Source organism: Phocoena sinus, chromosome 19 (assembly GCF_008692025.1).
Source record: "Phocoena sinus isolate mPhoSin1 chromosome 19, mPhoSin1.pri, whole genome shotgun sequence".
Lineage (NCBI taxonomy): Eukaryota > Metazoa > Chordata > Mammalia > Artiodactyla > Phocoenidae > Phocoena > Phocoena sinus.
Genome location: NC_045781.1, coordinates 37980505 through 38268862, shown reverse-complemented (window position 1 = coordinate 38268862; position 288358 = coordinate 37980505). Strand labels below are relative to the sequence as shown.

General features: G+C 41.3%; 1 protein-coding gene across 8 annotated transcripts; it reads left to right on the top strand.

Moving 5' to 3' along the window:
* Nucleotides 1-70365: 70365 nt before the first annotated feature.
* On the top strand, nucleotides 70366-209922 carry CDH11 (cadherin 11). Of its 8 annotated transcripts, XM_032613102.1 has the most exons (15): nucleotides 70657-70838; nucleotides 83297-83492; nucleotides 83748-83922; nucleotides 126415-126542; nucleotides 163408-163805; nucleotides 168320-168614; nucleotides 171842-171961; nucleotides 173794-173961; nucleotides 176993-177180; nucleotides 183729-183982; nucleotides 190206-190342; nucleotides 191186-191319; nucleotides 191548-191665; nucleotides 206004-206255; nucleotides 208598-209922. In XM_032613102.1, the coding sequence occupies exons 5-15, from the start codon at nucleotides 163578-163580 to the stop codon at nucleotides 209092-209094; spliced, it is 2391 nt and encodes a 796-aa protein (XP_032468993.1). In that variant the 5' UTR covers nucleotides 70657-70838; nucleotides 83297-83492; nucleotides 83748-83922; nucleotides 126415-126542; nucleotides 163408-163577; the 3' UTR covers nucleotides 209095-209922. The 8 variants fall into 8 exon arrangements, 7 of the variants coding, with proteins under 7 accessions (XP_032468992.1, XP_032468993.1, XP_032468995.1 ...); XR_004346927.1 differs by lacking the exons at nucleotides 83297-83492; nucleotides 83748-83922 and adding an exon at nucleotides 200809-200935 and having other exon boundaries at nucleotides 70656-70838; nucleotides 208598-209506; XM_032613104.1 differs by lacking the exons at nucleotides 83297-83492; nucleotides 83748-83922 and adding an exon at nucleotides 144750-144837.
* The last annotated feature ends 78436 nt before the right edge of the window (nucleotides 209923-288358 follow it).

Sequence of the window (288358 nt, the reverse complement as noted above, 5' to 3'; positions counted from 1 at the left end):
CAAAATGTCCAGCCAGTAACAAAAAATTATGAGGCATGTAAAGATACAAGAAACCATGGCCCACGCACATTAAAAAGAAATCAGTAGGAACCAGAGTGTGTGCCATTTTCCCAAAACGAATACGTCCCTTAATAGATAAATGGATAAATAAACTACGGTAAATCCATACGATGTAATATTATCCAGCGTTAAAAGGAAATGAACTATCAAGCCACAAAAATACAGAGTTGAATCTAAATACATATTGCTAGATGAAAGAAGTCAGTCTGAAAGGGCTACACACTGTATGAGCCCAATTATATAATATTCTGTAAAAGGCAATACCATAGAGCAAATACAAAATCTGTGGTTGCCAGGGGTGTGGGTGAAAGGGACAGTGTTGAGTAGGTGAAGAACGAGACCTTCTAAAGCGGTAAAATTCTTCTGCGTGATATTGTAATGGTGGATATACGACACTATGTATTTGTCAAAACCAAGAGAACTTTACAGCACACAGTGAACCGTAGCACATGTAAATTTTTAAAATATCACTCAGGGGTTCATGGGATCCTAGAATGAAATGCATAATGTGATAAAAGAATCTGACCATTTTACAAATATATGAAATAACCTCATTTGAAGGGGGTGAAGAGAAAAGAGGGAGACCTAAGTAATTGAAAATGAGCGGCGTCTATAAGAAAAAGGTGAAAGGACCTCTACATAAGCGCTGTACTCTCCTCAATAAAGCTATTTTTCATGGGGGAGGGGTTGACTGATCTCATACCACTATACATGTGAATTGAATAGTTAAGTAAATGATGGCGAATGGCAGTCAGGTTTCTCACTGTTGGATGGGAGGTTACACAGAAGCATAGGGAAGAGGCCAGAATGATCTATGTAGTGATGAATTATAGCTGGAGATATCAGTGAGAATTCATGCTTAGCTCAATATAGATATAGGTAGTTATACAGAGAAATATGTATAGATACATGTATATACACAGTTTTAGGAAACATGCATATTTTCCCCTGTTTTGCTGGCCTAGAAGCAATGACACCCCAGTGACAATGAGTGCACCAAGCTCCCAGATCTTGGTTTCTGATACAATTCTCCAGTGAAAGGAAACAGGGGTTCTTGGTAAATGGATTATTCTAGGACTGGGGTAATAAATATTCAAGATGCACTAGGAGCATCAGAAAGTAGGAAAGTGCTAAAAATAAATAACAATAATGGGGGTATGTCAAAGGGACACAGGGGTCAACTGAAAGAGCCCCCAGTGACCAAAGATGAAACAATTTGAGCAACAAAATAAAATAACATTGGAATAAAATTCGGAGTATGAAGTAAACATCAATGAGTCCATAGTGATACCGATACCTATAAATAAATCAATGTGGGAAAACAGACAAATCTCCCCATACGAAAGAATTCCAAATTTTTTTACGTAAATAATCCATACCCAAGCAGGTAGAGTATAACTCCCCACTCCTTAACTGCAGTCTGTGTACAGTGACTTCCATCAGAAGATTGCAGTTTGGAAAGAAGGACACACAAAATAACTTTATAGTAGGAAAACCTAATGAACCGTATTTCTGTCAGGTGACCAAAGTTAATACCAACAGTGATGTCATCTTGAGAACCTGTGGTCTTGATGTGATATGAGAAAAATGGTACTTTGCAGTCTTCCTCCCCCAAACACATAACACCAGTGTAATCATAAGAAAAATATTAGAAAACTCTCAATTAAGGAACATTTTTGAAAGCATCTCGACAGGACTTCTCAAAGATATGAAGATCATCAAAAACAAGGAAATCCTGAAAAACTGTCACAGCCAAGAGGAGCCTAAGGAGAAACAATAAGTAGATATAATGTGGTATCCTTAGTGACCCTGGGACATATAAAAGACATTAGGTTAAGAAAAAATTAAGGAAATCTGAATAAAATACGGAGTTTAGTTAATAACAATGTATCGATATTGCTTCATGAATTGTCACAAACGTACAATACCAATGCACATTAAGGGGAACTCGGTGTGGGGTATATAACTCAATACCATCTTAACAAAATTTGGGTAAATTTAAAACTGTTCTAAAATGAAAGTTATTTATAAAGAGAACAATGATTAAAGTCATTGTATATTTCCTTCAAGAGTGTTTTCCTATTTATTTTATACACATTTAAATTGATTTTGTTTGTACTTATATAATCTGGGTTTTTTTTCAATTATTTTAGACATAGGCATTTTCCCTCATTATAAAAAACCTTTTATTTAAATCATTGCAGTTACAGCAAAAATTATGTATGAAGGTACCATAATTTACTCAATCTCTATTACTGTATATTTAAAGTATTTAGAGTCTCTATTTATGAAACACTTTCCACACAGTAGAGTATTTCTAAAGGATTCGATATCCGTGGGATTTTTCCACTAGTTTTCAAGGATGAGTATCAGCCATGTGGTCATTCCAAGGGCACAGAGTAGGAAACAGTGCTATATGCTAAACACAATGTTTCTCACATTCTCAGATAAGACTGGCCTGCAGATCCTGTTAGTTAAAATGTAGATTCTGATTCAGTGGATCTGGAATGTGGCTTGAGATTCTCCATTCCCAGCAAGCTCCGAAGTGATGCCAGGGCTGCTGAGCCATGGACCACAAACTTGGAATGGCCAGGCTGTAAAGAGCACCGTGCCTGGATCCAAGTGAGCTGGATTTTCTGCTTTACCATTTCTCTCTCTCATGTGACCTTCAAGAATCACATGCTATTTGAGAAACACATGCCCCACCCCCCACCCCCAACCTCATTCTACTTTCCTCCCCTGGCTGTTATGAATCAGATCATGGATGTAAAAGCTCCCTGTGAACTATGAAACACCTAGTATAAGTATGTTTGAGCTCTCTCTTTCTCTCTCTCTCTCAATGGAAAGCTCACTGTACAAAGCCCCCCACACTGCACACTGCACTTTTGTAAAAGTGTCTCAAACGCAAAAATGGCAACATTAGCAACTAAGACACGCATGAAATGGCTGTAGCACCATTAAGGTTCTTACAGTCAGTCCCCCTTGCCAAGGGTCAGACCGTTTAATCCTCATTAGGACTGATATCATTAACGGAAGGAGTTCGGGAGACATAAGTGGCAATAAAACCTGAGCCTTGTTTTCAAGGAAATTGACACTCTTCGCAGAGCTGGGCAGGGTACCAGTAGGTAGGAACGGTCGAATCATCATTAAGCAGGAGCAAGTCAATCACACCGAAGACGGCAGGCAAACCTTGTATTTTCCTAGAAACGGATGCTCTCAGCAGCATGTTCCCATCAGGGGCCCATGACAGTATTCTCACCAAAATAAAATGGCATGTTGGGGTTTGCATTTTGGTCCCTGGGGTGTGTGTCAAGTAACATGAGATCCAAGAGATATAAACTCAAGACAGACAGATCCAGTGTAATAATCTAACAATGAGGAAAACACACTTGATTTCGTTTATTTAATTGACTGGAAATTAATCAAACAAGTTAATATGACTTTTTACCTTATTATCTTATTATGAAGGCTTTGTCAGGGCTGATGGATGGATTAGTACATAAGTGAAAAAAATAAGTGAATTATAAGTGAAAGAGTGAGTGAATAAGGGTTTGACAGACCCAATCACTTTGAATTTGGTGAAGAATGTAATTACATTTTTAACATGCCAGAAGCTCCATTAAACCTAAGGGTTCTAACAAGTGTATGAAGAACTCTAAAGCTAACGAAAAGCAGGCAAATCAAATGCACCTACATGCATACTGTGAAACTGGGAAAGGAAAGAGAAAAACAGCAAAAGACTAGATCGAAAAATCTGTGAGGGCAGGAACCAAGCCTATCTTATTCGTGTCTATATGTCCAGCACCAAGTACAATTCCTGACACACAATGGGCACTGAATAAATATTGCTGAATGAATGAATGAGAAGGTGATTGCAGCAATTCTGCTAAGACTTTAAAGTGGATGAGAATCACTTGTGGGGTACGCACGAAGCCTCCATTTCTAAAAATTCTGATTCTGTGTGTATGCGGTGGGTCCAAGGTACTTACTTCTTCAATGGACTATCCCTAGATGACTCAGATACAGGTGAGCCGCACTGAGAAACCCCAACCAATTCTTTATAAAGTTATTTCCAGGTGCCCAAAGAGGCACTAGACATGCCATATGACATTCTGATGCAAACAGTGTGATAGCTCAGTATCAAAACCAGAGCTTTGATTTCCAGTTCAAGACTGCCTCTGTAATGCTAAAGTTGCTAGACCACTGGCTGAATAGATAATTCTGCAAACAAGTTACACTTCAAACGACACTGCATGTTCAGAGATTTCTGTGTCCCACCCTTTCCAAGACATTGGTTAGTACAGCTGTTCTCAGTCCTAGATCAACATTAGAACCACTGGATGGAGGGATGGCTGAGGCATATCATAAGCCAGCAAATCCACAAATCTGAAGACAGGGCTCAGGGGTCAGAATCTCACACAACCCCTCTGAACGCCCTCCTCACCATTGGCTGTTTTATTCTCTGAGATATGCTGGACTCAAAACATTTTCTATCCTGAATTCTGGTTAAAATCAAGGGAAAAGCTCACTGCATTAAAATGAACCAGAGCAGAAATAAACCAGGAAAGAATCCATCTTTGAAATTGTAGTTTCATGTCATTTACTTTTATTTAATAATTTAGTTTGGAAAGGCCATGATATGTTTCACTGCCATGCAGCTTGAATTTGGGAAGGGGAGAAGGTTTTGCAAATCCAGTACATGACCACTGTCTTACTAGCCTGTCCCTGAAATGACCCCGTTGGCTGAGCTGGTATCCTCAGGTGAGAGAGGTTCATTCCCAAATACATACCTCCCTTACTGAGTTAAAAAAAAAAAAAAAAAGCATGTGCTTTATATATTGCCTATGCTCCAAAACAGATTAAGAAAAGTTCTTAAATGTAATTCTACATATATAAGAGAAACATACATTGGAAGTAGGTGAAGACAATGAAACAAAGAGAAGCAAGGGCACACCCACAAAATGAAGCCGAGTATGAGTCCATGTCACGATCTTCTCTCCCCAGGACTCCCTGAGGCTCCCAGGGCCTCCCCAGGCTCCCTAGTACTATCAGCCTGCATGGTCTTCTGATGCTGATCTCATCATGCTGATCCCCCCCTTCCCACTGACTCACTGCACCCTGTTCCCAGCCTAGCATTTCTGCCCTGGCAGTGTTCCTCCAGCTTTGGCACGCACAGGAATCTCCTGGAGAGCTTGTTAAAAACCCAGATTGCTGGGCACCTCTTCCTGAGTTTTTTATTCAGCAGGTCTGGAGTGGAGCCTGAGAAGGTGCCTTTCCCACAAGTTTCCAGGTGATGCTGAAGCTGTGGGTCTGGGGACCACAGTTTGAGACCCAGTCCTCTTATGGTTTCCAATACAACATGCACTCTTTGGATCAGGACAATGTATTTCCTCTGACTTGCGTGCAGTCCTGGCTTCTCCCTTCTTCTTTAGGTCTGTTTAGCAAGATTCTCTCCTGAGCCTCTAAGCTCCTACTACAATGCCCTTCACCCAGTTTCTTAAGCAAGCCATCCTTCCTTCTCCCACACATGCAGTTCCCTCTCACCACTAACCTCGTCTCACAACCCTGGCCCACCCCCATCTCCAATGCCCTCTTTGTCTAGTTAACTCATGTTTCATTTCCACAGGGAAGCCCTTCATTTAAATCAGGTTGTTCTATACTCCCACACAAGCCTATTCCTTTTCTCTACAATACTCATCTCAACTGATAACTATTCATTCATCAGTGCGACCTGTGGATTAATGTCCTTCTCCTCCTCTACACTCCAAGCCCCATGAGAATGGGAGCTGTTCTTGGTTTTGTGCACTGACTTATCCTGAGGTCCTGGTGTTACTGAACTAGGTTTTTCTAGCCCCATGTGCAGCAGGCCAAAACACCAAGGTTTACAGCAAAGAGAGGGCTTATTCACAAGGCAGCCAAGCGAGGAGATGCGAGAACAAGTCTCAGATCTGCCTCCCCAAAGGCAATGGGCTCAGGGTATTTCTGGGATGAAGAAGCATCATGGTCTGAGGCATGGGGAGTGTGGGAAAAGGTGGCTGGAAAGAGGTGTGGTAATCATCACTCTTTTCTGGTGCAACTAAGCTAAGGGCCTCTGCACATTCAAAAATGGAGGTGCTTAGCATGATCTGAGTGTGGAGCTTTTGGCCTCTGACATCAAAATGTCACATAGTGGACAATGGCAGTCTCAGAAAGAGGGTTGATGGTCCTGTCCAGTCTTAACTGGCTCAGCTCCAACTAGACACAGCTGACTCCAAGTTCCTGGAAAACAACTTGGGCAATCATCTCACTGTTTAGGCTACCTGCTGCCTGGAGGACATGCATATCTTTTGTAGCAACATTTAAAATGACCTTGATTGGTGAAGGCAGGTTGAATGGATTTAACTGATGATTACCCACTGTTTCACTAGCACACTACCTGGGACAGAGGAAAGCCATTTACTTTTAGTGGCATAAGACTGCATATACTTGATAAAGTTGACCTCACATTTAGCTCTAACTTTCTAGCCACAATGTAAAAAATTAAAATTAAAATTAAAAAATGCTATTCACAGGCTATGTTACCCATAAGTTTCAAGGAAATCAATTGTTCGGAGCTATTACAACCATCTCTGATTCTCTGATTCTTACACTGGGGTGGGGTTGCATGTAACCCAAACCTGCTGGTCAAAAGCAACAGAACACGCGTTGATGTCAGTCCAACTGCAAACCCAGTAATCAGGGTCTTGGCTCCTGCCTCTCGCTCAGTGCCCAGCGTGGGCTGGGGGAAGACTTCCAGAGCATGCCATGGTGCTGATGGGTGGACACAATGGGATATTCTGCAGGTACACTGCTGATGGCTGATGCTCTGGTTTAATCCAGAGTTGACTTCGAGCCCTCAGAGGAATAGGTGGATTCTACATACTCCAGGCCATAGTCCAAGAATATTGTTTCTCTCGGCAAAACCTTTGAAAACTTGGATATCACCAGTGTGTTTAAGATTTCAATCCCTGGCAAGGATAGTTTGGGTGGGTTCCATTAAAGAGTGAAACCTTATGCTTTACAAGCCAATCTAGATGAGGAATCTGAACCTTAGACAAGCTGCCCGGGGCCTCCTGGAATAGCCAGGGTCACATCTATGATCATTTTAATACTCATATTCCGGCCTCCCTGATCTGTAAGCCTATAACTTTCAGGCTCAAAATCTGTTACAGGAAACTGCGATGGAGGCACAAATATTCGTGCAGTGGAAGCATGTAGGCCGAACATGGATCACAGCAACCTGAGTTCAAATCCGGCCTGTGACAATGGCCTGCTATATCTCTTGGAGTAAATTATCTAAACCTTCTCTAACTACCAGTTTCCTCAACTGGAAATGTTAAATGTGTTTTTAAAAGATTAGGGATAAATAAGATAATGTATGTAAAGTGCCCAGCTTATGAAGTATAATAAATGTTAGGTTTTTTTGTTTGTTTTTGTTTTGTCTTCCATGACTCACGATTTTGATCAGCTATTATTTTAAGAAACCCAAAGCTTGACATACTACCACAAAATGATGTCACAGGAATTTTCATTTGTGAAGCAAAGCAGATTTGAGGTCAGGCTAAGCTGGGCTATCAGCCTTTGTTCTTGTTCCCTCTAACGCCTTGAGAAAGATGCAGTGGATGCTTTTTTTAAAACACTAAAATAGAAAAAAGTGACTCCCCAGGGCCTAGTGGATGACAGAGCCTGAAAGAATCAGGCTGCCTATTGCTCTCAGCCAGGTGATGGCAGGGAAAGGCACCTGGGGCCCACCTCAGAGGCTTTTGTTCACAGCTGAGTCCTGCAACCAAGGGTGCTCATGAACACCTTGTAATTCAGGTATTAACCTGATGTGCTCAGCTGCCAGATCTCTCCCCAGTGGTTTCTGCAAAGAGTTTTAAGTTTGTCAGCTCATTTTTCACTTGCAGCATCTAACTCGGGAAATGGCAAATGGGCTTGGGCTGCCCCCAAACTCTGATTAGCATACAGAGCAGTTCTTAACAGAATTTTCCATTTTTAATATTGCTTTGGAGTACCATAGTCAAGCAGCACTTTCTCGGCATCAGAAGACATATTTTGGACCTGACTCTGCCCATAAAAGGGCATCCAAGGAGAGGGAATGGCATGTGCAAAGTTGCAGAGACAACCGAATAACCTGGGGTATGTAGAAAGAATTTGGAAACTCAGTGTAGCTGCAGCCTTTGGGTTCCTGGGGTGGTGATGGAGAATAAGGACAGGCAGGGATGTTGGGAAGAGTCATTAAAGGGCCCCTGTTGTTCCAGAGTTCTTCTTACTCTCATGAGCCACAAGAAATCAGCTCATGTAGGGTAGACATGGAGGTGTGGGCGCAATCAGATTGTGATTATGAAATGTCAGTCTCACTCTGGTAGGCTTTGTGAAGGATGGAGAGAAGAAAATGTAGACACAAGAAAACAAAACACCAGTTGGGAAGCTGTTGAAGTAATCCAGATTTCTAAATTATATATATACATATAATACACATATTATATTTATATAATACTTATATAATATATTTATATAAAAAATATATATTTTTTCCTTACGTGAACATCTTAACCACCTCCTAACCATGCACGAACACACACACACACACAGTTTAAATAGAGAAATTACAGTGAGGGTAAATAATAGTTATTAAATTGAGGAGGTGATCCTCAGGAAAAATCAACTGGATGTAGGAAGAAATAGGGGAAGGAGCAGGTTTTCAGTTTGCTGGCTTAACCTGTCTGGGTGGATAAAGAAGTTATCATGAGGAAAGCTCTAAACAAATGCCTTTCCCTCTAGGTTTTGGTTTTGCCATTTGTAAGATTAGCAGATTGGAAGACAGAACTTTACTGAAATAGAGGGAAAATGAGTGATCTCTGTTGCAACCACTATCGTGCCCAAGGTGGTCTTCTGGTCAGCAAGCAGCAGCTCTATTTTTGGAAAGAAGTTTGTGGTTTGAATCTGCAGCATGAAGCTCCACATGCAAATATTTAAAAGAGTTTTAATGTCTCAGGACATGCTTCATCTTGAATACCAGGATGAGAACTGGTGCTTGATGAAATAATTCCATAACGTGAGATAGATAACAGATAGATAAATGGGGCTTCTCAGTGGGCCTGGGCTATTTCATTGAGAATTCAACCAAAGACAACATTTCTCAAAATCTGAGTTCTCTGCAACAGGCATCCATGAGCAGGTTCTATATCCTTGGATAATTTACATAAGTTGTCTCAGCGTTCATTTCCTTAACTCTAAAAGGGGTAATTAATACTGATCTCATCAGACTTTAGTGAACCAGAATGAGAGAACGTGAGTAAAATGACCACCACACAGTTTGATATATAGAAGGGCTCACTTGAAGTTAATCATTCCATCCTTCTGTTTAGAGGATGCAGCTTCATGTAAAGGAATATATGATGATTTGGAATCAAATAAACCTAGAGACTGTCCTATGAACTTGAGTAATTTGAGTTCCCTGAGTCTCAACTCTCTCCTCTGTAAAATGGAGATGGGAGTAGCTACTTTACATGGTTGATGAAATATAGCCAATTTAACATTGTTCAATGTGTGGTAGTAATAAATTGTATCAGCTGTTACTGAATGAGCTTCAACAAAAGCAGGGTGTGGTTATGAGAGGTTTGCTCAGACAATTACAACCAATCCAGGAAAGAACTGGAACACTTCCTTTTTAACTAAGTTTACTGATGAATATGTGGGAAAGATGGAGACCTCAGCTCTAAGTCAGTCTCTGAGAAAGAAGTGATGTCTAAATATTATTCTTTTCTGCACAACTTATTATGTAACAAGATTATAACAATTCAATTAACAGTAAACAACACATTTGAGCACTGATCAAATACTATGTGGCAGACACAGTACTTGGTTTCGAAAGTAACAGGAAAAGAAGAAAGAAAATACAAGATCTCACCTGCTTCCCAGGGAAAGTGATCCACAGGCAAAAAAGAGTAGGGCACTGAATCAGTCTTTTAGTTAAGAGTACAAACATATGTAGCAATTCACAGACCTATTTCTTAGCTTGCTTTCTTTTCCTTAGGTGACCAATACGTGCCTTTGCAAGGAGTTAATTCCTCAGTTAGGAATGCACCCAACAATTTTGACTACTTGAAGGACTAAATCACAAAGCTAACAGAAGACTGTGCTCTCTAAGAGAGGCTCACACAGAGACACGAAAAGACCTTGAACATCTATAAAACATGGGCCCTCATCGAGGGAAGCAGAATGCATTTTCTATTTCTAAACAAACTTAATATTTTTCATCTGGAGTTATTTCTATACTGTCAGCAGAAAAAAAAAATCTTTGCATGTGGTTGTGTATTTATGAGCGAGTTTTATCTCTAAACAGATTTGTAACTAAAAACAGAAATATCTTTTTATGGGAGACAGCTGGTTGGGAGATTAAAGATATACATGGAGAGAGAAAGGGTCTCAAATTAACAAACATTCCTAGACATAGAATGTCTGTGAGTATTAGGAATCTTTCGACTTGTGACCTAAAAAATATCTAATCCTCACCAGTTTCCCAGGATAGATTTCAGCCTCTTTGGCACTTAAAAGAAAAAAAAAAAAAATCTTGGAAAGCCTAGTACAGAGCTATAACTCTCCAAAATCTCAAGGAATCATAGATAACCTATAAATACTATGTGGGGCATAAAATTCCTAAATATGCAGTTCCCTTTATGGGATTCAGAAAAAAAATTAACCAGTCAAATCAGGCCAATTCTGGGCTTACTTTCTCCTTCCTGAAATACAGAAAAAGATGTGCTTCTGAGATTTTGGATTTGATCTCCAAATTTCAAGCCTCTGCCACATGTTTGTGCTGGGAGTGTGCTGTAGTTGCAATAAGGCTATTCTTGAGTTTATGTTCCAAAGGGCACTGATAAACTTGAAAATTTTAAAACCTTTTTATTGAGGCTGGGTAAAACACTTTGAATCTGGTAAACTAATCCCTAAATTGGATTTATAGGACACCAATGATTAAAATGTCTCTAGTTATTTCTTCCTAGTCCAGCAATGGCTTTTAAAATAAGTGGCCAGCGCATAGCACAGGGAGATCAGCTCGGTTCCTTGTGACCACCTAGAGGGGTGGGATAGGGAGCGTGGGAGGGAGACGCAAGAGGGAGGAGATATGGGGATATATGTATGTGTACAGCTGATTCGCTTTGTTATAAAGCAGAAACTAACACACCATTGTAAAGCAATTATACTCCAATAAAGATGTTAAAATAAATAAATAAAAATAAATAAATAAAAAGGCAAAAGCAAAAAAATAAATGAATGAATTAAATAAAATAAATGGCCAGAACTCAGGCTGAATTCACTGGAGACTGCGGTCGCTGTCAGGAGTGCACTGGCGAGAGAGAGTATTGAGGAAAACCACTTTTATGTAATAAGCTCCATGACCCAACTCAAGAATCACATGTGCTTTAAGTTGATTTAATTTTTGGAATCATCTGAATAAGACCAAGGCATAGAGTTGGCTATACTCGGTGATTTTAACAGCAAAACCAAAGTTGCAATCGTCAGGGTTGGCTGATGCAGGAGAAATTAAGCAAAGTCTATTTCCCACACTCCTCCCAATCCAGCTAGGTGTTTCTCACAACTCCATTATTAAAACTGACTTACATATTTAATCTATTTGAAAAGCACAAGTATGCCTTTCTCATATATGGGAAACCAATATCAACTGCCACAAGCAGAAGGTTATGTACAAATAAATACAATGAAAATAAAATAGTCCTAGAAACGGTTGCTCCCTGAAGACTCTCAGTCTGATGCCTACTCTTTGGTGATGATTGTTTTTTAAAGGGAGGTTGGCAAGTTTTAACAGATGTTAAAGATAAATTACCAATAAAGTCATTGCATGGACTGACTGCTGAAAAAGTTATACATTTAACTTTGTAATATTTATTGTCATGTGCTCATACTACCATGAACAACCATCTATAATACCATCTGTGGTTTGTATTTCATGCCTTGGGAAATCCTTCTCTAGTGGACAGCTGCTGCTCTACATAGAAGCCTTATCACTCGGTAACGCACAACTTTTTAAGAGCTTATGAGTCCTTAGCACCTGGGAGTGGATGAAGTTTAGATTCTTTCTTGATCTCCTTCCTGCCCATCAACTCTGCCTCACAGTCTCCATTCCAGGGTTCAGACCCAGGGTGAAGCTTTCCTTTACTCTTGCAGGTCTCCACGCTTTTACATGTATTGCTTCTAGGATCTCAAAATTCTCTTCCTCAAGGCAATCCTTCCGCTCATAAACACATCTTGCTCCACTTAGGCAACTTACATTCACCTACTAAGACTCAAAAAGCCATTACAGAACAAATGGATTATAGATATTAAGTGTGCTACACTTGAAGGAATTAATCAGAAATATTTTGTTAAAGGTATAAAGGTATGAGTACAAGAATGATTATTTTAGTATTGTTTGGAAAGACAAATATGGAAGTAATGGCAATATCCACAAATATAAGACTGGCTAAATGACCAAGCTCCCTCCATAAAATATAATATTTCAAAGTGGTTTTAAAAATGGAGTCATCTATACACTTACATGGGAAGAGAGCCACTTTGTCTATATAATTTATTGAATGCCTCATTGCTATTTGCCTGGATTGATTCATTCATTAACTCTTCACAAAATCATTAAGGGGTTGCAGTATTACCCCATATTACAGATGAGGAATTCAGGACACAGGAAGGTAAGGCCATTTGCCCAAAATCACCCTGTTAGTGTAGAGCCAGGATCTAACCCAGGAATTTTAATGCCTTAGATAGTTCTTCTGAATTTTAGACTGTATCGTAGGGCTTGAAGAATATATGTTAAATTGTTAATTTCATTTAACCTTGGAAGGAAGTACCAGATTCACAGGGATATCTCTGTATCTGCAACTGAGCACATGGTATTTGTTCTCATTGCCTAACTGGCTGACGCCTTTAAGCCCTAGTTAGAGGGAGAGACATGAGAGGGGATATGTCTATTTATGCTCTGGGTCCAGCAGCTTAGTGTTGGACATAGTGTTACTATGTAAATAACTACATAGTAAAACATAGTGTTACTCTGTGAGCCCCGATGTCTGGGGTAAAGACCTTCCAAAAGGACTCACCCCTTCAGGACTGGTTTATCACAATCATATTCCTACGGGTCTCACTTGGGCTCACTAGCTCCCAGTCATGATTCCTCACTGCTTCCCGCCTCTCTGACCTCTCTGTCTGGCAGTTCTTGTACCTATCTTCCCCAGCTCTGTTCAATTTTACCTCTTCTAAGATTTAGGGTTCTTCTTAACGATTCCTGAATATCAGAGCTCAGCTTATTCCCCCTTTTTGTGGTGGGGGAATTTTTATTTCCAGAGTCATGCTAGCCTGCACAATCGTCCCCAAGTTAGGATGGATAGAACTGAAGGTGATTATAGCCTGTGGTTTTAACCCTTGGATCCCACCTGTCTTTTCAAGGTGAAGCGCAGAGATACAGTCTAGGGAGCTGTTGATGGAAGCACTGAGGCAGGAACTAGCTTATTTTTAAGTACGTTATAATCACTATTGGCAAATCTATTCTGATCATCTCTCTTTGAAAATGAAAGCTCTGGGCAGTATGACAAGTATTGTGAAATACCACCTTCCTACTGACAACATAATTATTATTATCATTGTTATTATCCCACAGAGGTTTATTTGCAAACTTTAAATGGCAAGTATTTTTATCTGGTTTCCTGCCAGATACCAGGTGTCCCTCCCTCTGTCTTGGTTAATAATGCCTATAAACATCAATTGGAAATAAGTCTGCTGTTCTATGAACATTTACATGACACAAAGTGGCAAAAGATGACTGAACGTTGGGGGACTGAACGATGGCAACAAGACCATCATTCCCGTGGGTCTGATATGGGGCAGACACTATTACTTTCTTCATGTTCAGAATCTCTCATCTTCTGAAGATAACATCAAGGTACACTTTATTAAACCCCACTTCAGAGACTGGGATATTGAGGATTTGAGAGGTCATGTGATTTGACCATGGTCCTCAGTGAGTGGTAGAACCACGATCAGACACACACCTTCCTGACCTAAACACCTCAACATGTTATCCAATTCCAGCTTCCATGCCCAAACCACAGACTTGCTTTAGTAACTTCCCATCTTTGAAAGGAGTTCCTTTGACAAACCTGAATGCTAAGGAAATTCCTCTCTAATTTCTGGGTTGTGGCCACCATGAAGGTGTGGGGACATATGGGTAAGCGTCTGCTTTTTCTCCTTCCTACCCACAGCTATACATTTTGGAAGCTCCCAAACCTTGGCACTGTGCTGCATCAGCACACAGCTGTGGGACGTCTCACAGAGAAGATGTTTCTTTTCACTGACCCTTCCTCTCCCGAGGTTCAGTGTTATTTTTTTTTTAATGGGCTTAAGTGTGAACAATCACCATCCACATGAAATCTTCCAGCTGCTTCTGAAGCTCTTTGGAGACCAAGGTCCAAAAGCCATAGTCTACCCTCTTTGATGGAAGAACTCTAGGGCAGGGGGGAGGCTGGGAGGCAGCACAAGCCAGGGAAAATCCAAGCCAAAGATGCCTCTGGACCCTCAGTGGCTGAGGGGGGCTGGCTGTTGGGATGATCAGCGGCACATGGAAGTCCTTCCAGCGCTGCTCCTGTTTATTTCCCTACTGGTTCTTTTTGTGGATTTCAGGACTTGCTTCCAAGTGATTTTTATTTGGTCTAAAGCAAAAGGCCCCAAGCTTTCTGTCAGGAGCTGCAACTTTTCACCAGATCAGAAGGTAATGAGATCTACTGGATACATTCCAAGTGTATTACAATGTTGCATTACGCACTTAAAAAACAAACAAACAAACCAAACTTCTTTATTGAGATAAAATTCACCATTTTAACCATTTTAAAGCATATACAGTGCAGTGGTTTCCAGAACACTCGCAATGTTGTGCAACCATCACCACTATCTAATTTCAGAATATTTCCATCACATCATCTCACTGAACCCCATCCAATATCATGAAGGAGGTGTTCTTGTTGGCACTTTACAGATGGGGAGATGGAGTCTCAGAGACTTGAAGTGACAAGGGTTGCAAAGGTGTGGAGTGCTGGAACTGGGATGCACATACCAGAGTGCCTCCTTTCCAAACTCAGCTGAGCCTGTACCAGGGGCTGCTCATAGTAAGGTTTCTTGATACATGGAGACATTTAAGTGCCACTAAAAACAAGTGATTTACTTCTCGTAAGAAACCCAGAAAATCGGGTGGAGGAGAAACAGTTGGTGGCATCGAGTTTAAAAACCTATCAGGGAGGGCTTCCCTGGTGGCGCAGTGGTTGAGAGTCTGCCTGCCAAGGCAGGGGACACGGGTTCAAGCCCTGGTCTGGGAAGATCCCACGTGCCACAGAGCAGCTGGGCCCGTGAGCTACAAATACTGAGCTCTGCGCGTCTGGAGCCTGTGCTCCGCAGCAAGAGAGGCCGCGACAGTGAGAGGCCCGCGCACCGCGATGAAGAGTGGCCCCCGCTTGCCACAACTAGAGAAAGCCCTCGCACAGAAACGAAGACCCAACACAGCCAAAAATAAATAAATGAATAAATAAATTTACAAAAAAAAAAAAAAACCTATCAGGGAAAAATCAGAGAGGTAGCAGGAGACTGCAATCCGTAAGTTACAATGGGGCCTGGGGGGTTTTGACTTGCACGTTGATAGAGCAGAGGGTATAAATGAAAAAACCAAATAATACAACAATAGAAGTATGTGTTCCCACCAGAAAGTCAACACATAGGTTCGTCCCTCGGTATCTTCGGGTGATTGGTTCCAGGAACCCCCCCATGGATCTGCAGATGCTCAGGTCCCTTATATAAAACGGCAAATAACCTAGACACATCCTCCCGTATACTTGAAATCATCTCTAGATTACTTATGATACCTAATAGGATGGATGTAAATACTATGTAAATAGATGTAAACACAATGTAAATGCTATGTTAATAGCTGCCTTGTGTGGCAAATTCGAGTTTTACTTTTTGGAACTTTCTGGAATTTTTTTCTAGACTACTTCTGATCCTCAGTTGATTGAATCTGCCGATGCAGAACCCGTAGATACAGAGGGCCTACCGTATGTTGGGTCCGTATCTCGCTATCTCAGTCATGTCTCTGCAGAACTCTTCAGCACGTTACTCTGATGAATGAATGCATTCTACACTCTTATCCAAGTGTCAGTAATTTAGCCAACAAACTAAGCAGCTCGTGTAGGGCAAGACTGGGTTAGTATAGATGGGAAACATTAGTTAGGAAGAATATTTACAAGATTGAGGAGAGGTCATGCCTGACACATGATCACTCAGCATTAGGGGGGAGATCAACTTGGGCAGGAAAGACAGGCAGCAGGAGAGACCCAAGGATAGACGGTTCTAATCTCCTGCATCAGATAGGGCTTCAGGCAGAATCCTAGAGGAGAAGGGATACTGGGCAGCTCCTGAGGCCACAGCCAAAGCTTTTATTCCTCAATTAGGAGGCTTCCCTATTGCTTCCTCTCTTTTCTCTGTAACATTCTGTCTCTCAGAGATGCTGCTTCTTTATGTCACAGCCTGGCTCACATGGGTCCCCAGCATAATCCTCATCACCTCTTCTTGCTGGGCTGGAGGTGAGAACCGGATGTGGTCTTCCAGATGGAGTTATATCACCCGCTGGATCTAGAGGACTGGCTTCAAGGTCAGAGGTGTGGTTTCCTCTTTCTCACTGCTGGTCAGTTAACTCCCTGGGATTCTCTTTCTCCCAATTTATGTTGGTCTTGGGGTCTGAGGTTTGCAGTTGAGCTGTTCTTCTATCTGAGCCCTGAGCCTCAACTCTCTTTTTCCTCAATGACTCCACTTCAACATGACACATACCCCTTTTTAATTCCTTACTCTAAAACTGCTGAAATTTCCCATTCAAAAGACAATATATAAGGGCTTCCCTGGTGGCGCAGTGGTTGAGAGTCCGCCTGCCGATGCAGGGGACACAGGTTCATGCCCCGGTCCGGGAAGATCCCACATGCCGTGGAGCGGCTGGGCCCGTGAGCCATGGCTGCTGAGCCTGCGCGTCCGGAGCCTGCCCTGTGCTCCGCAAGCGGAGAGGCCATGGCAGGGAGAGGCCCGCGTATTGCAAAAAAAAAAAAAAAAAAAAAAAAAAGACAATATTTAAAAGCAAAGAGGTCAATTTCTCTCCAAATTTATCTCTAAGTACCTCCTATGCAATTCCTATCAAACTCCCAGCAAGACTTCCTTGTAGACATAGACAAACTTATTCTAATATTTATAGGAAAAAGAAAAGGGTTTAGAACAAGTAAAACAATTTTGAAAAACAAGAATGAAGGAGTCACTCTATCTGATGTTAACGGTTATCATATAGCTACATTAATTGAGACAGTGTGGTATTGGCAGAGGAAAAGATACAGAGCCATGAACAGAATAGAGAACCTAGATATAGACCCATGTAAATATACCCAACAAAGGCACAAAAGGATAGCCTTTTCAAAATATGGTACTGGAGCAACTGGACATCCATAGGCAAAAAAAAAGAAGTCTTGACCTAAAACTCAACTCAAATCTTGCACAAAAATTAACTCAAAATAAATTGCAAACTTAAATAAAAAATGTAGAACTATAAAACTTCTAGAAAAAAATAAAAACAGGATAAAATCATCAGAATCTAGGGCTAGACAAAACACCTTTAGACTTGACACTAAAAGTATGAACCACAAAAGGAAAATGCAATAAATTGGACCTCATCAAGATTTTAAAAATTTGCCCTATGAAAGATCCTGAGAAGGGGATGAAAAGACAAGCTACAGCCTGGGAGAAAATATTTGCAAACCAGGTATCTGGCAAAGGATTAATTTCTAGAATATAAAGAGAACTCTTGAAACTCGAGAAAAAAAAAGAAACTAACAGAAAGTATTCAATTAGAAAATGTTCAAAAGACATGGAGAGATATTTCACCAAAGAGGATATACTGACAGCAAATAAGTACATAAAAAGATGCTCAAAATTATTAGCTATTAGGCAAATGCAAATTAAAGCCATACTGTGATATCATTACACGTCTGTCAAAATGACAAAATAAAAAATAGAGAAAACATCAAATACTGGCAACAATGAAGAGCAACTGAACCACTCACACATTTCTGGTGGAAATGTAAAACAGTACCACCACTCTGGAAAAGAGTTTGGCAGTCTCCTATAAAACTGAATCTGCAACTATTATATAACCCAGCAATCACACTCTGGCATTTATCCTAAAGAAATGAAAACTGACGTTCACACACAAACCTGTACCTGAGTGTTATCTATCAGAAGCTTTATTCACAACATGCAAAACCTATAAACAACCCAAATGTTCTTCAACAGGTGAATCGTTAAGCCACCTGTGGCACAGCTATACTGTTAAATACTGTGCGGCAATAAAAAAGAAATGAACTATTGTCATACGTAACAACTTCAGTGGATCTCAAGGGAATTACGCTGAGTGAAAAAAGACAATCTCAAAACATTAAATACTGTACAATTCCATTTATATATCATTCTTGAAATAACCAAATTGGAGAGACAGAGAACAGTTAATAGTTGCCAGGCCTTACGATTGGGGTGGGGAATTGGTGGGTGTAGCTATAATGGGATAATGAAAAGAAGCCTTGTGATGATGGAAAAATTCTACATCTTGATTTAATTGTGGTGGTGGTAATAAAATCAACACATGTGACAAAACTGTACCTAACTATATACGCATACAAATAAGTGCATATGGTTAGCAAACCTGAATAAGCCTTGTGAATTGTACCAATGTCAGTTTCCTAATATCAATATTTTACATAGTTATAGAAGATGTCATCACTGGCGTAAACTGGGCAAAGGATACACGGGAACTTCCAAACATTCTTTTAAACTTCCTGAAAGTTGATGATTATTTCAAAATAAAAAGTAAAAAAATAAACATTTCCTTGAGCACAATATGTCAACAACTGATCCCCATTTTTTTCCTCCCATAAAAAAGAGCCTACCTACATTTGCCTCTCATGCTTCTCTTTCATTGATTCTATCACTCACAATCTCATTGAACCTCCTACCGATTCATTCGAATTCTTTTCCTTGAGGTCCCTGGCAATGCTTTCTTTGGTCTCTTCTCAGTCTTTTAGAGGGATTTGATCATGTGGTGAATATTCACCGAACTCTGTCCTGAAGGACACTGATTTGATTAAAGATATTTGAGTAGGAAAATGTTAACTGAGTCTGCTATTCAAACGCATTTCTAAAATGTTGAGCAAAACAACTTGCTTCACTGCCAAATTGCTGAGAGCCTTTAATGAGGTGATTTACTTTATGTACTTCTAAGAATCTGTCAGAGCCTGAAACAATCCCCTAAGTATCTTTCCACATACGCTTTCATTCAGGGAGCTAATTCATGGGACTGGTGTTCCCCATGAGACCACTTTTGGCAATTCTGCTACGCAGTACATAGCCCCACACCCCTATACACCCACACGCAGTTACACATCATTCTTTTTATATTCTTTCTCTGACCTGTGTGTTTCTTTGTGATTCGTGTTGCCTGTTCTATTCACGTATCCCTAAAGGCTCATTATATTCCTTTCTTGCAACTTCCCGTCCTGTTTCCCAAACGGTAATGTTTATTGTCTCACAACAGTCAGTATCCAGGACACATATCTTTTTATTCTGCCTCCCCACACTCCGTTTCAATTTTCATGGTTCCCTTTATTTCTATGGGGCATCTTCTAAATCTGTCTCATTAGTGAGATGTTGCCTCTCTAATTCACACTCACGTATCCAATCAACAACTGGCATCTCCATCTGGGTGCTGTGAAAGCAACTCCAAACCAACTTGTCCAGAGCTGAATTGCAATTTTCCAATCCTGACTTTATGGACTGAATGTTTGTCTCCCCCTAAAATTCATATGTTGAAGCCGTAATCCTCAACATGGTGGTATTTAGAGGTGGGGCCTATGGGAAGTAATTTGTTTAGATGAGGTCATGAGGGTGGGGTCCCCATGATGGGATAGTGTCGTTTAAGACAAGGAAGAGAAGACTGGAGCTCTCACTTTCTCTGCCATGGGAGGAAGGACACAACAAGGAAACAGCCACCTTCAAGCCAGGAAGAGGGACCTCACCAAGACCTGAATCTGCAGGCACCTTGATCTAGAACTTCCTTGCCTCCGGAACGGTGAGAAATAAACATCTCTTGTTTAAGACGGCTATGGTATTTTGTTAGAGCAGCCTGAGCTCACTATGACACTGGTCTTCTTCTTAGTTTCCTCATTTCAGGAAAAGCCACCTCCACAAACCCAATCATCTAAGCGAGAAACTTGGAGGTGGTTCTACCACCTCTCCCTCCAAATCATAGTACCAGAATTACCAGTTACAGAGTACCAGTACTTACCATATGAATTAGGTCATATATACCCATTCCCTTAAGGAAAATGTGATTTAGATGTTAAGTTCATACCAAAACAAAAGTAATGCACCTATGTCATAAACCTCTATTTTCCAGACATCAAAATCCAGAGTCTTTTCACTTAACCATTCCACCTCTTTTAAATTCAATATTTCAACAACCTTCAATATTCATTCTCCCCTTTCCACCTTCTCTGCAGTTCCCCATGGCTTCTTCCCTAAACACTGTGACAGTCTCCTTAGCCAACTTTTCACCTCCAATCTTTCCCTTCTCTATTTACTATTTCACAGTAACATTACATTTTCATGACCTTCGGTAACAATTATCACCTTCCACTGGATACTGAACTAAGTTTACAATTTTTAATCCCAAAATTAACATGACTTACAATATGTCCCACCCTCTAGCTCCATCTGTATATATAAAACTGCACTATTTTAAAAAATCAAACCCTCCTCTTTTTAACTACTTATTTATATCTATGTCTTTGGTTTATCCATTTATTTACTGGTATCAGAACCTCTGGATTGGAAGCTCTGGGTCCAGTCTCTATCTTGCTTAACATTTTTTAGCAACTTGTATAAAACAACCTAAAGAACTTTTAAGAACATATGTGAGGAGGAAGCCATATGGGAAATAATGTGATAACAAAAAGAGATTAATGTGAATTCAAGCCATTGCCCACCTTCATAGCTACTGGGTTGGCCCAAAAGTTCGTTCGGGTTTTTCCATAACATCGTAGGGAATGAGTTGCAAAAGGATTAGTGGAAGAACGGATGCACGAATATAAGCATACATGGATGAACAGGTAGCAGATCACAGTGTGTGTTATAGAATAAGATTTAAATATGTGGGGAAAAAACAGCTAACTTCCTACATTGCTCAGCCTAAGACACCAAACAGGGAGAACTGGCTTTGCTAATCCCCTACAGATGAAGGCATGAAGACTCTAGCGTTATCCAATTCTCAGACTCTGCCTTTTTCCTGCCATCCTAGGAGTAACTCCTACCTAGTTACCCCACATGAAATGAAAAGATACATTGAAAGACCATAAAACGAATGGCAGGACATGCCGTCCTGCCTGTTCAGTGGATTTCCAATGGATGGGAGTTTTCTCATCAGTAAATTGAAGACACTGGATAAAATAACGAGGTAGGATAACCCTCTCCTTAATCATGCCTTGTGAATCAGCCATGACTTAAGCTCTTTCCTAGTGTGGCTTCCACTATAACGGCCTCAGAACCATGAATCACTTCCTGCATGAGCAGGATGGGACTATGGGGTCTCAGTAGATCACCTGCCTCTGTCTGAACTTCTCTGGATAACCCACCTATCTGTCTTCATTTCCATTGCAGGCTTGGTTCCCTGAGATGAAGATTAATGTTGCAGGAACTTTATTATGGAATATTCTTGGGATCAAAACCTGTGGAAGGATAGGGGTAGAAGCAGAATTGGCTAGACAGAGAAGTCAAGTGCAGTGTGGTCTCAAAAAGGGATTCAAAGGGCTTCCCTGGTGGCGCAGTGGTTAGAGTCCGCCTGCCGATGCAGGGGACGCGGGTTCATGCTCCGGTCTGGGAGGATCCCACATGCCGTGGAGTGGCTGGGCCCATGGGCCATGGCCACTGGGCCTGCGCGTCTGGAGCCTGTGCTCCGCAATGGGAGAGGCCACGGCAGTGAGAGGCCCGTGTACCGCAAAAAAAAAAAAAAAAAAAAAAAAAAAAAAGGGATTCAAATGACTTCAAGAGGAGCGCTGAAACCTGGATGGCATTTAGAGTTGTCTCCAGTTATAGTGGAGAGATGGGCCTTTATATCCCTGTGTCAACTACACTTCGGATATAGGCTGCCCCAGTTTGAGCAAGGAAGTTCTCTTTAGCCAAGGCACTTCCCAAAGGGACTGACTGCCTGGGGGCTATCTGCCAGTGGCACTTTCAGCAGCCGAACAATAGGCTCTTTATTCCTATAATGGGTCTGGGTGGACCATTATAATGATGCATTCTGCTCCCAGGTGTCCGGAAATCAGTAATGCCTGGCGAAGAAGTAGGAAGGCTTTGTGTTGGCAGAGGTGTGTTAGAGAATGGTTGGAATTCTCCTGTCTTTCTCACTGTATGGAGAATGACCTGTCACTAGTTACAGCTACCTACACATTCCTCAATAGGCTCGCTGTCACTGACACTAGTAGAGTCCTTTACTGCCTGGCCTGCCCTCCCTCTCCCAATATTTTGTTGCCTGGCTAATTTCATTCTCCCATTCTCAATTCACCTCCTGGCCAGAAGACTTCATTTTCATTCCCTTCTGATAGGTCTCCATTGTTCTTCTGGATGGATTGCTTGGAACAGGTTCCTTCATATAAGGCTGACTTGATGGGTAAGCAATTTGATGGAAATTTGTGGGAAATGGATGGATTTATGGATGAGTGGATGGGTATATTTGATGGAAAAAGAGTTCCCTCTGGCCAGTTTATCTTAAATTCCTCCCTCTGTTCCTTTTGTTGCAATATCAGAAGAGAAAGAATGAAGCTCAAACTGGAACTTTGGTTGGAAAGAAAGAAAGAAAGTAAAATAAAGTACACCAGTGCCAAAGGGAATCAATCTTGCTGATCTCAAATGTACCAGGCTCAGGTCCGCTCTGTTTCTTGCCTACGCACAGTTCTCTCCATCTGTGATTTTCCTGGTCTCCACTCTCATTTCATCCATCCTTCCTGATCCAAGAGAATTCCCCTAGACATCTCTGCCTTCAACAATTTATCTTGTTCTCTGAACCAATTTAATACTCACTGCCTGAATAACAGAACTCAAGGTAAGAAACATTCATTGATCACCTATTCTGTACAGGGACTGAGTTATGACTTCAAGATTAAAGAAGAATGGCCAAACTTGGCTCTTCTTTCAGGAAGTTTGTTTTCCTTTTATACATATTTCATAGTAGTACAACACGGTAGTCATTACCACAGAAGATGCAAGACTTGTTGAGAACAGAAGGTGTATGGTAAATGCTCACTAATTTTTTTAAATGAATGAATGAATGAATGAACAGATTTGCATTTTAGCAATCATTCAGGTCGCATAGATAGTTATGATGCAGGAAGGCCAGGTAGAGGGTGTTGCCTGAAATGAGACCGTGAAAGAGGACAGTGGCAGAGAGGTCAGAGAATTAACCAGATAGTTGAGAAAATGTTGCCCTGCCCAGGGACACACACACAGCTTCTCTCAGGGATTTATCAACACAGCATGTTGGGTCAATGAATAAATGGTGACGAGGCTTGCACCCTGTCACATCCAAAGTAATAAATTCACAGACTTAAAAAGAGTTTATTTTCTTTTCCTTACTATTTTAAGTCTTTTCTTGCAACTTCCATTTCTCCTTTTTCACCAGTTTGTAGCAAATTCATTTATAGTTCAACTTAAGTAATGGAGCATTTTACATAGTGATCTTTTCACATTTAGAATAATCACCCGGTTGTTTTCCCCAAACACATTTATATTAAGACTTTTTGGGAGCAAATTTGTAGTCTGCCAGCCATCAAACGTATAATAAAGCCGAATTTTAGCAGTTTGCCAATGAAATAAAACAGACTGAAATCTGAGTTGTCAAATCGTCATTTTGGGTTCAGGAGTGACCAAATGAGGAGGTGCAGGCTTTCTCCTCAGCTCAGCGCTGTAGTACAAAGCACCTCGTTTATTGCTGATTTTTAATACTCGTAGTTTTGAATTTCAGACTTAAAAAAATTATGTCTCTTACCCAACCCCCTGCCACACATGCATACACTCACTAGCTCAAGCTATAAAAAACAACGAATTTCACCCCCCCAAACTTCTTGTTTTTTTTATTCTTCGTGTTTTTGTTCATGGGTTTCTTCAGTGATAAATGTCCTCTGTAAGTCCCTGTTGCTTAACTCCCAGATTGCCACTGTGAGAATTAGCCACTGTCTTCTCTGTCTTGTCTACGTCATATTAATATGTGTCATTATTGATGTTTGGCACAAAAGCGGTGTTTGATAAACATCTACTGAATTAGATAAATGCAGAGACCACAAGAGAAAATAAAAGACCAAGAAAGAAATGCATTTGTAAAATCTCAATGAACATACAATTCAGATTTTTGCATTTCATTGGATATAAACTAATATATTTAAAGAAAAAATACTGTAAATAAATATGAACTTTAGTTAGTAATGTGCATACTGAAGTAATCAGAAGAAGTGTACAGGTATCTACCATTTACTTGGAAATGTGTAAAAAATAGATGGATCAGTGATGGATAGAGGGATAGACAGATGGATAGATATGTGATTTGAAAAACAAGTAAGACGTACGTGGTAGAATTTACGTGATAGGTATGTGCATGCTCACTGTAAATTCCTTCAACTTTGCTGTATGTTTGAAAATGTTTATAATAAAATGCTGTGGGAAAAAGGTGAAAAGGAAAGATGTATCAAGGAATGGATAAATGCAAACGAAGTCATCAATATGAGCCCTTTTAACTCTGACAATCAGCATTACCTCAATTTTTTTCTCATTAACTTATTTTTAAGTACCCACTATGGTTCACACAACAATGTTGTGCTATAAAATAGGTAAGAAGGAACCTTTGCAAAATATTTCCATGGGAGAAGGAAACCACTAAAGGTCACCCAGGTGGTCACTCCCTTTATGCATACTTACCCCAAAATTTATCCATCAATCTGAGATGAAAACACAACTCATAAGTTCAGAGATTAATGATGGTATATATGTGTTTTTGAGGTATGGGCAGAGACATTTTATGGAAACAGACAACCCAAGATTTGTAGCAGGATCACAGGGAGCTCTGGCCTGAAGCCAGTACATCACTTATATACAAAATTTTATTTATTTGGATTTCAAGGAAATAAATTAAGGACACATTTGAGGGGTGAGAATGAAGCTTTGTAAATCACATATATCTGTCTTTAGACTTTAGAGCAGACTAATAAATAAAGGCTGGAGCTTGGTTGGTTAGATCTAAGGAAGGTGGGTAAAACACTGCAGTAATGGGGACCCAGGTTAGCTAGTCCCTTGAGACGAGCCCCTATCTCACAAGTTAATTCACAAATTAGTTCACTCACTTTATACCTTAAGTATTCTCCAAACGCTCCATACCTTAATCACCTCATCTGTAAAATGGAGCAAGAGTCTCTACCTGAACTTCCTGCTAAACTTGATGGACTGAACACATTGGTTTGTCTCTGATCCCTCCTAAGAGTTAACTAAAATGACACTATAAGACTAAAGAGGTCCAAGTCTAAAAGCACAAGGAGAACAAAAAAGGAAATCCAAGAAGGAAATGAATGAAAACACAGGAAGCACATGAACAAGAACACTGACTTAGTAGAAGGGACACAGTTAGGGGCATCAACAAGGCAGGTCACTTTGTGTCTGTTTTGAGAAAAGCTCTGAAATCAGACACTCCTGTTGTTTCCGAAGGCAGAATGCGCTGTAAGACTGAACTCAGGCGACTTCCTTGGTGGCGCAGCGGTTAGGAATCTGCCTGCCAATGCAGGGAACACAGGTTCGAGCCCTGGTCCGGGAAGACCCCACATGCCATGGAGCAGCTAAGCCCGTGTGCCACAACCACTGAGCCTGCGTTCTGGAGCCCGTGCTCTGCAACAAGAGAAGCCACCGCAATGAGAAGCCTGCGCACCGCAACGAAGAGTAGCCCCCGCTCTCCACAATTAGAGAAAGCGTGCGCACAGCAACGAAGACCCAACACAGCCAAATATAAAAAAAAAAAAACCAAAAAGACTGTACTCAGGAGGGCTTCTTCACTGTCTTTATATAAGGTTGCTAGGATGCTCAGGCCAGTTCTTCCATGCTGTGGGACCAAGTCACCACCATCTCCCAACTTCAGTAGAAGACTGAACTTAATACTTAGAGAAAGAGAACCAGAAACTCTAGCCCCAGGCCATGAGGTACAGATGAAAGTTTAAATGAGACAACATACCCAAAAAAGAGAGATTAAGTGAATGTTTACAGACTGAAAGATGAGACTGCACCTCAAACCCTTTCCTTGTCTGGCTCCTGCAGTCTTAGAATTGCAGGAAATGTGAGGATTCATTGCTGGAGAAACTGACCAGCTCAACATAAATGGAAAAAAAAATAGATTAATAGATGGATGGATAAATGGATGGAGAGAGAGAAAGAGAAAGAACTACATAAAGCTTTTTTAGAAATAAAAAGAGAGGGAGAGAAAGATGGAATATTTGACAAGAGGAAGTGGATATAAAAGAACTGAATCTTATCTTCATGCTACGAAGTCATTAGATTGTATCTAAAAATGAAAAAAAACCCCAATATGACCTTGGGCATATTAATTAGAAACGTGAAGGTATATACTTGGTGAAGACAACCAAAGGATTTGAGAGCAGTTGTTTCTGGGTAGAAGATACAAGGCTGGGGAAAGTTTGGGCAAGAAACTGCTGATTTTTGTTACCTATGTTATAGAATAATGTGATTTTTAAAAAACCATGCCCATATTGTACCTTTACAAAAAACTAGTAAACATAACACTAGGGTAACATACACCACTGCACATAGTAGGCAGTGGGTCCTAGTGGTTAAGATGTAAGCTCTGAGCTAGGTTGTCTGGAGTCTTCCTCTGGCTCCATAGCCTTACAAGTTGTATGGCCTTGGGAATCTTATTTATGCTCTGATTGCCTCAATTCTCCTATCTGTAAATTGAAGACAATTTCATAAAGAAAATGAAGGACCAGATGAATGGATGAAGAAGATGTGGCACATACATATGATGGAATAATATTCAGCCATAAAAAGGAACAAAATTGAGTTATTTGTAATGAGGTGGATGGACCCAGCGTCTTTCATACAGAGTGAAGTAAGTCAGAAAGACAAAAACAAATACCGTATGCTAACACACATATATGGAGCCAAAAAAAAATGGTACTGATGAACCTAGTGGCAGGGCAGGAATAAAGACACAGACATAGAGAATGAACTTGAGGACATAGTGGGTGAAGGGGAAGCTGCGACGAAGTGAGAGAGTAGCATGGACATATATACGCTACCAAATGTAAAATAGATAGCTAATGGGAAGCAGCCGCATAGCACAGGGAGATCCGCTTGGTGCTTTGTGACGACCTAGAGGGGTGGGATAGGGAGGGTGGGAGGGAAGCTCAGGAGGGAGGGGATATGGGGATATATGTATACACATAGCTGATTCACTTTGCTGTACAGCAGAAACTAACACAACATTGTAAAACAAGGATACTCCAATAAAGATATTAAAAAAAAAAAATGAAGGACCCATTTCATAGCTTGGCTGTGGGATTAAAGAATTAGTAAATTTCAGTGGATTAGTTTACAGCTAAGTAGGAAGTGCTAAAAAAGTACAGTATCATTATTATACATAGTCTAATATCATTATTATACAAAGCCATTGAAAAATGATGTTTCTATGTAAAAATATACAGCACATAATAAAAAGATAATAAGGTCTATATTGGGATGTTTGGTATATTTTTTTAAAAAATAGGAAAATCCTAGAAATAGAAGCAACATGTAAAGATTGATTTTCTCTTAGTTGTGAAGTTTTCTGTACCTTCAAAATTTTCTGCTGTGAACATATCTCACTTTTATAATCAGAAATAAAACCTTGATTTTAAAATGCAAATGAGTTTTGGAAGATAAATCTGGCTGTCATAGGGAGAAATGATGTGCAGATTGAATGAGAAACGGTAACATCTGGCACAGCCAGACAAGATATTAGCTTTGTCCAAAGGTAATATTCCGAAAGCAAGGTGACTTCACTAGTTTTATCCAATCTGGGCTCCTGTTGTGACCTGGGGTCCTGGCAACACACATACCCATCTCCACCAATATCTAAAGAAATTCCTTTAATCACATTTATGTGCAACAGTGATAAAATGCTTAATCAAAAATGACTTAAATTATTAGTCTAAGAACTGCTATATATCAGTGTTTAATAGGTAGTAAACAATTTAAAAAATATTTATTGATTGAACAGATAAAAACTATTGGGATAAGAACTACATGCAGCTTACTGTATCACTGTCTCAAGTGTAATGTTTTAAAACAACCCATAAGAGTTGCTGATTGTATTCCTGATATAAACCTCTAATTCCGTGTTCATCGGGGAACTATTCAACCCTGTTAACAACCACTGTCATGGGGCCAGTGTATCAGCTGAAGTTTCTCCTGGACTTTTTTCCTGGTGCTGCCCACATTCTGCTGATGTGCTTCTATTCAGTCCTCTCTGCTCCTTGTCACATTGACCTGCATTCCACTCTCTTGTATTAGAGCTCTTGTTACCCTATGCATAAAATCCCTGGCTTTTGCTGATGTTCTCATTAATGTTCACTTTATTTAACTTAACATGGCAAAGAAAACTCGCTTCCCTCCAAAATGTATGTCAAATGTTTTCATTCATTCATTTACTCATTCATTCATTCATCTGTTTTGTCAACAAATGAGTACTGAGAACGTACTATGTTCCTGATGGGCCCTGATGAGCAAGACATAGTTCCAGACCTTGAAAGCTGAAGTCTAGTGGAGACAAGAAACATTTCCCTTTACCTCCGCAAGGGAGTGGATACATGCCTCAGCAGAGGAAAATACAGGGTGCTGATGGGCAAGTACAAGGAAGCACCTGATCCAGAGGGGGTGAGTCAGGGTGAACTTCTTAAGGAAGGGAAACTGTTTATTACCTCTGTTCCACTTTTCTAAATGGAATGCCAACTGGTGCTGCACTTCATTCTTCTGTTATTTCTGGGACAGGTATAGTCTCCTAACGTATGATCGACATAACACATCAGTGTAACGTCATCAAATAAGCCCTACATTTACAACAGCTCAGGGAGCTTCTGTTTAACTTCTTCTCAGTCCGTTACTCTAAGCAAAATTCTGACTTCCATTAGAGCTGAAGAGCAAATCTGTCTTGTTCGTGTTTTAACAAAAGTTTTTAGCACTGCTTCTCACATAGTAGGTGTTTTATGAATACTGGTTGGATAAATAAGAGAATGGACTGTAGAAGATGAATGTCCATTCATCTTTCAAATTAAAGGGCTGGAAGAGATGCTCACCAAGTCCTGTTTCAGCCCAGAAATGCTTTTAGTTATATGTCAAATAGATCTTTTCATAAGAATATTGGCCTCTTTGGGCTTTTCTTCAACTTGCCTTCAACTGCCTCAAATAAAAGACAGGAACTTCCCTGGTGGCGTAATGGTTAAGAATCTGTCTGCCAACGCAGGGGACATGGGTTTGATCCCTGGTCTTGGAAGATCCCACATGCCGTGGAGCAACTAAGCCCATGTGCCACAACTACTGAGCCTGCGCCCTAGAGCCCACGAGACACAACTACTGAGCCCGAGTGCCACAACTACTGAAGCCCGTGTGTCTAGACCCCGTGCTCTGCAACAAGAGAAGCCACCACAACGAGAAGCCTGCACACCACAATGAAGAGTAGCCCCTGCTCACCACAACTAGAGAGAGCCCGCGTGCAGCAATGAAAATCCAACGCGGCCATAAACAAAGAAAGAAAAGAAAAGAGAAAAGAAAGGAAGAAAGACATCAAACAGTAAATCAAGGGGCTTAGAATCAAATGCTTATGGACCAAAGGTATGACATAATGGACTTGGACCCTGGAGTCAGAAAGTTCTGCGTTCTGATCCTGGTGCTGCCAGTTACTAATTGTGAATCCCAGGGTCAATTCAGACCCATTCTCTGGGTCTTGGCTTTTATCGTCCTCAAAAGAGAAACAGCAATATGTGCGTGACATACAGAAGGCACTCAATACATATTTGTTGAGTGAATGAACTCAACAGAAAACTAGATGAAATAACCTATCTGTATTACCTGACGTAAGTATTCAGGTGTCCATTTCCTCCTTCTATGCATTTTACAGTCAAATGCAAGTAAACAGGATGATGGCAGGAATAATGTTTCCTCTGGATTTGAAAAAAGTATGCGTTATGGCAAATATTTAAAGGAATAAAACTGCATGACTTTCCTACTTTCCCACAGAATTTAAATAGAAAAGAACAAGTGAAATGAGACAAGCAATTTATTAATCCATTTCACAATAGGCCCCTATTACATTACCTTTAAGATCCTTTAACAAACAAAAATTAATTTCCAGACCCACAAGTTGTTGGCACATTGACAGACTCCTTAATTACAGGGTCTTTGGTTTAGAAAATAATGATTGATTATTTTAGACTATATTTCACTTAGTTATGGATGAGACCCTGAGTATGTACACAGAGAAATTATTTCAAAGTTATTATGATTAATAAGTGTTATAGACAGGATGTCTGAATTACTGCAAAATCTGAGACAATGAAAGCAATTTTCTAGGGTATCTGAAAGGGCTGTTCTGAGGTAGATGACAGGAAATTGGGAAAATGAATTGTGCTTCTGTTTATTTATTCCAAAAATATTTATTTGGTACTTTCTAAATATCAAACCTTGTGTTGGCCACAGGAGACACAAAGTTAGAAGAGACATGATTCCTGCCCCAAGAAGATTACAATACTATGGAGGAAACCAAATGCTACACAAATAAATTCAGTGCAGTGATAGAGGTACCACGATAGAGCTCAGAGAGGACTCTCAAATGTGCAACTTTATTTGATGTGCTAAACAAACAAACACACATCACCTCCTACACAAGAGGACACAAGCTGAAGTTGTAGAGATGAGTAAGGGCTTCCTGGGTGGACAAGGGCAGAGAAGAAGTCCCCGATAGTTGAACCAGCCTGAGCAAAGGCAGCATTATGCTTAGAGGCCCCTTCCAGGAGGGTGACTGTGGAGTAGAGGGTACCAATAGGTGAATGGCAGGGAGGTGAACTGTCCATTGGAGGTTTGCAAACAAGCAAGGAAAATGATCACGGTCACATGTTAAAGAGACCATTCTGGTGTCAACATGAAGGCCTGAAGATGGCTAAAACTGGCCCCATGAGGCCCTTTGAGAAACAATATAGTAAAGAGGGGGAGGCAATGCTGGGATCTAAAATCGCAGTTGGATGCAGTGAAGGTAAGGTGACCCTCAGATTTCTGAGTAAGGGTATTAGGTGTGGGGTAAAGAGTGAGGTCACTCACGGAGGTAGGGAACTCAGAGAGAGACAAAGTTTGATGGGTAGGATAGATCAGGAAAAAAAAAGTTCACAGAGATCTGAACTAGAGGTGTTTTTCATTCATTAGCGATATATTCTTAACTAGATGTGATAAAGTATTTGACATAGTTGTCTTGGTTTTCCAAGTAAGGATCCAAGCTCTCTGAATCCTCTAGTTATTTTAACACTAAGCAATGTGGAATGCTTTATGCTTTAGCCTTGCCAATGGAGTATAAGGGGAAACAACAGTCATAGTAATTTTTGTGGTAGTTGTTCTTGCTTTGGGATTCATTGCCTGCTGTAAAAAGGGAGAGAGACTCCTACCTGATTCACAAGGTAAGGATATTAGGAGAAGATCCGGCTAGAGGTAAGGAAAAGTATAGAAATTCATGGCTTTTCTCAAGCTGGGTTCCAAGCCCATGTTTGTGTGTTTAGTTACACAGGAATAAAAATTACGGGAGAATAAAATCTAACTCCAGGGCGACCTGAGGTGACTTCCATCTTCTTCCCATGGGTAATCCTTGAGATGGGGTTCTTTCCTATTTTGTCTGTCCCTTTTTGTTCCATCTGTATCAAATGCCTTGGCAGAAGAGTTCAAGGAAACAGCGCTGACAACAGAGATAAGATGTCACTGGATGGCCAGCTAAGGGTGCACCAGGACAAACAAACTGAAAACAAGTTCTATGTGTGTAGACAGTGGAAAATAGGGATTGTTCCAGGAACTGTGAAAAAGCAAACATTTAGAGAAGGGAGTATAAAGCCCTGGACAGGCAGAGATCTTCCTCTTTTCACTTCCAACCTTTTGATGTAACATCCCTTAGACCAAATCCCCACAGAGGCGGTCTTATGTTACTAGAACGCCCCAAAATGGGCTGGAACTCTGGCTCAGTTGCTCTGTATATGACCTGGGGAAAAACTGCTGAATCTCTCTGATGTTTATTCACATTTATATATTCATTCATTCATGGAGGCAGGGCAACCACAATTGTCATGTATTTGGCAGTGCTTAAATGAAAGAATAAACTCACATTTTACAGGTGAGGAAACTAAGGTGCAAAGAGAGGTTACAGGGGGTTCGTAGTGGAGCCTGGGTTTGATCCCAAGTATGGGGATAGTTACCACAAGCATTTTCCATAGGAGATGGTAAAGGAGATCTCCTACCCTCTGCTTCGGAGGGTAGCAAGACTATGAACTTGATTTGAGTTCCTTGGAATCATATCACCAGTTTTCCTCTGTTCTCAGACCTGTTTAGGGTTGTGGGGCTTCAAGGGTAACTTGGGTAAACATATTTAAGTAATTTATCAACCCTCCACTTTGCTTCGGCTGTTCAGCTCTGGCCTAAGGGAGTCAAACCAGGAGCCTTGCTCACCAATGAAGGCCATCAATCATTCAGTCCATCCTTGTCCCCAACCCACTGAGAAGAGCTGGAGCAGCTAAAGGGAAGTTTGCTATTATTTATGGAATAGCCAGCACATAAATATGGTCATTCAAGATGCATGCCTTTTAAAAAAGAATTTTTCACAAAGCACCCAGCTGATCTCCCCGTGCGATGCAGCTCCTTCCCACTAGCTATCTATTTTACATTTGGTAGAGCATATATGGCCATGCCGCTCTCTCACTTCGTCCCAGCTTCCCCTTCCCCCTCCCCGTGTCATCAAGTCCATTCTCTACGTCTGCGTCTTTATTCCTGTCCTGCCCCTAGAGGGGTGGGATAGGGAGGGTGGGAGGGAGACGCAGAGGGAGGGGATATGGGGATATATGTATACATATAGCTGATTCACTTTGTTACACAGCAGCAACTAATACAACACCGTAAAGCAATTATACTCCAATAAAGATGTTAAAAAAAAAAGAATTAAGGTGTAAGAGAGAAAAAAAGAATTTTTTTCCTGCAATAAAAGGAAGTAATGATTATCAGGGCAAGATCCATGAAATAGCAGATAAATAAAATAGGCTTTTATTAAGTCACCCTTTCCATGTGGCGGAAAGGGAAATAAATAACAGAAGGCAGAGCTAGGGGATAAGAAAATATTGCCAAGGGTGGAGTCTAACGACTTGACTACGAAGCAAAGACCCAGCGAATTAAATACACTGGTGAAATCAGAATGAATTTTCAAGTTCTCCACTGACCTTATGTGCAATGCTTCTTTGTTCCCGGACTTTTAAGCTCAAGATGGACCCTTTAAAATTTTTTTCTTTTTCTGATCTCTCTTGATTTCATTTTAAGAAGTTCTTAGCCGTTGTTAGGCTCAAATAAATCCTCTGATTCATTAGGATTCATTGAGATTTTATAATACGCTATTTTAAATAATACTGCAATTAACATTCTTTGTGCTTTCATTCTCTGGTAAGCTCTCTTGTCTCACCGCTGTGTGCTGCCTTACAGCTATCATAGTCAATTTCATGTGTGTGTGTGTGTGTGTGTGTGTGTGTATATATATATATATATATATATGATTTATATTGTGTAAATATATATAATTTTTCTGGTAGGTTGCCTAGGCTAGATTCTGACTGCTTTTATTTTGTAGGTCACTGCAATGTCATATTCATATTGAAGTCTTTAGTAAACTGTGCTTTGTGCTAGGAAAAAAGTAGAAACATGTTAATTTTCCTTCTCTTCTATCCTTAAAAAAAAAAATCTCACTTTTTAGCATCTTGATGAATTTATAAATCAGGCTTTAAGGTTTTATTAAGTTTCAGGTAACAGTAAATTAAAATCTCATTCACAGATGCTTCATTAATTTCATGTTACCAATAAATGCATCTAGATTTCTTGCTACATTTGAATGTGTCCTATAAATATATATTAATAATGAATTCCTAGCAAGAAATATAACACATTGTTGTATAAAGCATATTATAATGACAAGTATTTTTGAAGTATGTGTTTAATACATAATTCAAGTGATCAAAATGTGGGTGTAATAAATCATAGCAGAGTTTAGAAATGAACTTTTCAAATGTGTATATGTAAATTTCTAGCACGAATCTTTCTATTTCTTTCTATTTTTTTTTGTGAATGTGTGGGTTTGAACAATTACTTGATAGGAATCCACACATACTAATGGTTTCTAAGCATATCATAATTAATATGTCCTCCTAAATGTAGTGCAAAGGTAATTTTCTCTTTAAATTACTTTAATAGAAACAGTAAAAATACCACAGCTTATGTTTACTGGATAGAATATCCTAACTGTGGCTTTCCTCTTGTTTCAATGAGTTCAGATACTGATATAGGCTGGGTCACTATTTTTGCTTTTGTGTGGTTTAGACAGAGCTGAGGAACTTGGAATGTAGACGGAAAGAAAAAGAACCAGGGACACCCAAGCTGTCTTCTCTCCCTGGATACTGTACCTTCAAATATTTATCCTGAGGGTGTCAAAAATAAGGATCATCAGCAGGGAAGGGGGCTGACAATGGCTCTAAGTAGATGACATTAGCTCAATCAAGTCACAAATAATTAAACTGGAAACTATGTGTGAGTGTAATTGGTCCAACTTTAGAAAGAATGTCTGATCAGCCCAAAGTATCACAATAGAAAGAAGACAGCCTTAGAGCTAATGTGTTTCCTGCTAGTGGAAGTATTTATGCAAAGGCAAGAAAACCACTTGATAAGGAAGGCGGTTTCCTCTAGATGACCATGAAAGGGTCTCTCAACTTGGTTATTTTATGATTCTCCCCATAGGTCAGAGGCTCCTGAGAAAAAACAAGAGCTCTTGTGGATTCTTAAATCAGCAGGTCAAATACTTGGGGGTCACCTAGGTTGGTTTTATCCTCTATGAGTCTGGTATCTCAAAATCTTAGAAACTTGAAACAGAGGGTACTTCTAGACATTTTCTGGCAAAGAGATGTCACGTTTAAAGAAACCAGTGTTGAAGGACAGAAGAGTGAAATGATTTAATTAAAAATCACATAGTAAGTTAAGCCTTGTTATGGCTTGAATTTTGTCCCCAGAAATTCATATATTGAAGTCCTAACCCTCAGTACCTCAGGATGTCACCCCATCTGGAAACAGGGTCATTGTAGATATAATTAGTTAAGATGAGTTCATTAGGGTGGGCACTAATTCAATATGACTGGTGTCCTTATAAAAAGGGAGAAATTTCAGACACAGAGATAGAAATGCACACAGAGAAAACACCATGTAAAGACTGGAATGCTGCCCCAAGTCAGGGAGCTACCAGAATCTAGGAGAAAGCACTGCTGTGGATCCTTCTCCAGCACCTTCGGAGGGAGCATGGCCCTGTGGACATGCCTTGATTTCAGACCTAGAGGCCAGATTTCTCTTCTGGAATATGTCCAGTTCACACTCATGTCTGAAGACTGATCATGAAAGAGCAGAATTCCTTTACATTTAAAATTGTACCCGCTTTAATATTTTGACATCTCTTTGAAATCAATACTGTAAATTAGAACTCTTCCAAGATGAAGCAAATCTTCACTTATTTTCTTGCTCCATGTTACAGATATTGCCAGGCTATAGTACAGTGGATCTCCCTGTCTAAGACAATCCCTGATCTGTAGCATGAATAAACACAGTGGCATCTGATACCTGGATCCCACTGGAATTTTATTTAGGTTTTGCTTGATTTACAAAACATCTTGACACTTTCATTACCTGATCTCTTCCTACTATCGATTCCAGAAAGTAAGCAAAGAAGCTAGTATGCTACTTTAAATTTTAAAATGTCCTCATTTGTAGAAAGATTAAGTGGACTGTTTAGGATCACACAGAAAATTAATGACAGATTAGGGATCAGTGTATTGGTATTTTGTGCCAAATGCTTTTCATCTAGTGGATGTCTGCATGTGTTTTACTTTCTTCGATATGGAACTCTCAAATATCTACTGTATCTACCTTGGCAAGGGTTAAATACTTTGGCTTCATTGTTTTCTGGTTTGGCCACATGACTTGCATGGTGAATGCAATGTGAGGGGAAATAACATGTTTATGTTTAAGCAGAAACCTATACATCATCATGTGGTCCCAACATGCATGGTCCCTCTGGCATAAGACTGGTAATATTCCCAACAGAAACTTTTCTTTCAGCTTGAGTTCTGGCATAAAAGTGGCACATTGCAGGCCACGTCCAACATATGATGGTCATGTAAAAGTGGATGAGAATAATCCTTGGCTGTAAACTATTGAGATTTGAGGGCACTTCCTTAGCATAACATAATATAAGCTACCTGACTAATATAGACTTCAAAGAAGTTATCTTCTCTACCCAGCCTCTGGAGGGAAGGTTTTATTGTTTTCCAAAAATCAATATAGAGACTTCCCTGGTGGTGCAGTGGTTAAGAATCTGCCTGTCAATGCAGGGGACATAGGTTAGAGCCCTGATCTGGGAAGATCCCACATGCTGCACAGCAACTAAGCCCGTGCGCCACAACTACTGCACCTGTGCTCTAGAGTCCACGAGCCACAACTACTGAGTCCAAGTGCCACAACTACTGAAGCCTGTGTGCCTAAAGCCTGTGCTCTGCAACAATAGAAGCCACTGCAACGAGAAGTTCACGCACCACAACTAACAGTAGCTCCCGCCTGCTGCAACTAGAGAAAGCCCGCGTGCAGCAACAAATACCCAATGCAGCTGATAAATAAATTTATTTTAAAAAATCAATATAGTAAAAATAGATATTGAATGTATTATGCAGACTCTTAATTTGATACATTAATACAGATAAATTAAATACCTGTGTGTGATAAGACCTAAAACGTACTGAATATCTATTATGTTTTTAAGCATTTTATACCTCATTTTCTCAAACTCTCTCACATCAACCCTGAGTTGTTGTGTGGTAGACTGTAAAACTGTTAACGAATTCTTTCCCTTCCTGTACCACACCTTAGTAACGTAACATAGCAGGTCCTCCATGTAACGTAAGAGCTAGGAAATGTTAAAACAATAACAACAAGAGCAACAACACATTTCCTTTTTTAAAAAATGTGAAAATTAAATCTCGAAGAAAGGAAGAGACATATTCAATATTTCTCAGTTAAGGTTTGTGAGAGCGGCAGTACTATAACCCAGTACTCTCTACATCAGTGTTAGCATAACTGACTACCTCAGATGAAAGGATTTTCTTGAGAAGTGTTGGATTTGTGTTCTTTCCCTTTCATCTATTTAACAACATTTATCTAGAGTTCCCCCCCAGTCTAGAAGGTTGAATTACTCCTGCTTTGCATAAAATTTTAATTGTGAATCATTTTCATGATTGGTATCATCAGGGCTTAAATCATAGACCCACTGTATGATAGGTAGACAAGAAGGGGCCCAACATCTCAAGGTAAATGTGGAGTAGAAAAGTTTGGGACAACATTCAAGTAAGTTCTCAGTTTAGTAAGAGTATCTATGAAGATCACTATCTACATGTAGAGCTACTAGGATGGAAACCAAATACACTAGACCAGAGAACAAAGGTGGAAGGTAAAATCGGGTGGAGTTCCCTGACAGTGAAGAGGGTTATCACAGTGTATTTTCTTAAAAGATCCTGATCTGTGAATGTGGACACTGATGGAGCTGCTCCAGGTGCTAACCTGGCCTGGACATCCAGAGGTGGGAAATGTTCCTTTCAGCAATTCAGGGGCAAAGAAAGTGCTAGATCCTGTGAATTTATAGTGGCATCAATTAAAAAGCCACTGTAGAAGATGGTCTCATGCAATTGACATGCCTCAGAGAAGGTTGCAAAATAAACCAAGAAATGAGTGTAAGATGTATCAACAACTCATCCCCATACATTTGAGAGTGGAAAAGGCCAGAAGACATAAGCAGCATCTGTCCTCACATCTTACAGAGGGAAAAACAATACTTGTGGAAAACATGAGACAACTGTGAAGAATGCCTGAGATCAACTACATATATTGTACAATATAAATCACTGTTAAATTGTTTTGGCATCAGTATAAAACTTAAATGATTTCAACAAGAATGAAAAGAAAGAAAAATTTAAAAAAAGCAAACCTGTAACGACCAGAAGAGAGAAAGGTAGCAGTTTAGGAAGAAAATATAAATGTCTTAGGTGTAAGAACAACATGGACAAGCGTGTGTATAAGTTGGCATACAGATGGACAAGAATGCTTGTGAGGGTGGAGTTTGCCAGAGGAAGAGAAAGGACTTGCAAATATTTTAGTACACCTGGGCCTATGACCTGTTCATTATAACCGCTTGCCCCTGCATCCCCTCTTGGTAAAATCAGAGCTCTTTCTAGATAAGCCACTAGAGAATATCTGTGTGATGGGATACAATGAAGAGGCACCGGCAGGGATCCTTTCTGGCCCCTGTAGTTCGCATTCTAATGATACTCACCCACATTTCCTAAGTAGAATCCTAATGACTGAGGCCTTTGACTCTCTCTTTCAACATTTTAAAGCTTTGCTGAAGTGTTTGAAAATTCATTATACTTTGACTTCCTTTTATTGTACAGAAATAAGAAGTCCCTGATGGAATTCTGGAATCAACATTACAGACACTGCACCCAGCAAAGTAGAGGAGAATCTTTAAAAAAAATGATGCTCCCTGTAAGTCAATTAAGCATTTACACAAACATGTATGTTTACACATGTGTGCAAGCATATGCACCCACCCACTCATATGTGTATCACTCATGTTATGGTCACACATTTCCAGCGAAGCCAATCCCCCACCCCTTGAAAATGAGGTCTACCCATCTTTGAAATAAATTACACATGTGGCAAATTACATGGGAAAAGAAAAGAAGTCAAAAAAAAGGCAATTCAAAAGGGTAATAGAACAGAGAGTAGTAGTTAATTATGATTTATAAACTTATTAAGTTGCTAATCACTGTAAGAACCAAAGAACACATTTAATTTTAAATAACATTAAAATAGTGAAGCTGCCTAGTGAAAACACAAGCTAAGGAAATGTATTTAAAGACTGAGAAATCACATTTTTTTAGGAAATAGCCCAAATGTCACCTTTTAATTCAGCTTTCATCATTTAACATGAAGGCAAGTAGAACTAACACAGAATAATAACAACTCAACATTTCCTAGATAATTGTTATTCAGTGAAATAATGTGTGAGTTTTTTTCTTCCCTTGACGCAAGTTGCGTATTATTGGCAAAAACAAATTACCATGCAGTTTATAGTTCTGAACTCTAATGTTCTTTGTGCACCTACTCCGTGCAAATCATGGTCTAATAGTCTCTATATTATGCATGTACAACTAAGCAGAAGGAAACATCATATCTTCTACTTTGGAAGCAAAAAAAGACATTAAAATGGTATAGAAATTTTGATATTACAGAAATCACCTTCATAATATGTGATGACAAAGGTAACAGTTATATTTGATTACATAATATTAGGTTGAATTATAATTCTGAACTTCCCTGTTTCTGCCTTCTAGCGTGTGAAACAAGGAGAAAATTTTAGTAAAAAATAAAACAAAATGTGCTTCTTTAGGCATATTCTACTTGCCAGTTCTTTACCACCTGGGAAGTGATTCTGTTCCTATACCAATCACTCCAAGTTTAACATGGATTGATGATCAGACATCAAGGAATAACTGTGTGTCTCCCTATACTAAAAAGTTTTAAGAGACTAAAAACCTACCATACTCTCACCCTTTTTCAAATGAGGCATACATTTCTACATAGCACCTGAGTTTTAGGTTCATATCCTCCTTGTTTTCCTGAACTGCCCAAGTAGAGCTCAACTGTGCCCCCATAGAATCTAGCTCTTTTTTTATATTTATATATAATAAAACTGCACACGTGCTGAGCACTTATTCTATGTCAGGCACTGTGTCTAGGATTTTACAGAGATTACCTAATTCCTCAAAAATAATCCATTCGCTGATGGGAAAATTGAGGATTAGAGAGTTTAATAATCCTCCCTGAAACATCAGGTTGACTGGTGGAGCTGGAAGGGATCTCAGGCAGCCGAGCTTTGCAGGATGTTCTTAAGTCTCAAGCAGTGGGACCCATTTGGTGGATGGTTGGATGGCTGCTGGGTTGGTCAGTTAGTTGGCTGGTCATCTGTTTGACTGGTTTGCATGCCTTTCCCAATTAACAGGGAGCTTCTTGACAATAAGGGTTACAATTTACTTATTTATTCCTGAAGCATTGATTTTCTACCGCAAACTAGACACCGTTCTGGGTAATTGGGATATAACAAGGAATAAAATAGAAAAAACACTGCAGTCTTTTGGAGTTTACTTTCTGGAGGGGAAAGAAAGACAAATACAACTTTATAAATAGATAGTGTGCCTGGTGCTGTAAAGTCCTTATGGAGAAAAATAACCCAGAGAGTAGAATAGGGAATGTAAGTATTTAGAAGGCAGGAGAGCTAATTTATAAATGGTAATCAAAGAAGGCTTCAAACTGAGGTGGTACTAATTCCAGATCAGTTATTGCAAAGGCCATGAAGCATGACTGTATGAACTGTAAAAGAAACACCAAGAACAGGTGGTAGAAGGTGAGGTCAGAGAAGTAGCAAGATGAGGGAGGGACCCGTCAGATAGAGCCTGAGACCATTTAAATCCTTTAGTTTATGTATACAGAATGGCTCCCATTCAAAAGGTTTTAATTTATAAAAAAAAAAAATACTTGACCTGACCTTGACCAGGTCACTCATTGTCTCACGGATACAGAATCATTACCAGATAAATAATAGGGTTGGTAATTGATTCCCTGACCTCTGCAAATCTGATTTTAAGTTTCACACGTAATCATATCAGTATAAGGTCTATTCTTTAATGACTTGATAAAATAATTTGCAACCAAGACCAGCAATGTCCAAGATCAAAACACCAAGAGATGATGCTAGACTAATGCTAGGTAACTATACTGTGCTCAGGACCATGTTTTTTTTTTTTAAGAATCTGGCCATTTATAGGATAATTTAAGGTGTTATGTGAGGGATTTAGTTACCTATTTAGCACTGGCTGTTGGAATACTCAGAGCAAAAGTGGATTGGGGAGGGGGGCGGAGAAGGAGAGGAATGAGAGAGAAAAAGGAGGAGGAGGCAAAGGAGGAGAAAAAGACAGAGAAGAAAGGAGGTGAAGGAGGAAGAGAAGAAGGAAAAGAGAAAAAAAACGATAAGTAATTTCTCAAGGACAGAAAACTGGACAGTCGAATCAGTCAAATCTGGGTTCAAATCCCAACTCTTCCACTTGGACATGAGAGAAGGCTGGCTGCCAACCTGCAGACATCCCATTTCCCTTCTTCCTTGATCACCTTGGTCTTATCTTTATTATACTCTAAATGGCAATGTCACCAGGGAGACTAAGCCCACCTCAACTTCATGATCTGAATCTTTCTTGGTCTAAGGTCATATTATGGTGGTCTCATTTACCTTGCTAATTGAAAGATTTGGTGTATGTAGGTACAAACTCTATATAAATCTACAGTAAGGCTCTGGGAGAGCTTCTGGAAAAGCTTTCTTTGATCTTAAAGAGACACAAGACAGAAATGCCCCCTTAGTTCAGCCTCTAGAGAATGCCAGCTGCATGTACCAAGCTGCCTTATTTGGACAAGCTAAATTAAGGGTGGCAAAATGTGAAGCTGTTGGAAACCTAATCCACTGGAATGATGCTGAGTCACTGAATTAAACTGTCTTGGATCTGAAATAGCAGTAGTATCATTTAAGCCACTTTCAGATGGGTTTTCTGTTTGTTGCAACTCAACTGAAAGCCAGCTAAGCAATGAAATTCACAAGACAAGTGATCTCCTTCCATCCACCAAATATTTAGTGAGTCCTAAGAACCATTCTAGGAGTGAAAGGTTCAATGACGATCAAGTTTCTTAATCCTGCTGGGCCTTAACTTACAAATTTGCAAAGTGGTGCTACTAATACTGACCTCATAATCTTGCTATGGAGAACAGGTTCTTCTTCTTCTTCTTCTTGAGCTTTGGAAACTGTAGGAAATCAGTTAAGGGATTATTATTGTATAAGTGGAAAAGTTCAATGGATGCCTTTGGCTGATAAAAATAGTTCCAATATGAGCTTTGGTAATTAAACAAAGACTCCTCTTCAGAATATTAATGCTAAATAAGGATGTCTAAAATGTAGGTAAGTTTTAGCTCCTTACCCTGAAGAAGGTTAGGTAATACCATTGTGGTGTCATGGAAAGAACACAGTTTGGAATCTGGGATCCAGACAGCTATATGATTTATTGCTATGTGACTTGGGGAAAGAACATAATTTCTCTTGATTCACTGAGAAAATAGAAACAATATTCAGAAAAGAAGTTCCACCTGCTCCCATCAGCAAATATACTAACGTCTCTATCATTATCTGCAAAGGTGTGTCTTTGCTCCTGTTATGATGACCATGCTTTGCAGGCCAGTTTCTCCAGTGCGCCCTGGGCCCTCTCTGACCTAGCCAAGGATCTCTCTTTTGCTGTTATCTTCTCTCTTTTTTACATTATCATGTTTCCCCTATTGACTGCATTGTCATCATACAAAATCACTGTAATATTTCCCACTTCACCAAAAGCTCTCCCTTTATCCCAGAACTGCCTTAAACTATTGCCTAATATCTATGTTCCCCTTTACAGGAGAACTCCTAGAACAAGATGTACATTCACTGCCTTGACTGTTCCCCTTCCTTGTACCCATTCCAATTAAGTTTTTAGTGTGACCATGCCCCTGGAACCACTCCTGTCAATTATTTCTGTCACCTAACACAATGGTCATTTATTAATCCTCACTGCACTCATCACATCAGCAGCAATTGACATAAACTCCCTTCATCTTTAAACGCATAACTTGGTTTTAGAGAAAAACCATAATTCAAAACAATACATGTACCCCAATGTTCACTGCAGCACTATTTACAAAAGCCAAGACATGAAAGCAACCTAAATGTCCATCAACAGATGAATGGATAGAAGATGTGGTGTATACACACACACACACACACACACACACTGGAATACAATGGAATATTACTCAGCCATAAAAAAGAATAAAATAATGCCATCAGCAACATGGATGGCCCTAGAGATTATCATACTAGGTAAATTAAGTCAGACAGAGAAACACAAATGATATCAGTTATATGTGGAATCTAAAAAAAAGATATAAGTGAACTTATATACAAAATAGAAATAGACCCATAGACACAGAGAACAAACTTATGGTTACCAAAGGGGAAAGGGGAGGGAGGGATAAATTAGGAGTTTGAAATTAACATATACATACTACTATATATAAAACAGATAACCAACATGGATCTACTGAATAGCACAGGGAACTATACTCAACATTTTGTAATAACCTACAAGGGAAAAGAATCTGGAAAAGAATATATATATATATATATATGTATATATGTGTATATATATATGTATATATATGTATAACTGAATCACTTTGCTGTACATCTGAAACTAACACAACATTGTAAATCAACTATACTTCAATAAAGGATTTTTTTAATAAATAAATACATAACTTGGCTTCTGGGACACCACTCGGTTCTCTTCTTACATCACTGGTCATCACTTGTCAGTTTCTTTTCCGTGCTTTCCGTCATTTTCCCCCACTTTAAATAGTGAAGAATCCCAGGGCCGACTCCTCCTTTTATTTATCTAGCTCTACCTAATACCTAGGTTATCTCATTCAACCCTTTGAATGTTGAACTCATGTGTTTATCTGCTTATTTGATTAAACATCTCCAAATTATTCCATCCCAAGCCAAATTCCTCATTTTTTCCCATCCCACCCTGAAATTGGTTCATTCTACAGTTTTCTCTTGGTAAATGGCAACTTTATCTTACTATCTTTATCTATCTTTATCTCAGTGCACAAACCTGGGTGTCAGGGCCGAGTCCTCTTCTCTCCTCACACCCCATTTCAAATTCATAAGCAAACACCGACAGATTCATCCCTGAAATATTTTAAATTTATTTATTTATTTATGGCTGTGTTGGGTCTTCGTTTCTGTGCGAGGGCTTTCTCTAGTTGTGGCAAGCGGGGGCCAATCTTCATCGCGGTGCGTGGGCCTCTCACTGTCGCAGCCTCTCTTGTTGTGGAGCACAGGCTCCAGACGTGCATTGGCAGGCAGATTCTCAACCACTGCGCCACCAGGGAAGCCCCCTTTTTTTAAAACATTAATTAATTTATTTATTTATTGGCTGCATTGGGTCTTCGTTGCTATGCGCGGTCTTTCTCTACTTGCGGCAAGAGGGGGCTACTCTTCGTTGCCGTGTGCGGGCTTCTTATTGCATGGCTTCTCTCGTTGCAGAGCACAGGCTCTAGGCACACAGGCTTCAGTAGTTATGGCACGCGGTCTCTAGAGCGCAGGCTCAGTAGTTGTGGCACACAGGCTTAGCTGCCCCGCGGCATGTGGGATATTTCCGGACCAGGGCTCAAACCCATGTCCCCTGCATTGGCAGGCAGATTCTTAACCACTACGCCACCAGGGAAGCCCCATCCCTGAAATATTTTAAATCCAAGCATTCTTCATGTTCCCTGCTGTGATCTTCGAGTCCAAGCTACTTATTTCTTGCCTGATTCTGTACTGCCAACGCTGCTCCCAATCTCTTCCCCTCACAGCAGCCCAAATGACCGTTTTAAGATCGATCATGCCACAGCTTAGCACAGAATCCTCCAAATGCTTTTTATCTTTTTCAGTAAAAAAGCCAGAGTCCTGAAAATTGCCTACAAGGCTGACGTGACTCCCCTGCCACCAACCCACCCTGTGACCTCCTCTCCTACGACTTACCCCCCTCACTTTTTTTTTTTTTTGCAGGGTTCAAAGATTATGTTTATTATATATATTTTTTTTTCATATTTTTATCATGTAATATTCCTTAACTTTATTTATTTTACATCTTTATTGGAGCACAATTGCTTTACAATGGTGAGTTCGTTTCTGCTGTATAACACAGTGTATCAGCTATACATATATATATATATTTCCACATATCTCCACCCTCTTGCATCTCCCTCCCACCCTCCCTATCCCACCCCTTTAGGTGGACACAAAGCACGGAGCTGATCTCCCTGTGCTATGCCACTTGTATATATATGTCCATGCCACTCTCTCACTTCACCCCAGCTTCCCCTTCCCTATTACTCAGCCATAAAAAGAAATAAAATTGAGTTGTTTGCTAACACATATACATGGAATCTAAAAAAAAAAGGTTCTGAAGAACCTAGTGGCAGGACAGGAATAAAGATGCAGATGTAGAGAATGGACTCCCTCACTTCTTTCAAGTCACATTTGCTTCCTTTTCTCCCTGAAGACTCCAAGTACCTCCAGGGCCTTTGTATCTAGGGTTCTCTCTGCCTGAAAGCTTGTCTCCAGTTACCTACCTGGATAGCTGCCCCACTTCCTTCAGACTTCTAGTCAAACATCATCTTTTCTATGAGGCTTCTAAGACCAACCCATATAAAATAACCCCAATAGCCCTCTAGCCCCTTATTCTAGTTTGTTTTCTCCAAAGGAGTTTGATCATCTAACATACTATACGTTTGTTTCTTTCTCATACACCCTCCCCTCTTTATAATATAAGCAGCACGAAAGAGCAGTTTGGTCAACGTTATTCACTACTGTGCGTGGAACTGTGTCTACAATATTATAACCTCTCCATAAATGCCCACTGGAAGAATAAACAAATAAACGTACTAATCATCTATGGTCATACAGACTATGTACACAAATACTAACATCACACGTGAGTAGATTTAGCATTTGTGTATCTTTCCTTCTTATCTTTTCCTACATATACACGTACCTTGTTTGCTTTTCTATTCTTTTGTCTTACAGAGTGGATATCTTTTATATATATATATATATTCATTCCATTTTATATTCTAATTGTTTCACTCAACATGAAAAGCAAACCATTTTCACACATTAAACTTTTCATATGAGTCTTTCAATGGTGAGGTAACCTTTCTTCAAAGAGATGAGTCAAATTTTACTTATCCATCTGCCCATTACTGGACATTTAGGTTCTCTCCATTTTTTATTTCACTCTTCTTATTAACAGGATAATAAACATTTTTACCAAATAATTTTTTACTATTTCAAATAATGTCCTTAGGATCGGGTGAAAACGGAATGGGTGGGAGGGTGATGAGTTCTCTGCGACTTGAAAGATTGTTTACATAGCCTCCCAGAAGGGTTAAACCTACTCATACTCCAATACTGGATTTCCTCGGCCAGCCTTGACTTTACGCTGATGTGAACGTACAGCCTTGGTAAACTCTTTTCTTGTATTATTTATGTATTTATTCTTATTAATTCTCCAGGACATGTCTTAGTCCTGTTTCCAATGCTCCAGAAATACAGTGATTTTTTAAAATCAGTTTTCTTAAAGGAGTTGGATCACCCTTATCTTGATGGTCAGTGAGGCTCACGCTTTTTCATATGGAAAATGCATGACGTGGAGTAACTTGGCTATTTTTAGTACCACTCTGCTTCCAGAACTTTAACCTTTTCCGCCAATCTTTACATGCTATGCTTTTCACCTGCCTCATCAATTAATATGGGTATTCATATTGGGTTGCATTATTGAAAAAATGGTTTTCACAATAGGGTTTTAGGTCTCACTTTGTCCACACACCAGTGTGGACATCACTATGTTGTCTTGGGAAGAACATGGCCTTTGAGTTAGCTGGGTGTGGATTCGAACACCAGCTCTAACTCTGTGACCTTAGACAGGTTGCTGAGTCAACCTGAACTCAGCTTCTTCACCTATAGGAACAGTAGCGGGAACTCACAGGGTTGTGGTCAAAACTGAATGACAACTGAATGAGAACAGTATATAAAAGTTCTTGGAAAATTATAGAGTTGTTGGCTCTCTTTCCCTTTGTTCAACCAACTGTAGATGATTCTTTTGCTGTTGTTGTTGTTGCTACAGGGGTCCTCCCTAAAGGAAGATTTTACAGACTTACACTGTTAAACTCTAAGGGCCATGTGAATTGCTTTGGCCAATGAAACATGGACAAAGCGATGTGTCACTTCTGAGCAGAAGCTTTGTCAGTCACGCCTTGTTGTACTCTAGGTAATGACAACCAAAGGAAGACTGCTCTATTAGCCTGGGTCCCAGACTAAAGATGACAGAGGACAGAGCTATAGCCGACCCTCAGTGGACATGCAGCATCTGAGAAAGCAGAACCTCCATTTTCTGAGTCACTAGGATTGAGGGCATTTATTATCACAGTTTAATTTTAGCCTAACCTGACAACCGACCCCTACAATAAAAGAAGCGTCTAGAGTGTCTCCCCACTTCAGTAACAAAAAAGAAGCATCTAGAGCATCCAGGTGAAAAAAATGTAAAGCAAACCAAAACACACACACAAAAAGCCATGCTAAGTATGGCCAGACACACACAAAAAGCCATGCTAAGTATGGCCAAGGTTCTTTGTGAGTTATCAAAATTATTTATAGGTGTTATTTGCCCTCAAAGAGATCACAGTCCATTATTTCAGCATATGTTGTTATAAATTATCTCTTTTCTGTTCACACAAGGGAAGATGCTCTCTGACCTGGAAACTTGAAGGAGATGTCAACAAATGTCCTTCTGCCAAAAGGGTGTGGAGTGAAGAGAATTTTTTTTTTCTCATTGTATCTACATCATATTCTACGTATATCCCAAAGCGACGAGCTCACTGCAGTGTCTGTTATTGTACAAGGACAAAAAGCAATTCTACAAGCTATTTTAGTTTTCCTAATGGAAAAACTAGATGCTGCTGATGAAAGAGTTATTAGAAAAATAAGTCTTAGCTATTCTGTAAAAGCATCCAAAATGCGCTGCCCATTGTGGCCAGTCCATCAGAACTGTGAAGGTGTACATTAACAGACAGGATCTCTAATCAAAACATACCTTATATTTCAAGACTTTTTCACCAAGAAAGTAGCCAAAGAAGCAGCAGAGCCAGAAAAGACACCTGAAGCGAACGTGTTCTGACGCATCTGTTTGACGCAACTGTTTCCAACAGCGGACAGAAGCTCTGCGGCTAGTGTTCACCCAGACCACTCGCCCAAGCTCTAGTTTCTCTCCTCCCTTTCCTGGCATTATGGTTCCTTGTCTCCACTCTCAAGTTCTGCTTTTGATGATGTGCTTCTCTGTCCCTGATCTTTGCCATTTCTTCCTTCTTTCGTTTAAATGTTCAATTGTGATAAAATACACATAATATTAAATTTACCATCTTAACCACTTTTAGGTGCACAGATCAGTACTGTTGCCCAATCAATCCCCAGAACTTCTTCATCTTGCAAAACTGAAACTCTATACCCATTAAATAACAACTTCCAATTTCTCTCTCCCCAGTGCCAGCAATTACCATTCTTAGCTTCTGTTTCTATGAGTTTGACTACCCTTGATACTGCACGGAAATGAAATCACACAGTATTTGTCTTTTTTGTGACTGATTATTTTACTCAGTATAATGTGCTCAAGTGTCCTCTGTGTTACAGCATGTGTCAGAATTTCCTTCCTTTTTAAAGCTGAATAATGTTCCATTGTATGTATATATGGCATTCTGCTTATCCATTCATCAGTTGATAGACATGCAGGTTGCTTTCATCTTCTGCCTATTGTAATTAATGCTGCTGTGTACATGGATGTGCCATCCCTTCTTAATGCTGACTTTATGCAGAACCTCAGCACAAGATAAAATGAGTTTGCTCTTCCCTCCCCAGGTGGTCTGGGTAGGGATCAAACATTGGAGCTGGTAGTGGAGTGAGGTGATGAGGCACTTGCCTTGGGCATAAAGTCAAAAGGGCTCCAAAAAACTCAGCAATCAAGGCCCATAGTATTTCAATGCACTCTTTTAAAATACCAAAATGCATGAAAAAAATCCATGGTAGACAAACTATCAAAATTTTATGTAGAGACAATAACAGTAACTACAGTACAGAGCCGTATTAGCACCAAAAGCAAAAGAAAAACATTAGTAATATTGATCTTGCCTTTATTTAAAATTTGTCATTTTGTTCATCATGGATTTTTTGCATTATTTTTGTTAAATACTGCATTAAAATATTATCTGGATTAGTGACCTTTTTGGTACCTTCATAAATAGCGTGACACCCATGACAAGAGCCTCCCTTTCCTCGCCCTAGTCCCAGCCCTGGGGAGCAGATTAGAATTAGGTGCTTATGGTCCCCACTGGCTTTATAAAGTCAGATCAGACCAAGCAATAGCTTCTTTACTATTATCTTTCTAAACTGAGAAACAGGCCAAGCCCTATAGCTTAAGTCATCATCAATCTTGCCCATGATCCTGCCAAATATATCATTCTTTGAAACACCCCTTTTTGTGAAAATAAATTTTTCATGGCCAAATTGGTTTTGTAAGTGATCAGTTAAACACAGCTAAACAGATATTACTTGAGAATGTCCAGGAATATATGCTGAATGTGCTACTATATACTTATGTGCCAATATACGAGTCTTTTAGGTAGGCGGCGGCTGTTATTATATTCGTATTTGAGTAAGAAAGCACATTTTCAAGCACAGATCCAACTTGGACATCCAGAGAAATGCCCAGACAGTCTTTGGGAAGAGATCTCAATAAACTCGAAGTACATGCACACAGCTTGTGAAAAGGTAAATTGATAATAGGCATGCTGACACAACCTAAAAAATGGTGTCACAACAGACAGTTGAAAATAGCTCACTTGCTACTCAGGGGAAAGGAAGTTTACATTGGGTGATTTAACATCCTCCTGTTGCTAGATAACACACAGCTTCATGTAGGAGAGAGTAGGAGAAATGTGAGTTATTGTTCACAACCCTTTTTTGGCTGATAGACTTTTCATTGACAGAAAAGTACCATTTTGCTGATTTCCTTTTAACTTTCATAAAATCATCATTTAGAGTTGAAAGACAGGGTCAAAGCTGGCTTTACAAAAAGGTAGGAAATGAAATTGATTAATTTGAAGGCATGGGAAAAGGCTTCTCTCTCAGCATAATAATGGCGAAATCCATTTCACTGAGTGAGACAATGCACAGGTGTTTCTTTTTATTAGATATTGGTAGATCAGTGGTCTTAAAGACATCCCATTATAGAGTAAACAAAGTTTACTCTATAAACTTTGTATAAATAAAGTTTATTGGTTGTTCTCCATATGCCAGCTCCTGTGCTAAGTAAGCACTTACGTGGATTATCATTTTTAATACATACGACGGTCCCATGAGGTAGAAATTATAATTACCCCCATTTTACTCAAGAGGAAATTGGGTTCAGAGAGGTTAAGTCACTTACCTAACTCACATACCTAGTAAATGATGGAGCTTGGAGCAGAAGCGAGGCAGTCTGACTCACTTTGCCTCATAACCTCTAGAGGCTAGAACCTTAAAACCTTTGCGTACTAGGTATCAGCAAGCATTAAGTTGGCATCTATCTGGGAATACAAACCATCTGGCTAGGAACAACTTAAATAACGCGATCTTGAAAGAATTAAAGAGCAACAAAGGGAACTGGTGGCCGGACTGTCAGCAGCACTTCAATAGGTTCACATTTTTTCATGCACACAATAGTCGAAGAGAAAACAAGAACAAGCACCCCGTGCCACGGTGGAGTTGTCACAATAAGGGCATTACTTCCTACGAAAACAGAAGACTAAATCTATCTATACTACATCATAGCCACAAACTTCCAGAGAAGGAAAGAAAGAGGTAAATGATTCTCAAAACCTGACTGTGGTAAAGACATTCACTCTCCTCCCCAAACCTATGTCCCACTCCTCGTTTCTCAGCTCCCTACCAAGAGGACCATGGGGTGAGGTCTGACCAAGGGATTTGTCAAAGATTTAAGAACTACTACTGCATGACCCTTCAGCTCTTCTCCCTCTTGCAAGAACATAAATGGCAGAGTCAAAGAAGGAGTATCTTGGATGTTTCTGCAAAGACGACACCTTCTGAATACTATTGCATCATATGTATGTACCACATCTTCTTTAACCTTCCATCCACCGATGGACACTTAAATTGCTGCCATATCTTGGCTATTGTAAATAATGCTGCAATTAACATGGGGCATGCAAATATCTCTTCAAGATTCTGTTTTCATTTCCTTTGGATATACACCCAGAAGCGGGATTGCTGGATCATATGGTAGTTCTATTATTAATTTTTTGAGGAACTTCCATACTTGTTTCCAAAGTGGCTGTACCAATTTACATTCCAACTAACAGTGCACAAGGGTTTCCTTTTATCTACATCCTCTTGGAATCTAAAAAAGCCAAACTCATAGAAATAGAAAGTACAATGGTGGTTACCAGAGACTGGGGGGAAATGGGGAGATGCTGGTCAAAGAAAACAGACTTCCAGTTCAAAGATGAGTAAGTTCTGAGGATCTAATGTACAGCATGGTGATTAGAGTTAATAATACTGTATTATGTATTTGAAAGTTGCTAAGAGAGTAGATCTTAAATGTTCTCACCACAAAAAAGGAATGGAAATTAATTATGTGACATGATGGAGACGTTAGCTAACCTGTGGTGATAATCTCATTGCAAAACCTAAGTGTATCAATCAACATGTTGTACACCTAAAAATTACACACTGTTACACATCAATTATATCTCAGTAAAGCTCGAAAAAATAAAGGAAAAAATAAAAAAAGAAGACATCTTCTTTAGAGAGTCATCCAAGCAGTGGATTTGTTGAGTAAGAATAAAATTTAATGTGATATATTTCTGATATTTCATGTTTAATTTGTTACCACAGCATTACATAGACTATCCTGATAAATACAAGGTATCAGGATCACGTAGGGAGCATACAAAAAAATACAGGTTTTAGGCCCAGACGTCAGTCTACTAAATCAAGGATGGAGCATGAATCTCTGTCTTTACACAGCTAGGATATTCTAATGATTAGCACTTAAAAAAAAATACTGTTAGATGTCAGCTTCCTGCTTCCTCTCCAAACCCTACCATGATTGAAACACACACACACGAAAGTCCACATATGTTGGAGCTAAGCCTTGGGTATTCTAGTACAGTATAAGGAAGAGCATGGATTTGGCTACCAACTCTGCTATTTATTACTGGCTTATTTATTGGGCAAATTATATAACTCTAGTGAGCCCACTTTTTCTCATCTGGGAATTAGAGATAAAAATAGCATCTACTTCTGGGGTGATGGAAATATTCCTTTCTTGATTAGAGTACCAGATACACAAATATATACATTTGCCAAAACTTAAGAAGTTATACAGCTAATATAGGTGCATCTCATTGAATTAAAGTTTTATAATAATAATAATAATACACCAGTACCTACTAGGCAGAATAGTGAGGATTAAATCAGATTAAATCCATGGAGAACACTTAGCCTGATGTCTGGCATTTTTTGCAAGTCTTGCTATTATTAGAAAATACTAGCTATTATTACATTTATATTATATGCTATGTGTTATGGATTATCTATTATGTATCATTATCAGAATATCCTCCAAAGTTACACATATTGAAAGCCACAGATTTGAGAAGGTGGGAGGAAAACAGACTATTTTAGACTGAATTGCGTTCTCAAGATGTATTTCTTCATGTTTTAAGTGCATAAATTCTCTTTACCAAAAGTATTTCAAAAAGCAAATTTCATACTTACTCTGTGTCTTACAGAATGCTTTGAATTCATACCTCAGCTTATCCATGACTTATAATTTTGCAAATGGCGCATGCTCCAACACACAATATATATTTTATTATGCCTCTGCTATAATTAATCAAGCAAAAAATGAGTATTATATTTCCTAATGACGACTTTGTGCCTGCAAAGAAAAACCTTTGCCACAATGTTAATGTATCTATATGATCGCCTGCATCAAAATGCACAATCCTTAATTCTAATTTCAAGCTTTAGTTGCTATAGGCCATACTAATAAGGGATTTTTCTTTTAAATACACTTTCCGTAGGTTTTCTCTTTAAGAGATGCTACGTAGTATAATGATATATGACACCCAGAGAACAACAGGATAAAAAATACCAAGCATTACAAATGTGTTTGGAGAGAGACAGATTAAGTTCCTACAAATTTTAATTTACTGCAACACAAGAAAATGCACTTAACAATAATAGACTTTAAGAATAAGGCAAGGGGCTTCCCTGGTGGCGCAGTGGTTGAGAGTCCACCTGCCGATGCAGGGGACACGGGTTTGTGCCCCGGTCCGGGAAGATCCCACATGCCACGGAGCAGCTGGGCCCGTGAGCCATGGCCGCTGAGCCTGCGCGTCCGGAGCCTGTGCTCTGCAACGGGAGAGGCCACAACAGTGAGAGGCCCGCGTACCGCAAAAAAAAAAAAAAAGAAAAAAAAAGAATAAGGCAAAAGTTTTTGAGTAAGAAATGTGTGAAATGGAATATAGACTCTTCCTTCAGGCAGACCCCAGGGAATATCTGAGTGTTTACTGAGCTTCTCTTCTGTGCCTTGTTCTGGGTGGGGATGCAGACAATGAGGAAGGCAGGATCCCTTTCCTAAGAAACTTACACTTCACATTGGGAATGTTACCCATAGTTGGGGTTTTGATAAATTGCCAGTCTCCTGTCTCTAGAACTCAAAACAGCAGCAACAACAAACACAACAAGCTCAAGATTAAAAGCCTTAAAATAAAATAACTGATAAGTATGATCGTCACAAAGAGATAAATGACTCTTAGGCAACAGAAAGATTTGGCTGTAGCAGAACTGCTTATATTAACATATTTGAAGAAAAGTGCGGCTATCAAAAGAGAGAGGAGCAGGAAATGACAGACAGATTTACAATGTGTCTGTCCCAGCAATGTTTGGGGGCTGAAACAGAGGCCAGACATGCCCACACGGACCCCTCTCCTTTGACAGGGCTGATCCTATTGCAGGGGTGGTGCACAGTGTCTGAAGCACTGACAACGTGGACCATCCCTGTGCTCTCCTCCTTCATTTGTGAGGCTCCCCAAAACCTAATTATAGCAGGTCTTTTCATGCAATTCCCAACACACACACACACACACACACACACACACACACACACACACACACTCTTCTTAGACTTTTCATTGTTACCAACTTCACTAACGTGTTTAGTTTCTTATGAATAGTGGATATAAGTTGGCTTTCCCATAAGAAGATAGTAAACACATGTTGAGTATTTACTATTTCCATATAGTTTACATTTTCTTTTTGCTTAATACTCTTAAGAACCCTAAAAGCATTATCAAACATGATAGAACTGACTGAAGGTGTTTGGCCGGAAAATAAAGACGAGGACTTAACACGGCATCTATATAGAAAAAAAATTCCGTTAGACATTCCTCTGCTCCACAGTCACCTCCTAGCTTTGATGCCAGTGGTATCACCTGAAGCGGTGTGATGTAGCAGCCTGGTACAATTTAGACTCTGACTCCCAATTTTTCATTTCTCCACCAGTCACGGTGCTCAGTCACAGCAAAAAATTCTCCTGGAGCTCTAGTGTCCTTGAGAAGGCAATCTGGGAGCCACACTGAGTGTCTTCTTACTGCTCACCACCCATACCACATATTATTTATTGCTTCCCTGCCTTACAATGAGATTGTGTGCTTCTGTTCTGTCCAGATTCAGTGCATTCTTCACAGTGAGAATACCCTGTAAAGCTGCTTAAGACCCCCAGCTGGCATTTCCCTAGTGATACTGCAACTTGCTATATGCATCTCTCGCCACTTGCACAGGAAAGGAAAACAGAGTCAAGAGGGAAAACAATCCAGTAGGACAAGATCCTGAATCGAATTTTGTGATGCAGAGGTTAACATCTACAGGATCTTGAGAGAAAACACCAGGAATCAGAGAAGTGAATAAAGACTTTGTTAGGGTGCAGGTCTTGAAAGATGGCTGGAGAATGTATGACACATAAAGAGAACATCACGTGCGTAAACAAAAAGAAGGCGCGTGCACTTCTTATATATTTCCATATATTATTCCACTGAGGCTAGCATAATTATCTGAATCAGCTCATCCAACTTGGGTTTTTAAGTCCCTTGGGGGAAGAGACTATCTCTATTAAAATTGCTTACAATCATTTGTTTTCAGATATCTTTAATTTTATTATTCTTGATGTACTGACAATATCTCCAAATCTTCTCACCAACTTTGATTTTCCAATTCCTATTCAAGTTCTTCCACTTACCCTACATAGGTCCCTTTTGATTTCTCCTTTGGAGAAGATGTGTGTGAGCCATACACATAAACTGACCTGTTCTCATGCAACTGTGAGGCAGCTCTTCCTATGAAGGATGCAGTGGCCACAGAATTAAGTGGATTCCTCAGAGAAATAATTAAACAATCTGTCTTTGATAACTGCAATTTACACAACCAGCAATGTACACCTAGATACTCAAGAAAGAACATTTCAGGAACAGAGTATCACTTTTTCCCAAATTAAATCTGATTTAAGCCTAAGATTATCACATGTTATTCCTCTCCTTTGATTTCCTCTCCTCGCCTCTCCTTTCCTCTCTTCTCTTCTCTCCCACCGTCTCTGTAAAACAGACAGGTAACTAATTTTGTGATGAGACATACATGGGCTTGAGCGTTATTATCTGGCCAACCAGGAGCTGAGGGTTTCACCTCCCAGAGCTTCAGTCCCCCACAACTGCAGAATGGGGTTGAAAGCATGGACCATTCAGGATTGCTGTGCAGGTTAAATGACATAGTGCATGCAACATGCAAAGTGTCTAGCAGAGGGAATATGTACCTTTTACACAGTAGCTACCCTGCAAATTAATAGTAATAGTAATCATAGTAGTGGTGGTAGTAGTAGTATAGTAGTAGTTTTACCATTAGTAGAAATAAAATTCTTTCCGAGGCATATGGTACTCCAACTAGACTTTTTACAATTTCTATTAAAATTTATATTTAGATGAGATCATGGTGGTCCTGTAGTATCTTCTCCTACCCACAGCAGAAGACCCCTGTGAAATATGATAATACCTGTCAGGGGGACAGCCAGTCTGAGTTCCTGTGCCTGACGTGAACCAAAGCCTCTGTTCTGAGGAGCACAAGATCTAGTGGCAGAGACCTTTCGGGCCAGATATCTGTCCTTAGACTGAGCAGCATTTTCTCTCCCTCCCTGAAGTTTCTATCCATCAGTCCCAGTTTCGTACCCCCCTGGGGCCAAACAAGATGAATCCAAACACTCTTCTTCATGACAGTGCTTTAGATATTTGAACAAAGTGATCATGTGCCTCCAGAGCATTCTCTTCTACACACGATACAGCCTCAGATCATTTCTCCACGTGGCTTACATTCCGGGCTCTTCAATGTCCTGACTGTCAGTGTGACGCCCAGGACTGAAAACTCTAACACCGTCTATGGAAGAATACAGAGGGCAGAGAACCACCTGTGATCTGCACTGTGTGTTTAACAATGTGGCTAAATAATTTGTCAATCTCTTTGTGTTGAAAACTTTGGGTTGAAAACTTATCAAGTGTATGATTAAGTAAAACACCCAGATTTATGATGTGCATGTGATTGTACAGGTAAGTTGTGTATGTGTATTTATGTATATGTATATACACATGTATTTGTGTGCATATTTCTTGTCCTCTCTCTCTCTCACTAGAAATGATCCTTGTTAACAGTTTTAATCTCACTTGCAAGTTATGAGATTTAAATGAGTCTACATGTAAACTGCTTACATGGATCAGATGACTATAATGCTACCTATTCTTAGTTTATCTTCACATGCATTAATATGGTCTATTTGCCAGCCAAGGTCTGCGACAGGTTCTAGAGATATTGATATATCTGGGAATATGTACCCCTAAATGGTGCATAAAATATGGCCTCTGCCCTTAAAGAAATAAGAGCCCTGGGAGAAAAAAATTTTTTTACATAATGGGTCAAGTACTGTACACTGTTCCTGACTTATGATGTTTCAACTTTACAATGGTGCAAAAGTGATACATGTTCAGTAGAAACTGTACTTGGAATTTTGGATTTTGATCTTTTCTGGGGCTAGTGATATATGGTCTGATAATCCCTCATGCTGGGCACGGCAGCGAGCCTGAGGCTCCCAGTCAGCCACCCAAAAACAAGGGTAAACAACCAATACACTAAAGCCATTCTGTACCCAGACAACCGTTCTGTTTTTCACTTTCAGCACAGTAAATTACATGAGATATTCAACACTTTATTATAAAATAAGCTTTGTGTTAAATGATTTTACCCAACTTCAGGCTAATGTAAGTGTTCTGAGCACATTTAAGGTAGGCTAGGCTCAGTTATGATGTTCTGTAGGTTAGGTTATTAAACGCATTTTCGACTTAATATTTTCAAGTTACGATGGGTTTATGGAGACATAACCCCATTGTAAGTCAAGGAAGACGTTTGGAATTAGGCACGTGGTGGGGTGCACAGAACACAAAGGAAGGATACTAAGTTCATACTGGCAGCAGGGGAGAGAGATGGGCAAGGAGTATCAGGAAAATATTTCCGGAGGATAGGACAGCTGAGCATGGAATTTTCAAAGAATAAATTGGAATTAGCCAGAGCATAAAGGAACAAACTTGTTCTAAGCAGGGGGAGGAATATATGCAAAGAGGATGATGCTATGGGCCTCTGAACATGGGCAGAGTTGAATAGGTTTCCATGCCCTTGGCTTCAGGATGTAGATGCATTATGAGATGTTAAATGTCCAGTTTATAGGAAGTTACCATCCCCGCAGACTGAATACTTGTCAGTTTACATCTGAGAAATACCAGCGCATACTGGAATGAGAAAGCTCTAGGGAGACACCCGAGCTCTAAACTGTACCAACCTGGACATACAGCTTATCACCTGGCATTACCGTTTCTTCATCAGCAAAATCAGTGTAATTACACTCAGCAGTAATACAGAGAAGGCACCTCCTTTCTAGTAACTGCCTAGGGTGCTGCTGCCACTCCTGCCGCTCACTTGTGACATGACATTTAAAACAGACATTGGCCAAACAAAATGTGTACGTATTCTAGAAGTCACGCTGTTCACAAAAGGAAAGTAAAAGATGTTTAGCGTGGAAAAGCAATTACTGGGTGCTGGGCATGAGGGTGAGAAATAGGGTTAGGAGGAAAAGGCTGGAAAGCACTAGCTGCTATTTTCAGCTGCCTTTCTGCTTTGAAATCATACCTCCTTACAAGTGTTGATCTGGATAAATCTATTTGTTCCACCAGAATCTTTTGTAACTACACAAACTTTTAGCTGGAAAAATAATCTTACTTCACTTTATACATCTGCCACATCCAGAACAGTCTTATCTGATGATTTATTTTATAGCACATCTTCCAACGTTTGCTTCTGTGACTCAACTGACATAAAGAAAATAGACTGTCTGGGTGCATTTTCCCCTTCCATAGATATAAGAAAAGCTATAGGAGGAGAGCAAATCGACTGTAAATACACATGATAAATTTTGCTTCTGTTGATAAACCTTTCTTAGTCAGTCAAGAATTGCTCGTACTGGGGGCTTCCCTGGTGGCGTAGTGGTTAAGAATCTGCCTGCCAATGCAGGGGACACGGGTTCGATCCCTGGTCTGGGAAGATCCCACATGCCACGGAGCAACTAAACCCATGCGCCACAGCTACTAAGCCTGTGTTCTAGAGCCCGTGAGCCACAACTACTGAGCCTGTGTGCCACAACTACTGAGCCCATGAGCTGCAACTACTGAGCCCTGCGCACCTAGAGCCCGTGCTCCACAACAAAGAGAAGCCACCTCAATGAGAAGCCCGCGCACCGCAACGAAGGGTAGCCCCCGCTCACTGCAACTAGAGGAAGCCCGCGCACAGCAACGGAGACCCAACGCAGCCAAAAATAAATAAATAAATGAATAAATTTATTTAAAAAATATATATATATAAAAGAATTGCATGTACTAAAGACTAAATGATGACTATATGTCACATAGTAGAGAATTACTAATGTAATTTGGGCCAGTTAATGGATTCTGCTTTTACTCTATTTTCCCTTCATATTCTATACCAAATCTCTTTAGAGGAGCTGGTCTGACATACGTGATTTTTTTTTCCCCTCCTCTTTGGTCATCATCCCTCTTCGAGGATGCCTTCTTTAAACATCCTCTTTGGCAGTAAACGTTAACAAACATTTATTGAACACCTACCGTATGCCTGTATGCTTGAGAGACAGTGATGAAGTATCAGTAATTATTGGTCTCTAAATGTCTCCTGCAGAGGGACAGTGCTGGGACAGACAAGCATTGGGGATAATATAATAATACATAGGGGATAATAATAATACACTGTAGCAAAATCAAATTGTAGACAAGACTGTGGGAAGGGAAAGGTCAGGAAATACTTTTCTGAAACGTTAGATGCCTTAGTTCAATTTTGAGAAATGAAAGCTAATGAGAAGTAGGAGTGAGATGAGTGAGGAGCAGAGGAGAAGAAAAACACATTCACTGAGTATTTACTACATTCTAGGCACTGCGATGTATCACCTTTCTAACTTACAGCAATTCTCTGAAGGAGGTACCGATGTTATTAGATGTGGAAAATGAGGATCACAGAGGTAAAGTATCTGCCAACAGCAAGTAAGGGCCATAACCAGAATTCAAACTTGGGCAGCTCAATTTCCAAGTCCATCGTCTGTGTCATGGAATCCTGCTCCCTCCCCTGATAGGAGCAGAGAAGGAGAAAATAAGATGAGCAATGGTATGGACACTTTACGTAAGAAAGTGGACAGGTAAAAATCTTTGGAGGCCTTGAACAGCAAGGAATTGTTGACAAATGGCCCTGAGTGGCAACATCAGGGGACCTGGCTGACCTCCGCACTGACCTCTGGGGTAAACTGAATGCCCTCCGTGTCCTACCACTTGTGTTTCAGGGCAGGACTCCGACTGACACAGAATCAGTATAAATGTATCCTTTGGACATACTTTTGAAAAACTGTGCCTGGAGTGAAGGTAATCAGTAACCATGGGCTTTCAGAGGGAAACAGAAATGTAGAAATCTTTCAGCCAAACTCCTCATTTTAAACAAGAAGTGGCTCAGAGAGAGGAAAGTATTTGTCCAAAGTCAGAGTCTGCTCAGAGCTGAGGGATTTCTCTTTTTAACTAATTAAACATCAGGTGACACTGTCTTCCTGACCCAGGAGGATATTTGCGGGCACGGGAAAGGAGAGCAGCCTAGTGCCCAAAACAATTTAATAAAACTGCAGGTTGGGTTCCCAGCACGCCTTGCGCGCGGGAAGATGGCGGCGTCCTGGTGGAGGTCTTGAAGAGATCGGATCGGTATAGCGTTGGCATCGGGGCCAGCAAGGCTGGCACTTGCTCGTCCCAGGCGTCTCGGTCTTGGGAGCTGCGGGGCCCCGAGACGTGGGGCGTTAAGAGTGGGGCATGCGCTCCACGTGGAAGCCCGAGCCTCCTCCCCCGGACAGGATGTACGAGATTCCTGGACTGGAGCCCATCACCTACGCGGGGAAGATGCACTTTATGCCTGGTCTGGCGCGGTGAGTCTTCCCGCCCTGGGACCCCGGCTGGACGCACACGAAGTTCCGCCGCTTGCCCCCGCTTCACGAGCACCTGCTGTACAGGGACGAGGCCTGCTACATCTTCCACCAGCGTTGCTGCCGCCGCCTCGAGGGTGTAAAGCAGGCCCTCTGGCTTACCACGACCAAGTTAACAGAAGGCCTTCCTGAGAAAGTGCTTAGCCTTGCTGACAATCCAAGAAACCACACAGAGAACCAGGATGAACGTGTTCTGTATGTGATCTCTCATGCTTGTCTCTGGCACTCTAATGAAGACATCCCCAAGAGAGAGACCTACTGCCCAGTCATTGTGGACAGTCTGATACAGCTGTGTAAATCCCAGATTCTCAAGCATCCTTCTCTGGCCAGGCCGATCTGTGCCCAAAACAACACGTTATCCACCACCTGGAATCGAGAGTCTACTCTTATTCAGGTCCATGGTTCCAGTGGAGCCCAACTGAATGCCAAGGATCCTCTGCCCCCCCCAACGCCTTCCAAGAGGAAGTAGAAGCTACTAAGAATCATGTTCTTGAGACCTTCTCTCCCATATCTCCCACTGTGGGTCTTCAGGAATACAACGTTTATGATGTGAATGATGACACAGGATTCCATGTTGTGTGTGTGTGTGTGTGTGTGTGTGTGTGTGTGTGTGTGTGTATCTCACATCTTTTTTATTCATTCATCTGTTGATGGACACTTAGGTTGCTTCCATACCTTGACTATGGTAAATAATAATGCTGTGAACATTGGGGTGCACATGAAAAGACCCTCAACATGACTAATCAACAGGGAAATGCAAATGAGGTATCACCTCACATCTGTCAGAATGACTCTGAACAAATAGATAAGACGTAAGTGTTATTAGCAAGGATGTGGAGAAAAGGGAACCCCTGTGCACTGTTGGTGGAAATGTAAATTGGTGCAGCCACTATGGAAAACTGCATGGAGGTTCCTCAAAATATTAAAAGTAGGACTACCATATGATCTAGCAGTTCCACTCCTGGGTATATATCCAAAGAAAACGAAAACATTAATTTAAAAAGATCCATGCATCCCTTCTTTCTCTCATCCACTTGAAGCCACTATGCTCTTCGTCAACAAATACAATCAGATCACTTCTGCTTAAGAAAAAAAAAATTCAACAACTGCCCATTGCATTCAAGATATGATTCACGATTCTTTCCTTGTCCTACAAAGCCCTGTGTTATCTGTCTCTGTATTTCCACAAAGCTCATTAAGCATCAGTCTTAGAGATATTTTTTAGCTCCTCAAAAGTTCCAAATTCCATCTTGCCTCAATGCCCTTATGTAGTCTATTTCTTCCATGAATGTTCATGTTCTCTCCCTACACTTGCCCTAACTAGCCCATCTGCATCTTTTAATTCTCAGCTTTGATTCACACCTTTAAGGAGACCTCCACTCACCTCTCCTTACCACCTCTCCCATATAGATTAGTTCCTAGTTATATTCCCTTGTAGACTCTGAGCAATTAAGTCACATTTAGTTATTCATTTATTAGCAAACTATTTGAGTAAGCTGACCAATTTTCTGAGCTTCCCTGTTCTTACCTATAAAATGGGCATAAGAATACTTGCTCTGTAGAACAGTTGTAAAGACTGAAATTAAAGTACTTAATAGGCATTCAATGAATAGCTATTAAAAGTGTTATTCTTTAATTCTACCCATGCCCAGAACAATACTCTTTGCAATGGGGAATCAATCATGGCACAAGACCCAGAACTAAAGTGACTGTCAATTAGAATAGAGAGACTTTTCTGGAATATTGTTTCCAAGAAGCAAGCTCTTGGGCCACCTGTGTAAAATACTGCATTCCATTCTGACCTACCTTTGCTCTATGGAAACATCACTATTATCTCTTAGCCACCAAAAAGGCAACTGAATAGGGAAAGGGCAACACACAACCACTAGATAAAGCACTGAAATAGTCTATGCTGTGTAAGTTCATCTATCTTGAGCTGAGGACACTAAAGAAAGATTTTTTTTAAGCCTTCTCCATCAGCTAAGGATCATTTCTGCCTTCCCTTCTCAGCACTGATAGTCAATGTTTCAACATCCATGAAAATTGGAACACAGAGCTCTCAAATCCTGTAGTCTAAATTGTAGACTATTTGCAAAGCAAGCCGGTACCAACCTTGAAAATACTTCCAGTGGTTCTCCAGGAGCACAAACCTATTTTAATGCACCTATTCACAAGTTTAAAAAGTAACGTAAATGTATGCACATACGAACACTGAAATAGCCCTCTGTGAGGCATTTTATTAAGCCAATTTCTTCATCCATACATCAAACAAGAATTAGAAATCAGAATCAGGACTGTCATTATGCATACCTGTAATTCATTTTAAGAAATTCATATGTTCTAGAAAAGCTGTCTGCACACCACCACTTTGTAAACTGGATTATATTTCTAAGAGCACTAAACAAGGTAGCTATTTTAATTAGCTTTCGAATAAAACCTTTGGTAAAATGCAGAATCATTCTGTAGTGTGAATAACTGTCATCATTAAACTCACTCTGTAAACAAGGGACACTTGCACCACATTTAGATTCGAGCAGGTGATTCATCTGCTCTTGGTTTGGGGATTCATTCATTCAGTTAGCATTTTTCATGCATATATTATTCATGCATTCATTCTTCAAATATTTACTGAGTGCTTACCATAGGCCTGGCACAGTACTGGATGCTCAAGACACAGGAGTGAATGAGAGAGATGATGTACTTTGCCCTCCTGAAGTTATAGCCTGGTGGAGCAAGATGACCAATAAAAGCATGTAAATTAAAATATGTAATATGATGTCAAGTACATATATGTTATAAACAAGAATAAAGCAGACTAAAGGGACAGAAAGTGGTAGACTACGGGGGATTCGAGCATCGAATGGGTGATTCTGCTGGTGAGAGAGCCAGGTAAATCCTGATTAAACAGGCAAAATGAGGGAGCAGACCATGAAATAGGGGCAGGGTGCTTCAGGCAGAGGGCAGAACAAATGCAAATGTCTTGAATCTGGAGTACACATGCATTTGAACAACAACAAGAAAATAAGTGTGGCTTGAGTGACCAAGGGAGAGACTGGAAGATCAGCAAGACAGTCAGGGGCTGGCTCAGGTTGTGGCATCTACACTGTGGAATGGAGGCATGCATGAGGCAATTGTTCTCAGCAGCAGTAGGGGCAAGGGATGAGTGACCCTCAGAATCCACAGATCTCTGCCCATCATGGAAAGGCATGGTTTTTCCATATAGATCAACATCCGTAAATCTTTTCGCTTATATCCTCTCTTACTTTCCCCACTTCTGCTGACTTCCCCTTCCTCTCTCCCTTATCTCCTTTCACCCTTTCATCTTTTACCCTTCCACGAAAACTTTTCTGTGTACCTACTGTATTGCAGACACTGTGCCTAGGGATCCGATAGATGCCCTCCGCCTTGGGTGTAGAGGAAAGTTCCTCCCTCTTCCCCACACACCCCCAAGCATATCAAGACTAGAATCTGTTGCATGAGCTTCTCCACTGAAAGAAAGGGCAAACTAGTGGGAAGACTTGTGAGTCAAACATACATAGGCTGGAATCCCAGTTCCAGTACTTACCAGTTGTATTTATATTGAGCACGGCATATAATTTCCTTGTCTCAATTCTCTCATCTGTAAAATAAGGATAATACATACTTTGAAGGAATGTTTTGAGAATTTCTAGTTTTATATATAAGTTGGTGATTAATATTATTACATTATTATTTCTGCTTGCTTTCTTCCTTTACAACTGGAACTTCAAAGTAAAGGAAGGACATGGTTAGAGTTTGGTAAGACACTGAAATCGCCTTGTGATCTTGCCTCCTCTAATGTTCTAGACTATTGTATTCATGATTATAGGATATAACCCATGGGACCTGACAACCCAAGATGACCCAGAACGGTGGCATGATGGAAATCTGTTTCTGCTTGCAGGAGAGTGCATTAATGGCCCCAACTCTTTACACTTCTCTGTATTCAGACTCTTTGCCATGCAACTTCTGAAGCTTCTTCCACCAAGAAAGCAGATTATATTTCTCCACCCCTTAACTTTCAATCAGGCCATATGGTGTGCTCTGGCCAACAAAATGAGATCGAAAAGATAGTTTCCAGTTCTCAGCCTACACCTCAAGACACCGCGCATATTTCTGCTTGGCATCTTGTGCAGTGGCCATCACCATGAGAATATGCCCAAGCTAGCCCTAAGGAGGAGGATGAGAAATACAGGAAGCTGAGTGGAGTTACCCCAGCCCAGCCCCAGCCAACCCACAGATGTATGAGAGTAAATAACTGTTATTTTAAGTCACTGAGTACTGCGGTTATTCATACCCTAGTATTACTGTGGTGATATGTGACTGACATACTGGCCTTAATTTAATAAAAATATTTCTTAATTAACATTATCAGTTAATCAAATATATTGATTGGACTTCTAATGCTGGAGATACAGACAAAACCCAAAAAAGGTATCATCCCTGCCCTTGGGGAACTTATAGCCTAGGTGAGAGGGAAAGACAAAGAAACACTACAGATAAGAGTTAAAGTGGGTTATGTTTGAGAGAGAGGGGATCCTTGGAGTCAGGTCTTGGCCTGAGATGATTGCCTGAGTGCTCCTAGTGGTGGAAAGAGGAAATGCATCTAAGAGATGTTTTCAATTTAACAGAGTCTGACTTAAAAAACTCCAGAATTTCAGCTCTGGAAGCATCCTCCTCAGAACTTATGTTGAGTAAGCTCTCATTCACAGCCACGGGAACTGAGGCTCACAGAAAGAAAATTACTTACCCAAGGTGATTCAGTGAATTTGCCGATCTAGGACATGAACCCAGGGCCCCTGCCCCCAAGGCTGGCACATCTAATTCTATATGACCCATGACAGGCCTTACAGTGTCAGTAAATTTTGAACTGCTAAAATATTCTTGACCAGAAGTTTTATTACTGATATCATTTATAAGAAGATTAATCTCCGTCATTATTATAATTCATACTGTAACATGACTCCTTTCTTGCTCAGGTGATTTAAGGTGTGACAATAATCAGACCTCATAATTAATAATAGTAATTAATAACTTTCATTTATTGAGCCTCTGCTTTAAGCACAGTGCTTACTGCTCTAGGTACATGGGCACATTTAATCCCTGCAACAGTCTAGGCACAGATAACAAGCCCCATTTTACAGAATTGGAAACTGAATCTTACAGAGATTAAAGTCTTTGCTAGTAAGCAGCAGAACCAGGAATCAGACTCAGATCAAAGGCCTGTGGTCTCGTCACTTATCTGTGGCCTCAGCTGTGGGAATCTCTATCTGAAGTGCCTGGTTCAGAACAGGCATACCTGTTCAATCTTTCTCAGTGTTCTCCCCCTGCCTGGGGAAGGCATGATGCGGGCCTACTGCAATGTGATAAAACCATCTCCCTATTTGGATCCTGCCTCACTTTTTATACCATTTACCAAAGGATGCCTCTAGAGCAGGAAACTTTGAGAAGGCCTGGGGTAGCCTGGGGCTTCTAAGTGAAAACAAGGAACTGACTCAGCAGGACCTGGCTATCTTCAGAGTCTGAGGACAGAGGCATCAAAGGGATGAGAGCCTGGTAACTTTGATGAAGGAACCAACAGGAAATTACCAGCCTCTTGCTGACAAGGACAAAGACAAGAAAAGGCCCATTTGAGCCTCGTCTCTGTCTGAACTGAAAGAGTCAGGAAGCAGAAGGGACCGTTCAATCCTGCCTCCAGAGCAACCCTGAACCCTGACTTCCTCCCTTGAAGAACAAGGTGAAGGAAAGGTGAGGCAAGTTAAGATAAACACCCAAACTTTTGGCTGCTGGATGAACTGAATCTTTTAATTTAAACTGTCAGTGGGTTCTTTTTTTTTTTTCTCTTTTCCTTTTTTAATCCAAACTGTAATCACACAATACTCCACCCAAGTGCTTGATATGGATTTCTAAGACAGATCCTAACATAGTCATAGAAAAATCCCCTCGGAAATGTGCACTTTGTACTGTGTCTATGTGTAGGTGTGTTTAAAATGTCACGAACTGGAATGCCTAACTCTAGTTCCCAGGAATTAATCACTTAGAAGAGTGAAAGGGGGGAATTAACTTGCTTTAACACTTATAAGACTCTCCAAAGCAGTCGCCAAAATAGAACTTGCTGAATAGAAGTATGGTTATCTTTCCATAAGAACTAGAACTCTTCTTTTTTTGTTTAAACATTTATCTCTCTATAAAACTGCCTTGCAAAAAGTTTTTCCCCTGGGGCTCAGCTGTAGGTCATAGATACTCTGGGAATAAAGGTGTAAAAGAAATTTTTGCCTTTCTTTTTGGTTATAATTCAATGAATTTTAATAAATGTATAGATTTGTGCAACCATCATCATTATCCAATTTTAGGACATTTTCATCTCCCAAAACAGTTCCTTCATGCCCATTTGCCGTTAATTCCTATTCATACCGAGACAACCACTGATCTGTTTCCTGTCTCTATAAATTTGCCTTTTTTGAATATTTTATATAAATGGAATCAGAAAATATCTGGTTTCTGCATCTGGCTTTTAGCATGTTTTAAGGGTCATTCATACTGTAACATGCATCACTATTTTAATGCTGAATACTATTCCATTATATGGATATACCACATTTGTTTATCCACTCACCCGTTGATGCACATGTTAACTGTTTCCAGTTTGGGGCTATAATGACTAACGCTGTTATGCACATTCAGGCACACGTGCCTGTGCGGACATAAGTTTCCAGCTGTCTTAAGTAGACTCCCAGGAATAAAACTGCTGGGTTGTGCAAAGGAATATTGACTGCTGCTATACACTGGGTTCCATCTGATTCAGCTGTGCAATGTCAGTAGAAATCTACCAAGCAATTTTTTTTTTTTTTTTTTTGGCGGTACGCGGGCCTCTCACTGTTGTGGCCTCTCCCGCCACGGAGCACAGGCTCCGGACGCGCAGGCTCAGCGGCCATGGCTCACGGGCCCAGTCGCTCCGCGGCATGTGGGATCTTCCCGGACTGGGGCACGAACCCATGTCCCCTGTATCGACAGGCGGACTCTCAACCACTGCACCACCAGGGAAGCCCTACCAAGCAATTTTTAACATACTTTTGAAAATCCGCTGATGCTATCATTCACGGAAGGGATGGTCTAAAAATAACCGACCACCACCAACAAACAACTGCTGTCACTTAACGAATTCTTAACCAAAAAGCAAAGAACACATTCCGGATAATGTCAGGTCAAATGTGACAAGGCTCATCCTTGGTCCTGTCTCCAAAATGGAATTAATGAAACTTTTCTCACGGATCAAGCGCTGTCCTAACCATCACCAATCCCCGACATCACTGTATACCTGCAATTAGACTGATGAGCCCTTCACGTTCCCTTCCTGTTTCCACTTTCACTTACGTGGAAAGCATGAGAAAATTCAGACAAGCATTAGTAGACAAGGGCAAACTCCGAGTATCCCTGAGGGAGAGTGGGGTCCTGTTCCCTCCTCTCCTCTGTACCTTCATTTATAAGTGGAAGCGTTGAGGTCAGAGCACCCCCTCACCATGTTCTGCCCCTTTAGAGTGCGGGGACCTGGGCGGTGGCGTAGGACATACTAAGCCCATACAAAGTTTTAGGGCTTAGAGCAGACAGAAGTGGCAGATGAAAAGACAGGACCAGAGAGGATGATAAAGGAAGTAGGCAGAGTGTGGAAGGGACCAACCTGTGGAGGGAAAAGAGACAGGCACCGCGTCCCACTCACTGCGCTCTCGGGGAAAGCGTTCCGCCTCCTCGGCCTCGCGAGGGCCTCGCACCGGCACGTGTAGGGCGAGGGTGGGGGGTTATCTAGCGCCCAGAGGCCTGTCTCCTTGCGGCATTTGGGAGGTAAAGGGGGCCCACTTTACCTCCCAGCGGGAAACTCAGCGCCCCCGCCCCCAGCCGAGGAAACGGCAGTTTAAAGGCCACGGCCACAAGGAGGGCGAAGGACGCGGCAGCTTGGCTCAGGACGCCGGCTGGGGGGGCGGCCGATGCCTCAGGGATCCCGGAGTCGCAGAGAAGCCGGCGGGCGCACGAGGGGCGGGGGCGTGGTAGCCGGATGGCCCCGCCCCGCCCGTCGCCCCCGCGCGCAGCCCAGCGCAGTCCCTTGCCGCGTGCAAACGTGAGGGTTCTGCGGGCAGCTGGGACTCCGGCGAACAGGGCTGGGAGCCCGAGAGCCGGCTTTGGCCGCCCCCACTCACCTCCCACTACTACAGTCCCTTCCCCCTTCGCGCACCCTCCGAGGCTTTCTCTTCATTCTTCGACCTCATTAGTGTTAATTTCTCGACTCCTCTCCGTCCCTCCCGCCCGGCTTTCCCTCCGCTTCCTCCTTCCCCTTCTTCGCGGGCCCATCACTCCTTTTCCGTTCTCATCCCCGTCCCTCCTGGGATTCCTTTTCCCCATTATCCGTTTGCTGCTTCATCTTCCCTCCATCTCTGCTTTGTCCGCCGCCTCCCACCAAAGGAACTTGTTCCGGCCAGGGGTTCCCACCAGGTCACAGACGTCCGCCTCCACCCTAGGGACGGCGGCGTGTGCGGGTCCCAGCACCGCTCCCGAAGCACGAGCGCCCCGCCCAGTCCCTGGCGTGATTCCGAAGCCGAGGCCCCGCCAGCCTTTTCTCCCGGCGACTCCGCGAGGGCAGGAAGCAGGCCCGGGGCCCCCTCCTCCAACGAGTCCTCCTGGAGGCCTACGGGGGCCACCCAGGGAGGATGCAGGCACTGCGCCCTCAGGCCCGGTCTCCCGCAGAACCGCACTCTCCACCGAGCCGGGGCGGGCGGGCGGCGAGGGGGCCTGAGGCAACAAGTGACGCTGTGTGCAGGCGGGGGCCACTGTACCTGCCTGGCGCGGGGGCCGGGCCGACCCTGGCTAAGCGATCCCGGCACCCGCCTTCCCCACACTAGGCTTTGGGGATGGGGGGGAGGAGAGGGAGAACTGGGAGAGAACAGAGACGTGGTTCTTCCCAAATCCAAAGTCTCCCTCCCCCAGGTTTCACCACCCCGCCCCAAGCAGAGTTTGCTAGGCATGGGGAGAGGGAGTAGGGCAGAAGCCACCGACGTGGAGGATCTTTGGAACGTGGGGCGATGGGGTGAGGAAGCACGATGCCGGATTGCCTCCCCCACTTGGCCGACGCTTTTCCCCTACCCACCACCCAGGCCTCCTGGGCCAAGGGCCCAGCCTGACCAGCTGGAGCGGATTTGGGCGAAGGAGGAAAGAGGGGCCCCCGAGCCCTCCCCAGTATCCCTGTGCAGCCCTCCCTGATTGGCTGTGCGTCCCTGGAGCCCAACTTCAGTCGCTCCGGACTCCGTCTGAGCCCTAGGGGAGACGGAGTGCGGCGACCCAAGGCGGGAAGGGGGCGGCCACGAATCCCGGGGGCTGACATCCCGGGGGCCCCTGGGGAGAGGGACGCGGACGGCCGGCCCCCGCAGCCTCTGCGAGGCCCAGCTCGCCGCGACTAGCGGCCTCCGCTCCTCTCCACCCCCCGCCCTTTCCTTCCCTCCCAGCGGCGGCCTCCCTCCTCCTCCGCCCCCCCCACCCCGCCCGCCACCTCCCCCCGGTTTCTCATTCCTGCCACCAGCGCGCTCGGCGGCTCATTCCGCGGCCGCCGCCAGACGAGGGGAGCGTCGCGAGCAGATGCCGCGGGGGCCGCTCGCAGCCGCCGCCGACTTGTGAATGGGACCCGGACTAGGGCCGGGGCTGACACCGCTGCGCTCGCCCTGCGCCAGATACCGACGGCCCGCACCTCGTGCCCACCCTCCAGGGCCCCAGGTGAGGCGCGCCGCCAGTGCCTTCCTCTCGCCTGGATGGGGCTTCTTCGGGTGGGGTGGGGGTGTCTCTGGATGAGAATGTTTGGGGACGGGGGAGAACTGACCCGAGACGGTTTCACTAATGCAAAGCAGAACCGGGGGGACGGCGGAGGTAAGAGATTTGTTTAAAAATCGAAAAGGAAGAAGGGAGCCAGCTGTGGGCGCGGGCAGCTTAGGGGGCAGAGGCGCCAGATGTGCGCTCCAGCCTCTCCCCCAGCTCCGGCCTTTTATGGGGTCTGCTCCGAGGCCGCGAGACAGGGGCTTTGCACCCGGCTGGAACTAGAGGCTGCAGAGCTGCGCTCCGGACACGCCGACTGCCCCCTGGTCAGGTCTCCGGGGAAAGTCGCCCCCGGCGCGGTGCCTGCCCGCCCGCGCTGCGACTCTCTGCGAAAGCGACGACATGACCGCGCTCTGCAGGATCCCTACCCCTTCCTCCCCATCCCCGCCGAGTGTTCCCGGGGACTCAATTCCTCCATCGAGACCGCCGGGGAAGCCCCGGAAAACCGAAGGAACCCAGCTCGGGTCGGCGATTCCCCCGGCACTTTTTTATAGCGTGGGTTTGGGTCCACTGACTGCGGCTGGGGCTGCCGACTGCGATGCGCGCGCCAGCCCTCAAGCCGGAGTCTCTTCGGGGGCTCGGGGGGCCGTTTGTCAGCACCCGCCAGCTCAAGGGGTGACCCGTAAGCGGCTCAGACTCGGGCTCGGCTCTGGCTGGGGCTTGGCGGAGCTTGCCGGGGTCAACGTTAACTTTGCGAAGCGAGCCTTCCCCGCAGCCTGCGCCTGCTCCCGGAACGCGCCGAGCCTCTCCAGCTCCGCACGCACGGCCTCCCTGCCTCATGTTTGCCCCGGAACGGGAGCCGGGGGTGAGGAGCTTGGAGAACCCCGCAGAACGTGGGGTCCGGCGAGGAGAGCACCCCTCTCCCCCTACACCCGGGTACAGCTGTAGGAGGCCTGCCTGGTGCTGTGAAGAAAAGAGTCCCCAGAGAAATTGGGGTCAGGGAGGCCCCCGGGTCGCTCTTCTTCATCCCTTTCTTGCCAAGGCCTTGCTCCTTGCTTTCTGGGCGGAGGGGGGGCTCGGGGGCGGTTGTGTCCACACGCCTCCTTTTCCCGGGTGAAAGGTTTCGAAATGCTAGAAAAAGAAGCCCTGTTGCTTTTGCTGATAATGCAGCAGGAATTTCACGGGCCAAAGCGCTGCTATTAAGAAATTGCATCTTTTAATTATTTAATAATGCCATCCCTGCATGACGACGGGTCGTCCCTAAGGGGTGGGGTGAAAGGTTGTTTCTAAAATCCTGCTGCATGTAGGTATACATCTGCCTATAAAGTCTTCCCTCCCATTTCCCTCTAAAGAAATCGTTTTCGGATGGCTTTGCAATCTTCCCTGGTTTTTCTCTTCCTATCATTCCTATCAGTTTCATACGAGGCAGAGTAAGTTTTCGATTTAATCACAGGGAAGCCACGATAATTAATCTGGTGAGAGGATGGATCGATTTATCACTTGGGCTTACAGCAAACATCGATGGTTTTGCGGGGTGTCTGGATTTCCCGGAGACCGAGGTGTAGAAGTGTTCTCAGGAGCGAGGATCTGCCAGCATCGCATGAGCACATTTGCCACGCTGGGCTCTGAGAGCTAGAGCCTAATACCATGAGAGAGAAGAGAAGAGGCTGACCTTCATTTCATTAATCCTGGAATTATTTTCCCTACAAATACAGAGATGCAGCCATCAGAACCCAGAAGTAATCACTGCCCAACCCCAGCTGCAGGGAGCCTGATCTTCTTCCAGTAGAAGAAAGGAATAAAAGTTGCAAAACAAAGAAACAGAGGGTTGGGGCCAATGCCAGAGGGACCCTGAAGCTCCTGGTCACTAAAGTTCCTTAGTCATGAGCTCTAATTCAAAGTTTTAGAGTTGGCCAGTGGGCCCTGGAATTCAAACCTCTGTGCAAGAGTGAAATCCTGCCTAGTACAAAGGAATGTGAGTAGTTTTCAAGTACAGACCAGGAAAAGGCATCTGAGAGGCCAGGAAACTTACCTTGAGTGAGAATTATCTTTACATCTTGCTTCTGAAACACTGCAAATTAATACATTTAAAATGACTTGCAGCTGCACTTCATTAGTAGTAATTATTTTTACCATTATTTTCCTTGTTATTTCAGAGTCTGTATAAGCTGGTCATTTTATTACATTGTCAGAAAAGAAAGAAAGAACCCTCCCCACCCCTGGGGGAGGGAAAATGAAGAGCCGCACTGAACGGACTGAGATAGGATAATCCGTTGAGGCCCAGACACGTAGATTTACTCAAACTGAGCTTATTGCTTACTAGAAAAATAGGCTTTTGAAATAGCTCTAATTGAAGCACTGGACCATCTTGATAGCACTTCAGAACTTTCGTTATGTTCAGCATTCTTATCGAAACACCAGGCAGTGAAATTACTAGAAACCTAAATTCTGTTTTCAATTAAGATGCAATATTTTGTTAATTTGAGAATTTTTTTAAAAGTTACATCTGTTTTTTTACGACCCAGAACTCATGTTTCCTCTTTGCAGTGTTGGCTGTGGTTGTGTATGTTTGTTTGTTTATTCGTGTGAAGAGGAGGGGCAGGGTTGGAGAGCCATGCTGTGATTTGGGGGAATACAGATCAATTTCATGGTCCTTTAATGCACTTGTCTTCATAATTCATGGTTTTTCTTCCACTTTGAATAGAATTACATGGCTGCTTTGTAAAGATTCTGGTTTGGGGACCCTCATATGGGAAACGCCATGACTTTGACCTCAAGGCTTGATTTACAATGCCTGAGCTACAGTCCCATGAGCATAGTGTGTCCCAGAACCTTGCCTGTGAATGTCTGTGACTTATGAAGTTGACAGTTCATGTAAACTTTGATCTGTGATATTCAAAGCTATTTTCAGAACCATCTAAAGATCTGCAAATCTGATTTTAGTCTGCCTTCATTTTCTACACATTTATGTAGGCAGATGTTCCAGAAATATGCTCATTTCGTTTAAGTTTATTTTCAATATTGATTCTTTTCACTTTGATCATAAGAATACCTTATCATTAAATGGTAATGGTAAGACAGTGGTCTATAGAGTTTGAAAGTAGGTAGCACATCTTTTCTTGAAGTGTCAAATTTGCAGAATAACTATAAATTCCAAAGTTTTTATTTTCCCTAGAAAATCTCAGCATTGTGTAAATTCACCAGCCAGTGGTTTAAGGGATTGAAATGTGTTTGGGATGTTTTTCCCTCTTATGCAATTGGTCCTCGTTCCATAAAAAGTTACCTGATTTGTCAAGAACCCCTGTTCTAGATTTACCAGAGCATCGTAGCTGTCAGCCTTTCCAGTCCAAAGTTATTACCCTTGAAATATGTAGATATCTTTGGTCTCTCTCTGTCTCTCTATTTATAGATATGTGCGTGTGTGTTATTTAAGGGACTAGGGGAAAAACATCAACAGGTCTGGTAAAAAAAATAAATAAAGCTGGAGAAAGTTGGACAAATTGTGGTGCACCAGTAGGAATGAGCTTTTCCATCAGGATTACTATGATAGCCATCCACAGCCTCCTCTATGGGCAAAGAAGGACTAAAGAAGACACTCGAGGAGGATAATTAAACATCTTTCTGCTATAATTTTACACTGACATTGAGAGCCTTGTGCATCTCTGGAAATGGGCTCCTTCGCGGAAGATTGCACTTTTGGCCACTAGAGGGCAATGGCACCCTTCTCCAACTTTGTGCGTGAGGCCCATCTTCTTTTGAGGGCACCATGAAAAGCGGTTTTGTTACCAGCAGCCTTGTCTGGACCTCTCAGGAGAGACGGAATTCAATCTAGCTGTGGTTCAGGCTACTGCTTGAGCAGTTTGTCAGGATTAACATCTTTCTAGTCGGTGGATCCCCTTACCTTCACTCTCTTCCCACCTTGGAGTTTACTAGAAAGTTGCAAAATCTGAATCTTGAGATGTCTGAGCAGGAGATGGATGGGGGCTGGGCTGTATGAGAAACAAGGTCAGTTCTCACTGAGTCAGTGATCTGAGAGGATTTTCTGGCTCTTTTTTTTTTTTTTTTTTCTTCCCTGCAAAAAAGCATCATTTCAGACTCTGAAGGGAAGAGAATGAATAAAGAAGAAAAATATTAGTGAGATTGCTGTGATATCATTGCCTATTCTTTCAAGAGGGATTTGAAGATGTCTGCAAGACATTTTTAATTTGCAAAAAAGAATAGCACTTTGATCTTTGGTAAACACTCTGGGGCCTGGAATTTTAATAAAACAGTAAATGTTTTACTACTACCTTTAAACCATTCTTGATATTGCTGTACAAAACCTAACTTTAGCAGAGTGTAAAATTTAATTCAAGATTGGTCCTCATGCCCTGGAGTTTAATCACTTGACTTTTTTTTCCTCCTCAGTGATATGGAAATTACTGCTTATGGTTAAATTGTGTATTCCAGGCTGCACAAATTTATATTTGTTACTGTTTGATAGTGTCATTAGGAAATTCAGAAGAATGAAACAAAAAACTAATGCTATATTATAATTAAGAGGAAAGCTCTCTTTAAAAAAATAAGTACTGTCTTAAGTAGATTCTTATTTGTATCTTTTTTTTTAAACTGAGTCCAGTTGCCTCCCTGGTGAATCAGCAGTGGAGTTCTTTGCAGCTCTCAGTGTGTTGGAATGCATGGGCAGTTGATGAAGGAGGGATCAATGCAAATGGATTATGGGAGGGAGTATTAAGTAACTCAGTGGAAAGTAAGACAAAGTGTTTTGTAAACCGAAGCTCACTTACCGCGGGACAGTTTATTTAACTTTTAAAACGAAGGCACTTTTAAATTGTAAGTGCTTGTGAATAATGCACGCTCATTAGAACTGGAGGGAAAATTTCACTGTTATTTGGTTTAATTAGCCGTCAGACAGTCACAGAGTTCCAAGATGCTTATAGAGATAAAGCATTGTTCTTGAGTCTCTGTGGTCAGGGTTTCTGCTCAGGCAGAGAACCTAGTACACAGGATGTTAAATGAGATGGGAGTCTGAGAGAGAAGAAGAGAGGGAAGGAAGAAAGAGGAGGGGGAAAAAAAAAGAGTGTGGGAGAGACTAGTGATGCTGTTTCTCATGGAAGGCCAAGGACTTGTGCCTCTCTCCCCTTTCCTCTCTCTTTCTACTCATTTAGACCATGTGAGGTGCTGAATCCAGAAAGCTGGCATACACAGCCTTACAGGCCACAGTAAACAGTGGCCAGAGCCTTATTCTCTTGCCGTCTGGCACTGAGTACTCATCAAAGGATATTGTGAATAAGCACTGCCTTTTTCTCGAAGTTTTCTGGTTATTCCAGTTGAAGAAAAACCTTCATTTACTCCACGAACCTCCTTGTTTTCTGGAAATCCTCCTGACACGGTCCTCTGCACTGGCATGATTTCGCAAATTAAGATTACTTCTCCACGTTCACTTTTCTTGAAGAAAATGGCCACCATGATGATCACCTAACATAGCAACCATAGCAGTGGAGGCCCCTACCTGAATTTAGTTTAAGACACACAGAGATCTCTTTTCAGCCATTGTTAGGCTCCACCAGTGAGATCAAACAGTGAGAATTTAGAGCAGCATCCCTGCCATGGATGCTGTTTTATTCTCAGTAAGAACAAGCATGGATGAAGGCAGGGATAGACATATCCTCTAATTATGGTACATTCGCCCCCACCATGATCTCTGCGTTATGTGTTACTGCTGATCACATCCTGAACACTCCGGCCTCTTACCAGCATCCCCCAGGCCTGGACCACCTATTCAGACTTAGAGGCAGTATTGCCAAGCGGCAGGGCCAAGATCAGGGTGAGGAGAGTGAGGCTAAGACGTACAAGTGCAGAGTTAGATCCTGTCCGTATTTATTTATTGGCCACACCACACGGCATGCAGGATCTTAGTTCCCCGACCAGGGATCAAACCCGCACCCCCTGCAGTGGAAGCGTGGAGTCTTAACCACTGGAGCGCCAGGGAAGTCCCAGTCCTGTCTTTATTGAAAATGTTGATATTTTGCTCATTGTGGATATTTTCTAGTGATCTTGATTTTTTAAATATTTCCTTAAAATATTATTCATCTTGATTACTCAGTTTTTTGGCATCCCCTTATATTCTGTGCCCAAGGACAGAGCTCCACCTGACACCCTAGTTCCAACCCTACCCAGCAGTTTGGTTCTTCTCAATTCCAGCTCCACTGCTTACAAAGTACTAACCAAAAATGAGCTACCTTACTTCTGTAAGACTCAGCTACCTCACCTGTGAAAATGGAGCCCCTCACGATACCCACGTCCTAGGACCGTTGTAAGGTAACGTAAGGATTGGGTGCAATGCCTGCTTCACGACAAGCACGCAGTGACCGCTCGGGCCTTGTTGTCCTCTCAGAAAGAGACCTGAGCTTCACTTTTATAGACTAATGGTGGCAGGTAGAAGTTCTTCCTCACAATTTTTAGGCCAAAGTCCTTCACTAAACTTTCCCTTTGGCTTGAGGCCTCTCTGAATTAGTGATGAATTGTCTATTAGTACCAGCCTTTTTAAAAAAAATCATTTCATAAGTTTAAGTGACCCATCCCTCTTCCATTTAAAATGTTCAAGAGGCAGTTGAGATTTTAGAGATAAGTATCGCTTTTGAAAAGTGCCTGCCTCCTTCCTACCTTTGCATTTTCTCCCCGCTTGTTTTTACATATGGGTTGCTGTGGAAAAGCTGCCCTGAAGTAATATCTTACTGGGAAAGCTTGCCAAGCATGTGATGTTGAGATATTCCTCACAAGGGTTGCTTCCCTTTAAAAGGGACGCATTACTATTCCAGACTAGCTTAAATGATAATTAGTCTCTTGATAAATTGTCGCCATTTCCAGAATATGCCTGTTTGTTTTTCAGGTAAATGTAGTTTGGGGTTTTCAGGAGGGTGAGCAGTGACGGTCTGACTTGTGGAAAGACTGCAGCTTGAAGAAGCTCTTGCCCTGTCTGCCGTCTTCCTCGGGCCCAAGCAGAAGCCCAGGGATTTGGCATCACGTTAAAAATAGCAGGAACCCTCACCCCCACGCAGCTGTTGATGGTGCTCTGTTTTCACACCCAGTATCACAGTCAGGCTGGGCTTTCCAAGGCTCCTGGTTCTTCCAGATTGTCCTGCTGTGTCCCATCTGTGGCCTCCTTGTGTCATCTGTTCCTACCCAAGGCCCTGTGCATTTGCTCCTGAGTGCAGGGTGCAATGAAAGGAAGGCTCTGCCTGTGTTTGCTGGGAAAAGGGCAGGGGAGAGAGCCAACTTTATGAGATGCTACTCTGTGAAAGGTGCTGCACCCACTACCTCCTTAATTCTATTCAGTCACCCGATGAGGAGGGGACTGTCAGCTCCATTTTACAAGTGGGGAAAATGACCCCCAGGAGGATTCCGGACACTTGTCCAAGCTCACCAGGCTGAAGGAAGGAAAGCTGGGTGTCCGAGCCTGTCTGACTCCACATGCCCAGCAGTTTTCTGCTCTGTGTGACGTGTGTGGCAACCCTGGGCCTCCTCAGCTTCCTGGAGAAGAGCAGCTGGACAGAGAGCTGAGCTGACGGCTTGACCCTGTGCCCCTACAGGTTCCCAAATCTTGACCATACAAGGAGACTCTGAGATCTTATGGTCTAACTCTCCCTCTCCGCAGGTTTTCTGCTTGCCACTCATCCTGCGGCTGCTTAAGTGTCCTGATGACAGCACGCTAGCGACCTCTCTGGAAACCTATGACATGAGAGGTGATTAATTACCTCTGCTAATTAGAATGCCCCCTCATATGAGGAGCTAAAATACCCCTCTGCTGTAACTTTCTCCCAACAGTCACTTTGCCCCTGCTCGCCATCACTTTTTCCTTCTCTGACAGCCCTACAAATATTTGAAAATGGCATCCAATGACAGTAAAAATCCAATAAAAAGTATTTATTGAGCACTTAGCTAGTTTCGGGCACTGTGCTAAGAACATTCTATAATATGAGACTTATCCACAGTGACCCTATGAGCTGGTAAAATTATTGCTAGCTCCTTACAGAGGAAAAAACCCAGACATTCCTGGTGTTCCACAGCTGGAAACTGGCAAAGCTGGGATTCAAACTCGGGTATCTGACACCGAACTTAACCCCTATGTCCGTGTGCTCTGCCATTCAGTGCTTCAGCTAATCTGGTGAGATACAGTTTACAGACCTCTCACCGTCCTCATCTCTCCCATCTACTTCCACTCCATTCTGTCGATGTCCCCATTAACATGTGACATCTTACATCAGAGTCTCTACTGCAGTCTAACCACCATACGGTGATGGGACCTCCTACTTCCTGTAACAAGGACTGGACATCCCACTTTACCAAGTAGAACTCTCAGGAATCAGATGTTTGAAGTCATTAACTGAACTATCAGCTGTTCCAGTCAATCTTCTTTTAGCGATGAGGGTCCAGGGACCCAGAGAAGAGCCATGGCTTGCCTGAGGTCACTTGGTGATTTAGGAGCAGAGGGGAGCAAGAACTGGGGAGTGGGGGTCTTGGCTCTTAACCGGATCTTTTACCCCTATCTGAAAGCAGAAGCCTTTTTATTTTTTCTTTAGAGTCTATGTACCTGTGGTCTGATTCTTATTTAAACAGATCATTGGTTCAAGTATATAGATGTGTGTGTATATATATATGTATGTATTCACCCTGTAACATCATTTGGCAGTTAAATCATAACATCTATATATGGGGCTTTGCATGAATCTACTATTTGGAAGCCATGGTCAGCCAATGCAGTGCCATTTGGTAATATTTTGCAATATGTACCATTTGACTTCACCCTTCAGCTCTGTCCTATCTGAAAGACATCTACCACTAATACCTCCATTCCAGGTTTCCAGAGATAACAGAGTAGGAATGGCATCCTCACCTTGCCACCCCTAAGCATTCACAGGGCCCTCTGGCAGGGTTTGGTTTGAACTCCATCTCAAACTCATTTCTTTGTCCCATACTTTATTGAAAGGCCTGGGCTGGGCACAATGAAATGGTCAAATCACAGGGCCTTCCCTCAGAGAGCTGACAATATCAATGGTGCAGAACACACTAGGTCTGTCTGTAAAATCTCAAGGCCTCATACTGTCCGTGCTGCAAAGGAAGTATAAACAAAGAGGGCCACAGTAAGGACAAGCCACATGCAGTTTAATGATCAGGGATGGTTTGGGGAAGGAAAAACAGCATTGCACTCCTGCATGGTAGGAGGGGACCCTAGAGGCCACCCAGACCAACACGTTACGCTGTTCCTGGCTACCATGTGGTGATGGCTGGAGCATCATTAGTCATATGGAGCTCATTACCCCTGGATGCAAACCACTGAGACATTAGGAACTTTCACTTTTAGAAATACTTCCTTAGGTTGAGCCAAACTGTTTCCCCAGAGGTTGCATTCTTTGGTACAAGCCTTTGATGTCATGCAGAATAGATATAATTCTTCCTCCCCATTGCAGTTATTCAGGATCTAAGTTGTCTTCCAGGATGCCTTCTCCCTGGTCTTAACATCTCTAGAATGAACACCCCATTCATTTTTGCTCCAGCCCTTCTCGGAGGGAAGGACTGAAGACAGAAATCTAGAGGCAGCTAGACTCTAGACTATCAACTCCCTTCTACACACTTCTTTTATTGCATCCCGAGACTACATTACATTAGCTTTTATTGCCAGCCACATCACCCAGAGGACTTATGCTCCACAGTTTGTTTATTTGTTTTTCCTTATGTGCTGCTGTTAAGTCACATTTCCCCACCTGTCCCTGTGCACATAAGACATGATAAGGCACCTTCAGCAGTGCTAGGGAGTCAGGCTGCCTTGCTTCAAAGCTTGCCGCTTCCCAGCTGTGCAAGTCACTATATCTATTTCTCAATGTACTCAACTGTAACACTGGGTTAATGATATCTACCTTATAGGATGGTTCTGATATTAAATGATATTAATATATTAAAAAGTGTTTAAAGAGTGCATGGAATGAGGTTGCTGTTATTATTATCTCTGTTATACTTCATATCTATAGTCTGGGTCCATTGATCCAGCCTTCCAAAATGTTTTTTAAATTTAAACCTTTAGCCTCTTGTCCAGAATATCTGTCATCCCTCCTAGCCCCATGCAATAGGTTGGTTTACTCAGACACCTACCTTTCTTATTAGAAACAAAACACAACACAATAAAATAAAAACAGAATAGAAGCAGGGACAGAATCTTGTTAAACTACAGAAGACACTCCTTTTGAGTGATTCCACCCTGAAATACGATATTCTTCCTGTTCCTCATTTCTTGTAATGCATAATTGCCATTTTGTTTGCTTGTTTGTTTGTTTGACTGCATAGCACCCAAACCCCCTTCCTGTGTTTGGAGACTAACCCACAATAAGACTCTATAGAAAGAAAGCCCTCCTTCTACTCCACAGCCTTGAAGGGCCACAGAGTTGCTTCCCTAGCTCTCCTGGAAGCTAAAATGCTGATTCAACTTCCCAGTGTGCTTTAAATTTGGATTCAGTATCTTACACTTACGCTTTGCACACACACGCACACACACGCACACACAATCACTGGTCATGAAGCACTCCCTCTGGTCACTGTGGCAGTGTCTGCTGTATCATCCAATTTCCAAGGGTAGCCAGGGTGGTGGAGCGAGCTATCGCTACCCGTGTTCAGCGGGGACAGCCACAGTGCCCTCACCCACCTGGTTCTGTGGCAGGATCTGGTCTGTGGTTCTGACTGCCCAGGCTCCTACATTCCTGACCATTTTCTGACCCTGCTTCTCTAGTCTTCCTGCAAGCACCGTGTTACCCAGAGTCTGTATCTGTTGCTTTGAACTAAGAAACCCAAAAGGCTTCATTTCCCTGCATATCCTTGCAAGACTGTTGTAAGAAAACTTATCCCCTGCAATGCTGAGTGGGGTATCTGGCTTTTGAGTTCCTCTCAAATGCTTAATAGAATGTTGATAGACAGTTAGATGTTAAGGTGTGAGGATACAGCAGAGAAAGCCCTTATTAAACATTGAATGGTCCAGTTTGGGTTGAGCAAGAATTGGGCAGGATGTCAGGACCTAAGCAGAAGCCTAGTGATAGGCTCAGGAGCTCAGAGGATGAAGTAGGATTTCCATAGGCAGCCATGGTGGAGAGCATAACTGTTAGGCATCTGAATGGCAAATGGTCTCTTGGAAAGAACAGGGCAGATTGTATGGTAAAGTGGCCCATGGATGCTGGCTCTGGAACCAATGCAAAATTCCCAAAAATATTATCCAGAGAAAAGTAAGGCCAGATTCAGGGACAAGAGTCCAAATTGTATTCCTAATCTAAGGGCAGCCAGATAAAAAGGAGTATTTTGAATTCAGAGCCAAAATCTTGGAGAAGGCAGGATGGAATACATAGGAGCTCTCTAGGCATTGATACGAGCACAAAGGATGCCCCCATAAGAATGGGCAAGTGACCTCACCACATCCCAGCTTCTGGAGGGGACAGCTCCCACACCCTCCCAGCATGCTGGCCTCTTTGTTGGCCCAAGGATTGGAAGATCAGGTGGAAGTTGTCAGTGCTTAAATTAGGGCAGATTAAGGCAGCAAGGAAAGACAGAGGAAAGCTTCCTCTGCAGCTGGTCCCTTATCATCCCAGGACAGCCTAACCCACTGCTGAAAGGAATCAGCGTCATCCTTCCAGAGAGTGGAGCTGTCAGGGAAGCTCAGAGTTTCAAAGCTTCTGAGACTTGCTAGCCCGTCTGCTGGGCCAGGGAGTGAAGCCATTGAATGGTTCTGATTTTGTGGTTGATGGCACCCCTTGCCCAGACCTGACCCAGTTGTCACCAAGCTGCACAGAAGTCTTGGAGCCATGCATTTCAGCTTCTACGTGGTACTCCCTGACAGATCACCGTGGACACAAATCCAGATCATAGACCAAGAATGACCAACTAAACATAGGTGAGGCTGGCTGGGCAGCTACATCGATAGTTATCTTTCCATTGTCTAACTTGTTAAAGCATGCATATTTAAAGGTTTTAAATATTTAACAACATATTTAAAGGTTTTATAAAATATTTCATTGACAATAGCAGCAAAACTGTGTTTAAATTCCAAATCCAAATTGAAAATCCGGCGTACTTTATGCAAACAACTCCAGTTCACAACACTTTCCCCTAAGATATCCCAATAGCGAAGGGAGCTTGCTCTTGAAATGTCTCACTCCACTATATACTTCATACATACACACACCTGTAGTATAAGGTGTAGTTTTCATTTTTATTATTATTCTAGGGAACTTAAGAAGCACTATGTAAACGAAGCATCACTATTAGTATTATTATCTTAGAGTAAAAATTGCAATTTAGCAGTTAGAACTGGGCACACTCGCCTTCAAAGTAATGCACTGGCGATTCTTGTGTTTTATTCATCACTGTTCCTCCTGCAAACCTTACAGAGAATCTTCAACTTCAGCAAACCTCCACAGTGCGTTTGGGAGCATTAGTCAGGAGACTAATGCAGCCTGAGAGGATATGTCTCTGAAGTGAGGGATGGATCCTGCGGAATCATTTCAGCTGCTCTAGCCATGAACCCCCTCCTGCCGTGCCCCGCATTGCAAGCCAGAGAGGGACCTGATTTTCACTTACACAGAGGCATGTCTCATGTTCTTTTCTCATTGGGTGCTTTTCTTCGGTCTCATTTCCCATGAATGGAGAAAGATAACCTGTCAGCAAGTTTGCAGCCAATTGCTGACAGATTTTCCCTAATAGGCTGCCCTGTGGTTTCCTCCTTCTAGGCAGACCAGCCTAGTGAAACCCTGGAGTTCTGATAAATAGCTGTGTGGCCTTGGGCAAGCCAATTAACCTCAGTTTCCTCATCTGTAAAGTGGCCTTTTGGTTCCTTTCCAGCTCTAAAATGGTCTGGCTCTCAAATCTTCTTCCACAAATCACTTGGCATGGTGCCTTCTGACCATCACATCTCAGCATTCTGGAGAAGGAGCCATGCAGACAAAAACGCCAGGATGTAAATGCACAGCTTTGTTTTGCCTGCCGGTGATAGTGGGCAGAGGAGGCATGCAGGGTGGTGAGTTTGGGGCTCTTTGTGAAGTATGTTGCATGTCAAATTTAGGGCTTTGGACTTCATTCCCCAGGTTCTAGGGAGCCTTTGCGAGTTTAGAGCAGGGGAGTGATGTGTTCAATGCTTTATTAAATGATTTCTGGACTGGCATTGAGAAGAACTGACAAAGGGGCAGAGACTCTAAACAGGGAAACTGACAGGAAGCCGGGAGTAGAGGGCAACATTATTACAATCACTGATGTGTACTGAGCATTTACTATGTACACACACATTGCTCAGCACTTTCCATAAATTATCTCAATCCATCCTCACTACAACCTTAACGAGGTGGAAGCTATAATTATCCCCATTTATAAAACATGGAAACCAAGGCTCAGGGTAGTTAAACAACTTTCCCCGTGTTATGTCTCTGGTAAGTGGACAATCAGGGATTTGAACAGAGAGAATTTATGTTCTTCACTGCTCTGTTACAGAAAGACAGACTCAAGAGGCTTCCAGGATAGGTTCATGAGACTTGCTACTGATTGTCAATAAGGAATGGGAATGGGTATTTTGCCAAGCGCTTACTGAGTGCCTGCTACTGAGCCTTCCAGAGATTATCTCTTTGCATCTTCCCAATAAACCCCAATATCACACTGACAGACAGTTGCAAAGGATTTGAACCCAGGACCTGAAAGAACCAGAAAGCTTTTCCTATGACTCTTCTAATGCGTCCCAAATTGCCGGATTCTTGGCTTTCTCCCCACCTGTGACGATTTATAGATGACACCAAATATTGTTTTCTGTCATGTGCTCATACGACTTAACTATTTTAAAAGATGTGTTAGGCAGAAAAGAAGTTGTGATTCCATGATCCATGTTCTCTCTTGATATTTTGGTTCCTGTCCAGCCCTGGCATAGGTGAAGGGAAGATGCCGTCAACAGTGTCACAGAAGAACATTTATTTGGCACCCAGCGTTCAAAATGTGTTTCTAGGGGATGTTGAGAGAAGACATGTAAACCCACTCTTTGTCCTTCAGTGGGCACTCTCTCCTTCTGCAGCAAAGGTGGGAGAGTCACACTGCAGCTGCTCTGATGCATATTAATAAGGACCCAGGTTTCTGAGAGATAAAAAAATCACCTACACTGGATTTGAAGAGGACATGAAGAGGCAACAGACTTGACACTCCAAGCTAGGACTCAAAAACAAATGCAATTGCAAACACCAACCTGGCAGAGTCTTGTTCAAAGAGATGAAGTCCACAGGGTCTCTGTGCTTAGTATTTCTTTGTCTGCTCTCATATTCTTTGAGCATTTTCATCTGTAAAATGACCCATCCATTTCCTCATCCCTAATTTGTTAATCAACTCACCGTGGGACAAGAGGGAACTCACTTCCCTTGTCTGGATTTGTTTCCTCTTTTGTAGAATAATAAGGTTCCAATGGAAAACTGCCTCCCTCAGGAAGAACAGCTGAGCGCTGTTTAAAAAAGTCCAAAAAGAAGAGTCAGTCACCTGCTTGACCCAGAGAATATACCTGTATTATTCTCCTCTTAACCCAGCTCCTGGACTTCAGATTTTCATTTGGACCGTGAAAACCAAATGGGTGGTAGGCTCTTGGAAACTCAGAACTTAATCCTCAGCTCTGGCAAAGAGCCTCCAGAACTTGTTCCCTAACTCATTTAAATCAACGGTTATAAAAACAAAGCAAGTGAGACAAGCTTTGTGGGTAAGAATGTCAATTGATTAAATTCATGGAAATAGCATCACTCCTCAAAGATTGCCTGCCTTTGCTTAATGTTGAAAATATTGATACTATCTCTAGTATTGTTTCCCCTGTTTTTACATTTGCATGGGAAATGACTCAACATTTTTTTCTGAAGGTTGTTTTCTTCCTCTGAGAAAGTTACATTGACTGTATGGGTTTGGCCCACCGATCATGCCTTCCCATGCAAGGCTGATTTGGATGCAAAAGGGAGCTATTTTAGAAACAGTAACTTTACCTGCTTTGTTGCACCTCCTTTCAGGGCTCAGTTGGGCTTGCTACTGGAGAGCATTGAGAATGCCATTCACATGCTCTTGAATGTGAGAAATTGTGCTAATATAACTTTAATTTTTGTACCAAATTGAACAAAACTAACTAAGAAAACTAAGAAATTAGTTTGTTGGAAATAATCATGGCTCCTGCAGAGGTGCCAGGTTGGCTAGTTACTGAAATGTGACTGTTACTTTGTGAGGTGACATTTGTGTTGGGCAGGTGTGTAGATGGAGGTCATCCAGTGTGCTGGACCCGGTTACACCCCCTGGGGGATTCCTAGGGGCCATTCCTGGCAGAAGCTTACCCCAGCTAGGAATATTCCCTCATCTCCCACTGTATTTGGCTCCCCTTCGGCCTCATTCCCAGTGCCCTGCTGGGCCTTGTACAAAAACAAGACAAAACAAAACAAAACAACCCTTTATGTAAATAGTTTGATTTCTATGACATTTATGCTTGACCTTAAATAAAGACATTGTGACTTGATTCTGTGTCTACAAAGGTGACCCTAGGGATGCAATGTAGTTTGGGAAAGACTTCTGTCACTCATTATATTGAACATGTAGAAACAGATTTTAAGTCTATTACCTGTGAGGCCAGAAGTCTTTTGGCTTCATATTTCATAGGCTAACTTTTTTTTTTTTTTTTTTTTTTTGTGGTACGCGGGCCTCTCACTGTTGAGGCCTCTCCCGTTGCGGAGCACAGGCTCCGGATGCGCAGGCTCAGCGGCCATGGCTCACGGGCCCAGCCGCTCCGCGGCACGTGGGATCCTCCCGGACCGGGGCACGAACCCGTGTCCCCTGCATCGGCAGGTGGACTCTCAACCACTGCGCCACCAGGGAAGCCCCCCATAGGCTAACTTTTCAATGTTATTTCCCCAAAGCACTCAATAATTTTTGCAGGATCCAGGACACTGCTGATACTTCTGAGTTTCCAAAGCCAGCGTGGGCCCCTCATCTTTTGGGGTCTCTCCTTTGAGCTGATGCAGCACAGAGTGATATAAATTCAATATCCTCTCAATGCTCTGTTGTGCCTTCATAACAACAGGAAAAATGTGTACCATTCCTTGATGATCTTGATAACGTGCTTTAAGTTCATTATCTCCAGTTCTGTGGACAGCAGGGAAAGTCTGATCCGAGTATAGGGCAATGATTAAAAGCTCACTGTGAAGAAGGTTCAGACTAGGAAGGTTGAGATTTCACTGCCACCATTTTTCAGCATGTGTGGCCATGTGTATATAACTTATCCTTTTTTTGTATCAGTTTTCTCATCTGCACAGTTGGGATGACAATGGCATCTACAAAAGATCTGAGTACTTAGTAAATGTTAGCTCATAATCTGTGAGTGAGAAGTGTATTGTTATTTCTATTCTGCAGAGAGGCAGTGGAGATGCAGTGAGTTTAGACACTCTTGCCCTGGGTTATACTGCGAGTGACACTGTGAATATTGTATCCAAGTTCAAGGACTCCAAATTCATTTGTTCCCTTCTGTTCCCTCTACTGAAGTTTACTCAGCTATTGTTTCTCTCTTCCACCCCAAACTCTCATCTGGATTTGAGGAGTAGTTTTCCATTGCTTATGAAGGTTTCATGCTGTACTTTTTTAAAAAAACTGCCATAAATAATGCTCTCTTTCCCAGCATGACTTGTATTTGCATAGCTCTGAGGATGTTAAGAACTCAATTTTCTCCACTAAATCCTTTGTTTTTGAGCCTTTGTATGTTTATAATTGAAATATCAGGACAAGGATGATAGCTCTCTAAGCCAGTGCTGTCAAATAGACATGTAACACAAGCTACCAATGTGAACCACACATGTAATTTAAAATTTTCTTGTAGTGCAAGTAAAAAAGTAAAAAGGAGATATGTGACAGTTGTAATAATGCATTTTAAGCCAATATATCCAAAATATTATGATGCGTAATTAATATAAAATGGCTGATGTGATATTTCTCATTCTTTCTTTTATACTAAGTCTTTGCAATCTAGTGTGTATTATACACATAAAACACATCTCAGTTGGAACTAGACACATTTTAAGAGCTCAGTAGCCACTTGTAGCTAGTAGATACTGTGTAGATAGAGCAGGTCTTAATTTTTCAAAGGACAATTTATACAACAAAAAAATTTTTTAACAACTATTGGTGAGGAAGATGCTCTGTAAGACACATTATTTTATCTAATTTTATTCTCAAAACAACCCTGTACTTTCACCCTTATTTTTCAGACAAAGAAACTTAAGGCTCAGGTTATGTAACATGCTTAGCATCATGCAGCTGGCAAGATGCAGAGCTTGAATTTAGATTTCACAGGGAATTCCCTGGCAGTCCAGTGGTTAGGACTCCGCACTTCCACTGCAGTGGTCAGGGAACTAAGATCCCACAAGCCGTGCGGCACAGCCAAAAAAAAAAAAAAATAGAATTTAGATTTCACAAATTTTGTTTCCCTTTCCAGGGCTCTTCCTACAATACTATAACCCCCTGATGACGATGGTGATGGTGATGCCACGATGAGGAAACATTAGTAATATTAGCATAATAATTCTGTTAACCCCTGGTATTGGTGAATTTATAACACTTTCTCTTACGTTGTCTCACTTAAGGTTGTGTTTATTCACATATGATACACAACCCTTTAAAATAAGTACTTACATCCTAAATGAGCCCTGAGCAGTTTGCAGATAGAAAGGTCCAAAGCGAACCAAGAAGATGTGATAACTCAGTGAACCCAGCTGCTTCCAATGCCATGTTTATCCAGGAAATCAGATTCATGTGAAGGTTAGAGAGAGTTTCAATGGAACGAATAAAGTCTGAACAGTAGGGAGATGCAGTGTGGTGCTTGGGCCATGTGGGTACACACGTGTGTGAACATGCTTGTACCTGGACAGAGGGAGACAAGGAAGGCACAGGAGACAGGTTCATGCCACATGTCAGTCTTGGCACCTTTTGAACCACAGCTTCCTTAGCCCCCTTTAACACTTCTTAGCTCCATTGCAGCTCTCCCAAGGCTCCACCCCAAAGCTGGGTCTAACAGAGGGATCCACAGAAAGGGGATGGCCAAGATAGAGTCATTCTTACCTACACCCAGAGATAATCATGGCTTCTAGAAGTATGAGTGAGCTAACGTTGACACAAGCTTCAGACCTTGCAGTGTGGGCTACCTGAGTACAAAGCAAAATACATTAGATTAAAAATGCGTCATCCATCAATCCATACACTTAGCAAGTTTTCATGATGCACTGATAATCAGTTAGGCTGGAGATAGAAGGGTGGACAAGACAGACATAGTTTCTACTCTTATGGACCTTATATTTTAGTTTGAGGGGAAAGCCAATAAAATATAAACAAATGAACAAAATATTTTTTCAGTAATGATGAGTGTGATCACTAAAACATGGCACTGTGATGTGTTAGGAAATGACTGACACTTGAGAATGACAGCCACTCTCTCTGCCCGTCCCAGCTGAGGAGTACAGCTGGTGAGGATGAGGAAGGTGATGGTGATGTTATTTACCATTACTGGGGGCCTACAAAGTAATGAGTAGAAGAGAAGAAGGAAGGAAGAAGGAAAATATAAAAAAGAAGAAAAGTGAAAAAGAAGGAAGGGAGGGATGGAGGGAGGGAGAAAAGGAGGACAGGATATCAGTGTCATGGCTGACATTTTTCATAAATGATTACAGGGAATCCCAACATTTGTTCTGAGAGTCAGGTCCCCTCATGTTGAAGGACAGCCCCAGAGAGGGAAAGGAACTTGACCAGCAACACAGGTGAGGTCAGGGCTCTGCCAAGGGCAGAATCTGGGCCTCTTGGTCACGGCATGTGTGTTCATGCCCATGTCTCCTCATGGGTGTTCATTGCCTTTATGCCAGGGACGGTCTGTCTTAGCAGTGATGTACTGGGGCAGTGGTATGCATCTCTTGGGGCTTCTGAGAGGTGGATGAATGTGTACAACAAGTTTGTGTAAGTAAATGGTTGAAATGGATAGATTTCTTAGAATATAGTTCCTCTGAGTAATGAAAAGAAGCTTTGAGTTGATGCCTGGAAGAATACAGCCCACACATATTGGAGGGATTGCTTTGAGGGAGAAAGTTATTAGATTTTCACTTCTGACAATATAAAGAAAAAGCAACTAAATGTCCATATCAGGAAGAAACATTTACCTTAAATCTGAACTTCTGCCTTCATAAGAGATGTTAACTATTAGTGGAAGAACAGAGAATTGTTTTCTCAGAGGGCATTAAACATAGCAATTGTCTACCCATCTTGCATATCACCAACAAACGCCATTCTGGTGGAGATACCCTGGTGGCCCCTTAATCCAACTTCCTTAAATTCACTGTCTCTTAGGTTTTCTTAACAAATTTGAAATTTTACTTTTGGATGCAGGTAAGGAGATGACTGTCATTCAGGGGAGTTAAGTTGTGTCCCTGACTGCTGTCAGGAGATTGTATAACCCCTTCCATTTCTTTTGAGTATGAAATTTTCTGTAGTTTCCCATTTGTAAATATTGATGTACGCGTAGTGCCTCATCCAGGATTCTATGAGGGAAACGGAAGCAATAGGATATACATATATTAAGAGATTTATTGAGAGGAATTGGCTTAAGCTATTGTGCGGGTTGGTGAAGCATGTCTGAAACCCAAAGGGCAGATGGGCAGGAAGGGCAGACTGGGAGCTGTAGGGTGTGAACTGATGCTTCAGTTCTCAGGTGGAATTTCCTCTTCATTAAAGAAGCTTCCATTCTCTTCTTAAGGCCTTTCAACTGGTTGAATCAAGCCCACCTAGATTATCTAGGATAACCTTCTTTACTTAAAGAAAATTGAGTCTAGAGTTTAATTGCATCAACAAAATACCTTTGCAGCAACACCTCGATTAGTATTTGACTATATAACTAGAGACTGTAACCTAGCCAAGTTGACACATAAAGCTGACCATCACATGTAGTAACTACATTTTCTAAAAACTATATTTTAGATGGTGTAGTATAGTAATCAAAGGGTATAATGAGTATGAAGGAATGTAAAATATGGTATTTCTCTTAACAGTGTGAGAATATGGTCGGCCATACCCAGCTATCTAGAGCTCATCTCTTCCAAAGATGTTTGGAGACATCTTTGCATACAACCAATTAGTTGTGATTCTGTCTTGAAACTCACTGTGATGTCATACTGAGAGGCAATGCAGCAAACTGGACAGAGCTAGGAGTGAGGCCAACCTGGACTCAAAGCCTGGCTGTGCTATGTAAGAGCCACGTGAGTGCGTCTGTGACTTAACTGCACGAGAGAATAAAACACTGCCTCACAAGTTCTGGTGAGATTCGCTTGAGACTTGAGAGAGGCTTGGGCAGTGGAAGGCAATATAGATACATACATGCGGAGATATGTGTATGTATGTATGCAAACACACACACATGTACACAGAAGCTATTTTAGCAAGCATGCATTTATACACAAAGCATCTGCTAGGTAACAGCCACAGTGCTAGGTACTAGGCACACTGAGGTAAAACTATCACAGTCTCTTCCCTTAAAGTGCTAATAGTCTGGAGGAGGAAGATATAATTAAATTGGTAATTTCAGTATTTTCTTATCCATGCTGTAATGCACACATTTAGAACCATAAAAAGGCCTCTTAGATGTTGAATAACTGAAAGCAAAATTAATTAGCTAGAAGTCTGTTCTTTGAGTACATGCTCCTTGTATGACCATGAGGACCAACTCTGCCTTAATAAGGAATTACTATGTGTTAGGGTTTAACTAAATCTCTGGACAGGCTGCCAGGAGAAAGGTGATTGGATTCCCAGAGGTTGGCCAGGTGAAGAGCTTAGACAGTATGGTTTATTTACTTGTCCATTTATTTATGGCTGTTTCTGTTCTTAAGAGAAGCTGAAATGGCCTTCATAAATACCAGCTCTGCACTAAGATTTCAACAAAATAAACTTAAAAAGGAATTAAGGAATTAAGATGGGGGGAAGCAAGAGGAAGGTTGTAAGGTAGAGCAAGAAACTTCACTGAAAAGCACACCATAATTTATGACGTACAGCACTGTTTCCTAGTAACCTAAGCAGCTGGAGAAACACCAAGAGTTAGATAACCACCACAAATGAAAAATGCATTAGTTTCCAGGTGAGACAAAACATTTCTTGGCACTGATGCCCATAGAATTTCTTTCAAAGAGCCTTATAAAGAGACCAGTGCCTCTAACAGTATAACAATAAGCCCAGAAAACTGTACACATAGTACATATGTATTTACATATAGATGTATAGATGTACGTATATATCAATATATATAGAGAGAGATGTATATGTATGTATAGATGTGTGTGTGTATATGTATGTGTACACACATATCTCTAGGGTTGCTTAATTCAAGTGGGGGCCCAAGCATACTAGACCAGCTTAGTAATCAAGATTCCTAGGTAGTGACACTTCCATGGAATTTAGAAGATCCTGTCTCAGTCCAGCATCTCCCCAGTCCTCTCCTTGTTCCTTTAACACACTGCTCCATAGCTTCCTCCCAGAAGGAGCCAAGAGGGCATGGACTAGAAACAGAGGAACATAACCAGGTAAACCAGAGCTGCTGATTGTTCTAGAACCACACCACTCTTCAGAGTACTGGGCTCTGAGCCACTGAGAGCCCTGAGTTCTGGGCATCTCTGTCTCTAGTCTCCTCTACTAGCTTCATACAAGGCTTTTCCCTTTGTGGCCCCAGAGTTTACCTGTCTATGAGTGGGTCACTGGACTCCTAAAAGTCTTTGGGTCTCAGAAATAAATAGTGAACAGGTACAGCATCCAAGGTGGGTTTTAGCCTTTGGCCTCCCATTAACTCCTGAGAAAAGAGATATTTTTTTCTCATTACTGGAAGTTTAATGAATCTGTTTAGTATATCACATCACTACATAAACAACATTAACACAGGGTTCTTTTTATCTATATACAGACATACGTTGGAGATAGTGCAGGCTTGGTTCCAGATCACTGCAAAAAGCAAGCCACACAAATTTTTTGGTTTTCCAGTGTGCGTAAAAGTTACACTGTAGTCTATATTGTAGTCAAGTGAGCAACAGGATTATGTCTAGAAACATGTACATACCTTAATTAAAGATACTTTGTTGATAAAAATGCTAATCATCATCTGAGCCTTTAGCAAGTCATAATCTTTTTTTAATAGTCACATCAAATATCCCTGATCACAGATCACCATAACAAATATAACAATAATGGAAAAGTTTGAAATCTTGTGAGAATTTACAAAATGTGACACAGAGACACGAAGTGAGCAAATGCTTTGGGGAAATGGCACCAATAGGCTCGCTCAGCACAGGGTTGCCACAGACCTTCAATTTGCAAAAACCGAAAACAAACACAATACCCGCAAAGCGCAATACGGCAAAACACAAGAAAATAAGGTATGCCTGTATTTTCCTGTAAGGAAAAGCCTCTCAGGATGAGGAGAAACCACAGTGTCTGCTGTAGAATCATGGTTAATGGTGTTGGGCAGGAATGGGACAATGGGCCTATGATTTGAGCTGAGTTATAAGAGAACTGGGGAGATGTGTCTGTGGACCAGGTAAATGGCCACGTGGCACCTGGCCTGGGCTTGGTCACATAGCTGTAGCCATGTCCCACAGCTCCTCTGTGTCCCAGGAGTCCCTACCAATAACTGGAAGATAGTGACAGCTGCCATCTATACTATGGTTGATGTGCAAATGGCTATATAAAGAGAGAATTACACTTAGGGATTTGATCGTGCCAAAGACACCAAGAAAAGGGATTCCTACCACTTTTTAAAAAATATATTTATTTTATTTATTTATTTTTGACTGCTTTGGGTCTTTTTTGCTGCACATGGGCTTCCTCTAGTTGTGGTGAGTGGGGGCTACTCTTTGTTGCATTGTGTGGGCTTCTCATTGCGGTGGCTTCTCTTGTTGCAGGGCATGGGCTTCAGTAGTTGTGGCGTACACATGGGCTTAGTTGCTCCGTGGCATGTGGGATCTTCCCAGACCAGGGCCCGAACCTGTGTTCCTTGCATTGGCAGGCAGATTCTTAACCACTGCGCCACCAGGGAAATCTGGGATTCTTATCGCTTTGGTCCAAAGGACTTCCATTTCCCTTCACTCAGTGTGAGTGAGCATCTCTTTCCTCTGCTCCAGGCTTAGAGATAGCATCACCAAGAAGCTGTGGAAGAACACTGCCCTGGGAGTCAGGAATTCCAGATTCTCACCCAGATTCTGTCATTTTTTAGTTATACCTCGGGCAGTTAACTTTCCCTCTTGGGGCATCTGTTTACATTTTCTTTTTAAATAATGGAGCTAAACTTGATAACCTCTAAGAACCTTTCCAGGTCTGAGGGTATACCACGTACTAATTAACAGTTCTACAAGATGGAGCTATGTTAGTGAACCAGAGAGACCCTGCGCTCTATGAGACTTCTGTTGGAAGAGGCAGAACGTCCAGGATAGGACCATCTCAAATTGGGGCAGTTGTCATACAGCACATAAATAGAGTCATGTAATAGAAAGAGCTGAAATGGCTCATTCAAGCTAAGGAGACCCAAGAAGACGTCTCTGAAGAAGTGACATAATTTGATGTTCCTGTTCATCCTTGCAAACTAAACAGTTAAAATGACATCTGAAAGAATAGCTTGTCCTTTGCAAATTCATCTCAGCAACAGCATTAGATGACAGAACTGATTTACAGAGAGGTCTCCTGCACTAAATTCTTTGTGGAATGTGCCAGGATATAAATAAAGGAAAATAAATAGAGAAGATCTTTACATCTTGAACAAGAGATACATTTATAGCTCTGGGACAGGGATGGGGCTCCATAAATAATTTTCAAGATGCATTAATCAATTCAGAGAATGTTTATTGAGCACCTACAATGTGCCTGACTTTAAGCAGGGAACTGAGGCTAGGATGTTTAATCATCTAGAATCTTCCTGCAGAAAAGCCTAGTCTAGAGAGAGAAGCAGCATATAAAAATAAATCTCTCTCTCCCACTGTAACAGTGGTGGTGGGAAGGGATATGGGACACTCAGGGACATTGGTAACAGTGCTGGTTTGCTGAGGTATGCTCAAAACAGTTCACAGAAAACACTAAGGATGAGAGTTTCAGTGCAAAAAATAAACCATTGAAGTTATTTTAAAGTAATGATATTATTTCTGCTGAGATTTTACAATATTCATCTCACATTTTGGGGAATTAAGACTAAAGAAATAGCTTGAAATGTTAAAAAATCAGATGCACAAAATATTCATCATAGCAAAAAAAAATGAAAAAGAAAAGAATGCTTAAATATCTGTCAAGAGTAGATCAGTTAAATAAATTATGGTATATTTTTATGGTGGGCTGTAATTGTCACTGGAAGTATTCACAAAGAAGATGTAGCTACATGGACATATGCTTAGAGTCAAATGTTAAGAGGTGCAAAGTAGGCCACTGAATTACCTGTTCAGTGTGATTTCAACTTTCTACATACACACACCAGAGGATGGAAAGGAGTCATGGGAAGGAGTCATTCTGAAATACCAGTGGCAATTATGTAGTGAGGGTATCATGAATTATTTTGTTTTCTTTTAAAATTTTATCATTTTTCAATTTTTCATTACTGCATATTAGTACTTGAGAAAGAAACATATTGAACGTAACTCCAAACCTAGGGTATTTGGAGAAGAATGAAATAGTGGTTGCTTCTAGTTCAGTCTGTTTCTGATGAATTAGTCATTATTCCTCTGGAAGAAAAGCTGAACCTTGAATTTAAAAATAAACTTTACATTTTGTTTTTAATTCTAGGCTTTTGCAATATCGCAGTTCATTTCTACTGTCCACATTTTTTTTTCCTCTCTCCAAATTTAAATGAAGCAAGACTAAAAAGCATATGTGAGTTTAGAAAATCTGGTTTTATTGTGTGTTTCTGTTGGCAGTCAGGAAGAGCTGAGGAAAAGGGCAGATCTATTAGAAATAAAAAGGACCTTAGCATAGCCATTTTATAGCTAAGAGCAGCAGGGCTTAAAGATGACGGGTGGTTTGCCTATGCACATGGCTAGTTTATAGGGACATTAGGCATCATCATGGTACAGATGTGGAGAGTAAGGCTAGGAAGGATATGGCCCAAGATTCAGTGTTGTTTTGGTGGTGATGGTGGTGCTGTTTGTAGAGGTATTGGTGATAATGATGATCATGGTATTTAGAGGCAGAATGAAGACTAGGGATCACGCTCAGTTAGAAGTTCAATGCAGTCGTCCTAAGAGTGTAGAACCTTCAGGATACATCCTTTTAAAACCAGAAGCACAATGTCAGAAAGAGAGCCAGTACTAAATCAGATAGAACTTAAGGTCTAGATTTAAGCATTGCTATTCCATGAAAACTCAGAACATGTCAATTTTCAGAATAGAGATGTTCATCTCCATATCTGAATTTTAAAATTCATTGTGCATATGTTCTGTGATTTAAAAGTAACAGTCTTTCCCGTTTTTCTCATTCTATTGCAAATTGCAATCGCACCATGCCATCAAAAAGTTATTTAGTGACAACTTCTGGGAAGCCAAAAAGTTTCCTGTAATTTGCATATATTTTCCACATTTGGAATGCTAGTGATTACATTTTTTTGTGTTCACTTAAAATAATATATTATTATTGAAAATAAATATAATAATAAATGCAAAATGTTGGCTCTAATGACATATGCTAAACATTTTCACAGTGCAGCACAGCATATGCTTAGTTCTTCATTAAGAGATTTTAAAATAACTTGTATTTAGCAAGAATACATTATCTTTTATTCAAAATTAATTATATGCTGTTTTGTGTACCATAATTTAAAGTGCTACCCACTTCTAATATGTAATACGCAAAAGAAACTATGGTTACAATTCATTAGAATTGGCTTCTTTCCTTTGCAATTTAGTGGCATAATGAATACATAGAGCTGAAATGGTATTTGTTACTTAAATCAAAAGTTACATGAAGTGCTGATAACTAACAGTTACAAATCCTTCATTTTTTTAAATCACAGCATGACTCAAGAGAATGGAATAAGTCATGAGAGTAGTTCAGGCATAATTAGTTATTTTGCCATTCTTTGATAGTTTTTTTCTGATATAAATTTATTTATTTATTTATTATTTATTTTTGGCTGCATTGGGTCTTTGCTGCTGCCCACAGCTTTCTCTAGTTGCGGCTAGCGGGGGCTACTCTTCGCTGCTGTGCTCGGGCTTCTCATTGTGGTGGCTTTTCTTGCTGCGGAGCACGGGCTCTAGGTGCACGGGCTTCAGTAGTTGTGGTTCATGGGCTTAGTTGCTCTGCGGCGTGTGGGATCTTCCCAGACCAGGGCTTGAACCCGTGTCCCCTGCATTGGCAGGCGGATTCTTAACCACTGCGCCACCAGGGAAGCCCCTTTGATAGTTTTAAGAACAAGTTTTTAGAAGGGCTACTGGAACTAGAGGGTGGAAGAATATTTAGAAATCATTTTGTATTCTTCAAACACAGAGTGTTATTGTTTGGCATGCCCAGACAGACACTTCTTTGAAAGCAAACTATGACTTTTGTAAAGAATTTAATTCTAGGTATCTATTAAATAAATGTAACATACCTTCTTAAAAATGAAGCCCCTTGTCTCAAACAGTGACCTGGAGATGTATTAGTTGTCTGGTTAAGTGACTGCAACTTTTGTTTGATCATCTTCTATTTCAACTCTTTTTCTAGTGATAAGGAAAATGATAAGGTTAAATCCTTAGAGAGGGTAATATAGCTCATGACTGGGAACCCAGAGTTGGAGCTTATGTCTCTTTGTTTAGGTAAGGCTGTTATTTGGTTTGCATGCAACTTACTCATATTGTCACTCAACCTTAATTATTAGCGAGAAGTTCAATAAGGGAAGCCCCTGTGAATACCATGTTACCTTAAAACTAAGCAGGATGTAAGGACAAAAGCAAAGTGCATCGAAAGTGAAAATGAAAATTCCTAAATGCACTTTCCATTTTTGAACTGTATGGTGATATCTTGACTTCTTCATTAAAAGTGACAGGACCTTAAATACTTCTCCTACTACTCAAGCTGACCAGGGTGGAGTAAGATGAGTACTCTAATACTTTGCTGATGGCAGTTTAAATCAACACCAGAGGGCATTTGTCAAAGTTTTTCTTGAGATTAAACATATACAGACCCTTTGTCTTAATTGTTTTACTTCTGGATATCTAGCCTTAGGAAACACCTGAAACACAAAGATTGAGTCACAAAAAAAAGTTCTTCCAGGTGATTTCTTATGGTATATAAATCATACTTTAATAAAGCTGTTAAAAATTGCTCATCACATTTTTTTTATTGGAGTCAAAAGTGAAAACATGCTAAATGACTAGCCCTTAGAAGAAATCTTTAAATAGTAACAGTTCATTCATACAACTTAGATTTGAGAAGTCATTTGTTAGATTTATGAAGATATTTTTAATAATATGGGAAAATGTGGTATAGTTTTATCAGAAGATACATAAAAAGAATTGCATGCAAACCACAATCTCTACTTTGAAAAATAAATTTTAAAAAGCATGGTTAAAATAATTAGAAGGTAATAAACTCAGATGGTAACTAATGACAGTTATCATTGGGTGATAAGATTATCAGTAGTTCATTTTGCAGTCATTTGTTTATTCAAATAAACAACTTGAATTTGTTTTAAACCTCTGCATTTTCAAAATGTTCTTCCATGAAAATGAATCACTGTTAAAAATAAGGAGAAGGGAATTTTAAAATATTAAAGTGAGTCATTGTCTTTTAGCGGCATCTTGATGATATCAAAGGATGACCACGTGTGGCATATTTTAGAGTAGCTCCAGCTATAGTCCAATGATAGTCCTTACCTGGGAGGAGGACCCAATTAAATAGGATTAGCAAAATCCATTATCACTTCACTTTCTCAATCATAGTTATCGTGTAGCAGCCTTGAGATATCAGGTGGAACATGTTACATCACAAACAATTCACCTAATGCAATCAATTTACATAAATCCTCCCTTTGACATTTAGCCAACAGTGGGGTTTTTAATTTCCATCATTTGTATCAACTGTAATCAAAGTGTTAAGAGCCTGGAATTCAGAATTTGCTCACTACAGCAGTGTGTGGTGAATGATTGGCATTAATAAGCCAGCCCTCGCTGCTCGATACCTTCTCATGGACAGGTCGTCGGTTCCAGTCCAGGATGTAAATGCATTTCCTGCAACTTGTTAACTCAATTACACAGTCCTCTGAATTGCTGCAAACATTTTTTATACAAAGTGACTTGCAGAGTCTCTATGGTAGCTGACACTCGATAATTCCTACGGGAAGGCATGAAGAATTAGACTAAATTCCCTGCATTGTGAAAGAAAGGGAAAGCGATTAAGACACTGAAACTGCTCAGGCTGTGCTGCTGTCATTACTGGAGGGAGCAATCCTGTGTCAGGTGCAAAATGTAGTAGCTCTGACTACCCCGTAGCTATCTTGTGGGACATTTCCAATTCACACCTGACTCTGAAGCCTGCTCTCAATTGAAAGATTCCAGGGTGTGCTGGTCTAGAGCTTCCTTTCCTCTCAAATGATATCATTTTTTTTCTCGTTTAAAATTCACTCTGAAGGTCCTAAGTCGAATATTTGACTAAGGTGTTTTCACACACACACCCAAATTAGATGCACTTTCTCTTACTCTGTTATGGAACATCTAAGAGCATACAGTTCTGTGGGATGTCCAATCTCTAGGCCAAACCCTGGCCTTCAGAGCAAAGGGTCTTAGGACCTATTTCCTTACAAGCTCTGGGATTTGTCTTTGTTTTCCAAGGGTTTTATAGGAGGTGGTCTGCACACCGTCTGCTTCCATGTTCCTGGGGACCCTGTTTCAAAGGAAGCTTCTAGGACCCGAAACCCAGCCTTGTGCAGCCAGATGGGGTGTGGGTTCTGAGAAGCTCCATTTATAACAAGTCTCCAGGTGATGGGGAAGCTCTGTAAAGCTCTTGTCCATTTTCAGAAAGCGTCCATCCCTACTGCCCCATTCTTTACTTCTTGTCAGCTTTCTTGACAGAGGCACATGGATACTCAGAAAGGGGGAATAAACATTCTAATATCTCAGAACCAACAGAGATGAGTCTAGGACTTGACTTTCAAAATGTGCTCCCTGGACCAGCAGCATTCATATCACCTGGGCTTGTGTTAGAAATGCATTTAGGTGGTCCATGCAGTGACTTTCTGAGTCAGAAACACTTGGAGTGGTTTGAAGAGGTCATCGGGTGCTTCTGATGATTTATAAAGTTTGAGAACCACTGGTCTACAGGATAGATGACCCAGCACTAGCTGCATGCCTTCATTTATGCAAGGTGTTCACCTTTCTGATTTCTGTAAAGGATGAGACACTGCTTTCCTTCAGACCACAATTCTTTTTAGAGAAGCTCACAGACCTAAAGATCCAGAAGAGATTTTAGAGTCAATGTCATAGGCAGATGATGCCTTTAAAACAGATAGCGGCCCTACCAGGAAGAGGGAATAGTTTGGTCTCTTAAAAGCAGCCTCCAGCGAGTCTGACAAGGCCCACTGGGTTTTAAATTAGAAGACAGGCTCCTAAGTTGAAGCTGGTTCAGGTGAATCTTAGTATTGACATGTACCGGCTGTGCAGCTTTTAGGAACGCTCAAGATTATCTGGCAGCCTTACTTTTCATATCTGAAACAGGTATAATGAGAGTTCCTTTCTTTCACATGGCGATTTTGAGGCAGCGCGTGAAAAGGGCTTTGCTGAGGGCCCGGTAATCAGCAAGTGGCCAAAGAATGTCAGAAGACCTGCAACCATGGATATGCATTGCAGTTTTCTGATCTTTAGTTCCCTCATTTTAAATTGGAAGTAATTGTAGTGCCTAAAAGTGGTGAGTTTCAGTAATACAAAAACGGAACTGAGTGAATCTACGCAGCAATAGAATCTCAGATCTTCCTATGAAAGATGAGAGGACGGAGAATGGACCTGTCTGCATCCCCAGCCTCCGGGACTGGTTTCAGCACATGTTCAGTGCTTGCTGAATAGACACGTGTGCAATTAATCAAGAGCTAAATTTTACAAAAGGAGCTATTTTCAGAATCTAGTTATACCATATTCTTAAGATAATCTAGATATCTTATTTTGCTTATGATAATCTTTATGATAATCTTTATGATAATTATGCTTATTAGTACGAGCAAAATTCTTTGTCTGATACTCCCAACAACCCCATGAGCAAGGTAGAAGGTACTTATCTCGTTTTACAGAGAAGGAACCCAAGTCAGGGAGCTTGGGTAAACTGCTGCGGTGGAACGGAGTGACAGTTTAGGTTATCTGACCTCAGGGCACCTACGCTTGACTATTCCGCTTGCTGCTTTAACACTCTGGGCGACTTTAGCCGGTATTCTCTAGAAATAAGCAACAGGGGTGGACAAGGTTAGAAATAACTTTTTAAGTACCTGTTGGAAACATGGAAAAAGAAATAGAAATGCACTTGGATGAATCTGATTTTTTTAAAGTCTGTAGCTATAAGCTAATTAACTCCTAGCCAAAGTGAGAAAAGAAAGGCTTTTTATTTCGTTGTTAATATAATGTTAAGCTCTGTTCTTGTTAGATATAACACAGAAAACACAAAGACAATTGTGCAGCTAAGTGCATTGTTCCAAGGTGAGCACCTCTAAGCCACCATCCCTGTGAGGAGGGAGAAAGAGGCAGGACATTGCCTCCGCATAAGCCTGACCACTTCTCTGACTTGTTTGGTGATCACCTTCTCATTGCCAACGTGAGCATCCCCAGACACTATAATTGAATTTTGCCTGTTTATCTTTACGTAGTCCTTTCCAGCTTATTTTAATCTGTAAGTGCTTCCATCACTCCCTGTCGTTGAAGAAGTGGAATAATCCTATAATACAGGGTTTCTCAGCCTCAGCATTACTGACATTTTGAGCAGGATAATTTTTCTTGTGGGGGTTGTCTTACGCGTTATAGGATGTTTAGCAGCATCCCTGGGCTCTACTCACTAGATGCCAATAGCATCCCCTTGCCAGTTGTGACAACCAAAAACATCTCCAGGTACTGCCAAATGCACCTTGGGGCTAAACTTGCCTCCAACTGAGAACCATTGCTGTAGAGTTTCCCTCAGTCCTCTTAATCTTCTGAAAATTGGATCTTGGATGAGAGTCTTAACCAGATTCAGATTCAATGTTTGTGTTTCTTTTATTCATTGTTAAGACTACTTCCTAGGTGGTGGTGTGTACTTCCCCCAGGAGGCACATAATGTCTGTAATTTCTCTTTCTGTGATGCTAGCCACCATTGATGCCAGTGCCTAGATCCTTTGTAAGGGGTTGCAGGATGTTGACATGCCAATTCTATCATCCCCTAGCCATTGATTTGTGAGAACATCTGTATAAAGAGAAGCCTGCCTCAGCTACAATTTGGGTGCCAGTATGGTCTGAATGGGAAAGGTATGATACAGGTTTTCCATTCTCCTGGAATGCCTTTCACCTAACAGCCAGGCTTTACCATTCTTGCCATTTAGACACACACTCAGCTTTTAAGACCCAGTTTATCAAATGAGTTGGGACCAGTGTGACCCCTGACATCAGTGACCTCATAAGGTCAGCCAGTGCTCCTGTGCTGCTCAGGCTCAGTATGAAACGTATCACGTGGGCCATAATCACTGGTTGTGATTGGTTCCCCTGTCTGCTCTCACTAGGAAGTGAGGAAAGACTGTCTCTCACTCTTCCTTCATCTCACTACCTAGATTTGGACCAGGCAGCCTGGTACCTTGGAAAAAGCACACGCTTGGCAGTGAGACAAAACTGGACACAAACTCCAAATCTGAAAAGTAGCTGCTGGGTAATTCCAGCGAGACACTCAAAGTTTTGGGGCTTCGGTGTATTACTTGTCAAAATATTAAAAGTAAGATCTCACAGAGCTGCTTTTCAGGATCAAGTCACTTGGAACAGTGCTCATGGGAGACACATTCACTACAAGTATACGGTGTGCTTTCCTATGGAAAAAGTATGTCCTGTTTAAGGAACACTTACTATGGGCCATGCTCTACTACGTGTGCCCCTTGTGTGCCTTCTCATTTGATCCCCCTGCAGTGCCCCTATCCTGTGTGGTAGGTGAAGAAAATGAGGTTTACCACAGTTAAGTGGCCTGTCCAAAACTTCCAAGCTGATGGTGGGTTGACTCTAGACTAAACTCAAACCTTCCTGATGCTAAAATCCATTCTGTTATCCACTGTGCATCCTGCCTTTAACTGGGTGTCAAGCTTTGAATGAATGGATGGATGAACAAGTGACTAAATGAATGGATATAAGAAGATGATGCTAGAAGTTTATCATCAAATAATTCTTTCTCCCCAGAGGGCCTCTTTTTCCTGAAATCCAGTTAACTCTGGGCTTTTCATTTCACATTAAGGTTGAGGCAAGAAGGAGCAGAGCCGTGATTTGCATGTGGTTTTTGGGGGAAAGTAGCGTGTGAGGTCCCGTCTGGCTCCTGTGACTGTCCGGTGGTATGGTTTGCATGCTTCTCACCTGTGCTCACACACCGCCTAGCACTATTTTCTAACCAACTCTTCCCCCTCTTATGATGAGGGGCTCACTGGTCTACACAGTCCTATTGTCAGCATAGCGCCCGGGTGAAGCCTATGTCCCTGCCTCTTCCTTTCTACACAGCTATTACCTGTTAAAGGGTGAGTTTCCTAGTTGTCACCTGGGCAGACAGTGGAGCTGGGAACCTGGCCAGATGTCAGGGTGCCCTAGAAGGAATTTAAGCCGGCATGGCCCAGGAAGCTGAACCTTCTTGAAAAGGATGTGGGTGGACAAGCAGCCCTGTGGTTTCCTCCAGGGGGTGGGGATCTCCTGTCCAGAGCCTCTGAGTGGGACCTCATCCAAGTGGGAAGGGGAGAGACTGTTAGGTGAACTCCCACTGAAATGGGAAGCAGCAGCACCGGGCGTGGTGCGTGGACCAGAGCGGGTCATCGGCACCTCTCTCTTCTTTGTCCCCCTCCCTGTCGGGAATGCTACATGGACTTTGTGTGACATTTCCTGGAACCCATTCTGTGTTCACACTACAAGTCACATCTATGTTTTCAACACAGACTGATTTCAAAACACATTAGTAAACTATACAGCTATTTGAAATCAAGTTTTATTTCAGAATATATTCAGAGTGAAGATTTTTGAGTGATACGATGCCTTTATGGTTTGGAGAATACAAAAAAAAAAAAAAAAGTGCCCAGGCTCCCTTTGGGATGTTCTGGGTTTTGATCTAGCAGATAACATTCTACTCTGATAGACAAAGTCATCCACCATTTTGATCGGCTCTATTGTATTGCAATCGATAGCAGATACTCTCCCTACCTACCTTGTGTGACCCATCCTAGCATTACTATTATACTGAGTGGCTCATCTATGCAATACCATTAAATTTTCATATCAATTTTTAGGATATGTAGTTTGATGGATCAATTTAAGTATTTAAGAGAAATAATAGAATAGTGAATACAGAGAGGCTTGTATTTGCAGTATTATCCAATATGAAATATATTCAATATATAAAAATTATATATATGTGCATTTTCGTATATAAAAGCACATCATTTGAGAGATGAGTTTTACTAAGAAAATACAATACAATTCTATCTGGCAAGGATTTATGGAGGAATGATTATATCCCAGGCTCTGCCATTCCATAAAGTGCTGGAGATACAAAGATGAATAGAGTAGGACACCTGTCCTGATGGAGGTCATGGTACATCCGGGAGCCAGGCATGTGAAGAAACAACCATAAAGGAAAAAAAACAAATCACAAAGTAAAGAATGGACAAATTAAACTGCCAGCTTTTGTACATCAAAAATATCATAAGCGGACTTCCCTGGTGGCGCAGTGGTTAAGAATCCGCCTGCCAATGCAGGGGACACGGGTTCAAGGCCCTGGTCCGGGAAGATCCCACATGCCACAAAGCAACTAAGCCTGTGTGCCACAGCTACTGAGCCTGCGCTCTACAGCCCGCAAACCACAACTACTGAGCCCATGTGACACAACTACTGAAGCCTGCGCGCCTAGAGCCCGTGCTCCGCAACAAGAGAAGCCACCGCAATGAGAAGCCCGCGCACGGCAACGAAGAGTAGCCCCCGCTCGCCACAACTAGAGAAAGCCCGTGCACAGCAACGGAGACCCAATGCAGCCAAAAATAAATAAATTTATTTAAAAAAAAAAATCATAAGCAAAATTATGACTAAAGAGCAAATCTGGGACATACTCAAAACTAATATGATCTAAAGAAGTATTTTAATATCTGAATAAACAGCTCTTGCAAGTGGATAAGAAAAAAATACCATCACTCCAATGGAAAACAGGGGAAAGCCCTGGGCTTCTGCCACAGAGGCTTCTCATTTAGCCTCTGCCACAGACTCCCCAAATGGTATTATTGATAGTTTTACTTTGTTCCTTCAGCTTTCTCCCCTGTGCTAAGAGGTTCTGAACTCCCTCTGAGTGGCTGATTCTAGGATCCCACCACAGGAGCATTCACTAATTACCTACCTCATGATCTCTAGTGCAAAGTACGGCAGGAAGCAGCAGCTGATAAATGCTTGATGGCTTGTTCATCAAAATGTCTGTTAGAGGGCTTCCGTGGTGGCGCAGTGGTTGGGACTCCGCCTGCCGATGCAGGGAACACGGGTTTGTGCCCCGGTCCGGGAAGATCCCACATGCCGCGGAGCGGCTAGGCCCGTGAGCCATGGCCGCTGAGCCTGCGCGTCCGGAGCCTGTGCTCCGCAACGGGAGAGGCCACGGCGGTGAGGGGGCCCGTGTACTGCAAAAGAAGAAGAAGAAGAAAAAAGTCTGTTAGATTAGAATTCTTTACGTTTTGAGACTGATAACGGCATCCTATAAAGTTTCTGGGAAGTTCTTGAAGAAAATATGTTTCTTCCAGTGTGACAGGGGATTTTTTACAACTGTACTTCAGTGGGAGAGTCCATGGTTTCCTCTGGGGACTCTCTATCCCTTTATTAGGGTAATAGCATAATCTGAAACACAGTTAGCCCTCTGTATCCACTGCATTCATGGATTCAAACAACTGCAGATCAAAAGTACTTGGAAAACAATTCCAGAAAGTTCCAGAATTCAAAGCTTGAATTTGCTGCATGCCAGCAACTATTTACATAGCATTCACGTTGTATTTACAACTATTTACATAGCATTTACATTATATTAGGTATTATAAGTAATCTAGAGATGATTTAAAGCATATAGAAGGGTTGTCTGTAGATTATACGCAAAATCTGCACCATTTTATACAAGGGACTTGAGCATCCATGGATTCTGGTATCCGCAGGTGGGGTTCCTGGAACCAGTCCTCCTCAGATACCAAGGGACAACTGCAGTGTTTTTGCTGATGCTAATACCGAAGGTATTCTATCCCCACTGATATATTAAGTGCTCCTGCTGCCACCAGGAACACTGATGTATCACATGTCTCAAGCAGAAGGCGGAGGTTTTGAGCTCAATAAATATATTCATATTTACTCCATAGCAGGGGTCTGTTTTTCTACACATGGAAACAGCAGAGTGAGGGCAAGAAACTGTGAAGTCTTGTAGACAAACACCATCACAGATTTAGCTCCCTTGATTTCACTCTCAGTGTTGGGGAGATTCCTTTGACTTTTACATATTGTCAGGATATATATCTATATCTAGGGATAGACACGGAAGCGATTTCCAGAAGAATGAACAGACGAGGCCATAATTTGCTTTCAGTGATATGCATCTCCTGGGGGTGGGGGTTTCTCAAGCAAGTGATTATAGTCTGAGAATCAGAGGATCAACGTAATTGCCACCTTCTGCTTCAGAAACACTTGAACTAAATGTCTCTGTGTTTCCATACCTGTGAATGACGTGGACGTGGGTGTTAAGCACACAGAGAACGTACAGATGCATTTCTGGCCGATGTAAACTGAAGTGAAAATATTTGAGAAGAGTAGGCTTTATCCTTGATAGGAAGAGGTAAGATGCTGCAAAGTCTTGAAGATGAATAGCAGAGTGAACTATATAATGTTAAAGCTGTTTTATCTGTCCCATCAAATATGTGGGAAGCTTGATATTGCTGAGTTCTGTAGCTAATGACTTAATATTTAATTTAAAAGGATTTCCTCCTTTCAGCTTGTGGTGTTGATTGTAAAAACCTGTACACTTCCTTTTAAGGTACCTCATAGTTCACTGTTTTCATTGTCTTGACTGCAAGAAACTTGTTAGGATACTGTGTGGGTGAGATGTACCATTTACTAATTTTATTTTTCCTTTCTTTTCTCAGTTGCCATTGTATTTTTGCATTTGAGTACCACATGTATAATTAGCCTATGCAATAGCTTCAGTTTCATTGTTATTAATTATCCTCTTTACATTAAATTTTCATTTTTCCGCCACAGGCACCTTATGGTAAAAAAAAAAACACATTTTCTTCTGGAGCCAAGAAAGGAAGTACACACATGTAATGAGCTTCTGTATCGTGCCAGGCTCTTTGCTCCATTAGCTCATTTCACCCCTGTGTAATCATCAATAAAGATGCTTATACCCATTTTTTCCTCAGATAAGAAAACTGACATTTAAAGGGATTAAGTGATTTTCAGGTGTTCATATGTTGGAATGGTAGAGTCGGAAGTTACACCTGCCGGTGGCTTTACTTCTTCGTGACCTTTGCATAGAGTGTTTGCTGAGGAATAAGAGCCTACGGGATATTTTTTTCTACTTAGAAATAACGTGGTGTTATGGAAAGTGTACGGAATGTGCAGTCAGGCAGGTCTAGGTCCCATTTATGCTCCTGATTCTCCCTAGATGCCTGCTGGAGATTGGTTAGACTCTCTTCAGTCTTAGTTGCGCCTTAAAAAATGGGGTTGGCCAGAGCTCTCTTTCCATGTGTCTGCATTATTACCACTCTCCCAGGATGGGCTGGATCAGAGGGAGCTATTCTTCTCTCTCTCTTTTTTTTTTTTTTTTCTCCACCCATCCTCCGTTTTTTCAGTCTGAGAGCCATTGATGGAGGTTATTGATGGCTTCTCCAGGTGGAAAAGCAGCTCAGTGAGCCCCAGAGAAGGAGGGTTTTCTTTTTCGGTCTGTCGGCATCACCCTGTAAAAGAGAAAAGAAAAAGCAAAGACAGCCATGCCTTTCAAGCCGGGATACAGGAATTGGAAGAGGGGTTTGTAGGCGATAAATCAAAGAAAATAGTCTAGAATTGGTACAAATGAAATTTGAGCTTAACAAGTGCTGGAGTGGTGAGGCAGGATTTGTGTTCCTCTAGCTGAAACGCAAGTACTGTACCTCCAGGGGGAAGGCAGCTTGTTGGCAAATTCTCGGAGGCACAGCAGTACTAATCTCATCCCGCCAGGATCAGGGACTCATAGCCTTTCTCAAAGGCAGAGCTCTAGGCAGTCAATGCCCCTTCTTTCCCGGCACACCTCCCTTACCAAAAATATCAGGTACTGTGTACTGAGCCCCACCACAAACCGGGCGCTCGACTACAACAGGGGAAAATTACAAGCAAGTGTATATCCATGGAGCTCCTTATTAATGTTCAACTTCTTGGGTGCTTTTTTTGGACTTTGGGAAAGGTAATGTTATTGTTTGTGTATCATACAAAAGTACATATATATGAATTATCTCACAGCAACAATTTAACCTTCATGACAGTCCCCTAATCATGTACATTTTGTAGATGAGACCGCCTGTTCAGAGAGGTTAAACAGCTGCCTCAAGGTCACACAGCTATTTGGGACACAGCTGGTCCATTCAGTGCCATGTGGTCTACACTGGCTTTGCAGTAGCACCTTGTCCAGGGACAGTATCCTGGGAGCGTCAGGCTGTGCCCGGTTCATCAAAAGAGATTAATCTGCAGGGCTGTATTGCTTGTTAGAGGTAGAGTCTCCTGAAATACCCTTTTAGCTATACTGTGAAAGCCAGTGATTCAAAGATCCTTGCCAAAGGATCATCATAAATCCTGTTTAGACAGAGAAATCCCTGAAGGAAGAAAGGTTCTTTGCAGTGGCCCACAGCCTGGAGCAATAGTGTCCAGAAGAGGGAAATTTGCAACAATGCTTGAATGAGAGCCAAGGGGCTTGTTTACATGGGCAGGGGCACAGATGGCCCCCGTAAGTAGGATTTGATGAAGAGTGCCCCCCACCACAGGAGAGTGGGTCAGGGCTTTCGGACGGTGCTGCTGAGTGGCCACTGTCACATGTGGATTCTTATAATCCCCAGCCTGAGTTGCTGTGTCTCATTCAGAGACAAGCAAGCTTGTCTGATATTCTGTCCCAGACCTTGGTGAAAACTAAAGGCGTGGCTGACAGCCATTTCTTCCAGTCTTCTCTTCTCCATCCTTTTAAGTCTAGTGAGGCTGGCAGACCAGTCTGGCAGTACACCCCCCTCAAATGGTGGAGAGATGAGCAGATCACCAGACACACAAGCTTTTCCTTCTGTGAAATCAGTCTGCTCGTGTTTGCCAGGATCCACCACGTGTAGGACACAGTGCTCTGTGCTAGAGGGTGTGGGATACGAGGGAGGAGAACGGTAAACTTTGTGTGTGAGTGTGTGTGTGAGTGTGTGTGTGTGTGTGTGTGTGTGTGTGTGTGTGTTTAGGGGTGCTTTCTTCCTTTTGAAAGGATATTTCCAGGTACATGCATTTTAATAAAAAATATATTAACCATTTCTTCCACCCAAGGATGGAAGATGCTTTAATATCACCATAATAAGTTTTGCATTATTCTGTATAACAATTAGGAAAGGCTTATACAGAAAAATACTATTTTGAACACACACCTTCTGAGACAGGGCTGGACTCGGAAACAGAGGTGAAAATGACACACAGCGTACGTCCATGGGAGCTTCTTATTAATGTTCAACTGCTTGGGTGCTTTTTTTGGACTTCAGGGAAAGTAATGTTATTTTTCATGCGTCGTACATAAATCTATATGAATTATCTCACAGCAACAATCCTATAAGGTAGACACCATTAGTATCACATTCCAAATTTTAAAAAAGAGAAGGTTCAGAGCGGTTAAGTCACATGCCTGAGGTCACACAGCTGATATGTGAAGGAACCATCACCTGGACCCCAGGTTACTAAGTCCAAAGCACCTGTGTTCTTGCTCCTCCCTGGAATTTTATTGAAGGGCAGTGAAAGAGTTCATTCGGGCATGTCGAACCAGTGCTGCTTTATTACTGTCATCAGCAACTTATTCCCTACGGAGCCTGGGTGTTTTTGCAGTGCTAACTGATGCACACCCCCATCCTGTCCTTTGTGACATTCCTGTCCCTGCTTCCACAGCCAGGCAGAGGAACAAGGGAAATAGGAAGTTAAATGAACTCCCCAAAGGGCAGTCACCAGAAGTCAATGGGTATTTGCTTTATTCTATTTGTTTGATTTAGAACAAAACAAAACAACAAATGTTCCCTGCCTCTGGGTCCAAGGACTTAGCAGCAGATTTAACAACAGAGGTTCCCATGAATAATGAAAGAATTTCCAAGTTGTCTGAAAATGACCATGACATCAAAGAGACACACCAAAATGAAGCTCAGGTGTTTACTTCCTTTCCCAAGTGACCCAAGCCTCAGCAGCATCATATCCATCACCTGGGCTCTTATTAGATATGCAGGGCCTCGGCCCCCTCGCCCACACCTGCTGGAGCAGAACTACATTCTACTACTGTCCCCAGGTGACTTGCCCAGTACCTCCCAGCCAAGGCCAGGGCCAGGATGAAGTGACGGAGTCACTCAACAGGGTCTAAAATCTGAGTGCCCCAAAATGCAGTGATCAACACGAGCAATTATTTAATGCAATATTTTAAAAATATTTTTAAAAAATTTTAAAGGTAGCTGAACATCTGCAGTATTCTCCTTTCTGGATCCTTGGGGGAGAGGGCAGGAGAAAAGGCTAGAGAAGGTCTGGGAGTTTTGATTTCTTGTTTTCTCTAGATAGTCTGAGTTTTCAGCAAGAGAAATTGCATTGAGTTGTTTCTATTTTGGTCCACATACCTCTATATTATTGGATTTTCCATAACTGTAATTATACACAAAGAATGTACCATTACAACCTGAACATTTAAGTTCCAAGTTCAGTTCGACTGCCGAACATAGATCATACTAATGACGATGAAAATGATCAAAGTAAGTAGGTAACGTTTATCGAGGCCTTGCTGTATGCTAAGTGCGTTACATGAATGAACTTATTTCATTTTTACAAGAACCCTATGAGGGAGGTACCGTTTTTATCTCCACTTTAGAGATGAGGAGATGGAGGGATACAGAAGTTAGGTAGCTTGTCTGAGGTTGTCCAGTTTGTAGTAACTACAGGAGGACGAATTCAGATCCAGGCAACTCGCTCCAGAGACTGCTCCCTTTACTGCTTTACAAATCTACAAATAAAATGTGAAAAATGAATTTATATGGTATCCAAAGTTCTAAAGCAAATTTATGCACGCTTTTATTCCTTCAGTGTGCAAGTATTAGGTTGCCAAGTGTCTTTTTATTTTGAAAATGTCCCTTTTTACATTTGTTTATGTTAAAACGCTCTTTAATAAAACAATGAAATGAGAGTAATAGACGATAGTAGTTGCCTTTTAAAAATGTCCATAAAATTTTGGCTGCCATTTTCTTTTTAATTAAGCCAGGAGTGGGTTGGGGAGAAGATGCTTTTTAGTTGGAGGGAAGACAAATATTTCAGGGTCCTCCTTGCTATGCTGGCAGCACCTATGAGCCCAAATGGGCCCCATGTGGCCCTGCCCCGCCCCGTCTTTGCTTCTGCTGCAGCCCCTGCTCTTGCCTCTCCGGCTGGTGTCTGTGTGGAACTCATTAGCAGTGGGTGTGTGTCTCGCCAAAGTGGCTCATTCTCAGGGCTGCCAGCAGTGCCAGGGATCAGGGCCGCCTCTCTGGCTGTCCTGGGAGGCTGCCTCTCTGGGCTGTCCAGTACAAAGCTGGGCTGCACCCTCTCATGGCCCTGCAGACTTTGGTGCCCCCACAGGAGGTGTCCTAAGATCGAGGAGGAAAGGTGCCTTGGAGATGGCATTGTCACCACCGGATCCTGCCTCTCAAGGAAGACTCTAGGTGGCCAGCTGCAGCTCGGTGACCTTCGTGGTGGTGGAGTGAGTAGGCACTGGATTTAATGCGCCTGGCCTCTCCATCTGCCAGCCCGGGGGGGAAGATGCCAGCGACACTGGCCAGCCTGGATGAGGGACAGGAATAGTGGCACAGAGATCCCAGCAAAGGGAACTGGCTTTTGTGGACACAAGCTCAGTGCCGTTGTGTTTATGCCTTGCCCACGCTGTTGCAGCTGTCCCCTCCGTACCTCTCTGTATGCTGTGCACTGTTTCTATACCTGCTACTCACGTCCTGACCTCCCTACGATTCAGGGTTTGTTTTTAATTCTGGCTTGGGCGTTGCTGCTGCCAAAGCCAAGGCTCAAGGCTCAGCCTGGACTGTTGATCCTATGTTAGGAGTTTCCGAAAGTTTGTTTTGGCCCAGCTGTGAGAGAACTGGCGTGGGCTGGGCCCCGTTGCCAGATTGTGGTGCCTGGGGACACGCACTTGGGGCATTCTTTCCATCTCTGTCTTTGTCTGGTCTCCTCCTCATTAAATCTTCCTGGGTCTGTGGAGTTGACTACCAATTGGTGCCTGACCTACTTAGAGGGAGCCACCACGTTCCCCTTTACTCATCACAATAAATGGATCATAACGGCTGTTCACTGGGATTCAAAGTGGACTCTTATTTTAGAGTCATTTCTACCTCCTTGGGGTGCGTATTTCTGCATGTGGATACATATATGTATTCGTGTGCGTGGATGCACGTACATGCAGGTGTGCGGGGGCGTGTGCGTGCTGTGCAGCTGTCTGAATGACGGCTGGCGTTTTCCATTGCTATGTTGGGATTTTGCTTTTGGACAGCAGTCCTGTTGCTTTGTATCAAAGAATAGTTAAAGGGCTCGCTGTTTTCCCTGCGTCCACCCCCTTTCATTTTCTACTTGGAGCACTTTCTCTCAAGCCCGGGTGCTCACATTTTCTGCTCTTGGTGTCAGCTCTGTTTGCCTCTCTTCTGCCAAAGGGCACCATGGAGTTACTCAAAGGACCTTTAGAACTGTTTGTTCAATGAATGAAGAGCTCATTCGGGACAGTTACTGGGACGGCACATGCTTCCAACTGGTCCCTGACTCATGCCTTTTGGCTTCTGCCTCTGCTGATCTCAGAAGCCACATGGGATGTTGGTTTTGTCGGTGTATCCCGGTGTCTGACCTTTCCAACACCATTTTATCATGCATTTTGAAAGATACTTCCCCCTAACAAACTGCATTTATAAAGTAATAACCAATCTGTGTTCTCATTTTTAATTAATCATATATACATTATTGTCAATCAGAGTTTCCAATCAGTAAGAGTTAATCAGAGTTAACATTTATTCATTTACCAAGCACCTTCTATATGGCCGACCTATGCCAGGTGCTGGGGATAGAAAAGTGAACAAGATTAGTGGGAGTCTTAGTGGGAGTTTCCAATATATAATATTCCTGTTAACTCATCATTTTAATTTGAGTAAAATTTACTGAGCACCCTTTGTGTGTTTGGAGTGGTGCCGAGTGCCTCGAGTGTATCACCTCTTTACCTGCTCAGAGCGACCCGGTGAGTTAGGCATTAGAGACACACCACTTTTCACATGAGGAAACTGACAAGAGTTACAGAGTTGAGTCATTCGCTCCAGGTCACACATTTAATTACAAGGCAGAGGATTTGAACTCAGGATTATAATACTCTAAAACTTTCCCATGGATATTACTGTCACCAACTCCCTGAATTCCTTCCTTTTCTTTTCTACTGGGTAGGTGTTTGCTTTTGTGGGCAGGAGAGTGCCCTATGTTTTCTCCATGTTCTACTGCCTCTAGTTTAGGGTTTTCCCCTCAGTTTTACTGAGATATAATTGACATATAACATTGTACTAGTCCAAGGTGTACAATATAATGATTTGATATAAGTATACATTGCAAAATGATTACCACACTTAATTAACATCAATCACCTCACGTAGTTACAAATTTTTGTTCTTGTGATGAGAACTTTTAAGATCTACTCTCTTCGCAACTTTCAAATATATAATACATGATTGTTTGAAGTCTCTGTTTATAGTTTAGTTTGAAGTCTCCGAATGAGTCTGTTCAACAAATGAGTCTGTTGCCTCATAGAATAAATGGAGCTTCAAGTTTCCTAAGACATTCAACTTACTCACCTCCTGATTGCTTAGATGGGGAAACTGAGTAGCAAAGGGGCTTGCCCGTGGTCACAGTGTCAGAGTCTGAGCTTGAACTCAGCACCCCTGATGTGCAGGCCAGTTGTGTTGATCACAGCACATTTCCTTGTTACTGGCTAATTTATTCTGAGCTAGGTGGCACATCTCAAGATATCTTCTGGGTAATTCTATCCAGGTGTGAGGTTAGAGCAGCCAAAATTAGATGATGATGCAAGCTTATTAAGTGCAAGGTCTAATTTTGTCCACCCCTTTGTCCCCAGTCTCCAGCACATTCCCAAGTCCACCCTGGGAGGTCAGCAGGTGTGTGTTGGATGAATGAACTGGATGAAATGAAGGGGGGCCTCCAGGGATAATCCTCTCGTGCTATCTTTTTGGTAGTTGCTGACCTCCCTTCTTGGATTCTTCCATACCACAGGGTACTTTAGAATCAAATTGATGGTATCCTTATTTAATTTGACACTTCGATGATTCAGTCACTTAGTATCGTAAACTATTTTCCTGTTTCTATTTTGGAACAAACTGGCTGGTTCTTTTGGTACCTCTTGACAGAATAGGGTTTTTTTTTATTGTTTTTTGTTTTTTGGGGGGGTTTTTGGCTGTCCGGGAGATTGATAGAGGGATATCGGTTATTAGACCACTAGTTCACTTTGGGTGTGGCCAGCTCACATACCTTCCTTGCGAGAGAGACACTTCGAGTTGCATGATGAGACTATAAAATTACAAATTTATGTCTAGGACAGATACTATTTTTAAAAATTATAAAGAAATGAGGAGGAGAGGAAAAAAAAACACTCATGGTTCATTCACTCTGACTCATAAATTGTCCTTATTTCTCTCCTCCTTCCAGTACTCAACTTAGTCAGGAATATTTTCACATCATCATAATTGGAGTAAAGACTGTTTCATAATGAACCACATTGAAATCTCCCAACACGTTCTCCCACATTGCTTTACAATTCACATAATTTCAGCTCTGGGGAAGGACTGCTATTTCATGCAGGGTGTATACTGTGTCTTACTTCAAAATTGTCCTATTGCAAGAAGGCAATTTTGGCTTTATGTGAATGGAAAGATGTAATTCTTATTGGGAATCTGGGTGAAATAAAACGGAATTAGAAAAGATTTGCAATACCTAGAAGGTCCTGTACTTCAAGTCAGTTATTCCATATCCATCAGCTTGTTAAAGCGCAAATGCTCTGTTTCCTTAAGGAAAAAAAGAAAGAACACTTGAAGCATGCATAGAGAAGCCTAGAATTGGTCAATACCAGAATTGTTTTGGTCCTTTTTCTAGTTTTAATAATTCAGATAGTTAAGATGCCTTTAAAAGCAAGCATCTTTCCTGATTGCCAGGAGCATTTTCCTCATTTCTGAAGATGGGTAGCATTTAACTACCACAGCAATAAACATTGAAAGCTGAGTACCTAAGAAAGCTGACCTGGTCTTTAAACTTCTTCAGGAAAAAAAATCAGAAAGGCAGAAAACAGCTGAAGTAAATCCATCTGCTCACGTTCAGGTCAAAAGCCTGAGGATTAGTCCTTAAAGGAAGTTATGGGGTTTTAGGGGGTGTGGCTGCAGAAGTGATCTGGTGACGAGCTGACTTGGAAGAGAAGGTTGGGAGAGCTGTCATTAATTCTGTTTGTGTCGTAATTCGGCAAGGTCACTGGAGAGATCTTCCTTAGGCCACTAAAAATAGACAGTCTAATAGATCCAAGCATGCTGTCATCTCTCCTCTCCTTTCCTTTCGTCGTGTCTTATTTTGGGAGCTCTCTTCATTCTTCTCACCCGCCTGCCTCCTCTGTCACTCTGCGCTTGCTTTGGATAAGCCATTTGTCCCCGTGTGTCAGGCATGAGAGGGAAGGAAGGGAATGTCAGGACCCCCGCTCACCTTGTAGCTATCAGACCCGTCCTTCCTTTCATCCTCCTTCCCTCCCCCTACCTTTCTGTCTCCTCTTACCTTGGCCCCCAATTCTATGTGTTTATCTCTGCAAAGAAACTGGCACATAGAACTACTCAATATGTAATTACTGAATCAGTGAAGGAAAGAATAAATGAATGAATGGTGAGAGCTGTGGAGAAGGCAGCGTTCTAGTGAGGAAACAGTGGGGCTAGGAAGACCTCTCCCTCCCTTCAGTGTACATCCCATTACTGTTGTAATACCCTCCTCTTTCCACTCCCTTGTGCCCACCCCCACTTCCTATGTAATATGTCACCTGTTCACGTATGTGTTCTCTCTGTCTAGTCATCTGTCTGTTGTTGTGTACATCTGTCCCTATCTAAACATGCACATCCACTCAGCATGAGGTTCTGTAAAAATTCCAAGGAGTCATTTAACTCCTGGATTCATTATTTCTATTTTCCCCCTCTTGATTCTGTGAATTTCATGCAGATGTTTGTGAACAAAATCTTACTCCCAACCCTGCTATGTATAAAATGGACAAACCAGAGCCTGTGTGAATTAAACAGAAGAAAGGAGGAAGCTGTGGGGATCCCAGAACCCTCCACCCATACTGCCCTCACCCACCATAGCCTGCAGTAGCCTTTGGGGTATCTGGGAATTACCCAGTCTCTGCTAAACACAATTAATAGAATCACTGGATTAGATCACCACCGAGTTTCCATTTTGCCCTTACATCCCGTGATTTGTGATGTCCCTCAAACTTCAAGTCTGCGTCTCTGTGTTTAAGGCTTGGAGCAAATGCAGATAATCATGCAGTGGGTGCTATAGGAGCTAAAATTACTGCAGTCAACAGAGCTTCTGCTCTTCATAAGCTCACAGGGATTGGGGGTGGCAGACAAATGTAATTATTCTCTAAAACAATGAGGTATCCTAGGACTTAAGGCCAGAATGGTTGATAAAGATTTTAGGCAGTAGGTATTGCCTCTCATTCCATCAAATATTGATTGAGCATCACAGCTGATTTAAAGGGATCCTAAGATTAAAACCACTTTAAATGTTCTGTGTCATTCGTCACTATGGTTTGCTGTTTATTTTTCTGTTCACATCCTAGCTCTGCCACTGGATGAAAGCTCTGCAGAAATAGCGGCTGTGATGTTTGTACTCTAGGGTCTTGAGTAGGATCTGGCACACAGTAGATACTCAAGAAACATTGATGGACAGGTTGAATGGTTGGTAGGGATGATGCTGTGATGAGCTGTGTGTGTAAAGTTGGGAAAGGAAGGTGAATTATCAGAAGGTAATCATTTTGTTAGGGCCTTGGAGGACAAGAAGTTTATAAAGATGAAAAGATGAAAATGCATTCTGTGTAAGGCAAAAGCGGGAGCAATGGTAGGGAAGAGTGAGATCATATGGTAAGTTGAGCAAAAAAAGATCAGTTCCTGGAAGGAGCTGCCCTAGGTGAAGCTGAAGGCCGGCTGAGCTCGCTCATGAAGGGCCTTCCCTGGGGGTCAGGGTGAGGTGAGTATGGAAGCCCTGGAGTCAGATTGCCTGGGTTTGAAGCCTTAAAAGCTGGGAGACTGGGGTACATTAACTCAGCCTCTCTGTTTTATGTTTCTCCATTTTCAAGTTAATGTGACGATCCATGTAAGCACAGAACCTAGAACAAAGCAGGCTTGCTTGTTGTTAAAAACAGAAGAGGCCAACCCAAGGAGACATTCGATGCTTTGAAATCAGGAGTGGCACAAGCAGACTCATGGTGTAGACTGAGCATGTAGCAGCGTGTGGAGGATGGACTGGCTCTCAAGTCCTCCTGGGAGAAAGATGCTGCCTGCATCCTCCCCCAACCCCTTCCTTCCCTTACCTGCTAGAGACTCTGAGTGTCCTCCATGTGCCGGCACTGCCAAATAAATCTAGTTCCATTATGTTTACTCTCAGGATATTGCTCGTTGCCTAAGGCAGGGTCATCTATGTGAGAACAAATGGGATAAATAACTGTCTGGCATCAGTAACTGGAATGGCTGTGATCTAACTGAGGACCAGGTCTCCCTTCACGGGCACGTGGTCTTGCACCTGATCGTGTTTTCCTGTCCCTTTGTGTGACGCAGCCCTGGCAAGTGTATGACTTCTTAGCCAGAGCTCTGCCTGTGAACCTTGGTTCAAATTATTTTATGCTGTCATCTCTCCTTTTCTCACTTTTGTTATGTAAAGCAGTACTATATGTTTTCTGTGCCATATGCATCTTTGCAGGCAGCCTTAAATTCCCTTTGGAATAAAATGGGATGTGCGTAAAATGCATAACGTGGATTGTAGAGAGAGGCAGGGTGGGTTCTGTGCCCAGTGAGTTTTCAACCTAGTTTCTTCTCCAGGAAGACTTAGATTCCTGGAGATTTCTAGACTCTGCTCTCACCTCCACCACCAGGTGGGGACTGACAGTTGTCTCTTCCTGTCATTCTGTCTCTGCCCTTGGAAGAGAACCAACGTCATTCCCCTCACACATATGATCTGACACGGGGTATTGATGAGGATCCTGCAGAGAAACTGTGGGATGTCTGGGGCAGGGTCTCTTTTTACTATGAGAAGATAGTAGGAGGCCGTGACTATTTCTAGCACATAGCAGAAAGTCTGCAGTGTGTGTGTGCTTGTGTGCATGTGTGTGTGTGTGTGTGTGTGTGTGTGTGTGTGTGTGTAAATACTTCCCTGACTTTGTGAATATGAAGAGTTGCAAATAAGTGGCTTTCTTGGTTGTATGGAAGTTGCTCAGATTTGATGAAACATTAGAGATACTGTTTCAGGCCTTGGGCCATAGTCAGAGGTCTTTGCTGTTATCATTTCATTTGGGGGTGGTGATTCATCAATGTTTGCTCTCTCTCTCTCTCTCTCTCTCTTCCTCTCTTCCTCTCTCCCTCCCTCTCTCTCTGTCTCTCTCTGGCCTGGTAAAGTGGTGCATTCATTGATTTTTTTTTTTTAATCATTGGACTATTTCCCTAAATTAGTGCCCTAATTTATGTCTGGAGAAAATAGTTGAGTGTAGCTGTTGGATGAATTGCTATAGGTTCAAACTGCCTGTGTCCTGACTTCGCCGTTTAGTGGCTTTGTGAATGAGGACAACTTGATTCAACATTTCTGTGCCTCAATTTCCTAGTTATGAAATATAATCATAGTACCTGATGTATCAGATTGTTATAGGATTAAATTATATATTATAGGAAAGGACTTAGCCCAGGACCTGGCACATTGCAAACTCTCAGTAAATGTTAGAAATCATCTCACCTGTTTGGATTAAGTTGTGTCTACATGACACGCAGCTCCTGGGGGTGTTGAAGAGCTGAAAGAGTTAGCATCGCATGTACGTGACTATAATCATGCCCTTAAGTCCTCAAAGGTGATTAAATGCTTCACTTGGCATCAGAGGTATTTGGGAAATATCGATCACACTTTTTCAAACTCAGTACATGTACAAACACATGGATTTACTGTCAGTCACTCAGGAAGTACCTATTGGTTACCCAGTCTTGTTAATAGCCGGTTGCTTACAAAATGATAGTCTATTTTACCGATCTTAACTATTTTAAAAAACAAAGTGGACAGCTCCATATTACTTTCATCAAGGCTAAATAATATGGGCCAAGTGAGTATATCATTATAGTCCTTTGAAAAAATTATGAATTTTATCTGTCATTTGACATCAAGTAGATAAAAAGGCAATAGATTTTCAGTGTTTCAGAATTTTAAAACTACAGTTTTATGGTGGTTCTCTGTTTCACCTCTACCATTTCTCTATTTCTCCAATAGGCCAAGCCCTTTAGAGGGTTAGCAGGTTGACCCAGGCCAGACAAAAATGAGTATAAGATGTGATTTCTGTCTTCAGGGAGCTCAAAGCTTCCTTGGATGCAATGTTGGAAGGGGCAGACAGCCATAATAACAAGGAACTCTACCCGTGGGAGAAATCAAGACGTAATACGGAGTTCTGACGGAATCCGGAAGCCCTCCGAGTCCGGCACAGGGAGCAGGGTAGAGTCCCACCACAATTATACCAACCGTGAAGGGGAGGGGAATTCAGCTGAGGGAACAGTACGTGCAGGGAGGAGCAGAGGCGCTTAGCCTGCCGGGCTCACCTGGGCAGGAGGTGAGGCCAGGACAGACGAGCGAGAAATGCGTAAGCTCTGTCGTCCAGTGCGGGCATTTCCTGACCTGGCAGGGAACCATTTAGAGTTTAAATATTCTCGAATTCTTTACGTAAAGATTGCTGCGCTTCTAAGAAGCAGGTGGCTCCTACCCAGAAGGAAGTCTCTGTCTGGTCCTGTGCATTACTGTCAAATGTTGAGCTATCTGTTCATTCACAGCAAGGAGACAAATAAGCTAAATAAACTATGGAAGAGGTAAATACTGTTCCAGAACAGATGTGATTGCGTATGCCCTACCTGCTTTGTTTACTCCAGCAATTCTTTCTGAAAGTTTTCCAAATGACCCAGTAGATATCCCAGAAATTCTCCTGAAGTTGGGTTATATTTATTTTTACTTGCTTGCCACTCCCTCCTTACCCCCCTCCCACCAGAAGAATAAATAAATTAAAAGCAAAAGTGCTGCTATTTTAGGGCAAAAATAAAATATACTCTCTTGGAGCAAGGCTTTTTCTTTTCCTTCGATTCTAAGTGTTCCCGGGTTCTATAACAATATAAATAGACTTAAGTGTGTGTGTGATTTTTGTAGTGGATGTGTTTAGCTTTTCCCCCTTTTCTGATGTTGAATTCCTTTATTATTCAGTAGGGAAATCATCATGGCAAAGTGGGAAGGCAGATCTTTGGGAGCATGGGAAATTTAGATTTGCCTTCCCATTCCGCTGCTAATTAGCTTTGTTATCTTGGGCAAGTTATTTAACTTCTCTGAGGTTTAATTCCCTTCTCTTTTAGGAGGTAGGAACGGAATAAAACAAGCCCCGCCCAGTGCTGCTGGGAAGATTAATTAAAAGAAAAATGCACGTACAGGCACCAAGGCTATATATATTGGGGATATGTGGTGGGTGACAAATAAAACTGGAGCTCCCAGCATTGCAATTGTTAAAATGTTAAAGGGGAGAAAGCGAAACTCCATCATTTAGGCGAGAAATAGGGATACACTGTAGAGTAGCAGGAGGTTTGCTCATATGCTAGATGACTGTTTGTTTATTCATTTCCCAAAGATATTACAAAGGCTGTGAATATTTATTTAGTTCTGCTCCCAATAGCCCTTCTAATAGGGAATTATTTGGGTACAACGAAAGACATTTGTAAATGCGGCTGATAAGACTGACACTGGACAAGGAGTGTTTTGTTGGACACAAGAATTCTATTGTCACTGGCTTCAGTTGTCAAGTGCCCGGGGAACCCGGAATTTATGGTGACAGCACAATGGGCCTTTCAGGGCCCAGCAAAAGAACTGTGAGATCCCGCTCCCCGGCTTTTCAGGGCTTCTAATCTTTTTATCGGGCCCGGACAATGCCGGATTCAGCTGCTGCCTGCGCCTCCTGACTGTCCATTGGCCATCAGGTATTGTGCGGTAATTACCATGGTGACAATGGACTCTCTCTACACCAGTCCATCGGTGCTTTGGAAAACGGCAAAGGTTGTCACTTTGTATTAGGTGCCTCTAAAGGCATGGCTTACTTAGAAAAACTACTAAAGAGAAATAAAGATAATCATGCTAAGAGTTTGATTTAAAGGGCCTCTGTGTCAAATCCATTTGTAACCCAGGAACTCTTTATGGATGTTTTCCCGTAATTACAGCCAGACGCTGGGCGTCATCCCTGCACAAGCAGTGAGTAGCCGGCCTTCGAGATTTTGCAGGGAGCCCTGAGCTGTGGGCAGCTGGCAGCCCTTAAAGTCCTATGGGAGCAGAGGTCTAAGCTGAGCCATTGTACTTTGAGGGATCCCTGAACTTCTTTAAAAACTCAGTTTCCTCATCTGAAAAGGAATGGTGTGGAAAAATGCTTATAGATTAATATTAATTATATATCCCGTGAATGTATATTAATATATACAAATGTATGATTATTAATCAATATATGAGGGCTTATCCATCTACCATAGGGCTTTGTGAACAGCAAATATACAATAAGAGGTAAAACTAATGTTTTAATCGTGCACGATTGAAAAAGCACAATCTAACCCTTTTCATAATCACAGCTACTAATCATTGAGTGCCTACTCTAAGTGAGGTATTGTACTTATTATCACTATTCTTTACAATAATCCTACAAAAGAGTTATTAATACCCCCATTTTATAGTGAAGAAACTGAGGCTCAAAAAGTTCTTGCCAAAGTCAAATTAGCTTGGAAGAGGCAGAGCCTGGATTTTAAGCCCTGTCCCCTCACATTTAATAGCTTCTTCCCTCATTTTTTTTTAATCATAATCTACAAATTTATCTTACAAAATATGCTTCACCATATGGTTTTGGAACTTGGGCAATTAACAGGAAAGAAAAACACCCAGTGGTGAGTATTTAATTGGGTTTATTCATCCCTTCAACAATGTCAGGAACATGTGACACCCATAAAAGGAAGAAGCCCGCATCTGCAGGGAACCCAGGCTCTACTGCCTGTGCCCCTTCTCCTGTCTGTGGAGCAAGAAAAACACACAGCAATATCAACAAAACAACTTGGTGTTTCTAGACCAACAGAAAAGTATATGGCCTTTGCTTGACTTCTATGCCCAATAAAAGTTTCAAAAACCTGATATTTTATTGTTTAATAGTAATGTACTTAATCATAGTTTGTATTACTCAGCTCCATACCAAAATATCTCAAATTCCCTGTTGTGTTGTTATACCAAAAAGTAGAAATTATGTTATCACATCCTAGAGAAACGGGCATAATTTACCCGGGGAAGTAGGTCTCGTTGTGGGTTCTTAAAGCTGGCAGGAAAGAAGTAGATTTTTTAGTGATTTGGTCTCTGCTGCTTCCTTGCTCTATGAATTTGGATATTTACCACTTAGCCTCAGTTTTTTTCACCTGTAAAATGGAGCTGTCACTCTCTCCTTGGGCTACCCTGCTCCTCTCAATGGCAATTCTTTCCCTTTTATACCCATCACCCCTGTGTCATACCTATATATACACAGTTAGTGGCCTGAGGATCCTGAAGCATGCGCTGATGGAGTAAGTGGGGTGGGGACTATTTTACTGTAATTCACATATACTTTCAGCCCTTATCCTCCCCCACAGCACTATATGTCGGTGTTTTTGTTGCTGGAGTGCTGTTGACAATGATCCTGGCACACACCTGCCCGGGCTGAGCCCACATTCCAGAAGAAGACCCACACATGGAGAGCTATAAGCCAGGGTATTTGATTTGGAGCAGAAATCCTAAGAGAGGGATGGCAGCATGACTCGTGGGTCAAAGGGAAGGATATGGCTCTGCAAGTACTGAGTCTTCAATACAGTCAGAGCTCAGCAAAAGAAATTTGCCACAATCACATCCCCATCTGTCCCTGAGTTTCCTCCTTGATTTTGATATGCTTGCCAAGTATTTTCTCCATCCCACTTTACACCCTTGGCTTCATGGTGTTCCTCTTCCTGATTTCTCAGTCTCTGAACTAATATATGGCATGGAGTGTCTTCGCCTCTAAGAGGTTCAGTACTATGGGTAGCCGAGCACAGCAATGGAAGGGGCTGGTAGAGAGCAGTGGTTCCCGTACTTGAAGAGGGCCCGTGATGGCATGCAAGCCTTGGGAAATGAAGGGAAGATGCCCTGAGAGTAGGTAGGAGTGCGTGCAGCAGGGCTGCATTGTATTTTTCTGTCTCAAAAGGGACCACATGATTCCAGGCCTCGGGGGAGTCATTAGATGTGGGGAAGGTCTGGGGGGAGAGGGAAAATGAACATTCCAACCAAGAACACCAATGCAGAAAGAGAACATCTGCACTATACCTGCCCAGCCCTCTCAAACCTAATGAACTCTTTTTTCCCATCAATTCTGTTAAAAGCACAAAAACAACTTAGATTTCTTCTGTTCATTTTTTTCTAAGAAAGATGGTATAATTGTATACTACAGACATTGTCCACAGAACCCAGAGCCCCTCTTTCTCAAATGTTTGCAGTGATCAGAATTCATAGACAATTCACCCATTTATTTTTGTTTTCCTTCCAAGGCTCTTAATTGTCAGTGCAAGCTTTTGGTGAAAGGAGTTTTAAAGGAGACATTTTGCAGGGAGGTAAAGAATGCAAGGCCAAGTGGGAGTTCAATTCGTTTTTATAGATTTGAGGAGTAAACTTTTAAAAGCACAATGGCTGTATCATGAACTGATTGGAGACCCGAGGAGAAACACAGGCTATGAAGTCTGCACTGCTGGATTCTGATCCCACCTTGGGTGTTATGGGCTGTACACCTCGGGGAAGAGTTTGACCTTTTTGAGTGGTGGGGTGAGATACCCTGATGAGTTCATGATACCCAGAGTGGATATATGCATTTAAAGAGAATACATTGGTAAGGACTACAACAAATGCCCGTTCCATCCCATCCCTGTTTATGGTCTCCTATTCATCCATTTCTGGGTAACATACCACCCCCAAATTTAGTGTCTCATAGCAACTATTTATCATTACCTCTTACAGTTGAGTTGAGTGAATCATCTGGGCAGTTGTTACTTGGGCTCTCATGCTGTGTAGTCAGATGGCTGGAGTCACATGAAGGTTTGAGTGGGTTGGATGTCCAAGATGCCACCTTGACTTAGCATCTGGCTCTTCAGCTTGGATGCCTGGAACAGCTAGACATGGCTGGGCCTCTCTCTCGCTACCTACGCAGCTTCTCCACATGGCTAGCTGGAGCTTCCTCACAGCATGGAGGTCTAGAGCATTCAAACTTCAGACATGGCAGCTGACTTCTCCCAGAGCAACCTTTCCAAGAACACAAGACAGGTTACCAGGTTTTTATGACTCAGCTTCTGAAATCATATAGTATCACTTCTGCAGTGTTTAATTGGTTACCCAGGGGCAACCCAGAGTCACACGGAAGGGGACCACATAAGGGCATGAATGTCTGGGCGTGTGATTCATTGGGGGAGGGCTGCTGGAAACTGGCTACAATGTGGTTGCAAGCTGGGTCCTTCCTTATCAGTTACGTGCTGAACGAACCGCCCCCTGTGACTCCACGTGCATCTGCTACTCTGTCTTTGACATCCTGGAAATAGCACACATTAGGACAGTTTTCCTGTTCTTGATACAGTCACCGAATCGAGCCATGAGCAGATTTCAGTAGATGTACAGTCCGTCCTCAGCCCTTCACCAGAGGGTTTTTCACATGCTGTTGTTGTCCTTGTTTGTTTTGGAGAAGGCATTGTGTGTGAGGAGCTGTTAGGTGGAACCAAGATGAGGCAAGGAGAAGTGGATTTAGGAAAAATGAAAGATAATAAAGTCAAAGTAAGAAGCTGTTTAAGCCCTTAATGCAGCCCGAGTTGATCCTAGAAGGTAGAAGTTCTGGAGAGGAAGGACGTTCAAGAACTCCTTTATGCTGCTGTGTTAGGGACGCTATGCCAGCCGCACCTTCCTTGGTTCAGTGCCTCGGTTTTGGAAGACGACAGCTGTTCAGACACTCCATATTCCTCTCTTCATTCATTCAGCAAATATACATTGAACAGCTGCTCTGGGCTAGGAAACGTGTTAGACACTTCAGGAGACGTGAAGATGAATCAGACCCGAATCCAGGCAGAACACAGCCCCACACAGAAACTCCAGAATGTGGTGCAGAGCAGGAGGGGGCGGAGAGGAATGTCATCTTGACAAAGAATTGCAGCTCTGTCAGCCCTGTGCTCTGCTTTGCCAGCATGGGGATGACATCTCCTATCACAACTGCCACCACTGTCACTCTCTGCCCTTGAGTCTGCCATTCCATGAGGATTCGACAGCACCAGAACAGTGCTTCTCCCTTTAGGAGGGAAGGAACTTGCTTTGGACGCCAGTAAAATGTGGATTCTATCAGCAACCGGCTCTAAGACTTCCTGTCTCCCCTACAGGTTTGTCGTTAGTGCTAGAGCAGATGCGTGTAAAGTATGTAGCGTATTATAAGAAGTTGGATGTATGACTGCTTTTTTCTTTGTTATCAAAGCTCCAGATGCACAAATGGTTCATCAAACCATCCTGTGGGTACCTCTAAATCCATGACAAGTTTTTCCCAGTTTGCACACAATTGTGATAATTTGTTTACATCTTTCTACACCTGGACCGTTATTGTCTGAGAAAAGTGTGTCCTATGCAACTGTGTACCCCCAGTGTCTAGTAGTGTATCACTTTATTGATTCATGTCACCTCTAGGTTACTAACAGTCCTTTCACTTTTTGCAGAAATCACTGTATATTCGGCTCAGTGGCCTCCTGACGATCATTCCTGTTGCCATTTGTTGAACGACCAATCAGATGGGTGGAGTTTTGCGTTATAGAAATTGGCAGCAAGTATCCAATGGGTGAAGAAGGTAAGATGGGCCAGCGTTACTGAGTGTTTCAAATGTAACTATATTTGTGGAGATGGAAACGATGGCTTCCAGGCCCATCGCATAAACCTGCGGTGGTTTGAACCTTCACAAGTCCAGAGTAGAATTTGACAGGGAAGTAGGCCTGGGCTTTGAGGAATGTGATTATTCACTGTTGTTACTGGGTTATCTCTATGGAGCATCGATTATGTTCCCGTACAAGGATGATGGTAGTTTTTTGTTTTGGGTTTTTTTTTTTTTTTTGACTATAGAAGGTTCAGAGGAGAAAGAAGGAACTAAAGGGGGTTATAATTCCTTAGCAAGAGTTCGGCTGGATAGACTGACTAAGGCAACCGACATGTTGTGTTTTTTTTTGGGTTTTTTTTTTTTTTTTTTTCAGTACGCGGGCCTCTCACTGTTGTGGCCTCTCCCGTTGCGGAGCACAGGCTCCGGACGCGCAGGCTCAGCGGCCATGGCTCACGGGCCCAGCCGCTCCACGGCATGTGGGATCTTCCCAGACCGGGGCACGAACCCGTGTCCCATGCATCGGCAGGCGGACTCTCAACCACTGCGCCACCAGGGAAGCCCCGACATGTTGTTTTTTATCCCATTTTCTTCTTTTGAAAAGAATTCTCTAAATATGTACAAGGTGGCTTACATCCCACGAGGAAAAGAGATTGCTAGGAGGCTGAACCTTTTAGATCTCAAAAGACAGAGCACTAGATCATAAGTCAGGAGGATGACTTCAACTCCAAGACCTGGCTCTGCCATTCATTGTCTGTGTGCCCTAGGTTAAGGAGCTCTTCTCTGGGACACAAGGGTAGTTGGATCCAGAGTCTCTAACAGTCCTTAAGTCTTAGGATGCTATGAATGGATTTACCTCCTTTATCTGCTCAGTAGTAACTGGAGCTATATTTTATAGGATGTCCAAATATTCAGATAAAAATTTAAGAATTAATTCTACCAGCATGACTTTCCACACTTTAGTGTCCTAGACCATCCTTCCACGTGTCAGTGGCTCACCTCCACGTGTGTGTCCACCAAGTGCCTTAAATGCAGGGGCCAAATACAAGTCATGATTTTCTCCTCTAAAGCTTTACCTTGTCCTGTGTGCCACATTTCAGCCATAGCACCAAAATTCACTCACATCCAAAACATGGGAGGGATCCCATATGCCTCCCAACCCCTACCTCCAATAGCAACTGATTCCTGTTGACTCACTCTCTGGCTATCTCTGAAACATTTTTCTTTTTCTCTATCCCCACTGCCACCATCCAAATGCAAGCCAGATCGCCTTTCTCCAAGATTTTGCCACAGTTGCCACCTAACAGATCTTTTTGCCTCCAGTGTTACTTCTCCCCCTGTCAGCTCCAGCATGATCCATCTTTCCTACATATCCTGAACAGTGTCCCTAAATCCAGAAACTATGTTACTTTGCTACTTAATCGCTTGCGATGTTACAGATCTGAACTCCTTCTCAGGCTTCTAGGACCCTTCGCTGATGGGGCCACTGTTCTGTTGTCCAGAGTCACTCCCAGCTGCTCTCTGCACACCCAGCCCTCACTGTACACGTCCACTCTAGGATCTACTATAAGGCACAACCTTTATTTCCCCAAAGCCCAGTAATCTCCCTGTCTTCACAAGCTAAGTTTTACTCATAAATTATACCTTCACTTGGACCTCACTATCTCTAAGGAGTTCTTTCTGATCCCTGAAGACTGGGCTTTGGGCGTCTCCTAGCCTTTAGTCATCGAGATTACACCATTTACTGTGATTCCCACATTGGGCTGTAATTGTCTGTTTAGTTGTCAGTCTTCCCAGCTAGACCTGAAGGTTCTTGAGGATTGGCCTTATTTTGGAACCACCAGGCTCCCAGTTGCAAGCACTGTATCTGGCGCAAAGTAGGTTCTCAATAAATATTTACTAAATGTATGAATAGAGACTTTAAGTATAGTTTAAATAGAAAATGAAGAAGGGGACCTGATGTTACCACAGAGAGAAAAGTCACAATGTTGACAGCTAACAGGTATTGAGTGCTTACGATATGTCAGGCACATAAGGTTTTTAAAGGTATCACCTCCCTTAATCCTTGCAAAAACCTACTGTGATAGATTCCATTAATATCCAAGATATTACAAATGAGAAAACCGAGTTTTAGAAAAGATAAGTAACTTGCCTATGGCCATATTGCCATACTTTTATCCTTGGACGTTTTTATCCTTGGAGGTCTGACTTTAGCTAGAGCTTTTATCTTTGCTTACTCCTTTCTTTTGTCTTCCCCAGAATTAATCTGATCCATTATGGACAAAAAACATTTCCTCCACGTAAGGCAAAGACTTTTCCTGCAGCCCACACAAGCTATTTTTACTTAGATGGTCAGCCCCTGTGACTGGGGCGTGTAAATCTTTGGTGATTTTCCAGGTGTTTTACACTCATATTTTAATGTGGGTTTGTTCTGGGACAAAATTTCAATTTGGGGAGCCCCCCTACTCTTTCTCCCATGTTCTGGCCAACGTTTGTCATGGGAATAAACCAATGAATGAAAACACTCTTAGTGAAGGCAGAGCCATGCTTTCCTGCAAATGCACCAATATGACTTGGAAATTATGTGGCCGACTCCTCTCATGTTAGCATATTTTGCACTCATTTGCTCTGAAGCCTGGCTCAGCAGAGGGAACGCATCCCTCCTCTGGAAATGCCTGTGAATGACGATCATCTCATTTCTGCCAAGCCAGATGGGTCTCTTCATTTCATCCGACCTTTGAATTCTTCAGTAGGACTTGCGGCTGACATTTCCTTTTTTTCTTGGTAATAGGGACAATTAGAATGAGGTATCAATGAAACAGAGTCAGAAGTTAAATAGAAAGTACTTCAATTTAATTTGTCTTCTAGGAAATCGTTTTGGTGTTTTTTTTTCCCACTTAGAAATTAAGAACAGCCTGTTTCGAAGAGTTCTGCATAGCTTTTATTCCAAGGAGAGGAAGGTAAACTATTCTAATGTTTGTAGCACTCTTAAAAAATCACAGGATGGTACAGATGGAACAGTCCTTTGATCTTTCAGGATAATCTTCTTGTTTTAGACATAGGATTTTTTTTTTTTTTTTTTTTTTTTTTTTTTGCCTAGAGGCAGGAAAGGACTTGGATCATACTATAAGGTTTTGGAAGGGCAAAGTGAAACTTACCTACAACTTTGGCTCAAGACTCAGATTCTTGATCCCCAATCCACTCAGGATGGCAGTGTTCCTTGAACAAGTGCCTGTGATGTGCCAGGATACAGGCAGGGATGAAAGGCTCTTTCCCTTTCTTCAAGGAGCTTACAGTCAAGGAGCTCTGTATAAAGTACTCAGAATCCTAGTGGGAAGGGAAGAGAGGGGGATGGGAGGTAGAGAGAAAGACTTTTCACAAATGGTTGTGAAGTGGTTTGGACTTAGGGATCAACTCTCTGGCTGACTTCTAGGGAAATCCACTTGAACTTCCGTTCCTGGTACATTTTTCTTACTTAGACACCTCCTCAGAGCAGGAGAGGAATGACCTGAGTAGCTACAGGACAGAGCTTCCTGGCCCCGCTACCACACTGAGCTTTTAGTAGGGCATTGGGGCACAGATTCGAACGTCTTAAAGCGAAAAGTATTTGTTGTTATACTCATGAAAAGTATACACACGTTGAGACCCTCCTGACTGATAATCAGCATGGGCTAATCATCACAGGCCACCCAATTATCTTTCATTTGCATAAACATTTGCATAAAAATCAATCCCAAAAAGCCCCCGGGGGGGCGGGGGGCAGCTCACCTGTGCTGGAGCAGCCACCAGGCTCTGCATTGTCCCTGACAGTGTGAAATGTCAGCAGCCTGCCTCCTAACCCCTCTGCCTGCTGGGTCTGTCTGTGAAGGCACATTTCCTATTTTGGGATATAGGCCACTGTGGAGAAAGAGGCCAAGTATCTGTCTGTAGCTGGTGCCCTGAGAATCATAAACAGACACTCAGTTCACTTGCTGACTCCTTTGCAGATCCTCAGTGTGTACAGTGTGACTGTCACTAATGCAATCAACTAAGGGATACAGGAAGCTCTCATGTGCCAGGTAATGTAAATATCCCACCTTTGCCAGAATCAGTACTAAAGGACAAACTTCAACCGAAGCCATGGTTCTGTAATCTTGCTTTATTTAAGGAATGGTGAACAAAGTGCACAGACCCTCCTGATCAGGACAGTGAGAGCTGATGTTTAATGCAACGCCCATGTGCAGACACTGTGCTACGTGCTCTATGTTCATTGTCTTGTTTGACGTCACCAACACTTTGGTATGTGCCGTTGTCCTGATTCTTTTACGATGAGGACACAGAGGTTCAGAGCGGTGAATGAACTTCCTGAGGGCCAAACGATGAGCGACATGTAGAGCTGGGGCCTCCACGCCCCAGTACAGTACCGTAGTGCCTCCAGTGTGTCTCTTCCAATTCTTTGGTGTCTTGCCTTCTGGTCTTAACCAAGTTGGATGGTGGTCATATTACAATTCTTTTGGTGGTCATATCATAAATCTCCATGTGGGTTATAAGGGAGACAGACCTAGGTGCTGCTGGCCAATGTAGCGCTGTGCTGCTGAAGGTAGGCACTGAGTGAGAGGTAACCCATGGGGACAGGAAAACCATCAATCATCTCTTGAGAACCATTCCTACTTTAGGCCTTGGACTAGGTGCCGGTACAGCAATGAACGAGAGGCACATGTATCAACACGACAATTGTACCAAAGTCATATCTTTAAAGAGCACCCCTTCTTGTGGTGGAGCCAGGTCAGCAGAAAATAACCATGGCTTAGAGTTTCTTAGCTCCATGGGTTCGTAGGAGCACAGAGAGACTGACTCTGATAAGAGAAAATCGGGAAAGGCTTCAGTGAGGAGGTGACCTTTGGGTTTAGATGTGACGTATGAGTCAGCATTTACCAGGAGACAATCAGGAAGGATTTTTCAAGCAAAGAGAAAAGTGCAGAGGTTCTTGAGGCAAAATATTCATGACTAGGTGGTTTGTTTGTTTGTTTATATAAGTAGGTAAGACAGTTACAAGGTCTACAGAAAATTAAGTATCCTTCAATCCCTATCTTCTAGTCTCTCAATTTCCTTCCCTGGAGGCAGCTACTATTTTCAGTTTTCTGTGTGACCCTCCAGAGAGTTTCCAGGCAGTTACGACGTTACAACCACACACCCATGTACTCGCTTCTTCCATGTTTGTATACATAGGTGGTATCCAACTGTAAACACTCGTACGTATACTGTTCCACACCTTGATTTTGAAAAGAAAACTTTATTAAGTTTCCCCCCTTGTTTTTGTTGCTTGTTCTCTGATTTTAAGTTTTCTTTAAATTTTAAAACATTTCAAACCTACAGAAAAGCTGCAAAAATAGTAAAATTAATTCTTATAAACCCTTCATCTTGAGTCACTGATTTTTTTAAACCATTTCCCCCATGTTCCATGCAACAGCTGTATGAACGTAATGCCTAATCGAGGTACAGCTTGGACGTCAGTTACCCAGACACTTAGGTGAGCTTCTTCTCTCTCCCCAGCACTTACTTAGCAAGATAACCAAGATGTACTTGAAACCAAGAATACGTTCCTCTCTTTGTCAGTTTCCCTGAGATGCCAGAAGCAGCAAATGTACCCCCAGGATGGAGATGGCAGGAGGGGCCCCTCTTTGGGCCACTTGCTACACACTTGATGCTCATCTTTGGGAAAGGATCTTCCCCTGTCTCATCAAGTAGGGGAGTCTCAGGCAGGTAGGTGATCACGCTCTCTGCACACTTCCTTTCTGGACCCAGTGGTCCAGGATGGGAACAGACAGTCCCACTGAAATCTACCCACTTCATTTCCGGCAACCAGCCATGTAGATAGTGTGACTTTTCTGTTCTGCTTGTCAGAGTCAACACGGCATCTCAAAGGCTGGTGTAGGGTTCCCTCCTTTTAAAGATCAAAGCACTTGAACACTGCTCGTTTATCTGTGCATTTCCTCCATGCATTACATGGCAAGGAATAGTTTGTTCTCAACGTGAGAGGGACTTTGAATACGGTGACAGGCAGGAAGTAACCCAAGAAGACAGTGTGATATGGTTTTGCCGTCAAGTGCTCTGGGCCCAGGAGGATTGTTTTCAGGTATTCACTCATTCACTCATCAAATAATTCCTGAAAGACACCGTGACATTCTTTCATGCTTTGTGCCAAGACCTATGCATGCTCTTTGCAGGCTGGGTACTCAGTGTCTGTGGGGTGATAAACATATCTAGGCTGAAGAAAGTAGGTGAACCTGAGAGGGGTCAGGTGGAATCACCAGGGAATGACTTCCTGGCCATTCAGTAATTGATTTATTCATATATCAAACACATTTACTGACTGATTACACTGTGCTAAATCCACACATTCACCTGTGACTAAGATTACTGCAGTTCCTGTTCTCATGGAACTCATAATGCCAGCGAAGGGGGCTCCCCTGACCCCCTTCTAAGTCTACCTGTTTTCTTCAGTTGGGCCCATCAAGAAGGTTCAGCTGCTCCCAGAATGTTTCAGGAAAAAATCAGGCCATTGCCCAGCAGCCCTCCCAGCCCCATGTGATTACCAAGCCAGAGACTCACCATTTCCTCCAGAGGCTACTAACCCAAATTACCCTGTGCCCTGTGGGGCATGCAGAGCTCAAGGCAGTTTGAGAGAGCAGAGAAGGAAGGGTAACAAGACATTAAAATCAGCCACCAATTAACTGTGTCTGCTGAGACTCTAGAAGACTGCAGCCAGACACCTGGGAAATGCCTCCATTTGGAGGCTTTAGAAGAATTGTGGAGGGGCCAGTGAGTTCATCTTTTCAAGAGGCTCTGAATTTTAGAATCTAAGCACCATTTGAAATGATGTTAGGTTTCCATAGCAACAGTTCTTATACTTTTTTTTTTTTTTTTTAAAGAAAACATGTTTAAGAGTTTGGCCACATACCTGCAAGAGCTAGAAGGAACCTCTCTAAATGAATATCTAGCAAGTTTCCTTAAGTATCACATTTCTGTCCATAACAGATGCTATTTTGGACCTCTCAACATATCCAATCTCTTTTCAGAATTTCCACTTGAAAAATGGACCCAGGAGCATTGTTACTCAATGCCCCTAAACCATTTGCATCATGCTTTGGGCAAAGAAAAAGCCTTTGTCGCTTGTGTAGTTGCATTCTTGTCCAGGGTTTGTGCTGGACCGCACAGTGGCAGGGAGCAGCCTGTGCTCACACGGGAGGGGCCAGGGTCGCTGGTGACCAGGATCATGGGAGCACATCCGGCTCCCTGATCTCCTCCCGAGTCCTCCTCCACCGAGCTGCAGCAGGATAGATTTTTCTACAGTCTAAATTGTATCAAGTTCCTTCAGTCTAAAACTCCAAGCTTCAGAAGTTTGTGGTCTTTCACAGGACAAACTGCAGGTTCCTCCGCCTGGCTCCTAAGACTGGCATGATCCAGTCGCCAGCCCCTCTCATCTCTTGAAGCCCCTATTCCACCCTCCCAATTAACTCTCCATCCATACCGTATTGCTGAGGGTACCTGTGCTTCATGATGCTTGACACTCCATCCTCTTGCATCAGTTTTCCTTCTCAGTCTCCATTTGTCTGAAGATGCTGTGAAGGATCCTCTCTTCCAGATGGGGTTCCTGATTCCTGAGTGCCTTGGTACCTTGGGGGTCTTGATATGTCTTCATGGGCCCTGGGCATCTTTGCCTTTATGAGCTCCTTTTTCTATTAAAAGAATTAAATGTTATATTTTATGGCTGCTTTGGTATGAAGATGAATATAATCTTTACCCTCAAAGGTCAATTTTCCTTCTGACCTTAAAAGAAACTGAAACATTCCTGTGAGCCCGTAAAGGTATTGTGGACCCCAGGCACGATACTTCTACCTAACGGAGAAGTCTCAGGGGCTTGGCACTTTCTGTTCCCTCAGTCTGGGTCCCTTCACATGCATGGCTCTCCATTATGTAAGGCCTTTCCTGATGTCACAACCTGTAAAGGCCCACCCACCACTGGGTTATTCAGTATTTCATTATTCTGTCTTATCCTTCACAGGAGTCATCATAATGTGTGAATATCATGTCGACTCCCTTTCATGGTTTCCTTTTTTATTAGTTGTTTCCCCCATGAGAGTCTAAACCCCTCGGGGTTCAGAGACATGGTCTGCCTTGCCCACCCCTATATTTTCAACATCCAGCAATGTGGTCCACACTAGTAGTAGCTCGGTAACTATTTCTTGAATGAATGACTAAACCAACACCTAATTCTTGAATGTTTCTCTTACGCGTCGACAGGAATATGATGGTGGGTTGCCTGTCTTAGAAAATTGTGGGGGGCCGAGGGCTGGAGCGTGAGCTCCTCTGTGCTGCTGGGTTGCTCAGAATCTTCAGACGCCTGTCTCTCTATTCCTCATTTTCTCCCTCCCTCTCTCTCCCTTGCTCTCGCTCTCGCTCCGAGTTCCTCCTGGGCCACCATTCAGATCGGAGTGGCATCGGTTCCCAGAGCACTCCACTCTGGGGATGCCGACAGCTGCATCATGGCTTTCCCGCGTGTGCATCTGCGTATTAACACAGGCCTTTCGGGCCGGCTCTGGCTTGCCTGACCCCAATCCCACCAGGAAAGAATGTGCATCTGTAATGCTCTGGAAAACTGGGGCTGACATGTAGCTTGGTACCCAAAGTGGTTTCACTCAAGCAAACAGAGAGAATAATAGCCATGCACTTAAATGCTAGAGCAGATATCAATTGGAGGAACGTTCCAATAATCCGTGTTTATAAAGCCCGTGAGTATGAATTTTTGAAATAGCACTTACCCCACTTTATTCTTGACAAATGATGTTTGTAGCCATTGAGATATTTTATTCCAATTATGTGCCAGTGTTGTGGGGAGAAGGCTTCTGACGATAGCAGGACATAAGCCATTTTTACTGTGCCTCTATCACTATTTCCGTTGCTAAACTCGACTGGACAGTTCATTAAGATGAAAAATTAACAGCACATGCTTTGGGGAGAATAATCATGGAACATGACAGCTTGTGGAGGCACTGGCATTCAGAGAAGCAGACAGATGACGTGCTCGTCTTCGGAAGAAGTGGTGATTGCCCAGTCGGTCAGGAGCCAGGCATTTACTGAGCGCCGACTTGTGTGTTCAGCCCTGAGCTGAGGTGCTGGGGGAAAGAAAATGCAGGCAGTACGGCCTTTGCACTCCAAGAGCATACCATCTATTTGGGAAGGCTGGGGAGATTTCAGCTGTCAATCTGGAAGCCCCAGAGGGGTGTACATGAAATGCCTGACACTTTGGTGCCGACTGTAAGTTCCGGAGTAATTCAGTGTGGACTTTGGAGAAGATTTCTTAGACCTTGAAGAAGAACAGGATGTTGATTAGTAAACTGTACTCTAAATATAGTAGCTGCTAATGGCTATGATTTTGATTTTGGGAATTGGTGAAATGTTCTAGAATTAGATAGCAGTGGATTGATGTACAACTTTGCAGATTTACTGAAAACATGGAATTGTACACTTTAAAAGGGTGGACTTTATGTGAATTATATATAGCTCAAGAAAGCTGTCATTTTTTTTCAAATGCTAAATTACAGTAAATCTTATTCAGAGTAAACCTTGTTCAGGGGAGTTGAGCTTAGTTCCAATAGAAAAAAGGGATGGGACAGACTTACATTGATAGGAAGGAAGCTCATACCCATTTTACCGATGAGGAAGTGAAGGGTCAGACCAGCTCCTGCTTTGCCCATGAAGCCACAGTGAATAGTGGGGCTGAGACTTCACCTCTAGCCCTCCTTGGCTCCAGCACTTAGATGCTTCCCATACCACGCTCCTGGTGCCCAGAAAAAACAGACCCTGGAATACAGCAATAACACGAATGACAATGATGACAGTGACTTCCCTCTGTAAAGCACCCTCGCCTCTCTTTTCTCTCATCTGTTCTTACGGCACCCCTGTGACGAGTGATCAGTATGAGTGTGCCTGCATCTGTGGAGGTGGGGTGTGTCTTAGGAGAAATGGAGGACCGGGAGAAAGGAGATCACATCTGCTTTGCAGGCTGCATAAAGAACGCTGAATTCTCTTCTTCAGGCATTCAGGGTGTTTCCACCTCCACTTAGGGCTCTGTCTCTCCCTGGACTATTATATGCATCCTATTTCTCCAGGGCAAGTAGAATTTCTAAGTGAAACCATAGAGATGTGGAATCCACGGATATTTAGAAACAAGGCTTGGAATTGGGTGTCCTGCCCGTTAAATATAGAAGTCAATGCTGTCTCTCTTCTCCTCTGTAGAAGGAGCAGGTACACATTTCTGTTGTAAATCACACGTCTAGATTGAAGTCACTTAAATCATTATCTCCCCTGCAGTTCATACGAGAGCTTTTGATGTCATTCTCAGCTTACTAGTGTAAATAATGGGTCAAATTCTCATCCTGTTGGACAGGATGGAAATCTGACTCAGGATTTGTAAATACTGCTGCATTTCATTTATTTTCACGGGGACATTTTCTTCCCCAGCAGACAGTGAAATAACAGCATCCTGGGAAACAGCCTGTGGAGGAATCACGACGCATTAACCTAAGCAGTGAGATCTAAACAGAAGCTCTGTTTGCGATCTCCCGCCAGAGCCCAAATTCCGGCAGTCCCCACTGTTTGGCTGCGTTCAGGAAGCGTAAATAAAATTAGATCTTCGGGGCTTCCCTGGTGGCGCAGTGGTTGAGAGTCCGCCTGCCAATGCAGGGGACACGGGTTCATGACCCAGTCCGGGAAGATCCCGCATGCCGCGGAGCGGCTGGGCCTGTGAGCCATGGCCACTGAGCCTCCGTGTCTGGAGCCTGTGCTCCGCAACGGGAGAGGCCACGGCGGTGACAGGCCCGCGTATCACAAAAAAAAAAAAAAAAAAAAAAAAGAAGATCTTTAGAGTAAAGTAAAAAGGAGCTGAGATTTAGGAAATGGGAGTCTTTCTCAAGCAGCAGACATCCTCTTTCCCAATTTCATTACAGTTTTCTTAGCTTTTAAAGAAGTTAAAAGAATAAAAATAATAATAAAAGATTAATACTTCCTGAAATATATCCCTGCCTATTTCAGAGTGTTTGCTTTTTTCCCCTCATTGAAGGGTCTGGACTAGTGGCCTGACTCAGCGGTGGGAATGGCCAGGTTCTAATCTTGTTTCTTGCTGGAAAGTGACTGCTCTGTGCTCCTCTTTGATAATTTGTCAAATGTGGTCAACAATGGGGTGATTATTGTAATCGCCCAATAATTAGTGTCTACTCTACAGGGATTCTGTGACAGTTGACGGAGCTATTACCTCTAATGCACTTAGAACAATGCCTGTCACATAGAGACGGCTTCCTGAACAGGGCTCAGGGTGGTAGTGATGGCAATGCCTGAGTCTATACAATTCCAAATATCCAGGTGTTTCCAAATTCAGGTTCCTAGACAGAAGTTCGCAGTGAATGACGGAACACAGGTCACAGCCAGGTTTGTACAGCACAGGCACGCAGGTTTGCCCTGGAGGCCCGGCCTCCCCTCGAGCTGGCCTGAGCATTAGCCTGTGAAGGTGGCAACAGGCACGGCCTCCACTGGGCTCTGTTGGCACCATGTGCTGGTTTCCATGAACAGGGTGCTCCTCTTTGCAGAAGAGTGGTGCCAACTAAAGTGCCCCACAAAATACAGAAGAAGCACAGTGCATGGGTTGGGAGTGGCGTCACACAAAATGACCTGGGTTGGAATTTTGGGTCTTCCTCTAACTGTGACTTTGAACAGAACAGTAACTCTCGTGTTCGTGTTTGTCTGTTTTTGTTTTTAATGGAGCAGGAAGCAGTGACCGTCTTGACTGTCTCCCAGGGTTGAAGAAGGACTTGCATGTTTTAAATTGTGAATCTGTACTTTCCTTCTCCTTCCCCAGCGCGATGTAGCTCAGCACAGAGGAGAAGGAGCTCTGGCGTCCCCCTCTGTGCATCATCTCAGCTTCCTTGTGAACCGCTACGTGTGACTTCTGCTGAGTGCTTTAACCTCGTGAAGCTTCTGCTTTCTCATCTGTTAAATGGGCATATTAGTTTCCTGTTGCTGCTGTAACGAGCTGCCACAAACCTAGTGGCTTTAAAACAACACAACTTTATTATCTTACAGTTGTGGAGATCAGCAGCCTAAAATGGGCCCCATGGGCTAACTAACTAAAATCAAGTTATCCATAGGGCTCTGTTCCTTCTGGAGGTCGTAGGGGAGAATCTTATTACTTGTCTTCTTCACATTCTAGGTGTCTCCTGGGTTCCTCAGCTCATGGCCTCTTCTTCTGCCTTCAAAGTTCATCACCTCATCCTCTGCTTCTCTCATCCATTCTCTCTCTCTCTCTGTCCCTCCTGCCTCCCTTGTATAAGGACCCTGTGATTACACTGACTCCACCTGAATAATCCAGAATGATCTGCCCATTTCAAGACCCTTAATTAAACCACATTCACAAAGTCCTCTTTGCCTTACAGTTTAATACATTTATAGGTTCTGGGAATTAACACATGGACATCTTTGTGCTGGGGCATTGTTTGTACTCATAGGACTGCTGCAAGGATCAAATGAGACAATGCATGTGAAATACTTAGCACGGTTCCCAGCACATAATAATAACTCGACAAATGTTTATTCTCCTCCTTAGAATCACTGATGATGACATTTGCTTGCATACCTCCAGGAGACAGCTAGGGATTGCCACAGTTGTAATTGCCCAGCTCTGCACGCTGGCGGGAACAGTGGCCTTGTTTGGCCGTGGCTGGAGGCTTCCACTCATCTTAGCCCTGTAGGGAAGCCAGTCTGCAGAGATACTTCTGTCTGAATAATGCTCCCTCCAACAGAGTTAGCCTGACCAAGTTTTGCCTCTTTTCTAAGCTTCAGCTTTCTTATTTGTAAACTGAGGTTAGGGGGAGGAGCTTGACTCTGGGGCCCCGGGGTTCAGTGGTTCTTCTGTTGAAAATCTATGAACTATAACAAATGATCACAGGTGAACCAAAAAAAGTGCAGGTTGGTATTAAGGTATGCTTACTGGCTTCTCAGGGAAAACAGCCCATTGCAAAACAACAACAATAGAAACAGCTATCATCTTCTCTTGCTTTCCATGAGCCTTCATCAGGTGCTTCTGGCTCGGGCTGGGCTATGTGATGACGTAGACAGGAGGCTAGCACTGGGTGCTTTCTGTAATGTGTGGATCCCGGATAAGTGAAGATGTGAGCTCAGGTTTCCAAGATGAAGGTGGGGGCTGAATTCTTCTATTTAGAGGATACATCGTTCATGGATCCAGGACTGGAGAGGAAAAAAGCAAAAAGAGGAAGAAGCCTACTACGTGTCAGACACGTAGGGATGCTGTCTGTGTATCATTTAATTCCCACCACTTTGCCTGGGCTGGGGAGCATTTTATCTCCATTTTTCAAATGAGAAAACAGAGTGTGAGAAAGATTGACTAATTTGCCTGATGCCTCACAGCTGGTAAGTGACTCGAGAAGAAGGAAATTGAATTAATACTTCAAATCCAAAACGGAGCTTCTTAGCTATAGCAGTGAGCCTTCCTCAGTCTGGGCGATCTGGCTTTCTCTGGTACATGGCAGGCCACTGTGAAGTGACTTGGTCAGCCCCCTGAATGTCTCCACTCTCCCTCTCTAGTGGACAGAAAGCCAAGGCCACGGTATATTTCATCATTTCCTCTTTTACCCAAATTCTTGTGAAAAAAAATCTCCAGCTGCCCTGTCGTCTCCTTTACAGTCCTCTGTCTTCCCATCTCAAATCCCTCTTTTTCCAAGTCATTTCAGGCAAAGTCGAGTGATGGATGTTTGCAAACAAGTTGAAACCCTAGCACCCCAGTGATCCCTCTCGCCTTCAGATTTCACCTCCCATTGGAAGCTGGCACTCATTGCCTGTGGCACCGTCTTCACTGATGATCTCTTTGGGACTCTTTCGGGGGATCTGTGTTTTGAATCATTTTAGAAGTGGCAAGAGCACTGTCTTGGGAGAATATTGGAAGTCCGTCAGAGCCACCCAGAGACAAGATGGCTGCAGGCCGTGAGGAGGTCCTGCCACTTAACGTGGGTTGTGGTGAGCAGTGACTTGTGACTCTGATGAGGTGGGTCTGCATGTCTTCTGTGACTTAGAAGCTGCCTCCAACAGGACATTTGGATGCATGGATTCAGGTGTTGGCACAAAATTAATCTCTTTAATTGCAAACCACAGTCCCTACAGAGGAGGAACACAGCAGGCACCTTCCAAACAGGTGCAGTATCAGATCCAGCGCCTCTAAGAGTCCTGAGCAGAATGAAGCCAAGCCTTGAATCAAACACAAATCAAGCCTTGAATCTGACCTGATGCAAGGTGCAGTGAAAGTCAGGAGGCTCTAGGGGTGGAAAAAAGAAAACAGATACTATAGAGTTGTTTTTTTTTTTTTCTATGAGAAAGGCTGTACCAATTGGGCGATCCTTAAAGTCAAACTGCTAAAAGTAGAACCTCTAAGATCAGATGGTCAGGGATGGTATTAGTTGTGTGACCTTTGGTGAGTTATTTAACCTCTCAGAGTTTCAATTTTTCACCTATAAAATGGGGATAACAGTAGTTAAAAAAAAAACCCATAGGGCTGTGCGCAGATTAATGAAATAAAGCACGTAGAGTGCTAGGTGCAGTATTCAGCATGGAATAAGCACCCCATGACTGTGAGCCCCCCCTACCACTGACTGCTATTAATCAGCTGTGTCCTCCTGGATGAGAGGAAGGCCGAGTGGGAGCTGATTTTGGAAACCCTGTTCCCCCTCAAGGAAAGTTTTTCCTTTCTTGGGGCAGGATTTTCAGCCTAAGCCCTACTCTCAGAGAGCAGCCTTCACCTTCACTAGTATCTCTGAACATTACTCTGACTTATTCTTTCACTCTCCATCAATAAAACAAGGATAACAATAACCCTCGCTTTTGTTGGCTGAGGTGTAACATGAGCTAATGTGTGTGAAAGTCCTTTGTAAATTACAAAGTGCTAAAAAGTATGAATTATTGTTGTGAGTGTTCCATTGTAGGCATCTCGTAAACAATGCAGAAATTAAGGATGAGTACTACTGGTGTTCAAGAAGCATTTATGCCTTTTTAAGTGTGTGACTGTAAACTATGAGCAGAGGGACTTGATACTGCAGTCTTCAGTCTGGCTTAAATACTGCCCGCTGAGGGCAACGTTCTAGCAGGGACAGTGCTGGCAGGCAGTGGAGCATAATGGTTAGCTGGGGCAGCTCTGTGATTCCACCAGCTTTGAATACCAGCCACTGATGTGCTTTGTGACTTTGCCCGGAATTACCAAAGGACTTCTGAACCTCACTTTCCTCATTTGTAAAGTAAAGATGGTAATTCTTACCTCACTGAGTTGCTGTGAGGGGTAAGTAAGATAACAATCATCAAGCTCTGGACACAGGACACAGTATGGGGATCTGGAGGACCTAGAAACCTCCCTCATTGCAGCCCCCTTGCCTTCTGACCGACAGGTGTGCTCTCTTTCACCTGAGGCTTCCCACTGAAACGCTAGTCAGAGTTAGAGCCCTCGCTATCACCTGGGCTCCCAGCAGCCTCACCGAGGCCACTGCCGCGCTCACTCAGCAGCCCAGCCCCTGGCTTGCCCTGCCGTTGTTCAGGCCTCCAAGGTCAGTTCCAGTGTGGCCAGGCCTTTGCAGATTCCAGGGCCTCCTATTGAGAAATCTGTGTGTGTGCTCAGTGGGGTGGGGCATGATATAGAGCAGGAGACCACCTGTTAAAGCCAGTGTGAACAGCCTGAATTCTTGGCCACAACCCTCCGATGGTGAGGGGCCCACCTGGACTCCAAGCACCGTACGTTACCAGCCAGATCCATGTGGACAGTCCAGACACAGCCATGTGCACACTGATTCGATGACAAACCAGAGAAATGTAAAATTGACCTCAACACTATTAAGTTCTAGGGGCCGAGGCTTTAATGCTGACAATGATAAGAAATAGTATTTATTGAGCACTTACTACATGCCACATACAGTGTCCAGCACCTCACAAGAATTATCTCATTTAATGCTCACAACCACCCAAGGAGAAATGTGCTATACTATTCCCCCGCTTTTCAGTTGAAGGCATGTGATGAGGAAGAGCAGAGGTAGGCTTTAAACCCCATGCTCTTGGCCACAGCAGTGCCCATGGCTTATGGGGTGGGGGGTGGAGGCGCATGGCCTGGGGGCGGGTGACTGGGAAGAACTGACAATCACAATGGGCTATTTTCCCGTCTTGCTCAGCCTGCACTCTGCCCTTCTCCTTCTGTGTCAGTCCCCTGGGGCTGCCATAGTAACCAGGTACCACAAACTGGGTGGCTTGAACAACAGAAATTTGTCTCACAGTTTGGGAGGCCAGAAGTCCAAGATCGAGGTGTTGGCAGAGTGGGCTTCTCCTTGAGGGCTGTGAGGGAGAATCTGTGCCCTGCCATCCTCCTAGCTTCTGGGGGCCTCAGGCAGTTTTTGACTTATAGATGGTGTTCCCCAGTGATCAAATGTCCCCTTTCAATAAGGACAACAGTCATATTGGATGAGAGTCTACCCTAATGACTTCATCATCATCTTAACTTGATCATCTGCAAAGACCCGATTTGCACATAAGGTCACCTTCACAGGTACTGGGAGTTAGGAGTTCAGCATCTTTTAGAGAAACACAATTCAGGTTATAATACCATCCAAGCTCATTTCTAGGATTACCACTTTAGACACAAATGTGTCCACTATAAGTCTTTTCCCACAGACTCAATCAACAAGTATTCATTGAATGCTTCCCACGTGCTCAATATATCAAGCTACCCACTGGAAGTAAGATGATGAACAAAACACATATGAGCCCCATCGTCATGGAGCATTGATGATGCACTCTTGGAGAATTTCAATCACTAGACCCTCACAGTACTACAGCTAAGCCTTTTATCAGTAATTCCAAACGCGTCATCTAAAGGGATAAGTGAATGTAGCTTCATCGTTCTGAGTAAATCTAAAGAGAGAGTAACCGGACATAAATATTAATATTTGATCAACTTCATTTGCATGTACACATCTCCAGTTCATCCATTGCTTTGCAAAGTGGCATGTGATTTCTTAAAGTCTCTGTGTGTTTTTTTCCCCTAGTTTACTGGTAGGGTGTCATCACAGGCCTCCCAGACCAAACACTGTAAATAGAATGATTTTAACCAGTGTACCACTTATTAGATGGGAGAGCAATTAGCCTGTGCTCTGTTTAATTAAGCCTCACTTAATGGACAAACGTTTTCTTTAACGGGCTTGCTGTCACCTCCTCAGTTATTTAAGGCAGTTCATTTCACAACAGGGGGAAAAAAGAAAGAGACAGGAAAAAAAAATTCTCATTTGCTCCAAGTCGATTGGTCTGAGGAAAAGCTTGGCTGTCTAGAAGATGCCTAATTGCCTCTGTGATCCTGTGCTTAGTCTCTATTTAGTCTTAGGCTTCTTATTGAAACGCTAATCAGGGTTAGGTCTCACCTCTTGAATGATTTTGTAAAAACTTGATATTCCTCTGCTTAGCTAGGAATGTCTGCATGCAAGTATAATGCCACTCTGACTGAATGGAAAGATAACTAATCCCCTTAATTTTGCAAAGAGGGCTCTGATTTGGTACATACAGTACAGATCGGGGGAAATCAGAATAAAATTAATTTCCTTCTTTGCATAGGCACCACCTCTGTTATACCAAGAGCCACTTTTCTTTGGCTGAGTTTGTTGGGGGTTTGGAGAATGCTTGGCACGTGTATTTGAGCTTATTTCCTGTAGCTGGGGTCAAATTTAGGTTATGCCATTTTATCTGGTGTCAGAACTTGGGGAACTTAAGTTCTTTGATTCTCCGTTTCATCTGTCAAGTAGGAATAATTATCCCTACATCACAAGACTGTAAGGAGTTCAAGTACCATTCACGCTCCTAGCTCAAGGTCTAATTATTGCAGGCATGCAATACAATATATTATCTGCCTCTCCCTTTGTTCTCTGTCCCTTCCCCCAACCACCAACCCTTGAAGGTGGGGCAGATGTGGTTGGTTTGGGGTTTTGTTTTTCCCCCACAGCCGTAACACACTCACCTTAAATCTGAGTCGTAGGCACTCTGCTGCTTCTGAGTTCTAAGGTCTTAACACATCTAACGATGAAAAATGACTAACTGAAGCAGACACCCATTTATTTTTGACAGAGGAGAACCACAGTGATGGACATTTGGCTATTTTTGCATGGTCAGCTGACTTGCTGCTGACTTTCCATCTTCCCGTGCTGCAGTACAGGTATGAATCCGAGCATTGCCTTCACCTGCATTGGCCAAAGAGTAAACGCTATCAGTATTATAATTATTATTTATTATTTCTGCTTGTGGTCTGCCTTGTGCCTACCTTTCCTGCCTCACCCACTTCCTCTTCTTGAGCAGTTCCTGTGTTTTCACAGTCCCACATTCCCATTGTTACCCGAACACAGCATCTAATTCCATGCCTTAGATGTTTGTTCCCGCTGGTCTGACCCTGAACATCTGATTCATTCATATATTTCAAGACTTAATTTTGGCTTATCAAGTTAAGTCTTCTCTGACCAACCACGTGCTTGTGCCCTCATTTATGTGAGTCTCCTATGAGTTCTCTCAGCTCTCTCATTTCCCCATCAAAGCACCTTCCACATTGTTTCCCAATTTTCCAGGCTGCTGCCCAGCCCGCCACCACCACCATGAGACTCTCGGTGACTTGAGGACCATGACAACATCCTCTTGTTATTCCCTCTGCTTAACACCAGGTTCCCACTTCATGCTGAGGGCACGTTTGGCAAATGCATTTTCATTAGTTTGTGTGTGTGTGTGTGAATAAAGATCCATGAATGCTGCCTTCTGAAATGACCTTGGAAGTTGCCTGCTAATCCAGCATGGTACATGCTCCTAATATGAATGATCCTGACTCTCAGATTTGGGTATTGGTTATTTTCTCAGAACCAGCGTCAAGTCAGAGGATGAAAGAGAACATTCATTATTCCTAATTCCTCAATCAATTAGCACTATAGATAATTCTTTCATCCTTAGGCCTTTTACACTATAGGTCACCTGTCAATATCCAACGGCCTATTCTACCTTCTACCTGGGAAATCTAAAATCCTTCCTTGGTTTTCTCTGACCTCAGTTACACTGATTTTAAAAGTTCCCAAACTGTCAACATTTACCCAGATGTGATCTCTTCTGCCCAGTGATGTTGCTTCTGTGAAGAAGTAGGCAAGAGAATTCTGAGTTCACAGAGAAGATATTTGAAGACAAAATGATTCTGGAAATTAGGATAAAAATAATTTGAAGCTTGAAGATTGGCTTACCTAGTCCAGTTCTTTATTTGTACAAATATTTCCACTTTGTCAGACAAAATACAGGACTTCCAGTTAAATCTGAATTTCAGATAAACAACAAAGTGTTTTAGTATAAATATGTCCCCCAGATTTTATAAGACATACTTGTACTAAAAATAACTGTTGTTTCTTTGAAACTCAGATTTATTTGGATGTCCTGTACTTTCATTTGCTAAGTCTAGACCCCTGCTTTCCACTAAAGTTAATGACCTGCCCACTATGATTTGATAGGTTTGACACCAGGCATGATAGGGTTGGAAACACGCAGGCTTTCTGAGACCCAAACCAGTATTCATTCCTAAATCATATGATTGGGAGTGGAAATTTTTCTACTGTAACACAAAGGGCTTTTGGCAAGTTTGTGATCCTAGAAATCTGCCCCATCTTAGCAAAGCAAGAGTTGGTTCAACACGCAACCCAACTCAAGAAAAGTGAGCCATATTAAAACAGTTTTACCAAGGGTAATTGCAACATAGTTTCGTCAGTTCAGCACACCACAAGCCTGACTGCAAATGACGGGTGTGTGCCCATTGACGCCAGGTTCTCTCTAAAAAAATTGCTGTTGTTTTCTGTTGTGTAGGACATCGGCAAAAGGAACTGTATTGAGGATTACCAGAGCCATACAATAGAATATGGGCAGTTTACTCTGAAGCCATCCATTTATCCAGTATGCATGATGTCTAGTTGTCTCCAAAATAAACTCCGATTCTCCATGCTCACTAAGGAACTGACTTAAAATTCTTTAGCCAGTTATAAGTAAAAGAATTTTCACTATTCTGCTATAATCTGAATTTCTCCTCTTTATCATGCTTTCTTGTTCCAAGATGGCTTCACTGGGAAAAAAAAAAATCACATCCTTCTCTTAAGGTCTTCATTACTCTTTTTTTTTTTTTTAACATCTTTATTGAATTATAATTGCTTTACAATGTTGTGTTAGTTTCTGCTGTATAACAGTTCATTACTCTCTGCAGGAAAAAAGTATCTTTTCTCATCTACCTGCTCAAAGTGCAATCTCAGTGCCAAGTTTGTGACTTGTAATGATTTGAAGGAGACGTTGCTTCTTTTAAATATGTTCAACAAAATGTCTGCTTGCTTTTTCTTATGACCCCAGGAAGATATTTTTTGGATTTTGGTTTAGATATCACTGGTGTTTCACTCTGAGTGTTCTCAAAGTGAAACCTCCATCCCCTCCTCATGTCAAGGAGCCTATACTCTATACTCACTTATGTTAAGAGTCACTTTTCAATCTGGATACAATCTGAAAAGCCATTCCCTTTTCAGAAAAGCCATTCCATCCTGTTGCATCCTGGGTAACACTTAAATCTTTCCTCTCCTGTAGGAAGATCTTAATGGTTACCCAAGAACTGAAGGCTGGGCATCTGTTGAAGAGGGTGTACAAGCTGGTGAAATACTGACATAAAATAAGAATTTAACTTATGTAGCAGCCGCGGGTTCAGTTCACTCCCTGCTGGATAAAGCATGATTCAGCAGCAAGGTAGAGAGACTCTGCCATAGGGCCTGTTGGGACATCTCAGCTGCAGAGTGGGAAGGGCAGGAAGGTGAGACACAGGCGTGTGTGTGTATGTGTGTGTGTGTGTTTGGTTGGAGCGGTTAGCTAGAATAACTCTAATGCAGCAGTAAATATTAAGATCCCAGAATCCCAGAGCCCTTGCTCTGGGTTGGTCCAAAGGGTATACATCTGAGGGAGAAGTACAGTCATCGCCAGAGTTACACAGCAGATACAGGCAGGAGGCAGAATCATTTACTGTCTCCTCTGCCCAGACAGAAGGGAGACCCCAAGAAGTAGGTAAAAATGCCAGAGTCAGGGGCAGACCCCAGGGAGAAAAACCTGGCATGGCCTAGGTACAACCTCAAAGTCCTAGGCAGTCCAACTGGGCTTATCACCAGAGAAGCAGTCATGGTGAGGATTAGGTAGTGGGTTTCCCAAGAAACAAGGCATCAACTCATGATGTGGAGGGCATGGCTTCTGAGGAGGAATAAGAAGGGGGCTTTAGTACTGTCCTTCCACTTCTACATTCCAAAATTCTATCCATCTGTTTCCTTTCTGGGTGAAGTGGCTATGCCATCCTGAGTATATTTTGACCTCTCTGAATGTTCATCTTTACTGTTCATTTTAATGAGCTACTTAATCTGGGGTTGTTAGTATTTTCTGAATGTGTATGTTTGTCAAATCAACTAGCTTTCAAATTCTGAATCTCCCCTCCCCAACCCGCCCCAACCTTGTGAGTTCTGGGTGGGATTTACTAGGTTGCTGGAGTTTAGATCTTAAAATGTCTATGCATAGAAGATGGAGGATGGGAATTTAGACCTTGGGGATGCAGAGGGTCCCAGCCTGGGATACCCAGTGAAGAGGTTGTATTCAGAAGCAGGAAGAGACTGAATGAGGAGACCAAGTCATGTTTCTATGTCCCTGAGGGCAGCCATCCTTGAGATGCAAGAGTGAACATCTCTGTCATGGATGTCTTGCCAGGAAGGCTAAGTAAGTCCTTGATGATAAATTTCATGACTTATACAATAACTACTTTGTTGTTCAGTCTTCCTCTGCCCCTTGTGTGACTGGGGCAACTCTGGTCCAAGGGACTTCCCCTTAGTGGGTGATCCTAGAGAGCCCATTCCACTTTACCAGCAGTACCATGGATTGCAAAAGTCTGCCCTTCTGATAAAATCTTTTTGGAAAGAGGTATTTGATTAAAGGATGTAAGATTCTTGAGAGCAAGGGTAGAACCCATCCCCTGCTGCACATGCTTCTCCTGGGGAGACATTATGGCGTACCTGGGAAATATCCCATTGTACTTTGTCACCTTGGTGCTCTATACACTGATTAAAGTTTTATATTTTTTGTTTGTTTACGTAATTTTGTTAAAAAAAAAAAAAGGTTATTGTCACCGCCTCTCCATTTGCTGTTAAAAACAGGATTGACTCTCCTTTGCAGTGTGGGTATTGAAGCAACCAGTGGTCTTCCTGTCAGAGAATACTTCTGGGCCTCACCTTGGATGCCCTCAGATGAACCATTGATGTGTGGGACTTGCCTCCATCAAGGCATAATCCTTCCTTCCATGAGCTACATACCTAATCTTTTCAATGATGATTAGCTCATGAGATCTCACAGAGCTATCTCACGTTGGGCTGGTTCCTATTGTTGGAAGACATTTATTGTCTGGCTGCCTTCCTTTAGTTCCCTGCACCACTTGCATATTATTACTCATTAGCACTTTCTCTGAGGCTGAGGCAGTGAAGGATACAGAGGAAAATTTTGTTCTAAAGTGGAAAATGTTGTGAGAGAGAGGTGTGGAAATCACGATTCATTCCTTCAAGGACTGTTTGGAAGAGTGGGGCAGGCTGGAGAACACCTAGGGAAGGGTTGGGGCAATTCCTCTAAGGAAATGTTAAGGGACTGGTTTTGTTTGAAGTGGAGAATTAATTGCAAGACTCTTGGAGGAAATACGCACTCTCTAAAAATGCTAGTAACCTGAGTTCCTTGAGAGCAAAGAATATGTTTCACCTTAGTTTGTAGCATTTAACAATTGCAGAGATCCTACAAATATTTACTAAGTGGTTGTGATGTGGAATAAGATCCTGCTGAGCTCTGAGCATCCCCAGAAGGAAAAATTAAGACCTTCAGAGGACAATTACAGAGACGTTCATCATCAAAGGTGGAAAGATAAGAGCTTCCGAATGGGCCATATATGTCTTCAAATTTCATTTCAGGTGCCAACTAAACCGAATGCTCTGAAAGTGAAGTTCCTCTGGCCCTTGTTTCCTTATCTGGACAAAGGAGGCAATTATGCAGAACTCTCAAAGATGCTGGAGGGAGAGAGGCTATAAAGAACCTACATAAAGTATCTAGCACCTAGCAAGGTGCCTACCACACAGTAGGTGCTCAAAAAAACAGAACCTAGTTTGTAGATGATAACTCACTAACATTTATGCCACCCCCCTCTTCCCCATGGACTGGGCTGTTTCAAAAGGAGGCTGAATGGAGAATGAGTGATTTGCCAAGATGGCCTCCCCTCACTCATCCGGTCAGGAGAGCCCACCCTCTCATGTGACAAGTACTTGGCAGCTTTGTCCATACTCCTTATCATTGCTCCATTCTCATCCCATTTCAAGGATAACTGAAAGACCCCTTAGTCTCTGCAGAGAAACTTCTGGCCTTTATCCCTATCAAGTCTGGGTCCTTGCTGGAATCAGCCAGCCCCCTCTCCCCAACACACACACACCATCCTCTAGGCAAGGAGGTCAGTGTCTTCACAAGTCACCACTACAGAATTCCCTCTGGTCCTGGGGCAAACAAAAAGGATGCCCGTGTACATTTGTAGCATCTGGCAGATTTTATAACCTTATCAGAGAAAAGGAGTGAAATCACATCTCCTTTCTGTAACAGTAACAGGTCATTTACATTTATCTACAATCCACACCACTAAAGGTTAAAAGCCAAAACTTTAAAAATTACTCAAAGAAATGGAAGTTGCCACTGCTGTCAGCATTTCATCATGCGTCCCCTCACCTGTGTAGCCCACATTATGCTTTTACAAAGAGCTTCCCAAACCATTATCTTATTCGACCCTCAACTTAACTTGGGAGCCAGGGAGGTCATGCATCATTTGCCTTTCTTTTCATAAGAGAAAACAGATTCACAGAGGTGAAGTGAGCTGTCGGTTGTCAGTGGTCCCACGGTTTCCTGAGCCCGGACCTCCTCCCTAAACCAGGAGATTATAGGCACTGAAGCAGGAACCTACTTACTGTTGCTGGATTGAGACAGCAAGTCTGTTAGGTATCAAGATCTCAGAAGCGGTTTCTTTTTTCCTTCATTGTTTCTAATGCAGCTGAACTGCTTTTCAAGGAAGCATTTTGCCCAGTCTAGCGGTGTGTCCTGTTTGCTGTGGAGTATGGGGCCTGTTGGTTCAGCCATCCCCCACCCATTGTAGTCCTATCCCTTGATTTTTCCAGGCATTCTGCTAATGTCATGTGGAGAGGCACTGTGTTACCCAGCCCTTTATTTCACAGATAGGAAAACTGAGGTCTAGAAGATTGGCCGTAAGCAATGAGTTCATGGCAGGTTTTGAATGCCTAGAACAGTGTTCTTTGTCTACCTTCATTCCCTGAACAGACATTTCTGCTTAACTTGAGGATGTTCTAGTGCCCAAGACCAACGCTGACTAATAAGAGAAGTTGTTTTTCGATGATTGAAATCACCATTGAGCACTTGAAATGGGACTAGCATGTGCAGGAAGTACATTTTAAATTTCATTTAATTTAGATGAATTTAAATTTTAAAAGCTACATGTGTCTAGGTTGCTACCATATTGGCGGGTATAGCTCTAGATCAGTGGTTCTCAGCTTGAATGTACACTGCAACCACCCGGGGAACTTGAAAAATACTGAATCCTGGTTTCTTTGCTTTCAAGTGGTTTAGAGTAGGGCCTTGGCAATGGGATTTTTCAAATGACCTCGCTCCCCTCTGCTTAATTCTAATATGCAGAAAAGTTCTTGAGACACTATAGTCTAAATTTTAAGCCCTATGAGGGGCAGAGGCCATGTCGGCATATACATCACTGTAGTCAGGGGCAAGGAATTCAGTGAGAACTTGGCTATGTTTCCAAATCTTAGGGAAAAGGAAGGGTTAAAAGTGCCCTTATTAAATTGCTTAAAAGGACAGTGTGGGCTTCCCAGGTGGCACAGTGGTTGAGAGTCCACCCGCCGATGCAGGGGACACGGGTTCGTGCCCCTGTCCGGGAAGATCCCACATGCCGTGGAGCAGCTGGGCCCGTGAGCCATGGCCGCTGAGCCTGCGCGTCGGGAGCCTGTGCTCCGCAACGGGAGAGGCCACAACAGTGAGAGGCCCGCATACCACAAAAAAAAAAAAAAAAGTACAGTGTGATCAAACGAATGGAAATGGTCCTTCTTCCCGGCAGAGAGAGAGGATGAAGTAGGTCTCTTTGTGATAATGACTCTGGTAATGAATTATAAGTAAGGTATGTATTTCTTCCAGAAATGCATTTGTAGCAGTAGATGTTTTTGCCAAGCAAGTGAACTCACGTCTGTAATTCACAATAGGATTAACCTGGGATTATAGAAAATCTAATTAAGTGAACCATATCATCTGAGAGCCACAAAAGACACTTAGCGTTGCCTTTGAAAGTCCTGCCTGTCTGAGAGTGTTTGGCATATGCTTCAGAAAATGCTCTGCACACGTACAAGGCACTTGACTAGTTTGCTGTATCCCATTACTTTTCTTTTATGCTTAACTTTTTTCAAAAAAAAAAACCCCTTAATTTGATAACTGATGTTAGTGCGTTTGAAAAGAAAGAATTGGGCCTCAAAGACTGGATTATTTGAAACCACTATGCGAGCATTCTGAAGCTATTGTTGGTGTCTGGTTTCTGAAAACAAGGAGGGGCAGGGACTCTCTGCGGGGTCTGTAAAGATACAAAAAAAGCCATTTAAAACATGGCAGAGTTTAGTCTACTCCTAGCATGATAGCATAGTTTGGGGAGGTCCATTAGAAAGAGACCTCCAGAACAGCCCACCCACACTCAGGTAAAAATCAAGCTTCTGATAATTGGAAGCAGCTTGACTCTCCATTCCTCACTCCTGTTCAGCGGCTGATTAAGCTGGACGGATGCACGGGGACCGCAGTGGATTGAGGTCACAGGCTGGCCTTCTCAGAATTCTAAAGGCTCTGGGAGGTGGTGATTGGAGGCACTCTCTCTCCTTGCCTTAGTAATTATTTCAAAAAACCATATCAAGCCCTTGTCAGTTATTAAGGCCACCCTGGGATAACTCCTCCTCTTATTGTTTATGCTTTAAAAAACAGACTTTGTGTTTCTCTGCAGGATGTCACATTCTAGCAAGAATATGTAGATTGCTTTTCCTCTTCCAGTTCTCCACTGATCATCTTTAAAGACCTCCCAGGTCCTTATTTCTGAATGTCTGTTCCTTTCTTGAACCTGGACTGGCCGTTTCATAGAAATCGTTTGAAAAGGAGGACTGCTTTTAATCCAGGTTTTGAGGGGAAAGGGCAGGGTAGATGTTATAAAAATTATCTTTCACTGTCGATACTTGTTCCTCCCCCTATATTTTCGCTCTATACAGTGAGGTCTTTAGGTTTTGTTCATGCTGTCTTTTATTTTGCAAGTTACTTATCATTTCTGTATCTCAGTTTTCCCATCTGTCTGTTGAAGAAGGACGAATAGTGGAAAATCTAAGCTAGGATTTCCCCCAGTTCTGAGATTCTAAGATTGATTAATGCAACAAAATGTCCGAACTTGAAACAGAAATGCTGACATTGACAATACCTACTACTGGAAGAAGTTGGGAACTGGACTTACTCTGGGCTTTCCACTTGAGCATCAATCCATTGGCTTTACAAGCTTAATATGTTTAAAACCAAACTCATGCTCTTTATCCCCAAACCAGTGTCTTCTTTTGAGGCCAGAAGCAGCACCACTGTTTTCTCACTCTCCCCAGACTGCAGAGTCGCATCCTCTATCCTCAATCTGTCCAGTTCCCAAGGCCCTTCCCATCGCATGATTTCTAGAAAGGCCTTCTTTCCTCCATACGAGGCTTATTTTTCTAGTTCAGAACCATACTATCTCTCACCTGAACTATTGCAATGACTCCAGGAGTCTCCCTGGACTCATATATTAGTATCATTGCATGTAGCAATCCCTATTATAAATATCGGTTTGTCTGTATCTCCTTAATGGGCAGCCTCCTGGAGACCTTTGTGAGGCTTGCACCGTACTGCATGTTGTATGTGTATTATATGCCATATTCATGCATCCAGGGCTTATAGTACATATTTATGTATTCTTGTTGAAGGAACAAAACTCCTAATTTACGTCTTTATCACCTGCTGTGTGCCAGCCCATGTCAAGTACTACACGGAGTTCTCTTCATGCACCATCTTGTTTCATTTTAGAACTCCCCCGTTAAGACCGGTCCTGGTGTTCTTCACATCTTCAGTATTGCAGTGTGGAGACCTACAGAGGTTGAGTCACACACGTAGTGAGCAGTAACTCTTGAGCTGTAATCCTCTAACCCCATCTGACTCCTGAGCCCATGCTCTCAACAATTTTGTCAGAACTGCCATTTCTCATGTTGGTTTATCCTGTATACCCCTGACAGCTCGGACTCCATCAATCTCCTGGCCAGAGAACTTAATGGATTCCCACTGGCCATCAGGTAAAGTCCTGATTCCTAATGCTGGGTTTTAATACCTGTCACATTAGCAGGTCTTGCATTGCCTAGTCCCAGAGGGCCCCATTCACATTATATCTGACGTAAGTGGGACTCCTGGAGTTGTGCATGGAGCAGCCCTGCCAGTGCAGCAGGATCCAGACCTTCTAAATGAATTTTCATCTCTCTCCATCCAGGGAAAGTTGCTGTGTCTCAGCCCAGCACAGACTCACAGGCTCCTTTAGACAGCTCCTTAACAGGCTGTTGCCAGTCTCCTATTTTATAGAAGGAGAAACTCAGTCCCAGAGGAAGAGTGTCTTTTCTAAGATTACACAACTGTTTAGTGGCAGAACCTTTGCTACAACACAAGTGTCTTGACTTTTGTTCTACACCTCTCCCTATTGCCCAGTATTCCTTGGAAATTTAGAGAAGAAATAGGCATTTTCTACATCTGAACAAAGGATCTCCACAGCTATAGTACTTCACCCTTGACCAGGGGAAGAACCACCTAACTTTTCCTCTTGATTATTGTATTGATAGTTTACTAGGTTTGCTGTTTGATGAGAAAAGAAAGCACTCAAGTTAGCTCATGTACAAGGGGCTAATTGTCATCTGACGTATAGGGAGGGCAGTGCAAACAACCTCATAGAAATTCAGAAACAGAGTATCAGTAGGGCTGAGCCCTGCGGAGACAACAGCTGGAGGAAGTCCTTGATTGCCAAGATCTTCAGATAACAGGGCCATGTGCTCTGCCATTTACGTGGCTCAGGGACAGAGGCCATGTTTGTTTCCGTTTGGTTTCTAACTGACTTGCTCATACTTTGATTTCACTGAAACACTGGCCATAAGATGTCACTTTGTGGCTACTCCATCCCCCAGGTGCCTCATAACCTTCTGTTTCAGCTCCCTTACTAACTGGCAAATGGTCCTGTTTTCTTTCATTAAAGTTCCCCAGTGAATCTGATTCACCCAGGTTATCTTTTTTTTTTTTTTTTTTTTTTTGCGGTACGCGGGCCTCTCACTGTTGTGGCCTCTCCCGTTGCGGAGCACAGGCTCCGGACACGCAGGCTCAGCGGCCATGGCTCACGGGCCCAGCCGCTCCGCAGCATGTGGGATCCTCCCGGACCAGGGCACGAACCCGTGTCCCCTGCATCGGCAGGCGGACTCTCAACCACTGCGCCACCAGGGAAGCCCCCCAGGTTATCATTTTGAACGAGGTTACACAGTTTGATAAAATCAGGGGTTGGTTTATGGTTTGGTTATCACTGGACTATATGTGGTTCAATCATCCATGGCTCTGGGTGAGAGTGGAAACTCCGGATGTGGGAGACTGTTAATATAGGTATTTGCTTGGAAGGGGCTGGAGTAGGCAAGTACCAGAAGACAGGAGTGGTATGTTACAAATTCATCTGCAGAGATGTGGTCACTGATTCCTCTGTGTTCTTTTACCCAGTCCTGTTTGCACTTATCACATCATACGATCATTTATCTGCTTAGACAACTGTCTCACCATTGTTTGAGTAGAGTCTACAGATCAGAGAGGCATTGCAGCCTCCAGGGTCCAACCCAGGTCTGGCACTGTGAAAAGTTACTGCTGAATGAAGGAACCAGGAAATAAAGAAAGCTTTATAGATATTCACTGCTCTGAGACAAAGAGAGATTTACGTACAGGCCTTTGATACCACAAATGATGTTACATTATGTCGAGCATCTGTTTATCATTACCATTTTTGCCCTAATCTTCCCTCAGGTACTTTCACTCATGCAGAAGAAAAATGGAAAATAAGATCTCTCTCTTTCCACACATTCATACAGGGTGTGTATTCATAGCCCGAGATGATACTGATGACAGTGTCATTACCTGTATGTGATGATATATTTTATTCATCTTAATGATTAACATTTTCAAATATTACAGTGAGAAAAAGACTATCTTAAGGATTGAGTAGAGCAAAAATAATAAGTTCTTCGTATCACAGATTGTGTTTAGTCATCTTGTCATTTGAAGATGATTTAATTACTTGAAAAGATGAATAAATAATCAGTGAATGATTCTATATGTTTGGGGTCTGGGGACTTAAGATGGATTTCTAGAATACTCTGTGGCCACAAAAGCCTAAGAATATAAAGGCTCATTGTACATGCTTAAATGAAATTCACATCTAACAAAGATTTTTTTCAATGTCAAATACAACATGGAGTTTAGACCATCCTTGGAGATGGTCTAAACCATGTCCTTGTGTTGAAGATCAGGAACATGGACTCTGAGTGTTTGGGAGCCAGGCAAAGCCAAAGCATGGGTTTTGCAGTCACATAAATTTGAATTTGAATTGCAGCCTTGCCCGTGTTTCAGAGTGTATCCTTGAGTGATTTACTTCATCACTCACAACCTCAGTTTCCTTGTAGATAATATTGTGGGTGATATTTACATACAGTTGTGGTGAAAATACAGTTAAATGGTGTATATCAAGCCCTGAGTATATTGCCGAGTACTACAAAAATCAAGCACCTCGTCAAGGATAATTTCAACTATCATTACCTAATTTTATATAGCCCATAAGTGATGGAACTAGGATTTGGACCCAGGCCTTCCCAATACCAGGCATGGTCTGATCTTTTCACTTCCAAAGCTGACACTCCTGTGGTTCTCTATTTCTCTAGAAGCAGAGAATGAAACTTACATGGAACAGTTTTAAACATTCCACTTGCCCTTAAAGCACGTCATGGTCATTGATGAGGAGCCCTCTTTGCTACCTACTTTTTTTTTTTTTTTTTTTTTGCGGTACGCGGGCCCCTCACTGTTGTGCCTCTCCCGTTGCGGAGCACAGGCTCCGGACACGCAGGCTCAGCGGCCATGGCTCACGGGCCCAGCCGCTCCGCGGCATGTGGGATCTTCCCAGACCGGGGCACGAACCTGTGTGCCCTGCATCGGCAGGCGGACTCTCAACCACTGCGCTACCAGGGAAGCCCTTTGCTACCTACTTTAACATTTGAATTTGGTATCAGAGAGTGGAGTAACATACACAATGCCTGCTTGGCAGTCTCTGCTGTGTATTCTGCACCTGAGCAGAAGTGACTTACCACAAGCTTATGCTTTGCTCCAAGCGTAGAAATCGGGGAAGAAATGTGATTCAGTAGTTCTTGTAATACTTCCTCTCTCCATTCTCTGTGATTTCCACAGACATGGCATAATTCCTGTGATTTGATTTGAAACTAGAGACCAGCTCAGTGCTGAGTGATGAGATCTGAACGGGGAATAAAATATGCTTGAATTAATTTGCATAATGGAATCCGATTGGTCACAAAGCTGTGTTTGTTGCAGTGGGGACCAGAGCCCCTGAGCTCCTGACAAGAGGCCACTGCACTTGCAGAATAAGGTTTTGAGTTCTGGTGGACTCGGTAATATTCTTAATGTAATGATAACCTGTAATGATAACCTGTCTTTAACTGTAAATTAACTCCCTGGAAATGAAAAGAACAGGTCAGCCTGTCTGATCCTTCCAGCTCTGTGGGGGAGGAGAAAGCTAAAAAACCAAAGCCGTTTGATTTTTGCTAAGCGTTTTCGTCTTTTTTTCTCTACCCGATAACAACTTCCAGCACGAGTCCAAATATACTTAAACACCCGTATGTCATTTTCTTTAACGGTGACAAAAGCAAACACAGTGAGTTTTATGCTCAAGGCGCAGTAGCTTATGACGGGCTATCTGCTCTCAAGATAGAGGGGCGAGCCTTCCACTTAGAGCTGGTGGTTTTGCAAATCCATTTTCCTGTCATGTTATTACTCCTGTGACTTTCAACAACATTTATTTTTCCTTGCAAGCAATATCCTCCCATCATAAAATAAAGTCCTCCTGTCTGTTTTAGTGGAACCTCAATGCTTAGACATTCTTGCATACTGCTAGAAAGTGCTTAAAAGGAAGGATTGTTCAAGAACTGCCTTGGGGGGGTCTTTATTAAAACCAGTTAGAACACTGATATATTTCCTTAGTTGTTAACAACGTGAAGGTCTTCTTAGGAGGGCGGTCTCCTGTTCATTTTCATGAGTGATTCCTGCAGACTCTGTACCACTGCATACATCAACCAGATCTCTAGATTTTAGAAGCATTTCCAAATAATAATAATCTTTCTGAACACATCTTTTTTAACCTATACATATAGAAATCCTGAAACAGGGTGTTTAAAAATAAAAAAGCAAAAACTTACTTTTGTGTACTAGTGCTGTTCAAGGACCTGGTTGTACTGTGTTGTTGATGAACTGATATAATCACTTCCTGTTCCTCTTCACTTTGATCATTGCTATAAAATGCTTTACCTTCCTCTTTCTAGTTTGGTTTAATATTTTAGTTACAGTATTACCCCCCACCAGAGTGCCACCAAAACTTAAATTATTTTCATCATTAGACTATTATGATATGCCTTATGAGATGTGTCCATATTTGATCTTCAGCCTTCTCTTAGAGAGGCAATATCACATGGGATTATAGGGGATAACAATGCAGGTCTTGGAACCAAGCTCCTCCACTTGCTGGCTCTGTAACTATGAGCAAGTTACTTAATCTTGCTATGCCTCAGACTACTTATCTGTAAAATGGGGATAACATTAATACTATTGTGCAGACTTATTGTGAAAATTTATGACTCAACTCATTGAAAGCACTTAGAAGAATGTTAGGCAGACAAGAACACTGGACAAATGTTTACTGTTATTAACATTTTGATCATAGTCATATTATGAGTATACACTAGGTTCTCATACCTGGTTTACCTGCATGTGGCATCTAGGTTACTGTTTTTATCACAGTGTCCATATCGTCTCCTTATGAATCTCAGAAACCAACAAGTGGTGATAGCCGGTATTGCTCACTGGTTAACGACACAGACTCTAGAGCCAAACGTCATGGGCTCAGATTCAGCACTACGATTTATCTGAAGCATAACTTTGCACAAGTTGCTTAATCTATCCGGGCCTCAGTTTCCATCCTTTAAAATAAGAATATTCACAGTACCTATTCATAAGTTTGTTATAGAAATTAATGGATGAGTTACTATTTGTAAAGTTTTTAGAGCAATAGCTAGAAAAAGCTTTTGCTAAGTAAATTTTCATTCTGAAAGTGAATCAAAAATTGTCTTAAAATTCGTCTTAACATACCTGAGATTAACCATTAAAATAACTTTATTAGTACATACAGCCATATAAGCATTTATAAATAATGGTTTCAAGGAATTACTTTTAAAAGCAAGTTGATTTTGCTATTCTCTCCAACAGAAGAAAATAGATAATTTCACCTTTTTAACAAAGGGTGAAATTTATTGTTTATTGGTCATGTGGAAACTCTTAAATTCACTAGTATCACGCTAGAATTTTTCTTCTGTAAAGGAAAAAGAAAGTTGTCGTCTAGTTTCAACACGTTTAGTGTCAGGAATAATTGTGCTTTACAGCAAAATGGCAACCAGAAGAAAGAGGTGCAGAAATATCAACTTGAATTAAACCCTTTCTTTCAAATACACTTCACAGTTTATATGCAAGGATAATTTATCACCGTGTGAATGAACACTTACTAACTGGCATGTGTAAAATGGGCAGAGATCTTGTTGCACCATATGCTTTTACTTTTCTATTTCTTCTTCTTGAGATTCTATGGTGGCAATTTCAAGTTTGAACTTGAAGTATCGGGTTCAAATCATACATTCAGCTTTTACTGGTGTCCTGCTTTGAGCTCAGGCATTGGCCATCTAATTGTGAATAAGATATCATCCCAACCATTAAGAGGAAACCAGTATAGTAAGGAGATGGTGTATGAATCAGAAGTGCCCCCAAGATATCTCACCCCAACTCCAAACAAGAACATGAACCTGGAAACCACTTGTAGAAAATGTCACCCAGTAGCTTCACTTTACAGGGTGTGAGGCAGAGCCACCACTCTCGGAGCTGAGGGACGTCCCACTACCAGCTAAGTGGCAGATTCTTAATCATATGTTTGGCTTTTTGACTTAAATGCAGGTATCTTCCTATGGCTTCACTTTGCCTCAGTGTAGGATCAAACTCCTTCTGGTCCCTCCCTGTGCTCTTTCCATGCAGTCAGTTTGCCTTGTAAGAAACAGCATTTGATGTAGTATTGATATGCCTGAGTCTCAGGGTTAAGTAATGACACTGCCTTTTGAATCTTTCTCTCTCTTCCACACAGACATTTACATATCCCAGAGTCTGTCTACAACAAACACTAAATTCCGTATTCCCTGAAAAGAGACTTGCATAAAACATCATAAAATGGTCCTGAGGACAGTGATGGACGCCTGAAATGAATGCACATCTGTGGCCTCCCCAGATAATATTTTGCCATATTACAAAGGAGCAGAAAGGCTTGGGTTGATGAAATCAAAGAGCCTCAGAAGAAAAGGGGTTCTGCCAGCAAATTAGAATGCCACCAGTTCCCTTATTTTTGAGACCTCTAAGGCCAGATGGCTGTGGTACCTCCATGTAACTCTTATTCCTCAATTCCTCTCTTAGAGAAAGCACCTCACCCCTGTCTTCTGGGCATCTCCACCTGCAGGGCAAGAGCACTTCCTTCTGCTGAGTGAGGGCTGCATGCTTGGACTGTGGTGCTCTAGAAAGAGAGGAAGAGATCCAGTGTGTGCCCAGTTCCCTCTCTGTCTTCAGCCCTGCATGTGTGTACCAATTCTTGTCATCCCTATTGTTCACATGAGACTGAGGGGGCTAAGAGTGCCTGACTGACATGTTGAAGGCCACCCTGATTGAAATATATAGAAGTGGTGTTCCAGTTCACGTTTACCTGACCTCCAAATCTAGGTACATTCCACTCTGCCAAAATGCATTCTCTCTCTCTCCTATTCCCCTCCCCCCCATCTAACCACTTCATCCAAATCATAAAGCAAAGAATTAGGTGATGGTTTTTATTCCTACAACACTCAAGAATCTCACCAATTTCACTGGTACAGTCACTATGGAGAACAGGATGGAAATTCCTTAAAAAACTAAATATAGAGTTACCATATGATCCTGCAATCCCACTACTGGGCATATATCCCAAGAAAACCATAATTCGAAAAGATACATGCACCCCAACGTTCACTGCAGCACTATTTACAATAGCCAAGGCTTGGAAGCAACCTAAATGTCCATCGACAGAGGAATAAATAAAGAAGATGTGAGATATATATATATATATATAAGAACCAGAGCGCTAGAGAGAGGACTGGAGTGACTGTAGGTGAGAAACCACAAGAGGCATGGAAAGGCATTAGCAGCTTATGTATATATATATAATGGAATACTACTCGGCCATAAAGAGGAACAAAATAATGCCGTTGGCAGCAACATGCAGCAGCATGGATGGACCTAGAGATTATCATACTAAGTGAAGTAAGGTAGAGAAAGAAAAACATCATATGATATTGCTTATATGTGGAATCTACAAAAAAATGATACAAATGAACTTATTTATAAAACAGAAATAGACCCACAGACACAGAAAACAAACTTAGAGTTAGCAAAGGGGAAATGGGGTGGGGGAGATAAATTAGGAGTTCGGGATTAACATATACACACTACTATATATAAAATATATAACCAGCAAGGACCTACTGTATAGCACAGAGAACGATAATCAATATTTTGTAATAGCCTATAAGGGAAAAGAATCTGAAAAAGAATATATATATATATATATATATATATATATATATATATAAACCTATATATACACACATATAACTGAATCACGTTGCCATACACCTGAAACTAACACAACATTATAAATCAACGATACCTCTCAATTAAAAAAAAGAGAATCTCACCAATTTCATTTAGACCCACTGGTGTTGAAATGAAGTGTCATCCTCCATGCCCAGCAACTTTCTGAGAGTCCCTCCCGTTGGGGATGGGGGTGGTAGTGAGGACAGTCTGGTTCTGGGAACTAGGGGTCCGACTTGTTTCTGAGAGGTGCTCCAAGGGGAGAGGATGACTGTCCAGAAGAAGGTGTAGGATCCTGAGATAGGAGAATGAGCTTTGGAAGATCCTTAGGGGAGAATTAAGTTTCCAGCACCAGAAAAACAAAGTCCCGTGAAGAAGTCCAGAAACCTGAGGCAGGAGTTAAGGACCAGAGAGAAGAACCAGAGTGCTGGAGAGAGGACCGGAGTGACTGTAGGTGAGAAACCACAAGAGGCATGGAAAGGCATTAGCAGCTCATCTTTACTATCGATGAGTAGCTGAGTCATGGCTGGGTGCCAGGAACAAGACCTTTGGACCAGCTGGTGGGGATTCTGTTTTATTTTGCTTTTCCTTGTTGGAGAGAGCTTATAAAGTATCCTTGGAAAGACCGTCAGGTTAAGGTAGGATCTTCAGGTTCCTGAGTGGACACTGGACCTGACAAGAGCAAATCTTGCTTACTGAATTGACACTATATTGATCCAACAATGAGAATTTGACCCATTATTTCACTGACACATGTTTTAGTGGCCATCAGTGACCATCTTAGGGTCTGCCCCGACCTCCCATATCTGGAAGGATTCATTGATGGCTTCCTCCTTTCTTATACCATCCAGTAAGCCGAACAGTCTTGGGACGTGCTATGCTTATGACCAGCTCTGGGCTTTGGGGCATGCTGTTCCTTCTATCTGGACATCCCATCCATTCCCTTCTTATCACAGTAACTCATCTGATGGTTGTGCCCATCCATCCCATCCTCCAGGAAGTCCTCCTTAACGGTCCCCACTCTCTGCCATCTCCATCCTCAACCCCCATCAATTATGTGTTCCTCTCCTGGCTACCCATAATGCCCTAAGTTTCCCTATTACAAAAACATACCCACGCACAGTTATGATCATAATAATAACAGATAAATATGAAGCGTTTACTGTATGGCAGGCCTTGTTTAGGGGTATTACTCGTGTATCCCTGTGTAGATCTTGCTGTGAGTTCGATTCGCGAGCCCATTTCATAAATGAGCAAGCTAAGCTCAGTGTCGGCTTGCCCCAAACCCAGAGCTAGTAAAACTGACACTCAGACCTGGGCAGCAGGATTCCACAGCGCACACGTTTTATCCTCATATAGACCTTGAGGGGTTTCTTTGTGTATGTGTTTATCTTACCCACCGCGTGGTAAACAGCCAGAGAGCAGGGACTGTTTCTCACTGGCTTCTGCACCCCCAGTACCCAGAGCAAAGCCCTAACAGGGTCCACAGTGGGTCAGTGTTTACAGAATGGAATTGAAATGAAGTGGGGATGGAGCCTGCGACTAGTCTGACCTTTCTTTCTGCCTGCAGAGGCCGACCGGGGAAGCGGGCAGCCCTGACGTGATGTGCTCAGCGAGGAGAAACATTCCAGTCCGAGAGAGCTCGGCGTGACGCGTGGGAGGCCACCAGCGGCCAGGCTGCAGCACAGTCGCTGGAAGGGGTGACAGCCGTATTCTCCTGTGCCTACCACGTAACCAAAAATGAAGGAGAACTACTGTTTACAAGCCGCCCTGGTGTGCCTGGGCGTGCTGTGCCATAGCCAGGCCTTCGCCACGGAGCGTAGGAGCCACCTGCGACCCTCGTTCCACGGGCACCACGAGAAGGGCAAGGAGGGCCAGGTGCTGCAGCGCTCCAAGAGAGGCTGGGTCTGGAACCAGTTCTTCGTGATAGAGGAGTACACCGGGCCTGACCCCGTGCTCGTGGGCAGGGTAAGGTTGCTGTCACTCCACATTTATTTCTCACTCCCCACCATCCCTGTACTAGGGTATGGTCAAAACAAAAATATAGGAGGGGAAATAATAATGGTCTGGCCATCAGTAAAAACCACAAAATCATTGTTCATACATCCTTGTAGCCTTTTTTTTTTAGTTCATAGACTTATCCATGTTAACACTTCAGTTTTCCACTTGATGTTATGCCCTCAAAACTCTGTTTTTTAACGGTTACACAGTAGAGTCTATTGAATAGAAATGATGATTATTTATTTAACCATTCTCCAACTGGGGGCATTTCCCCTACCACATCCAAACCCAAACTTGGATGCCATCATTTGTGTTCTTATGATGCTCTGGACTCTTTTCATCATAGCTTTCCTTTCTGTAGTACACATGTCTACGTATTCATCTGTCTCCCTCACTGGACCCTAAACTACTTTCCATCAGGAACAGCGTCATTTTTGTATCCCCAGGTCCTGTACCAAAGTCCAACTTTGAGGACGCCTCTGTGAATATTTGACAAGATGAATGGATGTGTCATAAGAATGGGTGGAATTTTATCCACTTTGGCTTAGGGATGGCAAAACCCATTTCAGAAGGCTTGAGAGTCTTAGTACTACTGAGAAATCCTGCATTCTCTGTGTACCCCCCTCCCAAAAGTACGAGGGTAGAGAGTTCAAAATATGTTTGAGGGAGTTCCCTAGTGGTCTAGTGGTTAGGATTCAGCACTTGCACTGAGGAGGCCCGGGTTCAATCCCTGGTCGGGGAACTGAGATCCTGCAAGCCGCACAGCACAGCCAAAATTAAAAAACACAAACAAACAAAAGATGTTTGAAAAACTGACTGCCTGCTATATCAATTATGGTAAAACATACAGCCACCTTTTAGAGAACAGTGACCTTAACTGCGAGGAGATAGGTGTTCACACACATAAGAACATAAAGCCTGCTATGGGAAGGTACAGAGTGAGGCAAATGGTAAACTAGGGTAAAATAGTCCTTGGTCTCAAAGAGTTCAGGGACTAGTGGAAAAGAGACACTTACCTAAGCAATTAAAAAACCTAAACAAGGAGTAGAATAATGAAGAAATTCACTAGCAATTCAGTCTACATGGTAAAGTTTGGGAGGGATGAAGGGAAGTTTCATGGAGACAGTGGTAATAACTTGTGACCTGAAGGATGAGTAAAAGTTATCCTGTGAAGGGGGAAAGGGACAAGAGCAGATTTGTGGGGTGCTCATTTCTGAGCCTCATAGATTTCAATGAAGTTATCTTAGTTGCTGCTTAACTTGAGAATAGCATTCCATATTTATGGAATTGACATATTTGGAGGAGGTTCATATTAGCATCTCAATAATATTGTTAAGGGTTGGAAAAGTGCCTTTTTGAAGAGATGTACTAGAGCAATTTCATCATTTATATCCAAAATGGAAAGATTACACCCAAAGTAGAAGTATCCTTGAGAAATGGAGCACAGGGAAATAATTGGCACATAGAATTCCTTCCATCAAGGAGATGGGCTGTATGCCCAGAGAGGAAGAAGAGACTTGAGCCACAGCAGGAACTGTGTGGCTTGAACAATGTGGAAAGCTGTGCATGAACTGTTCTGAGAAATAGAACATCTGCCACGGGGACTTTCTCAGTGAGGAGCAGGGTGTGTATTAGGGTGGGGAGTGCAGAAGAGACAAGACGTAGAGGGCCATTTCAGCATATCTGTGGAGCAAGCAGGTGTCATGCCTCCTAAAAGTCAGCAGATGGAAGAGGACGGAAAATCTAGACACACGAAAATGAGCCTGATGTCGGATTGGATGGGGGTAAAAAGAAATAAAGTGGTTGGATCCTACGGAACTTCCTTTTGAGACAATGCTGATCTGTGGTTCCCCATGAATAGGAGGATTAGACTAGATGACTTGTTCCCTAAAAACCTTTGATTTGATGACATTCAAGGTTGAGTGATATAAGATGCTCTCAAAAAGTGGAATTTGGGGGGCTTCCCTGGTGGCGCAGTGGCTGAGAGTCCGCCTGCCGATGCAGGGGACGCGGGTTCGCGCCCCGGTCCGGGAAGATCCCACATGCCACGGAGCGCCTGGGCCCGTGAGCCGTGGCTGCTGAGCCTGCGCGTCCGGAGCCTGTGCTCCGTAACGGGAGAGGCCACAACAGTGATAGGCCCGCATACCGCAAAAAAAAAAGTGTAATTTGGAAAACCATGGACTGTTAGATTTCCTGCAGGAAGCACAGTCTGCACCATGCTGTGCTCTGCAGAGGGGATGCCATCAGTCTTGGGAGTTAGGAGTTGGCTGTGTCCACCTCAGCAAATGATCCCTTGATAGCACTCAGTGGTTTGCCAAACTGCTTTTTGTGTTGAAACTAATAAATATCATTGTTGGTTGTATGGATCATCTTTGTTGGAGAGGGTAAAAAAGGAATTTATATCCAACTTTGAACTCTGAAGACAAGATAAAAATAATGAGCAGTATATTTGAATGTTTTTCAGTTATTTGGTTGATCATGAAATTCGCTTAATTCCCAAGAGTCTTGCCGAATTCCTATGTAATATACGAAGGTCCCTAGAAACATTCCTTGTCTAAACACTCCCATTAAAGTAAGTGTTGCATTGATTTCCTTGTTGCGCATTCACATGGCTGAGCCCCTGACTTTTGCCAGGTTTGAGGCAGGGAAAACAAATGAACATAAACTATTATTGGGGGTTAGGTGGGGAGCCAGAGGAATGGGGGCAGGGATCCTGCCCTCACTGTGGAAACTTGTATGAAGACTGGGGCAATTTGGGTCAGCCTTTGTAGCTTCATGTATTCCAATAGCTTTGTATATTACTCGCAAACTGCCTTATTCATAAGAAATGTGTAGTCATAATTTCATGACAGCACATAGCTTGTTATGAATAACAAGTTCTGAAGGAAAGTATGCTTTTTTTCTTTTCCTGAGAAGCACTATAGACTAAAATCAACATGTAATTTGTACCTACAGGTATCCCCCTGAGCTGAAATATTTGGTGTTTCACTGAGGCACTGTAAATCAGTTAGATATTTTTGGGGAAACTGGAACAATACAAAAAGTTTTTTAAAGCAATGTGTTCAATCCTGCTTTGTGATTCTGGACAAGCTTTCTAAGTCTTGGTTTCATAATAATAATAATGAAAATCGCATTAATAATATTAAAATGGAATTATAATAAATAATAAGATAATAATTATAAGTAGTAAGCATATTATAGTTCAATGTCATTTGAATAAAGCTTTTTAGTTTATACTAGGTTTTCTTACGTAGTAGGTAGAACCAAGGGCTTTTTATCCACTTGGTTACTCTTGAAGCCTATGAGAATGGTGAAAGTAATGCTTATCTTTTCCCACAAAGGGTAAAATGAGGACAGAGGAACTCATCGAGATGATAGCTGCAGAAATTGAGGTTGGGCAACAAGGTACAATAAAGAGTTTATTGCTACAGGAAAATTGGATGTGGTCTTTGGGGGGGAGTTCCATGTTACAACACACAGAGCAGAGTCAAGGCAGAAGGCACAGGTGGGTAGTCAGGAGACCTGGATGACTTCCTGGCCCTGCCAACTGTGGATTTAGGCAAGTTCCATCATTTCTCTGGGCTTTGTCAACAGAGGGGAAAATCCCAAGGATATATAGTCTTTCTTTAGTCTAAGAGCTGCATATATATCAACCCACCCCACTCACCCCATGCTTACGATGGGAATGGGGGCTTGTTCAGGCAGGTTCCATCCTCAGCTCCTCATACGTCCTGCGCCACACAGCAGGTCTTTCAGAAAGTCTGACCAATGGATTGTTTGAGGTAACAAAAGCCTGGTGTCCTTTGGAATCTTAGTGTCCTTTGGAAGAGGACTGAAATTATAATAACATCCATACAGTTGATGAGGTCGATTTATATGTACCAGTGTGGAAGGGTCCTCTGAATTTATTGTGGTAGGAAAGCAGAAGTGAAGAGTGGTATGTGCACTATGCACTTTATTGTGTAAAAATAAACCAAAGCACGTGTATCTGTATAGATATTCTTGCATATGCATAGAATATGTCTTAGAGGATTCACAAGAAACTGGTCATAAGAGCTGTCTCTGAGCAGGGAAAAATAAGGAATGGGAATCAGAACTTATAAGATTTACTTATTGCACAAATGTGTGTTTTTTATTTTCTATAGTATGTGCATATTTCTTTCAAAATAACTGAACTAATGTATATTATATATATTTTGTATGTGTGCGTATGTAATGGGAGAGTGGGAGGGACAACATGAATCTTAAAATTTAAAAATGTTTGGACCCTGGCTTCACTGCTCCCCAACTGTGTGACCTTAGACAAGACAATTATCTCCTCTAAGATTACATTTCTTCATTTGTAAAATGGGGTGAGAACATCTCCCTCTCAGTGTGTGTGTGTATGTAAACAGTGTATTGTCTCAACAGCATGTAAGTGTGTCTCTACCTCCCCAGTGCATCTGTCAAGGAATTACAAATCTCGATTTCTCTTTTCCTAGCTTCATTCCGATATTGACTCTGGTGATGGGAACATTAAATACATTCTCTCAGGTGAAGGAGCCGGAACCATTTTTGTGATTGATGACAAATCAGGGAACATTCATGCTACCAAGACATTGGACCGAGAGGAGAGAGCCCAGTACACGCTGATGGCTCAGGCGGTGGACAGGGACACCAACCGGCCCCTGGAGCCGCCATCAGAATTCATCGTCAAGGTCCAGGACATTAATGACAACCCTCCCGAGTTCTTACACGAGACCTATCATGCCAACGTGCCTGAGAGGTCCAACGTGGGTACGTAAGGGCAGGGGAGGGCGGACCCACTCCACCTGCAGGCCTGGTGTCTCTGTGGGTGGGCAGGCTGGTGCCTATTCTCCCAAATCAGGAAGTAGAATTTATGCTGTATCTTCTATGGTAGAATAACAAACAAAAAAATTTCATATATGTAGCTGACGTTTCAAATATTTTAAATTGCCCTGAGGTTTTAAACTCTAAGCTTACAAAATATGAGGAGGTGTGGAAGAGTAGGAAAGACGTAATCAAATCCATGTCATCCTGGCCCTGGTGCTTATTAAACTCGTGACTGGGAATCAGTTGCATCTGTTCTCTTAGCCTGAGTTTCTCCTCTGTAAAATGGGGATAAAAGTTTCTAGTCATGCAGGATTAGAAATAACATACATCTGGTCACTAGTGCATGTTGGTGTTCAATAAGTAATAGCAGTATTTGTGCCATGTAGGCACCATGCTAATTAATGATTTACATGCAGTATTGCATTTAATCTTGGCAGTGACTCATCTTTGCAATGAGGTAGGTCCTGTTGAAAATATTTTGCAGATGGGAAACCCAAGCTAGAAACAGATTAATGAATTTATTCAAGGTCATCTGAGCTATTAAGTCAATCCAGAATATATATCTAACCATGACACTATGTCATCATCTGTTAGAATAATTCAGAAGCAGCTACGTCTTTTATCATGCATAAAGACACATCACACTGTTAGAGGACAATTCTGTGAATGATTTATTCAACTAGCTACCTTCTCCTGGCAGTAACCTTTGTTTGGCTTTATAGAATGCATGTAGTTGTGGTCTTTTGAGAAGCATGCCTCATATTAAGAAGGATTTGTTTTTCAGACAATGATCAGAGCTGTACTAATCAGGGAGTGAGTATGCTTACGCGAATCAGAGATTTAAAGTTCCCATGAGGACTTCCCTGGTGGCGCAGTGGTTGAGAATCCGCCTGCCAATGCAGGGGACACGGGTTCGAGCCCTGGTCAGGGAAGATCCCACATGCCACGGAGAAACTAAGCCCGTGTGCCACAACTACTGAGCCTGTGCTCTAGAGCCCGCGAGCCACAACTACTGAGCCCGCATGCCACAGCTACTGAAGCCCGTGTGTCTAGAGCCCGTGCTCCAGAACAAGAGAAGCCACCGCAATGAAAAGCCTGCACACCACAATGAAGAGTAGCCCCCGCTCGCCGCAACTAGAGAAAGCCTGTGCACAGCAACGAAGACCCAATGCAACCAAAAATAAATAAATACATTAAAAAAAAATAATAAAGTTCCCATGAACGTAAGGATCATCAGGGCCATTTTACAGATGAGAAAACTAAGCATCAAGATTGGGAATCAGTTTGCTCAAGAGTGTTAGATACAGAAATGACTCTACAACTCTAAGCTCCTTCCATTCTGCATATAGAACTTTTGATGCTAAAAAAAAATCGTCCCCTTCTTCTCCTCCAGCTAAAGCCAAACCCTTCTCATACTTTATGAAAACCCAGCTGAGCCTTTTCTGCCTTCTTCTCTTCCCTTTGCCCTGCCCAATTCTTTAGTTTCTCAGTATTCACCTGGGGACTTTAATGAGAAATAGCAGACATCAAATAAATCAGTAAACAGGGGACAGCAGTGTCAGCAGCTGAGCCAGGGGACAAAGGCCAGCCATCATACATGATGCTCTAGGGGAATTTTCATTGATCCCACCTGGGGGCAGCTTGGTGCTTAAGGAGTAACATCAGATTTTGCATCATGGCCTATGAGAGTAGAGTCTGCTGCCAGACAGCACTGGGTTGGAATCATGGCTGTGCCTCTGACCAGCCAGGCCAACCCAGACAACATCTTACATCTTTCTCAGTTTTTGTCTTGTCATCTATACAATGAGGATAATGTAAACTCTAATGCGAGTTAAACAACACAGATGTAAAATACAAAGAGTTGTAATGAACTTAGTGGATTCCTCAAAGCAAATTAAGCATAAAAAATAACACTTTCCCTAGCTCTACCACGAAGGTAGAGAATAGAGCTTATTAACTCCCTTATAAATCTCCACTACTTAGAATAGTGCCTAGTTATGTGGGAAATGCTCAGAAAAAAGTTATTTGTACGAAAAAATGAATTACAGAAAAAAAAGTGAGATTTATTTTTATGCCATGTGAAAATCACTGACAGCCTTGTAAATTAAAGGGTTGTCAGAGGCTGTGTAAATGGACTCCCTCGCCTTTCACATAGAACCTGGCCCCTCTGCTGAAACTGTCTCGGAAAGCACTTGGGTTTGGTTATTTGCTGGGTAGAGGTTAGACTCCTGACTCTGGCAATAACCCACTCTGAAAAATAGGTTGCAAAACTTCCTACCTGTCATACTAAGTACCTCACAAGCACAGTGAATGTAAAAACACCCAACAGAGGGGCAGAACACATGGAACATGCCCCAAACAATGCCTGGCACAGAGGAATTCTATAATAACCAGCTCTCTCCCTTGAGCATCTCCCCTGCCCCATTCTGAAGCCCAGCATTTCATGCCCTCAGATACTTGTGACCATCAGGGAACAGAGGTTTTTTCTAGGAAAAACTGAATCCCATCTTCCTTCAATTCCCTGGTTTCCTTCCATTGTGACCCACAAATGCTTGCCTTAGATCTCACCAGATGTCTACTGGTGGTTTCTGTTATATGACTACCAGACCTGTTAGAGATGGGAAGATGCAATTTTCATGCCAGTAGGGAACAACATTCTGTACAATATTTATAGCCATCAATTAATTAAAATGTAGTATTAGCAGCCATTTTATTACATGCAAAGCAACAATAAAATGATGTATTTATTGCTCTGCTACAGATGGAGGACTGCACTCTGTCCTTTCATGAAAAGCAATTCATCATTAATTATCCTTTATTATACTATTTGGGAAGATTTTTATTTAATTATTTGATATACTGAACATTCCAGTTGCATGGGTCTTAGAATGTTTTTGCAATAATGTTCATATTATTATTTTAACTACTAAGTATAGCAGGATGTACTATGAATATAGAAAGTTCATTTTTAAGCTATGGGAATTAAACAAAAAGGAAGGGAGAGAGGGAGGGAAGGAGGTTATTTTTGCATCTCAACCCCGGAAAATGAAAGCATGTTGAATAATTTTGGGGCTCTCCTCAGTTTTTAATCTTAAGATAAAACTTTGCAAACTAGAAAAAAATTTGAAAAGCTGAGGGACTGTTGCTAATGACTGTATTTCACTTTTAAGGAACATCAGTAATCCAGGTGACAGCTTCAGACGCAGACGACCCCACCTATGGAAACAGTGCCAAGTTAGTGTACAGTATCCTGGAAGGACAACCCTACTTTTCAGTCGAAGCACAGACAGGTACCGTGGAATGGCATTGCGATTTGCGACACATTGTGAATAAGGAGTCCAGGCCTGCTCACTAAAACTTATTTGAGTCCTAGTTTTCTAAAATATAAAAAGGGCCACCTAACAAGACTATTGTGAGGATCAGATACTGTCTGTATTACACCATGTCACAGTAATAAATATAATCTTAGATGCAACTTTTCTCTTAAAATCATATCTTAAAATTCAACTTAAGAATTTATCGTAAAGTATGCTTTATCATAAAATTCAACTGTGGATCCAAATTAAGAGACCACAGGACTTGAAGACTGGTATGAAAACTGGCAGCTCTCAAAGCCAGGGCTGGGGATGGTGGGGGTGGGAACTGATGCTAACGTGTGTCTGGGAGGAGGCATATCCCCAACCTCCTCCACTGTGCTTAGATTCCCAGCGGCGTTAGCATCCAAGAAGGAGGCTCTGCAAATTCCATACAGAAAACAAACAGCAAACCGAAAGAGTGAACAAATACAAACAACCAAAACCCACGCCAAAATGTTTCACTCCATTTGTACCAAATTTGATTCTAGGATCCTTTTATTAGAATAAACACTAAAGTCCTGTGAACCTGCTAGTCCACGATATTATACCCCAAACTCATTTCTTTTTTTCCACAACATACCCCCATGTGTTTGAAAGATGTTTACAAACAATCTGCTTTTATTATTATAGTTAAAATTTATCAAATACATATGTTTATATGTATATATATAGCCTGCCAATCAGATACTTTGCCCACTTATTGAATATAACTTCCACTTACCTATGTAATCATTTATTTGTAGCCTCTTTGCTTCAGATCACAATTTATGGGGCTACTTGCTATGATTTCATCAAAGGCATTTACCAATTAATTTTGCCAATTAATTTTCAGATTAACCAAGGATAAATGTGGGATTTCATATGGATTTTTGAGATGTTAAAATCGCTGGAAAGACTCCAGTTGCAACTTTCGTGTCTCAGGGACTCATAGTTAAGAACCACCAATTTGAACCTACCAAATTATTTAACAGACAAGAAAAACGAGGCTCAGTGAGTTCAAGGATGTTGCTGAGAAACATACAAACGTCAGGGTCAGAAAAGGATAAGGGCTTAAAGCTTCCACAGCACTCTCTTATATTTCCAGTATAAATGTTACCGTGTCTACAGACAGAAAAAGCTTGAATATGTTCCCAAAAGATTTAAGTGAGCATGGTTTCCACACCAATAATGTGCTAATATCCAGAGATGATGTAGAATTCAGTTATTAACGTATCATTGTTTCCAGTGATAGCGGATAGTAGACAGTAAGTGTTTGTATAAGCATTGTATATATTTTTAACCCATTTGGTATACACTTCAAAAAATTAATATTAACATTTTAATATATCGCCTTCTACTTTTAACTTAATATGGACCATAGAAATGTTTCTAAGAATTGCATGCAGGCATAGATAGTCAAGAGATTCTGCTGGCAGTCCAAAAGCATGGGTTTGTTACTGATGTTCATGCAGTGCGTCCTCAAATATATCAGTCTTTAGGATCTTTAAGTGTCACACCCGAGAAGGGTGAGGTTATTACTTGCATTTACAGTACAACATATGAAACATAAAATTTTAATGCTATATTAATAATTATGACCATTTGCTAGAAAGTATATCTATATGATGCTCCAGGTATGGCTACTTTTGATGATAATTGCCGTGTTTGAGTGACTCTTCTGTGAGGGCAGATGCTGTTCTATTCATCTTTGCTTCCCCTGTGCCTAGATCGTTTTTGTCATAATGTTATCAATGAATATCTGTGATGTTCCCTGCTCACCTGTCCAGGTATCATCAGAACAGCCCTTCCCAACATGGACAGGGAAGCTAAGGAGGAGTACCACGTGGTGATCCAGGCCAAGGACATGGGTGGACACATGGGTGGACTCTCAGGGACAACCAAAGTGACGATCACACTGACTGATGTCAATGACAACCCACCAAAGTTTCCACAGAGTAAGTAGGTGGGCTTGGCTTTCACTTTCCAATGGTGCCACAGCCAACTCTTCTCTGACCCATTCCTGCTGTACTCAACTTTCCAGAAGAAATCTAGAAAAATGGAGGCTCTTTATATCATTCTTGCAAAAAACAAGACAACAAAAAACTTAAGTGGAGGACAACAAAGAACTTAAGTGGAGTAACGACAACAAAAAACTTAAGTGGAGGAGAGGTAGTGGGAGAAAGTGGAGACATAAAATGTTCTACAACCCTGGGAACAGAAAATCCATTTTGCTAGGTGCTCATGATGTGATGCAGTAATTAATTAACCTTTCTCTGTCTCAGTGTTCTCATTTCTAACCTGGATATGTAATAGTACCTGAATCAGTTATCTATTGCTACCTAACAAACTGCCCCAAATCTTGTGGTTTAAAACAACTATAATCGTTTATTTTTGTCATGAGTTTGCAATTTGGGCAAAACCTGAAGGAGGCAGCTTGTTTCTGTTTCCATAGCATCAACTGGCACAGTTCGGGGCTGGAAGATCTACTTCCAAGATGGCTCAGTCACATGGCTGGCAAGTTAATGTTGGCTGTTGGTTCCCCTTCATATCAGCCTCAAAGGAGTGGCTTGGATAGGTTCTAAAAGTGAAGAGAGCCCCAAGGACACCAAGCAGAAACGGTATTGCGTATTGTGACCTAGCTTCAGAAATCACATAGCATCATTTCTACTGTAGTCATAAGACTGCCCAAATGTAAGTGGAGTTCTTGTAGACCCCACCTTTCAAGGGAAGGACTGTTAAAGTCACGTTGAAAGAAAAGCATGTGGGCTTGGAGATACTGTTTGGACTATTTTTGCAAAATACAATCTTCCACGGGGCTCAATTAATAGGATGTTGTTAGAACTAAATGAGCTAGTGTAAAATCTTACGATGTTATCTGGCATAAGTTGTCAACAAATGTTAGCCATTATTATCAGTATTATCTAGGGGATTATGGTCCTTCTACAAAACTGATAGGCTTGCAACAGGAAATAAAAGAAAAAATGACTTGAAAGGTCATTATTAATCATTATAATTACAACAACTACCATCCTTTAATGAATAGTTACTACTATTACAGATCTCTACAAGAGCCTCCATTTTACACATAAAACTGAGTTCCATGAAGGGTGCAGTAACTTGCCTGAAGGATATGGCAAAGCCAGATTTTGTACACAAATCTGGTTATGTGTACATTATAAGTATAGACAGAGGTACAGTGTGATCGTAATGATGCTGCCGCTGCTAGTTCACGGGGAGTTCACCATGAAAGTGTCTTCTTCACTAATGAGGAGAGTAGCTGGTAGAGACTGCGAGTTTATTGCCAGAGAGATGGCACTTTTTATAAATGAGAGAACAGGGAAGGCCACCAAGTATGGCCCCAGGAAGGCACCACGCATGGTCACTCAAAGGTATCCAAAGACAACAATCTATGCAAGGGAGACATTGAGATAGAGGATTACAAGGCAACAGCCAGTTCTCATAAAGTCACCAAAGAGTTGAAGACTGCCTTGCCTGGTCAGCCACAAGGTTCAGCATCTCCAATAAGCGTAAGCCTTAAGAAACTGCATGCTCCGTTATCCACTCTAAAGCTGGCTGGTATGCTGGATGCAAAAGGCCATGCAGGACTATTAGCAGGTAGTGATTAACGCCCTTGCTCACATACAATCATAGGGTAAAGTTACATCACTACTGTGAAGATACCAGGTTTACAGCTATGAACTTGACGAAGACTGGGAGTAGGTTTTTCTAAACCTTCATGTAAATTGGTAATTATCTGCAGAGACTCCCACCTCCTACTTGTCCTCTATCATGGAGGGCATGGTGTGTTTAAGTTAAATATGGGTCTGAACCGAAAGTATTCACAGCCAAACAATATATTGGGTTGGCCAAAAAGTTCATTCAGATTTTTCTAAAAGATGTTATGGAAAAACCCAAACAAACTTTCTGGCCAACCCAATAGATAAATGCAGACAGAGTATTAGAACTGATAAAATCCACATAAGGGGAAACTAAAGCTTAAAGAGCTTAAGTAACTTGCCCAAGACCACTTGGCTTAAAAGTGGTAGAGGCCAGGTTTCCAACCCTTGCTTCTCTACATTGTTTCGCAGAGAATATTTCTGAATTGTGATAATGCGAATAAGATTATCTCAAATCTCACTTCTCTACTGAAAACCTTTCAGTGGCTTCCCACCAAGTTTAAGGAAAACCTGAAGTCTTTTCCATCTCCTGCAATGCCCTTTGTGCGCAGTTGGGCCCCAGCCTCCCTATATACCCTTACCTCCTACCAGAAGGCTGCAGCCACACTTGTGGTCTTGCTGTTCTGTATGTATTCACTGTGTTCCCACTTCAGGGGTTTCTGCAATTTGCTGTTTGCTTTGTTTATAATTTTTATCCCCAGGTATTCACATGATTTGTCTGGCCCAGTGAGAAGCTTTTCCATATAAGGTATCAGTTAATCAAATGGTGAAGGAGGTAAAGTAAGAAGAGTCAGATATACAGCTGGAAGGATCATGACCATGAAGGATACAACTTGCATTTGATTTTAAAATAAATATGGAGCTACGGAAGGCTTTTAAACAGGGAAGGGTGTTCTTTTTCTGGGCACCTGGCAGTGCCACATGTGAGCCTTAGAATTAACTTACAGACCATTCCAAAGATGTAAAAAGAAGTTTTGATTTTTTTGAATGTGTGAAGATATACATGGCTCTCCATCAGTTCCTGATGGGAAATGTAACTGGGCATTGTTTTCCTCTCTCACATGTGACGGGTGACCCCACCCTACCACCCTGGACCCTGATATTGTTTCATCATCCTTTGCAGAAAACATTTCTTTGACAAGCAAGCCATGTGGGATCTTCCTCTCATCCATTCACTTCTTTCATGTTTTCAATCAATAGAAAGTTCAATGTCAAACCCTTTGAGAAATTTATTGAGATTCAATGAAATCTAAAGTCTTACAGCTGCCAAATAAAAGGGAAAATAAAAATAGATGTCTTCTTCTTCTAGGCGTATACCAGATGTCTGTGTCAGAAGCAGCTGTACCCGGGGAGGAAGTGGGAAGAGTGAAGGCTAAAGACCCAGACATTGGAGAAAATGGCTTAGTTACGTACAATATTGTTGATGGAGATGGGATGGAATTGTTTGAAATCACAACGGACTATGAAACACAGGAGGGTGTGGTGAAACTGAAAAAGGTGAGTTAGGGTGAGGAATCAGATGTGGCAGTGCTGTGGCCTGCCTTGCCAAGGCACCGCTGTTGGAAACAGGGAGTTGAAGGCTAAAGAAAGGAGAATATGGACAACTGAGGGCTGGACCTGACTCTGCAGTTAAACTCTGAGCTTTGGGGAGATAACAGAACTGTATTCCAGAGGAAGCTGGCAGAAGGGGCCAGTGATGCCTGCCTGAGTTCGATGGTTAGTTTTTGTATGATTTGGGGAGTATAGTCAATAATAATGTAATATCTTGGTATGATGACAGATGACAACTAGACTTACCATTTTGAAATATATAGAAATATCAAATCACTATGTTGTGCACCAGGAACTAGGATGGTATTGTAGGTCAATTATACTTCAAAAACAAGCAAACAAATAGACTCATGGAAAAAGAGATCAGATATGTGGTTGCCAGAAGTGGGGGGTAGGGGGAGGGGAAGTTGGATGAAGGGGGTCAAAAGGCACAGACTTCCAGTTATAAGATAAATAAGTCTAGGGATGCAATGTACACTGTGATTAATATAATTAACACTGCTGTATGTTATATATGAAAGTTGTTCAGAGAGTGAATCCTTAGAGAGCTCATCAAAAGGAAATTCTTTTTCTTTTTCTTTTGTATCTATATGAGATGATGAATGTTCACTAAACTTATTGTGGTAATAATTTCCTGATGTATGAAAGTCCAATTGTTATGCTATACACCTTAAACTTAGACAGTGCTGTATGTAAATTATATCTCAATAAAACTGGGAAAAAAAAGAAGGGGGAGTGAGAATACCTGCCCTGAGATTGCTGGTTAGTTCTTATGTGACTTGGCACAGTTTCCCCATGGAAAGAAAGATAGCTAGATAAATCTAGATTTTGGACAGACAGCCCTGAGCATACATGAAGTTCCCTCTTTAGCTCTGCCAAGCTGAGTCTGTTAATATAGGCTCTCTGGAACTTTTCTTATCTCAAACACCCAAGGTCCATTACATTGCTGGGCCTTCTATGAAACTTAAACCAAACCTCTGCTTGATTTTCCCTCAAAATTGAACCTGAGAAGCAATAATAATGGGCCTTCCCTCATAGTCAGCTAAATTGTTGCTAAAAATGTGTCCCTGAGATTAATTCACTACAAAAATGAGATTATTGCTTGTTCTTGTTTGGTTTAAAAAAAATCTAACATTTACTCAATTCTAAATATTGGCCAAAGCCTGAGCCTCTTACAAGCATTCATTTATTTTACATGATAAAAATCATATAAAGTAGATGTTATTATCCCAGTCAGCAATGATACCTCAGTTTAATTGTGAGGAGATTGGGGCTCAGACAGATTAAATAATTTGACCCGGTTGTAATCACACAGCTAGTAATTTAAAGACATGGAATTCAAACTTAGTGTATTCTAGAACATCTTCCCACTCAAGACATTTTGCAAATAGACGGACCAGAAAGGGGTTATAGAAGAGAGCCAGATTTCATTCACTTTCAGGTAAAGAAACAGTTACAGTACATTCTAAAACAGTTTTACCCCTGATTTACCACTTGAGAAATCAACATTTCTCTATCATCAAAGTATATGGAGTATTAAATCTGAATTGGATGATGGGATTACCTTGGTTTTAATCAAGTATTCATTTTCAACTTGGTTTTGTAACATGAATATTAAGCTCTTTGGTGTGATGGAAAAGATTGGCCTGGAACACTGATAAAAAAAAATTAATTTGAAGAATCAATAAAGAGGCCAGTGGCTGGAGAGGAGGCAAGGGTGGGGTAGAGGGAGATGCCTGGGAGGAATCTTTCAGTAAGGAGAGCAGGGAGAGAGATGTTCTAGGAAGCTGACTTTTCACAGCATAAGTAAGCATTGTTAGGTTTGGGGGAAATATGAGGGGACCCAAACAAAGAGAAAGTAGAAGTGACTCTGTCATAAAAGAATATGGAAGTCGGGGTGAACTCTGGACACTTGGAAAAGTCAACATTAGTGATGATGAATGGTGTAGCCACAGAAGCCTAATCACCAGCCACAAGGGGCTGGGGTAATCGCTTCTGGTTTCTGCTCTGGAAAAGTAGCTGTGTGACTGTGTGTAGCATAGAGCTGTCAACTGGCTTTGTTAGTTAACATTTCCGTCCCTCCTGCTTGCCACTGACATATGAGCAGTGACATCAGCAATTCCTGCTTCCCATCCTTTGCTGTACAAGTAATTGGGTAGTTGGTTATGCTTAGGTTGTCACCTGTTTTCAATGTATTCAGGGTATAAACACACACTGTGTCTCTAAAATCTGAAACATGTAAATCACCGCATGGAACTAACACATCGCACGTGAGCTCTCTGCATATGATTAATTTGCACATTTCCCCCCAATTCAACGTGTTTCTTCCGGGCAAAGGAATAATCTTCTATAAAGCACTGATGTTTAGGTTTAAAACAGAGTAAGATGTTCTTTAATTTGTAAAAGAACGTTTGCTTAAGCTTATAACACAAAGTTCCAACTGTCCAGCAGGAAAAAATATTGAGAGGTGAATTTAATAGAGTAAAATGATGGATCCTTATAGAAATCATTATATATATGATTTAATAATATAAAAAGATATAGAGAGATCCGTGAAAATATTTTTGTCTTTAAAAAATATTTTTAATATAGTTTTTTCACTTACTCCTTAATTCATTCAACGTTTTTCTACCAAGAGTTATTGAGTTATTATTATTTGTCAGGCACACCCTTTGCGAGAGGCTGGACATCTAAAACTGAAGAAACAGAGTCCTGGTCACAAGATCACAATTTAACAGGACAGTTAAAAGCAAAAAGACAATTAACACAGAGGGGGTTTTCCCAGCCTTGACACTATTAACATTTCAGGACAGAGAATTCTTTGCTGTAGGGGCAGCGCTGTGCATTGTATGGTGATTAGCAACATTCCTGGCCTCTCCTCACTAGATGTCAGTAAGCACACATCCAGCCCCACCAGCTATGATACTAAAAATAGCTCTAGACATTACCTAACATACCTGGGGTGAGGTACAGCAAAATCACTCCCCAGCTGAGAAGCAACTGTGATAAAGTATGATAAGATCTGTGACTATGGGTCATGAATGACTGCTTACAGGGGGGCAGTTCTAGAGCTGAGCCTTCATAGATGAATAGGAAATTACCAGATAGATAAGGAGAGGAAGGTCAGAGAAAATGAGCTCATGAAGGACTGGTGTTGAGGGAAATAGGACACAGTTAAGAAACTTGAATAAGTTCAGTCTGGAGGTTTTTGAGATGGATACAGTGGGACCAGTTGAAGAAATCTTGTTGGAATGCAAGGGAGGAATTACAAAGACCTGAAGAAGGCAGAAGAGGTAAAGGTGAAGAATTCAAGAGTTATTTAGGAGCTAGCGTCATTCATTTATTGAATAGCTTAGAAAGCAATAAATATTTCTTGAGTACTCTGTGTCAGACACAGTAGGTGTCAAGAGTATAATGGTGCATGAGAGAGAAGCTGCCTTCAGGATACTGAGACAATGTCTGTGTGGTTAGCAAAATAAAGATGAGACTTGTAGGTGGCTTGGTAGACTTGGGGAGGAAAGGTCTCTGTGCAGCACCTTTGACTGAGTGGGACTCCAATTATCACTGAGAGATCCTGGCACAGTTTCTGAGGTATTTACTTTCAAACAAATAAACTGCCTGTAAAGCAGTGTGAGAACAGCATTAGAAGGCATTTAAAATATTTTTTAAATAATAATTTTAATAAAGCCACTTTTATGCCTGATTATTTCTTTATATTCTCTGTCCACATGTATATAGATGTGGATATGTAACATTTAAAACAGTTGCAGTCATAGGGTGATCTGATTTGTTAACTTAATGGCACATCATAAACATTTTACATGCTGCTATATAATATACATAATTATTTTTAATGACTACATAACATCCCATCCTATTGATGGACCATTATTTCCTTAATAAAATCTCACAGCTGGATTTGGTGTTTTGTGTGTATGTTTCCCATGATTAAATATAACCCCTCTATGATATCTAAACATCATGCTTTTTTTTTTTTTGCGGTACGCGGGCCTCTTACTGCTGTGGCCTCTCCCGTTGCGGAGCACAGGCTCCGGACGCACAGGGTCAGCGGCCATGGCTCACGGGCCCAGCCGCTCCGCGGTATGTGGGATCTTCCCGGACCGGGGCATGAACCCGTGTCCCCTGCATCAGCAGGCGGACTCTCAACCACTGCGCCACCAGGGAAGCCCACATCATGCATTTTTGAATATTGTTCCCTCTGTGATATCTAAACATCATGCATTTTTGAATATTGTTTGTTTGGGTTTTCTGTTGAATTAATCCCCCAGGGAGGATTTTTAGAGGTGGGATTAGTAAACTCAGGGGTATTGAGATTTTTATGGCTTATGTAGTATGTTGCCTCATTTAGCTTTACTTCAACTACTCATAACGTGGATATAAAGGTTCACGTGGGAAACTACTTTAAATCCCTTTTGGAAGGAGGCAGGGAATAAATTGTAGGCAAATGCTTAAATGTTGTCCATCCATCAACGCTGCTTCCCATTCAGTCACAATGATTGGTACATGTGATCACTTGGTATGGTCGTTACTGGGCATTGGAGAGGCAAAGATCAACAAGACTCAGTAGAGTCCTTGGGGATGCTCCTCACCTAGCTGGGGTGGGGGATGAGGGACTGCAGATGGGCAACTAAGGGGCCACACAAATCTGTCTGGGGGAGAGGGGGAGGACTTCACAAGCCTGGGATGAGCACCAGAAGACAGTAAAATCTCACCAAATTAGGAAACAGACAAACACTTGCAAAGATCTGGGGACCTTCGCTTGAGACTCAAAAAGTATCAGTCAAACTGCAGCATGACTATACTGGCTTCAACAACAACAAGGCTTTCCAGTGGAAACAATGCTCTGGGTCCTTAGGTATATGTCTAACCAAGTTCAAAACTTTCTGTTCTAGGAGAATCAACAGGCTATCTGAGATGAGAAAATTTCTTACCTGGTCTCAGAATATCATATTCATGTTTTAATTTTGTCTAATAATCGCAGAGATTTTTGAGGAATTGCAGCAGTCTCATACCTTCAGCCTATAAATATAATTTCTTTCTGCTGCTCAGTAACCCAGTGAAGGACAAAGATGCTGCTGAGTTCGGAATGACGGAGCAGCTGGTGACACATTTTGCTTCAGGAAAAGGGAGTGTTCTCTGACTCTGGGGAGATGGGGGTGGAGAATGATGGAAAAAGTGTCAAGGGTGTTGAATGCGTTTAACCTTCCTGAAACTGGAATCATCCTCAGTTTAGAGTGCTGGAGAATTAGGTTAGGACTGAGCCCTATGATTATATGCCCATTCAAAATAATACCAGGCAGATGATGACAACATGGCAGGCAGATGCTAGCCTTAAAAGACCCAACTCTTTCCAAACATTTGGGAGTTCAGTATCATCCAGAGCGCTAATTAGAAAGTTCTGTTTCCTAGGCAGGAAGGCTTGTTTCTCTTCTATAATTTTACTTTTCACCCTTTACTGATTGATTCTCGGAACCTTGTCTCCTTCAGATTTAGGGAGTGCTTACCATCAATTTCTTAATAATGACAGCCGTTCAAATGCTGCTTCTTAATATTTTTTCACGTCTGTGTAAAATCTATATTGCTTATAATTGTTTTTCTTTAAATGGACTTGTTTTACATATATGTATTCTTTTAACAGGGAAGTATTCACACTGTACTATATCACTTGCCGTAAGTAGGAGGTAACCTAAAAATGAATGCAGTCAAAACAAAACGCTGTCATTACATTCTAGCTAGAGAGTTACATCATAGCCTCTTGAAAGGGAGATCAGGAAGCATAACAGGAATGTTAAAAGTTAGCAGTACACTGAGATGTCCTTGACGTGTTTGGGAATCGAAGAATTGGAAAAGAAATAATAGGATCAGTAATTAGGATAATGTCATTCAAAAACCCACCCACGCAAAATTACCCATAAACCACCTTAAGTCAGTGTATGGGTCACTGCTGGTAAGGGTCCCAGACTTTGAGAAATGCTACATGGTCAGAAACTTTAAAAATGAGACTATCAATATGATTAAGCCAGAAGTGTGTATGTGTGGAGGGGAGCAGTCATCTAACAAGACATTGCTTTTTCTTTGCCTGAAATTCATTGACTTTTTTATTACCAAGATTCTTAGTACTTCTCAGAATGGGCTATAACATTTATTTTTGTAATGTCTTAATTCCTTTCCTTAAATGATTTTAGTGACTGAATTGGGCAGCCTTAGTGTGTTCATAGAATGTGGTTCACTTTCGATGATGTGGTCCTTCTGTGTCTGTCATGCTCCTAGAATTACCCATTAAGCACATTCCAAGTTTCAGCAATTGATTTGTCTGATTGTCTAACCAAATGGCTCAGGTAATTGGATATTGAATAAACACTGATTTTCTCTCTTTGAACAACTATTGATGGTGCCCTATAAAACAATCAGGTTTTTCTTTTCCATTATTCTTTCAAGGAATTTGTTGTCAATCTTCTCTTCTTTCTTGCCAGCCTGTAGATTTTGAAACCAAAAGAGCATACAGCTTGAAGGTAGAGGCAGCCAATGTGCACATCGACCCAAAGTTCATCAGCAACGGGCCTTTCAAAGACACTGTGACGGTCAAGATTGCAGTGGAAGATGCTGATGAGCCCCCCATGTTCTTGGCCCCGAGTTATATCCATGAAGTCCAAGAAAATGCAGCTGCTGGCACTGTGGTGGGGAGAGTGCATGCCAAAGACCCTGATGCTGCCAATAGCCCGATAAGGTACAGAGAAATTTATTTTTAAAGCCTGGATGGGGAATTCCAGAGGCAAGAGATTTTAGGAAATCCCTATAGGAACCAGGTCCTTCAGTCTCAAAAAAGGTCCAAGATATCATTCAGTGTAAACAAGATGAAGACTTAGAAGACATGAGTTCTACTCCACCTCTGCACCAACTCTTTGGATAGACTTGTTCAAGCTCCAGAATTTCTGGAACAGATTTCCCAATGTATACTAGGTGATGTAACCCTAAGCTTTGCCTGTCTCAGAGAACTGTGGTGAAGTATAAATAATGATTGTGAAATAATAACAGTAATTCTAATCTATTGAACACCTTCCTATGCTCCAGTTACTGTACTAGGGGTGTCAGATATATAATCCAATTTATCCCCTCAACGTTATTTTCTAGGAATTATTATCTCTTAAATTAAGAGGAAATTGGGGCTCTGCAGGGCAAAGTGACTTAACCAAAGGGACACAGACAGTGAACCGGAGGCTCAGAAGGCAAGCCCTGTCTATCTATCTAACTGCTGAGCACTTTGAAGAGATAACAAAGTGCCCCTCAAATTTAGGATGCTTTTATTATCACAAATATACTTTTGTGACTTAGACAAGAAAGCTAGAAAAGCCATTCAGAACCCTGCCTCCCCCGCTACCCAACCAGAGCTAATGACCAATGAGACTGACGATGAAGATGAGAGGGTGATGAGAAAGAGGCTGAGAAGGAGGCTTGAGTCACGGCTTCAAGGCATGTCCATATAGGGCAGAAATGTAAAGTTGGCTGAAACCTGCCCTGGACTGGATTCTAGCAGGTTTTTTTTTTTTTTTTTTCCATGTCCACTCCCCTAATTCCCTTCTTGCCTAGATTCCTTCCTCGGCCTCCTCATGGTCCCCCTGCCCCCGATCTCCCACCTACCTTTCCGTCATCCTGTAGCCAGACTGATTGTTTTAAAATGCACATCCAAACATCACATCATACTTCAGTTAAACAGCAACAACGACAAAAATAATCATTGATCACATTGTTTCCCATTGGCCCCTACTCCAAAATAGTCTCAATTCTCTTACTTGGCTTAAGGCTCTTCGAGCCCCTTCCCCCCAGTTCCTGCTGTGTCCTGCTGGTCTCCTGCTTTTTGTCTTACTCTCCCTTCTCATCAGACTCTCAGTTGCAGCTAGACTGGGCTACTTCCTGTCCTCTTCTAATTCCTGACCTTTGTGTGTTCTTCCTTCTGGTTGGAGATCTCACTCTCATCCTTTCCAACTTGCTACATGGTACTCATTTCTCCCACCTCCACTTAGGTGTCACCTCCTCTAGGAATTCTTCCAGGGCACCCTAAGATGGATCAAATGCAGCTTCCACCTCACAGCTCTCACCATACATCACAATGACAGCTTACACTGTGTTGTCCCTGGCACAGTCAAAGAGGGCCAGGGATGTGTCTGTCTAGGTCAGGGGTTAATAAGCTACAGCCCACAGAACAAATCCAGCCTCCATCTACATTTTGAGGAATCTCTGTACTGCTTTCCATAATGGCTGCATCTTGAACAGGTATCTGCACTCTCATGTTCAATGCAGCATTATTCACAACAGCCAAGGTATGGAAACAATCTAAATGCTCGTCGACAGACGAATGGATTAAGAAATAGTGAGATAGATATATGTGTATATTATATATATAAAACAGACTATTATTTAGCCTGAAAAAAGAAAATCCTGCCATTGGTGATAACATATGTGAATTTGGAGGATACTGTGCTAAATGAAATAAGCCAGACTCAGAAAGACAAATATAGCATATCACTCATATGTGGAATCTAAAAAAGTCTGACTTATAGAAACAGAGAGTAGAACACTGGTTGCCAGGGGCTAGGGAGTGGGGAAAATGAGGAGATATTGGTCAGCATGGTAACTATAGTTAATAATAATGTATTGTAGACTTGAAATTTGCAAGGAGAGTAGATCTTAAGTGTTCTCACCACACACACACACACACACACACACACACGCACACACACACACAGGAAATGGTTGCTGTGTGAGGCAGTGGCTATGTTAATTAGCTTGATTACGGTAATCATTACACAAGGTATACTTATATTAAAACATCATGTTGTACACATTAAATACAGACTTTTTTATTGTCAATCATATTTCGATAAAGCTGAGAAGAAACGTAAATAGATCTGAGTATGAAAAAAATTGCCATGGACAATGGAGTTTTTCTATTTATACCAAAGAAAATGCTGACAGAGCAGAAGGAAGTCCCAGATGCAAATGCTGTTCAGCTGCCTTTAAGTCTTTGAACATTGCCCCTTTGGGGAGAAAGGAAGGAAATTACCCTTTATTGAGCATCTTCTTGGCCCCAGACGACCCTGCACTAAGTTATTTAAGTTAATCCTCAGACACCCGTGAGGCTGTGATCACTTTAGGGTCCAATAGATGGAAATACTGAGGCTCAAAGAGATGATGTGAATTACCCAAAGTCACATGAACAGTCAGTATTGGAGACTGGATTTTAGTCCAGAGCTGCCTTGAGTCCACTATGAGCGGTTTACTCTCGCTGGGCAGCCACTGATGGAAAGATTTCCCAGGAAGGTTTGAGTACCGTGCTCTCTGTGCAAGAAGATACATCAGGTAACGACTGAGGAACTTGGTAACACCTTTAAACTACTCAAAAATGTTCATGGTGTGAATTTTAAATGAGTTAGCTTTAGCCTAGAATATCAAGGTGCATTAGCAGCTTTTTAGAAGAGTGAGGACATAAAAACACATGGAACAGCTGCTCATTTCCTTGACACCTCGTTATCTCCAAGGATCCACATCTGTGATTGGTTATTTGGGTCATATTTTCAGTGGAAGCTATTCTGTGCATGGAGCCATTTTTCATGTCTATAATTATCCAAAGATGCTCACTATGGCCCTTGAACCAACTCCCCTCACCCACTCAGGTCCTCATTCTTAGAACTGCCAAACAATTCATAGAATAACATTTACAGGTTTTTATTCAGTGGGTCTCCTAGCCAGACTACCTACTTTCCTGAGTGCTTATCGTCACCTTTAAGGACATTTGTGTCCTTAAACATATGGGTAGGAGGGCCTTATAGTGTCAGCCAAACTCTTAGCTGCTTCGAAATGTTTGCAGCTTTCTTCTCAGACTCTAGCATCAGAGACCTTTTCGTTTACCATTGCCTTCCTGAAATATTCTTTCCTCTTAGCTTCATTGGCAGTAACCTCTTCATGCCTCAGACATACCTGGTGTCTTCAGTAGTCTGAGATCCCAGTCCAGGCACTGGGGGCTCCCTGACACTCAGCCTTTCACTTCAGACTTTCTCTCTCTGTGTCCACTTACCTATAGAGTTTGCGTCCATGCTACTAATTGAATTGAGGTAATGCTCTAAATTTTCTGCCTCTAGGCTGATCTTTCTCCCTGATTCTAATTCTGTACTTGTTCTGCTGTCTGCTCTGCATTTTTACCCACTTCCTTTTTCCTTCACTGGCTCATTCATTAAAAACATATTTTTGAGCCTATACTTCTTGTGACATACTTTAAAAAATGAAGACCGACTATAGCCCTGACTCTGTGAAGCCTCTGATAAAGCTGAATCTTGCTCTCCTCGTGTGGCAGCGTAGCCCTAGTGGAAATTCAACCTCTTCTTCCTGGTAAGTTGACTTTGTATTTCCCAATGTCTCCCTCTCTGCGACGCTCAGGCTAGAAACTCTCAAGGACTCTCCCAGCCTCCCACAGATCTCCAAACATCAGCTGAGTCCTACTGGTTCTGTCTTTATCACATAGTCTTCCATTCCTTCTGTTGCTTCTATACCTCACTCTCTCATCACCTCGCTCCTTAAAAACTATCAATACATCACCTCCTTAAGTTTCCTCTGTTCCTTCCTCCACTCTCACTAGCTCAGACCACCTTGCCCACCCTATCTTATTCATCACCCTGATAGTCTGAATTTGTTTATTTGTTCCTCTGATCAAAAGCCTTTCATGATTTTTTACCGGCTATAGTATGAAAGTCATACTCTAGACTGACATTTGATCTATCCACAGTGTGTAATAGCAGCGACAACAACAAAAACCAGAGCAGCTATATTTGTTGTTCTGTTTACTATGTGTGAGGCACTAGGTTATGCATCTTCAACATCTATCATTTTATGTAATTCTCACAGATAACCTAAAAGTTAGGTTACTATTAATATTCTAGTTTAAGTGATAAGTAAGCTGAAATTCAAAGAACTTAAGTGGCTTTTCCAGTATCACTCAGCATATATGTAGCCAAGTATGAACTTGTACCTAGGACTTTACAAAACTAAAATCCATGCGCTTCACCTCTATAGAATAATACTTGTTAATTATCTTTCTTCCCGTGAGCCTGTCTTGTCATTTCAACTAGATAGTAAACTCCCTAGTGGCAGGGAAAAAATATTCTATTATTTTCTCTTTATTTTCACATAGAGCTCTGCTGAGCGTTTAGTCACTGAGCCTCTACTGACATTTATGAGGTGTGTGATAGTTTATCTTCTCTTTCCTCACTGGGGAAGGGGACTCATCATTCCATTCTCATAGGGAGCTGTGAAGGCATCGATATCATGGATGAGCTCGTGTTTTCTATATTGCAAAGTGCTGCTCTGCACTAAATTCCTCTCCCTTGGAAAGAACATGATCTAGAACTGGAAGATCCAGGTTCTAATATTGGCTCCCCCAGAAGCGAGATAATAGACCATTTGCAAATCCCACCATTTGTAAATTGAAGAGATTAAACTCTGTGACATCCATGGTCTTTGCTAATATTCTCTAATATTCTTTGGTTTTATGACCCTCAATGAATGCCTTCAGACGTATGTACAGTTGGCCTTCTGTATCCATGCATTCTGCATTGATGGGTTCCATGTCAATGGATTCAACCAACCACATGTCCAAAATATTTGGGGAAAAAAAGTCCAGAAAGTTCCAAAAAGCAAAACTTGAATTTGTGGCACACCAGCAACTATTTACATGGCATTTACATTGCATTAAGTATTTTAGTAATCTATAGATGATTTAAAGTGTACAGGAGGGGGCTTCCCTGGTGGCGCAGTGGTTGAGAGTCTGCCTGCCGATGCAGGGGACACGGGTTCGTGCCCCGGTCCGGGAGGATCCCACATGCCGCAGAGTGGCTAGGCCTGTGAGCCATGGCCGCTGAGCCTGTGCATCCGGAGCCTGTGCTCCGCAACAGGAGAGGCTACAACGGTGAGAGGCCCGTGTACCGCAAAAAAATAGAGATAAAAATAAAGTGTACAGGAGGATATGTGTAGGTTATATGCAAATATTACGCCATTTTATATGAGACTTGAGTATCCATGGGTTTTGGTATCCTCAGGTGTCCTGGATCCAATCCCCCATGGATGCCATGGGACAACTGTCAACACTTATTAAAGCCAGGTCTCCAGAACTTTATCCTGGGCAAGTTATTTTACCTTACTACACCACTCCTCTTGACCCATCTTCTACCTCACCTTGCCCCATAATATTCTGGAAATTATTTTGTCTTTTGTTAGAAAATAGCAAATTTTCTAGTGGACAGGAGTAGCTGAAACCTTCCAACTATGCTGTCAGGCTCAGCCTGGGGTCATTAAAGTGTGGGGAGAATGCTCTACAAATGAATGGCCAAGCCCTCTTTGCATATTTCACAATGGAATTCAGAACCAAGCTACCCGAGAACCCCTAAAACCAAATAAATTGAATAAATTTACTCAAAATACAGTTACCATTTTCCCTTAAGTAAGGAGAAAACTGATTTTTCAGTACCGTAAATGATCTTTGATGATAACTTAAGACTATTTAATATTTCATATGCAGAAATCTGGCAAATGTTCCATACGCTTGTGACTTTCTGAGTAGTTTGGAAGCAAGGCAGACCCACTTCCCAAATGCAGGTTCATAAATTCAGATGGTGGGTGATTGTAGCAAATATGAAGAAATATGCAGCATGTTATTCCATTTCTCAATCAAATATGCTAAACAGCTCTTTCATTCATTGTCCTGAATAAAGAATTCCAATGTTGCAAAGTGATTTCTATAAAAGATTCATGTAAGAAGTTTGAAAAGTAAATTTGATTAAAAAGAAAACCTAGCTCAAGCAATTCATTGAAAAAGTTGCTTTAAATATAGCATGGAGAAAATATTCAAATATTAAGCTGCTTGGAATGTCTTGGTCTAATTGCCTCATTTGCATTCTGCTTAGGTATTCAATCGATCGTCACACTGACCTGGACAGGTTTTTCACTATTAATCCCGAGGATGGTTTTATTAAAACTACAAAACCTTTGGATAGAGAAGAAACTGCCTGGCTCAACATATCAGTTTTTGCAGCAGAAATCCGTAAGTATTATCCTAAGGGTTTTGATTCTACTTTACCAAATATTATTCCTTGAGACTTTCTATATATTCTGGAAAGTAACAGACAGCTGAGATAGAACGATTTTTTTTTTTAGTCTTAAACATATTTTTCAATCTTTAAAATTTATTTTTGGTTGCCTATCTAGGGAGACATATAAGCAAATAGAGATGTTTTCATTTTTCTTTGGCAGAACTGGGTACAGACTTGGCACATGAGCTGATAGTCTGTAGCAGCTTGAAACTCTTAACCACCACTGAAAGATTCCCCACTTTATCCTCAGTTTTGTTTAAACCCAGAGCAGCAGAATCCTTAGAGCCAAGATCTGTGGGTTCTTTTTTACCTATAGACCGGTGGCTTGCAAACTTGATCATGCAATGGATTATCATGAAAGGCTTGTTGTAGCAAAGATTTCTGGATCCCACTCTCAGAGCCTCTAACTCAGGTCTTGGGTTGGGTTTGAGAATTTTCACTTCCAACAAATTCCCAAATTGTTTGATGTTCCTCTGGGGATCCCACTTTGAGAACTACTGTTGTGGACTACACTCTGAGGGGGACAGTCTCCATTATAAGCATTTAGAATTAAACCTCAACAGAAAGGGAAAAGTGGTTTATTTCTTACTGGTCTAATGTTGACCTTTATTCTAGGACATCCCCCTCACATTGGATTTGGCATACTTTGGATTTTAGGTGATTTTTGTGCCAACAGTGCCTTTCCCTACAGGGCCTGAATGAGCGGCTGGAGCTCACTTTTTCCCAAGAGTAACCTTGGACCAACATGGATTCCTCCCTTGCACATGTTTACTGTCTCAATGCTCTCCTTTCAGACAACCGGCATCAGGAAGCCAAAGTCCCTGTGGCCATTAGGGTCCTTGACGTCAACGACAATGCTCCCAAGTTTGCTGCTCCTTATGAAGGCTTCATCTGTGAGAGTGACCAGACCAAGCCACTTTCTAACCAGGTAACGCTGCTCTGCCTTGGCTATGAATAAGCATTTAGAAACAGAGTTTGGTTTTGAGAGCATCACCTGGAGATACTTCCCACGGCCCAAGAAGGCTTCAGAGCCCTGGTTTAGCTCTGGAGCTATGTTCTCTAATTAAAATCAGGCTTCTCAGCCAGCCAGGAATTTTTGAATGAATGATGTGCCAATGTCAGCATGATTTATTTATGGGCCACCTTTCTCTTTCAGCCAATTGTTACAATTAGTGCAGATGACAAGGATGACACAGCCAATGGACCAAGATTTATCTTCAGTCTACCCCCTGACATCATTCACAATCCAAATTTCACAGTCAGAGACAACAGAGGTTCGTACCAAGGTTCCTGTGCGTTCAGAGAAGTAGAAATGGAAAATAAATGGCTTTTGATATTGCAGAGCACAAGTATTTCCCCTAATCTTAATAATGCCTTTCTGTTGAAGAACAAACAAAAAATAATAATGCCACCTTTATTTTGAGATATGGGCTCTCTTGGTGCATAGGAATAAGTGAGTCTAATTTTATTTTACGTTTTTTGTTGTTGTTGGCTTTGATAGTCACGAAGCAGTGCGAAAACCAAGTGGGGAGGCTTACAGGGCCAATACGCAAACAACTTCATTTATCTTTTTTTAAGAGGTTGATACATCCTTAGGGGGAAGCGTGGCTTTATGAATATTGATATTAAGTAAAGCATTAAAAGAGATTAGTTCAACCTTGTAAGGTAATGTAATCTTTCAGCTGTCCTTCCCTTCCCAGCATAGTTTTAATGCAATGTGGTTGGGTACAGAGCTTGATACCTAAAGGTAGTTATGGAATTACTGCCTGAAGGGCATGAACAAAGCATTGTTCTCCACTGTAAACATGCAAAATTTGATGCAATTTCTACTTCTCATTTCATTAGTCAAGGGGGTTCTAGACTGGGAAATTATTCGAAGTAGTTTTTTGCTGTAGTATAGGCCCAAACTGATGCAGTCCCTTGACAAAGTGTATAGCAGAGCCAAGATCAAAAAATAAATTTCTTGACTCCTGGCAAGGCTATTTTGGCCTGCACCTGTTCCTATAAGCCTGTGACAATGCAGGTCTATAAAAACAGGAAGACGAATGCCATGACTTGACATAGGAATAAAATGTGGTCCTTCTGAACACATGTTTTCATTAGACACGTGCTAGCTATGTACGAGGTTATAGATATATTGCTTTCTTGATGACTGAGATCAGGTTTATAGGATCTTAAATTAATCTAATAAGTAATGTTACTTTCCCCACCACCATTATCAGTGTTATCTATATTTCACATACCAGTAACTATGTTCTAAACACCGTGCCAAGATCCTTCCCATACTTTATTTAATTTTCTCAACAGCATCATAGGTGAGGATTATCATTCCCATTTTGAAGATGAGGAAAATGAGGGACAGGCCATTAAGTAAATCAGGCATGTGAGAGCGAGACCTAGATTTTAAACCTGGACATTCAGAGCCTAGAGGCTGCAGCCTAAACCACTGTGCCCCATGCTCTTCGGATTTGGGGGGATATGACCTGGCATACTTTATTATTATTTCTTGGACTGATTTGAGCCTTTCATTATGATCCTTATATCTATGTGTTCATATAATCCCCAATTTACATTTGAGGTCTAATTGCTGGATGTATTCCTGGCAATAACCCTGTTTATCGCTGGACACCTCCTAAAACAGCTGGTGTTTCTAGGCTTTTCTTTGCCAACTTTGCCTCCATCACCTGCCTTGTCTTCTTTTTATGTGTGCAATAATATTTAGTTGCTGTTTACCCTCTGAAAATATTATACTAAGACCTATTGTTCTCTAGGGACTTATAAATATTTCACTTTGTCACAGTACTTCCGAATGCCATCTATATTTTCAAGGAGATTATATTACCATGGAGAAGCCAACCTACTGCACAATTTGTTTCCCCTGCCCTTTCCTATAAGAAACTAATCCTTTGTGGAGCTACCACTTTTGCAGGGAATTGCTACTTTTTAAGAAAAATGACTTTATTAGCTCTGGCAAACAGTTAATGAAAACTCCCATGTTTAGAGCTATTATAGAACTTTAAAGCAAATACAGTCCTATAATTATCATTTAATAGAGTTTCTTTCTACCAGATCCTAAAAGTAATTACATATTGAAGTGATCCAAAAAGAGTAATCACATTCTACATCCTATTAATAGCCTACTGAGTTACCAAATTTCCCAGCTGAGACTGTTTTCCATAGAAAACATGAGATAATGGTTTACAGCATGCTGAGTAAAAGCATCAGATTTCTCTCTCCTTGAGTGCTTACTTCCATTATGCCATGTAAATAATCAGGATTGTGTTTGCCTAAACTCGGCATAAGCGTTTGGCCTCTTTAAAAATATAAGAGGGAAAGCCATCTTAATACACACAAGCCTTTTATTTCATTTTTATCTTACTCCATTCTACAGCCGGAGCTTCAAAGACAACTCAGCAGGCAGCAGGAAAGTAGAACACTGGATAACTCTTCAACATTTGAGTCCATCTGGGGCTAATAATATCAAGAGTGGTGCTGTTTGGGGAAATGAAGAGCTGATCCACCCAGGCTTTGAGATGCATTTACTTTGAAAATATTAGACTTATGGCATCTTTAAAAAAAATAAGGAACGTGTAATGAATAAGAAAAGTGCAAAGAAAAAAATACTGAGAAGAGCCCATCTCATTTATGTAGTTCTTCATTGGATTATAAAACCTGCTAATGGCCATTGTTCCACTTAGTTCCTAAACAGCCCTAGGGGGTAGGCATGTTGGATATTTTTATCCCCATTTCCTAGATGAGGAAAGAATATGAAACATCAGAAGATTCAGAGACTTGCCCAAGGTCACTCTAGCAATAAGTGAATTGAACTAAAATGTTTGAGTGTTTAAAGGGTTCTGTCTCATGTAGTAACACTTTATATATTATGAATATAGAGCTTGTGTCTTTTCTAATTAATTATTTTCTTTAAAAATCTTTGTTTACCCCATAATCAAATAACAACAATCTTCAGAAGAGAAAAAATCTAAAATAAATTCATCAATCTAGTATTCCAGGGAAAGTGTGAATAGAAAAGGATAAACTGTACTTCAAGTTTAATTTTAATCACAGCCATAGTAATTGTAAAATATATTTGCAAATAATTTTATAAGTTTCTTCTACTGCATAATTAATACATATTCCTTGTAGGAAAATTATAAAATACAAACAAGCAGAAATAAAATTAGAAATAATAAAATAACTTAATATACTATCCAGAAATAATCACTGCTAATTTTTATAGCCTTCCAGACCAGGGCATGAACCCGCGTCGCCTGCATCGGCAGGCGGACTCTCAACCACTGCGCCACCAGGGAAGCCCGGCATATATTTTGATCTTTAAAAAAGGCAACCATAAAATAATGTCCAATTTTTTCCCTGCATAATAATACATGATATGCATTTTTCAGCATCAGTATACTTATGTCAACATTTTTTTCCCCTAAATATCCTCCTAACTTCATTACAAGGGTATATGATATCAGTTGACTATTGTTGTGTAAGTACGTTGTTTTCACACACCTTTGCCAAATATCTAATTATTCTTTTAGGATAGATTCCTAGAGTGGAATTACTGTATCAGAAGCTTTTGATACTTAATTGACAAATTGCCTATCAGAAATATTATACCAATTTATAATTGCATCAGTAAAATAGGTAAGCTCCCATTTCCTCACATTCAAGCCAACTCTAGATACTATTATTCTTTTTAAATGATTCACAAATTGATAAGTGAATTATAATCACATTTAAAATTTTCAATTCCTTTCATTACTAGTAAAGTTAGGACTTTTTAAATAAGTATTGATTCTTTTAATTGAAGCTCTTTTTATTTTTTGCTTTTATTTATTTATTTATTTATTTGGCTGCGTTGGGTCTTCGTTGCTGTGCGCGGGCTTTCTCTAGTTGCGGCGAGCAGGGGCTACTCTTCATTGGAGCACATGGGCTTCTCACTGCAGTGGCCTCTCTTGTTGCAGAACATGGGCTCTAGGCCACGGGCTTCAGTAGTTGCAGCACACGGGCTCAGTAGTTGTGGCTCGAGGGCTCTGGAGCACAGGCTCAGGAGCTGTGGCACATGGGCTTAGTTGCTCCGTGGCATGTGGGATCTTCTGGGACCAAGGATTGAACCCATGTCCCCCACATTTGCAGGCAGATTCTTAACCACTGCGCCATCAGGGAAGTACAAAATTTTTTTTTTCTTTTTTTCGGCCACGTGGCATGTGGGATTTTAGTTCCCTGACTAGGGATCGAACCCGTGCCCCTTGCAGTCAAAGCCCAGAGCCCTAACCACTGGACCACCAGGGAATTCCCTGACTTTTTTTTGCTTTATAAATTGGCTACTCATGTCCTTTACCCAGTTTTTGAACTGTATATTCATCAATTTGCAATTGATTCATAGTCTCTTCATCTTTTAATGCTGCTAACTTGTGACTTATCATACCTATTGCATAGATTTCTCCAATGTTTCAATGTCCTTTCAATCCTGATTATGCTATGTTCTAAAGTATAGATGTTGTACTTTTTGTATCAGTTTTTCTGCTTAAAATTATTCTTAGCAAGACTTTCCTCATGGAAAAGTGATATCAATATTCACCTAGCTTATCTTCTTATATATCATGTTTCCCATTTCAATCATTTATCCATGTGAAATAAATACACAGGCTCCCTTTGTTGGCCATTTCCTAAATATCATTTAAGAAATGGTCATTTCCAATTGCTTTGCAACACCATCCTTATTTTCACCTACATTACATACTATTAGATTTTTTTTTTTTGGACTATCAACTCTCCCTATTCTATTTATTCTCATGATAGTATCATATTTTTCTTTAACGGTTGCACACGTATAATATGTGTGTTAAAATCTGACAAGGGTTTTGTCTACATTATTTTCATTTTATTACTCTTTCTTAGCTTTTGGTTTCTTTGTTCCTCCAGGTATAATTTAGAATTATTTTTCAGGTGCCTGATAAGTATCTTCATGAATTTTATTGAGTTTACCTTAAATTTATGGATTAATTTAACAACTAAGAATTTTAAAATATTCTTCCTATCTAGAAGCATGATCTGACTTTCCACTGATTCAGTTCTCTTTTTATTACCATCAGGAATGTTTTATAGTTTTCTTCATTTTTGTTCTATGCATTTCTTACTAAGTTTATGGCTAGCTACTTTATATTTTAGATACTATTAGGTAGATTTTTAAATTATGTATATTTTCTAAGTGACCATTTTTAGTATAAACTATAGCTCTTTTAGTTATTTCATTTATTATTGGACATTGTTCTAAAGTGATATAACTTCTAAGCTTATTTTCTTAGGTTTTCTAGGGAGACAGCTACATAAAAATTAAATAATAATAATTTGCTTCATTCTTTTTTTAATATTTGGGGTTTTTTTACAAATTGCATTATTTGCATTTTATATGTTAAATAATAGCAATAATAATGGCTTTACGTGTTACTTTAATGGGGATATTACTTCTAGAGTTTCATCATTAAGCATAATATTGGTTGTTAGATTAAAATTAAGAAGATTAAAATTAAGATTTGTGTTAGGGTGTGTGTGTATTTTAGGAAGTTTCCTTTCCATTAGCATTTTATTTTTAAAAATGGATGTTCAATTTTTAATCACGATTTTTGGATTCTAACAAAGAGATAGTATGATTTTGACCCTTGACCTAATGACTCAATAAATTAAATTGACATATCCTGATACTGAACCTCATATTTTAAAGTTCCAAACCTCTTATTCTAAACAATGATAAAATATAGAGAAAAGAGCAAGAGCTAAAGATTAAATATTGGCTTTAGCAGATAGTCCCAGATATCAGGAAATTCCCAAAAGCACATGCAGCAAAGTTAGTTATATTGTGAAAGCACAGCTAATTCTGATAGTGACTATTTCATGACCTACCTGCAGAGGAGCTGTAGCTATCATGATGGCCTCCAAACAGGCTGTCTGACTCTAGTCTTGCCCCCCATTAACTCAGCCCTTACTGATAATGTCTTTCTTCTTAAAATTATTCTATGGGTCTCCATTTCTGGTGGATTTAACTGAAACTTTATAGCCTAGTGAGCAAGAAATGATATGATCTACCTCCCATAAACGTTGCATCTACTAACTCCTTTCTCTTGCTACCTTATAACGTAGGCTCCAGAAACTTCAAACCACCTTTAGTTTCCCAAATATGCCATGCTCTCACATGTCCATGCTTTTGTTCTGTGGAAAATGTACCCCCACTGCCTATTATACCACCTCTTTCAAGTCTCACCATAGATGAAGTCTCTTAGGGGAAGCTTTGCTGGACATCCCCAGCCCATTTGGATGCTATGTCCTCTGTGCACCAGGAACACTGCACTAACCTCTAGTATTTTTCTTATCACTCTGCGTTCTAAGCATACATTTCCCTGTCTGTCTCCCATTAGAATGTGAGCTCTGTGGGGGCAGTACCCCAAAACTTAAGAAAAATGGGTTAACTGAATGCAGGAATTAAAGTGAAAGAGTAGATGGAAAGACATGTAATGTGCTTCAGACATTTCAGGGATTAGTTATTACTGTGGAAAAATGATTATGTTATGAGATAAGCTTCAGGCTGAAAAAGACAACCCATCTTTTGGTGTTGGAATGTTCTGTAGGAGCCAAGACCGCATCATCCATCCATCCACCCTTTCATTATTTATTATTCCACAAAGTTATATTGGACATCTAAGGTTTGGATCCAGGAAGAGGTGACTTTCAAATGTATTTATTTTGTAAGTGTGTTATCTAATATGGGCCAAGTTATAGATCAAATGAGCTCTGATACCTGATACATTCAGAGTTAAGTTTGAACTGCTAAAAAATAAAAAAAACAAAAAACAAAGAGAACAAAAAAGAGTTTGTATGGAAGGCAGGCTTGGCTGTGTAAGGAAAGATAGCCAAGACAGATTGACCCTGATTAGACCAATTGGCAAACATCTTTCCTTCTTTCCTCTTCCCCCTTCCCCGCAACCCCCACTTTTTGGTCTAAACTAAGGACAGTTCTTTTTTTGATGAGCAGCACCAAAAATCATCTAAATATGCTTCTGGTTTTTCACTTTTATAATTCAAAGATAGCCAAACAGATCTCTGTGGAACTTTTCCCCCCTTAATTGCTTCAATATGGAAGATGCTCTGTTGGCAGATCAAAATGGCAGATGGCTTTTAATGCCCTGCCATTTTCACTGTATAAATAATTATGTTCTCTTCTCTGCCTGAAATTCATGCTGCAGCTTGTCCAACACAGAATACAATTTATCTGGAAACCCACCCCCTCCTCAATTCAAGAGAAAGAGAAATAGGTCTTCTTGGTGGATCAGACAGATTCTTCTTTCAAGGTTCCCTCTGGTCACTGACTTAACTACTCTTGGGATTTCTCAACTCACTGAAAGACCCTAAATGTTTATATCCCGCTGAATTCCTTGGTAGTTTTCCTTGTCTTAAACCAAGAAATATATTCCTTTCTCCCTCCCTATCACCAAAGGAGAAAATTGTCCTCTAACAAAAGTGGAGGGAGAGTTGATTCTAAGGGATGTGCTAATTTATAACAATGAAAAGTCTATTGATACCACGAACAGGGCACACTTAGATGCCTCATACACACATGCACATAGGCAATTATTCCACAGTGTTATTTGTTGCATTTTGTATTTTGCCGATCCCTCAGTGTCAAAGGTGTTAAGTGAAAGGTCATGATCCTCCCCCTTCCCCTGTAGTGCGTAGCTCCTTGATTTAGAGGGGAAACATTACAGCCATCAGAGTCTTGCATCAAACAATTTTCCGCATTAATATTTTAAGGCTAGTCTCATAGAATTTACCTCATTGTAGCATTTCCTTTATTCCAAAATATTGAGAAAATAATAGATTTCTTTTTGTCCCTTGCATGTTGGTTTGTTTCTGAAGGTGTGTGTGTGTTTCTGGAAGTGCTATGGGAAGAGAGGTGTTGAATGAGTGCCCTTAATTCTTTGTAGGTCTCTCTGACATAAACATCTTAGGTTTCTAAGAGCAGCTCTTTTATCTGGGACCTGAGTCTATCTGGATTTAGCTATAGGCTGTGATGGGGTCCATCTAATTAACTAACCATGTTGGGGAAATTTGGTTAAAAAAAAAAAGAACCAATGTAATTGGCATGCAATAATATCAGGATTCTAGGGTCTGCTGTGCACTGGGAAAAATACAGTGAAACCTAGAGGAGTTTGAATCCTAGTTTCGTTTGTATTTTCCATGTTATTGTGATCAATTGCTTCCTCCACTTCTTTTCATATAAAATAAAGGTAATTATACTTTCTGCACATAATTTAAAAATTCTTTGGGATAAGGTAGGCAGAAGTAACAAGGAATAAGGTTTGCACATATTAGCAGCTCGATAAATGTTACTTAGTTGGATCTGACTCACCCTAAATAATGAGAAAAGAATAATGAGACAAAGAGATGATATTTACTGGGAACAAGATCCATAATATTGATACAGGCAGCGCTGATGGAGTTGGGTTCAAACGTACAAAGTGGGAGAAGATGGAGTCTGGAAATTGATGGCAAGCTAATCAGTAAAATCTGACTGTGTGGGAAAGCCAGATGGATGCTGAGATATAGTGAAAGAAACATCCTTCAACTGTTTATTCCTCTAACACACAAAATACTGCTAACCAGTGATGAGTGAGCAAGGTTCTTGCCTTCAGGGAGGTTACTGTCTGATGGAGAGGACAGACATTCAAACAGTTACCATAGACTGTGAAATGAAATATGAGCAGTGACTATGGGTAGATAGACGGCTCGTACGATGTTCAGAAAGACAAGAAAAGATATATACGCAAGCTATTAAGTTCACCTTTAAGCATTAGTCAGATCAGAAAATTAATGCTACAAACTTTAAAAATGTTATTTGAAATTTCTATTATTTCAGTCCCTCCCTCAGATTCAAGGTGGCAAATACTGGCATCAAAAATTGAAATTAATTTTTCAAAAATCACATCTCTAAATGAGTATTAAAAAACCTAAATAATTACACCTTTCAATGATGTCTTTTGTAATTGTATAGCATGTGTACTTCTGAAATTATTAAACTTGAAACTCCACTGAGACTTTTGGGACACACTATATATATATATGTATATATATATATATTTTTCATTATTCTTATACAGCTATTGCCACATTTCTAAGGAAAGTAGAGAGGACCCAGAAGAAAGTAATCAAATAATGATTATTCTACTAGTGACTGCATAACTGTCTTCAAGTGTGTGGAAGCTTTTAATGTGGTAGATAGATCTACTTTGTCTCTGAGGTTTGAGCGGAAAGGGTAGAGTGGGTAGATTTAGGTCAGAAGTGAATTAAATAAGAGCAAGGCTTAAGGCTTGGCCTAGATTCTCCATTTTTTTTTTTTTTTTTTTTTCTTTAACAGTCTCAAGAGATGGGCTCCAGTCTGATGCAGACAGCGCCTATCTTCACAGGCTGAAGTATCTCTGATCAAGTTGACCAGTGGGGGAATTTTTAGCTTTGGAACAGAGAGGGACAGAGGAAAAGAAGTGGTAAGGAAGAGCATCTTAAGATGCTCTTTAGGAAAGCTACTGGGGCAACATTCTCTCACCTTAGGCCAAGGCTCTCTCCTGACATCATGGTGAGAGCAGAAAGTACTAATCCTTTGCTTCAGTGATTCCTCTTTTCAGGTTGTTAATATGCAGGGGCTATGCCCATATACTGCCCATTTTGCCCTGTTCCCATTATTTTTTTACCTAATACAAGGTTGGCACTCTGTGCAGTCTATGTATCAAAGGCTGCTCCCCTATCATAATTTTCCCTTTTAATATCAGTTGTATATATTCCTCCCTTGGGTGACATCATCATCATAGCCCATACATTTGCATCTCTAAACTGGTACCATGGAGACATCATTATCAGGAACTTTTACATTTTGTTAGTGTAATGACAAAGTGTGCAGATAAAAACAGCATACGATTAGGAGTCCAGGTTGTAGCCATAAAAATTTGAAACCTGAATTTATTTTCCATTAATAGAAATACTACAATTTGTACATCACATATACTAGTAATTTATAGCCTCATTTACAAGTTTTTGCCTAAGTAGGGGTAAGAAAAAGGAACTGCTAACTGCTTCCATGTTTGTGGCCAGGGAGGAGAACATTGGGTGTCAGGATGAAACACCGAGGTGCTTGAAAAACATTTTCTTGGGCTTCCCTGGTGGCGCAGTGGTTGAGAGTCCGCCTGCCGATGCAGGGGACACGGGTTCGTGCCCTGGTCCGGGAAGATCCCACGTGCCGTGGAGCGGCTGGGCCCGTGAGCCATGGCCGCTGAGCCTGCGCGTCCGGAGCCTGTGCTCCGCAGCGGGAGAGGCCACAACAGTGAGAGGCCCGCGTACCGCAAAAAAAAAAAAAAGAAAAACATTTTCTTACCATGGGAAATATATCACCCAGGATTGAAGAGCATGAACTATCTCCTACCTCTGGATGATGAGCCCTTCTATGTAGGCAACTGCATTCAAAACTGCGATGACATTTCCAAGAATTCACTTTCCTCTCTTTGTCAATATGTTTCTCTTCCTCATTAGTCTACTGCACCAAGAGGAGAGCTTCCAGAATAGAATTAATATTTACTGAGCATCTCCAACAGCCTGGCACTATGCTAAGTACCTTTATGAATGGAATCAAATTTAACCCTAAAAATTATTAGCTTTCTGGATGAGAATACAGCAAATCAAGACATTTACCTAACATGTCTAAAAGTCAGGCAATTGATATGTAGAAGAGTCGAGATTCAAACCCAGGTCTGCTGACCCCAAATACTGAGAGATTTGCTCTTTGGAAGCTTTATAAAGGAGAAGGGTCTGAGAAATCTCTTGATGGAAATTTAAAAATCCATACAACATTTGTCATTTTCTGCCTCATCTTATTAACCATGGAGCCAATTTGACACTTCCCTGAAAACGTGTCCTCACAGAAGGTTTTATTTTTTTCTTGGGTCACCGATAAACCTCAGAAATGTGTATGTCCAAAGTAAGGGGACCCTCTCAAAGACAGATAGGGAGTAGCTGGCTAATTAAAATAATCTAGATGAGAGAATCTGTAGCCAAACATAAGATGCAAAATTGATTTCCTAGAGGGGTTTTTTATTACTGTGTGTTTCTTTTTCCACTTGTTTTTCTAGAGTTGATTTTCATGGAGTCCCTGCCCATAGTGGCTCTTTTTGTTAGTAAAAGATCAGTGATCAGAGTGGACCACAAGAAAGACTATCAGAGAATATGTCACTGTCTCCTCTGACATGGCCCTCCCCCAGAAAAGCTCATCCCTGCATTGGTGCTGGGGCCACTTAGATCTAGAGGGGGGATATTTTATGCATTCATGCCACAGCAACTACCTACGTACCACAGTAACCACCTAAGTGCCAAACTAGTCTGGTTAGACATGCTTCTTGTCTAACCATATCTACCCTTCATCAGTTCACCATCCCTGGAGGATCTCAATACTGGTGCTAGGTTTTCTGGTAGAATGATTCCTGAGCCCTCTGGAAGCACAGCCCAGAGGACAACCATGGGCTTTTATTATATTGTTTGGTTCCAAAAGCAACCCCATGAGGCATGCTTGATATCATCCAGCGTCCTCATTTTAAAGATGAATAAGTGAGGCTCTGACAGGACAAGTGACTCATTCTAAAGCATGGATTTAGAATATGCCCAGAAAGAGACCTTCACTCCATTTATTTTCCACCTCTCAAACTAATCTTAAAATCCATATGTGAAACATGTTTGACTAGAAGACATTTTTTAAAAGTTCTCGAGATTCTACTGATGAATCACTCAGCGACAGTAAATGGTTCAGTCAGCAGGGTACTTTGATGAGCTTTCATTTCATAGTTACAGTGTGTCTGAGAGGACTCAGCTGTTCAGAATGTGAAACATCTTGAATTTGCAGGCTGGTGTCCTGCTCAGAAACATGTTTTCCATTAGTGTTTGATTTTCAATTACCTTCATGTGTAAGCCAGCCTGCTATGATCCGGAGGTACAGTCTTGCATGGATGGCACATTGAAAAATAGATTTTAAATTACGGCTTCCACGGGTTTAAAAAAATAAAAAACACTCAGGTCACATTCCCTCCAAACTACACCATGGGTAACAGGGTGGAACCCAATAGATAAACTAAGTGAATGCCCTCTTGGGGATGTCATTTGTATCAGAGAGGTATATTTGACTGAGCAATTAATTTGCTTTTCTTCGTAAATTTTTCATTTTTATTTACGATGGCATTTGTGACATTTCAGAGCATTAAAATGTGGTAGATATTTTAACTTTTTTTTTTTTTTTTTTTTTGGGTACGCAGGCCTCTCACTGTTGTGGCCTCTCCCACTGCGGAGCACAGGCTCCGGACGCGCAGGCTCAGTGGCCATGGCTCACGGGCCTAGCCGCTCTGCAGCATGTGGGATCTTCCCGGACCGGGGCACGAGCCCGTGTCCCCTGCATTGGCAGGCGGACTCTCAACCACTGCGCCACCAGGGAAGCCCCGATATTTTAACATTTCATTTGTGAAAGTCTTACTTGAATTCAAAAGAAATTTATGAGATGGAAAAAATAACATTTGAATTAATTATGTAGATATGTAAATTTTTTGTATTTGTTAAGCGTACAACAATGTTATAGCCTAGAATAGGAAAGAACAGTCAGGAAACTGAATATTAACATTCTATTTGACCAGCTTATTTTTATTTTTTCATGATTTTTCATAGTACAAATAATTTTCCTCCAGTGGTAAGAGCAATATACACCAATCACACAAACTTCCGAAAATACAGAAATGAGGGCTAGCTGTTCTGCCCTGTTTTTATTGAGAGATTGGCAGCAAAGGGCAGAGGATCCGTCATTAATAAGTCTTGCCAAAAGCCAGCAGGTACACACACCTTACCTTCTGCAATACTCAGAATATCTGCTCAGTCCTAACTGAGACTGAATCTGCCATTTGTATGTATTTTTTATCTCACACAGAATATATTACATTTCCTTTAACCTAAAATATATGAATTCAATTTTTAGATTCTAAGATAATTTTTCCTACCACAAGAGCTAATTCATAGTCCTGTCAATCCATTTAAAGCATGCTGGCTATTGGGCCATCATGTTGGTCATAACATTCTTATTGCTATAAATTACTGATTCCTAACTCACACAAAAAAATGTGTGCCATATTGAGGATGTGTGTGTGTGTATGTGTGTGTGTGTATAATTTGATGGAGTATATTCAAAACTTCCACAGTTTTATAATAGCGATGTTTTCCAAACGCAGAGCATATGGCCTAGAAAAATTCTTTTTGGCTGGTAGAGATATGCAGAAAACACGATGAGGAAGCATTTGGAGGAATAGGTTACAAACAATTGGGAAATACATGAAAACGAACATCTGGAACTTGGGTGAAACTTTTCCCAGAACAAGGTTACGACATTTGTTCAACAAATATTTATTGAATGTCTGCTGTGTGTCCAGCACTGGAGAGACTGAGATGAATCAGATAAAAGCCCCTATTGTCTAGAAGTTCACAGTCTAGGAGAGACCCAAGTAGTTATGCCACCAAATAATGACAGAAGAGTGGGAGGCTGATTTCTGTAGGAACGTACAGTAGGATGGGTCACAAAGGAGAAGAGGGGAGAGGTCTAGAAATGGCTCCCAGAAAGTGGCTTTTGGATTCAGTTTTGAGGCTTGAGAAGTTGACTTGTAATGATCAAAGGAACGGCTTTTGGGGGCATTAAAGCAAAGGGTCAAAGCCAAGGCATACAAAGAGTGTAGTGTGCTGGGGAACAGACATGAGTTCTGCACAGCAGGCTGAACCGGGGCGTGTGGGAAGGGGCAGGCATGAGCCTAGAAGGCAAGGTAAAATCTAGATCAGGGAACTATCTGGTGATCCACCGTGTAGATGTGGGCTGTGTTGTGTGAGCAGCAGAGAAAACGTCATCTTTTTAAGCAGGAGTGACAGGTTTAACTGGGTGGCTGAATTTCAGAGAAACTGTAAACCTGCTGCTGGGTTTATAAAATATTTCCACTTTAAAGATAATATTTTCCTTTAGGACTTATAAGTGGGTTCATAGTTTGGGCAAGATTTGAGGGTGGATTAGAAATCTCTCAAAAAAGTAACAAAAACTGGCCAAAGGCTTGTCACGAAGTAGGGAAAGTACAAACATGAAAAAGAAGGGTTTTGTGTGTTTTTTTCTCACACTCGCCTATATATTTAATCTTATTGTATATTAACATAGAGTGTGGGATTGAAGCCCGTACTTCCTTGTATTTGAGGAAAGGGACAACACCCAAACAGAAAATGGTGTGGTTACCCGGCCACTGAAGGCATTCATATCGACGAAATAAAAAAGAGCTGATTTCTGCGTTTCATTTCGAGATGGGACAAAACTCAGGGATCCTTGTCATGCCAAATGACTGTGGCTTCTATAGATGTCTAGATTAAAGAACAAGTGGGGAAGATTCTGGTTGTAGCCTTGGGGTGAGAAGAGCACATTCAGATCAGCCAAGCTGAACGCAAAGATGTGAAGTCTGTGATTCCGTGGTCTTGCTCTGCGAGTACACCTTGTCTCCCCTCTTCCAACAGATAACACCGCAGGGGTGTATGCCCGGCGCGGAGGGTTCAGTCGGCAGAAGCAGGATTTGTACCTCCTGCCCATTGTGATCAGTGATGGTGGAATCCCTCCCATGAGTAGCACCAACACCCTCACCATCAAGGTCTGTGGGTGTGATGTGAACGGGGCACTGTTGTCCTGCAACGCAGAGGCCTACATCCTGAACGCTGGCCTGAGCACTGGGGCGCTGATCGCCATCCTTGCCTGCATCGTCATTCTCCTGGGTAAGGAACCTCCCAGGTTACCTGTAGGAAGGGCCTTTCAACCAGATGCCCATCCTTGAAACACATATATTTCTCAAGTTACTGGGAATTGTGCTATATGCCATGGAGGCAATTTGAGACAAAAAAGAGGTGATGCCTGACTGCTCATGTATTTTAGGGTATGGTGGGGGAACAGGCAACTTAACAAGCATTATAGCCGAGTTGGAGGTGGTTGTGATGAGCAAATGCCGGGCATCACAGGACTGTGTAACAGAAGACATCTGGGGGTATCAGCAGGGGACGGGGTTTAACATCAGAGATTTTTCAGGAGAGGAATTTAGGCAAAGACCTAGTATATGAACAATGGTGTGCCTTACAAGAGGAATGAGAAGAGTTAGAGGTAGAAAGAATAATCGTGATGTCAAAGACGGTCTATGAAGGACTCAAGGAACTGGATGAAGACTGGCCTGGCTGAAGCTGATCTGGGCTCCTCCTCTGGATGTGATATGTAATATCTGGGTGCATGCATCAGCTCATGGGGAGCCCAGAGCAGCTTTTCCTGCACTTGCCTGCTGAGTTAGGTGCCCCTCTTCTGCACATGGTCCCATCCGTGGTTTACTCTGTAATAGCAGGAATGTGCTGACGCAGGTAGCATCTACCAGTGCTGGGCCTCAGGAAGATTAGATCGGTTGTCCCAAAACCTCCGAACTCGTGTATGACAAAAACATCAGGATTCAAATCTAAGTATGTCTGACATCAAATTTATACTTGTTCCATGACGGCTAGTTCTTCACTGAATGAATTAATGTGTCCCTGATACACAGGGAAGAGCCAGCAAGTTTAGTTCAACCAATAGTTCATGAGTATTTTCTGGGTACCAGGCCCTGTGTTCAGCCCTGGGGGATAAAGAGAAGAATCATACAAGATCTCAGTGATCAAAAAGTTCATAGTCTATTGAGGAAAATAGGCATGAGCAGATAAAGTGTAGAGGCACATGGTGAGCACCATGATAGAGACACGAACCTAAGGCAGTGGGGGCACAAGAGTAGAAAGTACCTGATGTTGACTGGGAAGGTCAGAGACAACTTCCTGGAGGATGTAACATACTTATTAGATGCTGAAAGAGCTTTCCAGCTGGAGAAAGGGGCTGGGATGGATGGATAGTCCAAGCAGAGGAAGCAGAAAACAGAAAAGCTCTGAGAAGTTCATGATCTAGTGGTGGAGGCAGATGTGTGAACAGTGTGACACGTGTCACGGTGATGGCCAGGTGGGTACATAGAGTAGATACCAATAGCCCTGTCTGGTATCAGAATGGGATATCAGGAAGGATTTTTGTGATGAAAGATAAAGAGTCAGCCAAGCAAAGAAAGTGAAAAAGAACGGTCCTGGTGAGGGTGCTGTTACAGAAGGCACAGGGGAAAGACACTGCCTGCTGAGCACTGGAAGCCGTTCACAGTCTGGTCCAGGGCAGACCCTCATCCCTGCATCTCAGAGCGATGGTGGACCCAGAGGGGCTCTCAAGTCACTTGCCAAATTCAGCAACAAACGCTTTCTTCAGTCTTGCTGAGTGTGCGGGCGAGTGTTCCAATGGAACATTGTGGGGAAGTGGGGGGGTTGATAGAGAATGAAACAGTGTCAGAGCTTTCCTTATAAGCAACTCTGCTTATTCATCCTAGATGCCCTGAGTTTAGTGGAATCCCCTCTCCCAGGGAAGAGACAGTTACAGTGGTTTCATCTGACGCTGTTTCCCTGTACTCAGAGAAGATTTGTCAATTGTCTCTTGGGGGTCTTTATAAACTACCCCTCTTCTATACAGTGGTGTGAAGAGAGTCTAGCCATGCTTATGATAAGATTTCTTATAAAGGTAGAGTAAGGTCAATGCTGACCCCACCTCAGAACTCTGGGCAGGGGCTCAGCACCTCCTGTAGAAAGTTAGGACCTCAAGTCTCTGAATGTCCTCATTTGTAAACTTTGGAGAGGCAGCTGTCTTCCTTTGCAAAAAGAAACAGGCATAACCCACTTTTAAGAGGCGGCAGACGGACACATTTAGAATCTTCCTAATTCTTCTGAAGATGACTTCTAAATAGTGTCAGATTCATTTGTAAAAACTCAAAATAGTTCCAACTTGCCAGTTTGTTTGGATATAATATTTTCCTGGAAGAATTTTGCAGATGAAGAGCCAGGTGTAGGGCAACTTTGCACATCTTTGGGGATTCCAGGTAAAGCTCTCATTTCATAGACTGGTCCCAGTTCTGAAGCATGTGTACACCATGCTTTAAGGTAAGCAGAGTTTCCCTGGGAAAAGAACCCAGAAGACTGGGCTTAACCTATGCTTCCTTTCTTTTTCTTTTTTTTCCCTATAGTCATCGTAGTGTTGTTTGTGACACTGAGAAGGCAAAAGAAAGAACCACTCATTGTCTTCGAGGAAGAAGATGTCCGTGAGAACATCATTACCTATGATGATGAGGGGGGTGGGGAAGAAGACACAGAAGCCTTTGATATTGCCACCCTCCAGAACCCTGATGGTATCAATGGATTTATCCCTCGCAAAGACATAAAACCTGAATATCAGTACATGCCTAGACCTGGGCTCCGGCCAGCACCCAACAGTGTGGATGTGGATGACTTCATCAACACGAGAATACAGGAGGCAGATAATGACCCAACCGCCCCTCCTTATGACTCCATCCAGATCTATGGTTACGAAGGCAGGGGCTCTGTGGCCGGGTCCCTGAGTTCCTTAGAGTCGGCCACCACAGATTCAGACTTGGACTATGACTACCTGCAGAACTGGGGACCTCGATTTAAGAAACTAGCGGACTTGTATGGTTCCAAAGACACTTTTGATGACGACTCTTAACAAAAACGATACAAATTTGGCCTTAAGAACTGTGTCTGGTGTTCTGAAGAATCTAGAAGATATGTAAACAGGTATTTTTTTAAAACAAGGAAAGGCTCATTTAAAACAAGAAAAGTTTTACAGAGAGGATACATTTAATAAAACTGCAAGGACATCAAAGTGGTAAATACTGTGAAGTACCTTTTCTCACAAAAAGGCAAATATTGAAGTTTATCAACTTGGCTAGAGGAAAACCACTTGGCATACAAAATATTTAAGAGAAGGGGAAGTCTAACGGTGAACTCACAATGAAGGGAAATTGTTTATGTGTTATGAACATCTAAGTCTTTTTTTCTTCTTTTTTTTTTTAAATTTGTCAAAGAAGCTTCCACAAAATTAGAAAGGACAACAGTTCTGAGCTGTAATTTCGCCTTAAACTATGGACACTCTATATGTAGTGCATTTTTAAACTTGAAATATATAATATTCAGCCAGCTTAAACCCATACAATGTATGTACAATACAATGTACAATTATGTCTCTTGAGTATCAATCTTGTTACTGCTGATTCTTGTAAATCTTTTTGCTTCTACTTTCATCTTAAACTAATACGTGCCAGATATAACTGTCTTGTTTCAGTGAGAGGCGCCCTATTTCTATGTCATTTTTAATGTATCTATTTGTACAATTTTAAAGTTCTTATTTTAGTATACATACAAATATCAGTATTCTGACATGTAAGAAATGTTACGGCATCACACTTATATTTTATGAACATTGTACTGTTGCTTTAATATGAGCTTCAATATAAGAAGCAACCTTTGAAATAAAAAAAAGATTCTTTTTTAATTCTGGGTTTGATTCTTAACATTGAAAAAAATTATTTCTAATGACCCATTTATAATTCTAATTTAAGATATTTGTGATCTTTTAATAACTATTTATGATCTGTTGTAGTCTGCTGCTTTTATTGTTTATTTAAAATCAAATATGTTTTACATATGTTTTTTCAGACAAAATTCTGTAGCATTGTTTAAAGCTCTTTTGTACATTCTCGGTGTTAGCTTCCTGCCTTCTCTTCACACGCATCTTCTATAAAAGAAGGATGCTAAAGATCTAGGTCAGTCTATGATTTTGCAATACTTGTTATATAATATGCGTTTATCTTGTGTATCAGTAATTTGATGGTTATGAGAAACGAGTCCATGAGGGAATGAGGGAATGAAATGATCAGAACTCTGAAGTTCAAGATGAAGATTTTATGCCCCATACCGAGCATTTGAGGGTTGGCGGGGTGAAGAGTCAAAAATATACATTTGCCACGTGTAGTTATCAGATCAGACCTCCAATGTTATTCTATTCTTCCTTACTTTGATCTTGCCAGGCTATCATAATGCCCCTGCCAGTTGAAACTGCTTATTTTTCCTTTTATAATTTTAACTCCTCTTAAAACAATGTGGCATTCTAAAGTTTGATCAAAGAAAGAGCAATTCATTTCCAAACCTTGTTTTAAAATATGCTTTGGGCCATAAGCTCAGAATGAGGACAGGGACCATGGTGGCTTCTGAGGGTCAATGCCATTTGATCTGTGAGTATGCCTGCAGTCTCCTGCAGTCCCATCTTGCTGCCTGGGGGTTGGGACTTCTGTGAAGGACACTTCACCTGCTCCATAGGGCCAAAGGTCAAAACATAGCAATACTCGGGGAAAGGACACACAGGTTACGCTATGCTGTAAGTGCTTTTCCTCTTTCCCTTAGACAGAGGGCACACGCTTTCTCTATGATTGCAGATAATTATTAGATTATCTTCTTTTTTTTTTTTTTTAACTTTATTGTGGGAGTTTGTTTCAAGCAATTTCTTGATATCCTGCTACATACTATTTTTATGACTCAGTCAAAATGCATACAAAGAGAAATGTTTTGATGAAGTGCTCACTTCCATATTCCTTTGCATTTAAATCAAATTGTCTGAACACTTCAACGGAATAAATTCTGTGGACAATGTCACTTTGGAATCTTTCACTTCAGTGAAGGATTGCACACTCTCAAGACTTCCATAATTGCAGGTTTGTTCATTTTTTATATGTTTTTTGTAATCCAAAGAATATTTTGCTAGATTTGCACAGATCTCCAGTTGAATTTGAAGTGAAGAAATAACTCAAAAGGAAAATGAATAGCACTGGGCCTTCTCTGGTGGCGCAGTGACTAAGAATCTGCCTGCCAATGCAGGGGACACAGGTTCAAGCCCTGGTCCGGGAAGATCCCACACGCTGTGGAGCAACTAAGCCTGTGAGCCACAATTACTGAAGCCTGCGCGCCTAGAGCCCGTGCTCCGCAACAAGAGAAGCCACCACAATGAGAAGCCCGCACACCGCAAGTAAGAGTAGCCCCCACTCGCTGCAACTAGAGAAAGCCCGCATGCAGCAACGAAGACCCAACGCAGCCAAAAATAAATTAAAAAAAAAAAAAAAAGAAAATGAATAGCACTTAAACAAGTATACAGCTGTAAGTAAGCCCATCACCGTGGATGATCCTTTTTTCTAGGAATGTATTTGGATTAGATTTGACAACTACAGTTTCACGTTTTTTATGTTTAATTTTTGTTTTTAAAAAGGCTGTCTACTTTTCAATAGTTAAAAATACTTGTTTTTCTTTTTATCTTTTCTTTTTTACTTTAAGTCTCTATTGTTTGTAGAAGAACCCTCTTAGAAGCTTGGGAATAAAACGTCTTTCCCAACTAGTGGAGTCCTTTTTTCATTTGGAACATATTACCTTAAAAGCAATCTTAGTTTAAGTGGTCCTTCCTTATTTCAATATAAAGTAATCACTGCTTTATGACATGGATTCAGCTAAAGAAAGGACTCTGCTTTGTTATTCTTGTCCTTCAGTAGTAGGTATTGTTTCAATCATCATTCATTCACTCCTTCATTCACTCATCAAAATCTTATTTTGTAGACCCTGTGCTCGTTTCTCAAGCTTGCAGAATGAATCTTGCTTCCTGATGTGTTTCAGGCTTTCCAACCCTTTCCAAAATATCGATCCTTTTGCCTTGTAATCAGCTATTTACCTCTATGCCCACCCACCTCCCCAGACAATGCATCAGGCTATTTTCTCTCCTTCAGAGTTGAGGGAAGAAAATAAATAAAAGACATAATAGGATATGGTGAGATGTTAACTGTGAATGGAGGGTACGCCAATCATGGCCTTTCTGGACAGATCTTGTGTTTAGCTAAGTTGCATTTTATACGCCACTGTTCCTGGCATGATGGAGAAAATAAGAGAGCAGATTATCTATATCACTTGGAGAACTCATTAAAAAATACACATTCAAGTTGCCCAGAGAGTATAACCCTGTGTATAGGGTGACACCTGGTCAATAGTATTTGAAATTGCTCCTGGGTAATTATGCAACATCCTTCACCTCTTTTTGAGAGCCTCTGTAGGACAATGGGGGGTGAGTTGGGATCTCTGAGTAGAAGAGTGGACAAATCTAGCTGCCAGGCAGTGTGGCGGACAGATTAGGAGCATATAAACCTAGAGGCATGTCAGGAGGGTTATTATGAATGTCAAAATATGATAGAAGTATCCAAAAATAATTCAGTAAATTGGTGATGGAAAAGAGGCAAGGCTTTGCTGTTTCTGCACTGCCACCAGCCTGGTCTAACCCATCATCATCTCTGACCTGAAGGACGAACACAGCCTCTTAGCTGATCGCCTGCTCCCAACTTCTCCACAAAGAAGCCAGAGGGATATGAAGTCCCAACTCAGACCACATGACTCCATAACTTAAACCTCTTCACTGGCTTCCCAAAGTCTTAAATATATGTCAGTTCCCTTACTTTATTGCTTTACATGATCAGCACCCTGCAAATCTCTCCAACTTCATCTTACTCCATTCTCCTATCAGCGCACTGTGATCCAACCACCTTGGCCACCTTTTAGTTCCTCATACAGGCAAAATGTGCCCCCTTTTCCATCTAAAGTAGCTCATTCTCTGCTGGTTTCCTTTGTATCAGTTACAACTCTGTAAACTTATTTTGCTTATTGGCTTTTCCTGTATCTGTGAGTCTGACCACCCCACCAGAATGCAAGCCCCAAGAGGGCAGGGATCTTGTCTTCTTGTATTCCCAGTTCTTTGCATTTTGTCTGAAACGTATCAGTCAATACTTGAATGAGGGGCTTCCCAGGTGGTCCAGTGGTAAAGAATCTGCCTTCCAATGCAGGGGACGCGGGTTCGATCCCTGGTCGGGGAACTAAGATCCCACACGCCACAGGGCAACTAAGCCCACATGCCACAACTATTGAGCTTGCACGCCTCTATAAGAGCGCCCGCATGTCGCAAACTACAGAGCCCACAAGCTGTGGAGCCTGCGTGCCACAACTAGAGAAAGAAAAGCTGCATGCTACAACTGGAGAGAAGCCCACATGCCGCAACAAAAGATCCCGTGTTCCTCAACGAAGATACCCCATGCCGCAACTAAGACCCAATGCAGCCAAAATAAATAAGGAAAATAAATAAATATTTTAAAAAAATACTTGAATGAATGATGGTACACTGACAAGACAGACTGATCGAGATTTGATGACTGATTAGAGAATGCCAGTGAGATACTAAGCTTCCTTACTTGAGAAATTGAGTGGATTGTGCTTTTGGTATCTGGGATTGTAAATCCAAAAGGAAAAGTGGTTTAGGGGGAAAGAAGCTGAATTAAGTTTGGGTTGGAGTTGTAAATTAGAGATGCTTGTGTGGCAGCTAGGTGGAACTAGGTAATCAGAAACATGGATTTGCCACTTAGCTCACTACAGAAGTAGGGCTGGGCATGTGGAGTAAGGGTCGTCAGGTGGTGAAGTCTCAGGAGTGACTGTATTTTTAACTGGGTTTCACTGCTCTCTCCCAACTTTAAAGGAGTATTTTGATGGTAAAGTAAGTCCCTCTGGTGTTGAAGAGTAATGCTGACTTTAGTTTTATTAATAAGGATAATTAGTAAGCATAAACCTTATCCTTATATGTCAAATGCTTTGAAAAATAAAAAGGAGTATTAATTAATGCACTAATTCTTTTATTCAATTAATGAGGCTTTTTTTGAGCCTGTACTGTGTGGGAGAACATGTACTAGATACGACACTGATCTCATTCCTATGAGAAGACAAAGTATGTGCTACAATCCCCATCTTACTAGACCAGAGAGGCTAAGTGTCTCTCCAACACATACACAGGAGGTGATTGTCAAAGCTGGATGGGAATACATCTCGTTTCTCCCACCTTGATCAAGGGTTTCATCCTTTAAACTTGAAGAGCTAACCGCGATGACTATTCCTCATAATCAGTGACTTAGCTCAAGCTTGGCAGTAAGAACTTGGGATGGACACTCCTTCAAGCTGCCATTCACCACAGAGCTGGACAATAGGATCTAGTCACACCTCTGAATGCCCAGCCTGCCTTCCAAGTCCAAAGTGATACATGAGGCAGGACTGTGAATTCTTTTTGCTGGGGTTTGCAGTCTTTCTATAGTATGTTGCAAATCAAATATAAAAGAAACTGGTTAGGCATGTCATAGCTCTTTATAATATGTTTCACAGAGAAGTTTGATATTCCATCCTCTTCGTGGCACTAAAATTGTGTGTGGTGGGGGGAAATGTCAGTCTGGAGCCTTTGTCAGGCCTCAGCAGACTGGGAGTAAGAACTGAATTTTCATCTTGCAGTCTAACTCACCTAATGATTTTTATGATCATAAAAGGACCTACTGTCTTCATAAAAGGGCCTTCTTCATTCAAGGTGTTTTGATACATTTTTACATGTGATTTTATAGCTCTTGCCACTTTAATCAGCTGACCGCCGGCACATGGTCATCTGTCACAGGCTCACAGAGGCAACACTAGTCTAAGGCTCAAACCTCATGAACCTCAAATCTTTGGCTCAAGAGTAAAAGCAATATACTACCCCTTGTTGGGTGTGGCATTCATTGCATCACTGTGTGTAAAGCCTGGCTCCAACACTTACTAGCTGTGTGACTTTCGCCAGGTACCTTGACCTCTCTGAACTGCATTTTCCACAAACATGCAATGCAAATAACATGGCCAGTGGTGGTAAAGAATAAATGAGCTCATGTTTCTAGAGCCACTAACAGTTCCTAGAACAGGGCAAACCCTTAAAATAAGGTAGTAATTATACTGTTAGTGTCAATATCCTTTTCCCAATCCCAGGTTGCAGAACAATGTAAGGTAAGAATTTCATTTCCTTATGCCTCCCTTTTCCTCTTCAAAATCAATTCACTCTCTCATCTCTCTGTCCTGAGCCAACAACAGAACATAGCTTGGCACACCATAGTTTAGGACAGGCAGAGAACTGATTAAGTTTCCTACCAGCAAAAAAAAAAAAAAAAAATTTTTTAAATAAGGCTAATTACCTGATGAACGAATTCGCCTGTTTGACTACAATGGATAGCAATGATATTGGCAAAGCACCAGGTAAAACAGGTTTTAAACGTTCCATTAGAAGACAATAAATAAATTCACATGATTATGAATTATATTTAATTGGGTAGAAACTGTGTATCGAGTGATACATGGAATTTGGATGAGCTTGTCAAGAACTGCACAAACTTACATTTAATTTGGGGAATTTTATATTTGATATATTTTTGCCCATTTGTTCAAAATATGGAACTCCTTTTTAATAGACATAACTCTGAAAATATTTAGATTTGAAGACATATAATTTCATTAGCATATGTTTTTTTAAAAATAACCATCCAGATGAGTTTAATTTAACCACAATTTTTACTTCATTTAGCACTCAGGAAATTGGAAATTATTTTACGCTACAGTAATTTTCTTCCTCTATTTTTCCAAACACTAACTGGGATGTGAATGAAATAGTAGTGCTTGGAAACATAATTTTCAAATTACTTTCTCTTATAAATCAGTAAAGAGGTGGTCACTTTGATGATGGTGACCTAGCAAACTAGATCAGTGGGGCACCCACCTTTTCTTTTTTTTCTCTCTGGATTACTAGCACAGAATAGGTGCTGAGTAAATATTTGGGGCAGAAGTATAGGGATGAATGGGTAAAGGAAAATAAATTCTTCATTTTATGGTCTAGGTATTATAGCATTTTAAAACTACTGGAAATGTATATGTGAGAATTCCTCTGGATATCTTCCCTCACTCCCCGCCCCCATGTTTTGATAGTACCATTATAATGCTTTGGATTTAGATTTGTCATGACTGGATGTTCACCCAACACACAGTCAGATCAAATTGGGCCTGGATGTACTGAGCAGATCAGTGAAGTGCCATCTGATAAGCTACGTGACTTGCTAGCCCTGGAAAGTCCACTTAATGTCTGTGGGTCTCATTGACTTTATACAGTGGAGATATATAATCTCTGTCTGGCATTCCTCTAAGAACTCTAGGAAAGATGGACCTAGAATAGGAAAATAATTAAATGTGTAATTTCAGCACAAATGAATGATTTTATTGTTGTTTTTGCTGTTATTTGGGCTGTTTCCTACCATAAACCAGATATTTCTAGCATCTGCAAGAGATAACTTCAGATCCAAAAGTGAAGACAAGGGAGACTGGATTTCTCTTTTGAAGACTTTGATCCAATAGCCTCAGGGCAGGCTTTAAACTGCTTAGAAGAGATGACTATTGCATTTTGCCATGTAAGGACTGTGGCCCCAGGGGTTCTCCCAGACACCTCTCAACTTTGCTGCAGATACTCAAGTCCCTTATATAAAATGGCATAGTATTTGCTTATAACCTAAGCACAACCTCCTGTCTACTTTAAATTATCTCCTGGGGGATTGGTTCAAGATGGAGGAGTAGAAGGACGTGCTCTCACTCCCTCTTGCGAGAGCACCAGAATCACAACTAACTGCTGAACAATCATCGACAGGAAGACACTGGAACTCACCAAGAAAGATACCCCACATCCAGAGAAAAAGGAGAAGCCACAATGAGACAGTAGGAGGGGTGCAATCACAATAAAATCAAATCCAATAACTGCTGGATGGGTGACTCACAAACTGGAGAACACTTATACCAAAGAAGTGCACCCACTGGAGTGAAGGTTCTGAGCCCCACATCAGGCTTCCCAACCTGGGGGTCCGGCAACGGGAGGAGGAATTCCTAGAGAATCAGACTTTGAAGGCTAGTAGGATTTGATTGCAGGACTTCGACAGGACTAGGGGAAACAGAGACTCCACTCTTGGAGGGCATACACAAAGTAGTGTGTGCATCAGGACCCAGGGGAAGGAGCAGTGACCCCAGGGGAGACTGAAACAAACCTACCTGCTAGTGTTGGAGGGTCTCCTGCAGAAGCGGGGGGTGGCTCTGTCTCACCATGAGGACAAGGACACTGGCAGCAGAAGTTCTGGGAAGTACTCCTTGGCATGAGCCCTCCCAAAGTCCACCATTAGCCCCAGCAAAGAGCCCGGGTAGGCTTCAGTATTGGGTTGCCTCAGGCCAAACAACCAACAGGTAGGGAATCTAGCCCTACCCATCAGCAGTCAAGCAGATTAAAGTTTTACTGAGCTCTGCTCACCAGAGCAACAGCCAGCTCTACCCACCACCAGTCCCTGCCATCAGGAAATTTGCACAAGCCTCTTAGATAGCCTCATCCACCAGAGGGCAGACAGCAGAAGCAAGAAGAACTACAATCCTGTAGCCTGTAGAACAAAAACCACATTCACAGAAAGACAGACAAGATGAAAAGGCAGATGGCTATGTACCAAATGAAGGAACAAGATAAACCCCAGAAAAACAACTAAATGAAGTGGAAATAGGCAACCTTCCACAAAAAGAAATCAGAATAATGATAGTGAAGATGATCCATGACCTCAGAAAAGGAATGGAGGCAAAGATTGAGAAGATGCAAGAAATGTTTAACACAGACCTAGAAGAACAAACAAACAGAGATGAACAATACAATAACTGAAATGAAAACTACACTAGAAGGAATCAATAGCAGAATAACTGAGGCAAAAGAACGGATAAGTGACCTGGAAGACAGAATGGTGGAATTCACTGCCATGGAACAGAATAAAGAAAAAAGAATAAAAAGAAATGAAGACAGCCTAAGAGACCTCTGGGACAACATTAAATGCAACAACATTTGCATTATAGGGGTCCCAGAAGAAGAGAGAGAGAAAGGACCTGAGAAAATATTTGAAGAGATTCTGGTAGAAAACTTCCCTAACATGGGAAAGGAAATAGCCACTCAAGTACAGGAAGTTCAGTGAGTCCCAGGCAGGATAAACACAAGGAGAAATATGCTGAGACACATAGTAATCAAATTGGCAAAAATTAAAGACAAAGAAAAATTATTGAAAGCAGCAAGGGAAAACTGACAAATAACACACAAAGGAACTTCCATAACGTTAACAGCTGATTTCTCAGCAGAAACTCTACAAGCCAGAAGGGAGTGGCATGATATACTTAAAGTGATGAAAGGGAAGAACCTACAACCAAGATTACTCTACTTGTCAAAGATCTCATTCAGCTTTGATGGAGAAATTAAAAGCTTTACAGACAAGCAAAAGCTAAGAGAATTCAGCACCAACAAACCAGCTCTACAACAAATATTAAAGGAATTTCTCTAAGTGGGAAACACAAGACAAGAAAAGGACCTACAAAAACAAACCCAAAACAATTAAGAAAATGGTCATAGGAACATACATATCGATAATTACCTTAAACGTGAATGGATTAAATACTCCAGCCAAAAGACACAGGCTTGCTGAATATAGAAGCAAAAATTCTCAACAAAATACTAGCAAACAGAATGCAACAACACATTAAAAGGATCATACACCATGATCAAGTGGGATTTATACCAGGGATTCAAGGATTCTTTAATTTACACAAATCAATCAACATGATACACCATATTAACATATTGAAGAAGAAAACACATATGATCATCTCAATAGATGCAGAAAAAGCTTTTGACAAAATTCAACACCCACTTATGATAAAAACTCTCCAGAAAGTGGGCATAGAGGGAACCTACTTCAACATAATAAAGCCCATATATGACAAGCTCACAGCAAACATCATTCTCAATGGTCACAAACTGAAAGCATTTCGTCTAAGATCAGGAACAAGACAAGGGTGTCCACTCTCATCACTCTTATTCAACATAGTTTTGGAAGTCCTAGCCATAGCAATCAGAGAAGAAAAAGAAATACAAATTTGAAAAGAAGAAGTAAAACTGTCACTGTTTGCGGATGACATGATACTACACATAGAGAATCCTAAAAATGCCACCAGAAAACTACTAGAGCTAATCAATGAATTTGATAAAGTTGCAGGATACAAAATTAATGCACAGAATTCCCTTGCATTCCTATATACTAATGATGAAAAATCTGAAAGAGAAGTTAAGGAAACACTCCCATTTATCATTGCAACAAAAATAATAAAACACCTAGGAATAAACCTACCTAGGGAGCCAAAAGACCTGTATGCAGAAAACTATAAGACACTGATGAAAGAAATTAAAGGTGATACAAACAGATGGAGAGATATACCATGTTCTTGGATTGAAGAATCAATATTGTGAAAATGACTATACTACCCAAAGCTATCTACAGATTCAATGCAATACCTATGAAATTACCAATGGCATTTTTTACAGAACTAGAAGAAAATATCTTAAAATTTGTATGGAGACACAAAAGACCCCGAATAGCCAAAGGAGTCTTGAGGGAAAAAAGCGGAACTGGAGGAATCAGACTCCCTGACTTCAGACTACACTACAAGGCTACAGTAATCAAGACAATATGGTACTGGCACAAAAACAGAAATATAGATCAATGGAACAAGATAGAAAGCCCAGAGATAAACCCATGCGCCTACCGTCTACTGATGTATGACAAAGGAGGCAAGGATATACAATGGAGAAAAGACAGTCTCTTCAATAAGTGGTGCTGGGACAACTGGACGGCTACATGTAAAAGAATGAAAGTAGAACACTCCCTAACACCACACACAAAAATAAACTCAAAATGGTTTAGAGACCTAAATGGAAGACCGGACACTATAAAAACCTTAGAGGAAAACAAAGGAAGAACACTCTTTGACATAAATCCCAGCAAGATCTTTTGTGATCCACCTCCTAGAATAATGGAAATTAAAACAAAAATAAACAGATGTTACCTAATAAAACTTCAAAGTTTTTGCACAGCAAAGGAAACCATAAACAAGTGAAAAGAGAACCCTCAGTATGGGAGAAAATATTTGCAAATGAATCAACGGATAAAGGATTAATCTCAAAAATATATAAACAGTTCATGCAGCTCAATATTAAAAAAAGAAACAACCCAATCCAAAAATGGGCAGAAACCCTAAATAGACACTTCTCCAAAGAAGACGTACAGATGGCCAAGAAGCACACGAAAAGCTGCTCAACATCACTAATTATTAGAGAAATGCAAATCAAAACTACAATGAGGCATCACCTCACACCAGTTAGAATGGGCATCATCAGAAAATCTACAAACAGCAAATGCTGGAGAGGGTATGGAGAAAAGGGAACTCTCTTGCACTGTTGGTGGGAATGTAAATTGATACAGCCACTATGGAGAACAGTATGGGGGTTCCTTAAAAAGCTAAAAATAGAATTACCATATGACCCAGCAATTCCACTACTGGGCATATACTCTGAGAAAACCATAATTCAAAAAGACACATGCACCCTAGTGTTCACTGCAGCACTATTTACAATAGCCTGGTCATGGAAGCAACCTAAATGCCCATCATCAGATGAATGGATAAAGAAGTGGTACATATATACAATGGAATATTACTCAGCCACAAAAAGGAATGAAATTGGGCCATTTGTAGAGATGTGGATGGATCTAGAGACTCATACAGAGTGAAGTAAGTCAGAAAGAGAGAAACAAATATCGTATATTAACACATATATGTGGAACCTAGAAAAATGGTACAGGTGAACCAGTTTGCAGGGCAGAATTTGAGACACAGATGTAGAGAACAAATGTACGGACACCAAGGTGGGAAAGCAACGGGGGTGGTGGTGGTGGTGTGATGAACTGGGCAATTGGGATTGACATGTATACACTAATGTGTATAAAATTGATGACTAATAAGAACATGCTGTACAAAAAAAAATAAAATTCGAAAAAAACATCATCTCCTGATTACTTATAATACCCGATACAAAGTCAATGTTATGTAAATAGTTGTAAATACAATGTAAATGTTATGTAAATAGTTGCTGGCCTGCAGCAAATTCAACTTTTACTTTTTGGAGCTTTCTGGAATTAAAAAAATTTTTTTTTCCCATCCGTGTTTGGTTGAATCTGTGGACATAGAACCCACCTATGTGGAGGGTCAACTATAGTGATTTTTAGGTCTAGGCTATGAGGAACCTTGATGCTTCTAGTCCATTGTTTTCCAAGTTTGGAATGTGCATTTTTGCATCTCTGGTGGAAGAAAAGGTTTACATGGCATTAACAATACTAAAGAGAGAATAGTGTCCTCTTTTAAATTACTAAAGTGATAATATACACACAATTCTCCCTCTGATTGGAATCCACTTCCTTGTTAGCTGGTTCTTTCCCAAACCACCCCATCTAAAGTCTCCTTCTATTCCCTATTGCCTATCACCTATTACCTTTTGCCCTTCTGTCATTCTTTGCAGAATGACAAAGACTCTCCTTTAACTGAACTTTAATCAGTCTCCTCTGACCCAGCTGCTGGATTAGGCCCAAACTTGGCCTTCTTTGTCTTTGTAGAATCCTCTTTGTAGAATCCAGTTTGAGCAAGAATCTTGCTAAATCTCCTGAGGGAAAATTCTCCACCCTCCATGTCTTAATCACCATGGCCTGTCCTCAGCAAGAATTCTGTTGGGTTGGTCTACCAAGAATCTCCCTTACCTTTGAGGTTTCCTCTTAGTAATGTTCTATCCACTGACCTGCTCCTTGGATACACATCTCCACTTGTCCTACTGGAACTGAGTTTGATCTCTCTCCCCTACTACAAGACCTCACATAATAGCCCAACTTGAAGAAAGTGTACCTTACAGTCTTTAAGAGATATCATGAATAATTTTTTCTTTAACAAAAATACATGTATCACTTTTTAATTTTTTTTCTCTTTTCATTGCTTTGTTTATTTTCAGTAAATCTATTTACTGTCTAGACTGTAAGCCTTTTGGGAAACAAAGATTTCGTATTTTTCTCCATGTATCTCCAATCCTAGACCAGAGCCTGCTGTATTGCAGATGTTCAATAATCAATTGTTGGCCCTTTCGGGGTGTTGGTAAAACTTACATTGCTCCTTCTGATGGGGTAAGGCCTAGTTTGGGGCTGTATGCCTAACCACTGCAAATCCCATTTTAGAAAAGGAGATAAAACCTCAAGCCTAAAGTCCTCAGTGGTAAATGTCAAGATAGAATTTAATAACATGGTTTTCTTTCCATGTATATATTTGTGCAGTTACCTTCCATAGCATGGAGAGTTTTCCGCTCATAGCAATAATACAATGTTTTCTTTTAAAATTGTGACATTGTGATTTATAATAAGAAATATGTATTTGGTCTCCCTCCCATTTCTGGCACAGAGCTCTGTAGTGGGGTGGATGATCTTAGAGTCTATCACACAGAGTGATGTAAGTCAGAAAGAGAAAAACAAATACCACATGCTAACACGTGCTAATATAATATATATATTCCATATATATATATGGAATCTAAAAAAAAAAATGCTACTGATGAACCTAGTGGAAGGGCAGCAATACAGACGTAGAGATTGAGGACACGGCGTGGGGAGGGGGAAGCTGGGGCAAAGTGAGAGTAGCATGGACATATATACACTACCGAATGTAAAATAGATAGCTAGTGGGAAGCAGCTGCATAGCACAGGGAGATCAGCACTGTGCTTTGAGACTACATAGAGGGCTGGGATAGGGAGAGTGGGAGGGAGGCTCAAGAGGGAGGGGATATGGGGATATATGTATGCATATGGATGAGTCACTTTGTTGTACAACAGAAACTAAAACAGCATTGTGAAGCAATTATACTCCAATAAGGATGTATTTAAGAAAAAGAATTCCCTAAGTAGAGAGAGGTATCTTTTGTTATGTTAATTAGGTGACCTTTTGAACACACCTAAGGATATAGGGGCTGGTTGCTGACCATCCAGGGAGGGGAGAGAGGCTGGAGTTTGAATCTAACCACCAATGATTTAATTGCCAATGATTTAGTCAACCATACCTATGTAATGAAGTCTCCCATAAACCCAAAAGCAGAGGGTTCTGAGAGCTTCCAGGTTGGTGAATATGTTAGATTTGGGGAGAGTGGTGTACCTGGAGAGCTTAGAAGCTCCATGCCCCTTCCCCTTACCTTGCCCTATGCACCTCTTCCATATGGTTTTTCCTGAGATATATCCTTTTATAATTAAGCAGTTACCTAGTAAGTAAAAGGTTTCTCTGAGTTCCCTGAGCTGCTCTAGCAAATTAATCAAACCCAAGGAAGGGGTTGTTGGAACCACCAATTTATAGCCAATCAGTGAGAAGCACAGGTGAAAACCTGAACTTGTGATTGGCATCTGAAATAGGTCAGGGTGAGGGGCAATACTCTTGTAGGTCTGAGCCTTCAACCTGTGGTTTGGTAACAACACCATCTCCAGAATAGTTTCAAAATTGAATTGACTTATAGGATATCTAGTTTGTGTCCAGTGATTGCTTGTTGGTGGGGAAATTCCACCCTCCATTGGAATTGGGTGCCGAAACCTTTAAAATTACATCTGTTTAGATAAAAAATGAGCTATTTAAAGATAAATGTATATTATTTAAACAGTTATTCAAATATGTTGACTGCGAAGAGGGTGGGGGGAGAAGGGTGATGTTGAATTCAGTGGTATCCTGAGAGTTTGGGCAACACTGATGATGTCCAACCAGTCCATTTATGGATAAAAGAACTGAGGTCCTAGAAGTTGTTACCTTGCTTCAAGAATCAGAGGACCAAGAAGAGGATCTGAAAAGAAAATATGGGATCTTCTGCTTATGACCTTACTCTCGGTTCTAAGAAACCTGAACTCCAGAGTTACCAGCTATTGAGTCAGTTTTTTACTGCCAGGTGTTTTTTTCCTGCCCAGATACATTGACTTTCTCCTTATATCCACCATTGCTCTACTTAAATGTCACCTCCTCAGGAAGGCCTCCATTGACCACATTATGTAAAATAATATCCCTTCTCTCTGAGTCCCTTTCCAAACTCCTTATCTCATTTTTTCTTTCACTGCAATTAGCACTACTTGACATTATAATTGATATCTATGTATTATTTATTATTTGTGTCCCCCATCCCACCAGGATGAAAATTCCATGAAAACAGTGGATTTGTGTTGTTCATCTCTGCACACACAGAATTTAGAACAGTGCCTGACATATAAAAGAGCTCAATAAATAATTGTTGAACTAATGAATGCATAACAATAAGCATTATCAACCCTAGGTTTTTAATGTATAGTTTTAATCGAGTGAGACTTCATTCAACTTCTTCTTTCAGTTCCAATTACTAATAGCAATGATGTTGTCAACCAACTGAGGATTAGAGAAGACAGTGTAACTGCATTCACTCCTTGAATACATGCATTTCAGATACTCAGAGCAGTGACTGATCAGCAATTGTTAACCCCTTATTGGGGTTTTCCCTCTAGCTTTTCCAGCATCCAAAAAGTTACAGCACTGAACAGCTTGGCATTCCCAGTGCTAAAGAAGCGACTCTAGATGAAGTGAATACAGCCCTACGTGAGTGCACAAAGAGCTCATCTGGCTATTTTTGAGGCCAGATGAGCTCTTTTGAGGACCCTCTTTTGAGGGTTCCCAATGTTTAAGTGAAAGAAAGCTTCAAGGGGCTTCCCTGGTGGTGCAGTCGTTAAGAGTTCACATGCCAATGCAGGGGACACAGGTTCGAGCCCTGGCCTGGGAAGATCCCACATGCCGTGGAGCAACTAAGCCTGTGCACCACAACTACTGAGCCTGAGTGCCGCAACTAACGAAGTCCATGCGCCTAGAGCCCGTGCTCCACAACAAGAGAAACCACCACAATGAGAAGCCTGAGCACTGCAACAAAGAGTAGCCCCTGCTCACCGCAACTAGAGAAAGCCCACACTCAGCAACAAATAACGCAGCCAAAAATATAAATAAATAAATAAAATAAATTTAAAAAAAAAAAGAAAGCTTCAAAATTCCATTTTAATGACCCACAAGGATGTAGAAAGCTTTGCTATGAAGTGAGTTTCTAGTTAATGAGATACATTTTTGTTTAAACTATGATGCATTATTATACCCAAACAGGGTGGTAGAAAAGGAACTAACTAAAGTAGTTGTTAGTCATTCTGCTAATGTTAAACACCTGCTCTTACATCTTACCTGTAATGAATGCAACATGATTCCCAGGCTCAAAAATCAAATGGACAATTTAATGACAGCCTGCTCTGTTCTAGAAATTAGACCCATTTAATATTCATAGTCCTTCCCTTTCAATTGTTCAGCATTATGGGTAAAACTCCAAATGAAATAGAATATATTCTAGATACCACTCACTGTGTGGGACTTTTTTTTTTTAACTCTCCAGCAGGATGATTGAAGTCCCAAAGATCCAAATATCCCATAGCCATAATTTTTGTTTGTTTGTTTGTTTATTAGAAACAAGTAGGGACAGGGTACTTCTTATGGGTCTGCTAGTTCTCCCTGAGACAGTCCCAGTTTTTGTTTGTGGTTCTAGAGCAATTTTTTTTTTTTTTAGAGCAATTTTTTTAAGAGTGCTCCTTTCATTCTCCAAAATGGCCCATTATGGATAATAATTTATATGGTCATCCTACCAATAATTTTATCCCACAGTATGTTGACAGTGTAACAGGTTTTCAGTGGCTCATAGAGACTTTTCCCACAACCGCAGAAAGGTGATCAGCCTACTGTAGGAAGGAAAGAAAAGGAAAGAGACCTGAGACTCAGTCTTATTAATTTTAAAGCAATACTTCACATAAAAATTTCCCATCTTGGCAGGTTTAAATTTTAAGACTGATTTTTAAAAAGCAAACTTAACCCTCTTCCCCAGGATACAGAAATACTGAAAATAAAGAAAAAGAATATTTGGTTTATATTGTTTATACAGTTTGATGTTCTGTATGCTTCACTTAACATAAGAGCAGTATTCAATATCAAAAAAGTTTTTTTTAACCCTTACTTAAATTATATTACATTACTTAAATAGTATTATATAGTGTGGATGAATCCCCACTTATGTTTTCATTAAATTAGCAAATATTTATTAAACACCTAATTATAAGCTGGACACTCATCACTGCCCAGGGAAAACAACAGCAAAAGAGACCAGGTGCCTGCTGGGGCTGTTCAGATGGAGGAGAAACCTAGAGATTAAGTAAGACTTAGGGGATATAGCAACCAAAAAAAATATCTTGGATCCTTATTCAGTCTTACTTAGATCTTTATTCTAACAAACAAAATGCTAAAAAAAAAAAAAAAAAAGGAAAAGAAAACTTGGACACTGGGACACTGATTGGATATTTGATATTATTTAATATTTGATAATAATTTGTCATTATGTTATTGCTAGTGTGATTCATTTTTTTGAAGAGTTTTTTTCTTTTTACAATATATACCAGAATACATATATTATGATGTCTAAAATTTACTTCATATAAATTGGGACTGGGGATGAGGTGGGGAATAGTAAGGTATATGGGTGAAATAAGATGGTCCATGTGTCGGTAGCTGCTGAAGCTATCTGATGGCTACAGGTGGGCTCAGTCTACTCTTTTTTCTACTTTTGTTTTACATTTTCCATAATAAAAAATAAAGAAAATGTTCAAGTGGCTTTGCTGTTGTTGCTGTTCTTGATAATGTAGGGGAGCAAAATTTGCCATCCCCAAATATGTCTCGTTGGCATAAAAATCAATTTAGGCTGATTATTTTTAAGGCCCAAAAGACTCAGAAAGAACCTTTGGCCTTCTTCTTAACCACTTAAAAGAAGGGAGCCATCACCATAGATAACTAAGGTATGAACCAGGTGTGTAGACAGGAGGAACCTAGCAAGGTCCGTTTGTTAAAATTCCTCTGTGTGCCCCACTGTCTCTGCAGGGCCCAGCAAACATTTGGTTTTCCAGCTCCATGTGAATTGCCATCCTCCCCACTGAAGGACCACACCACTAGCCCCAACATCCTCTTTTGTCTTTAGCTAAAGATACTATTTGAGGTTGAGAATTTCAGCCATTTTGGCAAGTTACTCAGTTTTCCTGGGTCTCTCCCACATATACATGTTATTAAATTTTGTTTGATTTTCTCCTGTTAATTTGTCTCATGTCAATTTAAGTCAGACCAGCCAGAAGAACCTAGAAGGGTAAAGGAAATTTTCTGCCTCCACAACAATGTCTTGCCCTTATCCCAGACTGATTGATTCAGAATGAGATGGTACTTAACACATCTGTATTTTTCTAAGCAGTGCCTTATCTAGAAATATTGGAGCCAGAAAAAAAAAGGAAAAATTAGTAATACTAATTCTGCCTTTATTTAAAGAGTCGATATTTTCTTCATCATGTATTTTTTGCATTAATTCTGACTTTCAGAAAAAGTTTGCATTAAATTTTGTTTGCCTTGATAATTGAATTTTCAGAGCTCCCTTATACTTTGCAGCCAAGGCCAGTGCCTCAGGGGCAATTCCTCCCCCCTGGGATTCTTTTGTTTTGTTTTGTTTTGTTTTTGGTTTGTTTGCAGTATGCGGACCTCTCACTGTTGTGGCCTCTCCTGTTGCAAAGCACAGGCTCCTGATGCACAGGCTCAGCGGCCCTGGCTCACGGGCCCAGCAGCTCTGTGGCATGTGGGATCTTCCCGGACCGGGGCACGAACCCGTGTTCCCTGCATTAGCAGGCGGACTCTCAACCACTGCGCCACCTGGGAAGCCCCTCCCTGGGATTCTAATGCATGTACAGTGAGGGCTGAGAAGCCTTTTCCAGTGACTAATCTAGGCCAACACATCTCAAAATTGAACGTGCATGTGAACCAATTTGGGATCTTGTTGAAAACTGACTCAGCAGGTCTGGAATGGAGCCTGGGATTATACATTTTTAACAAGTTCCTAAGTGATGCTGATGCTTCTGGTCTACAGAACAAAGTTCTGAGCTAATCTGAAAGGTATGAGGTAAAACATTCCTCATTATGTACATGGAACCAAAGTGAATGCTGTCCCACTGCAAACAGTCCCCTGTCCACGTGGAGTAAAGATAGAAAGGATGGGGATCCATGTGCTGCAGAATGTGACTGACAGTGACAGAACCATCTGAGGTGAATCATTTCATAACCCACAGGACTCCCCATTAAGTAAATGGAGATTTGAAAAACAAGTAGCAATAGGTCTGAGACTCCTCTAGCCATTAATGTTGACCAGGGCATGACCTTGATTCTCCCAGAAGAAACTCCCAAACACAATTTCTTGGAAATCACCATTGGCTGCTTACCTTACTTTATATCCCATTAAAATATGTCCTTCAGGTCCCCAGTCAAGCCTGCCACATTTGGATGAAAAAGTCCCTCTCAGCTCAGCTATCAGTGGGCAAAACCTCCTACCTGGAGTAGGTACCAAATTCTGTTGCTTTGGTTTGATGAGTTCAGCTCAAGGTGGGTCAGGCCTTGACTAACAGCTCTCTGACGAGGGAAATTGTATAGATTTTATACCTCAGACAGCAACATTGGTACTGCAAAGAATACCACTGTCCTTTTTCTTTTTAAGTCTATTTAATCTCCAGGGGCATGTTCATTCTGCCAAACTGGAAGAATTGCACCCCAGCCTTTATTGCCCCTCAATTTCCTATTCAGGGTTGCACTGGAATCCGGGAACCTTCTGGAAAATGGAGGAAAGACCTTTAATCTCCACCCCAGTGCAGTCTCAGCAGACACCTTGTGGGTCTTGTGGGGCAGCCCAGTAAGATGGACATCACACCTTTTTGCCTCAGTTGAGGGTGAAGGTGGAAACTTAAATGTCTCCCCTCTCACTGCTATTATTTCTTCATTGGGTTTCATGTTTTACAAAACAGATTGAAAAGCTATTTGACTTCAGGCTATGTCTGCTTTCTCCAGGGCAAATATCCTTGAGGCTAGAAGCTCAGAACATTTTGGCAGCTTTTTTTTTTTTTTAATAGAATAGAGTCGGGTAGAGAATATAAGAAGAATCAGGTTTGATTAATATTTAGCAAAAGTATTCTGCTATTTCATTCTGGTGATGGGAGAGGACAGACAGTAAGCACAACAAATCAGTCATAGATAATACAGTATATACAGTTATAATTAAAGTTGAAGTTATATATAGTTGTACAGTGAAAAGTGGTAAGGAGAAAAAAAAAATGAAAGTGGAAAATAATTGTCAAGTGGAGGAGAAGTTACTCAAATTTTATATCGTCTGGCCAGGGAAGTCCTCAGTGAGAAGCTGGTATTTGAGTACAGCCCTGAAGGGGAGGAGTAGCTAATCACACAGACATCTGGTATAAGAGTATTTCAAGCAGTGGGAACAGCTAAAGCAAAGACAACTGAACTAGAAAGGCAAAGAGAGAGATGGGAAAATACGTATGTGAAATACAGCAGGTAAAGGGATCCTATCTTTTAACAACCAGATGGCTCAAATAAGTCAATAAAGTACTAATAGACAGATGAGTAAAGATTATGAACAAACTGCAGAAGAGTAACTGCACTGACTAGCAACAGCCCAGAAAAATCAAGTATATATCGTCACCGACTAGTAATCAAACAAATATATACTAAACTAAAGTAGCACTTAAACTGCTGTATTTCAATGAAACCAAGATAAAAACAAATAAAAACAGCTAAAATTATAATGCTTGTCCTGGCAAGAACGCACAGAAGCAAACACATTAGTGTTCTGATGGCAGAAACGTAAATTGGTATACTACTTTGGAATATCAATTTGGTAATCTGTATCATAAGCCAAAATGTCACAGAAGCAGTCATTCTACTACTGAGAATCTATCCAGGGATGTCACCCAAATACAGAAAAATACATGCATGTGTATATTCATCAGAGTGGTCAGTGGTATCAGAAGCAAATTAAATGTCCAGCAATGTGATATGAACTAAGGAATTATGGCACAGTCTCTCAATGGATTAATATGTAGTTATCAAAAGTGATGATTCAAAAATGACTAAGTAACATGGTGACACGGTAAATGCTTATGACATGTTGTTACACAGGAGTGGGTAGGAAGAGAGCAGCCTCAGTTGTACTATATGAAATAGATGATTTCTTGGAGAAAAGAGATACAAGAGGAAGGAGGACAAGTTAGCCATCTTGAGCAGACAGAAGTTCTGACTAGAGTTTACTGCAGGCATTATCCTAGCCAACCCGCTCAGAGCTTTCAGTATGGCATTAATACCTTCTCTAAATAATCATTTTATTTTCCAGGTACATTCCTTTATTTGTTCAACAGAATAAAGGGGAAGATAATAGATGTCTGTCTGCCCTAGTCACATCACAACTATAGAGTCGTTTCTAGATATGAAAACCCCAGTTGTCAAAAAGCCCTAACAAATTGACATTTAAATGATAAAGGATCTTGAAACCATTTCACAAGGATAAAGGCCAAAGGTACAGTCCTGGTAGTCTAGAAAATAGACCTTTCTGGATGTGTTTAGGACTGACAATAATCCCAAGGATTATCCTCTGTTGGGTGTGGGTATTATAGGTCTAAACACCTATACTTCTCAATGTCACAATGAATATTTTGACACAGCTCCATTTTAAGAAAATCTAGCTTTTTTTTTAAACTAAAGAAGATGTATGGATGGCAAATAAACACATGAAAAGGTGTTTAACATATTAGTCATTAAGGAAATGCAAACTGAAGCCACAATGAAAACCACCACTAGACACCTTTCAGAATCGGTAACATAAAACAAATAAATAAAAACAACAACAAAAATACCAAGTGTTGGCGAGAACATGGACCAACTGGAATTCTCATGTTTCTGGTTGTGTGCAAAATATTACAACCGATTTGGAAAACCTTTCAGCAATTTTTCATAAAGTGAGGCATACCTACTCTGAGGTATTTAACCAAGTGAAATAAAAACAACTGGGAATGGATAAACTGTGGCACATCCAATAAAAAGAATGAACTATTCATACAGTTAACACCATGGATGAGTTTCAAAAGCATTTATGCTCAGTGAAAGAATCCAGCTTCAAAGGCTACATACTGCATGCTTCCATTTATATGACCCTTTTACAAAAAGAAAACTATAGGAACAGTAAGCAGACCAGTGTTTGCCAAGAGCTGGGGGTAGGGGGGAAGTCAACTACAAAGAGAGATGGGGGAATTTTCTTCTATATCTTAATTATGGTGGTAGTTATGTAACTGTCTATATTTGTCAAGACTGGCAGAACTCTGCTCTTAAAAGTGTGAATTTTACTGCATATAACTTACACCTCAATAAAAGAAATGGAAAAAAAACGTATTAGGATACAAAACTTTGGGGCCTTAATAAACAAGAGCATCTTCATCCTGTGCCATCCTCCCAGCAGGCTTCCTGGTCCAGATCTGAAATCCCAGAAGGTGGGGACCTAGCCACTTGGCATACCTATGTGTACTTAACATAGGGTGGGCTTAATGCCAAAACCAGGCAGCTTCTCAAGCTGCCAGGATGTATTCATCAACTCCCATTAATCCCATTAAGAACAAGCCAATGACTTTAATTTGGATTCCTGATTGAACTATAAACTATACTCCATCTGCTTCGTAGTCTAAGCAATGATAGGCCAACACTTCTTGGAGAGGAATTCACTTAAATGCTCAAATAGGGGAATTGGGCAGCTGAATATGTTGTTGCCCAACCTCTGGTGATTAGGGAGACTTCCTTCAGTTTGAGTGTGAGAAGGGACATTTTCTTGATACGTCCATATTCATCACTTTTAGGCCCATCTGGCATTTGTGGGGGTACAGAAAGTTCACTGCATCTGTTCACACAGCTGTATGAGTACATTTCCATCATCTGTTTGTGCACTTCCACTCCAGGCTAGCAGACCTGCCCCAAGCAGTCCTGCTCATTCCTGATGTGGGCAGAAAGGAAGGTTTTCCAATCTGTGCCTAAACTCTCACATCTTAGTTGCTACTTTACTTAACTTTAAGAAAATAAATTTTTCTGGTAGGGCTGGGTACTTTGGACCAGAGAAGGATTTTTAGAGCCTTATCAATACAGAATAGCTCCAGGGGAGAGGATACAGCTGAAGTCGGAAGTCCAAAAACCTGTGTGATGAAACAAACAATTGAAGTGATTACCACAGGTAAATAGATTCTGTCCTAGGTTGCTTCCATGTCTTGGCTATTGTAAATAGTGCTGCTATGAACATTGCAGTTTATGTATCTTTTTCAATTAGAGTTTTCTCCGGATATATTCCCAGGAGTGGGATCGCTGGATCATATGGTAACTCTTTTCTGAGTTTTTTAAGGAAACTCCATACCGTTCTCCATAGTGGCTGCACCGATATACATTCTCACCAACAGTGTAGGAGGGTTCCCTTTTCTCTACACCCTCTCCAGCATTTATTTGTAGACTTTTTAATGATGGCCATTCTGACTGGTGTGAGGTAGTGCCTCATTACAGTTTTGATTTGCATTTCTCTAATAATCAGCACTGTTGAGCATCTTTTCATGTGCCTGTTGGCCATCTATGTCTTCTTTGCAGAAACGTCTATTTAGATCTTCTGCCCATCATTTTTGATTGGGTTGTTTTTTTTGATATTGAGCTGTATGAACTGTCTGTATATTTTTGAAATCAATCCCTGTCGGTCGCATCATTTGCAAATAGTTTCCCTTATTCTGTAGATTTTTTTGTGTTGTTTATGATTTCCTTTGCTGTGCAAAAGCTTGTAAACTTGATTAGTCCCATTTGTTTATTTTTGCTTTTCTTTCTATTGCCTTGGGAGACTGACCTAAGAAAACATTGCCACGATTTATGTCAGAGAATGTTTTGCCTATGTTCTTTTCTGTCTGTTTACATGGTTCTCTCTATTGAACTTCTGTTGGCTCTGCCATTTTGTTTCTACAATGGATCTAGCAGCCTTTTTTTTTTTTTTTTTTTGCGTTACGCGGGCCTCTCACTGTTGTGGCCTCTCCTGTTGCGGAGTACAGGCTCCGGACGCGCAGGCTCAGCGGCCATGGCTCACGGGCCCAGCCGCTCTGCGGCATGTGGGATCTTCCCAGACCGGGGCACGAACCCGCGTCCCCTGAATGGGAAGGCGGACTCTCAACCACTGCGCCACCAGGGCAGCCCTACCAGCCTCCTCTTAATTGCTCTCCACCAAGATCTCATTTGTTCTCCACAACATCTATTGTCTTAGTCCTTTTGGGCAGCTATAACAAAACAGACTCGTTATCTTATCAACAACAACATTTATTTTTCACAGTTCTGGAGGCTGAAAGTCTAAGATCTGGGTGCCGCCATGGTTGGATGAAGATCATCTTCCTGTTTCACAGCCAGCACCTTCTCACTGTGTTCTCACATGGTGGAAGGGGGTAGGCATATCTCTGGAGCCTCTTTTATACCCTGCTGACTTAAGTACCTCCCAAAGGCCCCAACTACTAAAACCATCATCTTTGAGGGTAAGAACTTTAACATATGAATTTGGGGGAAACACAAACATTCAGACCATAGCACTCATAGGTAAGGAAGAAGAGTGTGGAGCTCTTGTCTTTATGACCTGCCTTTCCCCTGGGCACTGCACAGAACTGGGGATGGGACCCAGTTTTCCAAGAGTGACACCAATGCTCCATTATTGGACACTGTGTGGAAGCAGAAGTCCATGGTCTTCTCAATTTGCCTCTCCCAGAATAGAACCTCCTCTCTATGAATGAACTGGGGTGGAGGTGATGGGGAGGAGTTGATGGAGGGGTGGGACTGGAAGCATTCTCTTCCCTTAGGAGTGAGGGATGGATGGAGGGAAAACAGCCTCACACCTTTTAGCCTATTGACTGAAATAGAGAATAGAGACTCTGTGACATACGGGTGGGGGATAAAAACCCCCACAAACAGCCTGCCTCTCCCAGGTGGACCAGTAACCCTACACTGTGAGCTGAGGAAGGGGGAGCCTCTCTCTTCTTGGGTCCAGAGTAGAGTGCCCAGGGTAGAGTTTTTTGTAACGTGGAGCTAGCGGGGAAATGGAGTGGGTCCTGGCTCAGATGCCACAGATTCTTGCTTTTCATATTGAAATTTAGTAAATTTTCTTGAATACATATTTCTTCGCGTGTGTCCTTGAAACCATTTCCAGATACCTTAAGTAATCTTTTTTGTTTTGTTTTATTTTTTATAATTTCCACCAGTTAATTTTTTTTTTTTTTGCTAGGGAAAGGGTCCACCAACCTCCTTACTCCACCACTTTAGAAGTCTTGGAATTATTTTCTTCCCACAACAAGTGTATAATATACCAAACCAGAGAATGAGTGATGTCTTGTCCACACATGATCTCTGTTTGCTTACCCTGTCACTTTAATTTTATCTATACAAACTTATATCGCTTAAGCCTGGATTTTTGAAATTCTGCTCCAAATTCACCCCTCCCCCCACGCACTGAGTTTTCATTTATCTTTCTGTTCTTTCTATGAAAATAAATACAATTGTAAGTATTTATTGACTTCTTTCAAATCACTGACTTTATTTCTCTGTACCACATTTGTATGTGCTTAGCATATGGAAGGAGCTTAATAAATATTAGTTTCCTTCCTCCCTTCATCCCTTCCTTCCTTCCTTCCTCTGCATCACTTACCTGCTATGCCTTAGGTTTAGATGCTGACCAAACCTATCTTATCTCCCTCACTAGACTATTCAGTCTCTGAGGGTAAGGATGCCCATTTTTCTTTCTCTAACTTTCCAATGAAGCTGGCACTATACTTTTCAAGTGGCAGACATTCAATACATGTCTGTTTATTGATTAATTATACTCAGCAAAATTGCCCATGCTGGAGTTCTTCTGGAAAAAGGAAAGGTAGAGAGAAAGTGACAAGACAATGACCAGAATCAGATTATGTATGTTTCATAGCAGACCAAACTGTGGAGGAGGCTACTAGCAGTCTCGTTTCTTTACCTGGACTAAATCTCAGGCTGGATGATCATGGGTACACGAGAGCTGTAGGCAGTGGAAAACCCGGGGCAACAATGAGCATGTCATCACAAAATGTGAGAAAGAGTCCATCCAATGTGGGAAGAATGCACTGGCGTTGCTAAACATGAAGTCCAGGTGTTTATGGAAATCTTGCGGCAAAACTTTGCTGAGATAACAGAAGGCTGGCAGTGCCAGGTGCAGAGACCTTCCAAAAAGAGCTGATATTGACATTTGTGGGAAACCAAACTCATGCCAAATGAGAGAGGTGTAAGAGTAACAGCTGAATCAAGACCAAAGTTTGCATCAAACAAGTTGGAATTTTCTCTTTAGCACAATGCAGGGTTCGGGGACACCGGACAAGTCACACAAATATGTATGTTTATTGTATATTAAAGTAGCCAGACTCCCTGTGCTCTGTGGGTGGGCTGGGTAGAAATGACCCTGACCAGGGAGGGAGCGAGTTGGCCTCTGTGTCTGATGTTGTGTGTGGGGACTGAGAAGCCTCAAATGTGAAATTTATGAGCACCTGAGTCTGATAATGAAGGGAGGCAAATGGAGACATATGGGCTCAGCGTGTGTGCACAAAACATCGCCCTGGCAAAGACAAGAAAAACTTTTTGATAAAAAGGTGACTTTTAAAAATTGACTGCAAATATTACACATTAAAAAAAAGAAGGCTGTAAACCATGTTCTTGGATTGGAAGAATCAATATTGTGAAAATGACTATACTACCCAAAGCAATCTACAGATTCAATGCAATCCCTATCAAATTACCAGTGGCATTTGTTACAGAACTAGAATAAAAAATCTTAAAATTTGTATGGAGACACAAAAGACCCTGAATAGCCAAAGCAGTCTTGAGGTAAAAAAATGGAGCTGGAGAAATCAGACTCCCTGACTTCAGACTATTCTACAAAGCTACAGTAATCAAGACAATATGGTACTGGCACAAAAATAGAAATATAGATCAGTGGAACCAGATAGAAAGCCCAGAGACAAACCCACGCACCTATGGTCAACTAATCTATGACAAAGGAGGCAAGGATATACAATGGAGAAAAGACAGTCTCTTCAGTAAGTGGTGCTGGGGCTTCCCTGGTGGCACAGTGGTTGAGAGTCCGCCTGCCGATGCAGGGGACACGTGTTCGTGCCCCAGTCCGGGAGGATCCCACATGCTGCTGAGCGGCTGGGCCCGTGGGCCATGGCTGCTGGGCCTGCACATCCGGAGCCTGTGCTCAGCAACGGGAGAGGCCATGGCAGTGAGAGGCCCGCGTACCGCAAAAAAAAAAAAAGTGGTGCTGGGAAAACCGGACAGCTACATGTAAAAGAATGAAATTAGAACACTCCCTAACATCATACACAAAAATAAACTCAAAATGGATTAGAGACCTAAATGTAAGACCGGACACTATTAAACCCTTAGAGGAAAACATAGGAAAAACACTTTTTGACATAAATCACAGCAATATCCTTTTTTGATCCACCTCCTAGAGTAATGGAAATAAAAACAAAAATAAACAAATGGGACCTAATGAAACTTAAAAGCTTTTGCACAGCAAAGGAAACCATAAACAAGACCAAAGGAGAACCCTCAGAATGGGAGAAAATATTTGAAAACGGACAAAGGATTAATCTCCCAAATATATAAACAGCTCACGCAGCTCAATATTAAAGAAACAAACAACCCAATCCAAAAATGGGCAGAAGACATAAATAGACATTTCTCCAAAGAAGACATACAGATGGCCAAGAGGGACATGAAAAGCTGCTCAACATCACTAATTATTAGACAAATGCAAATCAAAACTTCAATGAGGTATCACCTCACATACGTTAGAATGGGCATCATCAGAAAATCTACAAACAACAAATGCTGGAGAGGGTGTGGAGAAAAGGGAACCTTCTCACACTGTTGGTGGGAATGTATTGATACAGCCACTATGGAGAACAGTATGGAGGTTCCTTAAAAGACTAAAAATAGAATTACCATATGACCCACAATACCACTACTGGGCATATACCCAGAGAAAACCATAATTCACAAAGACACATGCACCCCAATGTTCATTGCAGGTCTATTTACAATAGCCAGGTCATGGAAGCAACCTAAATGCCCATCAACAGATGAATGGATAAAGAAGATGTGGTACATATATACAATGGAATATTACTCAGCCATAAAAAGGAACAAAATTGGGTCATTTGTAGAGATGTGGATGGATCTAGGGACTGTCATACAGAGTGAAGCAAGTCAGAAAGAGAAAAACAAATATCGTATATTAACGCATATATGTGGAACCTAGTGGTGTGATGTATGAACATTTTTAAGACTCTTGATCCATTAATGTCAAATTGCTTTACAAGACTTCCACATCAATTTATATTTCCATGCAGTGTATAGGAGTTCTTAGAAAGATAAATATTAAGACACAGAGAAAGTATGTATGCCAGAGTCTCTAGGTAAGAATTAATGGAATGAGCTGCTGGGTATCACCCAAGAGATGAAAGGAAATATCATCACATCAATCATTTACAAATAGAGAATATTCCTGGCATATACCTGAGTAAGAAGTGGGTGCTTGTTCTTGGATAATCACCTTTATTCAAGAGCCAATTTCTATGATACTACCTCCATGACATCCTCCTACATACTCCAGCCAAACTACGTTACTCTTCTCCTTGCAGAAATTCCTTCAGAACCTTTCCTCTGACCTCTCTTCTTAAAATTAGTCCTAACCGCAGTGCTGACTCAAGTTCAGGTTTATCACAGGGACTCAGGAAATGTTTGCTGAATTTAATTTCTATGTCCAAAGTCCACGGGAATATGAAAAGAATGGAATCAAGAAGAAAGATGAGCTGCACGTAACTATGGAGAGACAGGATGAAGTTAATGAATCAGTTTATTGTGCAAGGTTGGCTTTCTCTTTGGTCATGATGAGGAAACTACTGGCATCAAGATTTTCTGAAGCCTTTGGGGAGGAGAGCAGAGAACTGGTATAGGCTGAGGTCATCCCACATGTGGGGATATAAGACATTGAGTAACTCATATCTTGAGAAATGTGCTGGTGTCTGTGTACTGTGATAGGGTCTCATGGGGGTCTCCTGTAGGGAGTGTTAGGGATGGAGGTGGGGAGAGTGGTTCTTAAAGGGAATGGGGACTCCAGCTATCTCAATCGCCCTTGGAGGAAGTCATCTTGAGTAGGAAAGAACCAGGGTGAGAAAATCTCATTTCTGTAGAGGCATTCAGTGTGGCCTGTGTCCAAAGGAGGGGACGAATAGACTGTACTTCTTTCTGCTATAATCAGATCTTCAACACAACCTTCATGCACCTTGCTGGCCATGTCTATGCAGCCCTGTGTGGATTTCAGGGAAGGGGCTTATCCTAGGACCAGAGGACAGGAAGGTAGAAGAACACAGCGTGGCAGCATGCATAGAGTCACCATCCAATGCACAGCTTTTCCCAGACAAATGGGGACTTCTTCAGGGTCACTGCCAGAGAGTGAGCTGAGGTCAGCTAAATGAGGAGGTGCAGAAAAGATCAGAGGACCTGCTCCTAAGCACACCTGAAGCATCATCTTGGGGACCAGTCAAGACAAGCTCATGATTGCATTCTGCACAGCCAGTTTCCAAACACAAAGGGTGGAAGGAACTATGTCTATTCTAACTCATGTCACACAGCAACACAACAGGGACAAGATGACTTCCTCTGCTCGGGTTTTTCTTCTCCTCCTGCTACAGAACTTACACATATGTAGACTTAGTAATTTCTCAGTCACCCTATATAGTCAATGATTATTCATACATTTTTCAAGAGATGATATATATAATTTATATTAAACATAGGTATTAAATTCTGGTTCAGGAAAGTCAGAATCTGGACATCTATAAAGAAAAGTTCAAAGGAAAAAAGAATAAAAAGGTTAAAGAGGGAGAAATTGATTCTTTTCTTTACCAAAAAAAAAAGTAAAACATAAAACCTATGAAATCAGTTAGCCAAGGTGTTGGAGGTGTAAAGATACTGGAGATCCAAACACACTTACAAAGTAAAGGGCAGGCATTTTATTAGAAGGTTTATAAATAGCCTTTGGGTATGGGGATATGATTATAAGTGACTGAATCATTTTCTTCAGTGTTGATTTGATACATTCACTGCTACTTAAATATGTTTGAAATTAAAGCGGGTTAGCTAGGAATGGAAAGACAAAGGCAAACTTGGAGAACAAAGAATTTCCAAGGTAACAGAAAAACTGAATCTTTTAAGTGTGAGTGTGTGTGTGTGGGGAGTGGAGGTTATCCACTCAGAGTGAAAATCCCACCTTAGGGAGATTAGAAGGAGAAAACCTGAAAAAAACAAAGCTCCCAAAATACAGAGTTCATAAAAAATTTGATAAACAACGTCTATCGTATAGTTTACACTATTGAGAGAAGAAACTTACATGTGTAATGTAAAAATAACTTTTTAAAATAAAAACATTACAGGATGCAACTAAATGCCATAAAAGTACAGAAAATGTATAAAATTAGAGAAGTTGCTAGCATTATTAACATCATTTAGGTAAACTACTACAAATCCTTCCATCAGGAGAGCATCCTTCATCTTTGCATGTACGAATGCCACCAATCTCTGTTATACTCCAAATCAAAGACTGCCTCTTCCCTGATCAACAGTGCTTTATATTTCTATGTCACTTAATTATGATAGTTTCTTTTAGAGAGATTTAGTGCCTCCTCTAGAGATCCCTACTTTGGAGTTTTCATGTTTAGTGGATATTTGCTAAATGCATGCAGGAGAAAACCTTGTCATTTCAGTGTTCTTTATGAATTTTAGTTTCAGTAATATAACAGTTGTGAAAGTAAAGTCCCATTTGCACATTTATACCAAAGTAGAATTACCTCAGTCCCCCTTCAACTTCAATATTTGATAGCCCCATGAATCAAAGGGAAAATAAATAGCCCCACTGGTGAGCTTTGATTGACACAGCCCATCTATTCTGGGCAAAGTTCTGTGCTCAGCACGGGGATGGCTGAATCAATAGAACACTAAAGCCTCAGACCCATCTTGGAGATGTGTAAATGCCCGAATGGAAATGTTGACCTTTTCTTGCTGGAAACTCACTCCTCCATTTAATGAAGTTGCAGCTGCAAAGAAAAGTGCGTGGTCAGCTGGAGTCAGAAAATAATTTCGCAGTGATTGGATGTTGATCATTCCTGACATCAAATCCCCTACCCTGATGCTGTTACTCTAGGCCCTCATTACAGGGCATAACATGGAATGGTCTGGTCTCCAGCTCCTCTCTGAAGCAGAGCCAAGAGAAATGAGATTTCAGGAAGACTGGCCAAGGGACAAGCCACCCATACATTCTCCGAGGGACTCCAGGGTGGATCAAACAAGACATTGAAAAGCTATCACCTGAGAGGTTTCAAAGGAGAAAAGAACAATAATGTAAAATTCTGGCTTCCCTCCACTTTCTAGGAAGAGGAAAGGTGATATGTTCCTGGAAGACAGAGATCTTAGAAAAGGATGCTGAGGACACAGTTTTCCCTGGGCTCAAGGTGAGGTCCAGGGATTTTTCAGTGAAAGCCTTGACATTTGGGGGGGAAACCAGTTTTCCTCAATACCCTTAGGATGAAGGATGTGGTCTTTTGAAAAAGAGACAGTGCACTTTGAGTTCCTAACAATGAGGATATCAGAACAGGTGCCAGTTTCTCTGTCTCATAAATGTTGAGTTTGTCACTCAGTGGGAATGACTGGTCCCTGTGATGCCTTTGAATCATATCTGAACAGAGAGATAAGAACTTTTCTCCTTGACTTTAGAAGACACAAATAGAGCCTAAGGTCAGAAAGGGTCAGGAAACTGGAGGTAGTTAGATCTCAAGAGTGTTGTTTTGTTTGTTTGCTTTTAAACGGTCAGACCAGAATGGACTGAGCTCCCTTTGGAGGAAGAGGCATGAGCTCATATCCTCAGAGGTGTCCAGACATGTGTATTCAGAAAGACTTCTCTGCAATGTTGGCAAGATATTAAAGATGTCTGTGAGCAAGGAATGGATGGGGCAGTGTCTTGGGTGTCCTTTAAGACTCATTTTAATCCCCAGAGTCTGAAACTTCATTTTATCACCTGTAAAGTGGGAATTTAGAAACATCCCGCCCTCATAGAGAGCTCATGAGAATTGAACATGCCTAACACTGCACACCTATGGCAGGACCTTAATTAAATTCGGTTCTCTCCTAGATAATTCAGCTCCAACCCAAGCTTCACTGTTCCTGGAGTTGTGATTAACATTTTAAATACGTATCATGCTCCAAGGTGTCCATCTGAAATGTCTCAGGAAGAAGAAGTTTTAATAAGTACACATGCTTACAATGGTGATATGCTGACATTTAAAAGCAATAATATTTGAACTGAGCAAGGAAAAAGGCTGGCACCCCAACGTGACTGCCTTGCGTAATTGCCTCGACCCTTTTCTTGTTATGAGGCATGATTATGCACCCAAGCTCAGTGTGGCACTGCACGCTTTGTTTGCAGGTGAAATCTAAATCCAATGCCACTCATTGATTTGCTGTTGCCCTGCTTGTTTAATGTCGCTGTCAGAAAGTGGAAATGAAAATCTCGTGATTTTTCTCGAAAACACTCATACCCAGACCTCTGGGAGGCAAGAAACTCAGTCTAAAAGGAGCAGTATCAAAATTACGTCCTCAGTAGAGACACAAGGTTATCACCTTTTTTTCTTTGATTCCTAATGGGCAGCTGTGAGTGTTAGGAAATTTCACTAAGTGTTCAAAAAAGCCATTTGCTTAACATATCTTTAGTCCATAAGTTAATGTACATATTTAATCTAGTCCGAAATAAAACATCAAAAGGAAATTCTCTGCAACAAAGTAAAATTATTATAAAATATATTTGGGCATATACATGTCAAGTAATGGCTTAATGAATTAGCAGATGCTAGCTCTTTGGGGTATAAAGCTATATTATACAGCAGCAAAAATAACACAGCATATGGTGCTTGTACAAAATCAGACAAATGGATCAACGAGACAGGAGGGACAACCTGTATGTGTAGGTACCCATATGACTTGTAAAATTGTAGCATTATATAATTGGAAAGAAGGGACCATTTTATAAATGATGTTTGTAAAATTAGCTAATTTTTGAGGGAATGAAAATTTCAACAAATCCTTTGCACCTATATACTAGTATAAATTCCCGATGGATAAAGGACTTACATATAATCTAAGCACAGAAAATGAAAATAAAGTCAACCCTTTATGAGAAAATACTTAAACATTTTGAAGTAATATAATCTTAAAGGAAAGATCCAACAGTTTTTTCTCCCATAAAATGAAAATGTTCTCTACAGTAAGTAAAACAAATTTAAGTCAGATTTAGAAAAAAAAGCCTAAAATCATCAGCAGTGATGATGATATCTAAAATACCTGTTGTATTTACACATATTGATAATAAAACAATTCCAGATTATAATATATATTAGTACAGAAAAATTCTCAAGTAAGGAAGAACAAATTGTAATCAGAAATGAGGATACAGATGGAATGTTTTCATCTGCTGTATAATCAAAACCAGAAAAATGGACTAATTTGGTATTTTACTTTTGTGGTGAACTAGCAAATTGTTATGCTGTGTCGGGGGGCAATGAAGATTGATAGAAACCTTTTGGACATTAACATACAAAACATCCAGAATCATGAAAATATTCAAGCCATTTGAAAGCGCTAACCAAAGAATTAATATTAGGGAAGTTATTCAATGGCAAACCATCTGTCTGATAAAGGGTTAATATCCAAAATATATAAAGAACTCATACAACTCAATAACAAAAAATAAACAATCTGATTAAAAAATGGGCAGAGAAACTGAATAGACATTTCTCCAAAGAAGACATATAAATGGCCAACAGGAATATGAAAAGATGTTCAACATCACTAATCATCAGGGAAATGCAAGTCAAAACCCCAATGATCTATAACCTCACACCTGTCAGAATGGCTATCATCAAGAAGACATGAGATAATAAGTAGTGCTGCCGGGGATGTGAAGAAAAGAGAACCCTTGTGCACTGTTGGTGGGAATGTAAATCGGTTCAGACACTATGAAAAACAGTATGGAGGTTCCCCCCAAAATTAAAAGTAGAATTACTACATAATCCAGTAATCCCAAAGGTAATAGAAACAGGATATCAAAAATCTATTTTCACCCCATGTTTATTACAGCATTATTCATAATAGCCAAGGTATGGAAACTACCGAAATGTTTGTCAATGGATGAATGAACAAAGAAGATGTGAAATACACACACACACACACACACACACACACATACACACACACACACACACACACACACGTATGCAATAGGATATTATTCAACCATGAGAAAGACAGAAATCCTGCCATTTATAACAACATGGATAGACCTTGAGGACACTATGCCAAGTGAGATAAGTCAGACAGAGAAAGACAAATACTGTATCACTTATATTCGGAATCTAAAAAAGCTAAGCTTGCAGAAACAGAAAGTAGAATGGTGGTTTCCAGGGGCTGGAGGTGGGGGAATTGGAGAGATGTTGACCAAAGGGTATAAAAATACCATTAGAAGATGAATAAGTTCTGTAGATATAATGCAGAGCATTGTGATTATGGTCAACAATACTGTATTATATACTTCGAAGTTGCTAAAAGACTAGATCTTAAATGTTTTCACCACAAAATGCAATGATAATTATGCCCTGACAGAGGTGTTAGCTAACTAGCTAAGGCTACTGTGCTAATCATATTACAATATATAAATGTATCAAATCAACACACTGCAAACCTTAAACTTACACAATGTTATGTGTCAATTATATCTCAATAAAATAAAATAAAAAAGAGTATGTTGTAAAGGATAAAAAATTTTTTTATATCTCAAGATATCCTTTGGAGCATTGTCTGAAGCTTGAAAAGAAAAATGAGGGAGAAGATAGAAGAAAATTTACAGTAGTGTCCAGTTTAGAAGTAGGCTTAGGTCAAACCACTGAGTATATGTGTATGGGGGGAGGGTGTGAGGGGAAGCATTTCCATCACCGACACTCTGAAATGCTTGCCACAGTTTTTGGAAAGAGCTTTTGGAATATAAAGGATACAGTCTAATGATTTTCAGCCATGGCTACACAGCAGTAGCAACTAGGAAAGTTTAAAAAAACAAATACTGACTCCTGGGTCCAACACCCCACCAATTAAGTCAGAATTTCTTGGAGTTGAAGACCAGGTTTCTGTTACCTTTAAAGTTCACCAAGTCATTATAATGTGGAGACAAGATTAAGATCCTTATGTCAAAAAAGCATTTTAACATCAGCTCTCTTATAGAATTCCAGGAATATACAGTTTTCTGTTTCTTTCCTTTTCTTTTTTTTTCTGTTTCTATCCTAAACAAGCATAGAGACAAAGCCAGACTACCTCAGGCCTCAGTAAAACTGAGTAAGAGAAAATATTTACTACTGTTTACTTATGTATTTAATGTATTTATTTACATACTTACATGTTTACACTCTTTTAAAATTAATATTTTATCTGAGTATATGACTTATGGTTATAAAATGTTCTCATTATAAAATTAATTCAGGTTCATATTGAAATTTTAAAGGAACATGAACATAAAACTCAATACCACCTTAATTTACAGCTCAAAGAAACAACTACAAGTTTTTTGCTGGATTTTTTCCCCCACTCTCCTTATGCATGAGTTTGTATGAATTTTTTACAGTTAAGATTATACTATGTATAAAGTTTTAATGGTATGTTTTCCTATCAAGTCCTGTATTTTTGTTTTTCCCATATTAATAAAAAATCTCAGGATATCATTTGAATTGTTTCTAATTATTTGCTTGCTAGATTTTCTTTTTCTTTCCTTCTTTCTTCCTTCCTTCCATCCTTCCTTCCTTCCTTCCTTTCTTTCTTTCTTTCCTTCTCTTTCTTTCTCTCTCTCTCTTTTATTTTTCTTTCTTTCCTTCCTTCCTTCTGCTGTACCAGTTCTTAGTTGTGGCACGTGGGATCTTTAGTTGTGGCAGGTGGACCTCTGGGTTGTGGCATGCGGACTCTTAGTTGCGGCATGCACGCGGGGTCTAGTTTTCCAACCATGGATTGAACCCAGGCCCTCTGCATTGGGAGCGAGGAGTCTTATGCACTGGACCACCAGGGAAGTCCCTAGATATTTTTAATTAGAAAAAATTTAATTGTGTGAGGAGGGATAATGAAGTTGCCTGGCTTGTATATGGTTCCATATGAATTATAATAACAATATTTAATCATATCTGCCCTCGGAGAAGTTGTGAGGCTCAAATGAGATGAAGCATGTAAATTCCTTAGCATAATCTCTGTCATTTAGTAGCAGGTAAATAAGTGATTAGAGTGATAGGGCATCTTTTGTTCTATTATTTGGTTTTAGTCCTGGGTTCCTAAAATAACTTCAGATCCAGAAAGGTGAAATGGGTGTTTTGTGTTATTCATAACAATCCCCCTTCAACTATACCTGAGTTTATGTTAATAAGGTGATTTTTGGAAAGCCCCTAGATAACTACAGGATGGGAGCTGGTTGCCAGGGGAACCAACCAGGTGATTAAAGGGTTGGAACTTTTAGTCCGGTCTGGACCTTCTGAGAGGGGAGAGGGGCTGGAGACTAATTCAATCACCAATGGCCAATGGTACTTAAATCATATGTACAATACAAAATGAAGCCTCCATGTAAGTCCCTTATGTACAGATTCAGAGAGCTTTAAGGTTGGTGAACACATGGAAGTGTTTGGAGGATGACAGCATGGGAGCTCTGTGATCCTTCCCACATACCTTGCCCTATGCATCTAATCCTCGGGCTGTTCCTGAGTTGTATTCTTTTATAATGAACCCATAACTTAGTAAGTTAACTGTCTTCCTGAATGCTGTGAGCTATGCTAGCAAATTATCGAACCCTAAAAGGGGGTTGTGGGAAACTCGGATTAATAGCCAGTGGGACAGAAGCACAGGTTACAACCTGGACTTGCAACTGGCATCTGCTGTGGGGTCAGTCTTGTGGAACTGAGCCCTTGACCTGTGGGATCGGATGCTACCTCTAGGTAGAGAGCGTCCAATTTGCGTAAAAGTGTAGGACACCCTGCTGACGTCTGAGAATTACTTGGTGTGGGGCATCCCGCACACATTTAGTGACCAGCAGGGTCAGAAATGTGCTGGAAGTAGAATGTGAGAGTAAAGAAGAAACAGAGTTCTTTCTTCTTCAGGATATTTATCCAATGATTCATTTAGTATAAATTCCTAAGGGTGATAGGCACAGAGCATGGTTAAAAATTTTTCAAACATGTCATTAACGAGTAAGGTGGTGCTACGTTTTGTTCCTATATACTACATGAGGGTTCCAGTTTCCAAAACTCTTACTGGCACTGGGTATTATGTCTCTTATTCGTTCATTCATTCATTCATATTTGCCAAACTGATAGTCAAATTATATATTGTAAATTTTCATGCATTTGACTGCAGGGAACCTGAGACTAATTTACAGGCTTATTGGACAATGTGTTTTTTTCTTTTATGTTCAGAGTATCTGTGTTTCTCCTAACCATACCATGCTGCTTTTCAAAATCTTAATTTCTCATTTCCATTGCTGTGTTGCCACCAGAATCTTCAGACTCTGTATTCATAATGACAACAACAGCAGAAGGCTCTCAGTTGTACCTTTGGAAGGAGTGACAAGTATCTAAGTATACTGCAAGGCAGTAAGGACGCCTGAGGTAGCCAAGTGTCTGATTTGTGGCTTTGCATTTCCAGCCTTGGAATCCCTTTTGCTGGTAAGCCGCAGTCCCCTGGGAAGAGAAAGCTTGTCTGCTGTGCTTCCTGTCTGGCAGCTGTGTGGGTGTTGGCTCAGCTCCCTGCAGAACTCCCCAGGGATCAGGGCTCCTCCTTTCTTAGCTGGTTACCACTTTTAGGGGAGGAGAGGCTGGGATGGGAAGAATGGGGGTGCCTTCTGCTTTGGTCAGACAAGGTGCATCAGAAGGAATGAGTCTGAGCCTCCAGCACTCATCGAGGGTGAATGGGGGAGAAAGTCATCAAGACCATTCAAGACAGATGGGCTAAGACAGCATGCTTACAGAGAGGATGCTGGGCTACCAAGTAGGTGATGCTGGGCTTTATAAATGTCATCATTTTGCCTTTGTACCTGGTTGGCAAGAGGTGTGTATTATAGTCACCAATTATAGATCACGAAACTAAGCCTTCAGTTTCAGCTATTTCTTCTTATCATGATTCTGGTTCCATCTGGCTTTTGACCATCTTTTCTCTCCAAATCCTAGCAGATTTTAGAGTCCTATGCGGAATTCACTGGCATCTTCCTCTTGTGTGTGAGATAGCACCTGCCTCCCTACCCATGCTTTCAGCCCATGGGGGCAGGAGCCAGGGGTTATTCTCAAGCCAGAAGCAGCAGGATCACAGGATGGCTTGGCTGTGGTCTGCGCCGTTTCTCCCAGAGGATGTATCAGAAGTATGCTCACTACCTTCCTGTGCAGTGGGGCTCGATGGTACAGTAAAAGATTATATATACACTTGTTCCCTGAAGCTTTTATATCACCCCTTGCGTCTTCTTAAGAAGTTTTCTTGCTGTCTCTTGGTCTTTGATCAGGGAGCTCAGAACACTCAAAATGCAGCTAACTCTGCTACCTTCACAAGATTGTCTAGCACTAAGGGAGGGTCAGCTGGGATGGTGACCACTCAGCCAAAAATAAAAGAATTATTCAAAAACAAGATCAAGACACATTTAGTTGTTTGGTTTAAACTATCTGCTACTATAATTTGTCAAGTGCCTGTTTTCTTTGAGCAAAACCACATCCTAATATCAATCTCTGCTTTTCCGTATCTTATATGGCATATACAAGAGAGTATGCTCTGCTTTTGGGTGGGGGGGGGGAGGGTGGATAATAAGTATTCTGAGTTCCTTTCTGCTACCAAAATTATCCCATTGTATTAAAATCTGCCCCTCTACTTGCCTGTCTCTTCCAATAAACTTTGAACCTCTCTGGCAGACACTAAATTGTTTTGATCATTGTAACTCCAGCTTCTCATGCAGTGCCCAATCTGTACATAAATAATTACTGAATGATGAATGAGTGAATGAATGAATGCTTAGATATTGCTTTGAGTTCCAGTCCTCTGGCAATAAAGTTAAGGGTCAGCTTTTTCTCCCTCTGACAAATATGTAAACTCAAACAGACAAAATATCAGAGAAATTTATAGCTAAGGAGGGACCTTTAAGAAATCCTATGATCCAGACATTGTTTTTCCCTAGATGTCTAAGAATTATGGCAAAAATGGTCTAAAGTCACAGGGTGCATTCAAGCAATAGTTAGGCAGCTAGATAGATAGATACTATGCTCTATATATCTGTATCAACACACATATCTATAAATCTAAACATACCTGTTTATACATATCTATGTGTTCATGTACACATATATATATGTATACACACACATACAAAAATATATTTTTTTAAACTGGCTCACTTTTTTAAAAAATAAATTTATTTATTTTATTTTATTTTTATTTTTGGCTGTGTTGGGTCTTCATTGCTGCCCAGGGGCTCTCTCTAGCTGCGGCGAGCGGGGGCTACTCCTCATTGCGGTGCGTGGGCTTCTCATTGTGGTGGCCTCTCTTGTTGTGGAGCACGGGCTCTAGGTGTATGGGCTTCAGTAGTTCTGGCACGCAGGCTCAGTAGTTGTGGCTCTAGAGCTCAGGCTCAGTAGTTGTGGCACACGGGCTTAGCTGCTCTGGGACATGTGGGATCCTCCTGGACCAGGGCTCAAACCCGTGTCCCCTGCATTGACGGGTGGATTCCTAACCACTGCGCCACCAGGGAAGCCTTAAACTGGCTCACTTTTAAAGAATACTCACTGGATGCTAACCTTCCACACCCCTCGCACCCCCCCACCCCCCCACCCCCCACATACACTGTACAAACTTCTGAGGATCACTGATTTGAAAGACTAGCTTGAAGATACTAGGACAGATGCCATGGAGCCAACCAGAGGCCCATTGTGATAATCCTAGCTGAGAGGGACAAAGCCCTAGGCTCAGGCGGCATGGAGAGAAGGGCTCTGATTGGGGTGCAGCCAGCAGGGGGTGACTATTCAGGAGATAAAAGCAAGGAGACAACATTCTTGTTCCTCCTCTTCTGAGAGTGGATCATGCCCTGAGTTTGTCTGTGGTAGCATTGTTCCTGGCCTGAGATGTTCTTTTTAAGTGAAAGACCAGAGGGGCCTTCCTTGGTGAGGACACATACCAGGGAGAATATTGTTTCCAGCTCTTGAAAACTTAGAGCTGCAATTTATCAAAAAGTCCCAGAATTTGAGGTGTTCCTGCATTGAGCAGATGACCCCTCCTCCCCCCGCCCCAAGTAAGAAGACTCAAAGGCTGGTGACACAAAACAGTCCTTCCTCTGACAAATGGAATCATGCATTCCGGAACAAATCCCCAGGCGCCTTCTGCCTCACTTATCTGTGGAGTTCTCCTCTTGTCTCTGCTCTCCCCTTTAACTCCATCTGTCTTGTCTGTTGTTTGCCTCTGAGTACCATAGGATGATACTTTGCTCTCTTCTGGCCTTTGCAGGCAAACACACTGCCCCAGAGGAAACTCTGGCCTTGGGCTTTGCAGTAGACCTGCCGATGTTCTTGACCTTGACCTCACTCCTCTGAAGCAGGGCTTTCTGGCAGCCTTGTCTAGGCTCTTATCTTTCCTGTTCCTGGAGGGGAGTCAGAATGTCCCAGGGAATCATTAATCAAGGGCCCCATCTGACATCAGCTCTTTAGAAGCTCTTGGTGCCTTGAGGGCATCTGGAGGTCTAGGCAGACCTCACCCAGCAGCTTTTATCCACAGACACTTCCCAGAGCAGTGAGCTGATTGATGGCAAAATGGAGAATTAAACACCTATGTGTGGAAGACCAGAAAGGCACAGAAAGAAAGGAGTTTAAGTGCACGTGCGTCCTGGAGGAACATTATCCGTATCAGCACGGTGGTTTCTCTGAATAACGCCCATTTCCTCTCATGATTACTCACCTGTAAGGAAAATCACCCCAATGTAACATCAGTCCTGGTTTGTCAAATCATATTAGGAAATTGAGCTGCTTCTCCATCCAAAGAATTGCAAAAGACCTGGGATTTCTTTCTCTTCCTTTAAGATGTGTTCAAGTACTATCCTTTACAGTTTGTTTCCTGACAACTTCTCCCACCCCAACTCTGCAATGAATCTCTACTCCCAGAAATAGTTGAGACCCAGCCACCACACTTCAGAGAATACTCTGGGGGTTAGGGGAGGGAGGATGATATCCCCTTTGTCTTACTGAATATGTGTCATGATCAAAAGGGGCCACACTCATGCTGGGTGAGGTTGGAAATGGAGAAGCAAAATTCATCTAAATAGGGGCAAGAACTTCGAACAATGTCAGAAACAAATCAAATGCACTGTCTTGGCAGGTAATGGGATTTCCTATATTTGGAGGTTTTCAGAAAACGTTAGACAGCTGTCTTAACAACAATGGAGGATTCAAGGTTATGGTATGGAGCCATGTGCTTTTAAGGGCTCTTCAAAGTCTAAGATGCTAGGAGTTTCTTCTGTACTTTTCACGCTTCCCAGCTTTCTCCCCATAATATTTTAGAATCAATATTCTATATTTTAGGCTCAAATCTCTTACAGTGACGGCACATGTTTTCTTCATAGAATCTTGACCAATGGACACGATTATTCCGTAATGTAGAACACTGTTTTTGCTTCCATTCCTCAGATGAAGTCCCAAAATAGGTCTATGGGATCAGATACCTAATTCTTCATGTTTCTAAAGCGGTTTAGAAAAGTTACCTGCAAACTTAAATAGCTGCATTGTTCTAAGTAGAGAAGTAAGTTGCCTACTTTTTATGATTGGAGAGTTCTTAAGTGTGAGAAGAACTTTTCTAATGAAATGCCAGCATTCTTAGTATACTGGTAGAGAGTGAGGATACCTTCAGATCTCCGGGTGCCCCTATCCCCTACCTCTTTTTCTCACTGTTTCTGTCAGTCTGTCTATCTCTCTTTCTCTCTGTTATACTGTATCATTCCCCTGAATATATGATACAAGTGCAGATGTCGTGAGTACCTTGTACAGCCCAGGATACTATGGGAGGAACCAATCAGAGAACAGGCAAGTTATTGGGGAAGCATTTTGGATTTGGAGCCACACAATGCTTGAGCACAGGATTTGAAGTCTGTTAGATAAATACCAATAGATCCTGTCTCAAGGATCTATTGAAATTATTGTAGGATCTACCGGTATTTATCAGTATTGACCTGTTGGAAGCAATAGGTATTATTAATTCCGTTTTATTAATGAGGTATTCATTAATTCAGATTCAGAGCTATAGAGGTCAAACCAGAATTAAAACTTATTAGCAGACTATAAGTACTGATTTATTATTAATTATTAAGATAATAACTATCATAAGACAAAAACCACAGATGATTTTTTTTTCAACTAAATGGTCCATTGGTTTTATAAATTTGGTAGAGGGGTGAGCTATTTCATAGGAACTGAACTTACGGAACTGACATATATAGAGAAGAAGTAGAAAGGAGTCACATGTTTAGGTAGAGCAGTTTTGAAGCCCAGTAATTCGCAGTGGTGGACATGGTGAGCTGGTGACATAATTAGGTCTAAACTACAAGGTTGAAAGTGATTCTTGCTGGTAGAATTTGATTTTTACATATTTAAAATGTCAGAGGGGTTGGAGGACACTAAAGAGCTTAGCTCTCTCTGGATAAAGATCTACTCTTATGGGCTTAGTTTCACGATGTGGCCAGATGGCCTAATAGGTTGAGGGATCCTGGGCAAGTAGGTGAAGAAAGTCATAGTGGTCATACACTATACACTAAGCACTCTGCTTGGGTCTTATATGTGTTTCCTTGTACCTTTACAACAACTTGAGAAGCAGATGCTATTTTTGTGAAGCTTCTTCTATTTTTAGGAAGCATGATATTTTAGAGCAAAGAATGTTCTCAAACTTGCTAGCTGTTTTGTGACATGTGCCATGCTTTATCTGCCCTAAAATGCTTCCATTGAGTATCCTTGCCTTGCTCTACTGAAATTTGGTTCATTCTAGCCAAAGCCTCAGTGACTCCATAGTCTGTGAGTGATCTTTATCTCCTTTTATCCTTTGCATTTTAAGATAGACTTCATCATTCTTATCAGATTATATGCACAAACACACACACTATAGAACTAATCACATTGCATTATAACTGTCGATTTATGAGTCTTTCCATTTCCTGAGAGTACAAACAAGGTCTCAATCATCTTTGTATCCCCAGCTCTTAGCACAGTTGTTATACAGAGGATGTATTCAAATTGTTGAATGGATGAATTTATAATTGAATTTTAACTTTTTTTTTTGGATTGTCTCAGCAAAGATGATCTTGAGTGTCAGGCATAGGTAGTACTGGGTGAAGAATAACAGGATTACAAGGTCCACCATTCCACCCCAGGGTGAGATGATCCTTTTGTTTTGTTTTAGAATCTTCTTTTAAGGAAGCAATTTCAGATTAATGGAATGCTTTTCTGCCAACTTGTATAGATCATAAAAGAAATCAGAATAATTTATAAAATTTTCATTCCAGCACTAACCAGTCATTTTCAAAGCAATCAAACATGAAGGCATTTCTTGATGATAATGAGTGTGGGTGAAGTGGGAAAACTGGGTTTCTGTAACTCAGGCTTTCTCCAGGATAAAGTAGTATCACCCTTCTCGGAAACTACATCATCATCATTATTATGGGGGTCCCCTTGAGATATCAGCCCTATTCACACACATGCATTATGGAGGGTCTACTCCATCCTGCTGTCATATGGGCTCCTAGTTAGCTATTTCAGTCTTAGCGAAAATAGCTCTTTGATGTGTGATCTCATACATAAATGGCTATTTATGCTGGGCTTTCCTCTATCCCAACCCATCAAACCACACTCCTTAGAGATTGCTTATTGCGTTTTAATGTATTATCGAAGCAGAAGTTATCACGTGGCAATGGAATTTTCCTCCACATGCTGCTGTCTGTCATAATATATAGTCTTTCCTCTACTACATGTCAAGCTACTCAGATACATATGACTGCATTATATCAGCCTTTGTCTTTCTTAAAGAGTTCTGCGACAAAGGATACATTTGGAAGAGAAATATTTTTCCTCTTTTTTGGAAAATGTCTCTGAATTCAAATGTGGGTAACAGGAATGACCAGGAGTTTGGTTTCTTCTCTTCTCTTGCTGGAGTGTCTAATCAAATAGACCACATTGGACATTTCTGTTATAGAATCACAAATGTGGTCCTATTAATGCAGGGATAATTCAGAAAGCTTTGCAGTCCTGATCAGTCCTGGCATTTGATCTTGACTCTACCTCCAATCCTAACAATGACTTGCATATAATATGTTTAGTAAGTTATAAGTGATACTATCACTGTTGTCAGACCAGTTCAAGGCTTGGTGACATGACCACGAGTCTCAGGCACTCCATACTAGTCCTGTCTTACATGCTGGCCCCTCAGAGATGATTTCTTCTACTTGGATCCTATTATCGGCTGTTGTAGTGGAGCAGAGCTCTTTGAACTTATGTTCTATATTGCAATGCACAAAGTGCTTTATATCATATGGCTTTTGCCTATCTCTGCAGTGTCAACTATAACTTTTCCCTTCTCCTAGTTTGTATACCACCCTAGAGAAGTACCTATAGACAGAACGATCTTAGACAATTTACTTAACTTCTCTGAGCCTCCTTGCCTGTAAGGTGGCAGTGATCATGGTACCCATCTATGGGTTGTTGGAAGACTAGTTGAATTCACGCACACAAGGTACTTATGAGCATTTCAAGCCTATCTACAGTACGAAGAGGCTGACTGGATACAGAGAGGTCAGGTAGGAGTAAATTGTAATAGAGGTAACGAGAGTTCAGAGTGGAGCAGTGACAGCAATGAAAACGCCTAACATGTTTTGGCAGTTTTACATTCCAAGCATTTTATCTGAATTGACACCCTTAGTCCTTGGGAGACCCTGAGATGTAGGTATCCCTATTTTGAAAATGAGGAGCCTATGTTTCAGAGAGAGAAAAAACAAAACAAGACGAAAATCCCATTTGGTTTGTAGAACCAGGATTTGATCACCATTTATGTGAAGCAAAATACTAACCTATTCTTGAAATAGAAAAGAAACAGAAAAATAACAGTTTGCATTGTGCTCATTGTTTATAAAATGCTGTCAAACATTTTGTCTAACATGCTTCCAAAGCATATAGCAAAATCACAAAGAACCATATTTAAAGTCTGATATAAACAGGAATATTATGATTCAAAGAGAAAGAACTGAAAACTAGGGGAAACGGTTCATTCAGGCAATGAAGTACCATGCAGCCATTCAAAAAAAAAAGACGAAGCCTATTTTGATGTTGGAAAACGTGCTCTGCATGTTTTGAGTTACTGAGTGATACAAGCAGTCTGGGGAGCAGCACGCATGGTGTGATGCCATGTTTATGAATGAGCACACGTTTTTTCCATAATCAGAAAAAATAATTTAACTATTTAAATTTGAAAATCAAAATAAACTCCTTTCCCCACACTGGCCAAAACAAAACCAAATTCCCCATTATATTAGTTTCTAATGACTGTCTCCTCTACTAACCTGTAAACTCCATGAGGGCCATGGTCATGTCTTTCTATCACTTTATCCCAGCACTTAGTACAGCGACTGGCATAGGGTGTATTTTCAAAAGGAAAAGGTTTTGTTTGTGTTAATAATGGATGTGTGCATATACAATGTTATGTGTAGTAGAAACCTAGTGGTTTAGATGCATCTCTCCTCAGTTTTCCCAGCTATAAAATGCCAGATAAAAGTTTTTCATTCACTAGTCTGTAGTTGGTAGGAAACTTTTGCACATCTGATAATCTTTTACTTTTGAAGTTTCTTCTTAAAACAAATAAACAGAAATTATCCATAGTCCTGAGTTCCCATCTACTCCCCATCACAGAGAATAAGCTTTGCTATTGCTCCAACACAGAGGACAGAGCTGGAGGTCCCAGCTCTCTGGGGCAAAGGGTACCACGTTTTCCCTTTGCTTCCCACTTGTGATGAGAGGGTCACTGGAGCCCCACGTCATCAAGTTTCAGCATTTATAGCGGTCTTGCTCTTGCCCAACTGAACCTTTTCCTAGCTGTCTGATAAGGCTCTTCCTTACCCACTCATTTGATCCATCTCCCACTTCCAAAGAGGAAGTGAATGGACATTATTGTAACTAGTATTTGGGCAAATTTATTATCTGATTAACAAAACCAGGAAAAGTCCCTTCAAAGAGACGTGTGAAGGTAGGAGCAAAACAAGGGCAGGGTTTTTTTTACCCAGGGCAGCTAATGACAGTGAAACTCAGTGGGATTCGAATCGTAGACCAAAAGTGCAGCAAGAGGTCATAGCAGAATATAGCAAATTTAAGAAGAAAATTGTTAGTAAGAAAACACACACACACACACACACACACACACACACACACACACACACCATCAAATGATGGGAAGAATGAGACAGGTTTGAAAATGTTGTATGGGTTAAGCAAAGATAAGTCATTTAAAACAAAAATATGCAGCATGTACCAGAGGAGGTCTTTTATTTGATGCTGTCAGTGACAGACTTGATAACTTAAAGCATTTGGAATAAACAAAAAGAGTTAAGTGCAAGGAAAGCCTTTTGTGGCAAATGCTTTGCGGCAGACACACCCTTCTCCCTAAATCTATTTCAGATATGACAAGCTTCCTAATGCAGAGACTTAAATATTGGTGATCAGCTTTCATATCCTACTCTATCCTTCTTTAGATTTCAAAGAAAAAAAAAGAAGACAATGTGGAAATTCTGGACTAGAATTCTTCTAAAATACATATATATTCTCCTTCTAAGACACTTTTTTTTTTTTTTTTTTTTTTTTTTGCGGTAGGCGGGCCTCTCACTGTTGTGGTTCCTCCCGTTGTGGAGCACAGGCCCCGGACGCACAGGCCCCGGACGCACAGGCCCAGCAGCCATGGCTCACGGGCCCAGCCACTCCACTGCATATGGGATCCTCCCAGAGCACAAACCCGTGTCCCCTGCGTCGGCAGGCGGACTCTCAACCACTGCGCCACCAGGGAAGCCCACGTCTAAGACACTTTTAACTTTCTTTTATCTTTTCAATTCACCATTATTAAGGTTCACACCATTTTTGCTCTTGAGTTCAAAATTTTGCAAGAATGGCACACACATGGATGTTCTGGGTTTGCCTTGACTTCAGTTGTGTTCCAACTTTGCTAAGCTTGCAGATACCAGTTTAGGGACATTCTGAGGGAATGCAAATGGCCACCAGGATTTTTACTGATCAAAGGGAACATGTTTAAACAATCCTCAATAGATTTACAAATTAGAGAACTCCCCACATTAGAATTTCATTCCGTGAGCACTTCCTTCCTTTTAATTGCATGCTAGCTCCTTCGTTACATTGAAGTTCTCCATCCATGTTTAATGCTGCAGCTGCTTTTTCCCCCCGGTGTTTGTCTCTTTTAGAGTAAACCATTAACTTGCCATTTCAATCTTCTAAAAAAATGCTTATGATTGACAAAACTTTGTGAAACAGTGGCAAATTGGAAGAAAATTAGTGCCACGAATGAGGAATAGCTAAGCAGTACTTGGAGAGAAATTTGCCATTGTGGGCTAACAGTGTAATTGGCCAGTTAAATATATTATAAACAGGTTCAGCTTATACTCCCACCCCTCTCTCTTTTTACTTTCTTTCTTTTTTGTTCTCCCAAGGCTTAAAGTTATACAATTTCATGTCCCTTGGCTTTGCAAAGATTTACCATTTTTTTCTAAAAATTTGAAACATTTTTTTTGGTTCATTAAAAAATGCACGCCACGAATATAGAAGGTACTGTATGATAATCATCTCTGTAAACATGCAGTGGCACAAAACCTTAAGTCTTGCTGCCTCACTAGCAATGAGTGGCTCTCTTAATCAGTAGATGCCACATTAAATTAGCCAAGCAGGCCAGGAATCTAGGTAAACTGAGCTTTTATATTCCTAATACTTGTGTATTTTAAATTGCAGCATAATTTACATACAGTAAATACACACATTTTAATGTAGAGTTGAGTGACTTTTGACCACTCAGTACTGCTATATTGAAGGAAATCAGATTTTTAAAAAGCAGACGTTGAGGGACTTCCCTGGTGGTGCAGTGGTTAAGACTCCGCCTGCCAATGCAGGGGACAGGGGTTCAAGGCCCGGCCTGGGAATATCCCACATGCCGTGGAGCAACTAAACCCATGTGCCACAACTACTGAAGCCTGTGCGCCTAGAGCCCGTGCTCCACAACAAGAAAAGCCACCGCAATGAGAAGTCTGCGCACCACAACAAAGAGTAGCCCCCACTCGCCGCAACCAGAGAAAGTCTGTGTGCAGCAATGAAGGCCCAATGCAGCCAAAAATAAATAAATAAAATAAGAAAAAAGTACACTTTGAGGCATTAGTTTTATAGGTTTTCATGCCCCCCACCCCTGAATGATATAGGAAAAATCCCTTGTGAAGCATACTCTTTTAATTCTTTGTAAAGAATCCATGATTCTAAACCTAAAACTAGCCTTGTCCAGAAGACCTGATTTTTGAAACAGCAGTTGGGTAAGTGATGGAAGGAAATTCAATGGGGTATGATGGCTAGGGTGAAAAATCAGCTACTTTTTCCTGGACTGAAATTTAAGTCATTTAAGAGGTGCCAATTTCAGTCTTTCTGTAACTACCCTCGGATCCCCAGTTCACAGCTCTGTGTTCTGAAACAGAACACTGCCATGAGACAGAGCTGGCAAATCATTTATGTACTTATTTACTCATTTCTTTATTTTCTTTGGGTCTACAGCAGCAAAATGCTGGTATAACTGCTAATTAAAACAGCTTTTAGACATTATACTTTTCAATTAAGATGCAATTCATTAAAACAATCAATTATAGGTTATTACAAAATCTCAAAGGTGACTTAAAATGCAATAGCACAAAATTAAGAGACCATAATTTGCTCAAGAGGGCCACCTGTATTTTGAAGTGTTAGCTGGCAAACAGTGTATGATCTCCTAAAAAGTGTGGTAATTATGTCCACTCCCTTCCCATGTCTGACTAATGTATTAAAATAAATTAAAAGGGCAGTTTAGAAATATGTCTCTGAAGTTGCCCCCATATTATTAAATCAGGGCCCAAGAATCATATTCTTTATGCCAACTTGCCAGAATTTTTACTGCCCTTGAGATAAACACAAATTGGGAATAGCTACCATCAGCTTTTGAAAAGAAGCATGTGCTATTATGAAGGCTTGTCCTTCTTTCAGATTTGCTAATACACCCCTGTATGTACCCAGATGTGGACACATGCATCATTCTGGTGCATTCTTCTCCTGACAGAAGCTCATAGTGGGAAAATTTTCATTAGGCAAGAGCTGTGGGTGTCATTAAAAAAGAACACGATTAGTATTGACTGTGGGAAGCTAAGGTCAGAGAGGGGCCTGCCTTTCCCATTACTACTCTTTTTCATATGTATCTAATCATTTCAGGTCCCAATGAGTCCTTTGTGTATGGAATTCCTGCTTTAAATGTTGTAATACATCACATCAAGGTTCATCTCAAAGAATGTGCTTCGAAAGCTGTTCCAATTTTGCTGCAGTAAATTTATTATTTAAAGAAAATGCTGTGACATACAATATTTTAATATCTTTAAAGTGCAGGAGGGCTAACACAGAGGGCAAAGACAGGGAAGGGAAGATGAGCAATAACCTTCGTAGGCTGCTATTGGAGAGGGACTTCCCAGTCTGGCCAGAGAGATCAAAAGTGGTGGAGGATCCAGAAATAACAGAGGAGGTCAGAGAAGGCCTTTTTTTGGCATTGCCTTGCTCCTAGAGCACTGTCTGTGGCATTGGCCCCAGGAGGCAGCAGCTATAATGCAAGGCCTGATGCAGAGCCCATTTCCCCTCCTAGATTGCAGCAAGGTTGCCTTAGCCTCTCACTGCCCCTCCTCCTTCCAGGCTCTCTGCCCAGAAATGCACACCCAAGGACCTCAGGCTGTGCCCCTCGTCCACCTCTTGTCTTATCAGCAGAACCCAGTGTGGCTGGTTATTGTCTCTGGTCACTTCCCAAATCTCCAAGGAATTAAAAACCAGTGCAGGACTTCCCTGGTGGCACAGTGGTTAAGAATCCGCCTGCCAATGCAGGGGACACGGGTTCGAGCCCTGGTCTCAGAAGATCCCACATGCCACGGAGCAACTAAGTCCGTATGCCACAACTACTGAAGCCCGCACACCCTAGAGCCTGCATGCTGCAACTAGTGCGGCCTGAATGCTCTAGGGCCCACGTGGCGCAACTACTGAGCCCGCGTGCTGCAACTACTGAAGACTGCCTGCCTAGAGCGCGTGCTCCCCAACAAGAGAAGCCACTGCAATGAGAAGCCTGCGCACCGCAACGAAGAGTAGCCCCTGCTCACCGCAACTACAGAAAAGCCTGCGTGCAGCAACAAAGACCCAACGCAGCCAAAAAACAAAACAAAACAAAACCAGTGCAGTCTGCTTGGGCCAAGTCCTGGAGTTCAAGGGCATCCCCTCCCCAGGAAGGAATCTGCAGCCCCAAGAAGCACATCGGTGATGTCAGACAGCCTGGGTTCCCATCCTCCCAGGCATGCACTTACTCCCCCTGTGTTTCAGTGGCCTCATTTGCAAAACCACAGGCCTGCCTCATGTTGTCTGGACACATCAAACGTGCACTGCGTGCGACATGCTTGGCACAGTGCCTGCCACAAAGCAAGGACCCAGTGTGTTACTTCTTTCTTCTCCCCTTCCTCCAAAGCATCTCCCAGTATCTTATCTCTTGTCTGCCAACTTTTTAATGTTCTACAGCCCCAGACAATTTGTTGGTGCCATCAACTCGCCCTTGGGGAGGGAGATTGGTTTCTTTTGCCTAAATCTTAAGGGTTTTGATGCAGGAGGCATGTAGCTCTGTGCCCTTATGAACTTTGACAAGCACACAATTTAGCATGGGGGAGACATGCGTATGTGATTAATATTCATATTTATATCTATATCTATAACTATGTCTATATCTATATTTATACCATCTCTCTTTCTTGTTCTAAACTTCCCAAGGATCAGATCTGGGATTTGCCTGTATATTTCATAGTGTGTGGCAGGGAAGGGACACTAAGCATGGATTTTGGGGGAAACCAAGAATCCAAAATGAATTCTGCTATCTCCATGAGGTGGAGGAAGGGTAATATTCCCAGTGCTGGTGTTAAAGTTAATGGACTGGATCTTAAATGAATTAGATAGGTGAATAACAAACTAAAAAAATTTAAAAGCCCTCTCTCCTATATGTGGCATTACCCTCACCTTTATGGTAAAAATATTCCCGTATCTGAACATATAAATAAAAAATAAAATGCTCTGACATTTAAAAGTGTGATGTGCAGAAGCTTCAAGAATCCTCCAGTGTTTAAATACCTTTCTAACACATCTTATTCCCACTCATAGATGAGGGAACCAAGGCTGAGAGAACAAATGTCAGCCAGAAGGAAAGTGGTAAATCCAGCTAGGGATCAAGATGATCTTTCTGAAATTCAGTCCATGTGACAACTGCTCTCCTCAGGAGTCTTCACTCCATAAGGCTTGGCGCTAAGATTCTGGGTCCCAGAATCAATTAGATGCTGAGAGTGTGCCAGCCCTGGGGACTTCAGTTTTTCCATGTGAAAAGCAGAAATGACATTGCTTGCCCCATGAGGCTTCTGGGAGTATGAGGTTTGACTGCATTTGTGAAAGTGTGTCTTGCCAAGCTTGGCACATGCTTCATGCTTTTAACAAATGTTGCTTTCACTTCTTTCCCTTTGGACAGTACTTTTGATAAAGTAAACCTTACCCCATTTCTCAGATTAGGATGCCCAGGCCACAGCTGCCAAGAGCTTGCATGACTTTATGTTTAATAAAGAGGCACAGGGAAGATTTATCACCCAGATGTGGCAAATGGGCCCTTTCATTTTTCCTTAGCTTGTGGCAGGCCATATGTTGAGATTAGAACCTGTCATCTCTCTTGATGACCTTTGACCTATTGATTCTTGTAATTTTCTTAAATGAATATTCCATCTGCAGGACACGTACCTGCCAATTTCAGAGATCAATACCATCCTTTTTGGTGGTCATTACAGGAACTTGTAATGTCACCCCTCAAATGGATGCTTGAGTCACAGGGAAGCAATTCATTCTGCCCAGTGCAAACACACCTGAGCATTTTTGTTGGGAAATACAATACTCTCAGGGAATCTAAAGAGCATTTCTTAGTGGGAAGGATTCTACACTCAATGGGGAATTTGAGTCAGTCATTTGTATGGTCACTGAAGATTCTTCTATTACTTTAACCACCTATGATGTGTCAGACTCAGTACTAACCACGGTAACTATAGTTGGTGCTACCTAGGATGTACACACACGCATACACACTTATGTATATTATGTGCATATGCACACATATGTATGAATATATATCTATACTTGTATGATAGGATCTCTGATTTGCAGAGATGACATGCACATAAATAACTACTAAATGACGAAATATATGTCCAAAGGGAGAGACAGCAAATAAACTATGAAAATCTACAAAAGAAACCATTTCCACATTGGCTATATCAGAGACGACTTCATAGATTGTTACGTTTGGGAAGAACATGGACAAATGCACATCAGGAAGCAGAAGGTATTGAAGAGAGAAGAAAAAGCATAAGTGCAAAATGTGACTATGAAATAGTGGGCAGATGAGGTTCAGTATAAACTGAGAGCGGGGACTTTTCTCCCTTATCTTCATTTCCTGGCACCTTTCAGCAGCACGTAGGTGCTCGTTAAAGTTTTGTTGAGACACCAGAAATACATTTACACGTGGAACAACTCCTACAGAACACCTACTGAACGCTGGCAGAAGACCTCAGTTACCTCCCAAAAGGCAAGAAAGTCCCCAGGTACCTGGGAAGGGCAAAAGAAAAAAGAAAAAACAGAGACAAAAGGATAGGGATGGAACCTGAACCAGTGGGAGGGAGCTGTGAAGGAGGAAAGGTTTCCACACACTAGGAAGCCCCTTCGCGGGGTGGAGGGAAACTGCGGGTGGTGGAGGGGGGAAGAAGCTTCGGAGCCGCGGAGGAGAGCACAGCAACAGGGGTAAGGAGAGCAAAGCGGGGAGATTCCTACACAGAGGATCGGTGCCGACCAGCACTCACCAGCCCGAGAGGCTTGTCTGCTCACCCGCCGGAGCGGGCGGGGGCTGGGAGCTGAGGCTCGGGCTTCGGTTGGAGCGCAGGGAGAGGACTGGGGTTGGCTGCGTGAACACAGCCTGCAGGGGGTTAGTGCACCACGGCTAGCCGGGAGGGAGTCCGGGGAAAAGTCTGGACCTGCCGAAGAGGCAGGAGACTTTTTCTTCCCTCTTTGTTTCCTGGTGCGCGAGGAGAGGGGATTAAGAGCACTGCTTAAAGGAGCTCCAGAGACGGGCGTGAGCCACGGCTAAAAGCGCGGACCCCAGAGATGGGCATGAGACGCTAAGGTTGCTGCTGCCGCCACCAAGAAGCCTGTGTGCAAGCACAGGTCACTATCTACACCCCCCTTCCAGGGAGCCTGTGCAGCCCGCCACTGCCAGGGTCCCGGGATCCAGGGACAACTTCCCCGGGAGAACGCACGGCGCGCCTCAGGCTGGTGCAAGGTCATGCTGGCCTCTGCTGCCGCAGGCTCGCCCTGCATCCGTACCCCTCCCAGCCCCCCGGCCTGAGTGAGGCAGAGCCCCCGAATCAGCGGCTCCTTTAACCCCGTCCTGTCTGAGCAAAGAACAGACGTCCTCCGGTGACCTACATGCAGAGGCGGGGCCAAATCCAAAGCTGAGCCCCGGGAGCTGTGAGAACAAAGAAGAGAAAGGGAAATCTCTCCCAGCAGCCTGAGGAGCAGCGGATTAAATCTCCACAATCAACTTGATGTACCATGCATCTGTGGAATACATGAATAGACAACGAATCATCCCAAATTGAGGAGGTGGACTTTGAGAGCAAGATTTATGATTTTTTTCCCCTTTTCCTCTTTTTGTGAGTGTGTATGTATGTAACTTCTGTGTGAGATTTTGTCTGTATAGCTTTGCTTCCACCATTTGTCCTAGGGGTCTATCCGTCCTTTTTTTGTTTGTTTTTTCTTTAAAAATTTTTTTCTTAATAATTATTTTTTATTTTAATAACTTCTTTCTTTCTTTCTTTCTTTCTTCCTTTCTTTCTTTCTTTCTTCTTTTTCTCCTTCTTCTTCTGAGCCGTGTGGATGAAAGGCTCTTGGTACTGCAGCCAGGAGTCAGTGCTGTGCCTCTGAGGTGGGAGAGCCAACTTCAGGACACTGGTCCACAAGAGACCTCCCAGCTCCACATAATATCAAACGGCAAAAATCTCCCAGAGATCTCCACCTCAACACCAGCACCCAGCTTCACTCAACGACCAGCAATCTACAGTGCTGGACATTCTATGCCAAACAACTACCAAGACAGGAACACAACCCCACCCATTAGCAGAGAGGCTGCCTAAAATCATAATAAGTCCACAGACACCCCAAAACACACCACCAGATGTGGACCTGCCCACCAGAAAGACAAAATCCAGCCTCATCCACCAGAACACAGGCACTAGTCCCCTCCACCAGGAAGCCTACACAACCCACTGAACCAACTTTAGCCACTGAGGACAGACACCAAAAACAACGGGAACTACGAACCTGCAGATTGCAAAAAGGAGACTCCAAACACAGTAAGATAAGCAAAATGAGAAGACAGAAAAACACACCGCAGATGAAGGAGCAAGATAAAAACCCACCAGACCTAACAAATGAAGAGGAAATAGGCAGTCTACCTGAAAAAGAATACAGAATAGTGATAGTAAATATGATCCAAAATCTTGGAAGTAGAATAGAGAAAAGGCAAGAAACATTTAACAAGGACATAGAAGAAATAAAGATGAAACAAGCAATGATGAACAACACAATAAATGAACTTAAAAATACTCTAGATGGGATCAATAGCAGAATAACTGAGGCAGAAGAACGGATAAGTGACTTGGAAGATAAAATAGTGAAAGTAACTACTGCAGAGCAGAATAAAGAAAAAAGAATGAAAAGAACTGAGAACAGTCTCACAGACCTCTAGGACAACATTAAATGCACCAACATTCGAATTATAGGGGTTCCAGAAGAAAAGGAGAAAAAGAAAGGGACTGAGAAGATATTTGAAGAGATTATAGTTGAAAACTTACCTAATATGGGAAAGGAAATAGTTAATCAAGTCCAGGAAGCACAGAGAGTCCCATACAAGATTAATCCAAGGAGAAATACGCCAAGACACATATTAATCAAACTGTCAAGAATTAAATACGAAGAAAACATATTAAAAGCAGCAAGGGAAAAACAACAAATAACACACAACGGAATCCCCATAAGGTTAACAGCTGATTTTTCAGCAGAAACTCTGCAAGCCAGAAGGGAGTGGCAGGACATATTTAAAGTGATGAAGGAGAAAAACCTGCAACCAAGATTACTCTACCCAACAAGGATCTCATTCAGATTTGTAAAACCTTTACAGACAAGCAAAAGCTGAGAGAGTTCAGCACCACCAAACCAGCTTTACAACAAATGCTAAAGGAATTTCTCTAGGCAAGAAACACAAGAGAAGGAAAAGACTTACAATAACAAACCCAAAACAATTAAAAAAATGGGAATAGGAACATACATATCGATAATTACCTTAAATGTAAATGGACTAAATGCTCCCACCAAAAGACACATATTGGCTAAATGGATATAAAAACATGACCCATATATATACTGTCTACAAGAGACCCACTTCAGACCTAGAGACACATACAGACTGAAAGTAAGGGGATGGAAAAAGATATCCCATGTAAATGGAAACCAAAAGAAAGCTGGAGTAGCAATTCTAATATCAGACAAAATAGACTTTAAAATAAAGAGTATTAGAAGAGACAAAGAAGGACACTACATAATGATCAAGGGATCGATCCTAGAAGAAGATATAACAATTGTAAATATTTATGCACCCAACATAGGAGCACCTCAATACATAAGGCAAATACTAACAGCCATAAAAGGGGAAATTGATAGTAGCACATTCATAGTAGGGGACTTTAACACCCCACTTCCACCAATGGACAGATCATCCAAAATGAAAATAAATAAGGAAACACAAGCTTTAAATGATACATTAAACAAGATGGACTTAATTGATATTTATAGGACACTCCATCCAAAAACAACAGAATACACATTCTTCTCAAGTGCTCATGGAACATTCTCCAGGATAGATCATATCTTGGGTCACAAATCAAGCCTTGGTAAATTTATGAAAATTGAAATTGTACCAAGTATCTTTTCCAACCACAACGCTATGAGACTAGATATCAATTACAGGAAAAGATCTGTAAAAAATACAAACACATGGAGGCTAAACAATACACTACTTAATAACGAAGTCATCACTGAAGAAATCAAAGAGGAAATTAAAAAATACCTAGGAACAAATGACAATGGAGACATGATGACCCAAAACCTATGGGATGCAGCAAAAGCAGTTCTAAGAGGGAAGTTTATAGCAATACAATCCTACCTTAAGAAACAGGAAACATCTCGAATAAACAACCTAACCTTGCACCTAAAGCAATTAGACAAAGAAGAAGGAAAGACCCCAAAGTTAGCAGAAGGAAAGAAATCATAAAGATCAGATCAGAAATAAATGAAAAAGAAATGAAGGAAACAACAGCAAAGATCAATAAAACTAAAAGCTGGTTCTTTGAGAAGATAAACAAAATTGATAAACCATTAGCCAGACTCATCAAGAAAAAAAGGGTGAAGACTCAAATCAATAGAATTAGAAATGAAAAAGGAGAAGTAACAACTGACACTGCAGAAATACAAAAGATTATGAGAGATTACTACAAGCAACTCTATGCCAATAAAATGGACAACCTGGATGAAATGGACAAATTCTTAGAAATGCACAACATGCCAAGACTGAATCAGGAAGAAATAGAAAATATGAACAGACCAATCACAAGCACTGAAATTGCAACTGTGATTACATCTTCCAACAAACAAAAGTCCAGGGCCAGATGGCTTCACAGGTGAATTCTATCAAACATTTAGAGAAGAGCTAACACCTATCCTTCTCAAACTCTTCCAAAATATAGCAGAGGGAGGAACACTCCCAAACTCATTCTACGAGGCCACCATCACCCTGATACCAAAACCAGACAAGGATGTCACAAAGAAAGAAAACTACAGGCCAATATCACTGATGAACATAGATGCAAAAATCCTCAACAAAATACTAGCAAACAGAATCCAACAGCACATTAAAAGGACCATACACCATGATCAAGTGGGGTTTATTCCAGAAATGCAAGGATTCTTCAATATATGCAAACCAATCAATGTGATACACCATATTAACAAATTGAAGGAGAAAAACCATAAGATCTCAATAGATGCAGAGAAAGCATGTCTGCATATATGACCATATATGACCAACCCACAGCCAACATCGTCCTCAACGGTGAAAAACTGAAAGCATTTCCACTAAGATCAGGAACAAGACAAGGTTGCCCACTCTCACCACTCTTATTCAACATAGTTTTGGAAGTTTTAGCCACAGCAATCAGAGAAGAAAAGGAAATAAAAGGAATCCAAATCAGAAAAGAAGAAGTAAAGCTGTCACTGTTTGCAGATGACATGATACTCTACATAGAGAATCCTAAAGATGCTACCAGAAAACTACTAGAGCTAATCAATGAATTTGGTAAAGTAGCAGGATACAAGATTAATGCTCAGAAATCTCTGGCATTCCTACACACTAATGATGAAAAATCTGAAAGTGAAATCAAGAAAACACTCCCATTTACCACTGCAACAAAAAGAATAAAATATCTAGGAATAAACCTACCTAAGGAGACAAAAGACCTGTATGCAGAAAATTATAAGACACTGATGAAAGAAATTAAAGATGATACAAATAGATGGAGAGATATACCATGTTCTTGGATTGGAAGAATCAACATTGTGAAAATGACTCTACTACCCAAAGCAATCTACAGATGCAATGCAATCCCTATCAAACTACCACTGGCATTTTTCACAGAACTAGAACAAAAAATTTCACAATTTGTATGGAAACACCAAAGACCCCGAATAGCCAAAGCAATGTTGAGAATGAAAAATGGAGCTGGAGGAATCAGGCTCCCTGACTCCAGACTATACTACAAAGCTACAGTAATCAAGACTGTATGGTACTGGCACAAAAACAGAAATATAGATCAAAGGAACAGGATAGAAAGCCCAGAGATAAACCCACGCACATATAGTCACCTTATCTTTGATAAAGGAGGCAGGAATGTACAGTGGAGAAAGGACAGCCTCTTCAATAAGTGGTGCTGGGAAAACTGGACAGGTACATGTAAAAGTGAGATTAGATCACTCCCTAACACCATACACAAAAATAAGCTCAAAATGGATTAAAGACTTAAATGTAAGGCCAGAAACTATCAAACTCTTAGAGGAAAACATAGGCAGAACACTCTGTGACATAAATCACAGCAAGATCCTTTTTGACCCACCTCCTAGAGAAATGGAAATTAAAACAAAAATAAACAAATGGGACCTAATGAAACTTAAAAGCTTTTGCACAGCAAAGGAAACGGTAAACAAGATGAAAGGACAACCCTCAGAATAGGAGAAAATATTTGCAAACGAAGCACCTGACAAAGGATTAATCTCCAAAATTTACACGCAGCTCATGCAGTTCAATATCAAAAAAACAAACAATCCAATCCAAAAATGGGCAGAAGATCTAAACAGACATTTCTCCAAAGTAGATATGCAGATTGCCAACAAACACATGAAAGGATGCTCAACATCACCAATCATTAGAGAAATGCAAATCAAAACTACAACGAGGTATCATCTCACACTGGTCAGAATGGCCATCATCAAAAAATCTACAAATAATAAATGCTGGAGAAGGTGTGGAGAAAAGGGAACCCTCCTGCCCTGTTGGTGGGAATGTAAATTGATACAGCCACTATGGAGAGCAGTATGGAGGTTCCTTGAAAAACTAAAAATAGAACTACCATACGACCTAGCAATCCCACTACTGGGCATATACCCTGAGAACACCATAATTCAAAAAGAGTCATGTACCAAAATATTCATTGCATTTCTATTTACAATAGCCCGGAGATGGAAACAACCTAAGTGTTCATCATCGGATGAATGGATAAAGAAGATGTGGCACATTTATACAATGGAATATTACTCAGCCATAAAAAGAAATGAAATTGAGCTATTTGTAATGAGGTGGATGGACCTAGAATCTGTCATACAGAGTGAAGTAAGTCAGAAAGAGAAAGACAAATACCATATGCTAACACATATATATGGAATTTAAGAAAAGAAAAATTTCATGAAGAACCTAGGGGTAAGAGAGGAATAAAGACACAGACCTACTAGAGAATGGACTTGAGGATATGGGGAGGGTAAGCTGTGACAAAGCGAGAGAGTGGCATGGACATATATTCCCTACCAGATGTAAAATAGATAGCTAGTGGGAAGCAGTGGCATAGCACAGGGAGATCAGCTTGGTGCATTGTGACCACCTAGAGGGGTGGGATAGGGAGTGTGGGAGGGAGGGAGATGCAAGAGGGAAGAGTTATGGGAACATATGTATATGTATAACTGATTCACTTTGTTATAAAGCAGAAACTAACACACCATTGTAAAGCAATTATACTCCAATAAAGATGTAAAAAAAAAAAAAAAAAGGGCAGAAGACCTAAATAGACATTTCACGAAGCAAGACATACAGATGGCCAAGAGGCACACCCAAAGATGCTCAACATCACTAATTGTTAGAGAAATGCAAATCAAAGCTACAGTGAGGTATCACCTCACACCGGTCATTATGGCTATTATCAAAAAATCTAGAAATAATAAATGCTGGAAAGGGTGTGGTGAAAAGGGAACCCTCCTGCACTGTTGGTGGGAATGTAAATTGATACAACCACTATGGAAAGCAGCATGGAGGTTCCTTAAAAAACTGCAAATAGAAAACTACCATATGACCCAGGAATCCCACTACTGGGCATATACCCTGAGAAAACCATAATTCAAAGAGAGACATGCACCACAATGTTCATTGCAGCACTATTTACAATAACCAGGACATGGAACCAACCTAACTGTCCACTGAAAGATGAACGGATAAAGAAGATGTGGCACATATATAGAATGGAATATTGCTCAGCCATAAAAAGAAACAAAATTGAGTTATTTGTAGTGCAGTGGATGGACCTAGAATCTGTCATACAGAGTGAAGTAAGTCAGAAAGAGAAAAACAAATACGGTATTCTAACACATATATGGATTCTAAAAAGAAGAAAAAAAAATGGTACTGGTGAACCTAGTTGCAGGGCAGGAATAAAGATGTAGACATAGAGAGCTGACTTGAGGACACGGGGTGGGAGGGGGAAGCTGTGGCGAAATGAAAGTAGAATCGACCTATATACATTACGGAATATAAAAGAGTTAGCTAGTGGGAAGCGACAGCATAGCACAGGGAGATCGGCTCTGTGCTTTGCGATGACCTACAGGGGTAGGATAGGGAGGCTGGGAGGGAGGCTCAAGAGGGAAGGGATATAGGGACATATGTATGCACATGGCTGATTCACTTTGGTGTACAACAGAAACAAACACAGTAGTGTGAAGTAATTATACTCCAATAAAGATTTATTTAAAAATAAATAAATTGGAAAAAAAAAGTTTTGTTGAGTAAGAGTAGTTGTGGATAGACTAAAAAATGGTTGGGGACAATTATTATTTTTTTTTATAATAACATAAATGTTATAGATCTGATCCCTGGGAAATTTAGAGCAAGAAGGGAGATATAGGTAATGGCTATGGCTATGGCTATGGCTAATGGATATAAATATGATTATATATATATAATCATATATATATAGATATAGCTATAACTATGGATATCAATCACATATACATTTCTCCTCCTGTGCTAAAATGTGTGCTTGTCCAAGTTCATAAATATTGTGCTAATTGTTGACCTTAGAAATATATAGTATTTGAAAAACAAAGATTACTTCATTTCATTTAAAATGTGGTCCAAAGTTCGATTTTTCATTGTAGAGGGGAAATTGCCAACGTCTATCTGCTTCAGCAGGAAAAAGCCCCTTTCTGAGCTGTAAGTCTGATGTGTGGTTTGAAGCGCAGTGGTTTGGAAGAGTCTTCTTTTATTTCTGGCTGTCCTTCAAATTTGTAAAGGCCTGGTGCTGAAATAGGCTGAGATTCTCTAAGGCTGACCCCATCAGAATTCATCAGCGAGCGCGGAGCAAGCCCCTGAAACCATACCCCGTCTGGGGTGCTCAGGATGTACACAGCCTGGAGGCAGGGTGAAGGGCGGCACCCTCACAGGCACTCAGCATTTGACCTACATTCCCTTAAAACTGTGCACTGGTGGCAGCACCATCTTTGGAGCTGGTCATGTCCTTGTTGAAGAAAAGAATTTGAAAGAAGGCATGATAAAGGGGCTGAAGGTACAAAGGAATGGAAAAAAAAATTTTCAGTAGCAAATAAGAGAAATCTGACTCAAACTAACCTAGGGCAAGGGGTGAGGGGTCGGGAAGGAGGAGGATGGGAGGGGAGGGGCGGGGAGTATTTACTTTCTCACATAATGAGAAAGTCTGAGGTTGGAGCCAAATGTCTCCAGTGACTTCAGGAATATTGTCATCTCCCTCTCTTCCCCTCCAGGTCTCTTCTCCTTCTTCCTCTCCGTTTCTACATGTCTTAGCTTTAATTCTCTCAGTAAGTTGCCCTCCGTCCCATAGTCAGTTATCCTGGAAAAAAGAGACACAGGCATACCCAGCTCCAGGCTTCCACCTGCTTAGTTTTCTGAACCTGAAGGAAAAGGAGAGCTTACTTCATCTATATGCGATCCAGGCTGGTAACAGACTCGTCATCGTGTAGTCACTGTGGCCATTGGGATGGGGCACCCTGAGTGTCCAGACCTGGGTCAGATGTGCACACTCAGGAGGATGGGATACTGTGATTGGCAGCCAAAGCAGAAGAACATGTTCCAAAAGGGATGCCTGTTGTGGGAGGCTGTTATTAAACACAAGAGAAGGAACCTGACATTTCAGAAATGGAGGAAAGACTTTTTTAGGCAGTTGACCACACTGACTGGTGAAGTAAAAAACTTTTTCAGAGTCCTCACTAGTTTGGTAAGGGTAGTTGGTTAGAAACAGAGCAAAGAAAGCAAAGCTCTGGGCATAGCCACAATATTCCAGTATGTGGCAGAGTGGCCTGATTCTGCAACAAAGAAACTAGGACCTCTTTGAAATGTTGCAGCCCATACTCAATGTTAACTCTTTTTAAAATTTCAGCCATGCTTGATGGATGGATACAGCTTTTGCAACAGGCATAGTCTTGTGTTCATTACATAAATAGTAATATTGATGATGATGATGATAGTCTCAGGTCAAAAATATACCATGAGCCAGATGGGCTTAATCATAAGAGCTGTGCATTCTCAAACTACATGGTGGTCTGTGGAAGGAGACGGAAATTAGGCCTGGTAGGATCAGGGGTGAGGGAACTGACTTGGTTCTTAAAATAAAAATAAAAGATAAAAAAATAAAAATAAAATAAAATACTGAGCATCAGCTCTATGCCAAACCTCATCCATTTCTTTTTATATGAAGCTCTCATTCAGTCCTTCAGAACTTCCACCAAGAAGCTATTACCACTTCTGAAGAGAAGACCAAAATACAAAGATTTTCTTGTACAAGGTCCAAGAGTGACCAGGTTAAAACCTACTTTGCCACAAAGAAACAAAAGCCAGCAGCAGGGGCACACGATGTCAGGATATATCTTTCCAACGCAGTTAGCATTACTAGAATAGGAAGACAAAATGCTTCAGGAACACAAGGGAGTGAGCACAAAAATGCTGCTGGTCTTGAAGGCTACAGAATATTAGATGGAGCGAGCAGACGAAAAGGAAAGCTGCACATTGGGAATGACATTGCAAAGGCTCAGGGTTCTTAAAGATCAGATATTCCATTGTGAACACCTGACCCCAAAGGTACCTGGGAAATGCACATTAAAGGAGTAAATGAAAGATAAATGAAAGAATGAATGAATATTTATTCATTCAGTATTTTTACTTATAAACCTTCATTATTAATTCGCATGATATATTATGTCTGCTTGGGTCTTTGAGAAGTTGAACAAATCAATATGTTCCACATCTCATTTCCACAAAGCTTTCCAGAAGAATGAAGTTGAGAGAGAGATAGTGTGTGTGCTGGGGGTAGGGGGCTCATCCCTGCCCTCTTCCCATCACTGCCCCTGGATAGCTCTTCCTAAGGGGTTTGTAAATCTCTGCCTATGCACCCCAATCCTGGTGTCTGACGAAGAAAAACTTCCTGTGAATTATAATTTGCAATTTTTTTTTCAATATAGGGCAGTCAGAATGAAGCTTTGTTGCGGCCACTTAATTTGGAGGGCATTAATTTTAGCCCTGCAAAGGACCAGTGGTACGAAAACAATTAGGATCTTTTGTCAAGTTAATTAAATTTTACTAAGTGTAGTAATCTCAGTGGGCTTTGTACACCAGAGGTAAAACTAATTAAAACGCAAATTCTTCCTGGTCTAATGAGGAGTTCTAACGTGGGCAGCTGAGGAATGTTGTGCATACTGAGAGATATTCAAAACTAATTTATAATAAGATGAGGGCAAACCCTTAAATGGCTCAGTTCTGTTGAAGGCTCACTTGAGGATGCCAATAAATATGTTAAATTGGAGGCGGCCACTTAAAGAAAGGAAGGCAGATTGGCAAACCTTGCTGGGCTCAGGAGAAAAAGGGATCCTGCTTTAACAAATTAGGATGGGAAGCCCGTGGAAATGAGGTATCCGGTTGTATCTAAAAAGTGCTGTTTTCTCTCCAGGTTCCTTCTTTTCATTAAATTCTCCCAGGGCAGGCTGAGCTAACGGCAATTGCTTTTCCTGTAGTATGCTTTTCTTAGAAAGCTACATGGAGCAAGAATGTTTAGTTCACAAGGATTTAAATCAGTAGCTGATCCACACCAAGTCTCCTATTGCATTGACAACCCCATTTTCAAGATGAGGTCATTGAAAGACTGAAAAATTCACTGTATTCCAGATATTAGCAGAGTATTAAGACGGCAATCCAAAAATGGCTCAGTCTTAGACCTTTCTTTAGAAACAACTGACACCAATTTCTACCTCCTGTCAAATGTGTATGGATATTTGCAGTTGAGAAATTCAAAATGATTGTTGAATCACAATGGGCAACCTTCATATAAACTTGGGTACACTTTAATTGATATGCTATTACTCACCCATTGATTGAAAGTGGTATATACCTGCTGACATTCTCCTCATTTCTCTGTCTTATTTCACACCCTGTGGTCTGGCTCTGGACCTGATACCCCCCCGACTTTGGCATGTGCTGCCAATATCCTTCTAATCACCAAATCTAATGGCTTTTCTTTTTTTGTGTGTGGTATGTGGGCCTCTCACCTCTGTGGCCTCTCCCGTTGCGGAGCACAGGCTCTGGACGCACAGGCTCAGCGGCCATGGCTCACGGGCCCAGCCGCTCTGCGGCATGTGGGATCTTCCTGGACCGGGACATGAACCCGTCTCCCCTGCATTGGCAGGCGGACTCTCAACCACCGCGTCACCAGGGAAGCTCCTAATGGCTTTTCTTGATTGCTACTACCTTCAACCAGATTGGATCATTTGTCACCTTGACCACCCTGTCCCTCCTGACCCACGCTGCTTTATTTAGTTCTGTGATGCTGTTATAAATGCAGCAGGACTTGCTGGGAACAAGCAGTAGTGAAGTCTCTTTCTTGCCTAGTTTTGCTCAGTAGGAACACTAGGATCTGCCTGAAAATAAGTGAATGCCATCTTATTTGATATCTACAATAAAACTGGAATATTTCCTTGTCCTATATTATTGTAATATTTGCATTATGTAAGTAATGCCTGCTCATTATAGAACAACTAGGAAGAACACAAAAATACAAGGAAAAGAAAAGGTGTGTAACCAAACCACACATTTATTATTTCCCTCTTTTTTTTTTTTCTTCTATTTTTCCTTCATGGTCTTAACATAGCACCTGTATCTATAATCATCTTTGTCATGTAGCACTGTAGCCTGAACATCTTTCCCATGTCACTGAAAGTATTACAAGCAATTCAGTAAAGTGGGAAGAATATGGACTTTTTCATTTGGTACATCTGGTTTGAATCCCAGCTTTACCTAATCACGTAATGTTAAGTAAGACTACTTTTTTTTTTTTTAGTGTAGATTGTCTGTAAACTGGGGATGATAATGACTATATCTTAAACTTGATAATAGGATGAAAATAGCTAATGTTTAAAAATTGTCTAGCTATGCAGTTGGTATTATTATTATTTGGAATAAGTGTTTAATGGTTCACAATATTTCATCATGTAGATATTACATAATTTACTAGAATTAGTCCCTACTTTTAAACATTTAATTTCTTCAGTAGTTTCTCATATCAATAATTCTAGAAGGAATATGCTAATATCTTTATTAATAAAATTTTCTACACACAGACGTACAAGTTCCTCCCTAGAAAGTTTGCACCAACTTCTCCTCTTGCCAGCTGTGCATTAGAGGGTTCCTCTCCTCTTAGCGCTTCTGGCTGCCTTGTTGCCTTCAGCAGGAAGAGGGAGGGCCATTCTAGCACCATAGCCACTGGTAAAAGACCAATGGCCTCATCAGAAGTCTCAACTCAAGCCTTCTGCCCAAGACTCAAAAACTGTTACCCCAACCCAGGTTGACTTACCAGCCTATATTTTTTAAGGAAATACCACTTTTTACAGGATTCTACCAGTAACTCTGATTAACTGCTCCCAGTTCTTCAATATCACTTCTCTCTCCCTACTCTAAAATATAAGGAGGCGAAACACTCTGTAGTGGGTAGTCATCAGTTACTCTCTTCACTGAATAGGACCAAGCTGCAATGTCCCAAACTCTGTTCTTGACTCTAGAAATACAAGATAAGTATGAAAAGTATTTTCCTTTGAAAAACTACTTGATTGGGTCGGGTCCACAGAAGTAGGCTCATCACTAATGACACTCTAAAGTAACAAGTGATATGGTGGGGAGACATTGGAATATGAAGGGGAAAGGTAAGAAAGGTGATGAAATAGGAATGCTTCTCATTTGAGCTGGGTCTTTAATATTGAGGGTAATATTGAGGGTACATTTAATATTGAGTAGTCTAGGAAACCCAGTGTTGGAAACAGTTTAGATGGGAGGTCCTGCTGGGTAATGCATCTCCTATAGTTAGTGTGGCTGGATTGGACCTGGAGGAGATGGGATGGGAGATGAGGCTGAATCAATGGGGGAATCATAGGACAGGGCTCAAGCACCATTCTAGAGAATTTGAATTTTATCATCTATGTGTTGGAGGATCGTTGCAGATTTTGATGGAATTTGCTTTGTCAATCAATGGCTTAAATTTACTGGGATATTTTTCTGAACCATGGTGATCGTGGTGAAGCTAAGAGACTCAATTCACTCATCTAAAGCTAAGGGGAGGGTGCCGCTGCCTGTCCTAACCCACAGTTTGCTGGCAGAATCATGTGGCATGCCATAAAACAAGCAAAATTAAGCTATGTATAAAGTAACATTTTCTTCCAAGAGTGTTACACAAAGGGAAGATACCTCTAGGGACTGCCATCACAGGCTTTCAATAATGACAGGGCAATAAGCTAATTACTGTGTTTTATCTTCTTCCTTCATAGAGCTCCAAGCTGAATGAACAAACTTAAGAAATTAATTTAGGGCTATGAACAAACAAAACCACCAATAGAAGTGACATATTAGGGTACTCAAACTTTGCATATTAACCTCAGCTTTCCCTCCCAAACCCAAAGCCTCTTTATATGTGCTCATGGGTTACCAGAAAAACTAGTATGGGGAAACCCTGCTCAGAGTCAGAGTTCTAATGCAGTCAATATTTCTATAATACAAATGTTCTAATTCTTGCTCTGTGACCTTGGATTCAATTCTAGGGTCCAACATTCAACCCATTAGCCACTGTAGACTTTCTTATCCCAGGAGCACTGATGACAGTAGTTATTTTAAATCCTATTGATCCAATGCCTCTTTTTATAACACATATTTTGTAATATTCCCTTTATCATCCTGAAATGAAATTCATAAATAATATAAATTATCTATATACATAATTTTTATAAAATCAGTGCAATGCCCTAATCGTGATACAGAAGAGAAATTAAAGATAATAGATTACAATAAAGTAATAACTATTATGCACAAGTTAAGTACTACTGTGATAATAGTAATAACTATTTCCCATAATTAAGTTATAATGTCTGACATGACATTCTAAGAAGATATAATGAAGTAGTAAGATACCTATATCCATACATAAAATCACCATAAATGGAACAGCCCAAAATACAGGCTGAAACAGATATATTTTACTGGCAGTATAAACACCAGTAGGGGTTCTTCCCTGGTGGCACAGTGGTTAAGAATCCACCTGCCAATGCAGCAGACATGGGTACGACCCCTGGTCTGGGATGATCCCACATGCTACAACTACTGAGCCTGCGCTCTGGAGCCTGAGAGACACAACTACTGAGCCCACGTGCCTAGAGCCCATGCTCCGCAACGAGAAGCCACCGCAATGAGAGAAGCCCGCGCACCTCAATGAAGAGCAGCCCCTGCTCGCCACACTAGAGAAAGCCCGCACGCAGCAACGAAGACCCAATGCAGCCAAAAAAACCCCCAAAAAACAAAAAACCACACCAGTAGGGGGTATTTCTGTAACTAATAACCCTTTGTAATATTTTTATTTTAACTGAAGTATAATTGACTTGGTAAGATTTTAAAAACCTGTCTTCCCCAATTTACAGAGAAGGTGTATTTCTGAAAAATTCAGTGCATTTTAAAGCAATGAGATAAAAACCACATGTTTATATGTAAAACGGACTTGAATCTAGGTACATATAATTATAAAGAGGTTTTAATCTACCTAACTACCTGGTGGACTTTCAAAAGTCATATAGAATGCATGATAATTTTTCATTGTACAGGACAGTTCTTGTGTTGCATCCCTGACCCCCACCGATTCAAATACCAGTATTGCCCCCCACCATCCCCATCATCATTAAAACACACACTCTGTGGTGCTCTCTTGGTTGAGTATCCAAGGTCCAATGTCCTATATTACTTAGCTTAGCTTGGGCCACTCATCTCCTAGGTGGCAAAATGGGCTTTAGACCTAAATACAGCCAGACTCCAAAGCCCACTTTCTCTACTTCTATACTGTATTCTCCCTCATGTTCAGGTGAATCATGCTTGAGGTACATCAAATGTTTGGAACACAAGTCTGAAACCTCTTGGGCCACTATTAGGGATTACACCTATGAGTATTCTGATTGTGAAGAACTTGTTCAGAGAACTTGGCTAACTCTGCAACAGATAATCCTAAAATGGCAGGCATTTATAAATCATTTATGATATATTAGAAGTGGTACAGTATAATGGTTAAAAACATTGATTTCAAGGTAAAGTTGCCTGGGATCAGATTCCAGTTCTGTCATTTACAAAACAACTATCTTGACCTCTTTGAGGCTCTGTTTCCTCATTTGTAAAATGACAGTTCCTATCTCATAGGGTTATTTTGTGGCTAAAGTGAATTGATTTATATAAAGAGGTTAGAACAGTGTTATGAAATGAGGTGTCAATATAAGCTACCTAGGGACTTTACAAATGCCATCTCATTAGTCCTTACAGCAATTGAGAGAATTTTGCTCTCTCTGACCTCCAATCAAAGATCAGAGAGGTTTTGCAATTTTCTCAACATCATATAGCTAGTAAATGGAAGATCAGTGTGACTCCTCAGCCTTGTTCTTTCCAAATGACCTATTCCTTTTCTCAAATATTTCCAAAGATCTTCTACATATCATGAAGAAACAACACTGTCCCTCCCTTTCCCCACCCTACAAATAACCTCCATTCTTTCTGCCAAATAAGATACCTAGCTTTTTCATGGCAAGGTGAGATAAAATATCAAGACCTGAGATTGTGTGTGGTGTGTGGCTATTTTCTATTTTGCTGGAGAAAATAGAAAAACACTCATGGGTTAGTTTATTCATTCAAACCAGAAATAGATCCCTGCAGCACACCATTTCATATGCCCCACAAAAATGTGTAGATGTAAAGGGAAAAATGTAATCTATCACCTGGATTTTTCTTTTGCTATTTGGTGCCCAATACTTGAAGACATTGGAACATCTATATGCTCAATAAGGAAAAAAATATCTGGAACAAGCACCATATTTTTTACTTTCCACTCAAATGTTGCAGCAGCATGTGGATATACCCAGGTCTCTAAAGGAGTTAAAACCTTTTTACCTGAATCTGAAGGTCATGTTGCAGATGGAACTTGGCTGTGTCCACACCAGAGCATGGGAAATCACTATATTTTGGTTGCATGAAAGAATTGTCCCCATCTGTCCCCGCACCCCACCAAGAAGTGTAGGAATGTATTCACCACCAGGTTAAAACCAACATCAGTTTGAATCTTTGCTCTACTGCACTCTGAGTTCTGTGAATATTAATGAAAATTTCTTTGTTGGATGGTTCGCTGCTTAAATTCATCTGCCATTCTTCGGTTGAAGTTATTCAGGCAATTAATGTTGAGCATGTGCTCACTCTAATAGGGGCCAGGTGTAGGGCATGGGGATGCAGGCAGTGTTATGTGTCTAAAGGTCAGACTTGTGAAATCCAGCACAGGAAAGATGGTAAGGCACCACCAAGATCAGTAAATTCGAATATATTTTAGTTGCAAGTGATATAGAGGCAGCTGACTTTTTATTCTTATTTGATAACCTTTGATAAGTCCGAGGTCTAAAACAACCGGCCTATGGTGTTTCACCTATTGCTTTTATGCTACCAGTGCAGTCCAGGTGGCTCTTGTGGATTCCACCACTGTGTCCACAACGGGATGTAAGGTGTTGCCAGGAACACCTCTGAAGCAAGACATAATTATGAAGATCTGGGTGATAAACTCAATTACCACATGCAATTACTTCACAGCTACAGACCAATTTCTTAACCTTTTTGGGCCTCTGCCTCCTCACTGTAAGATGAGACTAATAATGGTACCTACCTTGCGGGGATGTTTGAGGTTTAAATGACTTCTTAGAAGTAATGTTCTTGGAAAAATGCCTGGAAGAGCATAAATACTGTGTTACCAGTTATTGTTTTCAGAGAGAGTTGGACCAGCTAAACCACTTCAAAACAATGTCGAGATCAGAAGGATTAAAAATATTGACTTGCTAAGTCCAACTATCCAAATTAGTTTGCCTGGTGCCAAAGTACACTGTGAGACAAAGAGGATGATCATAGAGGTCAGGCTGGTTTGAATCCAAGCTTAGTGGTTCACTAGTTGATTGTTCTGGGCGGGCTGGAATTGAATTTCTCCGAACTTCTTAGAACATATTTTCTCATCTAATATGAGAATAATAACACTTGCCCATAAAACTTCAACAAGAATTGAAAAAGTAAAATACATTGTGCTTAGTAAAGAGTAATTTAAATAAAGGACTCAAATCAACCTTTCCAGCCATTTTTCTCATCACTCTTTGAGATGCTGAATGTTTGTTTACATATTTAACTAATTCCTGGAAACTTTTTGTCCTTTTATCCAGCTGTACCTTTGCACATAAGGTCAATTTTATGCAGTGCTTTTCCCCTTGTTTTGTGCCCAGCACAGCCTACTCACTCTTTGATACCATTGTTTGCTTTTACAGAAGAGTGGGGAAGCAAAGCTATGAAGAACGCCCTGCTTTTCGGTCAGATCCATGGGCATTATAGCCATGGGTATGGAAAACAAGTAGAGCGGCTAAGAAAACAGGCTGGTAGCTGAGTGGAGAAAAGCCATCACAGGCAGAAGAAGGTTTGTCCCTGGTTAAACAGCTTAAGACCTGGTCTGTTCCCTCAACTGCCAAGCATGGAACAGCGAAAATGTCCTCATGTGACACACTGTAGCACCAGCTGTGGGTAATGTAAATTGGTACAACTTTCTTGGAAAGACATTTGCCAATATGCATCAGAAGCCTTAAAAATGTTCATAACATTTGATGAGTAATTCCATAGACAAATATTAATACATAAACAAAAGTGGACTGATAAATGAGGACAAGATATTCATCAAAATATTAGGTATTCCAAACCTAAGTTCAAAACCCAACAACATAAAATTCATTAGTCATGCTACATCTATGAGATGGCCTTCTTTTCAAGCATTAACCATGGCAGTGTAAAAATATTTAATGACATGGAGTAATAGTTGTGACACAATCTTAAGTAAGAAACAAAAAAGAAATCTTTATATGAAACACAACCCAAAGTATGTACAAGTGTGCATTATAGAGGAAAAAACTACCTCAGAAATGAACAGTGGCTCTGTTGCAGAATGTTGGTTTTGTTTTATTTTATTTTATTTGTATTTTATTTGTTCCCTAAAATTAACTCAAATGAGCAGCAAAAGTATTCCTAATGTTACGCTGGTATTCCTTTGCTTTCGTTTGGTGGCTCCCTGAGGAGTGTGCATGGCCTGGGTTACCAGGACTGCTCCAGAAACCCCACATGTTGCTATTTAATCTGGATCTTGACATCCCTGCCATGTCATCAGTAGCTGCTTCCTGGTGGACCCCTGGGTGGTCACGGACACCCACCCTGCCGCAGCGTGGAAGGGAGACACGCGTAATATCTGGATGTGGTTTTGGCTGCAACTGGCACACTCGCTCCCATATATGTGAATGTTTCTGGTTAAAGGCCACCATTTACTTGCTGTCTGTGCTGAGTAGTGCAGTAGGTGCTTTAAATGTCTTGATTCCTAAGATTCTGAAGCTCCAAGACAGGGTCAGCATGATGGTGAGACAAGCAAGACTCCTGGGGTGCAAAATTTAAGTAGAACCTCAGGGTCATGTGTGCCTCCTTAAATTTTACACCCTAGGTGCCTCTTTGACACCACCTTCATCCTGGCCCTGTTCAGAGAGGTGAAGTAACTTGCTCAAAGTCATGGAGCTGGCAACAGATTGAGTTTAGGATCAATTCCAAATTCAACTGATTCTGAACCCCTTGTCTTTTTATTTATATCCATCTGTATATTTTAAAACGTGCAGTATAAGTAGACAGCACACTTATATTTGTGTGTGTGTGTGTGTGTACCATGATGCAGTAGAATTCTTCATATTTAAACACATAAAGAGGTTGTCTATTTGATCAAATGGCAAGCACAATTTTCAAATATGAGCCATCTCCCCCATTTCGAAGGTGAGCACTGTCAGGCACATCCCAAACTCTAACTAGAAATTGACACATAGGGAAAACAGCTACATAGTCAAAGAAATATGATACACAAATGGTTCTCCCAGCAGTTCATGAATTCTGCCACTCTGTCCTTGGCACTCAAGAGTAATGTCATTAGAAATTGCTGCTTCCCCAGCTGAGCTGAGTTCTGGGTTCGCAGAACAGTCCAGGGCACTGAGCAGCCAGTTAGCATTTCACTCATGGGCCAAACCACAGTGTGGCAGGAAAGAATTCAGTAAAGGCTTCTAGTCAATTTCATTTTATGGTGGAAATATAATGGGTCTAGAAGAATCTTCCAGTGCCCGAGAAAGGAGTGGTATTTCCTCCCTGCTTGGGATGATGTTCCAACAACAGGCAAAACAGAGCCCAGCCTTCCAATTCCACTTCATAATCTTTGAGGCAGTTTTATAGTAATGGGTTCATTTTGCTGCACCCAAGGAATAGATGGGTTCTGTTTTAAGCAGGTCCACAAGTAGAGAAATACCAAAATATCTGTGCAGAACCAGAGAATCACCAAAAGAAAAGTGAAAAATCCCAGAGTGTTTTTAAGTCACTCTGCACTTAGGAAACATGTACTAAGTACTATGTGCCAGGGACTAGGTGCAGTATGAGTTCATTTACTAGTTTCTGTACACAATGAGGTCATTATTTATTATCCTCCTTTTCCTGATGAGGAAACTGAGACTTGCAGAAGTTATATGTTTCACCTAACATTACACTCAGGAAGTACTGAAACCATGATTCAAAATTGCATCTGGTGTTCTTTCCTCTCGCTGCCTTTCAAATACTTATAAAAATGAACGGAATTTAATCGAATTATGGTGCTGTGCACACAGTGATTAATACATGCTGGCTGAATGAATGGCTAGTGACTATATTTATACCTTGTATCCATAAATTTAATATATGTTATGCTGAGGGAGATGCCTCAATGGGAAGATGACAGTTAACAAGGTCGTTTTCTGATATGGAAAATACATAAATGTGTACGTGCCTCCTACATTTAATTTACCCACTGCTTCTGAAATGGATATTTGACAGTCAACTGAGAGCTGTTACTCTTTGTTATCTAAAGGTACCATATCATCTTGGTTGCATATACTGCAGAATGAAGAGGGGAGATTAATCCCCCTGGAAATTTGCTCACATCTCCCTAGAAATGGAAAATGCTAAGGCAGCCAGAGACTCTCACTTGCTCCATGAATTCTGATAACTGACCCTTGGTTTCCTTGCCAGTAAGGGGAAGGGCTATGACTCAAGCTTTTCTCAGATTATTTCCACTCCTGAAATTACATGCAATCTTTTATATCCTGAATATTTGGGGACTGATAATAAGTACTGCAGCCTTACCCAGCCTTTTTGCAACACGAGACTAAGTCCTTGTTAGAAAAAAAAAAAGATTTTTTTTGATCTGATATTGCTTATTTTAGTTGAGGATAAAGTGGAGATATCATTTGCTACCTTCAGAAGATCCCAACTAGGTAGAGTCTTCTTGAGGTTGCAGTCTACCATGTAGTTACATCACCCTTTCTCTGCCCAAGCTGTTACAACCCTTTAGTCACGTCCCACTGATTTTTTAGAGATATGGTAAATCCCAATGGCTTAGAGGACCTGTTATAGTCTGACCCCCACCCACTTCTCCATCCTTAGCTCCTATTACTCATATCACAGAGCCTTTGCTCCTTCTGCCTCTTTGGACTAGAACATGCTGATCCATACACAGTATATATACATTGTCTGGTTAATGCCTATTCATTCTTCAGATTCCCACTGGATTGCATTTATTTATTCCTTAGACATGTCTTCTCCGAACTTTTGGTCAGCTTCTCACCTGACCATATTTCTTTAATCAGGCTTCGTGTTGCTTAATATTCACCTGCCCCTTCAGATTGTGACAGTGCTTGCTAAATACAGTATTCCCAGTGCCCGGCACTGTCCTGGGCACAGAGCAGGCACTTCCGCGTTTGCTCATTAAATGAATAAGTGATATACAGCAATGTCATCCAGCAGTAGGTCAAGTGATCAAACTGCTGGAGCTCTTTGTGGGTAGCTGTGGTATGAAGTTGCGGCTCTAGACTTAGAAGATGAGCATGTCATAAGTCAAAGCTCTTCCACTGACTATCAGAGTCAAATTAGGCAGTCAGTGTAAGTCTTTGGTCCTCTGTTTTCTTCTCTGGAGAGGAAAAATTATCACTGTTCCTGGGGTTTTTGTGAAGACTAATGAAGCAGTGGACTCCTAGAAATATGAACGCACTATAGGCATCACAGGCATTGCTACTATTTCCTAAGGATAAGTGCGATCCTGATTGGCTTATAAGAGCAATTCACACAGAGCACCCTGTTGGAGTAGAGACAATGATGATCCATAAGATCATAGTATGATCCATACCAAGTTCCATAAGTATTTTAATTTCTTTTGGAATTTCATTGATAAGTTTCTAGTGTACAATAAAGTTCTGCCCCAGAGAAAAAATAATTTCCTTTATAAATGGATGATTGGCTGCCACGTACTTAGAAACCTAAAAATGGCATCCATAGGAATGTGAAGTTTCTCTGCATTTCGAAAGAATAGTGAGATGTAATTCTGTTTCACATCAAAACAAGTATTTTACCAGTGTTACCTTGTTAACTGATCACACTACTATTGACATTAAAAGAATGTATGCATGAATGCATGAATTTATCACTTCATAATTTTTCCCCCATGGCTAACTTAAACGGGCATCTAAGAAGAAGAATATCAGGCCCTCTTGTTTTAGAAGCAAACATTATACACCCACATATGCATACATGCTCAAACATAATAAATTTACTGAGAAAAAGATACCTCAAGTATCAGTAAAAGAAGAATATTATTAATCCAATGGATTGTAGTTTCCTATTTAAGAAAAGAGGCAGGACTGATTGTTATATTTTATAGGAAATTGTTTAGGGAATTGAATTTCTTTCATCAGATTCTGGCTGTGCATATTACTAAGTGTTTGTGTTCAAGTTTCTTTTGTGTGTTCCTTCACTGAGAAGGATTATGCCTAAGAAAGTGGGTACTGAATTCTGAAACCTGAGGTTTAAGTCTTAGATCTTCCCATGTTCAGGTCTACAATCAGGGGCACATTACTTAAAGCCACCCAAATTTAATTCCCTTACCTGAAAAATCAGGATAGTTTGGATCAAACCTCACAAACCTCATGGGTGTTCTGAGACAGTAGCCAGTTAAACCCCTGGCACAGAGTTTGGGACACAGTAGGCACTTGATAAATGCTGATTCCCTTCAACTAAACATTGCCTCAGTCTCTAAAAGTATTGTGGGAGATTAGAGAAGATTTTAAACACTTTCTATTCTCATTCTCTTGGATCCACTTAAAATCATGATTTTTTTTTTTTTTTTTTTGTGGATGACCTTTCCCTAAACTACTTTGTTGCTGGCAAGAAACGATTTAATTAAAAATTAAAATCAGAAAAGTTTCTCCTGGGATTTAAAGTGCTCCTGCCCTTATCAGCATAAAATGCTGGCTTTTAGACAACAGTATTGATGAAAAGAATTTGTTCTTACTGCTAGAACAATCCAGTCGGGGCAATTCTTCGAGACGTAGCCTTTTATTCATGATTAGATGTTTTAGTTTCAAAGTTCCTGCTTTGAAATATAAAGGTTGGACTTTAAGAAAAAAGATAGTTTAGTGATTTAGGGACATTCCCATTTCCTTGAAAGATGTTATCTGAATGTATTTGAAGAAGGCCACTGAATTCTAGAATTGCTGTTCCACCCTCCATCTCTCCTACCTTAAAAAAATAGTCACCAATTAAGGCTCCTCCTCATCTAGATGCCTTTACACAGACATTTTTACACATTGCCAGCATGTGTTTCTGTGACTCTCCTTTACTAGGTCTCCATGGCAGACCACTTCCTCCCACCTTTTGGATGGACGTGTTCCGACTCTGGATAAGTTATTTCTATCAACTTTACTATCAAGTCATGGTGTCCAGGGAGCTTCAGGACACCATGATCACTTCAGAGAGGCATGTTTAGCTTCCTTCTTAGAACACCAGCTCATTTAATTTATTTGCTGGCTTGGGGAACACCTCTATATAATCCCCAAGAGCTAGTTACAAACATCGTAACTAATTTATGAGTCCTTATTTACCTGGCTGTACTTTCCAAGCTCTTTTCAGGCCCAACACCACCTCTACTGAGCTCAGAGACAAATAAAGGTGTGATGCTTCTTTTCCTGACTTTCCAATGCGTCATGGGGCCTGTGTGAGAAGCAGCAGGCCCAGATGTGCCAGGTGGCGGGTCCTAAAGTCTGTCTGTTGACCCATTAACACAAGCGAACACTGGCTTCCTTTTTTAATCTAACACTTACTGCCTAGGTAACATTATTATTTCCCCCAGCCTATAAATAGATATTCAGCCTCTGAATGAGACGTTCTCAGCAGAGAGTTTTCTCAGGTCTTTATCTTTTAACAGAGTCAGGATAAAGGCTCTTAAGAGCGTTATATGTGGAGAGAGAATTGAAGAAAATACTCAATTTTCTAAGCACTTCTTCATAGTGTGGGGCAGCTGTTCTTCTTAAAAGTTTGCAGAAACATTTACAGTTTCAGATGTACCTAAGTGAGACACCTGTATGGAAGCATGTTTGTTTCATTTTCAACGGGATAGATATTGTACCCATTAAATGGAAATGAAGTTTCATCTTATGTGGCAAACCTCTACCTCGTTAGTAATGGCTACTAAAGCCTTGTGTTGAGAAGAATCCTGGGGCTAAATTTTGGTTCAGTGGAACAAAGTGCTGCACATAATCAGGGCGGTGTGAAATTAATAGAGACGTGCGGAGCTTCACAAATGGCTAGCCTGTGTTAGCAAATAGCATTTCGTTAAATTATAGTCTTCACTCTTTTGTCTCTTGAGTTTGCTATGCTCTTTGTATGGTTTTGTAAACAACCAGCTTTCAATGATCACATATATTATGGATAAAAGATCTAAATAATATGTAAAAACAGCTCTTCATGAAAACTTATTCAATTAAATGTAGCATTTAGTCCTCCCAAATGCTTTATATGGTGTTTATAAACTAAAGAATCATTGATCAATTATTATAAATATTAATAACAAGAAACTATTCCATAAATAACTTGTTATTTGGAAGAAAAAAATGATAGGATTGTTAAAATTAAAAATGATCTTGAAGAGTATTTTGCATAATTTCTTAATTTCTCATATCAGAAACCCAAGGTCCCAAATTCTTGAATCACTATTGTCAAATTGGAAGTTTGAAGTAGAAATAAAATTAACACCCACCCTTCCTCACTTTTTTTCCCCTCTACTCTCACATCTCCTAAGGTTAGCAAACTCATTTTCAGTCATACCCTAAGTCTGAGTTTACAATGATAAATTATCCCTTCACAACTATTTTTTTGATGTAAGATTTTTTTATGTGAAATTAGTTGGTTTTATCCCTAATATTAATGCTAATAATAGTATTCACCTCAAAAACTTGTTGCAAAGATTAAACATGTAAACCCATGTAAAACACTATAACAGTTATACCACCTAAAGTTTTGGCTATAGCATCATAACTATTGCTCAAAATAAAGTTCTGGCTTTTTGACTATAAGTGTAATATATAGGTAACTTACACAACCCCCAACCTAAATTGGTAGTTCTATTTAGGCCAATAATCAAATATTTTTTGAGCAATAAGGCAGAATCTTCATCCCTTCCTTTTTCTTTTTAACCTATGGTCAGGTCGCATCTTTTGCCATTAATAAGAATGAGGGCGGCCTGGTTTCCTATGAACACTGTGATTTCAATGAGCTTCCCAATAGTGTTTGCTCCTTGATAAATTTCAAATCCCCTGTCTTCTCTACTACTGTCTGGTGTGGGCTTTTGCAAAATTTCTCTATACTGAGCTTTCTACATTCATTCTTTCTACCCTGTAAGCAATCTTATCCAATCCATTCTTGTCCACTGGTTAATCACCAGAGTGATATTTCTAAGACACATATTGGATCAGATCAATGCTTGAAACTTCCATTGTTTACCTATAGCTAACATCTATATAATTACCTATAGCTAACATTATGAAATGATGTGTGGAAAAACCCTGACCCCAGCTGCTATCTGTCATTCTTGCCTCAGATATCTACATATACATCTATGTGACCAGATACAAAGAACTATTTAGGGTTCTTCAAACACATGAAATATTTCAAACAAAGGATCTTCCCTATTGGAAGATCAGGTCTGTTTTCATATCTTTTGCATAGTATCTCAGAAAGTTTAATTGCCAGTAAAGTGAGGAGTGTGTTACTCTAGGGATTGCAATAAAATAAAATGAAACAGAAGGGTACATCACACATCTGTGATTAGTGGGTGGGGGTAGGGAAACAAACAAATCTGCCAGAACAGGTGGTAGTAAATAATGCTTGATATGATGTGATAGATCTGTCCAGTTTTCCTTGTTTCTTTGGTCATTCTTAATTCCTAGTGCTTACTGTTTTTCAGAATGTCA

Coding starts and splice junctions, on each gene's coding strand:
- CDH11 (XM_032613101.1), top strand. CDS start 163,578: ATGAAGGAGAACTACTGTTTACAAGCCGCCCTGGTGTGCCTGGGCGTG. Junction 163,806..168,319: donor ACCCCGTGCTCGTGGGCAGG/GTAAGGTTGCTG, acceptor CTCTTTTCCTAG/CTTCATTCCGATATTGACTC. Junction 171,962..173,793: donor TTCAGTCGAAGCACAGACAG/GTACCGTGGAAT, acceptor TCACCTGTCCAG/GTATCATCAGAACAGCCCTT.